Consider the following 288,358-nt stretch of genomic DNA (forward strand, 5'->3'; position numbering starts at 1 on the left):
TATAACAGTCTTTTAGCCTACAGCTTGCCTGAATTCCCTAACAGGTCACCTATCCTTACGTTGTATGACTTCACCTCATCTAACTTAGAAACCCAAAGTAAAGCCCAGGGGTTGCAAACAGAGTTAGGCAGCAGTTCTCATGTGGCCACACTCAACTCCTTTACTATTCCCCAATGCTACTAGAGTGAGCCAGGCTCTAATCGACTCTGAGTGATGACATCACCACTGCTGATTCACAGCCCAGGCCCTCTACCCCAGGAAGAATTCCAAAAAGGGCTTTGCTTGTCATTAGATAGAAGGGGTCGGTCGCAATTGCTGCTGATATAGAATGTGGCAATTCACTAGGAACTGCTATGTCAAAAGCAGGGTAAGAGGGCAGCCTTTGTGCAGTATGGAGCCAGATATTCAGAGCTGTCATTCTGGGGCTTTCTCTGGCATCTCCCCATGACCCGGGATGCAAAGGAATGCCATGTCTTAGAGATGATGGATGTCATTCCCTTGGTGGATTAGCAGCTGGCTGAACGACTCATTTATTACGTCTCTGATCCTCAGAGCCATGAGACCCTTACCATTCCCTTAGCTACTGCTTCAGTGGTTCTTTCATTCAATAATTCAACAAATGGTTTTATTCCATAAATAAAAAATACAAATATTCATTTTGTTCCATAAATTAAATATATATATATATTTAAAACCCAAACGCTAGTTAAGCTCCATGAGGGCAGGAACCGTTGAGTTTCTGTCTTTGTAGCCATAGCATCTACCCCACGGTGCCTTAATAAATGTTTGTTATTGGCTTGCTTCTAGCTAGGCACTGGGGATAGGAAGGGTTTTGATAAGCCAGAACGTGTTCAAAATTGGACAGCCAGGATGATGAAGAGACTTTAGATCAGTCATTTGAGGATTATTGGGATAGTCTGGGGACAGTTAGCCTCAAGAAAAGAAGAATTAAAAGCAGAGACGTGGTGCAGCCAGCACCCAAGACAGTTTTTAAATTTGGGGGTGTTTATTTTTACACTCTATACAAATCAGGGCTTGATTTATTGTTTTGTTGATTACCTAAGAAAGCATACAGAAAATGGCGATAATGCAGATTAAATGAAAAAAATGCATCATGCACACAATTCTTTTTTATGTTGTTAATCATTTGGCAATGCAGCTGCTTAGAAGGTACCTAGGACCTGTCTTCAAGTATTTGAAGGGTTGTCATGCAGAAAAGAGAATAGACTTTCTCTGTGTGGCCCCAGAGGGAAAAACCAGGAGTGATGCATGAAAGCTAAAAACAGGCAAATTTAATCTTAAGGAAAGGGAGAAAAAAAACTCTAACAATGTGAGCTAAGAAGGATAACCGAAGTCCATTAGCTTGGGAAGTAGGGAGTAAGTTCTCCATCATCAAAGTTCTTTAGGCAAAAAGCTAGGAGCAGGCTGGCAGGGTACATGTGAGAAGGGATTCTTGGACTAGACAGCTTCTTAAGATTCAGTCCTTTTGCATCCCTCCCTGCAGGTTCTTGGAGGTATTAGGATGAAGGTCTCCCCTCTAGAGACTCCCGAGCCTCAGTTTCCTCAGCTATAAAATGAAGTGTTTGGACTTGCTAGCGTCTGAGGGCTCTTCCAGCTCTGATTCTAGGATCTTATCATCTTTGATCTCTGATAGGTGGTCCTACTGTACACAGGAATTAAGCCTAAGTCTGTCTGTCTATGACTAGCCCCATCATTTTACAGGTGAGAAAACTGAGGACAGGAAAGGGAAGTGACTTATCTAAGGTCACACAAGTATTGAGTAACAACCACGCAGTGGATAGAGGGCCAGACATAAAGTCTGAAAGGCCTTACCTCAGACCCTTACTAGCATTTACTGGCCCCTCTCAGCTTCCATTTCTTTGTTTGTAGAATGAGAATATAATAGCACCTCACAGGGTTGTTGTGAGGACTAAATGAACAATATATAAAGCCCTTTGCAAACCTTAAACCTCTATGTAAATGCTAGCTGTTATAAATCTAGGGCAGGTAGGTGGTGCAATAGATAGAGCTGGGCCTGGAGTCAGGAAGACTTGAGTTCAAATCCTACCTCAGCCACTTAATAGCTGTGTGACTCAGGGCAAGTCACCTAACTCTGTTGGCCTTAGTTTCCTCCTCTGTAAAATGAGCTGGAGAAGGAAAAGACAAACCACTCCAGTATCTTTGTCAAGAAAACCCCAAATGGGATTACAGAGTCAGACACAATTGAACAACAATTATTGATCCAAATCTGGAAGGATCCTCAAAGGCCCTATGATCCAACCCCTTCTTTTTACAAATGAAGAAACCAAGGCTCAAGGAGTTTAAGTTATTTGCCAAAAACGCCATACAAGTAGTAAGCATCAGGGGTAGGATTTGAACTCTAGACCTCTGATGCTAGAACCAGGCTCTTTTCACTGTGCTGTACTGCCTCTGACTCTACAGGTTGTTTAGTTAACCACAAAGTTGGTTAAAAGAAGTCACAAAACATATTTGCTAAGGACAGCTCTTAAGCCCTGAGAAGAACCAGCCCCCTTTGGATCTATAATGCACGTCTCTTCCAAAGCTCCCAAAGGGTTCCCACGTACCATGATAACCCCGCTTTCATTCTCACATCATCTCTGAGCCGTAAGAGAAGGGTAGCTTCGAGATCTTTCCTAAGCCCTAAGACATTTCTTTCACAGTAAAAAGTTGACATCTGCATGGCCCAGTCCAACTTCAGGAGTTCTTTGGACTGATCCTTGCTATTTCTGGTGATGGGCTGACTAATACAATTATGCAAAGTTATGTGCATAGAAAGTAACATCTTACACTCTAATTATCGGCCAAATCTTGGAAAGAATTCCTGTATAATTTTCCAGAGTAATCAATTCACCTCTTTTCCTTGGCTTGATTAATGTTGTGGGCCAATCTGAGGCCTTCCTCCCCACCCCAGCCCCCCTCACCCCAAATAAACAGAGCTCTGGATGTCGTTAGCTACTCCAACTACATTAAAAAAAATCTGTTTCACATAAAAGGACAAATGAGAATAAATATTCCCCCATCTTTAATGCACTAACTACATTCTTTTCCACAGATTGTTCTAGTTATTATTTCTCCATTTGAGAGGAATTTGAACACAGTATTCCTTCTTCGGCTCATGATTGCAAAGAGCTAAGGGGCTTGGAAATCTGACACAAGTCGGTAAGCTTGGAAAATGTGGCAGCTTCTAAGAACTCAAGACGGTCTGCTTGGCTCTACCTATTTACTCTGCACCGCCCCCCCTTCCCCTCACCTCTTGATTCGATATTTCTGGTTTATCCTACATTATCCTACATTCAGCAGGGCAATCATGCCCTGGACAGTGCTGAGCAGAAAAGCCAAAATATTATCCGATGAAGGAAAAAAGAGAAAAAACTACCTTGTAACCAGACTTTTCATTCCTTCAAGGAATGGACAAGCACCAATGATAATTTTTTTAACCTTCAAAAAGGACATCAGTGACCTACTGCCAGCAGGCCAAGAGTCACCCTTTATGACTGAGTCTCAGGGAAGTTGTGACTTCCCTCCCCACTGTGTTTTTTTTTAAGGCAATTGGGATTAAGTGACTTGTCCAGGGTCACACAGCTACTAAGCGTCAAGTATTTGGTCTGAGGCTGGATTTGAACTCAGGTCCTCCTGACTTCAGGGCCAGTGCTGTATCCACTGCACCACCTAGCTGCCCCTTTCCCTCCCCACTGCTACACAAAGGTGACCTATGAACCCAGCTCCTCTATCTCTACAGCCCAGTGTTCTTTCCACTGTACCACACTGCTCTCTTCTTGTCACTCCTATAGTAACCTGAGGCCATCCACATACATTCTTATGACCAACAGCATGCAATTAAGAAAACAGCTGGCCATGGTTAAGGGAGGCATTTGGAAAGGAGCAGAGCTAACTGGACTATGTAGTTCAACCATGTGATTCCCACCCTCACTAGCACCATGCTCTGCCTAATCCTACACATTTTGGATAGACTATGAGACTATGGTTGAAGACATATTCCCCCTCTCTCCCTCCTCTTTTTTTCTTCCTTCTGAACTTTACAATCTGTCTTGTAAAGTAATGCTGTCCACTAAAACCACTATTTCTGGCCTATCTGGAGTTGGGGAGGGGGGAAGTGCTTCACTTTAAATTTATTAGAAAATGGAGGCTGGGGAACTATAAAAATAAGTCCATGTTATTACAACAAGCAGACAGAAATTGTAGGTTGAGCTCTGGTGAATAAATGATGGGTTGAAACATGACCATATGTGGTGAGACCAACACCTTTGCCCACATAGTGGAGTGCTCCCCGACCTTTTCTGGAGCCGGGGGGTGGGGGTGGGGGATGAGGGGCATCTCGTTTTAAGAATAAAACCTTAGCATGCTTCTTATAGAATGTGTTGGAAAGCCAAGGGCGGCTTAGTTTTAATTGCGTCCCTGCCAGAAGGCAAGCCCTTTTTCAAAGTGTGGTGGTGTGGAGAATTCAAACCCAATGGAGGAGAATACCCTGGGATTGGCATTTCTTCTGGTAGAGCTACAACTGTAAATCTATCTCAGGATGCGTGAGCCTCCAAAAATTCGCCAGCCCCTGCGGTGCTTACAAGACCACAGCCACATGAGGAATGAAATTAAACCCCATGGAAATCTTTGACATTTCTAACATTATGCAATATTTGGGTGAAAAGAAAGACAGGAAGATGGGAGGGGTGCAGGGAGGAAGATATCAGAAAATCTTCTCTCCTTCCCAGGGCTTAACCCAGCTATTTCTAGCTCCTAATTATACATGTCACCATCACTTCATGGACAGTTTTAAGAGCCACGAAAGAGGACTATTATGTAACTCCTTTAAAGTAGGAAATTAAGAACTCTTGAATGAATTCTGTTACTGTGCTTTAACTTCTGAAAAGTTGGGAATAGACTACAGTTCTATTTCGAGGTGGGCAAATCCATCCTATGACTCTGCCCAGAAAACACCACAAGGTTTGATGTATCACTGAAGGTTTCATAACCAAAACAGCCCAAGTAGTTTGAACTGCTGGAACATTTAGTTTCTAAATCCTATTAGCCTGAAAATCAGAGGAATGGTTTCCTCATTGCCAATTATTCAAAAATGCAAATGTTTGAGATCAAATAAATATTCATCTTTTTTTCTTTTAAACTGAGTCCAGCAAAATGTTCTGGTCAACAGGATAAAAAGGGAAGTCTGTTTCTAAGGCAGCTATTGCCGGGCACATACATAAAGCAGAGCTGCATGAAACTTTTGGACATTTGGGTACTCTGGGCCTAACTGGTTCTCGAAAACATGAGAAAGTCATTTGTTCCAAGCCTCAAGCTCCCCCTAGTGGACAAAAACAAAGGGCCTCTGGTTTGCTGGGATTTATTTCATTGCAGACAATTGCAGTGGACTGGACTCCCCAAATTATTAATAGCTCAGGGTTATAGTGAGTTCTTTTTCTTTCATTTTCAGATCTAGGATTTTATGAGAACCTCATCACAACGTAAAATAGGCCTTTGCCTTAGTGAGCCATTTAAATAAGTAATTTGTTGTGATGGCTAGAGTGCTAGGCTTGACCTTAGGAAGAATTGGGTTCAAATGACATTCCTGACTCTTACTTGCTGTATGGCCGTGAGCAAATCACTTAGCCTTTCTGAGCCTGTTTCTCCATCTATAAAATGGAGATAAAAATATCTATCATTTCTCTCACAGAGTAGTTGTGAGGCTCAAATGAGATAATTCATATAAAATGCTTTGCCAACTTAAAAAAAAACCTCATCACAACCTTGTAAGTTTGCTGACCCACATCATGTAGTCAGATTGGTTAAGCATTTGCATTTTGCCAAGAAGACTAGAGGAGAACAAAATTTGGAGTTAGGCTTTTTTCTTGGCCCTGAACTTACTGGACACGTGACCTTGGGCTTAACCCTTCTGGACTTCTGTAAGACAGGAGCTTCAGATTCAGGCCTGCTGTTGGCCAACTTGTAAAATTAGAGGGTTGAACAATATGATCTCTAACAAGTTTTCTAGTCCTTTTTCATTGAATCACAAATCAATGCATTTAATCCATTCTCTTCATTTTACAAAAGAAGAAACTGAAGGTATGGGGAAGTTAAATGACTGACCCAAAGACCTCTGACTAGAAGGCAGCACGATGCAGTGTGAAGAGCAGTGTCAGAGGATGCAGATTCAAATCACACTTACCACAACCTTGGAGAAGTAACAACCTCCCTGCATGCCCATTTCCTCAGCTACAAAGGAAGGGGATTGGACTGCATGGCCTTCGAGGTCTCTTCTAGCTCCTAAGTGATGATCTCACAGCCAGGACTCTTTCCACAGTACTCCACTGCCTCCTAATGCCTTTCCTATGATCCTAAGGACTGAGACTACTCCTCTGGGAAAGAAGAACACTATGTACTTATACGATTATGAGAAAAGGACTTTGCAAACCATAAAATGCTATGTAAAAAGTGGGTTTCTCTGATTACAGAATGTGCTAGGACACAAATAATCATAGGACCACATAGTAAGCACTGGAAGGGACCTCTACAGTACAGCCTGCTCCCTTTCCAGATGAGGAAACAGAAAGCCTTATTTAAAAAAATTTTGCACCATATAGCGCAGTGATCAGAAGAGTTGCAACCGCCACTGGATTCTTCAGCCACTACCAAAATACAGGCTCCAGTGGCCATATTAGGAATCTTACACTAAAAATAATGACATCTTTAGAATAATGAACAGGGGGTTTTCCATTTTTCCTTGGTTAATTCTGTGGGAAAAGTAGCTAAGTATTATAACTTTCCCTCTCCCTTAGCTGGAGGCACCAAATGGGTTAAAACGGGTTAAAAAGCTAGTATATGTCAAAGGCAGAACTTGAACCCAGGCATTCTGCTTCCAAGAGTAGTCCCGCCTCCACTATGCCTCATTGCCTCTCACACCCCATTTCACAGATTTAGAAACTATAGTTCAAGCAGGTTTGAGACATTAGGCCACAGGTTGCCAAGTGATAAAACTAGGATTTTAACCCCTATTTTCTGACCCCATATCTAGTGCTATTTCTCTACATTCACACATTAAGAACTATACAAGAGAAACAGAGTTCATGCTGAAACCGATGCCAATGAACCAATTTACATAATTATTCGGCCACCTGACCAAAGCCTAAAAAGATGGCGCTTTCCATAGTTTTCTTGCTCTAGTAAGAATGAACTAGATTCAAATCACCAACAGTGTACGTAAAGAAAACATGAAGTTGCATTTATTTTTTCACCTTTTTTTCCATTTACGTCAATCTCATCTGGACCATACAAGAGTAATAAACAATAAACAGCTTGCATTCATTTTTCACTGAAGTCAAGACCTTTTAGAACTTGAATAGTTATTTACATCACATGTATTAGGTGATGGGCACAAAACATCGGCATCACAATAAATAGTTATCTCCACAGCAGGAATCATATTTCCATAAAAATTAAAATGATCTTTAAAGGCATAGCGTACACAACTTTTACTAGGCAACAGGAATGAACCAGATTGGCAAACAATAAAAGAATAACTATATTTGAACGCTCAAGATCACAAGTGTGTCATCATAAGTTTTAAAATTCAAATCATCCGGGATTTCTTGTTAAATTAAACCATATTGCAACCAGGATTCCCTTCTAATCAAAAAACCATGTGCTCACAAATACTTTGCAATGAGGTTTTTATATACATTTTTATATATATATGTATATGTAATATATGAAGAGAGACATCAATAAGGAGATCTTGGAATTCTGGATGAGATTTAAATCGAGTCCCCCTTCCCCCCACTACAAACTGACAAACTAGACACTATTTTGGCAACTCTCATCCCTGCTGCCACCATCCAACCTTCACAAGGAAGCCTGATTATATCGTAGACACTGGCATGAAGATATTCGTGGGTTGTTCGTCACACCGGCTAACGTCATCAAGGACACACGTGCAAAAGCAAAGTTACTTTGGCATGAAAAGGTAACGTTCATAGCAGTGGTGTCACTGTGCAATTAGACATGTTCATTTTCACAAACTCATGGGGTTTAGTTAAAAAGGGCCGTAGATCATCTGTCTCCTCATTTTACAAAGAAGGAAACTGAGGCTCACGGGGGGGGAGTGACTTGGCCAAGGTCACACAGTTTGTAAAAACATCATAGCCGGGATCTGAACACAGGTCCTGACTACAAATCCAGTGCTATGTCACATTACGATTATCTCCTTTCAAAACATAATCAATCCTCACAAAAAAAGTTTAAAATTAGAGAAAATACTTCCTAAAAAGGCTACACAGGAAAGGTAAAGTTAAAGAAAAGCAGAAGGTAAGGGGGAGGAAATAAAATCATCTATATTCATGAAAAATTGCTTGTGTCTTTTTAAATGGTGACATGGAATCATAGAGGGAATGAAATTTTGATACACTAGAAATGAAACACCTAGCAATGAAATCAGAGATGATAATACCTTCCTTCTCTCCTCCCTCCACAAAAGAAAACCAACATCTATAGATGGAAAATGAAGGAAACCATATTAGGAAGGAGAAGACCTTAGAAAACAGCTCTTTGCTTTCAACTTAAAATGAAGAACATGAATCATATATTTTGGGGTAAAGGCTTAAAGCTACTCCTCACAAAAATGTGAGCCTAAGTGACCACTACACTCCAATTCTAAATATTTAAAAATAGTAACGTAAGTATAAAAACAAAATCCTGTCTGAAGAAACAGGCATTAGGATTCCATTTTCCATTGAGCGCAAAATTCAAAATTCATTAAAAAGTACTTTCTGTTACCTAAGTTTCCAATAGGGAACAGTAGCATGGAAATGTTTAGTAAACATATATCAGTATTCAATGGGACTGTTACAAAAAAGAGATAGAAACTTGAAAGAAACTAACTTAAAAAAACAGCCTAGAAAACAATACATAAAAGGTGAAACAGAGTGGGGAAAAAAGATAGTACTCTTCCAACTTCCCCTCTGCTGTTGTAAAACTGTGATGCTTTCTCCTTAGAAAACGGAGATCTTCCCATGCCCCCCAGGTTCTTTGCAACGAAGCCCCTTTGTATGACAGGCTAGAATTTGGAGTTAAGCTGCTGACCAGCCTAATGCTAAACATTTCCAGCCCACTCTCAAGTATAAGGAGGTGAAGATGTGTGGGCGTGTACACACACACACACACACACACACACACACACACACAAGCATCCAAAATATCAAGAATAAAAAAGTAATAAAGAAACAGTAGTTTATGCCCCTGATTTAGGTTTGGTCTATTTCTAAAAAACAAAACAAAAAACCCAAACACCCCTATAAACAAAAACAATCTACCAAGACTACTGTGGTGGTATTATTATTATTATTATTAATTTCAAGGGAAAGGATTGCTTTGCCAGTGCTAAGCACATTTACTCTGCTGTGCTAATTGGCCAGAGTGTCCCTTGGAAATCAGTGACACTCTCCAAGATTTAAGTACAGCTGTGCCCAGAGACAAGGAGGAGCTTGAGGTCCCTTCCATGCTGGTGATTTTAGGAGGGAAATGCCAAAAAAGAAAAGTCAGCAGAACCAGAAAGAAGGAAATGGAACCTTGATTTGGAAGCTTTATTGACCCAGGGGGCTCTTCTACAACACAGCTCAGGAGAACAATAAAAATGGCATGCTTCTCAAATTGGCCAGAATCCCCATGTGAAGTCTGCAAATGTTGATTCTTTTCCCTTTATGATGTAAGACTTAATTTTTTTCAATATGGACACTATAGCAGCAATTGAACTGAGTCCAAAAAACAGACTCCCACCCTATTTGTACCCAATATGTAAAGTGGCCCCCTGACTCCTGAGAACAGTCAGCAATTACTAAATGGTCTTTAGGGTCTGAAACTGGAATACAGAAGGCTGCCATGAATTCTCACCAGAGTAAGAGACAATTAGTTCCTTTCCTAAGTGGATACTCGGGATACTCATTACTGATGATCTCCATAAAAGCCAAGCTAGACAACATGATGAGAGCTGGCATGGATGGCATTTCACCAAATCCTCCTGCTTCCTTAGGTCAGGATTCCTAAATCTATTAAACACTCTTTCCCTTTCTTGTCAAGTATCAGCTTCAGTGTCTGCTATAAGCCTTTTTTCCCCCCACACCTGAATTATCACATCCCTTGATGAAAATGGGGGACATAAAAGAAAAGGCCCCAAAGAACTGAAAACCTTTTACATGGTAATCATGTCTGCATTCCCTGACATGGCATCTTCAAACAACCAGCTGAGGTTCTCAAAAAGACATAACTCGACCTACACCTAAGTATGATTCTGTCTGTCTTGCTTATTTATGGAAAAGAAAAAGATTACTAAATAGTCAAGCTAGTTTTTGAGGTGAATGAGATATACTCAAAAATAAAAAAAAAAGAGCAATGGCTTCTATCCATTCATCTAATGAGCCTTCAATATTTAACAAAGCTTTTGCATGAGAGCACCCCTGCATGTAACACCAGTCTCCTCAAACATGATCAAGTTTGGTATTTGCAGTCTCAGAAATAGAGGATCAAACAGGTCTCTGGGTCTTACAGGTAGACTGAGTTGTATCAACTGAGCCCAAAGACCTCATGACATCTTATTGCAGGCTTTTCTTCCTACTTTGAAACTGTGCAAAGCTATTTTCTCAGTGTTTTTTTCAAGTGTTTGAATAAATGTCCGTAGTCTCACACACCCATTCAGTCTTTTTCTTCTTCATCATATCCTTTATCCTGCTTTGCAAATGGCTGGATTGAGAAGATGTGAAGGACCAGAGAACCAGCCTGGTTTTCCAAGTCAAAAGACCAATATTATAGAAATTTAAGGAAGTAAAAAACTTCAGTAGACAATCTATTTTTCTCAGTAGTTTACTTTCACTGTTTAAGAAGAATTTAGAGATTGCTCTGGTGTTGGAAGGGTAATGTTGAAAGTACAAATCCAGAGATGTCAAACATGGAGCTGGTAGGCCACACACGGCCCCTGACAACTCCAAGTATTGCTGAACCAAATTAAAATGTACTTAGAAAATATTTAACAAAATAAATAAAACATAGATAATATTTATATCTTTTTCTAAGTCAAAACACAGCCTACAGGGATCTTTATGTATGGTGTAGTGGTCAACATTTCTATTTGAGTCTAACACCACTGCTCTAAGCAAAACAGGGAAACCACCTTGGTTAGTGGGAATCACCCTGGGATAGTGATGGGGTTGGGAACTAGGCAGTGGTAGCTTTGTTTCTTCAACTAGATCAGAATCTGCATCTCACTTTACCACCAGAGGTTTCACTTGGGAAGGTATCATCAGGAGAATATGAAGTCAAGATGTTAAGTACATGTTACTAATGAAGACTCATTCATTTCTTCCCTACTGTACAAAGTAGTTATATTTAAAGGAGTGATTTTAAAACCCAAGAATTTCTTTGCCCTATGACAGAATTCTTCCAAAATTCTTTTATCACTCTGAAACGTCATGTTTCACATGAAATACTGATGTAGAAGAAACACCCCCCAGAACTCTCAGACCCGGTGGAGAGAAATCTTTAGCACTGGCTGCTTTTCAATAAGTTTGCCTTCACAAACTGGTCTCACTGAAGCACATTCCTGTTCCCAAAGCTGTGTCTGTGGCCTTCACTCCACTAAAGTGTTCTTGCTTTAAAAAGTCACTGGTAAATGGTAACAGTGTAGGAAGCCTTGGCTTATTGTCGGTTCATCTTCAATAATTCCTCTTAATAGGAAACAGATTTTTTTATGTGTAAGCGAAGAGTGGCAGCTCTTTGACCTTTCCTTTTCAGTCTCAGAGGATTTGAGCCACATCTGCCATATTGTCTAAAGAATTAGTTGAGTCTCTTCTCACACTGTCGACACATTTAGAGGCAGCTCAGCAGCAGATTTCCCACTAGAAAACTCTGAAGTTTAGGGAAAATTTTCAGAGTCACTGTACCATCTGATTATTAGATCCACCACAAAGGATAACGACATCTTTAAAAAGTCATTGATTAGGTGGCTGGTGAGGTTGAAAGGAGTGCCATGAGCACTGGACCATAGTAGAGTATAATCAGATCTGGGGTTCTGGCCTGGCAAATTCAGTCCTGGGTTATTCTAATGAAGAGTAGGAAGGGAAAAGTGACACCACGAGATTGCAAGCAGATTTCTTTTTAAATAGTTTTATATGACACTCACGATCTCCCCCAAAATGTATCAAGTGCCACTGTACCTCACTAGAAAGACAATTTTAAATAAAAATAAAGCAACATTAGGACAGTCTTAAGCCAAAACAAAACACCTCCTCGAAATCTTCATATCATTAACAACTATTGCCACATGATGACCCAAGTCATGGTCATTAAGCCGCTTTCATGGTGCCCTTCACGGATGTCTTGGCCAAGACACCAATTTTCTACATATTTCACACCCACTCAATTCAATCATAATTGAACAGAGGTAAAACTGACTCAATGAGATGCTTGTATGTACCCACCCCACCCCAATTACTCTGCAAAAGGGTTCAGTTAACTGAATTTGTAAAGTCTTTTCTCACTGAAGCGGCACATACAAGCAATTACTGCATGATCCATACACAACTATCATAAGTAGTCGTTAATAGGAGTACATCATCTTTTTCCATCAGTAATGTGCAAAATAAGGGTTCTCGTCAACAGATGAGCAGGCTACGATGTGAGCTTCGAGTAACTTGGAGGAGAGAATCGCCTTCGTAGGTATTTCAGGACATACAGGGGAAGACAGCTGACCAAGGTGATGACTGTGACCTTCCACAAGAATGACACAGTGGCAATGAAGTAAACATCTGCAACAACAAAAGGGAAGACATCATTGAACTGGGTCCAGTGTTTTCTGAATTGTGCATGGCCCAGGGGGGAAAAAAAGCCACATGCTACCCAAAAGGAAAAATATTCCACAAAGAAAACGTACTACCTCCTGGTATCTGCATCCTTCCTGTCCCTTCCCAGATAGTCTTCCTAGAATTAAGTCTGCTTCTACTGATGGTTATACAAAGGTCATTAGTTATTCTCTTTTTCAGGCAGGCCTTCAAACACTTCCACACTTTGGCCCCAACCTACTTTTCCAGCCTTATCTCATATTATTATTCTATACATACCTTATTCTCTAGCCAAAGTGAACTACTCATTAGCCTCCAAACAGTGCTTTCCTGTCTTTACTCATTCTAATTTCTTTTACTGGAAAATCCCACCCAGCCTCATTTATTGCTGTCAGAATTCTACTCTTCTTTCAAGATCTAGCTCAAATGCACCTTTTACATGAAGTCTTCCTGGCTTTCATGTGTCAGATTTAATTACTCCTCCATGATACTCCATACATCATTTGGGGCTGCTTATTCTTCCTAGAAGTAATTAGCTGTATATAACTAAAATATAAATCCCTTGAAGGTAGGGATATTTTCTTCTTTTTTTCTCCATAGTGTCCTGCATGTAACAGCTTCTCAAAAATCAATAAACAGCAGCTCACATTTCCACAATATTTGAAATGCTTTCCCTACAACAGCCCCATGAGGTGGTTATTTGCAAGCATAATTTTTGTCCCATTTTCTAGGTGAGGAAACACGCTCAGAGAGATTGTGACTTTTCCAAGGTCAAATGACTAGAAAGTAGCAGAACCAGGTCTAGGGCTGATTTCCCAGCCCTTTGGCAATGCTCTGCCCAATGGACCACACTGCCTCCCCATACATTTTGCTGCATAGCAAGAATTTCTCTGGGTGCTTTTTAATTTGGGAATTTTCTGACTTGAGAGTCTCTGTCTCCTTTGAACTCTGAAACTACATATTCTGCATATTTCAATTCAAAGGGATGAGCCTACTCTCCAGTAGTTCCTTTTGCCAGTTTTAGTTTATCAGAAATCTATTACCTGTACCTGAAATAAGTTCAAAGCAAGTTGAGCTACTCATGTGTTGAGGATCTCCTATAAAGATCTGCTCTGTACAAAGAAAATGAGGGCATATACTTCTCCTAGTACAGGGCACAGTGATAGGTATTTATGACTTTTGAGAGAAGAGGAGTGACATCTTGTGGTTATTGGTAGTAGGTGAAGAAAACTCCAGTGAGAGGAGATGTGCAGCAACCAGATTAAACTGAACAATGTCTTCTTACAAACCTAGTGGAAGAGGAAGCAGGAACCCAGTATTTGGATGCCTTCAGGTTTAGAAAGAAGAAAGCCAGAGGGCATCCTCTGGACTCCAGTTCACCTTCTGGAGTCTGGTTAAAGTGTCATTTCCTCCAGGAAAAGTCTTTCTAGACATCTCAGCTCATATAGATCTCTCCTTCCTAGGGACTCTTAGAAGTCTCTGTCTATAGGGACTCCTGCTTTTCTCTGCCATCCCCTTGCCATTCATCCTCCCCTGCTTTAGGTTGTCAGTTATCTCTTTATGTAATAATTTATTATATTTATTATTACCTTTATCCATTGCTTCAGGGTCTGCAAGCTGCTTCACAAATATTAACTCATTTTGATCCTCACAGCCAAATAAATGAACATCTGCTCATCCCAATTTTAGAGATGAGGAAATGACAACTCAGGGTACTGAAACTGAAATCAACCAATCGATAAACATTTATTAAGTACTTACTATGTGCCAGGAACTGTATCAAGGACTGGGTATCCAAAGAAAAATTCAAATGAATACTTGCCCTTAAGAAGTCTACATTCCAACGGGGCAGACAACATTTCGTTAAGACTTAATATTGCACTGAGACTTTTGGGACAGCCTGTATCAATTAGAACGTACAAGATAAACACAGAACTGATAGAAGATAACCTTAGAGGGATGGCTCAAGCAGCTGAGGGAGAGGAGGGAAAGACAGGAGTGCAGCACTTGAGCTGCATCTTAAAAAAAGCTGGGGATTCTTTGAGTCAAACGTTGGAAGAGAGAACATTCTAGGCCAGTGCAGACACAGAGAAGGAAGGTGGTGGATTATGTGTAAGCACCAGCCCATGATCGTCCAGCTAATAAGTAGGTACAGCCAAGGCTCAAACTTAGGTCTTCTGATTAAGTCCAGGGCATATTCTACTATTCCACATTGCCTCCAATTATGCTGTAAGATCCTTAAAGCATAGGGACATGTTTTAGACTTCGCTGTACCCCACATCCTGCTGAGAACAGTCCCTTGCTCACTGAATACATACTTAATACATATTGATTTTTGACACATCTGGGAAGCTGTTCTAAGCTTTCTTGCTTCTTGCTGTTCAGTCATTTTTAGCCATGTCTGACTCTGTGATCCCTTTTGGGGTTGTCTTGGCAAAGATACTGGAGTGGTTTGCCATTTCCTTTCCTAGCTCATTTTACAGATGAGTAAACTGAGGCAAATAGGATTAAGTGATTTGCCCAGGGTCACTCAGCTAGTAAGTGTCTGAGGTCATATTTGAACTCACGAAGATGGCCTCTAAAGGTTCCTTCTAGCTCTAATCTATGATCCTATGACCCTACAACCATCTTTATAGTCCAGCTAAATTATTTACAGAACTGGACTTAACTTTTTGTTGTTCAATTGTCTTAGTCATATCCAATTCCCCAACTGGAGTTTTCTTTTTCTTTTTTTTTTCCCCTGAGACAATCAGGGTTAAGTGACTTGCCCAGAGTCACATGGCTAGTAAGTGTCTGAGGCCAGATTTGAACTTGGTCCTTCTGACTCCAGGGCCAGCACTCTGGCTGTGGCCACTGTGCCACCTAGCTGGCCCTATTTGAGATTTTCTTGGCAAAGATACTAGAATGGTTTGTCATTTCCTTCTCCAGCTCATTTTACAGATGAAGAACTGAGGCAAATAGGGTTAAGTGACTTACTCAAGGTCACACAGCTAGTACATGTGTGAGACTGGATTTGAACTCAGGTTTTCCTGACTCCAGGCCCAGCACTCTAACCACTACACTATCTAGCTTCCCCTAGATTTAACAAAACCCACCTAATATATTTAAAGAACAGAGAGAATCCTTTGGCAATGTTTGCAAACACTTTTGAGGCTGTGGAAGACTAGCAGTGACTCAAAATAAAAGAAGATGCACACCAGTTTTAGACCTTGGGAGTCTGAAATAATCTGTGGCTTAAGTATTTAACAGATCAAATGAATTTGAGTTTTTCTTGCACTGGGCTGGCAAGCTTGGATTACCAGAGGATTATCCATGGTATAACATAGTGAATGCTGGACCAGCTGGATGACCCACATGCTAAAGGCTTATGAAACTGGGAAAAGAGAAGAACTTTCAGACTTAGAATCTAACTGCCAATCAATTCTCATGTTACTATCACCTGGAAAGATTTCCACCTCTCTTTTTGGAACGTCTCTAATTAGGATACTAGGGACACTGCTGAAAGCTACTCATAGCCACTATTCCCAGAGGATCATGTCGAAGGTGACCAACTTTGGAGTAGCTTAAGAGATTAATTCATTCAACGAACACTTGCCGAGCAGTCACTACATACTAGGTACATTAGGCGTGATCTGTGACTTCATGGAGTTCAGAGTCTAGTAGGGAAGGAGTCAGGTATACAAATAACATTAATATAAGGTGGAATGGCAACATACAATAAGAAAGATCCAGACTGTTGTAGGAATTTGAGGGACAGAAGGAGCAAGTGTGGCTGGAAGGGACCACTGTTAACTGTTATATGCCACTAAATACCACAGTCTATATGCAAAGCTCATATGAACCACATTTCCCCACCGATTTTATATTTGGGGCCTGACAATGAACTTGTGGCTGTCCTGTCTCCTTGAACTTCTGCTCCAATGAGCTCAGCTAGTTAGAGCCTGGTAGGCTCAGTAGATAGATCACATGGAGATGCAACCTGAACCTAAAATTTTCCCAACCAAAGTTCATACTTTAAATACCAATCATATCACAAAATTCTGCCACCTGTCAAAAAGAGGGCTAAACAAGACAAATTATTCTACATGCCCAACACACAACCTTACACATAATACTCAATAAATGCTTATTAGATTGGATTGAATTGGACAGTCCACATGGCTTGGCACCAATCAACCAATACTGGAAAAGGGAAGGAATAGGAACAAGATCTGTGATTCCCATTGGTATAAAAAACTTCTAGGTGAAGACACTATCTCTACCAATGCAAGTTAGCATCTTCTCTGCAACTCAGAGTATCTCAGAGTTGTCTACACTACTGAGAGGTGAAATGCCATAATCAATGTATGTCAGGGGCAGTATGTGACCCTAGTTTTTCTTGTCTTTGAATCTTGAGTCTCCATCCACTAAACAATGCTGCCCCACTAGAAAAACAATTCAAAAATGAGAACTACTGATAGTACGTCATTGATGTCAACCACAAGCATGAGAGATGCTCTTCATCATGTCAGTCTCCCAATCTATTGACTGCTATGAACTTGGATCTCATATCAGCTTTTACTAGGTTTAAATCAATTGGTACCTTACCAATGAACTCATGTAAGAAGACCAGGGAGGCGATGTAACAGGAAAGGCTGAGCAACTCCGCCACTATCATGAGCCAATGCCACGTCTGAATTGTCAATGCCACCATCAGCAGCTCAGTAAGAATCAAGGACGTGAAGGAGATTGCAACGATGTGGACAAATTCAGACTCAAAAAGCAGTAACGCTCCATACATGATGATGCTACCTACAAAGTTAGAAAGAGAAAACCCTGAGTGAAGCAGACAAAACTGAAGGATGGGTTCCCCTCCCCAATATGACCCAGCACCACCCACAAGTTTTAATGCAAGTATTTATTCATCTTATTGAGACAACATAGCATGGTGACTATTGTGTTGGACCAAGAGTCAGGCAGACCTATGTTCAAATCCTACCTCTGAAATTTACTATGGGACCAAAAGGGCAAGCCAATTAAAACTCAGAGCCTCAGGCAACTCTTTAAGTCAAAGCAAAAGTTCTCAAATTTTTTAGTCTCAGGGCCCCTTTATACTCTTAAAAGTTATAGAGGACCAGGGCAGCTAGGTGGTACAGAAGATAAAGCTCTGGCTTTGAAGTCAGGAGGATGTGAGTTCAAATCCAGTCTCAGACACATGACACTTACTAACTGTGTGATCCTGGGCAAGTCACTTAACCCCAATTGCCTCACCAAAAAAAAAAATTAAAAAAAATTACAGAGGACCCCTCCCCCAAAAGTTCTTGTTTATGTGGGTTATATCTATAAATATTTGCCACACCAGAAACTGAAATGTCATAGTATTGTTACAAAAAGTTTTGACCTTGCAGATCCCCTGAGAAGGTCTTGAACACACTTTGAGAACCACCGAACTAAGTTACAGACAGACTATGATCTGTACAAGTGAAAAGTTTTCACATCCACAAAATTCCATATCCTTCATCCACAAATAAATTCATTCTGCTTCATATCCACATTCAATATTTTTATTTAAAAAGGAAAGTAGACCTGATAATGGCAGTTAATGGCCAGTGGTTTCTTAGAAACCAAAACAAGTAGCTGAAAAAAAGAAGTGTCAACTATTTCACTACGTGAACAACTTAGCAAGCTCAGCATAATAATCAGTCACTGAGTCACACTGCTCATAAGAGATAAGGAGGATTATTAACATCAATACCTTTTCATAAGATCACATATATAATTACTGAACAGTAAAGTATGAAGAAGCAAGAAAACAATCTACACAATTATTATGACAATGGAAATGGAAATAAAAATAACAAAAAAAATGGAAACTGAATGTTATGTAATTATAATGACTAAGAAACTTGTCTCCAAATTAGATATAAGAAAAATGCATCTCCCTCCTCTATTCTTTGTAAAGGTTGGAGAACTATGGGTGTGGAGCAAATGACTCAGTTCATGTGTTGATTGAATTTGGTGAACTGCTTCCCCCCCCACCTCTTCCTTCATTTTTCTTTATTAGAAGGGATGATTTGCTGGATAGAGGTGGAGGAAGAAGGAATATATTCAGAAATAAAGGTGATATAAACTTTTTTTTAAATCTAAAAATGTTTAAATAGTCCTCCCTGAGTAATACTGATGATGACAATGGTTCCCCTTTCTGGTTCACGAAGCGCAACTTAGTGAGAAAGGTAGTATATCACCACTCCCTAGCACAGCTGGAGAATCTGAAGCTCAAAAGAGGTCAAATGAGTTGTCCAGGGTCAAAAAGGTAATAAGTATCAGAGTCAGAACTAGAATCTAGCTTGTCTGACTCCCAGAGCAACAAACTGGTGGTTTTCACTATACCAAGCCAACACCACGGCTGAATGCACAACAGTCTGGAAGCAGAATCCAATACTTCTCTTATGCTTGACTTTCATCTAGTATTTGCAAGAATCTGTAATAACAGTGTAAGAAGAAATTCCTCCATCATAATACAACATCCTGGCTGACGATGGCTACTTTATCACATAAAGTGTTACTTCATTTCCACCACAGCAAACAGATACTATGTTGCCTCCTTTTGACACACCATAAAGAAAAAAAAAATTGCACTTCCTTACCCTGATAGACACTTATCAAAACCCATATTAAGAAGGTCTTGTAGGACAATGGTCGTCCCTAAGTAAAAGACAGAGAGAGATTAGAGAGAGTTATGTAGAAAACTAATTAACTGCCATCTGCCTTAATTTTACCAGAAGGAAATATCTATCCATTAACTAAGACAAGTACAAGAGACAAGTTCTGCCAAACTTTACAAAAATGTATTTTTTTAAAGGCACTAGGGAAATTAATTTTGAAAGGAATCAGCATCAGGCTTCAGGCATGAATCTACCCTTCAGTAACTAAGAGGACTGGCCACCTTCCAGTCTGCTCAGATAACACATACGTATCATACGTATAGAGTGCTCTTAGAAAACAGAAAAAGATCTTGATGAACCTTAAGGAGGTCTTTGTAGAGTTCTGGATACAGCATAGCAACTTCAGACTTGACATCTTTGTCCAGGACCAGAGAGAACACAGGAAACATAGTGTAAATTGTGGAATACCTAGAAATGAAGAAAAATCACAAATTGCAACCTAGCAACACACAGAGAAGAATAAAAAGCAATTCTGTTGACACTTGGCCTAATGTGAAAGCTACTAGAATCCTAGGTTCTGTCTCCTGCTTGGTACACCTATTGGCTTACCATCACCCCAAACATATTTTCTTAAACTTCCCAATCATCTAAAAATTTCATTCATTCTAACTGGGGCTGCAAAACCACTATCTATTGTCCAATCTATTCCATAAGCAACAATATCTGGAATCCTCTCTTTGACAAAACAGACTCCTAGAATCACCCTAAAAAGGATATCTGTTGTTTCAAACCTCTCCAATCTATTTTCCCATTATCTTCTTTTAAATTACTCAGCACTAGAGAATCCAGCTTTCAAAGGCCCTGTATTTCCATATTACATCAGATTCCCAAGAACTATTTACACCATGTAAAGCCAAGGCTGTGAATACAATCTCCAGTTGGGTAGAAATCAGTAATATAAGATCTATTCCATTTTAGAAGGTTCCTGAAATCCTTAAGGTCAGGAATATGGTCGAGTCTGGTGGCAGCAATATAGGATGGTGGAGGTATACTTAATAGCTTACATCTTTGAAATCCAGAAATTAAGAAGATGAACTATAAATGCACATGGCTCTTCATATCAACAATACCATGGTGGCCCCTTGTGGAAGCTACACTGAATAGCTGAAGCCTTGCTTGGCTTGGGATTCTGGGTACTATTTTTGGAAGCCCTTACCTTACCTATTAGGATTTTACTCACCAAAGCCTCCTCCCCACACGCAGGTAGTTCCTATGCCTTTGGAAGCACACATCTGATCCCAGTGTTTCATTTTTCCCCAGAAACCCCACAGAGACATTGAGAATACGAAATCAGGGGTTTGCTTTTGCTGCCAACTTAGTAGCCTGGATCCTCAATAGGGAAACAGTATTTTCTTCATCCCCAGCTAGTACCAATGAAAGAACAAAGGCTACAAAAACAAGAGACTCCACTTTTGAAGCTAGGTTAAGGCTTGAGGGTTAAGAACTTATTTCAAGGGTATGTTCAATTGCATTTCCATTGATAACCCAGGCCTAGTGACAACAAACATGAGTCCAAAATAATTTGGGCACTGAAAGGCCTTTGCAAAATGATTGTGTCCCCTTGGGGAAATGCTTCCCTTGCAACCAGATTCCAAAAAGAAAAATCTCTCCTCTAAGCATTTACTTAAATAATGATAAACTTACCCAATGATGAGAAATCCTTGATAAAGGGGTACAGAAGCAAAGTAAAACACCGAGGAGAAAACAGCCTGTGACGGAGAAAGCAAAAAGGTCACATACAAAGACCCACTCCCATTCTCCTCTGATCAGATATCCCCTGATTTAAAACCATTTCTTTCTTGATTTGGAAATTATTGGCTAATGACAGTGATAACTCGGCAAGAAAAATATGAATCAGAGCCAATGAAATTAATTATTTCTCTAGCTGCACTTAGACTTTTAGTGGAAGAACAGGAAGTTAAGGACACTCAATTCGGGGAGCTAATTCTTAGTTGCAAATTTTCCTGCAAAATCAAAGGCAGTCCAAAGAGAGTTGCCACCTGAGGCACTGATTAACAGAAAGGCTGGGGCTTTGTTCCTAGGAATGGCTCTAAATCAAAGACATCCCACTCTCACTTCCTAAGAGAAGAAAGGGCAAGTCCATACATATTCATGTGTGTGTGTGTGTGTGTGTGTGTGTGTGTGTGTGTGTGTGTGTGTGTGTGTGTGTGTAAGAGATAGAAACAAACTCTAAGAGAGAGAAAAATGGAAAAAGAGATAGAAAGACAGAGTAAAGAGAGAGAAACAGAGAGGTGAACCACACAGATTTGCCAATGCAGGGGCTACCCTTCCAAATCACTCCAGTGGTCAACCACGATCCTTTCCCTGTTACTGCAGTCTCACCCTTCCTATAGGAATGCCTTTTAACCAAAAGTCATCGCCATACAGTGAAGAGTATTGGATTTGGAATCAAAGGCCTGGGGTCTAAATCCTGCCTTGGACACTACCTGTATGACCTTGGGCAAGTAACTTACCCTTCCTGGGCCTCAGTTTCCTCATCTATAAAATGAGAAGACTTACCCATGGGGGGTTCCTTCATTAAGATTTAAGCTCCTTGAATTTAAGCCTGTTTTTGCCTCCCCACCACTTAGCACCCAAAGCCTGACACATGGTACGTAACGACATAGGGAACTGCTGAGCAAAGAAATTCCCTCCATCAAATCATGTCAGTGCCTTCTCTGCAATTTAAAGCCTTGGAGAGGTGCCTGGAGCAGTGGGAGGTTACAGGTCACACAGACAGTGTGTGTCAGAGGCAGCACTTGAACTCAAGTCTTTCTGGTTTTAAGGCCAACTCTTTACCCCCTATCCCACATGTTAAACATTTAACAAATACTTGCTGACTGATCAACTGGCCCAGAGAGCCTCTGGGGTTTCTCTCAGCTCTAGACCCACAGGATCTATGAGTCTATGATGAACAGCTGTAAGGTTTTGTAAATTTTGTTACAACAATGTCTAGGCTTTGTCTCTAAAGCAGTTTTGCTCATTTGACTACCTGGGTCTTCCAACAGCTCCTTTTGGCAAAATGAAAACACTACATCCATTTCTTTCAAAATCAATGCTCACCACTGATTTTGTTTGTTTGGCTGGAGGAGGGGGGTTTCTGGAGGCAATCAGGGTTAAAGACTTGCCCAGGGTCACAAAGCTAGTATCTGAGGACACATCTGAACTCAGGTCTACCTGACTCCAGGAGCGGTGCTCTATCCATTGTACCTCCTAGCATCCCCTCACTACTGGTTTTTAAACAAATCACTATCAAATAAGACCAGTGGAGAAGAATTCATTTACTCTCTGATGCTGAACACCCACAAAGTTACCTTGATACAGTTACCAGGTAGAAATGCTTTAGTTTTCATATGGTAGAAAAGGCAATTCTCCATCTTGATTCTCAAAAAAAAATTTTTTTGCATGAATTCTTAGAAACATATGAACAATGAAGAATTAAGCTCATCAAGCCAAGATTCTCTATGCGCACACAGTGATGACAGATTAATTTCCAAATGATTAAAAACATAGCTCTGTCCAGCTCAATGCTAAAGTTAATGTAAATTAAATGCACAGATGCGGGTATGACTAATCAAACCAGCTGTTTGGATTTGGAGAATTTTGATGAAAATGAATTTGAGGGTCCCCATTCTGACTTCCTCTGCTTACCCCTACACCTCACCTCCAAGTAAATGGATGAGAGACAGGATAGTGTAATGGAGAGATCATGGACTTAGAAACAGAAGACCTGGGCTTGAGTCCTGACTTTGATACTTCCTAGCTGTGTGGCCCAGGACAAGTTACAAACTGACCCTTAGCTTTCTCACCTGCAAAACTGGGATAATAAAATTCACACTCTCTCACAAGGTTGTTGGGAGAAAAATACTTTCATAAACACACACACACACACACACACACACACACACACATATTTGTGTTAGCATATCATGTATTGTGCATATATGTGTATGTGCACGCATGTGTACACACATACATGTATATATATACACACAGGTGTAGGTGTATGTATATATAAAGTGCTGTGAATGTTACAAAAATAAAATCTATCATTGATGAATAATAATCAAAATATTAACAAATGTGATAAATACTTAAGAAATATGCACAAATTTGTTAATCAATATACCAATCCCAAAGACATGTTGGGGTTGAGGGGAAGTTAAACTATCACACGTATTAGGTAAAAACTAGTGACTTTTCATTTTGAAGGACAATATGATATTCACATAAGCACATACTTAATTATAAATCATAATGCCGCTTCCCATTTGTACTGTTTCAAAGTATTCTACAGACCAATTATTTAATTTTATCCCTTATAAGGAGGGAAGGCAAGCAGTAATATTCCCATTTAAAAGGTGAAGTTCTCCAGTAACTAAGTGACATATTCAACATCCAGAAGCTATATATTGGTCAGGGTAGATCTGAGCCTTGATGACTGCCAGTCCCCAATTTTTTTCCCCCAGCTAGCCAAGGGTATTTTTTATCTAAATTCACAAAGGGACTAAATAATGACTGCCTTTGGAAGACTAAACTTGCCCTCCTCTCCTCATTGGTCTCAGAAGGGTGTTTCTGTGAACTGTTCACTGCTAAGCTCCTAAAGTTCAGTAACACTCAAAGTGTTGGCTCCCTCCTCCTCACCCCCCCCCATAGACCGAGCCTGCAATGGGGCTTGAAAGCCAAGCCAGGTAACTGCACCTTCCCAGTGGGCCATTTTTCTCTGCAGCAAATCCCAACTGCTCTTATGTTAGATATTAATGATGATAAAAACAATATTAATATTAATGTTAGATGTTAATGATGATAAAGATAATTACAATGAGAATGACTAACATTTACATAGCACTTTAAGGTTAGAAAAGTATATTATCTCATTTTACCCTAACAACAACCCTATGGAGTAAATGCCATTATTATTCTCATTTCACAGATAAGGAAACAGGAGATTGGAGTTAAGGAGCTTGCCCAGGTTTACATTGCTAGTTAACTAATTCTGGTCTTCCTGACTTTTAAGTACAGGATTCCACTAACTCTCCAAGCAGCCATATACTTCCATATATCAGGAGGCCTTCATATTAGACATGATCCTTACATGCTGGGTCCCTCATCCTTAAACACCTTTCCTATGGCTCCCACCCAATGCACAGATTCATGATATATTCTCTGTGCCAGTGTGAGTGTCCCTTTTCCATGAACACAGGTTCTAACTCTTTCACACCTTTATCTTTGTGAACTGTTGTGACTGATAAATTTCTTCCCTTAGTGGCCAACCTTCCATGGGTGTTCTTCAGCAGCAGACACAGGACTTGTGGCCAGACCTAAAATCAAAGCCTCTCTGGGGTTAGCACTTTACATGGCATCCTTAATACTTACAAATCGACAGTCCCTACCTAAGTCAATCATTCATTCAACATACGGTTATCGAGTATATCTGGTGCACAAGACATACTTGAGAAGGTCCCAAGATTTTGTTTACCTGCATGGTGCTGATACAGAGGCTTCTGTGGATAACAAATTGACTGAGGGCGGCTGAGCGTTTGTAACTGTTCCTTCCATGAACCATAAGTAACCGACCCAGATGTTTAAACTGAGTGACAGAGAAATCTGCGGCAAGAGATGCTTGTTTTCCTTCCTAAAATCCAATGAAATTGAGCACCATTAGAGTACAAGAGGTCAGGGTAAAAACTTTTTTTTTTAATTGAAAAAACAAGACGTTCTTTGGGAACTTTTGAGGGACTTCAATGAAGAAACTCTAGTTCTTTGGTTTCAAGCTATACATGGTAGGTGGTCCAACTTGGAAGTTCAGCTTAATAAGCAGAGGTAATTTAAATAAAAACATTCTGAATTACAAGTCAATTACAATTTGGGGGGGATAACTAGATACAGCAATAAAAGCTAAGTGGTCAAGCCAACCCCAGAACTTGTAGCTGAATGTACCAAATCCTCTAAGGATATTTTTTTTTAAACAAAATTCAATACCTTGTGAGTTAGCTCGATTTTTTCCCAAAGGAAAAATAAGCTCTTCTCAGATATAAGACTCTTCTTGCCCTTTGACCCAGTAATCTCACTAATAAGACTACACCTACCTGTAGGTTGTTATTAGCGAGGGGAAAAAAAAAGGTCCAGCTGTTTGAAGATATTCTTAAAATACTTTTAAGATTATTCATTATAGGAAACTGAAAATAATCCACGAGTCCAATTATTAGGGGTTGACTGAGACAACCGCAGTACATGAATGTAATATAAAATATTATGCCACAAGAAATAGAAAATAAGAATAATACAAAGAAATATGGAAATGTTTATATAAAGTTATGTAAAGAAAGACTCGGGATAGAGATTGGACCTGTGATTTCACTCTTAGGAAACGCCAGGTGAGGAAACTCTCATTATCAATGCAGGATGGCAACTTCTGTGCAACTTAGTCTTAGAAAGCTTCCCGGCACACTGACAAGTTGCCCAGGGTCATACAGTCAGTTTGCATCAGAGGCAGAACTTGAACTCAGGTTCTCCTGGCTCCAAGGCCAGCTCTCAAAATCATGTTGCCGGGGCACTGAGATGGCGCAGTGGACAGAGCACTGGCCCTAAGTCAGGAGGACCTGAGTTCAAATATGGCCTCAGACCAAACACTTGATATTTACTAGCTGTGTGACCCTGGGCAAGTCACTTAACCCCAATTGTCTTAAAAAAAAATGTTGCCTCTTGCAAAGCGGAATCAAACCAACAGTAAGTATACACACCAACACTGGCATAAGCAATAATCACATTATTAATAATAATGATGATGACAATAATGAATAGCAACAATATCAGGAAAAATAAAGAACCAAAAAGTTCAGAAGAGGGTAGAGAAATAAATAGGGCAGCTGTTCTGTTGCTACTTTATTAAAGTTAATGCTTTAGATGAGACCAGGGATTTCACTGGAACTTCGAGGAGGAAACTCCTTCTACCAATATATTCATTGATTCTGCAGTTTACAATCTCAGTGAACTGTCTGGGTGGCAAGAGGTTAAATGACTTAACCCAGGTCACATAGTATGTGTCACAGGACAGACTTCAGTCCAGTTATTCCTGATTCATAAACCAGTAACTGTCTATCTACTATGTCCAAAATATACATTTTTTAAAAAAGAGATTATAAAAAGCAGAAGCTTAAGTTTTCAGGTGCAATTTTTGTTCTCATTTGCAGATTCAAGTATTTATGTTTGATAATGATTAATGAGTTTGATTTTTTTTAAAAAAGAATCTCACCAAGGATGGAAGTGCAGGGGCTACTCATAGAACCCGATCCCACTACTGATTGGAATAGAAGATTTGCCTGACTCTGCTTCTGACTTGGGCCAATTCATCACAACCTTAGGCAGCTTGGCAGTCCCTCATAACTGGGGGCTAATCATATTGATGTGTAACTTACCTAGTGAATTTACTTAGTAACTTATTAGTACCTTAGAACTTACTAGCGAAAATCCAAAAACTTATGACAACAGTTAATACTGACACTGAGTCATAAAAAACTATGTAGCCTATTTTAGAAATAATCCCAGGAGGATTGCTAAAAATATTACCAATAATTGACACTTCAAAGAATAAATTTTAGATATATAGAAAATATACTAATGTGGCTTGTCTCATTTTTTAAGAACACTTCTTACATGGTTTCTTGTACTCTGAATTTCCCAGCATTTTCCAAATGGATTTTTAAATGGAGCTTAAGAAGAAAAAAACTGGGTGAAGGGATTAAGATTATAGCATCAGAGATTATATAGAGCTGGAAGGGACCTCAGAGGGCATCAAGTCCAACCTCTTCATTTTTCAGATAAGGAAACTGAGGCACAGAGAAGTTGAGTGACCTCCCAAGGTCACAAAGCAAGTAAGTTTCTGCAACAAGATTTGAACTCAGGTCTTTCTGACTTAATGTCTAGTGGCCTACCACAGCTGGTGCCCTATCCACTAGTGCCACATCACATTACCTCTCATGATGTATAAAACACCTGATAATTAGTGATACCATTGGTAAGACCCTCACAAATTAGCTACCAAAAGGCTCAATGAACAATCAATGCAAAAACACTTCTTTTATTTACTCACTCACCTTTCCTTCTACCCCTACACCACAATCAGATTCCTGAATCATGCTCACATCATTGCCTCCATCACCTGCAAGCCAAACAGAAACAAAAGATGGAGATTTGGGAATGGTCAGAAAACAGGGCTCCCATACCCCTAACAATAAAAATAACTGACATTTATGTGACACTTTAAGTTTTGTTTTACATATGTTAAATTGTCTGATCCTTACAACAACCCTGTGAGGTAGATGCTATCATGATCACCTTCTTACAGATGAGGAAACTGAGTCTAAGAGAGATTAAGTGACTTGCCTAGGGCCACACAGCTATTAAGCGTCTAAGGCAGAATTTGAACTCAAGGCTTCCTGAGTCAGAGGCTGCCCTCTATCCATTGTACCTAGCTATCTCTCACTATCAAAAAAGGGCCTAATTCAAAATGTGGACCCAATGCTCTTCACCAAATAAAAACAAGCCTGGGAACTACAAATCAGAAATTTACAAATATTTTTACCAGGTTGTTTAGCTTTAAGCACTAACTGAACAAAGTTTTTCTTCCCATAAAGGGAAATATTTAAAGAGCAAAACAATAAATTGAGGGGTGAAAATTTGGATGTTGAAAAGTATTTGGATGCTCAGACATGAACTCAGTCTATTAACCAGTGAATTGGGGGATCTGATAGTCCTCTGAATGATCTGTTATCATTGGCATCATTATCCCACCAACATTAAAAATTTGAGCAGCAAAATGTTGGGAATAATAGCAGCATCTGTTATCTCCCCAAAACTTTACAATTCCTAAAAGCATTTTCTTTTTAAAATAAGGCTTTGAGGTAAAGAGTACAAGTATTATTATCCTTATTTTACAGATGTGTAAACTAAGGCTTTAGAGATATGGTTTAGATATAGGGTTCAAATATCACATCCTTTGTGATGCTCTCTCTGATTTCCCTACTTGCCCCACTCCCTCCCAACACATCATCTTCTCCCTTAAACCAGACTTATCACCTTATTTTAATTTTGCAGCTGTAATGTACCTGTCATGGAAAATTGGGTACTATCATTATTTTTGTTGATATCTTATCTCTCTACTAGACTAAGTTCTATGAGGGTAGGAATTGTTTCTTATTTAAAACTGTAACTTCCCCAACATCTGGTGCACTCCTTTGCACACCCTAAGTGTGTTTGTTGAATAAGAAAATAAAGCAAGTTGCCACAAGACTCATAGGTAATAATGGTAGAGCTGGGTGTAAATCTAGGTGTTCTGAATGCACCATGCTGCCTCTTTAGATAAAAGGAGCTAACTAGGGTTGAATCTCTAGACTTAAAAATTCCTACCTACTGCACAGGTGAGTTTTCCTGTCCGTTCCTGGAGCAGGCGCACAATCTGGGCTTTCTGGGTGGGGGCACAGCGGCAGCAGACCACCGCCGGACACTGGCAGGCCAGTTCCATGAACTCGTACTCATAATATTTCAGACACACCTGAGTCAGGAGAACACAAAACAGGGCAGGTAAGGTTACCTCTCACATGTGGCTCCCAACCAAAACAGGACCGCTGGTTCTACACCTGTCACTGGGCCTTTTGTATTCCCAAAGATTCTTGAGCATACCTCCAGGGAGTCACCAGAGATCACCAGGGCACAATCATGTTTCCTGCGGAACGCATTCAGCTCCAAATGTGCTTCTCCCCTATTAGTCACCTGAAAATGAATGAAGAAGAGGTAAGGGCAATGCTCCAGAGAAGTGGCTGATAAAACAAACAATTTTATCCTGAAATATTCAAAGCTTGAGTACAGTAACTAGACCAACAAATCCCCAACTCTGACCATCCCTGCAAGGCCAGGCATGATTTACTCCTTTTCCTTTTTTTTTTTTAAGGGACAAGATTCTAAATAAAACCATCTGTGCAAAATGTGCATGAGAACAAGTGTACCTTGAGATCCATTTTCTTACAGGTTCCATTTACCCCAAATGCTAAGAGAAAGTAGAAGGAGGCAGTACAGTGTTGTGGGCAGAGAACTAACTGGTGTTGGAGTCATAAAGACCTGGGTTTGAGCCCCAGATCCCTTACTTATGAGTTGTGTGGCCCTCGGCAAGTCATATCAGTTTTCTGGGCCTTGGTTTCCTCATGTGCAAAGCAAAGCGGGAATGATAATATCCCAGTTATGTACCTCACAAGCTTGTTGTAAGGATCACATGAAGTAACTTATGCAAAATGCCTTGTAAATCTGAAAATGCTGTGTAAATGTGGGCTATCAATTGAATCCAATCCAATAAGACATTGTGCTCGATGCTGGAGACACAAAGAAAGTAAAAAAAAAAATTTTTAAGCAAAAAACACCAGCACCTGCCCTCAAGGAGCTTATGTTCTCCTAGAATGATGAGAATGGGTTTGCATACATTAACAAATATTTATAGCCACAATAATTTGATGAGAAAGAAGGCACTAAAAACTAAGGGGACAGGAAAGGCTTCCTATATATGGCACAATGCTTTGTTTCACTAATTGTTAAAAGTTCATCTTTCTCAAATTACAGATGATTCAGAGCACATTTACAGATACGAGGATCCAGTCCCAAAAGGATGATTTAGCCCTGCTATAATTCAGGAAAACATTTAGAGCAACTCTAAACTGGGGACTTTTGGCTCTGATTCAATTAAGGAGGATTTACAAATCCCTGCTCAAATACAAACTTGCCTTTCTCTGCCTCTTTAATTCAAAGCCACGTTCTTAGCATTAGAAAGTCTACCAAGTTATCTCCCAGTGGTTTAGAGCAAGTAGAGGAAACTTTCATTGGATCTCTGGAAGGGTAGGGAACCCATCTGTGGTTTCCTCAGTGTGGGAAAATCCCTGTGAGCAAATCCTTCCACTGATGCAGAATGCCAATTAACTTAGTCATGAGAGAATTATCTGGGACCCCAAGAAGTCATGTGATTTGTTCCAGTCACCCAGGGCCAGTATGGATCAAAGGAAGCACCTCAAATGCAGGTTTTCTTGACCCCAAGGTCAGGTTGTTTTCTCTTTCTATTACCTCTCTAGGTAACTACCTCTGGTGATTTCAATATGCATTGACAATCTACAGTTTCTCATTATCATCACACTGATAAGCTCTGAAAGTGGATAAGCTGGCTTATTACAATTCTAAATCTTAGGACTCTGCCATCTGCACACAGGTCAGTTCCCACATATAATTGTATAGTCAGCTTCCTGTCACCAGAGGTCTCTGAGCAAAGGTTACATGGCCACTTTTCTGAGCTATTGAAAACCTGATTTCATGCTATGAGAAGTGGTTTGAGCCAAATGAACTTTGATTTCAAGGTCCTTCCAATTTTGCAATTCTATGATTCTATAGGAATCCTAGATTCTCTAAATGGAAATGTGGCATGGTTTAGTGGATAGAAAGTTAGCTTTGGAGGCAGGAAAACCTGGGTTCAAATCCTGTTTCTAGTACATACTGGTTATGTGACTCTGGCCAAGCCATTTCACCTTTAAGTGTTCTAATTAATCAGTAAACATTCATCAAGTGCTTATAGTGTGCCAGGTACTGTGCTAAGCTCTAGAGATACAAAAAGAGGCAAAAGACAGACTCTGCCCTCAAGCAGCTTACAATCTAATGGGGGAGACAACATGCAAACAAATATACACAAAGCAGGCTATACATAGGAAAAATAGCAAATAATTATCCTAGAGAAGGCACTGGAATTATGAGGGGTTAAGGAAGGCTTTCTATAAATGGTGGGGATTTTAGTTGGGACTTAAAAGAAAGCCAGAGAGGTCAGGCAACTTGGTAAGACTCTAAAGAGTTACACAGAAGGTGCCAGCCAACACAGGCAGTGGGAGGTTCTCTATACTGATGAAATCAGAGGTGCATTTCCTACCCCTAACATATTCTAAGGAAAAAGAAAGCATGTATACGTGTATGTTTTCTATCTGAGCATCAAAGGCCAATAACCAGTGATCCTGATAAAAGGGCATTTCCAGCCCTGGTGGTAACCTCATGGGCCATTCCCACATGAGCACCATTTCTCAGAGGAGGAGGACCACCACTACCAGGCTGATGTTGCCGCTGAAAAACCGGAACAAGCCATGGCGTTGAGAGATCCAAACCTTGAGCACTGCTCAGACATGCAGGTCTGAGATGAAACTAGAATATCTATTTCATCAGTTCCATAAAGTTGCCTTTACCTTACATGAGAGTATGGGTATGATGGACTGTTGCTTTACATTTCTGCATTTGTTAATGCATGCCTGAGTCTTCTGTGTTTAAAATAACCGCAGTGTACCTCATGCCCATATCACAGAGTACATTTTCTAGAAAGGATCTGGTTACCTACTCTGAGAGGTTCTAGGCTCTAGACATGAACTATAACTAAACTTAGTTTTAGAGATTTCCCCAGGGGTACTACTTTAGGGTAGGGTCAATGAGCCAGAGAACCAGAGAGAATACTGATCCTCCTTCTTGGGGTCAGGTCCCCTTGGAAAGAACCCAGTCCATCTAATTCCAGAGTCAAGTCTTCTTACAGAGAAAGGGACCCCTGGGCAACAGGTTATAATCATCTCTCTTTACACATTTGCATGTGTGCAGAAAGAGGGAGCAGGAAAGAGGGAAGGAAAAGGAGAAGGATGAGGAAAAGAGAAAGAGGTTAAAAGAGAAAGAGATTGAAAGAAAGAAAAAGAAAAAAGATAGAGAAACATCATAAAGAGCTGGAAAAAGAAACTAAGATCTGGAATCAGAAGATGTGGCTATGGACCCTAGTGTTGATAGTCACTAGCTGTGTAACCACAGATCACTTACGTCAGCTCTGTAACCCTTAGTTTCTTCATGTCCAAAACAGGGGAATAAAGCTTTCACAATCTGCCTTAAGAGGCTATATTGAGGAAAAAATACCTCGTGACCTAACTATAAAGCTATTCTTAACCCTCTGAAAGGATAAAAATCCTTTACCTTCAATCCAACTCAGCGCCTGGTTCCAGGCACCACTGAATTCCACTTAAGCCAATCGTACCAAGTCTTCTTTCTGTTCTTCAGTCCTCTAACTTCTTTTCTTTTTCCTTTTTTTTTGGGGGGAGGGGGTGTTATCAATTAGTTACCATCCAACTCTTCATGATCCCAAGTGAGGTTTTCTTAGCAAAGTTAGTAGAGTGGTTTGCCATTTCCTTCTCCAGCTCATTTGACAGAGGTGGAAACCGAGGCAAACAGGGTTAAGTGATTTGCCTAGGGTCACCCAACTAGTAGTGCCTGCGACCGGATTTGAACTCAGGTCCTTCTGACTCCAGGGCCAGTGCTCTCTCCACTGTGCCACCTAGCTGCCCCTACATTATCTCTAATTAGTCCTCCTTAACTCCTTTCCTGTACTCCTAACACCCCCCACCAGGAAAGTCAGCATATGCTCTGGAGAAAGCCACGCTCACCACACTCCGCGTAGTCTTAACACAGAAAAGACTCACCAATCTAAAAATATGGATGTCCTGGCTCCTGGTTACCAGATGTGCATTCTTGGCTGTACATGTGGCTGTCTCCAGTTTGTCCCCCGTCAGCATCCAAACCTGAAATTAAACACAGAAAGGGCTCATGCCAGTTCGTTTCTGAGGCTGCCTGCGTCAGTCGAGTTTCCAAGAACACTAAGCTAAACCCGATCTATTCAATTTGCCTGCTTCAGAACGTGCTGTCTGAAAAGGCTTCACCGCAGGAGATGCCCCAATTCACGAGTCTGGGAGCTGGGGAGCTTCCTGTAATAGGGATTGTTTATCTGCAGGGAAGCTCCACTTTAGCAAGCAGACCATTCTTCTCGTTCAGGCTGTCAGACAGTGAGGAGGGGTTATAGTGAAAAGGCCTGACTGTCCAAAAAAATGTTTGCTCTACCGCCACTGTACCAGAAATAACCATCAACATCATTCTTTAACCTTTTGGGGGAAAAAAAAACCCTTGAATCTCCCTGCTAGATGGAGTGGAGATGGCATTGGGTCTAGAAATAGAAAACTTGGACCCACCACTTAGTAGCTATCTGCTGCTTAAGCAAGTCACTTCTCTCTGAGCCTCAGTTTCCTCATCTGCAAAATGGGAATCATATTACTTTCTGTATCTCATAAGTTCTTGTGAAGTGCCAAATCACTTTAAAGTGACATAGAAATATTTGCTGCTACTGATATTCGATTTAGGTTAGGCCATTTGATTGGGAAACTCTACTATTAACAAGTGAAAATAATAATCAGATTATCTGATTAAACGGACTGCTGTCCTTTGGGACTACAAGAAGGAATACAAAACAGTCCTGATGAAGTGGGGGCAGGGTCAGAAATATGAGACACTGAAGGAGACGGAACAAGAGAGAGTGAAGCAAAGGATGTGAAGGGGGCAAAACAGGATTCTTTTGGCTATTTTCTCACAATAAACTTAATCTGTGGGCTGAAAGTTTGCCATGGAATTTATGGAAACATGTACACACACATTCACAGACACATGCAAAAACAAATGGCCGCTGAGCTCCACTGAAGGCCTTGTCTTGATTCCAACATGTACCATTTGCGTCCCTGGCATGAGTATAAACACACTTTGCTTCCTTAGCAATTTTTGAGGCTGACTCGAGTTATCTGTGAGAGTAATACATAAAGACAATGGTATACAAAGCTATCTGTCAAACAGTCCACTATCATGCCCTCTGTGTAAGTCCTCTTCTGACACCTCACTGATCCATGGAAGTGACCCTAGATTCTTGAAGATTGTGTCCAGAGATTAAACTCTGGCAGGTTGTACCAAACAGAAAGGGCTTCTTAAACAGCCTGGCAACAGTCCGTGGGTCTGTTGTTGAAGAACCAAGGAGCTGCCTATCACCACAGCACTGGCCACCAGATGATGCATTTTCTCTGGCCACAGCACCTCATGAAGACCCTCTACTCAGCTACTGAGGGAATGCCACCTGCAACAGAGAAAAGCACTCTGAAGCTGATGAAGGCATGAGTAATTAGAAGGAAAAGGTCCTACTACTACTGTGTCTGTGTTCAGAGGTTAGGGCCTTTGATCCCTATTACAAACCAGTTTGCTCAGCAATCCACCACGGGGAAAAAGGAGAAAACCTATCATGCTATTCCCAGGCTCCCATTTGTCTCTTGCATAAAAGACCTTCTCCTCTTGGCAGTACAGTGCCAGCCATGAAAGAATCACCCAGGGGAGCCATTTGACAAAGCTCTATCTGGCATCAATTTGGGACAGAAGAACCAACTGGCAGATCTGTCACTGCAGAGTTTTATATACTAAAATTCAGCGGCTTCTATGTCTTGCTAAATTATAATAAATGGACAGTCAGATCGATTTTATGAAAACAGGATTTTTTTCAGCTATTTTCTCACAATAAACTTAATTTGTCGGCTGAAGGTTAGCAATGGAATTTAGCTAATATGGAAACATGTATACACACATTCAGACAGTCACATGCAAAGACAAATGGCCGCTGAGTTCCACTGAAGGTCATGTCTCGACTCCAACGTGCATCATTTGTGTCTCTGGAATGAATTTAAAGGTTATTTGGTTCTTCTTTCACTCAGGTCCCAAGGGAATGAACTCCAACCTACCCCTGAAGATCACTGGATCCTGGACTTGGTGCTAAAAGGGACTTAAGAGGTCATCTACTTCAACTCTCTCATTTTACAGATTAGGGAACCAAGGCCCAGAAAAGAGAAGTGACTTGCCCAAGGTCATAGTGGCCAAGTAGGGATTTGGACCCTAGAGGTCTGACTCTAAAAGAGCCAATGTTCTTTCCATCATACCATGCCACCACCCCTCATTGCCAAAGAAGGACAAAGGAGGAAAATGGTGATGAACTGGATGTTATGAACCCTGCCTTAATCCTCAGTCTTTATCATTTTCCTGTTTCTGTATGGAAATGGGTGATAAAACATCTGTTTGTCAGAGGCTACAGGCATCCACATCCTCAAGATGCTCAGAGCCTTGGAAAAGAACAGTAAGGAAAAAAAATTTTTTTTTTCCTTTTACTCACAGACTTGATCCCAGACTCCCTCTGCTGGATGCTTTTAAATATCTGAAATTGTTCCTTAAGTTATAGCTACAGAGCACATAAGACTCACAAATCAACTACAATCATGTGTTAGTCACCTCTTGTATACAGTGGTCCATACCAGGGGCTAGGACATAAATAAAAATATCTAATGGTGTACTGGAGCCAGCTTATACCAGAAAGCCAATTGTTAAATTTTCAGGTGAGCACCGACACCTCAGAAACCAAACAAAGGCTACAAATCAGGGCTTAATTTTTTGTTTTGTTGATTGTCTAGATTTAAGAAAGTGATGGAGAAAATGTTAATAATGCAATTAAACTTAGAAGTGTGTCATGTGTAATCTTTTTCAGAGAGCCAGATATTAAACATTTGCCAGCACACACCTGAAAAGGCTTGCTTCCTCCAAGGCTGCACGCAAGTGCCACTCCCTCTGTGTAGCCTTACTTGATCACCGCTTCCTCAGCCAAAAATATTATTGCTATTCTCAAATTTTCCTAGACCACTTTATCCGGACCTGTCCTTTGTCTCCTATCACTTCCTACTCTGCTTTCTTTCATAATACAGAAATTGTAGCTAATAATATAAACATTACATAAAGTTTTTAAGCTTACAAAATGCTTTGTATCTCATTTGATCCTCACAACAACACTGGAAAGGAGATGCTATTATTGTTATCCCCATTTTACAGATGATATAACTGAGGCAGAGAGCTGTCAAGTGACTTCCCTAGGCTTACACAGCTAGAAAGTATCAGAGGCAGATTTTGAATCTATGTCTTCTTGACTCCACATTCAGCATTCCATACACTTTTACATACTATGTTAATCCTCCTCAAAGAACATTTTGTTTGTCTCTTCATGCCTTCGGGCACAAGACATTGTAGTAAGTAGTACACGCTTAATAAATGATGACTGAATTGTTGAACTGAATTGCTATGTTCTATTTTGTATTCTAGTTATTTGGGTGCCTGTCATATCTCCACTTTTTTGCTGTTCAATCATTTCAGTTGTGTCTGACTCTCCATGACCCCATTTGGGGTTTTCTTGGCAAAGATACTGGAGTGGTGTGCCATTTCCTTCTCCAGCTCATTTTTTTCCCCTTAATAGTATTTTATTTTTTCCAATAGCTTTCAATATTCACTTTCATAAGATTTTGAGTTCCAATTTTTTTCTCCCTCTCTCCCCTCCACACTCCCCAAAATGGCATGGAATCTGATATAGATTATACATGCCAGCTCATTTTTTAACAGATGAGGAAACTGAGGCAAACAGGATTAAGTGACTTGCCTAGGATTACATAGCTAATATGTGTCTGAGGCCACATGTGAACTCAGGAAAAGGAGCTTTCCTGACTCCAAGCCTGGCAATCTATCCACTGTGCCAGCTAGCTGCCCATATCTCCACTACTAGACTGTCAAATCCTTAAGTGTAAAGAGTATATTGTTTTTGGTTTTTTAATCTTCCCAGTGTCTTGCACACTTCACATTTGTTGAATTTAATTGGGCAGAACTGGCTATTTGTGAGTGGCAGAAGCCACAGGCTCAGAATCCAGTCACTGGTATATTCTGGCCCTACCTTGATGCCCGCATTCCTCAATGTCTCCAAGGTAGGCCGCACATCTGTCTGCAGCTGGTCTTCCACTCCAGTCAAGCAAAGCAGCTCCATCTCCATTTCCAGGCTCTCAATCACAGTCGCCACTTTGAGGGAACGGTCATGAACACTGAGCTTCGCTTGGACGTAGCGTGCCTGAGGGGGGAAGCAAAAGACATGTCCACTGATTCACTCAAATTTTGCCCTCCTGATCCCATAGTACTAAGGCACAAGATTCTCTAATGAGGTTATTCTGAAGTAGCTGAAAAAAAAATCAGATTGCTTTAATCCTAAAAATTCCTGGAGTTCTTTTATAATGTTACATACAAGATTGTCAACATAAGGGCATCATAAACAACCACAGAGCAGAGCTTTTTGATTCTGCATTCAAACAAGACCAATTACACGTTCTACTTCCTGCACCTTTAGCTACAAAAAGTGTGGCTGAGATATGATTTCTGGTAGGCAAATTTCACATGTTTATTCTCAAGGTTTCCTTAGAAATTGTTACTCAAGGACTCCACATTGGCTCCTTGAATCCAATTCATGCGTAAGTTAAGACATCACCCTCGTGATGACATTGGTCCTCTTTGAGAACAAAGGACGAACAATAATACTCCAAGGCATAGAATCACTAGATTTCCTCACACAGAAGCTTCTCCCCACTGTTGTCAAGTCTTAGAGTCCCAATCATCCATTTTACACCATAAAACCTCTTACCTCAAAGTCCTGATACTGCTCCTCCGTCAGAGACTTCTTCGCAACCACCAGAACCCTCAAGCCTTCTCTGGCCATGTTACCACACTGAAAAGCAGCCAGAGAACATGACCACAATCAACAAGGTGAAAAGCTTAAGAGTCTTGTATAATCAATGAGTATTTATTAACTATGTGACTAGCAGCATGCTTCAACCCTCATCCTAGATATGTCGACAGCTTTTCCCTAATTGTAGTAACTTGTTCTTATGTTTATCTAGCATGGAAAATGGAGACAGCATGACCTATTCCATCCAAAAAGAATTTGAAGGTTAACCAGTATAAAAATTTTTTCCTAGAATTAAAGGAGGTTGGAGTTGGAAGGCAACTCTAAGATCCAAACCCTGCTGGAAGTTCAAATGAATCTCTTTCTAACATCCCTGGTATTCAGTCATCACACCTTTTTTTGAAAATATTCAGTGACAAGGAATGCATTACTTTTCAAAGCAACTCATTCCTTTTGTTCAAACAGTTCTGATAGTTAGAAAGCCCTTCATATTGAGCCAAAATCTGCCTTCCTGTAGCTTCTACCACTGATCTTAATTGTGCCTTCTAGAGCCACAGAGAACAACCCTCTTTCACCTGATAACCCTTCAAATATCTGAAGTATATCATGGCATGGTGTTTTGGCAGAGTCTTAGTGATTGTTGTTTAAAGGGTGAATGAATGAACAAGTGCATGATGAATGAATATCAAGGTCTTATTAAGTTCTTTTTTGGGAGGGAGCTAAAATATCATACTGACTCATACTGAATTTGTCTTTTTCTCATGAACTGCAATCTGGCAATGTCTCCCCCACCTTCTACTTGTATAGCTGATTAACTTTAACCTAAAGTCAGGATCCTGGATTACACATATACTAGTTATCTATATCTCATCATAGTAGTGGTTTAGCCATCTGGATGACTATTTTTTTTTAACTAGAAATCCACAAAGATCATCACTGGCTATTATTCAATAAGCCCACACATTTGGGATAAAGCCTAAACACTAATGACTAAATGTTATACAAATATGCAGTTTGAAATTAAAAGAGAGACTTGTAAACCTAGAAAATGTACACTCCCCCCACCGTTGCAAATCATGGTTTTCTTAGAAACAACACCTCCAAAGTTAGGGAAAAGCTTAAAATTTCAAACAAGACCCTAGAAATTAAAACAACTACGGACAACAGAATGACTAAATGAGCCAATCTGACATTGAAACTGACCCTCTGGGGCTCCCTCCCCTGCTCCCAGATGACCAATTCTTTCCTTCAGAGACCCAGCTCTTTACAGCCTTATGTTTCCCGCTGTTAGGCAGCTTTCACAAACCAGAATGCCAACAGGGGGTCACTTCTTTTAAGAAGGTTATTAACAGCTTTTGCTTTGTGCTTTATTCTAGAAAAAACAAGCCCAGACCAAATCTTACCTCTTCTTCCAGCCAGTCATTATACTGCACAATACCAGCCATGACAACATCTGCTCCCTTCATATAGAATGTGATTTCTCCTGTTGACTCATCCTGGGGAGGGGGGAAACGAATGAAGAATTCAAGGATCACCTTCATTTTCCCCTAAATACATTTTTCAAAATAACTGGAACTACAAACAATTCAAAGAATAGTAATAATAACAAAAACCCACAGCAGATGTACACAGACTGTAGTATTGAAACAATGATTTACCTGCAAGAAGTCATTTGAAACACAGCCAAGACATCTATGACTAGAATATGGAGTTGATTGGTTATGTAACCAAATGAAAGGCAACAAATGGACAGTGGAAATACAGGTGCCTTCAATATATACAAATAATCAGAGGAAAGATTCTAGGACTATATGTATATGTATATGTATATGTATATGTATATGTATATGTATATGTATATGTATATGTATATGTATATATATGGCTCTGTTTTTCATCATTTTATCTGCAAATGGACTCTGCTTTCAAGGTGCTACATTCTAAGGCATTCCTAGGCATCAAAGAGACACAGTGAATAGAGCACTGGATCTGGGAGTCAGGAAATCCTGAGTGCAAATTGCGCCTCAGAGGCTTACTAGCTGTGTGACTCTGAACCTCTCCTGAGCCTCAGTTTCCTCACTGTAAATAGGGATAATAATAGCCTATCTCTCAGGGTTGAGAATCAAAAGGGATAATATTTGTAAAGTGCTTGAAACATTAGAAGTGTCTTACAAGTTATTATTATTATTATTATTTTACCAGTGAAAACAATATATGAATAGAAGAAAAAATACAAAGTGATAAGGGTAAGGGAGAAATCAAAGTTCTCTAGTAAAATCTGAAGAGGAAAAGAGAACAAAGAATTTGGAGGAACATGGAAGATTTCAGTGAGGAGGTAATGCCTGAGTTGAGCATTGAAGAAAGATAAGGATTCTAAAAGGTGAAAATGAACAAAGTAATATATGTTCCAGGTATGGGAGATGTCCTGTAAAAAAATGTCTAGTTCAGGAAACAGGTAGTATTCCAGTTCAGACTGAATGGGGACTCCAAAAGGAAACAATATAAAATACGCCTGGAAAAGTAGGGTGGAGCCTTACTACAAAAAGCCTTATACCGTAGATTCCAGAGGGTATACAATTTATCCCAGAGAAAACAGATAGTTTCTTAAGGTTTGTTCTTAGTAGTTTAGGATGAGGTTTTTAGTTGTTATTTATCTGGTTCTTTTTTTTTGAGGGAGTAAAGGGACCTAGTCAGCCCTATGCCTTGAATAGTTTATTTTGGCAGCTGTGTGAAACATGAAATGAAGAGAGTGGAGGTACAGAGGTCAATCAGAAGGCTATTACAACAGTGTATGGAAGACACATTTTGAAGGCCCAGAGTTGGTGATTGTGTAAAGGGAGAGAGGATACACAAAAAAAGTTGTGATCGAATCTATACAACGTGGCATCTGAATGGGTATGAAAGGTGAAGAATAGGATTGAGGAAGAGTCCAAGATTACGAAGCTAATGGAGAATGGTTATTTTGCCACTACAAACAGGGCCATATGTAGGATAGATGGGTTTAGGGAAGAAACATAATAAGTACTGTTTTGGACATGCTAAGTTTGAATGCCAGCAGGACACTCCAATGAAAAAGATCCAGCAGCAATGGAAATACAGGCATAAAGATTCAAAACAAAGACTGACGATAGATAAGATTATAAAGTACAGAAAGAGAAGATGAAAAGATAAAGTTTTGGGTTATAATCACACTTAAAGGGTGGAGAATGAATAAGAATTTAGCAAAAGACATTGAGAAAGAATGGTCAGATGGGTAAGAAGAAAATCAGAGGAGAGAATGGTACCTTAGGAGTCAAGAGGAAGAAAATCCAGGAGAATGGGGCAGTCAACACATATATGGAGAGAAATATTAAAGAGAAGAAAAACTGGAAAAAAATCACTGGAATTAGCCATTAAGAGATCATTGGTAACCTCGAGGAAGGCAATTTCAGTTGACTGGTGGGATCTGAAACCCAACTGCAAGGTAATAAAAGAAATAAGCAGATAATAAAGAAAACAGAAGCAGTGAGAAGGGATGATACTTTCTTGAGGTCTGGCAACCAAATTTAGGAGAGATTATAAAATAACACAAATGACAGGGTCAAGTGGAAGGGATTTTTTTGGTTGTTTTGTTGTTGCTGTTGTTGTTGTTGTTTGTTTTTTAGGTATATGTGAGACTTGACGATTACAGGCCATAGGGAATTATCTAACAGACAGGGGAAGACTGAAGATGAATGAAAAAAAGCATACGATCAATGAGGCAAACTGCTGAAGGAGGTAGGTAGGGATAGGATTAAAGGCACAAATAGAGGGATTGGTCTTGTCAAGAATCAGGATTACTTCATCCTCTAAGACTGGAGCAAAACAGAAGAAAACAGATGAAGATACAGAGAAGTAGGAGATCAGCAAATGCAAGATGGATAGCTTCGATCTTCTCAGTAAAGTAGGAGAGGGAAGGGTTTGGAAATGAAGAAAGTGTTAACAGCTTCTTTACGGAAATGTAATAGATAGACAATTAGGGAGGCATACAAGTATTGTCATGCAGTAGCAAAGTCCCAGTTGAGATCAGGTTAACAAAATAGTTAGAGGACCCTGTAGACACTGTCTACACGTCATTCAGTCATTCAGAATGTCATTCAGAAATTTGGAAGTTAGGAACAAAGAAGGCAGATGGTAGGGATAATGTAAGGTTGAGAAATGGCAAGATATCACTATCCAAAGAATAGGGAAACATCCTACAGGGATGAAATACATAGCATAGATGAATTGTCAAACTATCGAAGCAAGGTAGTTAAGAGGAGGAAAGTGAGGGACTGCAAAAGAGGGAGATACGAAGGAACCAGAGATTTAAATTAGGACAAAGGAAAGGTTTAGGAGGCAGGGACAGAGAGAGATAGAAGGAAGGGAGAAAGTGGTAGATAGGGGAATTTCAGAGTTGGTGATCTCATAAAGACCATACTCCTAAGACTCATGGTCTAAGGCACTGTTGTCAAATGTAAATAGAAACAGAAGCCCCTAAACTATACATAACAATCCTTCTGGGTGACATATTAACTTGGAAAACCAAACATTAACACCATCTATTTTCTACTGCGTCACTGTTTATTTTGTCATTTATTTCCCAATTACATTTTAATCTGGTTCAGGGTGAACTTGCTATCCCATAGGGCTGAGTGTTTGACCCCTCTGGTCTAAAATGTGAGTCTCCTTCAGGGTCAGTAAGGTAGATTGGAAATGTAGGTGATGGGAGTTCAGGAAATTAATTAACCATAAGGCCAGAATGTTAAAGAGACACCAATGTGAACACTGAGATTCCCAAGGATGAGGACTGACACTGGAAGAGAGAAGACAACTCTGAGACAAGTACTTAACTACTTGTGAAAGGAAAGAGAGTAACTCAAAGGCCACCAGATGGCAGCAACAAGGATAGGAACACAATCATATGAACAGTTGGAAGTGAGCCTCAAAGAAGTATTTGATCAGAGCAAGTGCCAGGATTCCCCAATAAATGGTCAAAGTAGATGGACAAAAAGTTTTCAAAGGAAGGAATCCAAGCTATCAATAAGCATATGAAAAAATGCTCCAAAGCACCAATAATTGGAGAAATACAAATTAAAGTATGTCTGAGGTTCTACCTCATACCTATCAGAATGACAACAATGCCAATAAAGGAAAATTGGCAACTGTTTGTGGGATTACAGAAAAACAGACACTCTAAATGCACTGCTGTTGGAGCTGTGGACTGATACAGTCATTTTGGAAAGCAGCTTGGAAGGTAACTGGTTTTTTTTTTTAATGAAGAAAACAGAAGAGAAGATACACTAGAAGGAAGCATAGGTGAGCAAAAGAACTCTGAAAGCTATTGGATATGTTCAGTCATTCAGTTGTATCTGACTCTTTGTGGCCCCACAAACCATACTGTCCATGGCGTTTTCTTGGCAAAGATATTGGAGTGGTTTGCCATTTCCTTCTCCAGTGGATTAAAGCAAACAGAAGTTAAGTGACTTGCCCAGGGTCACACAGCTATTAAGTGTTTGAGGCCACATCTGAACTCAGATCTTCCTAATTCCAGGCCCAGTGCTCTATCCACTAAATCATCTAGCTGCTCCTTTGAAAGCTATTAGCTGAACTTAATTATATACCTGAAAGAAAAGCAAACTGTAAATGATAGATATCTGTAGTTTCATGTATAATTCTCTTATTCTGTTCTACTATGTGTTTGGAAATGTCTGTTTTATTTAATGTTTAAGTTCAGAATAAAAATTTTTAATTTAAAAAAAGAGAGAATGGCAGAGGTTTGGTCACCCTGTGTACAGGGCATGAGAGAAGAATCAATCAGTCCTAGAATGATCAGCCAATGATGCAAATGCTAATGCTAATGCAAATGCAAATCAGTCCTCCCCAGAATAAACACCTTGAACAAAAATGTTGCTTTTCATGCTACTTTTCACTTTCTTTCTTTCTTTCATTCATTCTCTTTTTTATTCAAGTCTTCTTGTATAAAATGACTAATATGGAAATGGTTTACATGATTGCACCTGTATAAACCACATCAGATTGCTTATCATCAGAGGGAGGAGGGAGGGGAGAAAGGGATAGAATTTGGAACTCACACCTTTTTTTGTTGTTGAGGCAATGGGGTGAAGTGACTTGCCCAGGGTCATACAGCTAGTTAAATGTCAAGTGTCTGAGGCCACATTTGAACTCAGGTCTTCCTGAATCTAGGGCTGGTGCTCTATTCCCTGTGCCATGTAGCTGCCCCCTCAAAACTTTTTTTTAAAAAATGTTTTTAGGGCAGCTAGGTGGCGCAGTGGATAGAGCACTGGCCCTGCAGTCAGGAGGACCTGAGTTCAAATCTGGCCTCAGACCAAACACGTGACACTTTACTAGCTATGTGACCCTGGGCAAGTCATTTAACCCTAGTTGCCTAAAAGAGAAAAAAAAGTTTTTAAAAATTGTTTTAATATGTAATTGGAGAAAAATAAAATATTTTTAAATATTTGTATTTAAATCCCATACACAAAATCTTTAATTTAAATACAGAGCACCCTAAGCCAAAAGAACAATTTTCTCTTTAAATTTACTTTTAGATGGCCTAGCATTGAGAATCTTATAGGATAACATAAGTATCCAGAAAATACATTTCAATCAAAAGGGGCAAAAAGTGACCTTATGGTCAATCCATATAGTTTTATCTTTGATGTATTGCTCCAGAAATTATGCCAGAGCGCTCTGGCTCAAGCAAAAGGTAGCTGTCCCTATATAAAGTTTTTGCCTGTTTTCTTCCCAAAAAACGGTGTTTAAAAACAATTTTGTAGGAAAGTGCATAAACCTTCCACTTCCTCTGCTACAGAACTGGCTTAAGATAGTTTAGAGATTCTGTCCAATATAAATACTATATCAACTGTCTTCTAGCATTAGTCACTTCCTCTTCATCGAGTTCATTAGAAGGTTACTTCGTTCTCAGATTATGGCAAGATCACACTATAAATTCACAGAGGGATTTGCCAGTGCTATTGTTTCAGAATTTCATCTTTTTCCATCCTGGTTTGCTTTTGGCCAGTATTCAAAGGCTTTTTTTCTTTCAGCTATGACAATGGTATGATCTATGCAGGAGATCAGACTTCATCATTCCACATGGGGGGGGGCTGAGGGGTGGGAAAGGAGGGGGCTCAATGGAACATCTTGTGCACAACAAAACAAACTGCCTCCAAAGAGGTAGCTCGAATGGCCTTTGTTTCTAGCCTACTTCCTAGAACTGAGGTCACAATACAAAGAAAAAAGACTGGTTTGTGGGCAGCAAGAAGGTCCTTCCCCAAGCTGTTCGATGTAGCTGAAGGTATGAGGTGAAAAAAGTCAATACCTGTGAAGAAACATTCAGTCAGATGCCAATCTGCTGCATAACTAAATCTACCTTCTTCACACTATGAGGTTTTCTTAAATTTTTTTTTTAATTTGCAGAAAGTCAATGTAAGTACACTGTGAGAAAACTAAGTCAGAAAGCTAAGACCTATTGAAAAGTGTCTGTCCATTTGTCTGTGTTCACATATCTGTACCTGTCTGTCTGTCTTATCCCTGTTTATCTGTCTCTATGTCTACATCCTTGTGTGTTTGTAAATCTATCTATCTTGCTTATATTTGTATGTCAAGCACTTTGTACAATGCCTGGCATATAGTGAACTCTTAATAAATGCTTGTTCACATAGGGACTCTGTGTTTGTGTGTGTGTGCTTATCTATGGGTCTCTATTTCTGTGTCTGTCCATATGGTTCTCTTTGCATGTGCATATGTTTGCACGAGGGCACACAGCTCTGTATCTCCGTCGCAGGGAAAAAAAAAAGTTTGTCACAAACTTCTACATTATTCAAAGTTCCTGACTTTTGCCCAGGGAATCCCTTAAATCAGAAGTCAGAAGCTAAGATTCAGGACAAAGTGTTCCTCGCCTATATATAAAGCTGCTTCTTCCTGAAAGAATGTAGCTCAGGATAGGTGGGGCTGTGACTAAGTAGCCTTTAAATTGGGAGAGTCAGAGCAGCCTGGTGCTAAAACTATCAGAGCTAAATGAGAAGGCCCTGAATACTCTTGCTACCATGGACAGACCAGTAGACGAAGGGGGAAAGAAAGAAACAAGCATTTATTAAATATCTACTATGTGGCCGCTACTATGCTAGGTACTTTATAAATATCTCATTTGACCTTCACAACAACCCCAGAAGTTAGGTGTCACTGTTATCCTCATTTTACAGTTCAGGAAAACTGAGGTAAACAGAAATTCAGTGATTTGAACAAGGCCACACAGCTAGTACATGTTTGAGGCTGGATGTCAACTCAAGTCTTCCTGACTCTACCCCTAACACTCTTTCCTCTGCACCACCTAAGTGACTAAGAAGGACTGGCTACATCAGAGGCATTCAATGTGCAAATGTAGCCTGCAACAGTCCCAAGACCAACTAGACTAAAATGTAACTGGAATACTTAACAAAATAAGTAAAATCACAATAAAACATAGATACTATTCATACACAGTTTTATAAATTCATATGTGGCCCTCAAGGATCCTTATGTAAAGTGCAGTAACTCCCATTTCTAATTGTGTTTGATACCACTGGGCTAGATGAACTGGCACTTATAATCCCAAGCAAATGCCTCAATCCAAGCAAAACAACTTCTCTCTCTCCCTCTTTCTTCCCACCTCTACATATACATATATTAAAATATATTCATATATACATGTTTAATACATACATGTATATGTTTGTGCACACATGCATACATATGCATGTTTACACATGCATGCATGTGTGTATATTCCTGCTCTCCCTTAAGCTCCAATCTCGTTTACCAATTGCCTACTGGACTAGATATCATATAAGCACCTCAAAACCAACACGTCCAAAAGAATTCATAACCTCCCACCCCTTTTAAAAATTGCCCTATTGCTATCAAGAATACCATCGGTCACCTATTTTCCCAACCTTGCTGCCATCTTCAACTCTTCCCTCTCACTCCCCCCTCCCATCTAATCAATGGCCAAATCTTGTTATTTCTCCCTCCACTATCTCTAGCATCCACCCCCTTCTCTCTACTCATTCATGATGACCTCAGGTCAGGCTTTCCTCACCTCTCTCCTGGGCTACTGTGACAGCTTCAGTCTCCTTGCCTCAAGTCCCTCCCTATTCCACTTCCAAACAGTCAAGGGCAGTTCTGAACATGTGAACTCTTCTACTCAACAAACTTCAATGGCTCCCTATTGCCTCTAAGATCAAACATAAACCCCTCTGTTTGGCATTTATGGCTCTTTATAACCTGACACCAATTTTCTTTTGCAATCTTTCTCCACATTATACACCTTTATACATTCTGTGATCCAGCTTGGCATTTTACTGTTCTTCATACATCACACTCTATCTCCCGCTCCTAGCCTTTGTCCTGACTATTCTCCAGTCCAGGAATGTATTTCCTTCCTCACTTCTCAGAATCCCTAGTTTCCTTCATGGCTCAGCTCAAAGCACCACCTTCCACATGAAGCCTTTCCTGACTAGAAGCTAAGCCTCAAGCTACTAGTGCCCTATTTTTTTTTTAATAAAATTTAAGCTGCTTAAAGGAAGGACCATTTCTTGTTTGTCTTTCTATCCCCGTGGTCCAGCACAATGACGGACACACAGTTGCTTAATAAATCCTTAATGACTGAATGATTGAAAATTGAGGCAACTGTCTCTTCCTTTCATTTAACAACATAGTATTCTTGTTTTAAGGGGGAAAAAAAACTCCACTGACTATGGAGTCAGAAAATCTGGACGTCAGATGCAGCTCTGACTAGCCACAAAACCATGGGTAAATCCAAACACAAACAACCATAATGGGTTGTTCCTTGCACTTTAGTTGGGAGAGATGCATTTCATAAATTATAAAGTATTACAGAAATGTAAGCTGTTATCATCATTATTATTCTCAAATAGCTGATTTTAGGAACTATTCAATTATGATAGAAGAAAAAGAAAAATAACTTTAATTAAAGCAAAAATTCTTCCTTGTCCCAGCCCTCCATAAAAATGGGCAGAACTTTCTTAGAAGCTGTTCTTGGGTGAAATGATGTGGAAAAAAGACACTGGTGATAGAGGAGACTTAGAGACACCTAGGTGGTGCCCCAGTCTCTCTGATGACCTCCATTCTCACATCTCCAACGTCCAAACACAACTTGTTATCTTTCCTCCTAAACCCTTCCCCTGCCTTCTACCTTCCCTATTATTGTAGAGGGCAATCTCATCCTCCCAGTTCCATGAGTTCCCAACCTAGGAGTCATCCTGGATTCTTCACTGTTGCTTATTCTCCATATCCAAGCTGTTGCCAAGATCTGTTGATTCCATCTTTGCAACACCTCTGGAATAAGTTCTCGTCTCTCCTCTGACACTACCACCACCCTAGTGAAGGCCCTCATCACTTCCACATTTGGCAATAGCCTATTGATGGGTCTGCCTGCTCAAGCATCTCCACTCAGTCACTAAAGTGATTTTCCTAAAATGCAGGTTTGATCACATCACACCTCCATACTTAATAAGCTCCAGTAGCCCCCTATTGCCTCCAGGGTCAAATAGAAAGTTATCCGGTTGACACTGAAAGTCCCTCATAACCCAACCCCTTCCTACCTTTCCAGTCTTCTTACACCTCACTACCAGATATGTACTCTTCAATCCAGTGACAATAGCCTCCTGGCTATTCCATCAACAAGCCACTCCATCTCTCAGTTCCAGGCATTCTTTCTGGCTGACTCCTTGCCTTGAACACTTGCCTCTGCTCCAACTACTGACCTGCTTTTAAGTCCCAACTAAAATTCTACCAATTCATGAAGCCTTTCCCAATCCATCTTAATTCTAATGCCTTCCCTCTGTTATTTCTTTTCTATTTATCCTATACATAACTTACTTTGCATGTGCTTGTTTGCATGTTGTTTTCCTCGTTATTTTGTAAACTCCTTGAGGGTAAAAACTGTCTTTTGCTTCTTTTTGTATTCCCAGTGCCTAGCACACAGTAGGTGGTTAATAAATGTTATTGATTGATTGGGCCTGGATTCAGGAAGAACTGAGTTCAAATCCAATCTCAAACACTTACTAACTCTGTGACCTTGGGCAAGTCACTGAACCATTCTCAGCTACCATTTCCTCATCTATAAAATGAGGGTAAAAATAGCTCCTATCTCCCTGGGTTGTTGAAGGATCTGATAATCTAATAATCATAAAGTATGCTGCAAACCTTAATGTACTATATGAATGCTAGCTTTTACCTATGGTTTAGTTCTAGAACTTTTATTCAGCAATTCATATGGACTAGACAACTTCATTTCTCTCTGAGCCTCATTTTCTTCAACTGTAAAATAGGCAAAATAATATTTGAACATCTCATGTAGGAGGATTTTTATGAAGAAAGCATTTTGTAAACTGCAAAGCAATATAGCCATGGGAGTTGTTATTATTATTACTATTCTATGTGGAGAGTTGCATTACTAAAAAATGCTCAAGCTTTAGGTATTGCGATCTTGATAGTGCCTGCATGTTTTCTCTCCTAATTCAATGAGTTAACCAGAAGCTGTATCAGATATCTGTGGTCCATCTGCTTTAGAAAAGTATATTTTCTTATCAGTGAAGGTCAGAAAGGTTGTGACTCCAACATATGGAAAGATTTTACACTTTCAGAAAAAATGCATATCAAAGAGGGAGATGGTGACAGAAAACACTAAGTCAAGACCGCTGATGCTACTTGACATGTGCACTGTACCTGCTTTGTTTGTTAAACACTGTAGCCGTAAATAAAGGGCAACTACATAGTTACTTACCCTTACTATGATGCCCATGCGCTTACTTTCATAAGTGAATGGGAAGATTTGAAGAATGGTGAAGTTCAGAATCTGGCCACCAGGGGTCCTCAGCTGCATAGAAGATTGATCTCTGCCCACCAGGGTTAAACCAACACTTTCAGTCCACTGGACCAGGGCCACCTAAATATAACCAAAGGTCAAAGGTCAGATACACCGCTGAGTTTCCAGGTTCACGGGTCATGCAAATGAACACCCGTCAGGGAGGAGCTGTGGGCGGGCTGAGGAAAAAGTTGATCACTTATGTCAAGGTAAAAGCACTAGGGTTCTGGGGGGTGTTTTTGGGGGCAGGGGGGCGGGTTTCATAAGACATGAACAAATGGCCCTTTAACATCACTTCCTGAGGCCAAACTTGCTCATTGACAATATTAATTACTTTAAGCCTGTGGAAGGCTTAGTGAGTCAATGCTGTACAAACTATAAACGCTAGGATTGATACTATATTCAATATAGTACAAACTATAGCCTGGTAGACAAGGAGGGGGAGGGGAAGAGGGGAGAAAAGAGGGAGGGGAAGAGGGGGAAGAAGGGGAGTGAGAGAAAGAGAGAAGGAGGGAGGGAGGAAGGGAGGGGAAGAAGGAGAGAATAAGACAGAGAATAAGAGAGATAGAACAAAAGAAATTCACAGCATTAGACTGAGCTACAGTCACCAATCTCCTAATTTTACAGATGAGGAAACAAGCCCACAGAGATGAAGTAGCTTGTCCAAAGTCATACAAGTGATAACCTGTAGAGAGTTGTATTTGAACTCAGTTCCTCTCACCTCAGATCCAGCATTCCCTTTTTCTGCCTTAATTTCAATTTTATATATGTCTATCCATGTAAATGGTGTCTCCAGTAAAAGAATGCAGGTACTGGTTCTCCACTTTACCGCACTACCAGAGGAGGAAGCTAAGGCCTAAAGAGGTTTTTGCTTGCCTTAGATCACATCAACAATGCCAGCATTTGAACACAGGTCGTCTGGCTTCAAATCCAGTGCTCTTTCCATTATACCACACTGCCTGCCATCTACATATCTCCCAACATGAAAGACCCTGTACATGGCAGGTAATATTTGTTGAATCCCTGTGTTAATTTAATCCATTACAACTTATATCTTGAACAGAAAATGCAGATGGACAATAAGTTAGACCCAGAATAAAAGAGCAGAAAGGAGGTCAATTGCATTCAGGAAATTACATGACATTTTCAAGATGTTCTTGAATTTAAAAAAAAAAATTTAACCCCAACAGCCTCCCACTGATGCAGCATGACCGTGGATCACTGAACACCACCATCTCTGAAAATCAATCAAAATTGTGGGCAACCTGAAGGGCAACAGAGATGGGCAGCGGGTAGCCGCAGTATATTACCCACAACTGCAAGGATGACATAAGGGATGACAGCCAGGAAATATGTGACCAGAAATAAAAGTCGGCCAGTCAGGCAGCAAAAGCAAGAGATAACAGATGGATAATCTAAATATACTCTACTGGTAATTATGAACTTTTCAAAGACCTAGAGAAAGCCCTCTAGCTCGTGGAGTAGATCCCCTGGAAGAACCACAGAAGGGCTTGGATAAGCATCCATCCCATAGATTAAGAAGGCATAGATGGGCTGTGGTTTGTACCACCAAAGGGAATCCCTATATCATGAGATCAGTTATCCATTGAAGAAGTATTAAAGATGAAAGAATGAACTAAGTTGAATAGGCTTCAACTGATATTCAAATGGATCCATAATCTCACTGATTTAGAAGTTCCCTACAAAAATAGAACCCATCCATGCCTGCCTCACCTATGTATCTCCCAGCCATCATTCCCAAAAGTTCCCAACAGGGGCCCATCCAATAAGCAAGGGGCTTTCCTCACTTTCTCCCAGCATCTTGAGAGTACCCATTGGAATGTTCTTGCCAACTACCCTGCATCCCTAACTCACACCATACAACCAGCTCACATTCTCTTTCTGTAACACAATTCTTTTAATATCCTTCGTTCTCATTCTTTGGAATTGCTCCCTGGTTACATGTTGCTTGCTCACACCCTCTGTGTGTCATCCCAGTACCCTCTGTGGCTCGTGATTTACAGTAACATTCAGGTCTTGATGCCCTACAGTAACGCTGCTAACATGGTCACACTGAAACAATGAATCTTTGTAGTTATGGCATACTTGGGGTCAATAAAGTACTTTGCAATTGCCCAAAAGCAAGTCAACCTGCTCTCCTCTTTTTCAACTCTGGGCCTAGTTCATTTTCTACCTGTATTATGTGCCTCAGGTATACATCCTGTTGGACAAACTCTTAAGGAGGTCCATTCAGATGCATGTTAACATCTGAACAATAGCCATTCTTCCTCTCTTTCATTTATTTTACTCAAAAATTTCCCTAATAACAGTTAAATTTTATATAGTGCTATTCTTCATTTACTTTATTTAATTTACTCAAAAAGTTATTTTTAAAAAGCTAGAATTGACATAGTGTTTTAAGGTTTGCAAAGCACTTTGTCTGCTTATCTTACCTCATAATAACTCTATGAACTATTATCATACCCACTTGACAGATCAAGAAATGTGATTTGCCCAGAGACACACACCTATTAAGTATCTGAGGGAGAATTCAAACTTGAGTCTTTTTGACTCCAAATCCAGCAATCCATTGTGCCACCTAGTTGCAAATATTCCATATTCTCCTATCCATGACCCATTCTTAAATCAATCTTCACCCTAGTCATCCTCCACCCTGCTGTTTCTATTGCCTCCTCTAAACTGACCCACTCTGGCTCCCAGTGACAACGTCTTCAACCTGGCCATCTCAGAAGTACCTTCCCTCCTCCCTATACCCTCCTCTCTAGCCCTCGTTGGTTCAGTTGTTTCAGTTGTTTCAGTCCTCTTCATGATCCCATTTGGGGTTTTCTTGGCAAACATACTGGAGTGGTTTGCCATTTCCTTCTCCAACTCATTTTACAGATGAGGAAACTGAGACAAACAGAGTTAAATGACTCACCTACGGTCACTCAGCTAGTGTCTGAGGCCAGATTTGAATTCATTCTTCCTGACCCCAGGCCCGACACCCTCTATCCATTACACCACCTCGCTGCCCCTACCTCTAGCCCAGAAAACTGCAATTAAATCAACATTACCACCATTCTACTCCAATTCCACTACCCAAAATATATTTCTCAAACCAATACTCCCTAAATATAATGTGCAGTCTCCTCTCTCAGAATATAATCTCCTTAAGGGCAGAAACTGTCTAACTTTTTATCTCTATCCTCAACCTTTAGCACAGTGCATGGCACACAATAAGCACTTAATAAACGTTTCTCAGGGGCAGCTAGGTGGCACAGTGGATAGAGCACCAGCCCTGAAGTCAGGAGGATCTGAGTTCAAATTCGGCCTCAGACCAAACACTTGATACTTACTTGCTGTGTGACCCTGGGCAAGTCAATTAACCCCAAATGCCTAAAAATAATAAATAAATGAATGAATGAATGAAATAAAAAATAAATGTTTCTCATTTATTCATTTAGTAAATGACTACTTTGTGACATGAATGTGGACACACAAAGACAAAAATCAAAGCCCTGCCCTCAAGAAGCACATATTCTACTATAAGAGATAATCTGTACATAAATAAACATATATAAAGTTCACGGGGTAAGATACCAGGAACTTGAAAGAATTAGCAAAGTCTGATTCACATAAAAGTGGTTATTTGAACAATTGTGTAGAAAATAAGGAATTTTAAGAGGAATAAGTGAGGGAGGACTGCATTCCAGGCAAGTGAAAAAAATATGAACATAGGAGATAGAGTGGGTAATGTGTGGAGAAGAAGAAAGAGGCCAGTTTGGATGAATTAGACCTGGACTGTAGAGTGAGGTATAGCAGAAGTAATATATAATAAGTTTTTTAAGATGGTTGGGGACCAGGTAGTGATGAGCTTTAAAAGCGAAACAGAGGAACTAATATTTGATCCTAGGGTAGTAGGGAATCATTGAAATTTACTCAATAGGAGAGTGTGACATGGCCAAATTTATACTTTAAGAGAATTACTTTTGTAGCCACATGGAAGATGAACTGATGAAAGGAAAGACTGAAGCAACGAAGTTATTATAATAATAATCCAAGCAAGAAGGGATGAGGACCTGAACTAGAATGATGGCTATGTGAGAGGGGGAAACGGATGTGAGAGGCATTATGGAGGCAGAAATGACAAGGTTTGGCAACTGGCTAGATATGGGGACTGAGGGAGAGTCAAGGACAGTGCGGAGGTTGTGAACCTAAGCTAGAAGGATGGTTTATTCCTTCAACCAAAATAAGGAAATTCATATTTCAGGTGGTTTGTTGGGAAAGACAATGAATTCTGTTTTAGATATGCTAAATTTGAGACGTCTATGGAACATCCAGTTAAAAATATTTAACAAGCAAATTAAAATGCAGAACATGAAATTCACAGGAGAGAACTTTGTTGTTGCTAAGTTGTTTCAGTGTTATCTGACTCTTCATGACCCCACCTGGGGTTCATTGGGTGGAGATGGGGGGGAGGAGGAGGAGGTTGTAGATACTGAATTTAAATTAACAATTAAATGGAGCAATGACCACAGGATCATAGATTTAAAGCTGAAAGGTACCTTAAAGGTCATCTGGTTCAATCTGCTCATTTTACAGATTAAGAGACTAAGAGCTAAATGACTTGCCCAAGGTCACATAGATAGTAAGAGGCAGAGGTACGAGTATGCAGGAATATGCATTTATTAAACACCTACTACATGCCAAGCACTTTATAAATATTTTCTCATTTGGTCCTCACAACAACCTGGGAGGTAGATGCTGTTATGATCCACATTTTACAGTTGAGAAGACAGAGATTAAGTGGCTTGTCCAAGGTCACAAATCTAGTAAATCTCTGAAGCTGGATTTAAACTCAGTTCTTCCTAACTCCAGGCTGAAAGCTCTATCCACTGTACCACCTACCCACAGAGGCAGGATTTGAACCCAGGTCTTCACTCCAGATCCAGTCTTTCTAATGCAGTTACAGAGATTCCAAAAACACAGAGGAACTTAAAAACAGAAAAGTCAATGTATTGGCTGGAGAAATACTCTCACGGTGAAAGCAAATCACTCAAACTTTCCATCACCTCTAAGGGCAGAGATACCAGACTATCCCAGAACAAAGATTATGGTATAAATCAAAGGCTCGAGTCGGTCATTAAAATCACATCTTCCCAATGGAGGGGGAACAACAATTATACTTTGAACTCCAAGCCATTTGGTTTTAAAGACAGATACTCTCTACCACAGCACATTTCACTCAGTGGAGTTCCCATTAAGTAACTGAACTCTCTTTCCTCCCCCTCATTTCCCTGTAGCAGTGTGATAATTGAAACCTTGGCAAGCTTATTCAAACCTTATTCAAACAGGATATGAGCACTGTAGGTAGCCTTACATTTTCACCTTCTGCTCAAATATGTTACTTTCATATATCAGCTTCAATTTAAAGATATCCTCTTAAAAAAAAACAGAGAAAAATAATCACACTGGGCCCACACCACTGTGAGTAGGAAATTCTAAAGATGATTTTTTAAATTCTTTAAAATCACAGCAGAAAAAAAAATTCATGGGTTAAAAATTATGTTAAGTCATTCCCATTAAGTAAATTTCCATAACAATTTGATTTATTCAATCTGTGTGACCTTGGGCAAGTCATTTTCCACTTCTGGGGCTGGTATTTTTTTTTTAATTCCTTGAAATCACAGCAGAAAACAAAAATTCACAGGTGAAAAATTACACTAAACCATTCCTATTAAGTAAATTTCCATAACTATTTGACTTTATTAATCTGTGTGACCTTGGGCAAGTCATTTTCCATTCCTGGGACTATTTTTCTCATCTGTAAAATGAAGGAAGCAGACTAGATCATTCCTAAAGTCTTTCCAACTCTAACATTCTCTAAGCCTATAAAAAGGGTTTTTTATTTTTTTGTCATGGACAGCTTTGGCAATCTGGTGAAGTCTATGGGTCTTTTCTCACAATAATGTTTTTAAATACATAAAATAAAATACTTAGGATTCCTAAGAAAATCAATTATACTGAAGTAAAAATATAATTTTTTCCCATTCAAGTTCATAAGCCAAAGGTCAAGAATCCCTGGCCTTGTAGGGTTATTCTGGCTCTATGGAGCATCTCTTCAGGAGAATAATTTCATCTTTTAGCACCTGCAGCTATAAGCTCCTTGAGGGAAGGGACCACGCCAGCTAGCATCTTTGCATCCCCAAAGTTCAAACAGTTCCTTGTACATGAGAGGTTTCCAGGAGATATCTGTTTGCTTGAATTGAAAAAGTAATTCCCACAATGGCTTTTCTAATGACTGCCCTACTTTTGGCTAAAAAACAATAAACTTCAGAAGTACAAAATAGAGCAGTTCACAAAACACACTTGGGGATTCTGGTGGACTACAACCTCACTATGAAGCCAAACTACAAGATGAAAGTCAAAAAGCTAGTGCTGCATTGAAAAGAATGGCTTACAGAACAGGTGATGATCCTATTGTCAGACTACATTTGGGCACCACATTTTAAGAAGCACAGTGATAACTTGGAAAGAATTCTGAAAGCCAAGAGTGAGGGATCTCTAGAACATACTGTATGACAATCAACCAAAGGAATTGAGTGTGTTAAGCCTAGGGAAAAGAAGACAGGACAACATGACTGCTGTCTTAAAGTATCTGAAGGACTGTCATATGAAAAAGGGTTTAGACTTGGTCTGCTTAGCACCAGAGGATAAAACTAGGAGCAATACGGTTGGAAATTGTAGAGAGGAAGATTTTGCCTTGACATAAAGAAAAACTCCAAATAATCACAACTGTTCAGAAGTAGGATGGGCCAGTCCATAAGGTAAATCATATAAAGAAGCATTTATTAAGCACCTACTATGTGCCAGGCACTGTGCTAGATTCAGAGGATATAAAGGCAAAAGACAATCATTACCCTCAAGAAATTCGATCTAATGAGAAGACAAGATGTAAAAAAAAAAACACGAAAAACAAAAACCTATGTAAAAAACAAGATTTGAACAGGGTAAACTGGAGGTAATCAGTGGAGGAAAGGCACTAGCATTAATGGGGCTAGAGAAAGGCTGCTTTTAGAAGATGGGATTGTAGATGAGACCTGAAAGAAGCCAGAAGGTAGAGATGAGATGCCAGGCATGGGGCACAGCCAGTGAAAATGTCCCAAGCTGGGAGATGGAGTATCTTGTTAAAAGAATGGCAAGGAAGCCATTATCAATGGACAGTAAGCTATATAGAGGGGAGTGAGATATAAGAAGCCTAGAAAGGTAGGAGGTAGGCCAGGCTGTAAAGGGACTTAAAAGACAAACAGAGAATTTGATATTTGATCCTGTAGATAACAGGGAGCCACCTAAGTTTACTACATAGAGGAGCAGGATAGCATTAACACTGACCATGATTTCAGCTTCTCCCACCACATAGATCCAAGGCCTCTCCTTTTTCCCTTCTTTGACAGGAATTAGCTTTTCCTAAAAGGAGACGAAGCCTGATTGGTCCAAGATTCCCCATTAAAGTTACCTGGTCACCTGAAGGCATAAAAAGTCACAACCACATGGAGTCTGGACCTCTAAGACTTGGTGGATTTCTTAAGACCACATGAGTTATCATGTCCTTCATTACCCTGATGACAAGACCAATTTTCATATGGAGAGTTAGGCTGTGTCCAGAAAAGTTAAGTGCTCCTGTATCCTTGCCACATCAGGCTAAAGTTCTTTGATTAACTGATAACTAGGGACCGTCTCATTCCATTCCAACATCAAACTGGAATTAATAGAGTACCAGGCTTACAGCTACCTCCAACATTTGGTGTTGTCTGGATAGACTGAGGTATTCTCTAAAGCCTTTTCCCCCATTTGGATCATTCAGGGGAGGCTGGAGAGGGCAGACCATGGAGGGGAGGGATATAATGGGTTCGTTATCTATGAGGGCCCTTTCAGCAACCCCTAGGCATATTACTGTGGGTAGAGTCAAATGGAAACCCCCAGAGTTACCTGAACCATCTTACATAGCTAATATTATACAACACTTAGATAAAAGATACTTCACAAAGGGTGAAAGATATTTCTTTTCCAGTGATGGAAGTGTAAGAAGCTGGATTACTTTGTCATACAGCTCTCCTTACAATATTACTGTGTTAACTGTGAAGAAGGCAGAGGACATCTGGCAGCTTACAGTGGACCACAGAAAAACAAAGTTGTCATACCCATCACTATAACTATTCATGTTCTTTTCAACACTGTTGATCAGGTAGCCCAGGTCCAAGGTGGGTGGTATGGGGTTATGAACCTTAACAATCTTTTTTCTCTATTCCTATGCTGAGATTGGTCAGAAGCTGTTTGTTTTCACCAGGGAAAGAGTACAATATGCTGTCATCATTATTCCCCAGGGCTACTTGAAATGTCCCTTATACTTCTACATTATGGTGGACAGAGATCTCAAAATGGCCTTCCAAATCGCACTGATGTACACCATTATATTGATAATACAATGTTGACCAGGCCAGGTGAAGCCACAGTGGCAGAGGCCCTAGATCAGATGATGTGGGACAAGGGGTAGAAAATCAACCCTAAGAAAATCCAGAGTCTAGCCCTTTCACTCCAATTTTAGGGAATTTCTCATAGGTGTGAGAAATCCAGAGGATTTCAAACACAATTCAAAATAAGCTTCCGACATTTGTTTCCCCTTAATCTAAGAAGGAAGCCCAGGAAATTACTGGACACTTCAGGTTTTGGGGAACCTATATTCCCCCTCTGAGCATTCTGATGGCCCCCATTTACTGAGCTACCTGCAAGTCTACCTCTTTGAAGTGGGACCCAGAAAAAGCTACAGCCTGGAAGACATGATAGGTTGTCCAGCATTCTCTCCCCTTGGTTCTTTAGGACCCTGAAGAGTGAGGCCTCCAGTACAGACCCTAGAACCCTGCCTCCCATGCTAGCCCAATGGGTCCCCACCTATAAGGACCTGGTTCCTGAGGAATATCATTATGCCTGGTTGACTAATGGCTTCATCAGCTATGAGAGACAGTCACAATTAGACTTAATCATTACTCCAGAAACTAGGGGATACTCTAGGGAATTGGGGTCCTGATAAGGTCTTCCACTGGGCTGAGCTTCAGACTGCATGTAAGAAAACCGCACATAGAAAAGATCTACATCTATACTAATTCCTGGATGGTGGCTATGGGTGTGGTCAAGCGGTCTGGAACCTAAAGAGCACAGGACTGGACAACCAAAGGTTCTTTCCTTTGGGGTTAGGCCCAATGGAGGAATTTTTCCTATGTCTCCCATTGCATCCAGTTATTGTGGGACATGTCAGCACCCTCCAGAGATATTATATGCTAAATGACCATGTGAAAATGGTTACAAAAACAGCAGAGATTGGAGAAAGGACCCTGTGCCAATTTGGACACTGGAGTGGCAATACCATGTTGTGCTGGTACACAGGACCATATTATTCCCCCTAAGGCAGCTACTCATGCCCAGCTTGGCTTCTTGTGCCAAATATAACATCAATCTAATTCTAGTGGTCTTCAATCTGTCCCCAACTGACAAAACGGCACTCTCCCATCTCAGGACAAGACAGTTGCCCCTAATTAAAAGCTGCATTATTATGCATCTGACTGCTCAGATCACATGTCCAACCTCCCTGAAGCCATGTCTGTTACAAATCAATGCCCCACCTGGGAAAGGTTAGGGCTCTCCAGGCAAGTGGTTTCTGGAATACAGTCTCCAGGAACAATCATAAGAACAGATTATTCTTGGAGATAGTTCCAGCTGTCCTTATTTGGTCCTTCCTTATTTGTACCCCCATGCAGTGTTGTCTTGGCTTCAGGGTTCTTGTCTCCTCAGAGGGGTCCATAAACACAGAAGAATTTGTTCAGACCCCCTTCAATTGGCAGCCTTCCTTTCCTCTAGGATAGTCTGGACAACTTCTTCCAAGAAAAAGCCTTGGGGGACCAAAGGTGGTATCGCTGACAGGCACCTGCTTTCTTGGGGAAGATGAAATTGTCACCACCTACCCATGGTGCGTGTATATCTACTTGGAAGAAAGAGGATCCTTTTAACAGACTTGGTGGTAACTGAATCACTATACAGAGGTGAGGGAGAGTCCTTATTTAGTCCCTGTGAAAGAAGGGATTTGATATTCCCCTCATGTGACCCTCAGGAAAGGGGAGGTTTGGGCAGGAATGCCAAGGAATACTGAGTTAGTGGCAACAGAGGGATAAACGTAGATCCTGGGACAGGTTGCATACAAGAGGCTTATGACTGCTTAGCCATTTTACTATAAAGGACCCTGATATATGATAAAGAATTGTTGACTGTGCCAGAAGCATCCATGCTATAGCTTGTTGTCCCTACAGCTGTTCCTCCTCATTGTCTTTTTTTTTCTGTTGTTTTTTTTGGGGGGAGGGAGGGGGAAGCAATAGGGGTTAAGTGATTTGCCTAGGATCACACATCTAGTAAGTATCTGAGGCTGCATTTGAACTCAGGTCCTCAACTCCCAGGCCAGAGCTCCATTCACTGTGTCACCTAGCTGCCCCATCCTGCTCACTGTCAACACCATGCATAAGGAAAAGAAATTCACACCTGTAATGGAGGTGGCATCATCAGTCCTGTGGCTCTGATATTCCAAATACTGCTCTGATTCCAACATAACCAATTTGCATTAGGAGAATCCACCACGATTTAGAGATTTAGCATCACCTACCAGACAACTGAGACTTGAGCTCTGAGACTTCATTCCAAAGTTGGTGGCAGGAAATGCCTAGGATCTCCTGCTTTTGTTCTCCATATTTTTATTAGTTTTTTCTCTCATTACGGTGATTCTTTGGAGGGGGGTGGAGAGTGTAATTCTTTTTTCTCTTTTCCTCTTTTTCCTCCTAGTCCGGTCCATGCCAGGAAGACTTGTCTAGCAAGTTATCAAGAAATACATGGCCTGTGGCCTGATGTGCTCCACAATACTCCAAAGTGTGGCCCAAACCAGATTAAAATGTAGTTCTCCACTGTCGCAACCAGCTCAATCCGCTCACTTTGAAGACTCAAGGCCAGTTTGATCTTCTATCTCGAATAACCACTGATGAGGCAGGAGGCAGGATAGAAGCAACTCCGTTTATTTTAAACAAAGCATTCGCTTAAGTAGTAAAGTAACAGGAACTTCTTATCAAGTTACAATAGCCCATGCTGTGCTAGTGGGCAGTGCATGCACATCCTGTGCACTTATCTGTCTCCAATCACAAGTAAACTGCTAATGACCACACCGTAACTAGGGGAGTTAAAGATTGTTAAAGATCCATAAGACAGAGCACCGAACCAGGTGATCATTGCTCATGGACCAACACCCAAGAGGGGCCTCCGCCCATAAGTGAGATCTCATGAACAGCCTGTGGCCCTCTACATCCTTACACATCCCTAACACTCCACTCTGATTTTAATGGCTGATGTACTAATAAAAAAATTATTATTTCAACATGTATGGTTTTCTAAGTCACTTTGTGGCTCACAGGGATCCTTATGCATGGCTTAACAGCCCCCATTTCTATTTGAGCTTGACACCATGGCTATAGAAGATCTTTAGCCCTCAAGAGTTGGTATATGACAGGATCAGCATTTCCCTGACACAGCTTCTTCAACCCTCGATTAGCCTAGCACACAATCTATTAGATCATTTCTGAAGTTCTTTTACATTATTCCAAGATTCTGCCATTCAGGAGAGATCTCTTCTTCCTCAGAGCACTCAGAACATTTTGTCTGTATCTTTACTACTTACTTACATTCTATTTTATACTACAGTTATTTGCATTCATGTCTTAGCTCCTCAACCCAATTAAGTTTCTTAAAGGCATAGACTACCATAAATCATCTTTGAGGACAATCAAGTGCTTTGGCATAGTAGGCACTTAGTAGGCATACGTGTTTACTGAATTTAATCTCCTCATCTAGAGCCTCAATCCTCTCTAACTGACTTCGAAAGATCTTAGGTCAATCTGTCCTAGACTGAGGGCATGGTACTAATGTTGCAGCCAAGTATGGAACCTGACTGTTAAACTGAATAGATAAAGCACAAACCAAATTCATTCTGGAAACTTCAGGGAGGAAGGGCCAACTCCACGTTTTGCTTCCATTTTGGACTGATTTCAATGGTGAAATGAGATGAGTGGAACAGGTTTTGGCCTTTCTTTAAAAAAAACACCTGAATCAGAGAAATTTGGGTCAAAGATTTCCAAAGAAATGGCTTTTCTTTTATTCTGTGGGCAGAAGTAAACCACTGGTGACAGATTTTAATTATTTCTGCCTTCTATTTGGAGATGTGTGTTTAGGAACTAGGCCAGAATCCATTAAATGTTTCACCCCTTGACAAGAATCCAAAGTTACTTAGTCACTATAAGAGCATTTATAAGGCAAGAACTAATTTTTTAATGCTGAAGAATTCACATTACTTCCCAAAAGTTAAACATTTTAGTAATTTCAGTGCTTTGCACATAGCACTCAACAAATGTTTGTTGGATTGAATTAAAATTATAATAGACCCCAAACTATTCTGTTCTAGACAGTAAGTTTGTCCATAGTTTCATAATCACAGACGTAAGACTTTTAAAATTTTAATTAAGAGCCATGCCACAAAGAGGTAGCATGTATATGGTACTACAAAGAATGGAGACTTAGATTCAGTTATAACTGTGTAATTTCCCATTCTTATAAGTAGCCTGGTGGTTCTCAAAGAATAGTTGACCACAGGTAGGCTACAGCCTGGTTCCTTGTATTGAAAAGCTATCCATTTTTGCCTTGGTTGTGAACTAAATAATTCATTTATGATATTTAACACCCTAACCAATTCTAATCTAAGTCAGCACTTTAAACAGTGGTCAGCACTTCAGAAACTTCACCAGCAAGGTATGGATTTTTAAAAACATATATACTGACCTAAAAAAAAGGCCTGGGTTTAAGTCCATAAGCAAAGAGCTACACTTACCTAGATCTATTTCCTCATCTATAAAATGAGAGTGTTGGTCTAGATGTTTACCTCTAAACTCCGTTCCAGGTCTAACATTCTGTGTTTCACAGTAAAAGCAGAACATAAAGGGTGGCGCTTATCAGCGAACAGTGGATCAAACACAGTCTAATAGTCTACTGTGACTACATGTTGCTACATGAGAATCCATGGACAGACTGCAGTGTATCTGATCCCGCACATATCTACATCTATTAAAGGCACTCTCGCTTCTGCATTTCACAAGGAAATTCCCATTGGATCCCTTTCTCAAATTACCAAAAGTGCTCAAAAGCCCCAGTTAAAGGCACTTCAATAAATTTCATTTCACAGACACCCAAAATCCAGCATCCTTTGCCACTAGTCCTTTTTAAGAAACACCATGCCTTGATTTCCTAGACACTGAAACAATAACATTAATCAGTTCATTACCTATCACCAATCTCTCTGTCAATACATACTTTGCCTCCCACACCGCATCCCCAAAGTCTTAGAAATTGTGGAATGCTGTCAGGGTTAAAGAGTATTTGCTCAAAGATTTCAGGCACACTTATCTCTGATCAGATTATATCTACTTAATTTCCCCTGTTAGTTACTGTATGGCTGCCAGTGAAGGATCAGTACCCCTAAGGCTGTAATCGATATCTGAATAAAGATACTTCAGGGGTTCTAAAGCAGAATGCGGACAGGAAACAAATTTAGGAAATCCTGCTTTCTGTTACAGGAAATGAATCTGTGCCAACTGGTAAAAATTACTCTCGCAGCTTTGGAGGGAAATGAATAAAAGTTTCTGTATGCATTTCATAAACTGACCTTGCCTAGAATATTTTATTGATATAGAATTTCAAAGGGAGTATTTTCAACTCTAGCAAAACTTTCACTTAGTCCAGGAGGAATTCAGAAACAGTAAGACTTTCTGAAAAATTCTATTTAAGCTGAAATGAAGAAATGGGACTGAATGATCTCTAAGGTTTAATGGTTAAAAAATAATGCATCATGAATTGCTTCAAAGTATTGTCTTTATCCAATGTCTTCAGCCAAAAGTATTTATTTTGCTGAAATCACTCAGGATTCAAAATCGAGGTAAAAAAAAAAAGAAAGAAAATGAAAAATTTCCCTTAATGAAAAAGAAGAAAGCGCTTCAACTCTCTGAATGATTGACATTTACAACTCTGAACTAGACCCTAAGAAGAAAATGATACTAATAATTACATCTAGATTGTACTTTAAGTATCCAAAGCACTTCACTCGCAACCCTTGTACACTAGTGCAAGTATTATTATCCCTACTTTAAAGATGAGGAAACTGAGACTCAGAAGAGGGAGGTGATTGAGGATCCCTGAATAAGCACAACAGAGGCAAAAGGACAAAACAACCGGCTGCTTATCCCTGGCCAATACAGCTAAACAAGGGTCAGAACCAGGACTTGAAACTGGATCTCCTGACTCTAGCTCTAGTGATTTCTACAGCACTGTGTAATATATAAGCGTCTCAAACTCCAGGTGGGTACACAGAAAGATGTGAGAAACTATTAAAAACTCAAGAAAATTCAAACCATTATCCAATTTTTCAAACAATATTAGAAAACAACTATGAGCAATAAGATAAACAACATCTGGAAATTATACAGATTCTAATTCTGTCAAGTAATGGGAGCAAATCAATCCACAAGCATTCGTTAAGTTCCTGCTCTATGCCAAGGCCTGTGTTAGCCACTAGGGAAACAAAATATAAAGCAATCCCTCCTCTCAAGGAACATGCACTCTAGCAAAGCGTGTGTGTGTGTGTGTGTGTGTGTGTGTGTGTGTGTGTGTGTGTGTGTGTGTGTATACATATGTATGTGTATATGTCTATAGGGGCAATTGGTGGCATTGGGGGTTTGGAATCAGGAAGACTCCTCTCTTCCTGAGTTCAAATCCAGCCTCAGACACTTAGTAGCTATATGTCTCTGGGAAAATCATTCAACCTTGTCTGACTCAGTTCCTCATCAGTAAAATGAGCTAGAAAAGGAAATGGCAAACCACTCTAGTATCTTTGCCAAGAAAACCCCAAACGGGGTCATGAAGAATTGAACATGACTGAATAACAACAAATATGTATATAAATGCACACACTATATACACACACATATATACATACACATACATAGTATATGTGTGTGTACACACACTATATAACATATTCTTTCTCTCTGAATTATCCTTCAGTAATAATATAATAATAATAGATAGCATTTAAAAGGCACCTACAATGTGCCAGGCATTATGATAAGCACTTTACAGATATTAACTCATTTGATCTTCATAACAACCCTGGTTGGTACGTGCTGCTGATATCCCCACTTCATGGTTGAGAAAACTGAGGCTTAGCGTCAAACAGCTAGCAAATTTCTGAGGACTGCATTTGATTTATACTCGAACTCAGGTCCTCCTGAGCTCTACCCACTGCTCCATCTAGCATCCTCTGGCCCTAGTAAAGCCATTATTCAACAACTCTCAAACTAGACGAGATGTCAGAGAAACGAGAATAGGTGTCACAAAACAAATCCATTAACTCAAAATATTTCTGGTAATTATGATTGGTTTAGGATTTTGTTGTTGTTGCTGTTGTTTTCTTTTGGGAAAGTCACATAGAGACTGTAAGTAGACCAGGGAGAAAACTGCACATTTCCAAACTTAAAGCCGTACATGGGACCACAAAGAAATCTTCAACTTCTGAAAGTCTGTCCAAATTCCATTGTCACAAGTTAAAGGAATCTGGTAGTTACGCCACTCCTAGGAATTTGTCATACTGCCACTATGGCACAGATTTTAACAGTTCACTGAAGACATGAAATTCCGGTATCCAAAATCTTACTTCAAGTGAAGTCAAAGAAAAATTAAAGCAAGAACAAGAGGGCAAAGGACACATATAAGATTTCATTTAAGTTTCATTTATGCCTCTAATGCACTCAGTACTGTTCATTTGAGTCTTTCTCCCACAAGATTATAAGCTCCATGATGGCAGTGGGCATGGCTTAGCTCCCCTCTACCAGTGTCCAGAAAAGGATCTGCAGACAAAAATCACTTTTAATAGATATTTGATGATTGATTGATCTAAGGCAAGGGTTCTTCATCTCTATGTATGCCATGGACACCTTTGGCAGGCTAATGAATTCTATGGACCCCTTCTCATAATGTTTGCAAATGTGTAAAATAAAATACACAGAAGCAACAAGGAAAAGAACTATACTGAAATAGTGATTAAATTTTTTTTTTAAAAAACAAGTTGATAGACTCTAGGTTAAAAAGTCCTGATTTAAGGGATCTGGGAATATAAGAGATTAATTGTGAGGTAAAATAAGGATATCTAAGCATATCAGAGCAACTCTTTAAGCAGAAAGATCAAAATATCTGGAGCCAAAAAGGATCCTAAAAACAAAAGCCCTTATCCCTCCCCTCTTCATTTTTCAGATGAGGAAACTGAGGCTCAGAGAGGTTAAGTGACTTGCCCAAGGTCACACAAGTAGTAAGTAGAGGAGATGGGATTTGACTCCAAATCTAGTGCTCTATTACCAAATCTGTATTCCCTTTGAAAAAGGAGATGACACTACCCCAAGCACAGACATCATATACAGAGATCTTGCTGTGTGCCTATAGCCTAATGGCTTTCCCTTTCCGGGCCTTGGTTCACTGTCTGTAAAATGGGTATAATAATATCTGAATACTTTACCTTACTATGTTGGCTAAAGTGATTTGTAAACTCTTGAGGACTGTATATAAATGTATACAAATGAGTTCTTCATAATTAATTATAATATAATTAATGATTATATAATGATCAATCCTAATACATAATTAGGAGAACAAATAATTAATTTTTCTGAATTATATCTCAAGTCAGCATGACAGAAGATATAAAAACACTTTCCTGATGAGTGAGCAAACTCTACATGGAAGCAATGGGCATTCTTAGCTATATGAGAAACTAGAAGGAAAACTAATTAGGAGCTCATTATAAACAAACATAAAATGGGCAATTCTATTTCCAGGGTCTACACTCACTATGAAGGGAGACAAATGAGTTCTTTTGGTTTTAGTAATAGAATATGCTTCAACATGAAAGGACGTCTTAAAGGTATGTGGCTTTTAAATTGGACCACATGCCTTTTAAACACTAGTCATTCCCTGCTGTTAATCAAGACCTCTTACTCTTTCCTAATTCCATACTTATCTTAAGGCAAAAACTTCTTACTTAAAGTCCAACTAATTCTCTCATTTATTTCTAAATGTGTTTATCCCAAAACACTGTATCCAGCCATTTGTCTTCATCCTATTTCATTAGCAATTATCTACTCTGATTCCAAGTTTCCTGATAACTCCTTGGGAAATTGCCAATTTCAAGCTTGTAAAAACATGCAAGGAATGGCCCACATCCCAAGTTTTAGCTGACTGGAGGATTTACCTCATCTGGGCTAGATGCCTGGTACACCCGGCACGAGTCCTCATAATGTTTCTCTGCTTCTGCCTGATCCGTCACTCCATTAGACTCATAGACTGGTGTAACATTGTGGCAGAGGGCAATCGCTTTCACAGCTTCATGAACACGGCTACTCATGGTTTTCCGGACTTTGGTGGTGAGTGTAGGGCCCTTTAAAGTGGGTGGGTCTTGAGATTGCTAGAGAGAGAAGAAATCAAAAAGAAAGACAATTGAAGATGAAAGGCTTCAAAGAGGAAAAATCCCAGCCAGAGTGCAATCCCCTTCTCTAGTTCTCCTAATATAGACATACATCATGCACGTACCTTCTGTGATGCTTTGGGAACCATTTTCTCAAGAAGTACTGACTCCATTTAAATGTTTTTCACAGGTGGAGTATACCCACTTGACAAATTAACTGTCCTCATTTTCAGGTAATCAGTGACAATATTTAACTCAGACTTGTAGCAGAGGAAACAAATGAAACAAAAACCAAGATGGAATGCACAAATATTGGTACTGAAATCTCTAACCCAGTTTTGGAGGGCAATGATGACCTACAGCAAATCTACTTTTCCCACAACTAATGGTAGCTAGAGTTTGAGCCTAGTAGCTCAATGTGTCCAAAAAGCCTTCAGATTTAATGTTCTGTTTAAAAGCGATCTCATTCAACAGAAGACAAGTGATCTAATGTTAGAAAGAACTGATATTTAGATGCATGAACACATGGTTGCCCCAAAATAGAAAACAGATGGGTTTCCTGGAACTAGAAAATAACTTTCATTTCATTTTTAATACTATTTTTAGGAGCAGCGTCAGACTTTCCAGGTAATTAGACAATTACTAAATTATACTGGTCACTGAGGGGACACACAGTGCTCTGGCTTCCTGCTCGGTTAACCTCTGATGTCAAGAGGACAAAAGTTTCGCTTCCAGGTCAAAGGGCAGTAACAGTAATTAGAATAATGAATCAGAACTACAGTTTAAATGAATCATCATTTGCCAAGTGCTTTTAATTACAAAGAATTTAACACTGAGATTGTAAAAAGGACCAAAAATTTACAGAGAAATGATCACTGTCACAATGCAAAAATGCATGATAAGCAACTCGGGCACATTCAATCATTTAAACTGAAAAACCCGTGTCCTTTGGGTTTTTACACATTACTCGGCACCTGGACTGACCCACATTATTAATATCTGTCAGCAGAAACAATCATCACAATAGCTGACCAAACAATTACTTTGGTTTGCAATGTTACTACTTATTGTAACAAAGGCTTTGGACACATAAAAGCCGTTGGCCACATGAAAAGCTCTGGATTTCCTAAATAAAAGAATCCATTACATGAGGAAGTCAAATGTGATCAGCTACCATTGACATGCCAAATGAAGAAAACCACACATGAACTGGTTTTCCAAATCAGATTGAATGCTCACCAAAATGAACAACTAAGCCAAGTATGATGACCTGAAGTTTCATGAAGACACAAACCATTTGGGGTCTATCAGACCACTGGGCTGAGGGTCAGGTGCTAGTCTTTCAACACCTTTGGCAACTCAAGTCATAGCCTTGTGTTTCTGTTTCCTCATCCATAAAATAAGTGAACCAATATCTGTCCCCCCTCATAGGACTAGCATGATGATAAAACAAGAATTCTTAAGTACTTTCAAAGTAAAATCCCACACATGTGGGTATGGCAACTCTTAAAACAGTTAACAGCAGTATTATCTTACAGCCAAGTGCGATCAATTTGAGAAGGGACACTCTTCAATCTCTCCAGCAAGCTCCCTGGAAGAGTTTCAAATCTTACAGTGTTTATCTCTATACCCTCTCCCCAGGCCCTTTAACCCAGACACATTTCTTCTTACTTAAAAAAATGCCAGTGGAAAACAAAAACAGATGTAGTAGCCAAGAAGGCAGGTTACTAACTCATTTTGCCCTGGGGAAAAACATCAGTCCCTCACATAGGGAAAATAAAAAGGCTTCATGTGAGGTCAGAAGAGATTTCATAACCAAACACAAATAAGATGTGTGGGACATTCAGATCTCTGCATAGAGAGTAATTCTGCAGGGTCATAGCTCACAAAAGGAAATCAGGCACCTCCTGCTCCTCATTAACGAAGCACTACAAACACTTTTACAGATGCTAATTCTAGGCTGTGTTAAAAGAAATCTGTTTTAAAATTAAATTTCAAGTCAGAATGTACAACTGTTTTATTTCTCATAATAGGTACTATATGTTATGAATATTGTACAAAATTTACATAAACCGCAAATAAATGATGAATGTCAATACAAACCATTAAAGAAAAGGAAATATGAAAATTCAAACATCTTGGTTTCCTATAGTAATTTTCAAAGGTTCACAACTCAACCAAATCTTCCAAATTTTTCAAAGTGCCAGAGAAAAATGTAGAAGATTAAATAATTTATATTTTCAAATAAAGAAATTGAGGCACAAAGTGATTAGTAGACTCCATTCACTCTATGACATGGAAGAATTCTTCAGCAAAATTTTAGAGATCTCCAAGAATAACATGGCTTTTCATCCCTACTTATTTAGATATTTACCTGGCTAAAAACAGGATTATTATAATTATATGTATTATAATTATAATACAACACCTAGCATTTATGTAGTACTTTAAGATTTGCCAAGCACTTTATATATTATCTCATTTGCTCCTCACAACAACCTGGTGAGCTTTATAGTATTATTATTCCCATTTTGCAGATGAGGTTCACACAGATAGTAAATGTCTAAGGCAGGATTCAAATTCAATTCTTCATCACTCTAGCCACTATGTCACCTAGCTGCCACTCTATGCTTCTAAAATAGTGTCTATGGCTCCTGTCTATGACAATCTGAATCTAATTTTTAAAAGTTAATGATTCTAGGGGCAGATAGGTGGCACAATGGATGGAACACCAGCCCTTGTGTCAGGAGGACCTCAGTTCAAATCCAGCCTCAGACACATAATAATTCCTAGCTGTGAAACTCTGGGCAAGTCACTTAACCCCAATTGCCTCACTTAAAAAAAAAAGTTAATGACTCTCAAACAGTACCAAAGTTGAAACTCAGTTACATTCCTTGAACATATACATGAATAGTTAGAGAGGGGCAGGGTGGTACAGTGGATAAAGTACTGGACTTGGAGTCAGAAAGACCTGATACCTTCTATGTAACCCTGAAAAAGTCACTCAGCTTTTCTACTTGGCTTCAGTTTCTTCATCTTTAAAATGGGGATCATAATATTTGTACTAATCTCACAAGACTGTTGTGAGACTAAAAGGAAATAATGCATGTAAAGTACTTAGCAAACCTTAAAACACTATCTAAATGTTCTTTTTTTAAAAAATCAGTAAAAAGGTTGCAGCTAATTCACAATAGGCATTTGATATTTATCGAACATGTGAAAAGCTAACTTTATTCAAAGATTCATTATGGGAGAAGCAATATGGTGTAGCAGATAGAGATCTGACCTGAGAGCCAGGAACACCCCGGTTCAAGTCTCACCAGGACACATTCTGGCTGTGTAGTCGGACTTTTAAGCAAGTCACTTGCTATGGGCAATTCTCTTAATACTTTAAGTTGCAGAAAAGAGACTAACCTACATTGCAACAGGGAATTTCTTCACCTAAGAGCACCTATATTAATGAAACTAGTCAAGTCTCTTTCTCTGTGGGGTTGGCTATTTACTTTACAAATAAATTACACACCTTGCAAAAGCATTCATTAAAGATAGAATTACTCTAAAAATAGCAAATTTCCCTAGGGAATTACTTAGTTTTTGAACAATAATTTACAAATTTCTACCTCTAACTTAATAGAGCAGCTAGAGGGCACAGTGGATAGACCACTGAGCCTGGAGTCAGAAAGACCCGAGTTCAAATCCAGCCTCAGACAAGTCCTAGTTGTATGACCCTAGGTAAGTCACTTAATTCTGCTTGCCTTAGTTTCCTCATCTGTAAAATGAGCTGGAGAAGGAAATGGCATACCACTGCAGTATCTTTGCCAAGAAAACCCGAAATGCAGTCACAAAGAGTAAGACAGGACTGAAATGATTCAACAACAACAATTTCTAGCTTAGTACTCCTTAGCTAGCACAATGCTTGACACAAAGTAAGCACTTAATTCTCATTGACTTGATTTCTAGACAAATAAATGCTCTCTGAAGGCAGGAACTGCCTGTTTCTTTGTCTTTGTATCACAAACCCCAGCCCAGTTTTTTACATAGAGTAATTACTTAATAAGTGTTTGTTGAGTTGAATTGAATTCTTAGAAATACAATTATTATATAAATTAAGGTATACCTGGTACCTCACAGGCATACATACTTGCCTAGCACCATTGTTTCCTTAAAAACACAACTTTCAGCAAAAAGTCTATTATCAGGTGCAGCTAGTTCCATAGAAAGAATGATATAAATATTACATGTGGGCAGTCATGCAAATAACACTGAGGCATTTTTGTCATGTTACAACAAGGTTTGCTTATCATCTAACGGCTTTATTATAGGAAAATCCTGGTCAGATCACTGACACATTTGTTTTGTTTTTGCTCTGTTTAAGTAGCAATAGGTCTGTAGTAGAAATGACTTCCCAGGGAATTTGGGTCATCATTTGGTATGCTGGGCAGCGCAAGAAATCTCAAACTGAGTACAGAGAAAGATCTATTATAGCTGAAAAGTACACTGAGGGAGTTTTGCCCTCCTGCACCCATCTGTGGTACAGAAAGGGACAGGAAGAAGAAAAAGAAGTAAAAACCACCATCAAAATCAATAATGCTTCCAAGTGATACAAGTAAAACTCTTCCATACATGAATTTCACTGAAAGAAACAAACAAGGATAATATATCTGTCCACATCTGTAAAATCAAGAGATTCAACTACATCATCTCTAAGGTCCCTTGCAGCCATAACATTCCATTTTCTATGTAACTAAGGTCCTTCTCAATTCCAACATTCTAAATGTTATGTTCCAAGATCCCTTTCAGTAGTTACATTCTATGATTATGAAGAGAGAAAATAAAAAGGCAAGGAATGACTGAATAAAAACCTTAGTTGCCAGTAAATGGCATCTATGACACAGGGTTTCTCACCCCATTAAGTATAGTTAATGGTGATTAAATTAACCTGATCTTCTTCATCCCCCACCTGCAAGATATTTTATATAATATTATAAGGAACAGGACTATGACTAGACCAGTGAATTAATTGGGATGAGAAAGTCCTAGATGAGGAAAGTCTACCAATACAAGTCAGCACCTTCTCTACAACTTAAATTACACTTGGCACTTACCTTAGAAAGATGTCTAGGGCACTAAGCAATTACATGACTTGCCCAGGTCATATATCCAGTATGTTTCAGAGGCTGTATCTGAACCCAGGTTTTCTTGGCTCCAAGGCTACCTCTCAACCCACTATGACAAGCTGCCTCACAATAATATTGTGAGGCTTAATATCGATAGATAGACAGAGAGACAGATAGATATTCAGACTTTGAAAACATCACTATGAGTTTGTTAAAGCAGGTAAAGGGAAGCACACTGCATTTTCCTTGTAAGAAGAATTTGTGCCCCTGTCTTTTCTCTCTTCCATCTGAATCATAGCAAGTTAAAGTACAATAGACCCTAGAACAAATAATCCTCTAAAACAATGTCAGTGTTGAAGTAGATCTTATAATGTAGGTCAAAATCCTCACTTTAGAGAGGAGGAAAATGACACCCAGGGGCCAGAAACTATTTTATTTTTCTTTATCTCCTACCTGTCAGGCAGTTAATAATCATTTATTAAGTGCCTACTATGTGCCAGACACTGTGCTAAGTATTGTGAATACAAAGAGACAAGACAGTCTCAAGAAGCTTACAATCTAGGGGCAGCTAGGTGGCGCAGTGGATAGAGTTCCAGGCTTGGAGTCAGCAGGACCTGAGTTCAAATCCAGCCTCACACACTTGACACTTAGTATAGCTGTGTGACCTTGGGGAAGTCACTTAACCCTGACTCCCTCACCAAAAAAAAAAAAATTACAATCTAACTGGAGAGACAAAAAAGCAAACAAATATGTACAAATTAGCTATAAATAGGATGAAAAGAAAATAATAAACAAAGGGAAGACAAAACAATTAAGAGATTATGAAAGGTTTTCTAAAGAAGATGGAATTTGGGGGCAGCTAGATGGTGCAGTGGATAGAGCCTTGGAGTCAGGAGGACCTGAGTACAAAACTGGCCTCAGACACTTGACACTTACTAGCTGTGTGACCCCGGGCAAGTCACTTAACCCCAACTGCCTCACCAAAAAAAAAAAAAAAGCAAAGAAAGAAATTTTAGGGGTGGAGCCAAGATGGCACAGTAAAAGGAGTGCTTTGCTTGAGCTCTCCTCCAAACCCCTCCAAATACCTGAAAAAATTCTAGAGCAGAAGAACCCACAAAAAGACAGAGTGAAACAAATTTCCAGTCCAAGACAACCTGGATAGTTGATTGGAAAGGTCTATTGCACCAGGCTGGGAGAGGAGTGCAGTTCAGAGTGGGCACACAGGCAAAGACAAGGCCTCAGTGAACCTGGAGCAGGCCTCAGAGGACTGAATTATGGGCAGCTGTGGTGGTTTCCAGATTTCTCAATCCACAAATGCCAAAGACAATTTAGAAGGTCAGTAGGAAAGGTCTGTGACCACAGTGAGAGAGAAGCTCAGTCCCAGCCCCAGTTTCAGTGCAGCCCCAGGGTGGCAGCTGCTTCCAGAGCTTTCAGCCAACCGAAGGAGGAAGAACTGAATGGCTGATCAGAGGGGTATTGCAGGGATCTCTTTGCTGGTGCTGAGGCAGGATTCTCTTGCTTTGCCTGTGCTTGGATCTGGGTCACAGTTCTGGGTGGCAATCCTGGGGCAAGGAGGAGTGCTGGCATGGTGGAACTTGTGCCTTAGAGAAGGAATCCTTCTCACAGTTCCAAGGCAGAAAAGAGTGCTTGTGGTCACTCATAAACCAGAGCACAGGCCAGGAAAGGAGTAAACAACTTGCCCTTGATCATACCACCTTGAAAGAACTGAAAATTTACAGGTGCCTAGAAGTATCTCTGAAAACAGCTGCTTGGGACAGTACATTCTCCATACTGAAAGCAGACCCCTACCTTAACAAAGAGTTTAAAACTCAAGTAATTAGCTAGGAACATGAGCAAACTATGCAAAAAAAAAAGTCAGACCATAGCATCTTTCTTTGGTGACAAAGAAGATCAAAACATACAACTGGAAGAAGACAGCAAAATCAAAGCTCCTACATCCAAAGCCTCCAAGAAAAATATAAATCAGTCCCAGGCCATGGAAGAGCTCAAAAAGGATTTCTGAGAAGCAAGACAACTGGAGGAAAAACTGGGAAGAGAAATGAGAGTGATGCAAGAAAATCATGAAAAACAAATCAATAGCTTGCTAAAGGAGACCCAAAAAAGTACTGAAGAAAATAACACCTTAAAAAAATAGTCTAACCCAAATGGCAAAAGAGGTCCAAAAAGCCAATAAGGAAAAGAATGCCTTAAAAATCAGAATTGGCCAAATGGAAAAGGAAGTCCAAAAGTTCACTGAAGAAAATACTTCCTTAAAAATTAGAATGGAGCAAATGGAAGCTAGTGACTTTATGAGAAATCAAGACATTATAAAACAAAAGTGATAAAATAGAAGACAATGTGAAATATCTCATTGGAAAACAGATCCAGGAGAGATAATTTAAAAATTACTGGACTATCTGAAAGCCATGATCAAAAAAAAAAAAAGAGCCTAGATATCGTCTTTCAAGAAATTATCAAGAAAAACTGCCCTGATATTCTAGAACCAGAGAATAAAACAGAAATAGAAAGAATCCACCTATCACTTCCTGAAAGAGATCCCCAAAGGAAAACTACTAGGAATATTGTAGCCAAATGCCAGAGTTCCCAGGTCAAGGAGAAAATATTGCAAGCAGCCAGAAAGAAACAATTCAGGTATTGTGGAAACACAATCAGAATAACATAAGATTTAGCAGCTTCTACATTAAGGGACCGCAGAGCTTGGAATATAATACTCTAGAGGGCAAAGGAGCTAGGATTACAACCAAGAATCACCTACCCAGCAAAACTGAGTATAATCCTTCAGAAGAAAAAATGGACACTCAGTGAAATAGAGGACTTTCAAGCATTCTTGATGAAAAGACCAAAGCTGAATAGAAAATTCAACTTTCAAATACAAGACTCAAGAGAAGCATGAAGAAGTAAACAGGAAAGAGAAATCATAAAGTACTTATTGAGTTTGAATTGTTTACATTCCTACATGGAAAGATGATATTTGTAACTCATGAGACCTTTGTCACTATTAAGGTAGTTGGAGGGAAAAAAAATTATACGTATAGACAGATACACAGATGGCACAGGGTGAGTTGAAGATGAAGGGGTGATATCTGGAGAATAAAATTAAGGGGTGAGAAAGGATTATACTGGGGGAAGGAGAAAGGGAGGAGGCGAATGGGGTAAATTATCTCACATAAAACAGACAAGAAAAAGGTTTTTACACTAGAGGGGAAGTGGGGAAAGGTGAGAGAGAATGAGTGAATCTTATTCTCATTGGATTTGGCTTAAGTAGGGAATAGCATACATGCTCAATTGGGTATGGAAATCTATTTACCCTACAGGAAAATAGTGAGGAAGAGTATAAAAGAGCAGGAGGATGATAGAGACGAGGGTAGATTGGGGGAGAGGGCAATCAAAAGCAAACACTTCTGAGGAGGGACAGGGTCAAAAGAGAGAATAGAATAAACGGGGAGAAGGACAGGATGAAGGGAAATATAGTTAGTTTTCCACAATGTGATTACTATGGAAGTGTTTTGCATGACTACACATGTATAACATGTATTGAGTTGCTTGCCTTCTCAATGAGGGTGGGTGAGGAGGGAGGAAGGGAGAAAATTTGGAACCCACAGTTTTAGAAACAAATGTTAAAAATTATTGTCACATGCAACTGAAGAAATAAGAAATAGAGGCAATGGAATATAGAAATCTATCCTCACCTACAGGAAAATATAAGAAGAAGGGGATAGAGAAGAGGGGGGAGACACAAGGGAGGGCAGATTAGGGGAAGGGGTATTCAGAATGCACACTGTCTTGGGGGGGGAGGGATGAAATGGGGAGAAAATTTGGAACTCATAATATTGTGGAAGTAAATGCTGAAAACTAAAAATAAATAAATTAATAATAATAAAAAAGAAGATGGAATTTTAGTTAGGACTTGAAGGAAACCCAGGGACACCAAATGGTGAAGATTTGAAGAAAAAACATTCCAGGCATGGAGAACAGCCAGAGAAAATGCCTAGTTCCAAGAGATGAAGTATCTTATTCATGGAACAGCCAGGAAGCCAGTATTACTGGATCAAAGAGTTCATGGTGGAGAGTAAAGTGTAAGAAGACTACAAAGGTAAGGAGCTAGGTTATGAAGAAAAGCTTTGAATGTCAAACAAAGGATTTTGTATTTGATCTTGGAGCTGACATGGATTTTATTAAGTAGAGGATGTGATGTGGTCTGACATACTGCAGGAAAATTATTCTGGCAACTGAATGGAGGATGAAGAGGGGAGATGGTTGAGGCAGGCAGACCCACCTGCAAAATATTTCAGTAATCCAAGCATATGATGATGACAGCCTACACCAACGTGGTGGCAATATCAAAGCAGAGAAGGGAGAGTATTTGAAAGATGGTACAAAGGAGAAATCGATAGACCTTAGCAACAGCCTACACATAGGAGATAAGAACAAGGAACTAAAGAGATCACTGAAGTTGCAAACCTGGAAGACTAGGAACATAATGGTGCCCTTGGCAGAAACAATGAAGTTTGGGGTGGGAGGTTAGTGGGAAAGATAAGTTCAGTTTAACACATGCTGAATTTAAAATGTCTTCTGGACACCTAGTTTGAGATATCTGAAAAGAACTGGAGATGTGAAACCGGAAATCAGCAGAGGATTTAGAACAAGATACATAGATCTGAGAACCATCAGCATAGAAATGATAACTAAATCCATGATAGCTGATGAGTGAAGCAGTATGAAGGGAGAAGAAAAGAGGGCCCAGGACCAAATCCTGTGGGACATCTATGGTTACAGGTTGTAATCCGGATGAGGATACAGCAAAGAAGACTGAAAAGGAGCAGTCTGACAGGTAGGAGAAGGACCAGGAGACAGTAGTATCCCAAAAATCTATACAGAAGAGAGTTCAAGGACAAAAAAGTGATCAACATCATCAAAGGCAGTAGAGAGGTCAAGCAGAATGAGGGCTGAGAGAGGAACTAAATTTGGCAATTAAGGGATCAATAGGACCTTTGGAGAAAACCACTTTGGTGCAATCATGATGTCAGAAGTCAGATTCTCAGGGGTTAAAAAAGAGAGTAGAGGAGAGAAAGTAGAGGCACTCATTACAAACAGACTTCTGAAGTTTACCCACAAAGAACACAAAAGATATGCTGGGGATGAAATGGTCGAGGGTTTTGTGAGGATGGGGGAGATATGAGCTTATTTGTAAAGAATGAGTCAGTAGAAAAGGTGAGACTGAAAATAAGTGAGAGAGTGGGGATGACAAAAGGTAGAATCTCTTGGAGGACATGGGATGCAATGGGATTGCTTGTGTGTGTAGGTAGAAGGGCTTATCTTAGTAAGGGGTAGGGCCATCTCTGCATGTGTGGAACGAGGGTGAAGGAAGAGAAAGCTGCGGAAGAAAGGAGAAGAAAGAGCTCACAGTGTATGGTCTCAATATTTTCTATAAAATGTGAGGCAAGATTCTCAGTTGAGAAAGTGTAGGGAGGAAGAGCCATAGGAGGTTTGAGGAGCGATGAAAAGATTTGTGAGAGCCATTGGAGAATGGGATAGCAAGTTAATAAGGGAGGTGTGGGAGCACTGCCTAGGAGCTGTGAGGACTCTTAAGTTAAGATTATGTAACATAAATTTGTAGTGGACCCAAGCAAAATGGTGTCATGATGTTCTCTACCTTTGTTCAAAATATTTGTAGGAGCAAAGACAGCAACAGAACTATCCAAGTTGAATCATGGGTTGGAGTAACCCAAGGCTGAGACTTGGCAGGGTGCTATCACTGATATAATAAAGGAAATAGGGATTCAAGAGGATAGCGTAGAGTTGAACTCATTGACCAAAAGTCAAGATGGGGAAAAGAGGAGAAAGCAGTTAGTACATGGGGTGATGACCTAGGAGAGGACTGAAGGGTTGAGGAATTAAAGGTCACAGTACAGCTGAAGGGTAGGGTTTGGTAAGGGAAGGCAGAAGAAGAGGTGGAAAACCAATAGATTATGGTCAGATAAGATTTTGGAATTCCTGAACATGGAGGTGGTACATTTGTGGATATCACCATCTTCATGTGTGGCTGAGGTAGGGTAAATAGGTCATGAGAAATCAGTGGGCTGAGGAACTGAGTGATTAAGGTGTTTGTGGGAAGGAGCAAAAGAGAGGGAGAGAGAAAGAGAGACAGGGGGCAGCTAACTGGTGCAGTAGATAGAGCTCCAGCTTTGGAGTCAGGAGGATCTGAATTCAAATCTGACCTCAGACACTTGACACTTACTAGCTGTGTGACCCTAGGCCAGTCACTTAACCCTGACTGCCTCACCAAAAAGCAAAGAGAGAGAAGAGAGACAGAGTTGAAGTCCTCTAGCATGAGGGCAGGAATTATGGAGAGCAAAATTATGAGCCAGGTATTGAACTCACTGAGGAAGGAAGGAAAGGGAGTGAACTGGAGGTCTACAGTCAACAATTACCAGAATTTTGATCAATTGGTATTTATAAATTGCATGAACCTCAAAAGTAGATAAGTTACTGAGGTGGTGGAGGTAGGAAAACCTGGAAGTTGCAATGGAGAGTAAGGATTGTTCCAATTCCCCACTTCAATCAGTGAGCTAAGAAGAATGAGTGAACATGCAGCCAGTACTGGAAAAGGTGGCCAGGGAGGCTGTGTCATCAGGGAGTAATCAGATCTCAGTTATTACAGGTATGGGAGAGGAAAAGATTTAAGATGAGGGCAAGTTTGCTGCCTACGCAAAAGCATTCCAGAGAGTACGGCAGAAGGAATGGGAAGCATTTGGATGGTACTTCAGGGTAAGAAGGTTGTGGGGGATGGGAATAAGGAATTGGATGGGAGGCAGTAGGGAATGGGGTTTGGATGAAGACCTACAGGGATTCATAATCACTGAAACGTACTGGGTGCGACCAGGTATGAGTGAAAAGGCACAAGATCAGACGGGAGGCCTCATTTCACTCTTCCTCTTCCCTCTGAAGGCTGGAGACAGTTCAGCAAAAGATAGAAGTGCTGCTACCTACCAACTTTTCTACTCCTGTTCCTCAGCAAACAGGCACAGTAGGAGAAGGAAGGCCCAGGGTCAGAGGGAAGTTCACTCCTCTTCTCACCTGAGGCTGGAGATCAAGGGAGCACAGTGGGAAGTGGAAGTCTTATGCAGACAGAAGTGCAGGAGGAGATGGAAATCCCATTGGCACAGTTTGCACAGATCAATGAAGTCACACTGGCCCCTTGCTGCCTTCCCTCAGGGATTCATGCAATAGTGCCTGGGCTCTGGACATCCCCTATGCCTGGAGATATTTCCCCTCACCACCCCAGCCCCCAATCTCTGCTTCATAGAATCCCTTACGTCCTTCACAACACAGCTCAAACACAAGTTTCTACATAAAGACTTTCCTGTTCTTCTCCACTGCTAGTGCCCTCCCTCTTTAACTACCTTATGTTTATTTTGCACTTATGCTATTTGTTAAAGCCAAGAGGTTTTACTTGTTTAAACAAGAGGAAACAGAGTCTGACTGCTTAGAGTACTACTCCAATCCTATGTCACAGCTTTGGATTTTTAAAGGGGGAATAGATTAAGTAATAGTCAAACATGTTACAACATTTTCTGTGTTCTGTGTTTACATTCTTGAACTCAATAACTATGTTTTACATTCGAAAACATTTTGTCTCAAAAACACCTTTGTGATTTCACAAGAATTTGCTTGTTCTATCAATTCTGTTAACATTGCTACAAAATGAAGTCAATCTTATTTTTCTTCTTCATCATTATGTTATGTGTCCTTTCTACCTCACAGAGTGGTTGTGAGGATCAAATAAAAAGGTGGATATGAAAGCACTTTGTCAACCATAAAACACTATAAAAACAAACTTTATTACTATAGTTATGCTCTGTTAGAGAATGATACGAACATGTTATCTCCTTGAACAAACTATATGTTCCTTGTGAACAGGGATTATTTAATTTCTTTATTTCTATTCCCAAATCTAACATAGTGCCTGGCACATAGGAGGACAGGGGACATGGGTACTGTACTGAACCTATGATTTCACTGGTATAGGGAAATACAATGGGGTAAGCAATCCCTATAACTATAGATCAGCACATTTTCTTCAACTTATACTCAGAAGAGATTAAGAGCATAGTAGGCAAAAGGAAGCATTCAATAAATGCTTGTCAATTGATTTCACTAAAATTTATATAGATACGTGTATGAGTGTGTATGTATGAAAGGATATAATAAAGTATAAAAATTCAAAACACTTCAAGCAGCAGATACATTTAGACTTGCCATCCCCTTCCCCAGTCAACTTAAAATTTTATCTAGTTTAGGCACATTTACCTTGAGAAAAGACAAACATTCAAATCATATACACCTTTACTCATCACAAAACCTCTTAACAGGTAGTGAAGAAATTTCACACCTTAATATTCACCATTTTTTTAGAGAGACTGGGGGGTGGGGCAGGGAGAGAATAATTTCTCACCAAGAAAAGCAGAGAAACATCGAAGCCTCATCACAAGGCTGCTACTCATATAACTAGGCCAAAATAAGTGTGCTGTGCTTTCCTACCAGGACAGTTTTGTGCTACTCCTCACTGGTACACACAAGCCCAGTTGCAACAGTAGCTCTTACTGTAGGACTTTTCTGCTACAGGCCCTGGATGGTTTCAGTCAATTTTTGAGGCTTTCCAAGAATTCCAGGAAGGATTTTTTTTTAATTACACCATGAACTAGAGTAGAAGAGAAGTAATATAGTTTTCTGGACTATAGAATTTACAGTGAAGTCTTGGGCTTAAATCCTGCCTTAGCTACCATCTACCACAGTAGAACTAGGACGGTTGTGATGCGAGTAGAGAAAAGGAGACAGATGTAAAAAATATTTTGGAGGCAGAACTGGTAAGCCTTGGCAAATGACTTCTTATACTGGATGAAGTAGAGGAAAGAGTTAAGGATGACTTTGAGTTTGCAAATCTCTTTAACTGAAAGAATGGTAGTGTCCTTGAAAAAGAAAATGGAGAATACTAGCGGTACTGCTGGGTCAAGAGGCATAGCAAATTATACCTAAGAGATTTGAAGTTTCATGTGTAATCATTTTTTCTACCCTACTATGTTATGGAAATGCTTGTTTTATTTCATAAGGTCAAAATAAAATAAATAAATAAGTTCAAAATAAAATAAATTTCAAAATAAATAGAAACTACCCTTCCCCCCCAAAAAAAGAAAAAAATGGGGAAGTCAGAAGCAGATGTGCATTTAGATAATGAATACAGTTTTGTATATGTAGAGCTTGATATGTCTATGGTACATTTGGCAGCTAAGCAGTATGATGGATAAAATATTGGGCTCAGACTCAGGAAGACTAGAATTTAAGCAAGTCTCTTCACCACTCTGAATTTTAGTCTCTTGATCTGCAAAACTGGAAAGCTACCACCTACTCTGACTACTTCGGAGGGTTATAGGGGGGACCAAATGAGATAACACATGTGAAGATACTTTGTGAGCTATAAAAGCCTGCTATGGTATTATTACAAGAAAAAAAAAGCATAGTACCCATATTTGTTCTGAAATAAACATTGTTAATATATTTCAACCTAAACCTAGGAATATCATTTGCCCCATGGCTTGCCCATTTATAACAATGTTTCATAAAACTGACTAAATCCTGTAACATTGTTTTGCCTAATATTGTGTTTTAAAAGAGCAAATTACTGATGTTAAAAGATGTTACTTTAACAATTTTTAAATTTACTTCATGCTTCTGCATGATAGTAGTTATTCTTATATCTCTAAGTTATAACTCAGAAATGCTACTATTTCTGCTATGCTTGACAGCTGACATTTGAGAAGTTAATTAGATGTCAACAATGATTATGACATTCAGTGCTCTACTGAATAAGAGATCAGATGGTCTATACGGGACTCTTCCAACTCTAAAGTTCTATGACTCTATTTATTTGGTAAATAAATTTGAATACAAATAGCATCCTGACTTCAGAAAGGTAATACCATATAGTGAACAGAATGCTGAACTTTGAGTCATGAAGACTTGGATTCAAATCTTTACTCTAATACTTAACTAAACCATTAACAAGCCATTAAGTTAACCTTGCAGAATTTCAGTTTCTTCCTCTCTAAAATGGGAAAAGTAACATCAGTAGTGCCTATTTTGGAAGACAGTTATGAAACTGAAGTGAATGTATTTAAACAACTCTGTAAAGTTGAAAGGCTTCTATGCCAGTTATCATCATTACCGTATTACATTTCTCCCAAGATTCATTAGCATTTCAGCATGACAGATTATCTTCAAATATACTTAATCATCTAGTTATGCATCCAGGGCATTCTTTTTGGGGGGGGTGGGGGAGGCAATCAGGTTTAAGTGACTTGCCCAGGGTCACACAGCTAATAAGTGTCAAGTGTCTGAGGCCAAATTTGAACTCAGGTCCTCCTGACTCCAAGGCTGGAGCTCTATCCACTGCACCACCTTCCTGCCTATCCAGGGCATTCTTGCAAATAAGTCAACAAGTATTTATTAAGCAGTTATTATGTGCCAGGCACTGTGCTAAGCACTGAGAATAGAAACAAAGGCAAAAAATATAGTCCCTACATTCATGGAGCTCATTGTCTAATGAGGGAGAGAACATGCAAACAACCATGTACCAACAAGAAAAATACAAGGTCAACTGGAGAAAATCAACAGAGGGAAGACACTAGTTTTAAGGGGATCAGGAAAGGGCACTAGAAGAAAACAGGCACACAGTAGCAAGAGATGCTATATACAATGGACCAAATATTTAGCATCTCAGACTGAAAGATGAAAAGAATATAAGTCACCTGTGCTCACTATTTGTTGATTACTTTTTTAAAAGCATTTGATTCAGTAGTATGAAACACCAGCTTCAAGTCTCTCTTCCAACAAAATGTCTTCCACCCATACATCAAAATAACTCAATATTTAACAGCAATATATGGTAGCCATATCATTGTTCAACAACCCTTAGATCATAAACATTAAGCAAGGCATCAAAGAGAAGATCTGACATAGATTATCACAGAAAAAATTTTTAACTGTATATCAATATATTGAAGAACAGAGAAAAAATGATTTTTAAAAATAGCAACCTGGAATTATTTTACCTGGGTATATATGCTAAATATGTGGCTTTGTACTTCATCCATTGAATCTAATCCATAAGCAACTGTTCCAAGGTGAAGTCGTTTAAAGACCATCTCATTCTGGGTAAGAGTCCCTGTAACATTAAATTTAAAAAGTTTTGTACAAACAAAACCAATGCAGTCAAGATGAAAAGGAAAGCAGAAAACTAGAAAAAAATATTACAGCAAATTTCTCTGATAAAGGCTTCGTTCCCAAACATACAAAGTCAAATTTATAAGAATGGCCAAAGGATACGAACAGGCAGTTTTCAGCTGAAGAAACCAAAGCTATCTATAATCATATACAAAAATGCTCTAAAACACTACTGATCACAGAAATGCAAATTAAAACAACTCTGAGGTACCACCTCACACCTATCAGATTGGCTAATACGCCAGAAAAGGAAAATGACAAATGTGGGAGTGGATGTGGGAAAATTGGGACACTAATGCACTGTTGGTGGAGTTGTGCACTGATCCAATCATTCTGGAGAGCAATTTGGAACTATGCCCAAAGGGCTATACATAAAATTGTTCATACCCTTTGCACCAGCAATAGCACTACTAGGTCTGTATCTTAAAGAGATTTAAAAAAGAAAGAAAGAAAGAAAAAAGTAAAGAAAAAGAAAAGGACCTGTATGTATAAAAATGTTTATAGCAGCTCTTTTTGTGGTGGCAAAGAATTAGAAATTGAGGAGTTGTTCATCAATTGAGGAATGATCGAACAATCTGTGGTATATAATTGTGATGAAATATAAATGTGCTATAAGAAATGATAAGCAGGATGCTTTCAAAAAAACCTGGAAAGACTTACGTGAACTGATACAAAGTGAAGTGAGCAGAACCAAGAAAACATTACATACAGTAACAGTAATATTGTTTAATGATCAACTACAAATGACTTAGCTATTCTCAGAAAGACAAAAGATCCAAGACAATTCTGAAGTATTTATAATGAAAAAATGCTATCCATCTCCAGAGAAAGAATTGGTAGATTGTGAACACAGATCAAAACACATTAATTTTCTTTTTCTTTATTTTTTCACGGTTTTTTTGTCTGTGTTTCTTTTACAACACGACTAATATGGAAACATGTCTTGCAAAACAACACATGTATATATAACCTACATCAAATACACTGCCTTCTCAATGAGAGGGGAGGGGAAGGGGGAAAGACTTTGGAATTCAAAATGCTAAAAAACAAATGTTAAAAATTGCTTTTACATGTAACTGGAAAAAATAATTTTTTCCTTTAAAAAAAGGATCCCCTGTAACAAGTATAATTCCTAAAATTAATGACCATGCCCATTTCCAGGAAGAGAACATCCTATCAAAGAAGCAACCTCCCTCTATCCTCCAAAAAATCCAAAGAGGAACACATTTCTCTAATCTTCCAAGAGAAAAAATTCCTATTAATTTCAATTGCACAAAGAACTGGAAAATAAGGGGTGCTCATTATCCGGTGAGTGGCTGAACAAATTATGTTATATAAATGTACAGAAATACTATTGTGCCATAAGAAATGAAACTAAAGATAGTTTCATAAAAAGATAGGAAAACTTTTATAAAGTGATACAGACTAGAGTTAACAGAATCAGAACACTTTATAAAACAACATGTTAAAGAAAAACAACTTTGAAAGGCTTAAGAACCCTGATTAATACAATCACCAACCATGACACCAAAGGCCTGCTGATGAAGCTGGACACTTACTACCTCCTGAAAGAGAAGTGATGAACTCAAAATGAAGAATGAGACATATCTCTTTGTATAGGACTATGTATATTTGTTACAAAGATTTTCTTTTATTTTCCCCAATGGGGAAAAGGTAGTAGCAAAGAGAAGAAAAAAATGTTAGTCAACTGAAAAAACAAATTTTTTAAAAAACTGACCACATGAAGAAAATATTATGCTGAAGCATTCACTGTGCATTTTAGCTACTCCTCTCCAATTAACAGGTTACCTGTTTTGTCTGTAAGTAAATAGGAGATCCGCCCGAGCTGCTCAGGAATTGTGCTGGAACGAACCACGGTGCCAGGAATTTTGGAATCTCTGCGAATCACCCAGCTATATACAATCTTCCCCATGTCTAAGTTGACACGCAAACTGTCCAGAAGGAAAAAAAGAGCAACAGGATTTGAAGGATCTGAGAAACCATTTTCTATGTAAATGATGCACTAGTGAACAATGTTCTTAGATTCACATAGACCCTAAATATTGACGAAATACCAAAATCCAAGAAATCTTTGTTTTCCTTATGCAATCACCATACCTCTCCTCTGCACTAATACAACACTTTCTCCCTCTTCTGTTGCATGTATGCCTCCAAACCGATCTCTGTGTCAGTATGGCTGAGCTCCTTAACTAGACTATGAGTTCTGTGAGGGCAAGGACTGTCTCTGTCCTCTTTTTATTACCTATAGTTTCTAGAATGAGTCCTTGCACGTCAAGGTCACTCAACAAATGCTACTGAGTACAGGAATAGGTTTCTAACTCTGGAGCTATAAAGGACTTCAAAGGTCATCCAATCCTGTCATTCTGCAGCTGTGGAAACTGAGGTCCAAGGAAGTCAAGTAACTTGATCAAAGTGGCTGTACAGGTAGTAAGCATCAGAGATAGAAGGAATAGGCCAATTAAAGGATGAATGAGTTAGTGAAAGGATGAATGACTGTCCCACATATAGTTCTTCTGATCATTTATTTTTCCAGATAAAAATTTAAGTGCTTTATGTATGTAGAGCTCTGCCTTAGACACGCTGGGGAGCCATAATCTCTCAGGCCTCATTTTCTTCACCTGTAAAATGAAGCTACAGGGGAGGGGAGGGGGGTGAAGGTAAAAACAAGATATCTCTGAGGCTTCTTGTCACTCTAAATCCTATGATTCTAGAAATCAGAGTCTACTGTAAAAGGGGATGCAAACATGTAGGTAAGAAAACAAAGTCTAACTATAAAGAGGCAGCATGTAGCATTTATTATAGAAAGAAGACTGAATTTGGACTTTGAAGAAGTGGGTTTGAACTCATCTCTGCCAATTATCTGCTATATGAGCCTGTGCATGTTACAATCTGTTCTCTGTCTCCACATCTTCATCTAGAAAATGAGGGGCTTAGACCATCTAATTGCTAAAGAGACTTCTAACTCTATGATTCCATAATTCCTTCTCTTTAAGCGTGGTGAAGTGAAAGGGGTGAAGTAATTAAAGTCAGAAGATGCGGGTTTGAGTCCTGGCCCTGTCACTTACTCGTTGTGTGACTAAAAGTAAGATATTTCCCCTCTCTGGACCTCAGTCTTCTCATCTGTAAAATGAGAAAAGGAACCCACTATCTACCTCACCAGGTTGTGTGGAAAGCACACATAAATCATCTAACACGGTAAGTTAAGCTTTTATTATCACATGAAATAACTAAAGAAAATATAGGCAATATATAATCAAGAAAGAGAATTTACATTAAAGCTTGTTGTTGTATAGTCATGTTTGAATTTACATGACTCTATGAACCACACCATCCATGGGGTTTTCTTGACAAAGATACTGGCGTGGTTTGCCGTTTCCTTCTCTAGATCATTTCACAGATGAGGAAACTGAGGCAAACAGGGTTGAGTGACTTGCCAGGGTCACATAACTAGTAAGTGTCTGAGGCCATATTTTAACTCAGGTCTCCCTGACTCCAGGCCCGGTGCTCTATCCACTGAGCCACCTAGTTGCCTCTTAAAGCTTCTATGGACTATAAAAACTAAAAGATTCTATTAATAAGCATTTATTGAGTGCCCTGTAAATGACTAGCCCCATGTTAGATGTTTAAAGATCATGTGGTCTTTGCAAAGGTGAGGAGGGACTATAGGTGCAGAATATTGTATATATGGTAAAATAATTGATACATTGGGAGGTTTTGCTGATACGCTTTTTTGTCTCCCTTTTTTATCCTTTGTTACAAAGGACACCTCACTTAGTATAGCCAGTCAGTCAATAAGCAGTTACTGACTGAATAACTAAGGTATAGGAGAAGGGAAGCATATATCCAGAAGTGACAATGATGTAAAAAAAATTTTAAAAGATACCAAGACTTTAAAAGTGGGAAGGAAAAGATTATTTTGATGTAGAGTTAGAGAAGATTTTGTGGGGAAAAATGGGGTCTCCAAACCTAGGGAACAAAAGCACCATTCAATCTTTGTTATTAGGACAATTAAAAGCTCACAATTCCATAGCACGTTAAAGTTCAACAGTTTCTGAATAACCCTATCCAGTAGGTAACTCAAGTGTTACTCTGCCCATTTTATAGAACATAAAACTGAGACTTAGACCTTAACTGACTTGCTCATTGTTACAGAGCAGGACTCTAACTCAGGCATCCTTCCTCTCATTCTAGCACTATTTCTACTGCACCACTGATCTATCCTACAGAAGAGTCTGCCCCCTTTTCATGTTCAAAAAGGTCAATTAGGCATGATCTTGGAATAAGAAATTGTATTAAAGAAGGTCGATATACACTTAAATGACTACAACATGAAAACACAGGCTCTTCAAGACCTTGATAGGTCTTACCTGATAGGAATGATGTTGGAAAACAAGAGAAGGAATCTTATGATCTGCAGGTACCAACGGCCAGCAAAGTGCTGCAAAGCCACCATGACGAGAGATACCACAACCAAAGCTCCAAACAGTATCTTCGTGAGGCAGTTCACTTCTAGGTCAAAAAGTCCAATCTTGAAGAAAATAGGGAAGAAGGAAAGACAGTCTGAGATATTTCACCTGATGCGCATATACCTGGCTAGAAACCAGTTGTCCCACCTGGAGAAATGCATACCTTCAATTCGAGGCCTTCGTCCGTATGGACAGCAATAAGATGAGATAGAGCCAGCATGGTATAGTGGAAAGAGCACTAGATTTGGAGTCAAAGGACCTGAGTTCAACTCATCCCAGCTCCGGTACTTACTACCTGACCTGGAGCAAGTTACTTCCCCCCTCTTTGGTCCTCATTTTCCTCATCTGCAAAATGAGGCAATTGGAATAGGTGTTCTCTAAAATCCCTTCCAGCTCTAAATCCTATGATCTCTGACTCCAAGATAACTGAGTTCTGAATGCTAGAACTCAAAAGCACAAGGTTCAAAGAATCTTCACAAATGGCCCTTTCTCCCCTCTCCCAAACATAAGGAAAAGAGGTTGCCAATGGGACAGCAAGCACAGTGGATAGAGTACTGGCCTTGGAGTGAGAAAACCAGGGTGTAAATTCTGCCCCTGTTACTTGATAAAATCACTGGGTTTACTTTACTGAGCCCTCAATTTACTCTAGAAAAAGAAAAGCTTACATCGGATTGTCTCTTATTTTCCTTCCCACTTTTATACCCTACATATATAAATCAGTTTGGATCGAAGCATCACTTTTCTTCACCATGAAGTCCCTTCTTCACATGTTAAAAAAAAAAGTGTCCTAATTCAGGCTGACATAATAGCCTTGCAGATTAGATCAGAGAAGTTTATCAACAAGGAAAACAAGGAGCTTGATACACAGATACACACACACATACATACATATATGTATGTATGTGTGTATGTAAGCAGACTGTCACAACCAAAATTAATACTTAAAAGCCTTTACATTCTAAATTATTTATTATTCAATGTTTAAATGGCATTTTCAAACCAGAGATAAGATACAATTATTTCAAAACTCAAACGCTACAGTCACTCCCTATTAGATTGAAAGTTCCTTGAGAGCAAGAACTGTCTTTCTTTTTCTTACATTGTATTCCCAGTGCTTAACACAGTGCCTGGCATATAGTAGGCATTTAATAAATGTTTATTGGATTGGAACCCCAAAAATAAAAAAATAAAGATACAATAAAAAGGAAAAAATTTAACTGCAAGGTCTCAGTTCTACTTGTTTTTAACCAGGCCTGTGATTTCATCTATATAGAGAGCTCAGCATGAAGGACTCTCTATACCAAGGCAGACCAGTACCTTCTGAGCGATTTACGGTCTTAGAGAGTTGCCTAGGGGCACATAGAGATGTAAAATCTTGCCCAGGATGAGATGGCCAGTACCAGTCAGAGGCAGGACTCATACCCAGGCCTTCCTGACTCCAAGTACCCCTCTCTATCCACCACACCATGCTCCCTCTTTATAAAATCCCATATATGAATGATAATTCACCATTAAAAAAAAAAAGGCTACGATGCTCCAAACTTGAATTCAGGAGACCTGGGTTTCTTCTTGACTCAACCAATGACTCAATATGTAATCTCAGTCAAGTCACTCCCCCATTCTGGGCCTCAGCTCTGTAAAATGAAAGAGTTGAGGGGCAGCTAGGTGATGCAGTGGATAGAGCTCCAGCCTCAGAGTCAGGAGGACCTGAGTTCAAATCTGACCTCAGACACTTGACACATTACTTACTAGCTGTGTGACCCTGGGCAAGTCACTTCACCCCGATTGCCTCACCAAAAGAAAAAGAAAAAAAGAAAATGAGAGAGTTGAGCTACATAATTTCTAATTTCCCTTCCCATGCTGAGAGTCTATGATTCTATGAATTCCTTCTCCTAATTCTCCAAGTCTCAGAATCTGACATAACTCTAAACAGCAGCTACCAACCCTACCAAAAATTCATCATCAATAAACGGTCTTGCAATTATTTTCAAATTCTAAGGCCAGAGTACCTAACCTTTGCGTTCTGAATCCCTTTAGCAGTATGGTGAAGTCTATGAATGCTTCTCAGAATAATGTTTTTAAATACATAAAATTAAATACTAGGATTACAAAGGAAACTAATTGTATTGAAATACAATTATCAAAAACTCAAATTAAGAACTTTTCTTCTAAGCTAATTGTCACCCTTCACATAACTATAGAAACCAAGATGACAAACCATATTTGGAAATACTGTACCCTGCCTAGAGCTTTTATTTGCGCATCCCAAACAAGATCAAGCTATCCCACACTAAGCTGCTGTTCCCTGGAGGTTCTGAGCATTCCCTATAACAAATGCAATTTGACTTATGGGCGAAGGATCACAATCTCAGAGCTGGAAAGGACTTTGGAGGCCATCTAATCTAAGGCCCTCATAGTACAGGAGGAAATTGAAGTCAGGATAATTGAGGTGACTTAATTTCAATATTTCAAGGACCAGTCATTTCATTCATGGGGACATTCCCTCCACCAGGGCAGATAGCAAGCAACCCACTAAACTCCTTAGTCATAAGTTGCTATAGAAAAAAAATCAACTGTCAACCAGTGTGATGATAAGCCTCACTTAGCTGGATTGATTCTTGGAAAATGGATACCAAGTCCACCATATCATCCCTACTTGAACCCTTTTTAGACTGGATTACTATTTTTCTCTAAAAGAAGAACTTTATTCATTGCATTTCAATTCACACAGTTTGAAGTTCATGCAATGGCTAAGCCTAGCAAAAAGATTATTTTGTTCCTTGAGGGGAAAATTAGGCATTAGGCAGGGAGAACAAAAAGGAAAAAGAAAAGTTCCAATTTCCCTGAGCCTAGGGATGTCCAAAAGAAGCGGGACAATACCATGCTTGGGAGGGAAGGAAGCTTATCTTATGAGAATGTTTCTGCAGTTTCCAGATGCAGATACTTTGATCAGGACAGTGGCAGGGGAAAATTGACCACCCAGAGACCTATGAGAGTGGGTGTATTCACCACAGGTGGCATGAGCTCCCGGGGAGAATTTATTAAAAGGCTGCCTGGATTATTCCAATATAAATCTCTAAAGATCATAGAGAACAGCATCTTCTGGCATTAAAAACACATACACTCAAGGGAAGCATCAGTATCCCTGAGTGCCCCAACCATGTATTACATCTATCTTCCTATCCTGTCTCTCCTAGCTACAGCTCCAAAAACACCTTCCTAACAATCAACAAGCATTAAGTGCCTGTATGTACCAGGCACAGTGAAAGGCACTGGTGATGCAAATATAATCAATGAAACAATCCCTTTTCTCAAGGGATCTGATAAATTTGATCTGACAACCCTGTGAATATACCCAATCACAGTAAGAAGCCTAACTTACCCCAAGATGCAAAAAATCCCACAAGACCACTATAAGTGCTAATACCTGACATCCATATCTTTGGTAACAACACATACTGAGATAGTACTGTGGTGGTTCCCATTTGTGCTGGCCCCCTCTAACCTACCTTACTTCTTGGGTTGGAAGTATTCATGACACTCCGTAGTTCCCGGCCAGTATAAAGGACCACACCCACGACCGTGCCTAAACACAGAATCATTGAGGAAAAAAAAAAGGACCAAGTGAAATATAAGGAAAGACACTGCTACTCACAAATAAAATAAACTGCTTTGGGGTGGGGGGGTAGCATGGGTTGCAAGAACACTAAAAATGGAGTTAAAAGACCTGGGTTCAAGTCCCAGTTGTGCGGAGGAAAAGTATTTTGTAAATTGCATATGCTATAGAAATGTAAGCTATTAGTATGATACCTAAATTCCAGTTTTCAGTAATCAGAGCTGATGGTAACACAGGTGTAACACAAGTGAGGTTCCAAGAAATTTAGTCTTATTTAGTCTATTTCACATGGTCAGTGACTGAGAATGCAATGAGATCTATTTAAAGTTAATAGCAGATGCTTCAAAATTTCTCTGAGGTATTTCAAACATAGATTAAGTGAGTCATCAAAAGTCTTCAAGAGAATCATCTCAGAATTACTACATTTGTGTTGATGGATACAGTCCCAAGATACTCTTTGGAGAAGACAAACACAATTTGAATCATATTTGGGAAGTCCCACTTTTCTAAAGTTCTCCCCTGAAGCTTCTTCACAGAATGAAGATGATTGTGTGTTCTCAAAGGCATTATCAATGAAGTTTAAGTTTTCTCAGGTCTCACCAAAGCTTGAGAGACTTCAAGTCTAGCAACAGACCATGAATCTATTATCTTAGGAATAGCAACCTAAGTTTGAAGAAGCTCGTAAAAAACACTGGCCAAGAGGGGATGAATTTTTTGGACTCATCAAACTGCCTACTAACATAAAAAAGGGCTGCAACCTATACTGGTGAAAGGGTTGTCCATGCCAGTAAAATCACAGATCTTTTTGTATTAAGTATCTGGAGAACCACTGAAACTATACTAAATGACAATCTGAAACTATATGCCAGTCTCTACTTTTAGAAAACCAAGACTTAGACCTTCAATAGCAATACAAAGGTAAAGTAGTCACTAAATTTTGCTACTGAGACTAGTAGTAACATTCTAATGGTTCAGAAATAGAGAATTAAATCGTGGCACCCAATATTGGACACCCGACAGAGAACTGTATAAAGAAGAGATTCTAGTTGCAGAGACAATTGGAATTGTCCAATCAGTAGACGTGATCAATCTTCCACATGGCTGTGAGGCTATACTTGCTACAGACTCATGCCCAGTTTATCAGTGTCATCTCTGAAGCTCAGTAAATGTTAGCTGCCAAGTTGCTTTAAGGAGGTAATGGAGCACAGCCAGACTAACAGCACAGAAGCAAATGATAGCTGTTGTCTGGTCAGTTGAGATGGCAGTCACATGATTTTTAATTATCTTTCTTTTTAAAAAAATCATTTCACTCTTAAAGGTGAAATGTAAACAAACACCTAACAAAGTCAGTCAGCCTCTTCTTGAAGACCTCCAAGGATGGAAAACCTACTGTCTCCAAAGAAAATCTATTCTACTTTTGGATTAAATCTAATTGTTAGAAATATTTACCTTGCATCAAAAAAAAATTTTTTTAGTCAAAACTTCCATCCACTGTTCCTAGTTCTGCCTTCTGGGACCATGGAGACCAAATCTAATTACGCTGTCACATGAAAGACTTCAAAATAGCTGCAAACAGCTATCGTGTCAGCCCGAAGTCTTCTATTCTGAAGCTAAACATCGACCAGTTCTTTCAGCTGATCCTTATTTGGTATTAACTAAAAGTCTTCCCACATCCTGATCACCCTTCTCCGTCCTTCCTAAAACATGGGACATAGAACTAAACACAACACTCCACACATGATTTGACCAGAACAGAGTTGAACAGAAATAACAACTCTCTATTCCTTGACTCTGCCTCTCAGAGTGCACTGAAGATCAAACTAAGTTTTTTGGCTGCCATATTACACAGATTAAAAGTCCACGGTGACACACAAACCTCGTACTTAGAAACTGACATCCAACCATACTTTCCCACTTTACATAGGTTACATAGGAAATTGATTTTTTGATACCAAATATAAGCCTGAACAGTTATCCATCCCTATTAAATTTCATCTTATTTGATCTGGCCCAAAGTTCTCATTTGTTGATATCTTTTTGGATCCTAACTCTATTCCCCAACATAGATTTAGCTTTGTGTCATTTGGAAATTTGAAAAGCATGCCTCTGTTTAAAAACAGATAAAAAAATATTCAAGCAACCTAACAGTCAACTGAGAATTTTGACTTTGTGCAAATGTATAACTATATAAAGTCCAATTATGTCAAATGACTTACTTTAGCAGTAAAAAATAAAGGTAAAGGAACAATACTTAACACAAAGTTACAAAAAAATTATTGCTAAGTGTTTGTGGTTTCTAGTTTCAAGGGAAAGATAGCACTTTAGAGAGAGCCACAGATTCCTTAAAAGTTTTATTCTCTTCCCTGGTTTTAAACCAACAGGCAGACCAAATCAAATCAATAAACATTTATTAAGCATCTACTGCATGTAGACTTAACTAGTACTTGAGGAACCACTGGATCTATAAACAGCCTACACTCTGCTACAACAGCTGCATTCATACATTCTAATTAGAGATGGAAGAGATATTGGAGGTCATCTTATCCAATCCCATTTTACAGATAAGGTAAATGAGGTCCAGAAAGGTCAAGTTACTTGTCCAAGGGTACCCAAGTAGAAAGTGACAGAGTTATGATTTGAATCCAGGTCCTCTGGGAGAGATGAAGTAAATTCTCTCACAAACATGCAACTACTGTTCAGAATTAGACACAAAAATATGAAGGTTTTTAAACACACACACACACACACACACACACACACACACACCCCTAAGGGATTAAACATGTGTAGAATAAGCCCAAATTCTCAAACTAAAGGATCTGAAATTTTCTTCTAAATTATTTTTAATGTATATATTTCTTTTCCAAATATAATGCACATTTGGAAAGCTCAAATCTTAAATTTAATATTTTATGTGCACTCTACTCAGTATTATCAGCCAGATGGCTAAGTGGAGAAAGCTGAGCATTCTCATCAGCAGATGGCAGGCTATTCCTGCAGCAGCCAGGGCCCCCTTCAGTGGTCCCTGTGGCTACAGCAGATGGTAGAGATGACAGGCTCTGCTGCATTCTGGTCTGAAGGCTAGACCACAGGCTCCAGGACGCTGCTGAAGTGCACTAGTCCACTCCAATTAGCTGAGGTCTGGGCTTCAGAACAATGCTTCCCCAATTAACTGGGACTTGAACTATAATGACAGAACCACAAGAGCCTGAGGACTTCTGGAACAAAATACAAGAAATTTAATCTGTTTTCATACTGAAAAGTTCCCATATACAGTATTTTCAACAAACATATGATTTCATAGTTAATATTTTAGAAAAAAATATTACTAGCATCAAAATTTTCTCAAGAAGACCTATTTATATCATGCCTCCCATAATCAGGGAAGGTTCAGCTGAAAGCAATTAGACTTACTCCTTTAAAGCATAATTATTAAAAAGGGGAGGAAATTTTGGATAATGACCTTCAGCAATCAGAAATGAGTTTTCTTCGTTAAGACCCTCAAAGAAAAACAACTCAAACAAAGTACACACGCATATATAAAAATAAAATTGGGGCAGAAAATCCAAAAGACCTTTTTAGCAACAGAGAATAGATCATGCTATCAACTCATTTTTGTGCATCTCTATGCAACTGAAAAGAAACCAAGCCTCTTAAAATGCATTTTTTTTTGCTTTTAGGCAATTGGGGTTAAGTGACTTGCCCAGGGTCACACAGCTAGTAAGTGTCAAGTGTTTGATCTGAGGCCAGATGTGAACTCAGGTCTTCCTGACTTCAGGGCCGGTGCTCTATCCACTGTGCCACCTAGCTGCCCCTTAAAATGCATAATTTATGATCAATTATTTACTTATCACCAGTCTTCTTATTCACTATATTTGACTAGCTGAATATGATATTAAAAAGGGGGCAGGACAGTAACACTGGAAAGCATTGGAGGTAAAGTCAGAGGATCCGGGCTGAAGTCCTGTCTCTGCTATCTGCTGCTCCTGTCACCCTGGCTAAGGCATTTTCCTTTTCTGAGTCTCAGCTTCTTCCATTGTAAAGGGAAGGGGTTGTGCTCAGTGATCTCTCCAATCTCTTTCAATTTTCGATCCTATGAATATTCTCTCAACACTTAGTTATAATGAGTATCCCTGACTACATTCTTTGTGTCTAAGAATTACACAAGAATATACCATCTGACCTAGCTGGTCTGTTGGTAGGTTTTGTTGAACTTCTTGTCTCAATTCTAGGAATTTTCACTGGCCATCTCCCAAGCATGGAATACTCTCCTTCCCCATCTCCACTTCTCAGCTTCAATGACTTTCTTCAAGTTCTAGCCAAAATCCCATTTTCTACAGGAAACCATTCCCAATCCCTCTTAATTCCAGTCCATTTCCTCTGCTGATCATTTCCTATTTATCCTGTCCATAGCTTGTTTATACTTTATACATGGTTATTTTCATGTTGTCTCTCCCATTTGACTACAAGCTCCTTGAGGGCAAGGACCATTTTTTGCCTTTCTTTGTATCCCCTGCACTTAATTCAGTGCCTTACACATAGTAGGTGCTTAATAAAGGTTTACTGATTGAACTGCTTTCTGTCTCCCTTTTATTTAAATTATTTGCTATAAAGGATGGTATATTAGGCAAGAGACAAGGAAAGAATGTCTTTTGAAATGAAGATAATATGAAAACAAAAGATACCAATGAAAACTAAAAATAAAGAAAATTTAAGGCAATGACTGTCTTGAAGGAAAAATAATAATTATGCAAGAGAAACAGCATATGAAGGTAGATACACAAATGGGAAAGGACTCAACCCAGTAATGTAGTATAACAAAGGATAACTTAAAGTCAGGGCTTCATTAGTATCAATACAATTTCTTGAGGGGAGAGACCACAGGATTTGGGGGGCTGGGGTTTTCTGGCCTCTCTTTGTATCCCCAGCACTCAGCATAGTGATGGCCTTTAGTAAATGCTTCACGAATGCTTGATGAGTGACTGCTTGGAGAGATCTAGCAGAAGACCCCCAGCATGCTGAATAGACTCCCAGTGGAAGATTTACAGGATAATATGGCATGTTGGTGCGTTGGGAAAGGTAGGGGGAATAATGGTCTTCCCTCTTCTTAAATGAGTACCTTTCATGGGGGAATTGGCAGTACAGGAGAAAATGAAAAACCATTCTTCTACAAAAACTTCTGAGTATCTAAAACTAAATTTATTGGGATGAAATAATCAGCTGGTTCTTGGTTGGGACATAGCTTTAATTTGCCCCAGCTCTATGCAACTTCCTGTTTAGGGCGCATCCTCCTCAGACCTGGCAGAAGTCTATGGCTTCAGGCACATGGCCAATCCCTGCTTACATAACTGTTAACAGCAGGAACACAGGTCCTTGGAATTTCATAGTAGCCTGAAGGTGAGGCGTTGGTCTTTATTTCTATAAAAGAAGGAATCTCATTTTTCTCAAGTTGGTTATAAAGCTCCTTTCAGTTTTCCTTGCTTTTAATTTCTACTCCAAATGAGGCTCAGAGAATCAAAGTTCAAATTTAGCAGTCCTTAGACCTACATCTTTGAAAGAACATTACTGTCTGCCCGGGTCCAGAATGGGAACCTTAGAAAGGTGCTTAGGCTAAATTCTCATAATTTTTATCAAATAATGTGGAGCTAGAGACAAACCAATCCTAGTATCATAACATAATAGGAGTAGATCCAGGTCCACCAGATTGGTAAAGCTAACAAAAAAGGAAAAGGACAAATACTGGAGGGACTGAAGGAAAATAGGTAAGTTAAAGCACTGTCAGTGGAGCTGTGCACTGGTTCAGCCATCCTGGAATACAAATTGGATCTAAGCCCAAAAATCTATTAAACTCTGAACCAGCAATCTCCACTATAATTTCTATATCTCACAAAAATAAAAGAAAGAGGAAAAGAACCCGTATGTACAAAAATATTTATAGCAGCTCTTTCTGTAGGGGCAAAAAATTGGAAACTAAGGGAGCACCCATTAATTGGTGAATGATTCTACAAATTATGGTATAAACATGATTAAATCCTATTATGCTATAAGAAATGATGATGAGAATGGTTTCAAAAAAACTCGAGAGACATGTATGAACTGATACAGAGGGAAGTGAGCAGAACCAAGGGAACAATTTACAGCAATTAACAGCAAAGATATTAAATATCTTTGTAAAGAAATCAACTTTGAAAGACTCAGAAACTCTAATCAATACAATGACCCACCACAATTCCATAGGACTTACAATGAAACACGTTATCAACCACCAGATACAGAACTGATGGACTCAAAGTGCAGACTGAAGCATGTTTTTTCTTGTTTTCCTTTTCTTTTGAAACACAGCTAATCAGCTCTTTTAGTGGTGACAAAGAACTAGAAATTGAGGGGATGCATATCAACTGGGGAATAGCTGAAAAACTTGTTGTATATGATTGTGATGGAATACGATTGTGCTATAAGAAATGACAAGCAGGATGCTCTCAGAAAAATCTGGAAAGACTTACATGAAATGATGCAAAATGAAATTAATAGAACCAGGAGAACATTATATACAGTGAGAGTAATATTGTATGATGATCATCTGTAAATAATTTAGCTATTCTCAGCAATACAATGATCCAAAACAATTCTTAAGGACTTAGGATGGAAAATGCTATCCATTTCCAGAAAAAGAACTGATGGAGTCTAAATGCAGATTAAAAGCACACTTTTTCTTCATTTTTATTGGGATTTTATCTATGTTTTCTTTCACAGAATGACTTACATGGAAGTATGTTTTACATGGCTACACATGTATAACCTATGTCAAATTCCCTGCCTTCTCAATGAAGGGGAGGAACTGGGGAAGGGAGATAATTTGAAATTCAAAATTTGAAAAAAAAGTTAAAACTTTTTATATGTAATTGGTGAAAAATAATTTTTTTAAAAAAGAAACATAGCTAATGCAGAAATTTGTTGTGCATGACTATACATACTTGTAATGAGTTCTGCTTTTCTTGCCTTCTCACTGGGTGAAGAAATGGGTAGGGAGAGAATTTGGAACAGAAAAAAAAAGAATTAGAAGTCTCTGTGCTTTAAAGCAAATAAAATTTTTTTTAAAAAAGAAAAGATAAAAGGGATAGTTTCAGAAAAACCTGGGAAGACTTGTATGAACTGATGCAGAGTGAGGTAAATATAACCAAAAGAATTATTTATACAATAACACTAATACTGTAAAAACAAACAACTCTGAAAGACTTAGGAACTCTGATAAACACAATGACCAACTACAATTTCAGCAGATTCATGGTGAAACATGCTATCCGTCTCTAGATAGAGTGCTGATGGACTCAGAATATAGACTGAAACATTTTTTTAGAGGGAATGTGAATTTTTTTTTCTTGGCTATACATATTTGTAACAAGTTTTTCTTGCTTTCTCAAAGGGCAGGCGGATGGGAGGAGAGGATTTAAAACTAAAAACAAATAAAAGCTGCATTAAAATAAAGTTTCTTTAAAAAAAATCATAGGTGTAGAGCTTAATGGAATCTTAGATAGTAACCCTCTCATTTTACAGATGGGGAAATTAAGGCCTACAGAAGTTAAGGGTCTTGTGCAAAGTTACACAGGTAGTGACAGAGAAAGGATTTGAACCCAGAAATCACATTAAGATGACACATCAAGCAGATACAGGAATACATTTTAGCTTTTTTGCTTGGAGGAGGAGGGAGGAAGAGGGCATATTCTCCATTCTTGGATTGCTCAGCAAAAGAAAAAAAACTTAAACAAAAATTAAATGCATACAAACGTGTATATGATGTATAGGTGGGAGTGATATCATTAGACCCTATTTTTTTAATGTTTAACTTAGAAAAGAAGAGATGCCACTGAGAATTATTCCCTCAGCTGACTGTCTTAGAAAGCAGAAAGATTATTGTCAACCATTCCTTTAAGGCAATTACCTTAAATATTTAAAAATTTAATATGGAAAAGAAAAGGAAGTCAGGTCTCATGGATCTGGAATGCAAAGGGAGTTGTTTTGAGAACAGATAGGATAGCCTTTGAATGCAAATCCCTACATCTCTCTAGAGTTGATCATTTAAAGCCACACAAAACTTATTTTAATGTTTTATGTACTGGGGTTCCCTGTATCTCCGAGACAGATAATCAGAAAAGTTTTTCAGAGTTAAGAAAAGGGCAAATGAATACACATGGATGAGAGTCACACAAGTATGGATGGCTTGAGGGCCTATGCTGTTGCCAGGAGTACCAACATCTATGAAATCACAGATCCATCCAAGCATCAAAGTAAATTATTAATCTAGATAAAAAGTAAAAGGAGACTTATGACAACATAAAGTTTTATAGGTCTCCATCACAGAAAACCAATGTCATAAAGAGACTTCTTGGAAGAAGATGGAGCAGGTTATAACCAAGCCAAGTTTTTCATCACTTTCTTCAAAAAACAATACACATGCTTCCATCAAATATTTTTTAAAACTTACACAAATTTTTTTTAAAATATCAAAAAATTAAAACCCATCAAAAAAGATAATGAGCAAACAAAAGACAGTCTCTAATATATAACATATGAATATAAAGAAAGATTACAAAATAATACTAGCAAAGCAAAAAACACTAGAAAAAATACTAAAATAGAAATAACACAAGAAATTGTAAGTTCAAATACATAATAAGTGGAAGGTAGGCTCTGATGTTGTTTAAAAGATTATGAAATAAGGGGCAGCTAAGTGGCGCAGTGGATACGGCACCGGCCCTGAAATCAGGAAGACCTGAGTACAAATCCGACCTCAGACCAAACACTTGACACTTACTAGCTGTGTGACCCTGGGCAAGTCACTTAACCCCAATTGCCAATCAATCAATCAATAAGTGAGTAAGTGAATAAATAAATAAATAAATAGATAGATAAACAAATAGATAAACAAATGAATGAATAGATAGATAAATAAATGCCTATAAAATAAGAGCAGCAAAAGGTACTTGAGAATATTTACAGAAATAGAAATAACATAAGAAATCCCAAGATAAGATGTATAATTGACAATTCGAATTTAAGGAAGAATTTAAAATGGCAAAAAAAGGAGTGAGAAGAGAATTTAAAAAGCAACTTAGTGCAATTTAAAAAAACACCAGAAGAAAATTAGGTTCTTTTTCCTACACTCCCTTTCCTACCTATAGCAAGAACACTGGGGCGAGGGCAGAGGGAGCTAGAAGGGGTGAGGAAACAGTGAATCGTTATCTTTTCTGAAATTCTTGAGAGAATATTTAAATACAGTTAGAAGGTAGCATGGGTCTAAGAGAAGCTAGCGGCATGCAGCACATCATAGATAATCCATTATGCATTACCTATTTGTTTTTAATGATTATATAAAACAACCAAAAAAGCAAAACACTGCATATGATATCTAAATATATCTGTTTCCATGGGAAGCTGGCTTCTTTTATGCCAAAGTCACATGAAAGGGCTCAATGAAATATAATAGATTCAGGGAAGAGGAACATTTTTACCCAGTAGGGGTTCAGAACTATTTAAATTAAGTAACTTTATTCTCTGAGCACTACATAGAGCTTGGCAGTTTCCTGGTCCTCCCCCTAAAAGTGGTGGAATGTAGAGCTGCCAAGGTGAGCATGGGACTTCCCCCAAGGCATGGCACTTTTTGGTGAAGATCAGGTTCATGACTAGCAATGCCACTTGTGGTCCAAAATGAATACTATTTAGCCATAAAGACCAATATGCCTCCAGGGACCACAGACTTGTAGCTAGAAAGACCTTGGAGGTCATCTAGTACAAACCCCTTCCTTGTGTAGATGAGGAAAATGAAGCACAGACAGGTTGAGTCACTTGCCCAAGATCCCACAGGTAGTAAATCTCAGAACCAACATTTGCTTGCACATCCTTAGACTCTAAATCTAGTACACTTTTCATCACGTTGGTTTTGATTTAACTCATTTTCTTTGAAGGCTCACTGAGGAAGGGATAATTACTGTCATTGAATAACAACAGACATCCAGAAAGGGAAGAAAAAAAGGCAGGAAGGGAAGGAATGAGAAGACAACATGCCCATACTGAGTCAATGATTTCATCTATATCATACACAGTGTTGATGAAGAAGCAGACATAAACCGAAAAAGACACATAGGTTTAGGAGCCAAAAGGCCTGAAATCTAATTCTAACTGCAGCAACTATGGGACACTGCACACTGAGACCCTGGCCAAGTCATTAGCTTCTTGTGTCAGACCATATAAAGCTGAATTAACCCATAAGCCTATGTAAACATCTATATTTCACTCCTACCAATTATTAATATATACAGTGATTCCCTCATACTTTTTAGCAAAGTAGCTCTTGCACTCTAACTGGCTAGCTGGGCTGGGAGTGTGCTCAAGAACTGCTACCAGGGAGAGGGCAAAGGAAAATCCCATGGTTCCAAAGGCACAATCTTCAGAAAATTTGATGGTTGCCAGTAGTGAATCCTTGGGAACCTTCTGTTTGGGGATGCCTAGGGAGCATTTCATCATAAGCATTCAAAATCAAATAGCTTTGGTTTTACTCCCACCTCCATAGATAAAACACCACATTTCAAACTGAATTATAACATGCTTCCATATTGACTGGCTCCCTCCTTAAGTGCTGCCCTTGCTTTGCTGTCTCTCACACAAGCTTCCATCATGACATGCAATCTGACACAATTTCTGTTACAGATTAGGATGTCAATCTAGAGGGAGCAATTAAGGCCTATTCTCAGAGTGGATGATCCAGAAGGGCCCACAGGCTATTGGAATTCCCATTCCTGCACTTTTATAAATGTCTGAGAGGCAATTAGATGTCAACTCAACTCCCCTGAGGTGTTAGGACAAGTGAAAAACTTCATTCTACCACTAATTTCCCCAACTTGACAGAGGATGATTATTCTAATTATGAAATGATTTTTTTTCTTTTTAAAATTGCTAACATATTCCTCAGGAATCACATACTTACCTGACGCTATGACTGTGCCAGCCCAAAGTGTATTCTCTATACTTAAGCTCTCATTGATGGAAGGGTCACTGTCTTCCTGATAAAGATCAAGATGGAGACACATTTATTTGTCAACCTCACAAAATTCCTAGGTTCCCCTCACCCCTGCCCCATACTATATCTAGAGCTATGAAAGAAGGTACATTGAAATCATGAGAGAAAACTTTAAACTTGTCATCATTCTTCTCTTCTCTTTGCAGGTATCACAAAATTAAATTCAACTAACATTTATTTAATCACTTTCTGGTTAGATGCTGGACATGGTTTTAGGTGCTAGGGATACAAAAAAAACCCAAATCTCTGTCTTCGAGGTGCTTATATGCTACTGGGAGCAGGGGGTAGGGCTGAACAAGGATGCAGATAAGAAAGTATAAGGTAATTTGAGGAGGGAAAGAAAAGGACTGGGCCAAACAGTTTTGTTTAGGAGTTGGCCCCTGAGGAGTTATGTAGGATATTTTCTTGAAGAAAGCTAGAGATTCTAAAAGAGAGGTAGAAGTGCTTCCATTCCAAGTATCTGATACAGCCTTAACTTAGAGATGAGAGATACAACATAGAGTCTGGGGAACAGCTAGTAAATTTGTGTGGCTAGAATGTAAAGTACAAGAAATACAAAATAAGTCTGGACAAATAGCTTGCAGCCAGATTGTAAGGGGCTTCATATGTTGGTTTGAGGTATTTGTATTTATCCTGAAAGCAACAAAAAATCACAGAAGATTTTTGAGCAGGGGAATGATATGGTCAGACCCATGTCTTATGAAAATTATTCTGGCAGCTACATGGAGGATGAAATAGAGAGAGAAGGGACTAGAGACAGGAAATCCAATTAGAAAGCTACTGCAATAGGATGTGTGAGTTTAAAGAACGTGATGGATCAAAGAGATATTGCAGAGAGATAATCAACAAGACCTGTCAACTGATTAGGCCTGGGGAGTTAAGGATGACTTGCAGGGGAGCTGTCTTTATAAGAATGATAACTTAATCCACGGGAGCAGATGAGACAACCAAAGAATTTTGGAGACAGAGCCTTGAGGTGCACTCACATTCAGCAAGGAGAGGATGGTGACTCAACAAAAGGGAATTCAGATAGGGATAAGGAAAATTCAGAGAGAGCAGTGCCCCAAAAGCCAGAGGAGAAGTGTAGGGAGAGGGAATGGCTGACAATATCTAAAGCAGCTGAGAGATCAAGGAAGTTGAGACTGAAAGGGGAATCTGATTTAGCAGTTAAGAATAATCAACATCATCACTGCTAGAATTTATACAGAACTTCAAGGTTTGCAAAGTGTTCTACAAATATCTCATTTTGTTCTCCCAACAACCATGGAAAGCAGGTGCTATTATCATCCCCAGTTTGCAGGGAACTGAAGAAACTGAGGCAAACAGCAATTAAGTGACTTGCCCCAGTAAATGTCTGAGGCCAAACCTGAACTCAGTGTTCTGTTCATTATGCCACCTAGCTGCCCTTATAACTGGTAATCTTCAGGAAAGCAGTTTCTGTAGCAGCTGGAGGGGGGAATGAAAATCAGTTTACAAAGGGACACAAATGAGTGGGAGTTGAGGAAGTGAAGGCAACAAGTGTAGCTGATTTCTTCCTAAGAATCTGACTGTGACAGGGAGAAGAAATACAGGATGATTGCTGGAGGTTAGGATGGCAGAGTCAAATGAACATTTTTTTTAAGAATGAGGGAGAACTGGGAACATTTGTAGGCACAGGAGCTAATAGATAAGAAGAAAATGAAAGATACAATAATTGAAAGGGTAAGCTCCTAGACATGGTGGGAGAGGGTAGGGCACAAGTAAATAGGTTAGCCTTGGCAATGAGAAAGGCACCTCCTTCCTCTGAAGCCATTTGCCGTTAGCTTCTCCATCTCCCCTATACCATAAAGCTCCCACTGTCATCCCCTCTCCTTTCTTCCTCTGATCCAGTCTTTCTTTTCTTGACAATGTAGGAGACAAGATCCTCAGCTACTCAGGTTTTAGACAGTGGAAGACAGAAGTACAGTACAGAGGGTCTGAGGGGAGAGAAGGAAGTTTACATTAGCAGAAACACAGATATCTAGGAAAAAGGGCAATGAGTTGTAAAGCAATGCCTGACACTAGCAGCAGAAGAAAAAATAAATAAACTATGATCACAAGGTACTGAGAATTTTCAAGTTTGGTCTCACACATACAATGATATTCCAGTGACCTATCTTGCATTTTACAAAACAGGCTGCATCATAGTGCAGCTCTCTCCTGCTTCTCCTTTTAAACTACCTGACCTCTCATTTTTGGCCTCCTTTGTTGGACCAAAGAGTCTAGACTCCAAGAGAAGGAAGGTCCATGGACACCATCTTGTCCAGATCCCTTCATTTTATAGGAAACTAAGGCCCTGAAAGGGAAAAATGAATTGCAAATAGTAAGCAGCAGCAGAAGTAGGATTGCAATCCAGATGCCTCTGACTCCAAATCCAGTGGTCTCTCCCACAGTACCACCAAACATTATGAAAGCCAGTTGTTGTAATTTAAGAGGTATACCCCATTTACTTCACAAGAAGCCCAAGTAAAGCACAGTGTCAGAAACCATTTAAGGATAAAAGAGAAAAGAGATCAAATGAAAGCAGCAAAAGGGGTGGATGCCCCTAGACCCCTGAGACAAGAAGATCACAACACTTGAGCAATGAACGTGCTTTTAAGTTTCCTGGCAGATAAACTGAAAAAGGAAGCATAGGTTTTGTTTCGACAACAGAAAGAAAATTCATCTGTAGATACAAAATTGATCCTTGAACAAGAAATCAAGAAGGAATTTATTGGGCGGGTCCTTACATAAAGGATACAGAATGACATTATGATAGGATCATCATTCAAGTGAGAAGAAATCAAGGCCAAGAGAAGTGACTCGCTCATGGTAAGAGACTAGTAAAGAAAAGAGCCTAGACTTCAACTGAGGCCATCTGTTTCCAAATCTGGGGTTCTTTCACTACCCTTCTACTTCAATCACAGCTTTATAAAAGGTACAGACTCTTCTATCTCCTTTCTATAAAGACAGCAGACATAACATAAACATGCCATTTAGTGGGGAGAGCCCTGGGATTAGAATCAAGGGACCTGAGTTCCAGGGTCTATCTCCACCACTGACAGAGGTATGTATGAACTTGGATAAGTCATTTCCAACCTTTTTTCCGCTGTAGAATAAAGGGGTTGGATTAGATGATCTCTAAAGCCTCTTCTAGTTCTAAAAAGTTCTTAGATTCAAAGAGCCAACGCAATATTGATGCTCAGTTATAACGCCATGAGAATCTTCATGAATAAGTAGCTAACACAGCTACGTAGATCGATTTATTCAAGTGCCAGAAGTCTCCAATGAGTCATGGACAGGTAACACCAGCTTTGTCAAATCAAATCAACAAGCATTTCAGTACTATATGCCAGGCACTATGACCTGGTTAGGTGAAAAGTCACAACTTCTCAGCAATCTAAAACTGTAAATTACAAAAAAGTTGCTGGCCTGAAAGGACAGGAGTTCCTATATCAAGGAAGTTCCCTATAGCAATGAAATCAGAGTTCTAGTCTCTATCCCTATCTCTATTTCCATATATCCCATCCCATTCTTGCATGCACGCAAAGACAATACCATTATCAATATCAAAGTACATTCATAAGATTTTTGAGGGTTTTTTCACATACGTATTTTTAAAAAAACTTACCCTTGTAAAAGTCCCCACAAAGTTATGGATGTCAATATTTGGTTCTTCTGCATAGACATAGGATCGAATTTGAAGAAGGTCCTTTTAAATAGACAAAGAATGAAATCTTAACAACAAAAACTCTATGTTCATTAGCTAATAGTTCAAAGAATACTTCATTTTATTAAAGAATTTGTTTGCTTTATAACAAGTATTCATTTCAAAATGTTAGGGAAATCTGAACTGATTTTTTTTAAAATCTTGCCACTTACTTAACAAGACCTGCTTTCTACAAAATTTTAAAAGTGATCCAAAAAAATATCTTGTTCTTATGGGATAACATTGGACCTGGATCCATGACTTCACTGGGACAAGGAATTCCTAATGAATTTGTTCCATGAATGCAGATTCACACTTATTCTGAAACTTCTAATCTTATAGTTACCTGGACAGTGCTGGAACGTTAAGTAACTTGCCCAGGGTCAATTAGCCAGAAATGTGTCAGAGGCAAATCTCAAATCCAGATCTTTCTAACTCTGAGGCCAACTCTCCATCTACTACACTGCACTGCCCGCTTCCTCACGATGCCTAAGTTTAATAGCTACGTCTTGAATGCATTGCATATCTTGGAATAACTGAATTTCATAATCTTAGAACTGGATGGGAAACTGGAAGACTGCATCTGAAGGACAATCCCCTCTACAATATTCATGATGAATGGCAACGCAGGCTTTGCTTCAAGACTTCTGGCAAGGTAGAACTCACCATCTTCCAAGGCAGCCCATTCCATTTCTAGAAAGCTCTAGCTCTTATTAAGCTCATCCAGAACATAAATCTACATGTCACAGGCACATCTATGCTCTAGGACCAGGCCCAACATGCCCCCTCCTCCATATGATAATCTTTCAAACACCTGAAGCCAGCTATCACACCCCATCTCCCAACCTAGCCAGGTTCTGTGCATCTAAACCAGCATAGAGAACTTTGGTCTAAAGCTATTTTTATGGCATTCCACTGTGCATACCAAATAAAGGGGTTTTCCCCCTCTATCTCTTCCCCTTGCCCTCCTACTCTTTCTTCTTTTCCTCTCTAGCTCCTTTACTGTGTTAGGTTTTCACAATGACAGTGCTGTTGACTTAGAAATGTTACCAGTGCCTAATGCAAACAATTCAGATAGGTGGAGTTTTCTCCTGTTTAAAAGGTCTCCCTCACTTCCTTTAGTAGCTTGTTCAAATGTTTAAACACTCTTATCATCAGGTAGCTCTTTACATCACATCTAGGTGGTCCCTAAAATCTCAAAGTACACCTCAGATACTCTCTCTTTAAGGAAGATGGGGGTAATTTATGGGAAAACTGGAGGATGTTTCTTTTTTTTTTAATGAACTTTGCTTCCTTACAATGCACTAGATAAATATGAAATTGCTTTGTAAAGGCTGAAAGCAAGAGATAATACTCTTGTTCTGCTCCCCTCCCACTCATTCCCAGCCCTATCACCTGCCAAAAAGATTTTTTTCGCAATCCTGTGCTCTACAAGACATGGATATCATTGTTTCTTCCCTAGAAATGACAGGTTCTTTTAGTTGACCTGAGAATTTTTTATTTAAAAAAAAAGTCACGGGACAGCTAGGTGGTGCAGTGGATAGAGAACCGGCCCTGAAGTTGGGAGGACCTGAGTTCAAATCCTGCTTCAGACCAAACACTTGACACTTACTAGCTGTGTGACCCTGGGCAAGCCACTTAACCCCAATTGCCTAAAAAAAAAAAAGTCACAAAAATGATGCTATTTGGTTCTTAAAGTTTTCATGAATCAATAATAACCTAACTGAACAAATGAAAGCATTAAAGATAATGGTACTGATACTATATAGACTTGCCAAGTCCTAAAAAGTATAATATAAAAGATTGTGATACTGAATTGGAAGAACACACTGTTCAGTGTTATCTTTCTGTACAGAAGCTTGCTGACTCATTGCAAGCTACTCTGTAATCTTTCAACATAGGATTCTGGGGAGGTAAAGGGGGGAAGGAGGGAGGAAAGAAGAAGAAAAGGGAAAGGAGAGGGAAAAGAAGGAAAGGGAAAGGGAAAGAGAAGAAAAGGAAATGAGATAAAAGGAAAAAGAAGAGGGAAGAAGAGAGAGGGTAAGGAAGAGAGAAAGTACTAAGGAGAAGGGAAGGGGACGGGGAGGAAAGGGAAAAGAGATAGAAGGAAAGTAGAGGTAGAGGATGGAAGGGTAGAGGATGGGAAGAGTAGAAGTAAGGAAGAGGAGAAGAGGGGATAATGAAGGAGATGGTAAGAGAGAGGAAAGGGGATAAGAGAGAGAACAGAGAATAAAGGTGAGAAAGTCAAAGGTGGGAGACAATACAGATTGAGAAGTAATAAAACGAAGAGAGAAAGAAATACTCACAGCAGCAGTGGGTAATCTTTGTGTACAAGCCACAGGCAAGCGGAGCTTCCAGTCTGTCTCCCCATCTAACTGGTCAGTCCTCAAGAAGCAAGACCCTATGAAATTTCCACATATTTCATATTCTTTTTCAACTTAAGAATCACTTCATCAAGCAACAAACATGCTATTTATCATAAGGAATGCCACTAAGCAGCCTCAGGAACAGACCTCAAGTTCTAGTGCCATTCAAAGACCACAGTCATTAGACCACCACACAGCATCCCACTCTCACCGCCAATGAGCTGCTCCCCCCCCCATCACTAGATTTTGAGGGTAGTAAGACTTGCCACCACAGTAGTGTAACCAGAAAACCAGACTCATTTTTGCCACTAACAGTTTGTGGTACAGCAGAATACAGTGTAGTTTCAGCACACCCAAGTCAAACAAAAGTTGCCATGAAGCATTGATTTGTCACAATTGGTTAAAGGATATGACAGCAAAGGTTGAGGATGAATTCTTTGAAAACAAAGGACTCATTCTGTAGTCATGCACTGAATATTTAATAGCATATTCTACAGGCAGCCTTTGTGCAGTCAATACTGAATTGGATATCAAAGTCAAGAAGACTTGGGTTCAAAATTTATCTCAGAAACTTAGCTGTGTGACTCTGGGAAAATAATCTAACCCCTCTGAACTTCAGTCTCCTCATCTTAATGAGGATAATAACAGCATCTACTCCACAGAATTACGAAGATCAAATGAAATATGATTTATTCATGGCTAATATGCAAATATGCTTTGCATGATTTCACATGTATAATGAGTATCATACTGCTTGCCTTCTCAATGAGTGGGGGAGGGAGAGAAGCTGGAACTCAAAATTTTAAAAATGAATATTAACAAAAAAACTACTGTTTATAAAGCACTTCAAAAACTTTAAAGCATTATATATAAAGGGAACTTCCAGATGAGGATACTCCCTGTACCAATGCAGATCTACACAATTCCCTGTAATTTGTAGTCTTATAAAGCTACTTAGGGCACTGAGAGATTAAGCGACTTGCCCAGACTCACAGGGCTAATCAGTGGCAAAGGTACAATTTAAGCCCAGGGCTTCCTGGGTGGGAGGCTACTCCTCTTCTCCATTACCCCACACTGCTTCTCTTGTACCTGTATTGCACAGAGGAGTCAATGTTCATCATTAAGAAGAGATAACTAGCTATGTGTATACACACACAATGGCCCAAAAGTCTTAGTCCAATTTTAAGCTAAAAACTAGCATTTCTAGGACCCAGTGTGTGTGTGTGTGTGTGTGTGTGTGTGTGTGTGTGTGTGTATACACATGTTACAAGTATGCATATTCATGTATGTAGAGAGATGTGTCTGTGTGTATAGATATATACACACACATATATAAACTCATGTAAAATTCTGTGCATTAGTAGTAACACTTTCAAGAAAAATAATTGTAAGAATATCAAGGATGAACCCCTAAATTGCTTTCTGAAGAAAGGAAGAGAATTTAGGTGCTTCTGAAGGCAGAACAGAATAATGCATATAGAACTGGAGAAGGAGAGCCATTCATTAGTTGTCATCACCTCTTTAGGCTTCACTCCCCTCATCAATAAGATGAGAATCATAGGATTGTAGATCTAGAAACAGGAGGAATCTCAGAGGCAATTTAGTACAACTCTTTTCTTTTATAAATGAAGAAACTGAGGCTCAAAGCGGTAAGTGATTTGCCCAAGGTGACAAAGATGCTAAGCACCAAAAAGGGATTAGAAATCAGGTCCTCTGACTTTAAGGCCTACTATATACAGTATACTATATATACTCTATACACCATACTATATAATAATACCTATAGGAACTACCAAAGAAAATTGAGATTAAACATGATCATGTATGCAAAATTCTTTGTAAACTTCAAAATGCTATCAGGTATTATTACTATTAGTAGTAGTATTATCATGATCATTTTTCTCATCTGATATTAAGTAGAGTTCTGATAGAAATGGGCTTAGGATGAGTCACTATCTTACTATTGTTCTTTTTTGTTTAATGTTCAACAGACTATTATACAGGTGGGTAAAATGATTATTTTTGTAACTGTATAAACATTTGGGGCTATAAGCTCATATCTGTATAGGCATTTTCACTGGCTGTCTGTCAGGCATGGAATGCTTACCCCCTTCATCTCCACCTCCTGGCTTCCTTCAAGTCCCAGCTAAAATTCCACCATCTATAGGAAGCCTCTCAATCCCCATTAATTCAAGTGCCTTCTCTCTTGTCGATTATTTCCTATTCATATAGATTATTTTGTACATAGTTGCTTACATGTTGTCTCCTCCATTAGACTGTGAGCTCCTGAAGGTCAGGAACTGTCTTTTGCCTTTCTTTGTATCCCTACAGCTTAGTACAATGCCTTGCACATAGCAGACACTTAATGAACGTTTAGCGACTATTATTACTATTAATATTAGCGCTACTACTACCAATACAAAATGGCAATAAGAATTCCCCATTACTAAGCACATTAAGTTTTACAAAGAATTTTCCTCACAATAACTCTGGGAAGTGAACAGTGAAAGTATTAGCATACTAATTTGACAAATTAGGAAACTGAGGTTCACTAAGGTGAAATGGCTTGCCCAAAGTCATACAGCTAGTAAGCAAGACTCTGCTCCTCACACTCTAAGACTAGGACCAAGACTCTTTCCATTATATCATATTCTCTATTCTCTGTGTGTGTGTGTGTGTGTATGTGTATGTATTTTTACACACACATATATATACCTACATATATACGCATATATGCACATAAGTATCCTCCTTTGCTTTCTATATGTATACTCTATGTACACATATACATATAAATATTCTCTCTCATATACATTACATGCATATCTACAGATACATATCTATAGATTATATACATATATATATACATATATATATATATATATATCTTCTTACCCCTCCAAAAAAAAGCACAATGTCTGTATTACAACCAAATTCACAAGAAGACAGTTCTAACTAGTAACCCCTCCTCCCCACCCCCTTTCTATTCATTTTTTTTGTCTAAAATATACAAGGGGAAAACCCAAACCACCTAGAGCAGGCCACAAGAACCTCAAAGAAAAATACATTCTGGCTTTCAGAGGTTAAAAGGTCTCTAGAATCATGCCTGACTGCCAGTCACACGAAAAATGGCATCCTTTACTCAGAGCAGCTTAAAAATACTAAAGTAGGGAGATTTCAAAGCCTGCTGGCAGAAAGACGGGTGAATTGTGGCAGCCACACTGAGAAAGGGTTACAACTGCAGCTATCACCAGCTGAGCCGTTCAGTCGAGCAAAAACAGGCTATCACAATAAACAAACGGATGGACCCAGGAAAGGCAGAGGCCCTGTCATTCATGAGGAGCTTATGCAAAAGGCAGCTTCTTTTCCTGGTTCTTTAATGCCATATATCACATCTTGAAGGAATTTTCTAGGAGAAGAGAGACAACTGCTGTTTAAAGCCTCTATGTTAGAAACACTTCCTCCTCCAACCAGCTCCTGAAGCTAAGCCTAACTCTGCCAAGAAGAGAGTGATAACAGGCAGTATTTATTTAACTCTCCATGGAACGTGAGCCACTGTGTGACTTTGCCAGCTGTGACTCGACGTGGGTCCAGCCAGTTGTATCTTTTTAATTATCAAAATCTACCATCACATAAATCACCCCCACAAAGAAAAGGAAGGGGGAGGGGAAAGGCTAGCCCCATCAAAAAGATGTTTTTGATTCATCTCCATGACTCCAAAATTATATCTACTTCTGTTACATTTTCAAATTATTGTTTTGCCAAATAACCACTGAAAGGTTAATGGTTATTTCCAAAATTGATCCCAGATGTTTACCATTTTTTTCTGATGTCCTCAGGAAGATCATGTCAGCAGGGACCCGTTGGTTCTGCATTATGAAAAGAAAGAGTGTTATTGTGTACACATGTGTATGCTCTGTCCACTACCACCCTCCTCCCGTTGCCACCCTCCCCCCCCCAACAAAAATTTTTTAAAGCCCACAGCCTCTTTTAAGTTTACTTCTTTGTCAAACAGAGATTTAGGGATTTATTTTGTTTTGAATCTGAAAAATCTTGCAAGTTGCTGCTATTGTACTAATCCACCATAGAAATCCGATCACAGGAAGGGAGTTCCTGGGCTTCCAGAGAATCCAACCATTACCTCCAGTGATTCCCATCAAAGGATCACCAGCTTAGAGCTTAAGGCTACTATTGGCTTTCTTCCAAGGAGTTCTCTATTAGTAATGCTACAAATACTCTGCCTATACTTTAGTTTTATTTCTGCTAATTTCCTTGCTTGATTTTTTTTTTGAGGGGAAAAATATAAATAGACAGAAAAAGTATCGAGGACTAACAAAAGTCATCTTCTGAAGGAAGGGAAAGCAGAAATGGCAATACAGTATAATTATAAACAGAAGCAGCTTAAAGAGAGGGGGGCGTGCACTTCTGTCTAAAACATCTCACTCTCCCCTGAAATCACATTTGTATCATCTACTTTAATCCTTTTGAAAAGGGCATGGCCATTTTCTTTAGAAAGGAGTTAAGGCACAATCCTTCTCTGATTAAATATTATTCTGCTGACTTCTTTCCAGCCCTCCTGCCACCCCCCACGTCTCAGACCCCCCACACTAATAAATGCATTGCAAAGAAATTAAAGCAATAACATGAAGATTTTATAACTTATTCAGGGACACTGCAGTTCATTTTAATGCTGCTGCACTAAGGTAGCAATGTTTTCAAAAACATTGGGTTTTTTTTAATATGTTCCCAACACTGTTGTTTAAATTACTTTTTGCTATGCCCCATTTACCATGAAGATATGCCTACAAAACAATGGCAAAACATATTTATTTAAAGGTGGAGGGCTATTAATACTAGGTAAGAAAACTTGAACATACAAACTACACATAGGATCATAGATCTAGGGCTCAAAGGGACCTCAGAAATAATCTAATCTTCATTTTATAAAAGAGTAAACTAAGGCCTAGGAATGTTAAGTGACTTGCCCAAGGTCACACAGGTAGTAAGCATCAGTGGAAGGGTTTGAACGCAGGTCCCCTGAATCCAGAGCCAGTGTTCATTCCACTGTACAAGGCTATTTGCCTACTTAAATAGCAGCTTGCTGACTAAAATGAGCAACCTAATTATATGAATGAAAGCTCTAGGCTGCATAAAACGAATAAAATTGAAAGTCAAACTTTGGGATCTACCACCATGTTATTACTAGTGATTACATATATGCCGCAGAATTCCCCACCTTGCTCCCCAACTTCCTAATAAAGTAGAAGATAAAATGTGTCCGGGAAAAGGAATCTGATTTAATACCAAATAGTAAATGCACAACTAGTTTTTCAATCCACAAATTACACATTCAGGTTAACTGAGAGAAAAACTTGGTGCATGCCAACACTGACAGAAGAATTTCAATAGCCACGTGTTTATATTAACCTTTTCAACGATGATAAGGTCTCCCACTTGGATGCCAGAACTCTTCACCTTCATCGTGCCTGTGGAGAAGAAACAGCCTCCATCAGGTCGAAGCCAAATCATTCACCAAATCCAATCCAGTTCAGCAAGTATTGAGCAAGTGTCTATTGCCGTGTGCTCCTAAAACTCAAACATGCATGCAGCTTTCACACAAATTAATTATGGAAAGCAGTGCATGACAGACAAAAAACATGCAGAATTTCACATCACAGAACCCAAAGTCAAGCCCTACTTGGTCCCTTTCCTATTTGTGTGACCTTAACCAATAGCTTAACCTCTCCATGCCTCAGTTTCCTCATCTGTAAAAGAGTTGGACCAGACGAACTTAGTCTAAGGGTCCTTCCAGATCTGTGATCTTAATACTTCCCTCAGAAAAGAATTCACCTTGAGCAGAGATTTCTCTCTTTAAAAAAATGGTGCTTTTCTGAATCTCCATCTGCTTTCCTTGCAAGAATTTTATCTACCAAATAAGATTTTCTTAAAAGCTATTCAATGCTTCAGTACTGTGGTACAGACTTCCCACAGGATTCTTTTCCTCTTCAGAAGAACTACAATAGTGGAATAGTGTTCTACTCTTGGCTTTCCTAACTACCTACCTGCGTGATGCTGGACAAGTGATTTATCTGCACTGAATCTCAGTTTCTGCCTTTCTAAAATGTAAGGATTGAATTAGTTGATCTCTCTAGCTATCATAAGGTCCCTTCCAGCTCTGACATTCTGCCATGGTAACAAGAAAGCCAAGACTGTAATCTACATCCAACTTCCAAAGAAGAGTTGTACAAAAGAATGGGCAAGGAGATGAAAAATGAATTATGGAGGTGATTTGTTGGGCTTATGAATTACTAAGAAGGTCAGACATTAAATTTAAGGAGGAGATGTTCCAGAGGACTCCAGCAAAAACTGAAGGTAGAGAAGGAGTCCTGCTAAAGGAAGACTCCATTTGAAGAAGAAAAAAGGAAGAGAAGAATAGGAGATTGTGTCAGAAAGATTTGAAGAAGAAGAGAAGGTAGAAGAACCTAAGGAGAAGCAGCAGCAGAAGGAAGAAATGAAGAGTGAGGATTCAGAAAGAAGGCAAAGACTGTTATCAAGGCAAAGTAAGACAAGGTAAGTAAAACAAATTGGTAATGTAGATAAAACGTTAGTAAAAAGTAGGGGGAAAAAGTTGGGGGTGATTTTCAAGGTATTGAGAGGTGCCCAAAAAAAAGGCAATTAAGGTGTTAACCTGGTAAAGAGATGAGAAAGACAGCTCAGGAGATGAAATCGTGACTCCTAAGCACTTTGCCACTCAAATTCTTCAGAGGAAATATTAGAAACAAAGGCAAGCACTGACAATCGTATTTCCAATAATTATGGAGAAGAGAGTAATTTTGCATGAGTCCTGCTAAAGGAAGACTCCATTTGAAGGAGAAAAAAGGAAGGGAAGAATAGGAGATTGTGGCAGAAAGATTTGAAGAAGAAGAGAAGGTAGAAGAACCTAAGGAGAAGCAGCAGCCTATCCTATCCTAGACCACCAAATGAGATTGTAGGCAAACTTCTTCTTTAGATATTGAAAGAACTGGTAAACACTATTTTTGAATCAGTGATCTCTGAAAGTATCACAGGGTTATACAAAGCAGGAGTACAGCTCAAACTCACAATTAAAATTATTCAATTGTCAGTAAAAATATTTTCACCTTGGAAATGAGCAAATGCTACAAATAAGGTCTTGATTTATTACTGTGTTGGCTGTCTAGACTTAAGAAAGTGATGCAGAAAATGTTAATAACATAGATTAAACTTAGAAGTGTGTCATGAATATTTTTTTCCTACACAGCCGGCTGTTAAACATTTACTATCACATTCCTTAAAGAAAGGCTTTTATCCCATTTTCTTAAAAAAAAAAAAAGAATAGAAACTGAAAATTATAAGCCAGTGAACCTGACTTCAATTCTTGGTAAAATTCTAGATCATATTCATAAATGGATAGCTAGTATAGAAGCAAAAAAATTGAGGTTTCAAATTTACAGATAATCGAAATTCGGTAATGCAGTGGATTTAGCTAAAGTTTTAAAATTTAACTAACTGTCACTACCAACCTTGTAGAGTATGAGGTAATCTCTAGAACTTTCTAGAAGTATTTCTACAAAAGCACATCAGACCCAGAATTCTTGTCTGAAATGAGAAAACTTGGTTGATGGAGAGATGTCTTTAACAGGCAATCATTCTCCAAACAGCTTTTTGATGTAAGTAATAAAAGTAGAATTCTAATCAAATTGATCACTAAACATAACACTGAATGACTCAATCTATTTGCTTCAACACTAATCAATATTTAGAAAGAGAAAAGGTGATCATAAAGAGTGAGCATGGCTTCCACAAGGACAGTTCAAGCCAAACTAACCTTATTTTTTTTTTGTGGGCGGGAGGACAAGTTTATTACCTGGGAAATCAGTGGAACATCATAGTTGTAATTTACCTTGAATTTCTTAAAACATTCAATTAAGGTCTCAGGATGAGAAAAAGAAAGAAAAATTGGGGTAGGGGAGGCAATACAATAATTAAATTAGGTAGTTTCCAAACTGGATGGAAGGCCAGACCCAAAGAGTAGTCAATAGTTTAACATCAACTTGGAAGGAGATCTCCAGGGTCTTGCCTCTGTGACCTGTGGTTGACCCTGTGCTATTTAACAATTTTATGAATGACTTGAATACGAATATTGACATGCCTATCAAACTTACAGATGACACAAAGCTAAGAGGAATAATAGAATAAGGATTCATGAAGACACCAAAATTCTTCCAGTCCCAGGAGTTGCAACCTCAAAGTTATCTTCAACTCTTCCTTTTAACTTATCCCATAAATGTAATCAGTTGCCAAATCTTATCAATTTTACCTCCACTATATTCGTTGCACCTGCCTCCTTCTTTCTACTCATACTATATCCACCATAGTTCAGGCCATTACCTCTTATCTAAAATACTTCAATAACCTTGTAATCTGTCTCCTCTATCCAGACTCTTCTCTCTCTAATATATCCTCTACAAAACTGCCAAATTTATACTCCTAAAGCACAGGACTGACCATGCTATTCCACTGCTCAAGAAGGTCCAGTGACTGCCTATCACCTTTAGGTTAAAATATAAACTCCCCTGTATGACACATAAAACCTCTCATAATCTGGCTCCAGCCTACCTTTCCAGGCTGATCACTTCTCTCTATGATGCACTCTGCATTTGTCTGTTGGCCATATAACATGATATCTTTCTTGAAGTCATGTTTTTGCACTAGTTTTCTTCCAAACCTAGAATATTCTCCTTCTTAATCTCTACTTGATTTTCCTTTATCCTGATTTCCCTAGTGCTTCTCCACCCCATTCCCTTTAACACACTGCACTTATTTTGTATGTCTTGAATTTATCTGAACATGTATTCCCTTGGTGGAATGTAAGTTCCCGAGGGCAAAGACTGTTTCCCTTTGGTCTTTATATCTCTAGCACCTAGCACATCACCTGACCTACAGTTGGTGCTTAATGAATGCTAGTTGACAAATTGACAGAACAAATTAATGGAATAAAATTCCTGTTGCCCCAACAACCCCAACATTGATGACTGAAATTGATTATTTCATTGTTGAGTATAATGTAGTATTTCACAGTTGTCTCAATTTGCATTTCTGTAATTATGAGAAAATAAACCATTTTCAGATGATAATTAACAATTCCTTATCCTTTGAAAGAAACACATGGTGATTATTAGAATGTCCTCAGATCTCTTCTGAGCTGAAGAACCACAGGTATCTCTATCACTCACTGGTCAGACCATAAATTAGCATGGCTCGCATCTTTATAGAGCTTTTCTTTCCCATAAAATCATTGAGTATTGGGACCTTAAAATTCAGTTTAACTGTAAAAGTTCATTTTGCAGGAATGGTTCATGTCAATAAAGAACCTGACATGCAAAGATTTCACAACCTGAGACTATAAGTGATGCCAATAGATGTTCACTATGAGACTACAGGATGGGTTTATCTTTTCTTTTAGTAAAACTTCCTGCTGCTCAAAAAAAAATTTAAATTAATAACATTTGTTAAGTATCCACTATGTATAGATCACTGCATTAGCTACTGAGAGGAAACAAAGGAATAAGCCATGGTTCCCTCCTAGGACCACACACTCAAGGAGTTCCCCAGTGAACCCATCACCTCAACAAAAGTCCCCCAACTTCTCAATTTCTACTGAAATACCACTGCTCCAAGCTCAAAACCTCTATCATTTGTATTCTTCTTTATCCTTTATTCTGCCACACACACACAACCAAACTACTGCCGAGTATGCTCTTTCCCACCTCCACAACATTGCTAGCTCACATCCCACCCACTGGTGCTGCCACCCCCCAGTCAGGCTGTCAACACATCTCACCTGAAGTATGAGAAAGCTGCTCACTGCACTCCCTGCCTCCAGACTCTCTCTGATCTATCCTTCACACAGATACTAAAATAAACTTTCTAATGCACAGGCCTAGGCATATCATTCCCTAGTTTAAAAAAGGTTTAATGGGTTCCTTATTGCCTCTAACAGGGGCAACTAGGTACTGCAATGGATAGAGTGCTAGGCCTGGAGTCAGGAAGACCTGAGTTCAAATCCTGCCTCAGTCACTTACTAGCTGTGTGACCCTAGGCACTTACCTTCTGTTTGCCTCAGTTTCCTCAACTGAAAAATGATAATAACAGCACCTCTCTCCCACGGTTGTTTTGAGAATCAAATGAGATAATAATTGTAAAGCACTTGGTACAGTGCCTGGCACACAGCAGATGCTATATAAACACTTATTCCTTGCCCTCTAAGATAAAATACAAACTCCTCAGCTGAGCCTTTAAGGCTGTCTATAATCTGTCCAACCTTAGTCCACACATTCTTTCCTTCTTCACACAATACCTCTAATCTAAATTACAAGCTCTTTTCTAATCTTGTCCTGGGTTTTTGGGTTTTTTCTTTTTCTTTTTCTTTTTTTTTTAGACAATTGGGGTTAAGTGACTTGCCCAGGGTCACACAGCTAGTAAATGTCAAGTGTTAGACCTGAGGCCGAATTTGAACTCGGGTCCTCCTGACTTCAGGGCCGCTGCTCTATCCACTGTGCCACCTAGCTGCCCCCAGTTTTTTTTCTTAATCACTTGGATACATAAGCACAGGACATAGCACTCATCCCCAAAACACAATCCCTCCTCATCTCTGCCCATCTTTCTTCAAGGCTTAGTCCCAGGATCATCTCCTTCATGAAAAAGCTAAGCCACTTAACCTCTCTCCCTTCTGAAATATTCCCAGAACACCTTGGCTGGATTTCTCCTTTATGTCTATCACGTTCTCCTTTGCTTTGTACTGGTTTGTGTACTTGGAAGGTACCCTTCCCTACCCTAACTCAAGAATCTTATCATTCTTCATCTTTGTATTCTCAGTACCTAGGCACAGTGTCTTGGCCACAGAAGACACATAATAAATGTTTCTTAAATTACTATCATTATTAATACCTTGCATTTATATAAAACTTTAAAGTTTGCAGAACATTTTACATACATTATTATCCTCATTTTACAGATGAGGAAACTGATGTTCAAAGAGGCCAGAGTCACACAGCTAGTAAATGGGCAAGGAAAGACTCAAACTTAGGTACTCTTGACTCCAAGTAAAAAGCTCTAGCCACTAAGAGCTGAACTGAATTTGCTGGATTGAATAATGCTTTCACATTACCCACACATAATTATGCTGCAAAACAGAATGCATTCAGTGCACCTTAAGGTAGAGTTAGTTATAAGCAAAATGCCATGCAAAACGTCTTGTTAGGGAAGAAGATCAGGGCAGGCAGCTTGGAGGAGGTGACGTTTGGCCTGGGTTTCAAAGCATGGGTAGGATTTCAATAGGTAGAGATTAGGAACAGAGTAGTAGTAAAGAATACATCATTTTAGATCATTTATTTCAATCTTCATCTCATGTAATACCCAGGGAACAGAAGGGACCTGTCCAAAGATGTCACTTCCCTCTGGGCCTGATTCAGTTTCCTCTTCTATAAAATGAGGGGACTGGACCACATGACCCTAAGGTCGTTTCCAGCCCTAGGTATATGCTCTCTTTGATCACACAACAAACTAGTGACAAAGCCAGGAGCAGAATGATGACCTTCTCAATTCTAGTACCCAGTGTTTCTTACAACTGTACCAACCCCATACTCACATTGGCTCCTCAGCTTCCTTCCCAAGTACAAATATATAAGTTGCCTAAGGTTTTATGAGGGAGCTAGTGGTACAGTAGATAGAGTGCCAGGCCTGGAGTCAGAAAGACTCATCTTCATGAGTTCAAATCTGACCTCAGACACTTACTAGCTGTGTGACCCTGGGCAAGTCACTTCACCCTGTTTGCCTCAGCTTCCTCACCCATAAAATGATCTGGAGAAGGATACAGCAAACCATTCCAGTGTCTTTGCCAAGAAAACCCTAGATGAGGTCACAAAGAATCAGACACGCCTAAAACGACTCAACAATAACAACAAAAATGTTTTATCATCAAAATTTACATTGGTGGTCTGACCCCCAAAATATCTCTCCTATGCTCAGTTTCTTTAAACCTAGTTACAAGATTTAATTTAACAATTAGCTTAGAATGTTTACTCGCCAGGTTTTGATTTTCCTCCCAGAATAGACTCCTGAATTATTTTCCATTCATTTGAACTCTGCCTTGCCCAGCCTGCTCTACCTCAACAAAAACCTCTTTAATCCACTGTGTTTGGAAAGAGGTTTCTGATTGACCCCAGCAGGCAGACATTTCATACAAACACTCCTACTGTACCTGACCATTCATCAGCTAACTGGCCACCAGAAGAGAGAAAGACAGAAAAGGGGAGGGAGAGAAAAAGAAGTTAGGGGAATGAGAAAGGGGGGGTGAGGGGAAGAGAGAAAGAGAAAGGAGGGGGGGAGAGAGAGTTAGAGAAAAGAGGAAAAAAGAGGGAAGGAGAAAATAGAGGAGGGAGAAAAGCAGAGAGAGAAGGGAGGGAGGAGAGGGGAGAGAAAGAGAAAGAGAGAGAGGAAGGGAGGGAAGGAGAGAGAGAGAGCGAGCGCACACACATCTGATTGTCTTTTTTAAAAAGTTAAGCGCCTAACAGAATTGCATACCTGGTCAGTGATGCTAATAAATTTGGATTTCCCCACATATTGTAATGTCTACTGCTAAAAATAGGCATCGATGGCCCATTTTGAAAATAAGGGATGCAACTGTGGGATATTTGTGGTTTGGACAATGCTCTGGTAACAGCTCTGTGTATTTGGGAAGAATGGGGGGAGGGAGAAGAGAAGAAGAGCCTGGAAGTAACACTAGCTGAGCAAATGGGGTCAGAGATTAGCACAATGAGGGACAACACAGAAAGGGACACAAGAGCCCAGGTTCCCCTAATTCCAAACCAGGGCTTCCTTCCACTACCCTAGGCTGCCTTTCCAATATATACTTCTAGAACACTCAGAGAAGCTTGTTCAACTCATGAAATATAATTTAAAACCTACAAGCATTACTTTGAACATTATTTCTAAGTCTTCTACATGCCCTCAAAGTAAAAGTTAAGTAAAAGCAATGAGGCAAATACTTTCTTTCTAGTTAGAATCACAGTCAAGTAAAATTTATAACTAGATTTTAAAAGTACATTTGTGATGGTTTTTTCTACTTTGCAATTGTTTATGATTGTTATCTACAACAAATGCACAGTGTTTTCTGCCTTGTACACCATGAGAGTGTATAGCTTTCACAGGTATACGAAAGAAAAATTAGCAGCCAGATTTTCAAAGTACCTTCTTCTGCATGCCTACTCCTCCTGCCTCCCACATACACTTACAACAGAAATAAATAAATGTGAAATCTTGGCTAATGTAATAATACAGAGGCAGCATGATTCAGTGGTAAGAGCAATGGTTAGAACTGAAGCAGTCCTGACTGCTGTTTAATGACTATCTAACACTAATCAATTTAAATAACTTTCCAAGACCTCAGTTTTGTTCTGTGTAAAATAGATAACAATGCTGTTTATACTATGTCATTTATAGTAGAGGTGTGACAAATGCACTTTGCAAGTGTTAAAGTGCTATCTATATGTGAGCCTTTAGTACTATTATATAGAGAAGCAAAGATCCTTCTTTCATTTCTATCATTACAGTTCTCTTTGCAAAAGCCATGCTTTTGAATCATGGAACGTTTCAATTCACTAGAAGCTAATGACTAGCATATAGTGTCTTAAAGACTTTGCTCCCACACAGGCGCTTAGAAAGAGACTTTCCTAAGAGTTTAAGTGGGAATGTCTAATGCAGGCAATCTATATCATCAACCATAGTAATCTTTTCTAAAATAAATTCGTCCCATCAGTTTTCATACACTTCCCCTTGCTTAAAACAAGGAGCAAATGTTTTATTAATATTTCTGCTTCCCTTTTCTTTGCAAATGGAATCAATGCCTTTCATAAGCAACTTCTGGTCTTGCATGGGTGATATCTTTAGAATAAGAGTAGTTTGTCTGCTTGGAGGGGAGAGACCAGATGTTTCTCAGGTTGGAATAACTAAAAGGCAATTCTTCCCTCAAAGTGTAGAACACTTGGGGAAAAAATTAAAAATAAATTCTCTAGCCCTGGAATGTGTGGGGCATATGTTGTGACCCCCAAATACCACTAGCTATACTTCTATTTTTCACTATGTGCAAGACACTGATTGTTTGTAGAGATCTACAAAAGCAATCCTTAGCATCAGCCCTGGTTAATGTATTACTTTTTAACTCACACTTTAATCTGACTCTGACAGTGATGAATGGAATTCTCCTGTAAATTCTATGGCATGTGAACATTTCCCCAGGTTAGCATTAAATGAGACTCGGGCACTATAGATAAATCCAAAGTTCATCAAAGGTTAAAAGTTGAAATTTTCCAATTCAAATAGAAATCAATTTCATTCTTCATGGTACAGAACAGCTGAAGATATTTTGAAAAGACAAAAAGTTTCATCATAAATACCACTACTAGCTTTGGGGACTTTTTGCTGTTGTTTATTTAAACATCAAACTCTTCCCCCAAAAACTGATGTACACAAATGTACATGTTTAACATCCAGGCAGGCTTATTAAATAAGTCATTGGCTAGATTCCTAGTACCCAGCCGCCCCCCCCCATTTTGCAGTTATTTAAGCCCTCTAAATACTCTCATAGAAAGACTTATTGCGGGGGGGGGGGAGACGACAAAGAGAAGCTGTGAGTATGATTCCATGTGGTAATCTTTAGAGTTTTAAATCAATCCAAAGACCAAAATAGTAAAAATTAGGGATCAAGGGTAAAACTTGGTGCTTTCCAAAATAGCCAACAATCTCATGAAAGTACCTGCGATGAGAATTTTCAGATCTCTATCCAGATAATCCATAGATAAAAGAATTAGGTTCAAAGTTTGGCAAAAAATTGTTGAAACAAGATTAGCAAAGGGTTAAGATGCAAACCATCACAAGGAGCCCTTGAGGGATGTGACCGCTTTGTGGTTTTTAATTTCTTTTTTCCTGTCAATAACAAAAAATACACCTCCCCACTTCAACTGTCTTTAAAAACAAACAAAAGAATCTAAACTAGATCATTTGCACTTGAAAAATAGAAATTGCACTGTCTTTATGAACAGAAGACTCCAATTGGATGCTTTAAATTAAGCTAAATAATTATCTATTAGAGAATATTTCACAAAACTAGTTGCCTGAGAGATTCCAAAATTATGGAGTACAGTCCACAAAACTAGCCAAGTTATCCACATGTGTGCCTCAAAATTCAATGCACAATGTGCAAAATAACCTAATCTACAGAAAAAAAGATGCTTTTTCAAACCAATGATTCATAACTTTTTTTGTGCCATGGACTCCTATAGCAGGCAGTCTGGTTAAGCCTTTGGACCCTTCTCAGAATAACCATTTTAAATGCATTTTAAAAAATATATGATTACAAAGTAAATCAATTATGTTAACATGCAGTTATTGATTTTTTTTCAAAGCAAATTTATGAACCCCAGGGCTAAGAATTCTGCTCTAAACAAATGGAGAGATATTTGAGCTGATGGTACTATTCTGTGTTTGAGATAGAGTGAAAGGAATCAACTTTATTAATCTTTGAATCTATTTGTGGACAGGAAACAAAGTGTAGCACCCCTAAGTGGCATTATATACACTCACTCAGTAAGGGCACTCATCCATATATGTTCAAGTAACCATAAAGACCAATACCTAAGATGAGTCGTAGGCCTTCCTTTGTTTTATGAAGCATGATGAAAAACCAATTCACACACTCTACAGCAGGAAAAAAAACAATTAGCAACTGCATTAATTGCATTTTGGCCTGAACTTCTTTTTTCTAGGCTAATTATTTGTTTGCCTAATTAAGGCCTTTTGCCTTGATGAGAAGTGTTAATACAATGAAAGTATCTGTTGAGGCTGGCTTCCCTGGTGTGAAATGCAAGATCAGAGAAATTCCAGGAGGCTTGAGAGAAATAGAAATAGACAATTTTAATTTGCTAACAGCTATAATCAAAACAAAAGCAGTGATTTCAATTATTAGTTTTGTAACTACAAGGGTAAACAGAAACATTTCATGAATTCAATCTTTAGTAAACTACCCACTGTCTGCCAGGACTTTCACCATTCTCAGCTCCGATTTTTCACTCACTGGCTGCCTAGTTGTTCACTCTTGACCATGTCATCTTACCGCTCAAAAATTTTTGGTGGTTCTGTTGACTATAGAACCAAGTATAAAATCCCTTTCCTGGTTTGTATGTTCCATCAGTACATGGGATGTGATTCCTGCTAACAGCACATAGTGGATAACTACCATTAGTCTAGGAATTTGGTAAACTCATCTCAGAGGAATTGTATCCACATGTCTTTACCTCTGTTATTAAGCCTATAAAAGTAAAATCAACATATAGGATCTGGCAGGCTCATAGCAAGCTATACTATCCTAAGAGATTCACTAAGATTATGCCAAGATGAGAAAGGGAAGGAGGAAAAGTATTTATATAGCTCCTACTATCTTCCAGGCAGTGTGCTAAGCACTTTATCAATGTTATCTCATTTGATTGGAAGATGGGAAATTTAAGCTGGTATCTCTCTTAATCTAGTCCATCTCACTAGGGAAATAAAACCTAATTTGATTTAATCCATTTTACATGACAAGGTCCAATAACTGAAAGCTAGAAGCCATATTTAAAGTCAGAGAACATCAAAACTACAAAGTAACTTGGAAATAATGTACAGATGAGCAGACTGAGACCCAAAGAGAAATGACAGGTACCCAAAATCACACAATAAGTGGACAGGAGGGATAGGAGCAGAATTCAGGTTTCCTGATTCCGAGGTATGATGACTTCGAAATATATGTTGCTAAACAGATACTTCTCCAGCTCAGGACAATCTGTTCAGCTTAAGCTATCAGCATGACTAGGAGCGAATGCATCAGACAGAGCAGCATTTGGGAGCAGGGGTGCATTGATGGCTATGTTCCTACTACGTAAACACACACTCAAAAAATGCATATAATATTACAGAGTCATCATGAGTAGAAAGATTAGTTCATATACCAGAAAAAAAAATTCAAGTGGAGATTTTCTTTTTTTTTTTAAATAACAAAATCACAGTGTTTTGGAGCTAGAAGGGTATCTTAAAAATAATCTAATTCAATATGTCATCTTAGCAAGAATGAAACTGAGGTCTGGAGAAAAAAAATAGCAAAAAATGATCACACAGCTATAAAAGTCAGCTTCACAGCTCAAGTCACCCAATCCAGTACTCTTCACACTACAGAATTAAAGGAGCTATTAGAAATTTTGTGTCAGACACATATTGTTCAATGACACTTTAACAAAGAAACAATAAAATTAATTGAGAGTTAAGACCCATTGGGGAAAGCATCTTATAACCTTAAATCACCATATAAGTCTGAGTTACTATTATCATTATACTTCAATATTGAGACAGCCTAAAGATCTTTACATTTAAAAGGAAAATTATGTGGTTTGGGAGTGCAGAAAAAAAGGACAGGATTTAAGCAAGCAGTTAAAATAATCTTCAATGACTACTCAATTCAAAAGAAAATACCACCAGGAAGGAAAACAGATTTGCCAAATAAAAACTCCAGCTATTAAGATACTTCAGAGACCTCTACAACTACAAACTACGTTATTACTAATATAGGTGATACATTATTAACATCCTTTGATACTCACATGTCTTGACTGAGACAACTGGTCCTAAAATATTAAGGCAGTGTTACCTTTCAAAGTTTTTGCCCACTTTTTTTTGACTTCAGGAGTTTTTTTAAATTATTTGGAGGTTAATTCTATTGTTTAACTTCAGGTTTCTTTTAAGCAAGCAAGTTTTTTGTTTCAATTGAAAAACTGAAAAATTTTGGAGTTTCCAACGGGAAATGCACTAGTGTAATTATCTTTCTTGAAACTTGTAAATATTTGTCCGTCTCTCTCTCTCTCTCTCTCTCTCTCTCACACACACACACACACACACACACATTTACATGTATAATATATATATACACACACACACATGTGTAGTACACACAGATACAGACACACATACGTGTGTATGTATTTGAAAAACTGAGTTTCAAGAGAAAAGGTGGAACAAATCTACTAACATCATTACTGCACAACAACCATAGATATATACAAATTTGAGACAAAATAGTCAATATTCTTGCTACCAAATACAGGAAAATATTGAATTCAGAGAAGATTTTGGAAAAGCACATTTACATGCTTTATAAAGCAATCCATGTAGATAATGAAATATTAAGGTCAGGAAAGGCTTCTTTTTACTCCTCTGTCTGAAAGCTTCCAGTTGAAGCACATGATCCTTCACCCTGCCCCCTGACCAGTGTCAAATAACTTAGCTCCCCTCAATCACTTTCCAAATTGACACATTTTTCTCTTTGTTTTGTTTTGCCTGAAAACAAAAACACACATTTGTGGTCTGTTCCCTGGTTTTATGTTCTGTCCCCTACACCTACTGTATTTTCCAACTCTCAATATTGGTCCCACAATTGAGACTACAGACCACAAAGGAAACAAAACAAAGGAAGACAAGTTCTCAATGTTAGAGCCATCTGCCAATTCTCCTTAGGATCTTTTCAAGAACTTTGTGCAGTTAAAGGGTAGGGGGAGAAAAATCATTCATGAGAAAAGTAATTGCAATATGAAAAGAACTAAAGAAAAGGTCAGAGCTCAGATAGAACCATGAATAGAATCCAGAAGGCAACTCCTCTTTACTTCTAAATAGATGTATTGCCCCCTCTCGAATGGGGCTTTTGTCGGTTGCCAAGCATTTTAAATGTTATAGTAAGAATATGTTATTAAAGGGGGATTTAATATACAGTGATTACAAAAAAACACACTGAAGTGGCCTCGTGATTACTGACACAGAAAGCACACAAGCACCTGCTCTCGTAAAGATTATACTGAATTCTTTTTCAAAGGCACCAGAGTTTCCTAAGTACAGTATAGATGCAAGCTTTCTTTAGCAAAACAATTCTACTCTAATTTACAATTCTTTGGTCCCCTTGAGAAACCAGCAAATCTGCAATCTGGTAAACTGGAAAAATCCTCCCAAACACACTGGATAAAGCTCTCCTGCCCTGGATAATCTGAAGTTTACAATATAAAAGTTCAAAGTATATTTTCCTTTGATGAAAATCTAGTCATTGTTTTATTCAAACTACTTCCCCCCCCCAAAAAAAACAGTTTATATGTAAACTGATACAGAAGCGCCCTATACCTCTCTTGGCATCTTACTGCCTTTGCATCTTATCTTATCCCTCCCACTAGAGTAGAATATAATTTGAGGATGAGGAACAGTATTTGTTCAGTAAATATTTGTAGAATTAATGATCCTGACCCAAAGGCAAATTGTTATTTAATTTTCTGGTGAAACTTGTAATCTGTTCAGTTCTACAACAGAAGGTTTCATAACCCTTGGATATTGTAACCTGGCCAGCTCCTAATTTTCCTTTTTTCTCTAAACCTTAAGCATCACTTCTTATTTCTTACCCCAAATTCTAAAAATCTGTAGTTTAGATTTCTAGATAGAAACTTTAGTCAATGAGACATGGGGGTCTAGGAAATTCTACGTATTCACAAAGATCACAGATTTAAAGCTAGAAGGAACCTTAAAAGCCATATCTAATCCCTTCATTTTAAAGAAGAAAGAGCTGAGGTAGACTGTTTAAATGATTTTTTTCAGGTCACGCAACTAGCAAGTATCGGAAGCAGCATCTGAACCCTGGTGTTCCTGACTCCAACTCCAGAGACCCACCCACTTGTCACAATTTATGCAGAAGTGAAAAATCTCCAAATCTCTCAGTAGAATGGTAGATTAGAGGATACTAACAACTCATGAGGATCACCGATTTAAGAGTTGGAAGGAACATCAACAGTCATCTAGCTCCCTTTGTGGCACTGAAGCCCACAAAGGTATGACTTGCCTAAGGCCGCACCAGTATCAAAGAAGGATTTGAGACCAGGTCTTCTGATTCCAAATACAGCCTCTTTCCACTTATTACTTAACAACAATAACAGTAATTTTACATTTATGTAGTACTTTAGCACATAATTCACTCATTTGACCCTAACAACAGCTCTATGAAAGAGGTAATACAAGCTTTATTCACTTCATTTTACAGTAAAGGAAACCAAAGCTCAGTGGTATCAAATGATTTGTCCAAGGACACACAGCTCACATCTAGCAAGGGGTAAAGTCAATTCACAAATTCAGGCCTTTAGATTTTCAACTCCAGGGCTCTTACTGCATCAAACTTTCTCTCTATAATGGTCTATTCTGGGAAAAGATGCACATTTAGCACAGTTAGGAGAATCTGGTGTCTATTCAAGAAACACTTTTTCAATTTTGCTTTCAAAGTAACCAGTGATTGATTTCTTGAATATTCCCCTTCTTCCTCCTCACTACCATCTCTGACCTTACTTGATGCATTTGTGGATAGAGTGCTCAGAGATATAGCTATGGCCCAAACAGTCCCTATGATGCTAGTAGAAACATGAAGAAAAGAACAGCTTTTCCCACCTCTACCCTAACTGCCTCCCCAGAGCCCAGGACTTGAGGCTACGGACTAAAGTGAGAAATCTCTTTGCAAAGTTTTAACGCATGACAACTTAGTACTTGTCTAATGAATTTTAAGGCACACAAGCAGAACAGGGATGTTGGAGATTTTAATTTTCTATGCCATCCCAAAAATTATCCTATGCTGCATTAAAATCCACTCTCCACCCCCTTGAGCGCACCAGACCCGTAGGCAGATGCCTCCCTTGTACCAGGAGCAATGAAGTGACCACAGAGCCACGTGCCCCTTTGCCTATCCGCCCAGGGCCTTGAACTCTGCCTTCTTTACTGTCAGCACAGTTGATTGAGCTGCGACCCCCACTGCCCCAGCAGTCAGCAGCAGTATGCAGCAAGCAGAGGCAGAAAGCAGGAGCCAAAAAGCTGACCTCTCGCTGTGAGCTTGCTATAGATCTGGGAGTTCACTTCCTTGTCCCGCATGTAACATCGGATTTCTTCTACTGCTTCTCGGATGATGGTAACGGCCAGCACGAACCCCTAAAGAGAGAAGACAGTAGGCAAAAGAACGCAGGTGTGAGGCTTTAATAAATCTTCGCCCTTCCCATATATCCTGACCAATCTGTTCTAACAGAGAAAGGGGGAGTAGAACAGAAAGGAAGAGACTCCCAGCAGAAAAATGATCTTTTGCCTCATTTTTTCTCCTTTAATCGATAAAGTCCAAAATATTTATTTCATTGTTTTCCAAAACAGGATCACACTGATGTGTTCTCTATTTTCTCAGCTGACACTGCCAATTGTCACTTTTTTTTGACAACTGCTACAACTACTTTAGAGATTAAAAGAAAGGATTCCCTCTGATTATTTGCCACATGCAATATTTAAACTGATTCCCCAGAAGTTTAAATCCCTAACATAAACGAGACAGGGATGTGCCTCTTTGTGTGACCCTGACAAAGAACTGTAGCTCTTCCCAATTGAAGGAGGATTATTCCCATTGCCAATCTAATATAAGATGTACATTGTGGCTAAAGAAAATCTGGTCAGTTTTGGAGTAAAGTGAAAGCAGACCACATACAGAGCCAAGATAATCCCCCAGGGTCCAGTAAAGAGGTCTGACCAAGTTCACAGAAGGTTGTCAGTGCCGCTATTTTGTACCATGTGCAAACTGCTTTTCTCAAATGCTTGAGTTTCTATTTTTCTCCACGTGGGTGTGGATAATTCCCATTCATTTTAATGGAAAGTGTGTGGACACACAAAGACAAGAGACTATACCCCTTTGCTTCGAATAAATTTTGGCAATTGCTTGCACTGCCTGTGTTAGATGTCTCATCTTCTCTCCATTTATGCATTCACTTCCCATTAACTAGAAGAACATGTCCCTAAGGCTAAAAACTGCCTTACCAAGAGATGTAAATTTGGTACAAAAATAAATTCCAGCTACCTAACTTTTGGGTCAATATCCATGATATTTGGAGAAGAGTCATTTCTAAGACTTCAGGTCACTCACCGCCTTTCTGAGAAATTTTTTTCAATGACATATAATAAATGAATAAGATAGAAGATATTCAGCCATTTTAAAAGTTGGACTTCAAAAAAAACAGCTGGACTTCATCACTCTAGTCAGCTGTTACTTATTCTCCACCAACAACCCAAGAATCAGGGGTAGGCCTAGAATGAAGGGGAAGGATCAATGAGGAACACTTTTCAAATATGACTTCTCATAAGGGCACTTTTTGTTTTTAATGCTAGAAAATACTACTCTCCTTGACCCATAAGGATTCGTTTTGGAATAAGTCACATGACACATGTTGCAGTAAGGACTCAAAGCCTACAGTAGACAGTGACATACATACATACACACACACACACACACACACACACACACACACTCACTCACTCACTCTTTACTTCACTAAGCAATTTTATGCATAAATCAAAACCTTAGGACCTAGGACTGAAATCTCAAGAATTATAACTCAAGGAGCAGATTATATCACTTAGGTGGCTGTTGTCCAGTCATTTCAGTCGTGTCAACGTTTTGTGACTCCATTCGGGGCTTTCTTGGCAAAGATACTGAAGCGGTTTGCCATTTCCTTCTCCAGCTCATTTTATAGATGAGGAAACTGAGAAAAACAGCATTAAGGGACTTGCCCAGGGTCACACAGCTAGTAAGTGTCTGAGGCCAGATATAAACTCAGATGTTCCTGACTCCAGGTCCAGAGTTCTATTGACTATGCCACCTAGCTGCCCATCACCTACGTACATTTCTCAGACATTTCAATCTGTATGTAAAATGAGCTCTTATGTTGTAAACTCAAGGGAGAGAAATAAGCATTATTTGTATGAATCATTTTAGGGAAAATTTACCTTCTATGTATTAGATATTAAGGAGGAGATCTGCATGCCCCAAAATAAGTAGATGTAAGAATATCATCCCCAATGCCCATTAATTGGGCAATGACTGAACAAGTTGTGGTATATGATTGTAATGGAATACTATTGTGCTATAAGAAATGATGAGCAAGAGGACTTCAGAAAAACCTGGAAAGACCTGTATGGTCTGATGCTGAGTGAAGTGAGCAGAACCAGGAGAACATTGTATGCAGTAACAGCCACATTGTGCAATGACTAATTTTAATAGACTTAGGTCTTCTCAGCAATACAAGGATCTAAGACATCTCCAAAAATCTCATTATGCAAAATGCTATCTACATCCAGAGAAAGAACTACAGAGTTTGAATGCAGATCGAAGCATACTATTGGCTCTTTCTTTTTAATTCTGTTTTGTTTTGTTCTTCTTTCTTGTGATTTCTCCTATTGGTTCTAATTCTTCTTTACAACATGACTAATGTGAAAATATGTTTAATAGGAATGTATATGTAGAGCCTATATCAGATTGCACGCAGTCTTTGGGGGTAAGGGGCAGAGGGGGAGAAAATTTAAAACTCAAAAGCTTATGGAAATGAATGTTGAAAACTAAAAATAAATTAATTTTTAAAAAAAGACAATGATTCAAGGATCCATGAGGAAAAATATTATCCACCTCCAGAAAGAGAACTGATGGACACTGAGTACAGATTGAAGCACGCTTTTTTCACTTTATTCTTCTTGTTTTTTTGTGTTTTCTTTTGCAACACTGAAAATATGTTTTGCATGTATGAGAATACATATTTCATATGTATAACATGTTTCACAAGTATAATAATTATCATACTGCTTGCCTTCTTAAGGGTAAAGGGAGAAGTGCAAGGTAGGGAAAGAATTTGGAACTCAAAAAATGTTTTAAATGAATGTTAAAAAATGTTAATGTAATTGGTAAATATTTAATCAAATAAATAAAAAGGTAGTTTAAAAAAATATCTCCCACCTGCTTCTTTGGCTCAAACAGGACTGATGAGAACATTTTAAAGATGGATATAATGAGTATGACTAGACATGCAAAGCAGAGCCCCATAGGAGATCCAAGAGACAGAGAGATGAAAAAGAAGCAGATCATTTTGCAAAAACTGGATTAGACTGCTGGATAAACTGAGCAAGGCTCTTAGGAACACCCATTAAAAGGTCTAAAAGTTAAGAGGTCAGGAAATAAACGGCCTGGTTCTGTGAGATTTATGTTAGTGGATCCCTAGGAGAAACTAGAACCACTGAGCTGAGATGCAGGTGACTATGGAAAGGGTGGTTTTTTGACCTTGAACCAAGGAGTGACCTTGGAATCAACAAGGAAGAAAGAAAATCCCATCTTCTACAGGAAGCCTTTCCCAATCCCTCTTAATTCTAGTGCCTTCCTTCTGCTGATTATTTCCTATTGGTCCTGTACACAGCTTGTTTGAACATAGTTATTTGCATGTTGTCTCCCCTACTAGACTATGAGCTCCTTGAGGACAGTGACTGTCTTTGTCTTTCTTTGTACCCCCAGTGCGTAACACAGTGCCTAGCACATAGTAAACATTTAATAAATGTTTACTGACTGACTGAATTAAACCTAAGGCACAGGACTATTGTGTAAATATCAACAGAATTAAGAGCAAAACTGGAAAACTCACATAAAACTACAGAACACTACCACTGAGACTAGATAAGCTGTAAGACCCTCTCCATCTCTATCATTCTACAGATGAGGAAACTGAGTCTCAAAAAGTAGTGATAGTCAGAACTTGAACTCAGGTCAACTGACTCCCAGTCCAGTGCCCCTTTACCTACAGCAGAACATCTATTAAAATTGGTCACCTTCTCTTCCCTCTAAACCTGCTTTCCTATAAAAATTCCCTATTTCTGCTGTGTACCACAATCTCCACCCCTACCCCCACCCCCTGCACTGAGTTCATAACCTCAGAGTTTATCTACTAAACATTTATTAAGTACTTACTATGTGCCAAGGCAGCTAGATGGTGCAGTGGATAGAATGCTGGACCTGAAGACTCATCTTGCTGAGTTCAAATCTGGCCTCAGATACTTACTGTGTATGACCTGGGCAAGTCACTTAATCCTGTTTGCCTCAGTTTCCTCAATTGTAAAATGAGCTGGAGAAGGAAATGGCAGACCACTCCCATGTCTCTGCCAAAAAAACCCCAAATGGGGTCATGATGAGTCAGACATGACTAACAACAACATGTGTCAGGCACTTTGCTAAGTGCTTTACAAATATTATCTCATTTGATCCTCACAACAACCCTGGAAAGTAGATGCTATCATACTCCCCATTTTATAGTTGAGGGAATTGAAGCAGACATAGGCCAAGTGACTTACCCAGGGTCACACAGCTCATAAGTGTCTGAGGCGGGATTTGAACCTAGAATTTCCTGACTTCAGGCTCATCATTCTGTCCATTGTGCCAACTAACTGCCTTCCTTTTTGCTTCCCATCAATCAAAAAGCATTTGTTAAACGCATACTGTGTGCAAGACACTATACTAGACAATGGGAAAACAAAGATGAAAGTGAAACCATCCAGGCATCTCAGGAAAGACATTTCACAGATGTGTATATAGGCATATATGAAACATACACAAAATGAATAAAAATCAATTTGGGAAGAGGAGGCACCAGTAATTGGAGAGTTTCCACCCTTGATCAATTCCACCTCCACTTTTTCACATCCATCTCTTCTCTATACCCACAGTCATCACCATGGTTCAGGCCCTTCACCTTCTGCTGCCTGTACTTCTTTAACAGCCTACTAATTGGTTTCCTTGTTTCTATTCTCCCCTTCTCCAATCCATTAGTTTAAACTGTCCTCCACTCTTAAGATACATTGCCTACTCATTCTCACCTCTCAGTGGGAAATCCTTGCCTTCAAGGTTCAACTCAGAACTTAACCTCCTCCATGAGGCCTTCCTTGAACTCCTCAATAATTGGTACTCTCTCCCTCATCAGTTTTTTCTTGAGTTATGTGTATTTGTTTATGCAATGTATTCCCTCCAGTAGAACAAAGCGTCTAGAGGGGAAGGATTGGGTTTCAATTGTCTTCATATTTCCAGTGCCTAGCTCAGTGCTTGGTATAGCATAGGAGCTTAAAAGCATATACTGAATTAACAGCCTGATAAGTTAAACCACATGTATTCAGTTTAAATAAGGAGACTAAATGCTACTAACCTCATCTGTAAATAATTTGTTCCCTTATGAAAGTTATAATTAAAAAAAAGTCTAGATATTATACGCCAAGAAATTATTAAGGAAAATTGCCCTGAAGATTTAGAACAAGGAGAGAGGAAGACAGTTCAGAACTTAAAATGTAACAAAAAATAAATTATATTTAATCTTAAAAATAATAATAATTGTTCCCTTCGACCACAAGCTATTTACCAGTGAAGCAGTTTCATATTCTAAATGTACCATGGTAGAAAAAGCCATTCCAAAAGGGGAACACTAGAGAGAAGTAAAAAGAAATGGGTAACCACTGACTTCTTGGGGATGGGGTGGCAGCAAAGTAAGGAATTGGGGCTATCAGAAGAGTCTACCAGCAAAGAAAATGTCAGAAAGCCTACTATTCAGGGTTGCCTCTGTTCTGTTTCGTTACAAGGCATCTTTAGAAATCCCAGACCTTGCTTTTCTAAATTTTCTCTGATTTTCTGGAATAAGCCAGCCACACAGGATTAAAAACTTAGATAGAAACCTGGTTTTCAATCAATACCTTAGGCCTGCTCATACCACCTAACTCCCCAGAGAAAGCAGGAGTTTAGCCTATGCAAAAAAGTATTTCCAGCTAGGAAACAGCCCAGCATGCAACACACCACATTACCTTAGTTAAAGGTTATTTTTGTTAATGATAAAAGTTACCTCTATTGATTATTTTTCCACTGAAAGCCCTTATGAAAATTTTGTCCCAAGCTCCTGTGTAGGAACAAATCCCTTCTCGAGACATTATACTCTACTTATTGTTTAGTTACTTTCAATTGCGTCCAATTCTCTGTGACCCCATTTGGGTTTTCTTGGCAAAGATACTGGAACAGTTTGCCATTTCCTTCTCCAGCCCATTTTACAGATGAGGAAGCAGAGGCCAATAGGGTGAAGTGACTTGGCCATGGTTAAACAGCTAGTAAGTGTCTGAGGCCACATTTGACTCTAGGCCTGGTTCTCTATCCCACCATGCCACCTAGCTGCCCATTCTAACTATCAGTTTCTAGGGAACTGAAACAGTCCATGACCTAATAGGACAGACACTTCCATAATGTTAAGAATGGAAAAGGTACATGGGGGAGGGAAGCCAAGGCACTTTTTCATCTCCCATCAGCCTCGCCCTGTGCTGAAGTTCTATCAGTATGTTCCAAAGTACTTAGCAACATCCACCTTCCCTTCCAAAGTTCAAGTTTGCAAGGCTGGTGCTCCAAAGGTATTTTCTCCTCCTCTGAAATACTCTGTCAAATCAAAGAGAATAGACCTCAACCAGAGGTTTTGGTTATTACCACACAAATCAAGCATAATTTGCCCAAGATCAAAATAAGTACTCTTTTACTAGTCCTAAAAGGAAAAAAAAAAGCCAACAATATTGCAACAACTGAACATAGTCTGTCCTATCAAATTATGCTTCCTGACAATTTGTATCAAATAAATTTCCTTAAAAGAAAAATTCTTAAGGCACAATTCATTCAATAAATCATTACTAAGTGACCACTACAGGCAAGGCCACATGCTGTGTGCTCTGATTTCCATACATTTTTCACTAATCTTACACTTTTATCAACTGCAACATAATTTTCTGATTCTATCCTCAAACTTTATTCTCTTCTTAAATTTACTCTGAAATAAATACTGGAATGGCACACAATATCTGAATTTCTGATCAGTTTACCCAAAAAAAGCAGCTTTTCTCCTCATAATTAGTCAATCCACTTTATCAAGCCTGTTTGAGATCATTACAGGAATGGCTTCAATAGTCTCTTCACCAAAGTAGAAAGTCTATACCCAAAATCAGTCCCACCACCTTTATTGCACCTTTCTCCTCTCTAACAAAAGAGAAAGACAGCAAGAAGGCGAAGACACACGCTTTTGAAAACTGTGTTCACTCTTCAAGTTTTCTATCTCTTTAAGTGGAAGGGTGAAACATCCCTGCCCTTCTTCACTCATGCCAGAAGGTCAGAAATCTACTTAAATTCATGTATGTGTTTTTCAGTTAGCTCCTTAAATCTCAGCTGTAAATGAAGGAATTGAATGAAAGGATCTCTAGGCTGCTAGTTGACAAAGTTAACTGAGTGACAGATTAGAAGCCTGGAAGACCTAAGTTTGAATCCTGTCTCAGACATTTACTAGCTCTGTCACCCCAGGCAAGTCATTTAACATCTCTCAGCCTCAGTTTCCTCATCTGTAACATGGGAATAATAACAGTATCTCACTGGGTTGTTGTGAGGATCAAATGAACAGCATATGTATAAAGCATTATGCATCAAACCTTGAAGCTCTATATAAATTATAGTTATTATCTCTTTCAGTTCTAAATCCCATTATTCTATAATCATTCTATGATCCATATTCCTTAGGAACAGGTTTTAGCTTAGGCAGCATCAGGTCCAAATTACCTCTGACAACTCTTTCCATTGAAAATGATAAGTGTTTTTCAAAAAGGGCCTGGGCCCCCAAACATTCTTAAATGTTTGTTAAGGAAACAACCTTAAGGATTAGAGACCAATGTCTGTAAAAATAAATAAGCACAAAGTCAGTTCCTGGAGAGAAGAGGCTGAGAAGTTTGTAAGTTCAATTTCTTCCTTAATAGCCTTCAAAAGCTCAGTGAGACCAACACTATTACCACTTCCAATGGTCACATTAATAAATACATCATGGCTCCTAAAAATAGAAAATGGGGTTTGCCAAAGTCCATTCAGAGCCACCCAGGAAAGTCTCATTTTATGGGAGATCACATGTCAATCGAGCTTCCATATGACATCCCAAACCTGTCTACACTCAAAAGGCTCCCTTGGTGAGTCAAGCAAGGCTAAAGTCTTCCCTCTGCCACATACCGGCTGTGTGGTCCTAAACAAGTCCCTTAACCTCTCAGTGCCCCAGGCAACTCTGTAAGACTTTTAAGTTGCAGAGGGGTAGAGGAAATTTCCTTTCTAAAGATTATCTACACCAATGAAATAACAGGTCTGGGCAATTTTTTTAAAAGGCTCTTGGCTCATAAGGATGGCTGGGTTAAAGTAACAAAGAATTCTTTGTTTTATAACACTGAAAGGTTCTTGAATAAACAATGTTAGTTTACTTACCAGGGGAACCCAGTATGTGTAAAGTGCTCCAAGTCTCATTTCAGAGACAAACTGAGAACAGGCCAAAAGTAAGAAGTAAAGATTGAAAAAGTATTTGAACTGATTAAACAGCACCTGTAATGAAAATAGAATAAAATATATATAAGTGGGGTGGAAGATTTGGGGGAAATTATGGTGGAAAAAGCACTGCTGAGGGAGAAAGATAAGGAAGGGTTATACAGTGACTAAACTCCTGAAACAGGCTCCAATGGGTTACTTTAATTCATAAGCATGACATAAAAGGCAATAAGCCAAAATGTCAATTCCTTTAAAAATTTGCAGCCATTCAACCTTGCAGGTGCCACTACTCCATGGGTCCTATTCAAGGAATGATTTACAGTAGGTAGTCAACATTGCAATGAAAAATGCTGAAGCCTCCTAGTACCTTCCTGGATAAGGCCTAAATGTCACTCCCCTACTGCATGGCTCCAGTCTTCTCTAAATAGACCCAATCCTTCAAGTGAGGGGTAAAGGAAAGACAGAACTAAGGAAGGAGGGGCTAGCCTCCATACATACCCCTGGAAGAAAGGTAAACAGGCTGTACTTCTGATTATTGATCACATTTCGAGGATACCTCTGGTCCCTTTTTTCTGGATGACCAAGCCAGACTGTTCTAGGCCGCGGATCTCCTCGGCCACAGCATCTTAGACAATCACAACACCTGAGAAAAGAATACAATCAGCTTTACAGAAGTGATTGGGCCCGCTGTTCTTACCAGACACGTTTTTTCCCTTAAGTCAGCCATACTGTCTCACGCAGGGTCTAATTTTAAGGGTCTAGCTTTGGGAGGACCAGAAACAGAGGCTATAATCCCAGAGCCCAACACTCCTTTATCCTTTCTGCTGTTGCTACCATTGGGGCAATAGGAGCACCATGGGCATGGTCGTCCAACATGCCATGGCTAGGGGTCTCAACAAGGGAAGCAAAGTGACAAAGACTATAGTGAAGTGGCAACACAGCCACTAATGTAGACTCTAAACCAAGTACATCCAATTTGTGATGTGTATATGGTTTTCCCTCTATAACAGGTAGGCTACGTGTGATAGGATCAGGATCCCCTCTTTTCTCTGAAACAAGGATTAGTTTTTCCTAAGATGCAACAAAGCTATCCCTGGGACTTTACTGACCCCTGCCTCCCTCCCCTGATGGAGCTTCCAGATCACGAGAAATAAAAATCACCCACAAGGAGTCAGCACCCTTCCAACTTATTGTACGTCTGACGACCACACAAGTTACCATACCCCGTCCTGCTGACCAGTGCATTGTCATAAGGAACTAAGGTGAGGCAAGTCCAGGGAAACTAAGTACAACTGTATCTTTGTTGCATATCTTTGCTGTATAAAGTAAACCTCATACATACATACAAAGTAAACCTTATTCTGTTAGCTGTTTAATGAGCTATGAGTGCCTCATTTCATCCTAACATTAAAAGTGAACTAATAGGGTACTTGGACCCATCTTTAACACCATGGAATTGTAAAAGTCTCCAAGGATAATCAGGCTCTGAAGTTCCTTTTTTAAAATAGGCTGAGACTAATAGAAACACACCCCAAGAATGTCATTGATAAAAGACAGGCTCCACATACATCAAAATATTTATAGCAGCATTTTTGTGTATGTGCTAGTAAACAACTAGAAACGAAATAGACGCCCATTAACTGTAAGAAACAATGGATATGAAGAAGACAAGCATGGAAAGATTTCCATAAATTGATTCAGAGTGAAGTAAGGAGAACCAAAAAGATAACATATTCAGTGAATCCAACAATGTAAATGGAAAGAACCATTACAAAACACAATCAAAAATGAATATTACAAAATCACAAAGGTCAAGAATGGTTTCAAAAAAAGACATAATGGGGCAGCTAGATGGCACAGTGGATAGAGCACCAGCCCTGAAGTCAGGACGACCTGAGTTCAAATTCAGCCTCAGACCAAACACTTGACATTTATTAGCTGTGTGACCCTGGGCAAGTCACTTAACCCCAACTGCCTAAATTAAGTAATCAATTAATTAGCTACAAAGGACATATGAATCTGCATCCAGAGAATGAACTGATAAGCAGAAGTATATGTAGAATGATTTTACATATATACAATATTTGTGTCTAATGGTAGCCATCTCTAGGGGGGGAAGAAGAAAAAATGTACATGAGTATTTTATATTTAAAAGGAATAGCAGGTTGTATATAATAGATTTGCAGTTTTCATGTGCAATCATCAACTTTTTTATCATACTATGTTATAGAAATGCTTGTTTCATTCCATAAATTAAAAGTAATTTTTTTAAAAGGAAGAATCCCACATACTGCATATAAACTGCCTGAGGTAGATAATGGAAGCACATGAACAACATTCAAGTAGGATGGGTGGGAAAAGATGGATTGAGATCTTAATCTCTGGAAGGCAATGGATCCAATAAAATGTTCATAAAACAGGAAAGGGGATAGTAGGTTTTTTTCTAGCAAAAAAAAACTTCGAGGGGAAAAATATAACAATAGCTCACATTCATATTGCATACTGCAATTTAAAAACCATCCTATGACTGACCATCCTCCTTTAATCCTTACAACAACCCTGTAAGATATGTAATACAAGTTTCAGCTTCTCCATAAGATAATAGAAATCTCAGTACTGAAAGTACTGAGATGACTCATTGTTTATCATAAAAGTTATTCCCTTCCTATGGCACTAAGAGGCTTTATGATTAAAGGTCAAGTTGTCACAGAAAGCTCCAAAGTCTTCCTCCAATTCCTTGTTGTGACAAGACAGAGTGGCACCATGAAGGAGCCACATATACACGAATATTGAGAGAAGCTCTTTTGGTGGAGGCAAAAAACTAGAAACAGAGAGTGCCTATCAGCTGAGAAGTGGCTAGGCAAATTACCATATTTCACTACATAATCCTTGCCATCATATAATCATCGCACCCTATTTTTTCAATCCAAAAATTGATTTATAACCTTTCATTGCATAATCATCACATGGCATAATTCTGTTCATCACAATGCTTAAAAGGTAAACAGAGAATCAATGTATACACCAGTGGCATATGGACAAGCATTTATCTCTTGCACATTGCAAGCTTCAAGCCTAGAATTCTCAGCACATGTGCACTGGCAATATATTTCTGAAAGCCAACTTGTGTGGTTTATTTAGAGCGCTGCAGTACCAACAGTATTGTCACTCCCCAACAAAGAGTCATTGGCACAAGTGGAACAGGTGGACAGGCAAAGCTGCCATGAGTAAGTCAGAGATATGGTAAGATTTGCATCTTCCTATGCTAGCTAAACTGTACAGTTCGTATGTCAGCAACAGAGTTTAATAATAAATGATTTTTAAGTAATACCCAGCACAATTTTTAAAAGCTTCACATAATGGTCATACCTCACTTTTTTACAAAAAATTTGCCATAAAATCTGCAATAATTATGCAGTGAAATACAGTATGGTATGTGATGGGAAGAGAATACCATTGTATCATTAAAAACGATCAAACAGATGGGTTTGAGAAACCTGAGAGAATTTGTGTGAACTGATTCAGAGTGAAGTGAGTAGAATCAAAAGATCCATTTATAGAATAACAACACTGTAAAGAAAACTCTAAAAAACTTAAGATCTCTTACCAATGCAATGACCAATTATGAGTCCAGACCCTGGTGATGATTTATGCAACCCACCTGACAGGTAAAAGATTCAAGATACAGAATAAGATGTATGCTTTTGGATATGGTGAATATGGGACTTTTTTTGGCTCAACTATACATATTTGTTATAAGAATTAGCTTTTTCTTTTTCCTTTTCCAATAAGGATGGAGGCAGGAGACAAAATAGATTTTTTAATTCAAAAAATAAACTTGAGATTCAAAAAAAGGTAAAACTTCATTCTCCCACAAGTCCTAGAATGCCAGAAAGCTCCTAATATTGGCCTAATGACAGTCTATGTGTCTGTCCTCAGAAGATCAATCCGGCTAGACAGACAGGTTCATCACCAAAGGTTGGCATCCAGGTAATGAATTACTGTGGCCTGAGCAATGCATGAAGACAAAGAGGGTTGCAATCTGCATCAGTGGAGCTAGCACACACATTAATGAGTACCAGAGACTTTTTAAAAAACATTAAGTGATTCTTCCAAAACCTCAAAGGTAGCAAGTATCAGAGGGGGGATTTGAACCCATGTCCTCTGGCTTCAGAGTCAATAGTCTTTCCACTATACCAGGTCTGTTCTTGAAATGAAATGTGAAAATACAAGGGGTCCCAAAATACTCTGTATGCATATTAACAGGAAAAGAAAGAATACTTCCCTTACTCTTTCCCCAAGAGTATGATGGATTGCTGGCTTTCTCTTCCCTGTCTTCTCCCTGGATAAAGCCAGAGAAGACACTTTCCAAAGGCAAACACCTTGGAGATTTGCCAGCCTGACCTGAAAGTTCAACAATCCACCGTTTCTCCCCCAATATCCTGAGAACCCAGCATGTTACCACCAACACGGTGAGCCATGTGGCCTATAAGGTCAGTCACACACATGGCAAGGAAACACCTGGGAATCTGGCATTATTATTAGATTTCTGGAATGAAAGAAAGCAGCACTAGGAACCCAAACGTAAAGGCAGCTACATCCAAAGACCTACCTGATGCTTAAGACCTAACAAGTAGATGCTTAAAAAAAATGTTCATTAAATTGAATCTCCCTTACCTGCACAGGGAATAATAATAATAAATAGCATTTATATGATACTTTAAGGTTTGCAAAGCATTTTATGTTATTTCATTTGATCTTCACAGTGACTCTGTGAGATAGGTCCCCATTTTACAGATGAGGAACTGAGATTAAATTTAATATACTGACTAATTGCTATTTGTCATCCTGGCTAAAGCTAAGAAAAAAATAAGTCTCCATTTAAGCTAACCTCTTTATCTTGAGGTCTACACATTCAGTACTAGAAATGAGCTGCTCTTGATATGAGGTGTTTGAGTTCCTGAAGACCTGCCACCCTTCTCTAATGGAGATGTCTATAATTTCAAGGATGAAATAAAATGCTCATGCTTAAAAATAGAAATCTTTCTGCCTCTAATGTTACTGGAATAAAGGTCATTTTATTTCTGGAAGCTGAATCAATTTACTTAATTTCTCAGTTATGTAAAACCACAAATCTAAACGATTACATAAAAAAAATTAGCTTATATTTTTGCAGTGCTTTTCAAGTTCCTCACAACTCTGTGAGATACAATGAGCTAATATTGACATCCCAATTCTATAAATATGGAAATTTAAGCTCAGATATGTAAAAACTGAGAGTCAGGAAAGACCTAGAATGATTCAAATCTACCTTCAGATATTTATTAGCCATGTGACCACAGTCAATTAACAGTTCTATGCCAGTTACCTCATCTATTGGATAGATACAGACAAGACTTGTGATTTCATGGAAGCCCTCTGATGAGGAGGCATGCTGTACCAGAACAGGTTGGCCTCTTTTCTGAAATGTATAGACATAAGGAGTCCCCCAGCACTAGAACATTAAGAGGTTAAGTGACTTGCTTGGAGTCAGACAGCCAATGTGTTGAGTGCAAAGCTTGCACCCAGGTCTTCCTAGTTCCAAGGGCAGCTCTGTATCTACCATGCCCTACCACCATCAAGAAAATGGAAATACCTGTAGCATATACTTGACACGGTTGTGAGGTTCAGATGAAAAAATGTATGAAAAGTGCTTGGAAAACTTCAAAGCATTTGTCAGTTTTAATTAATTTTAATTGTCATCATTGATGTGACTTAAGTCATACACAGCTAATAAGGGATAGAGTCAAAGACTCAGTCACAGAACGTGAAAGCTGGTCACCTATCCAATCTCCTGGTTTTATTAAGAAAGAAACTGAAGTCCAGTTGGGAAAGACTTGCCTAAAGTCACAAAACTATTAAGTGGTACAGCTGAGACTGAGGTGTTCTGACCCCAACCTAGTATTCTTTCTACCACATCATCCCGCTTATACAAATATTATACAATTCAGTCACATACTCCTGTTAACAGAACTACTACTGCATTTTGCTAGCAAACACAACACTATACATCTCCCAAATCTCCTCAAAGAGATCTTCAAAATCCATTATCATGTGTCCTTTTCCCTCCCTGTGATTTAAACTTGAGTTTATCTGGATATTCCATAAGTGAAATATAGAAAGTCAACTGAAGGAGGACTGGTATTTATCCCTTTTTAGCAGACATCACTAGACAAACCACCTTGTTGAGACACACAAAACACAAAGAAGGATGAAGATCCTCCTGTGACAGAGTGAATTTGGAGGTGTCCCAATTGAGAAAAGTTATATCCAACTCAATGAAACATTCAACTTGCTTAAATACCTGCAGTAACAAATAATTCACTACCACATTAGCACTCGGCTCTCAAACCAACCATTCATTCAGGCCTTGTCCCAACCAAGTACCTTCTGCATGTTTACTATTTATTTATCTATCTGTTTGTTTTCGCTCTTTATATGTCTCCATATCTTTAAACAAAAATCCAAGTCTATATCATATGTCTTGTTGAAGGTGTCGCAGTCATACCTTTAAGGTTCATTTCTGCTCTAACATTCAATGAGGCTTAATTGTAAGTATCTGAAAGGCAAAGACTTAAAGCCTTCTGTAGCGGAAAGAGCAATGGAATTGCACTCAGGAAACTTCAATTTCAATCATGACTCTAACATTTAACAAGCAGTGTGACCATGGCCCTTTATGTTCCCTCTATGACATTCAACAGTCAGACAATAAGAACTTAACTAGTGCTTATCACATGCCAGCCAATCCACTAAGCACTAAAGACACATCGAAAGGTAAAAGCAGTCCCTACCCTCAAGGATCTCACAGACGACATGCTAACAATTATGTAAAAGCACGATGATATAGAACAAATTGGAAATAATCTTGGGGGCAAGCAATAGCATTAGGGGGATTGGAAAAGGCTTCTTGCAGAAGGTAGCATCTGAGTTGAGATTTGAAGGAAACCAGTAAATGGAGATGAGGAGGGAAAGAATTCCATGCAAGGGCGACTGCCAGTAAAAATACCCAGAGCCAGAAAATGAAGTAGCTTGTTTGAGGAACAGCAAGGAAACCAGTGTCAGATCATGAAAGGGAGTAAGGTGTAGGAAGAACCTCAGTTTCCTCATCTGAAAAACGTGTATATATTATATGTGTGTATATATACATATGCATATATAAAAATCTTTCATATAAAATCTTTGCCTTACTAACTCACAGGACTGTTGTGAGTTTAAGTGCTTTAAGATGTGTAAAATGCCACAAAGAGGTGGGGAGTTATTATTATTCATAATAACCCACTTAGTATAGTGCTTAGATCAAAATTGCATTATGATACAGTGGTTACAGTGCTGAACTTGGAAGAAACAAATTCAAACCTTGCCTTTGTCACTAGTCAAGTGACCATGACAGCAAGCCACTTAACCTTTTTTGAGACTCAGTTTGTAAAATTTTGTAATTTGTACAAAATTACCAAAAAAAACCTTATATGATAGTTGTTAAAAAAAAAAAAGGTATAAAATAAGGGTAAGCACAGCACTACCTCACCAGGTTGTGGTAAGACTCGAATAGCTAATGTACAGTAAGCAAAGCACAACATAAAAATCAACTATCAGCATTATTATTCCATCTTTTTCAAAAATCAGTTGCCTACCTCTAGCTCCTAATTCCCTTAGGATTTCCTCTTGTGTGGCAGTCACTCCCTCTGCCTGTCTCTGACCACTCCCAAGTCTTCAGATCAAGTCACCCATAAGAACACAGTTTTGTCTCACTTTTAACCACCTTATCTTAAAGCACTGGTTTTTGAATTTTTTGGTCTTGGGACTCCTTTAAACTCTTTTTATGGTTTTAAAAATTTAACATTTAATATTTTATTTGGCTCTTTTAAACTTAGAAATTATTGAGGACCCACCCCCCTCAATGGCTTTTGTTTAGGTGGGTTAGATCTATCCATATTTACCATATTAGAAATTAAAATGTCTTAGTATTATTATGAAAATAATTTTGCCTTGCAGTCCTTTGAAAGAATCCCAAGGACCAACCACTCTGGCAGTTGTCCTCAGACCACATTTTGAGAACCACTGCTCTAAGGGCAACATAGGCCAAAAGGAAACCTAGAGGACTGGAGTGAAAGTACTCCTGGGACCAAAGTTCCAAGAGTCTCCTCAAAAAAGAAGCAGAGTCTCCCTCTAGACTACTCCCTAGTTACTGCTTTGATATGCACCATACTCAGTAGTATGCCAACAGCAGCTGCCTAGGGGAGGAAGAGGTAAAAAGTTGAAAATAAATGTGATGTAAAAATGAAAATAATGTTAACATAAAATATAGGAGCCCATAAATTTGGAGAATGGCTGGAAAAAATTGGGGCCCATGAATGTAATGGTTTGTAAAAAATTATAAATGTGAGGAATTTACAGAAACATGAGTAAAGCTGTATGAACAACAGAACCCCCCAAAAAATATACACCATGACTATGGCAATGTAAATTAAAAGATCATTAAACGAAAAGTAAACTTGGAGGAACAAAAAAAACTGTTCTGGAAAATATATATATCTTTCTCCTAAACAAAGAGAAAGGGACAACTAAGGCAGAATATTACATACATCTTCTAACACAGTCACTAGTCACACTATATCTGTTGCTTTTGCTAACTATTTTTCACTGGCACATGAGCCAATTCAATTCCACAAAAGGGTTGTGAGCAGTAATATCCAGAAAGGACAGTGATATAAAAATAAAAGGCATCAATAAAACATATTTGAAAAAAATTAAATAGAAAGTTAATAGGACCATACATTTAGAACCAGAAGTAACCTTAAAGAATTTCTAGTCCAACAGACTAGGAGAAGGGATATTCAGAATGCATGCCATCTTGGGGTGAGGGGAGGGGGGAGATGGGGTGAAAATCTGGAATTCAAAAACTTTGTGGGAGTGAATGTTGAAAACTAAAAATAAATAAATTTATATTAAAAAAAAAAAGAATTTCTAGTCCAACCAAATCCTTGAACTGAGGCCCAGTGAAGTTAAGTGACTTGCCCAAAGTTGCAGGGCCCATAAATAACAAAGTCAGGACATGAAGCCAAGTCCTCTGACTCCAGACAATATACTCTTTCCAATATGCCAACAGCCAGATGGACTTAAGAGTTCAAATCCAGGCTCCACTTAAGAGTTTCATAACTGGGCAACTTACTTTACATCTATGAGCCTCAGTTTCCTTATCCGTGCACTGCAATACTTGTACTTGATTCCTCACAAGATTTTTTTTTTGCCAAAAACAACTTCATAGAAACAATCAATTATTTCACTAAACATGTTGACAAAAATGAGACAACATACCAAAACTTGGGGGATGAGAAAATTTATATCTCTAAATACTTTTATCAATAAAAGATGAGAAGGAAATGAATTGTGCATTCAACCAAAAAAAACTAGAAAATCCACAAATTAAAAACACCAAATTAACACTAAAATAGAAATCCTGAAACTCAAAGAGATTAGCAAAACTAAAAGCAAACATCCACTGAATTAATAAATAAAATTAGGAGTTTAAAAAAAAGAAAACTAAATTGCTGATATCAAAATTTTTTAAATTACAAATGTAACCAAAGAAAAAAATTAGTAGGAACTACTTTTCCAAATTATATGCCAATAAAACTAACAACCTAATTAAATGGATGAATATTTATGAAAATACAAATTGGCCCAGATTAACAGATCAGGAAATAGAAAACTTAACCCAATCTTAGAAAATGAAATTGAACAAGCCATAAATTAATTCCCAAAGGGAAAAAATTCAGGACCAGATGGACTTACAAAAGAATTCTATCAAACATTTAAAGAAAAATTAATTCCAATACTACATAAATGGTTTGGAAAAAAAACAGGAAAAGAAGAGGTCCTGTCAAATTCCTTCTATGATACAAATATTGCCTTGATACTTAAACTAGGAAAATTCAAAATAGAAAAAACTATAGAGCAATATCACTAATGTATATCGATGATAAATTTTTAAATAAAATATTACCAAAGATACTACAACAACATCACAATCCTCCACTATTATTAAGCTGGATTTATACCAAGAATGTAGGTTTTGTTCAATATAAATAAAACTACAAACAAAACTGGCCAAATTAATAGCAAGAACAACAAAAGTCATATAATTCCATCAAAAGATGCAAAAAAAGCTTCTGGCAAGATAAAACACTCATTCCTGTTTTAAAAAAAAAACACCTAGAAAACAGGAGAATATAAGGATCACTCCATAATATGACAAGCAGTAATTTTCTAAAGGTGAAAGCCAGAATTATCTGTAACATGAATAAGCTACATGTCTTTTCAGTGAGATCAGAGTAAAGCAAGGACATCCATTACCGTCCATTATCACCATCATTGTAAAATATAGTACTAGAAATGTTAGCTCATGCAATAAGACAAGAAAAAAAAATCAAAGGAATAAACAAAGACAAATAGGAAACAGAATTAACACCTTTTGCAGATGATATGGTGGTTTACTTAGGGAACCTTAGAGAGTCAACTGAAAAACTAATCAAAACAGTCAACAAATTTCAGCAAGTTGTAGGATATAAGATAAACCTATTTAAATCATCAGCATTTCTATATCTACGAACAAAATTCAGCCAGAAAAGACAGAAAAATTCCATTTAAAATGACTACAGAAAGCATAAAAAATTTAGGAGTCTACTTGCCAAGCCACAAACAGGAAATATATGCATACAATTACAAAACACTCTTTACAGAAATAAAGATATCTAAATAACTGGAGAAACATTAATAGTTCAGGAATAGACTGTGCCAACATAATAAAAATTATAATATTACCTAAATTAATTTCCTTACTCAATACCATGACCAAACTACCAGAATATTACTTTATAGAGATAGAAAAATAATACAATATTCATCTAGAGGAACAAAAGGTCAAGAATATTAAGGGAATTTATGAAAAAAAAAAAAAGTGAGAAGGAAGGGGGCCCAGCCGTACCAGATCTCAAACTATACTACAAAGCAATAATTATCAAAACAATTTGGTACTGGTTAAGAAATAGAGAGGTTGACCAGTAGAAAAGATTTAGTACACATTATAGAGAATCCAATAAGCATAGTAGCCTATGTTTGATAAACCCCAAAATCCTGCTGTTGGGATAGGAACTCATTATTTAACACAACTGTTGGAGAAACTGTAAAGCGGTATGGACAAATATAGACCAATGTCTCATACCACATGCCAAAATAAGTTCTAAATGGGTATATTTAGACATAAATGGTGACATTATAAACTAAAATTAGAGGAGCAGGGAAGAAATTATGTGACAGATCTATGGATAAGGGAAAAGTTCACCCAAACAAAAAATTGACAAGATCACAAAAGGTAAAATTGAAAATTACGATCACGTACACTTAAAAAGATTTTGTACAAACAAAATCAATGCACCTAAAATTAGAAAAGAAGCAGATAAATGGGGAGGAAAATCTTTGTAGTAAGTTTTTCTGATAATGTTCTTATTTCTAAGACATATAGGGACTTGATTTAAATATATCTGACAAATAGTCAAAGGATATAAATAGTTTTCAGAGGAAAAAATCTAACTTATTAGTAACTGGAAAAAATGCTCAAAATCACTAATAATTAGAGAAATGCAAATTAAATAAAACAACTGAGATTTCACCTTACACACATAAGATTGGCAAAGTTGACAAAAAAGGAAAATTATAAATGCTGGAAGAGGTATGGGAAAACAGGTACATTAATGCATAGTTAATAAAATTGTGATCTGGTCCAGTCATTCTGAAAAGAAATTTGGAACTATGCCTAAATAGTTAGTAAACCATTCATTCTTTAAACCAGCAACATCATTATAAGGTGTAAACCCTAAACAGATTAAAAATTAAAAAAGGAAAAGGACCCATATTTACAAAAATATTTGTAGAAGCTTTTTTATGTGCTAGCAAAGAATTAGGAATTAAGGGGGAGCCCATCAATTGGGAAATGTCATTTCAGTCATTTCCTTCTCCAGCTCATTTTACAGATGAGGAACTGAAAGCGACAGGGTTAAGTGACTTGCTCAGGGTCACACAGCTAGTAAGTGTCTGAGGCCAGATTTGAACTCAGGAAGATGTCTTCCTGACTTCAAACCAAGGGCTCTATCCACTGCATCATTTAGCTACCCCCCATTGGGAAATAGCTGAACAAGTTATGGTATATGAATGTGATGGGGCACTAGGGCCAGAGTCAATAAACATTTATTAATTGCCTACTATTTACCAGGCTGTGCTAAGTGCTAGGGATACAAAGAAAAATGCAAGACAGTCCCTCAAGGAACTCACAATATAATGGGTAAAGATAACACATGAAAAGAAGCTGAAAAGGAGTGGGAAGGACACTTGGCATGGGGATTGGGAAAAGATCTGATAGGAGGTGTGACTTAGTTAAATTCATCTTCCAGAATGATGAGTTTCTGGAGAAGATGAAATCCAGGAGATAAACCGGTGGGATATGACAGAGGGTCTGAGGGGAGCTCCCAGATGTCCCCCTCCCATTCTCTCCAACCAGAAGGGGAGAGGAGCCCAAGAGGTACTGAAAAGATATGTATTTCAGAGTTGATCTCATCTTGCAGAATGACGAGTTGCTAGAGATCATGAAATCCACATCAGGCAGTAGGAGGGAATACTATTGTGCCATAAAAAATTATGAAGGTGATAGATTCAAAGAAACCTGGGATGACTTGTATGAACTGATACACTGAGATAAACAGAACCAAGAGAACACAGAACCAATAACATAAAGATGAGCTTTGAAAGACTTAGAAATTTTGATCAACATAATGGAAGCAACCACAATTTCAGAGGACTCATTATGAAACATGCTATCTCATCTGATGGGGAGATGACAGACTAAGAGTACAGATTAAGACATATTTATTTGGACATGACCAATGCAGAAATTGGTAGGTTCTGTTTTTCTTGCTTTCCCATGGGGGGGAAGACAGGGGAGGTAGAAAGGAGAAAATGCCAATCTAAAAATAAAAGAGAATTCAATTAAAAAAAGGAAAGAAAACAACTACATAATCTTGATCATATAAATGATAATAATAATAATAACACTGGCTAAGGTTATTTTCATTCTGGGGACCGCCTAAGTCCAGGGTGTTTCCACTTCTCCCAAATAATAACAGAATATTTAAAGAGACTGTTGTGACTGAAATAACTAGATTTCCAAGCAAATGCCATGTTTTTTTCTATCTATTAATAATAACAACTCTGTAGCAATTCACTTAGACCAGGATCTATCTGACTAAAAATGTTCTAAAGTAGATTGCTTCTAGCTTCAGTGACTTTCAGGATGGGGGGGGGAGGGGAAGAGTAAAGGGAAAGAAATAAGGCAGGGTTTTGTTTGTTGTGTTAAGGTATACTGAATATAGCTTAGACATCAAGGATCCATAAGATGTAAAACAGATTTAAGTTTACAAGTTTCATAGGACTTCTAAGTACTGACAGGGGCCTTAGATATCATCTGATCCAATTCTCCCATTCTGGAGATGAGGAAACCAAGGCCCAAAGTTGATGAAAGGACTTCACCAAAGTTCCACAGCTCCGAAGTCACAGTCAAGATTAAAACATAGGTTTCCTAACTCCCAATCCAGTAATCTTTCTGTCGCATTGCAATCCATTGCCTCAGTAGTAAATTAGGGGTGGAGGTAGGAAAAGAGTTATAACATCCCTTATCAGATATCTTTTATTGTTTAGGAGGGGAAAGGGGGATGGGAAAAGTTCCTTTGGGTGGCAGGAAGAAAAGGTAAGTCATGATTTCTTTATGCTGTTAATAGTTTCATACCAAATCAATTGCAGAATGGCTAAATTATGGTACATGAAAATCACGAAATATTACTGCACTGTAATTAATGAGGGAATATGAAGGACGAGAATACATATAAACTGATGCACAACACAGTAAGCAGAACAACAACTACAACAGCATAAACAGAAAGAAAAAATATGTAATGCTTTGTAATCACAAGCTTAGTCTGGAAGAAGAGATAAGAAGAACTACCTCGCCCCCTTTTCTGCAAAGGTGAGAATGTGTACATATTCATGAGAAAGGTACAGAATATGGCATCTACTGTCAAACACTGAGGATGTGTAGATTGGTTGACTCCTTTACTCCTTCTCTTTCTTTTTTATTACAAGGGTAATGATGGGGGGGTAAAGGGGTGGGGGATATGTTGAGAAATACAGATTATGTAAAAACAAGAAACATGAATAAAAATTCCTTTTTTAAAAAATCCCATGCAGGGTAGATCTGAAAGAAAAGTCACCAAGCTTAAGGAATAATAAGTATAAATAATTTAGATAAAAATGGAAAGACTTGGATGAATCCATGACAGACAAGTAAGGAGAACCAGGAAACACAATGCATATAATAACACAAACAAAAAGCACATTATAAGCAAACCAAGCTCTGAAGTAACCATAATAACCCATCTCATTGCTGGAGAAGACATAACAAAAAATACTACCTTCATATCTGTCGAGAGATAGGGGATGAAGTGTATGAAAACTTCATGTAATTTCAGACATGTCATTAAGTAAATCAGTTTTGCTAACTGACCTTTGGTTTACTTTGCTACAAGGAAGAGTTCTATGCTGAGAGGTAGACAGCATATGCACAAATAATGGCCACCAAAAAAAAAGGCATCAAAATTTTTTTTATTTTTTTTAAAGGGACTTATTTGTACAAAAAATATTTTTGGAGCTCTCTACATAGCAGACGGGGTGCCCTTTAATTGAAGAATGGCCAGACAAGTTGTGGTATGTGATTGTGATGGAATACTATTGTCCTATAAGAAGTACTGAGTGGGATGGCTTCACAAAAAACTGGAAAGACTTGCACAAACTGATGCAAAGTGAAGTGAGCAGACCAAGAACACATTGTACACAGTAACAGCAACACTGTATGATTATCAACTGTGAATGATTTCGCTATTCTCAGCAATACAATGATCCAAGACAATTCCAAAGGACTTAAGATAAAAAATATTATCCATATCCAGAGAAAGAACTGATATAGATCGAAGCATACTATTTTAACTTTTTTTTTCTTTTTTAGGTCTGTCTTCTTTCACAACATGATTTATATGCAAATATGTTTTGCAAAATCACACATGTATAACCTGTTATCAAACTGCTTACTGTCTCAGGCAGGGGGTAGGAAGTTGAAGAATTTGGAACTCAAAATTTTTAAAAATAAATTTTTTAAATTGTCCTTACATGTAATTGGGTGGAAATAAAATGTTATGCTAAAAAAGAAAAATATTTTAAAAAAAAGAAAATGAAAGTACTCCCCAGGAAAATATTCCATCTCAATGTTATTTCAGAGTACTTTTGTAGATGGCATAATTTGTGTGGTTCTACAGCCACAATGGCCCTCACTCTGATGCAGATAGGTACCTATTACTGAGGATGCATACTTCTTAGGCTGAGCCCCAGAAATGCCACAAGTTCTCAGCTAAGTAATTTAGCACCACACAACTACTCTAATTCAAAGAAATGATTCTCAAACTCAACAAATATAAATTGCCTAGCAGGATTAGAAATGTGGTACTGTGGCTGCTTTAAAGAGATCAATATAGTGTTGGTTTGAGAGTCACAGGCTATAGCAATTAGAGAATCTTTAGCCTGTGGCAGACACAATATCAATTTGTAATATGTAATTCAACTCCTGCAGCAAGGGAAGATGCACTGAATGTCCTTTTGATTACCTTTAAATGAGTCAGCCCTATGCTAATGAAAAAGACAGGTGACTGGATACTAGCTAATAAAGAATGCATTTTTTTTCCTGGGGAAAAAAGCTCTGTTGTTTTTTTCTTGGGCACATTAGAAAGAGAACTTAAATTATATTAACATAATGGAATGTTACTTTTAGAAGAAATGATGATTATAACAGCTTGGAGAAGCATGGGAAGATTTGTATGAACGGAGTAAGAAAAAAGTAAGCAGAACCAGGAAAACAACATACACAATGACTGCAACAATATAAACATGATGAAAAATAAAATGAGACTGAATACTGTGTAATTATAAACATTAAGGCTGGTCCTAAAGAAGAGAAGAGAAAATGCACCTCCCTCCTTTCTACACAGAAGTGGACACCTATGAGTATGGAACTCTATTTATACTGTTAGAAACCACTGATGTATTTGGTTAGTTTTGCTGAACTACTTTTCTCTCTCTCTTCTGTATTCTTTGGTATAAGAAATGGCTCTCTGGGGAGGTCAAAAACATATCTGTAAATAAAAGTGATATAAAAAAGCAGCCCCCAAAAAAGCACTAGACACAAAGTCCCAAGACCTAGATTGGCATCCTAGCTCTGCTGCTTACTAGCTTTGTCACCTTAAATAAGACACTTTCCTCTCTCTGGGCGTCATTTTTTTTTCATCTGTAAAATGGGATGATAACAATATTACTTGCTCTTCTTATTCACAGGGTGGTTGTGAGATTCAAATGAAATAATGTGAAAGTGCTTCTGAAACCATAAAGCCTTGAATAAATGTAAGCTACTATTATGATTACAAGACCAATCTCATAATGGAAGTTTAATTATTGCACAGTTATTTTCCATAACAAATGCCACACACTCATTACCTGTAGTCATGATTATGTAAGTAAGGTATTTAAGTTTTCAAATGAGACATAAAACCGAACACAGTGGGAGGCTGCTGCAGAGAAGATGATTTAGTCTTCATGCAAGGAAAAACTTCCTAATCATCAAAACTATCCAAAAGTGGCATAGGCTGCCCATAGAGGATGTGGACTCCCTTTCACAGAAGATCTTCAAGCAAAGGCTTGGCACTCAGTAGATGCTTAATTCATACTTAGTGAACTGAATTGAAAAGCTGGATGAACATGTGTAGATTGTAATGCACAGGTTGGATAAGATGGCCAAAGTCCTCAAAACTCAGATTCTGCGACTTGAAAGGGCTTACACAAAATGACATGTCAACATAACCATTTCTGCTTCAAGTCACAATCCAATTCAACTCAATACTGACTGAGTACCTACTATGGGTAAGAAAGTCATTACACTATGAATCAGTTTACTCATTTACTTAAAATTCTCTGCAGTATTTCTAGGATGATGAAAAGCAATCCCATATTCAATAAATTACAAAATAAGAATAAGTTTAACTGGGGGGGGGGGAGCTAGGTGGCAGAGTGGATAGAGCACTGGCCCTGGATTCAGGAGGACCTGAGTTCAAATCCGGCCTCAGACACATAACAATTACTAGCTGTGTGACCCCCCTTGCCCAACCAAAACAAAAAAAAAGAATAAGTTTACTAAGTAGAAGAAAGTGACAAGCAGTCATAAAATGATATGAAATGTTTCCTTATATAAGGAAGTTGGACAGCTCCCTGGATGGAAGCATAGAACTTCAATAGTTGGAAGGGATCTGAAATTTACCTATTCTAACTTCCTACCTTGAGAGGTCAGTTGAGTAGAAAGAACACTCTATGTAGAGTTAAAAGACGTGGGTTTAAATTCCAGCTTTGCTGTTTATTATGTGGATGACCCTAGGCACTTCCTGAACCTCTTGGCTGCAATTTCCTGATCTAAAAACTGAGAGGATTGTATTAGATTACTTTTAACATGCCTTTCAGCTCTCAAACTATTACCTATTTGTGTTATGATACAAAAATCTCCTCTTCAGCACCACTAACAGGTGGTCATGCACCTCTACTTAATTACTCCTTACTGATGGGGAACTCATAAAGGATCCTATTTCATGTTTAGACAGCTCTGATTATTATTTTTTAAAAAAAAAGGTTTTCCTTATATTGAGCCAAAATCTGAATACCTATAGCACCCACCCACAGGTCTTGGTTCTTTCTATAGTTACAAGGAATAAAACGAATCTTCATTGCACATGAGAGTCTTTAAAATAATACAAGACTGATTATGTACTCTCCCTTCACATACACACACACACACACACACACACACACACACACACACACACACACACTCTCTCTCTCTCTCTCTCTCTCTCTTTTCATTGACAGGCTAAAATCTCTAGTTCCTTCAACTATTTTTCATATAACATAATTTTAAGTCCACACACCATCCTGACCTAACTCAACAGCTTGTCAATGTCTTTAAAGTGTGGTTGGGGGGCAGCTAGGTGGCACAGTTGATAGAGCAGCAGCCCTGAAGTCAGGAGGGCAGAAGTTGAAATCCCCTCACTTAATAGTTGTGTGACCCTGGGCAAGTCACTTAACACTGACTGCCTCAAAAAAAAAAAAGTGTGGTCCTGAGAACTGAACATGATATTCTAAATGTGAACTAACCAACAGAGTACAGGGAAAGAAGGTAAGGAAAGCTTCTAACTTTACAGATAGATAGATGGATGGATGGATGGATGGATAGACAGATGGACAGATGGATATAGAGAGATGTGTATATATATATGTGTATATATATTTATATATATTTTCCCAGAAGTTGCTACTAGGCAGAGCAGTGGATAAAGCACCAGGCCCAAAGTCAGAAAGACCTGAGTTCAAATCTAGCCTCAGATATTCAATAGCTATATGACTCTGGGCAAGTCATTTAACCCTATTGCCCTCAGTTTCCTCATCTGCAAAATGAGCTAGAGAAGGAAACGGCAAACCACTCCAGTATCATCGCCAACAAAACTTCAAATGGGATCACAAAGAGTTAGACATAACTAAAACAAATGAACATCACCACCTACCAAACATACCCAAAACCCCCACTGAACCATCCAGGTTACAGTAGTAGCAGTAATAGTAGTGATAACTAGCAATTATATAGTAAAAACACTTTACAAATATCTCATGTGAGCCTCACAATAACAACCCTAGAAGATAAATGTTATTATTATCCCCATTTTACAGTTGAGGAAACTGAGGCAAAGGTTTTTTAAGTGACTTGCCCAAGTTCACGTAGCTAAGACATATCTGAAATGGGATTGGAACTCAGGTCTTCCTGACTCCAGGCCCAGTAATCTATCCATAGTGACACTTGGCTTCAGAGGCCATCCAGCTCAGTTACCTTCTTTTACAAATAATGAGGGGCAACTAGGCGGCATGGTGGATAGAGTACTGCTCCTGGATTCAGAAGAACCTGAGTTCAAATCCAGCCTCAGACACATAACACTTACTAGCTGTGTGACCCTGGGCAAGTCACTTAACCCCACTGCCTAACCCAAAAACAACAACAATAATAATAATAACAATAATGAAATGATGTCTAAAGTCACACAGGTAGCAATCAAAAAGTTGGATCTGAATTCAGGTTCTGACTCTGTAACCAGTGCTCTTTCCACTAAGTCATACTGTCTGTTCCCAAATCTATCCCTACAGGATCTTCCCTCTGAGGATTCTGGAATACTTGGTAAGCATACCCTCTACATCTCTGCCTACTGGAATCTTTTAAGACCCTTTTGAAATACCACCTCTTCAGTGCTCTCCTCTAGCTAAAAATGAAGTTTAAAGTTTTGAGGAACATATCCAGTCCCAGGGTTTGGGCTAGGTTTTCTTCATGCCTGTACTTACCTCTCTACTTCTATTCTATTTATAAGGTTGTTCAACTAATACCAGTTATACAGTGTAAGGAAATACCCGGAGAGACAACAGAAACTATTCTTGGTCTCTTCTAATTACCCTGAAGGAAACAATGTACTATGCTTCTGTGTCTCTCCAAAGCACTGAACTCTTCCTAATCCAGTCATTCAGCCATGTCTCCCCATCTGAAAGCATCTAGTCTAAAAGGAAGTTGGAAAACAATTCAAATTTGATAAGGATAAATTTGAGCTACATTACATGACTGAATATACCTCTGCTATGTCTCTCCAAATTTAAATGATTTTATTATCTCACACAAAAATAATTCAGAAATTGAAAACATAAACAACTGACTGAAAACAGCAGGTTTTGGTAGCAATTCATGAATAACTACTGTAAGTCTATTAACAGGAAGGGACACATGGAAATAATTATCCAGTTAAGGTGCATGGAATCTATCTGAAACCAAACTTGAGGAAAGTGATTTTCATTTGGCTAAAAGTCTGAATTGCATTGCTTCCTACCATGTGATTAAACACAGAATCCCAATTTGCAAACCATCTAAAGAAAATCTTTTGAGAATTCTCAAACAGCTCTTTAAAAGAAAGGGTTATGGTATTAATACAAAAAAGCTATCAAAATGTTAGGAGAAAATTTCCTTCCTCTCTCCATCCTTTCCTCCATTATGAATTTTACTGGCATTCTCCACACACCCACTAAGTAAACCATCTAAATGATACTTAAGTCTAACAATCCAAACAGGAATTTCTGGTTCAACTGGTGTATTAAAGGAGACAAGGTACGGTAAAAGGACAAGTGACAAGGCTGTGCTGAGGACACCTTCGTGCCAGTGTAATGACTTAACTAAATACAACTTCATCTTTTGTCATAACAGATCTACCCCAGGTTTACTAAAAGTATGATGTCAAAACATAATATCTGGGACCTCTTCACAAAGAAGGCAGTGTTTATACAGCAACTTCCTTTCCTGTTAGACTCTATTCCTTTCTAGGATTTCATGACCTAACTCTTGAAAAGCAGGCTGGCTTTCAACAAAGAATACCACACAACTGTACAGCAGAGTTACTTAAATTCTGGTAAAGGAAATAGAATTCCTTCCATTTTTCCTCAAATTTGACAGTTTCTTTTCTTTCTCCCACCATGGACTATAAATTCTGTATCTGAATAAACTTTTAAGACATCACCTAGTCAAGTCTCCTCATTTTACAGGTGGGGAAGCTGAGGATTTATATGGGTCCTTAGAAATGCAACTTAGATAACATAATTACTCTTTTAGTTTAAAAGATAAAAAATTAATACAGTACATTTCTATATCTGCTTAAGATCTACAAAGTACTTATCATACAACATCCCTGACACAATCAGTAAAATTATAATGAATTGGTGTCATTTCTTCATTTTACAAATCTGGAAACTGAGGACCAGAGAAGTGATATAATTTGCCCCAGAGCTTAGAAAGTGTCTAACTGAGCCAGAACTTTAGGTCTCCAACCTGAGATTAGTGCTAATTTACTACAGCATGCAAAATACTGTGATTTTAGGCTTTCATCCAATTTGGTAAATGCAACAATCTACATATCATATTTTTATCAAAGACTTTGTAAAACAGAACACAACTGTGTATCAAAGCACTGGCAGATTATCTTATTTATTTTTCCTCTGAGCAACAGTTTAATATTTTTAGACTAATAATCAGAATCATTTTAATACATAGGACAATGTATTATTCAATGCCCAAAACTATGAAATCCTATGTTAACAAAAAGTAGTAGACAAAATGACTAAATGAATGTATACAAGAACACCACCAAAAGGGAGCTGAATGGAGATTCATTGCAATTACCAACCTTGGTCTCAGAGAACAACAAAAACTCACTTTCCTCATTCAGGTAGGGAGTGGGGTATAGAATGCTGTATATGCTGTCAAATGAAGTCATTCTGTAAGTCAATTGCACTTAACTATTTTTATTTGTTAAAAAACAATTCAATGAGGAATATACTCTCCCTAGAAGTAATCTGTAATATAATGTAAAAACAAAACACATTAATAAAACTGAAAGTGGTGAAAAAAGGTAAGAATAACACTTTTAAAAAGTAAATATTGTTACAATCAATAAATTTTAAAAACTTATAGCACTGTGGGTATTTTAATGTACTAATTACAAAGAGTAGAAGCAGTTTTTTATTCTTTAAAGCAAACATTATATGCCAGTCAATAAACATTTATTAAGTACCAACTATGTGGCAGGGACTGTGCTAAGGGCCAGGGATACAAAAAGAGGCAAAAGACGGGCCCTGCCCTCAGGAGTTTACAATCTAAAAGGAAAGACAAGTAAACAAACACATACAAACAAGCTACAGGAGGGATAAAATAATTTTAAAATGGAAAAGACTAGAACTAAGTAAAAGGCTTCCAGTGGAAGATGAGATTTTAATTGGGACTTAAAGGAAGCCAGCGTAGCCAGCTCATGCATCAGAACTTGAAGATCCACGGGCAGAGTACAAGGTACCAGAGCTTGGACATATAAGATGTTAAGGGCCGTTAAGGGTTCCCCAGAACTTGGTTATGTTTGGTTTTTTTTAGTTGCCATATTTTCCAAAACAGTGGACCCAGAGCATTCAGGAGACCCTGAATGTGTCAAGGACAAAGTCCCACCCCCCAGCTGACATAATTTGTTGTTTGCACCACAAGCTGGATTCCCTGTGTGTCCTTCGGAGGCAAGACAGGTGTCAGCCAGTCTGTGCCAGGCTGGGAAAAATGCTTGTGCAGCTAGGGTTCTTTGCAGATAAGTAGACCCTTCTATCTTCATGGTCTAGCAGTTCCCAAGGGAAAAGAATGCAGCTTGTGCCATCACCTTACTCCTCCCCTTTGGGAGAGGTTACTGCACCTCTCCCCTCCCATGCCACACTCCTTCCTGTTTTCTCCTCCTCCTTTTGTTGTACTGTCATATTTAGCAAACTTCTGTAAGGACTGTGCTGAACGCTTTGGATTCCACATGCATGTTCATTTCTCTTGTAATAAACCTGGTTTTCACTTAAGTCTTTGTGATGTTGTGATTGCCTGTTGACAAAGGGAGGGTTACAAGGTACCAGTGGAAACAAGATGAGGATGAGGATGGTAGCTGGATAGCCAACAGCATGCTAAGGAGACGGCTAGAAAATGTAATTTAATAGTCAACAAAAGCCAATAGATAAATGGTCAAGGCCATAAACAAACAGTAACTATGTAAAGAATGCTCCAAATCGCTAATATTAACAGAAATAAAAACAACCCTGAGGTTTCTTTCACCCCACAACCAGAAAATTGGCAATAATGACAAAAGATGGGAAAAGTCAGTACTGAAGGGGGTTGTGGGAAAATAGGCACATTAGTACATTGTTGGTTAAACAATGAATTAGTACAACTACTTTGGAATTTTGCAAATAAAATAGCTAAAATTTCCATACCTTTGACGCAGAGATTCTTCTACTCCAATGAGGTTATTGATAAAAATAAAGTTCTCATATATACCAAAACATAAATTTATAATCCACATTTTTTTTGGTGGTAGCAAAGAACAGGAAACAAAGTATATGCAGATTGGGAATGGCTACACAAATTATAGTACATGAATGTAATGGAAATGCCAAATATAAGGACTACAGAGAAGCATGGAAAGTCTTGTACAAACTGATATAGAGTGAAGTCAGCAGAGTCAAGAAAACAATATACACAATGACTACAACAAAGCAAATGGAAAGGAAAACCACAACATAACTGAATGCTGCAAAATCACAAAAAACAAGCACAGTCCCAAAGGGAAGATATAAGAAGACACCTCCTCCCATACCTTGTAGAGGTGAGAGATCCATTGGTGTGGAATGTTGCATATGATGGGTAATTTTTTAATGCATTAATCAGCTTTACTGACTGATTTTTTTTCTTTTTCTTTTTGTTCTTAAAAAAATCTGTAATAGGGGCAACGAGGTGGCACAGTGGATAGAGTCAAGAGGACCTGAGTTCAAATCTGGCCTTAGACACATGGTACTCATTAGCTATGTGACCCTGGGCAAGACACTAACCCCTCCCCCCCATTGCCTTGCCAAAAAAAATAAATAAAATCTGTTATATGGGATGGTCCTTTGGGAGGAGAGAGAGATACACACAAAGGGAAATGTAGTTAATGTATGTAAAACCAAAATATATCACTACAAATTTATTTTTGAAAAGAAAAAAAAAGTCAACTGTCTAAATATAGAATGTTCAGTACTCACTTTCTCCCATAACCTCTTTCTTACCTCCCAGTATATCCTATATGTTATTGACCATAGAGTCAGGGGAAAAAAAATAAAGTATCTAGGAGGCTAAAAATGGCAATAGTCCTACTTTCCTAGAACATTTCAAGATGTTCATCTTCCTTTCACTAAGCTAAATCAAGAGTAACAAGAATGGTTCAAGCTGTACTGACTGAGACTACTAGCAAATTCTTAGACGGTAGCACAGTTCTCAGTTCAACTGAGTAAAATAGGGTTTTTTTTCTTTTTAATATTACATGTAGTAATAATTCATATTTCTATTTTAATTAAAGGTCTGTAAAGCCCTTTACATATGTTATCTCACTTGATCCTCCAGCAATCACAGCAGGTACTACTACTACCCCCATTTTACACAGGAAGAAACTGGGGCTCAGAAAACATTAAGTGACTTGTCCAAGATCACAACTAGTGTGTCATGTGGGACTGAAGCCCAGGTCTTCCTGACCCCGACTTCAAGGCTCTATACACTAAGCAACACACCTCTTCAAATATCACCTTGGTTTGGAGGGCAATAACAGTTTGTGCCCATTTCCCAAATGCATGATTTTTTTTTCACATTTTTTAAGGCAACTGGGGTTAAGTGACCTGCCCAGGGTCACACAGCTAGTGTCAAGTGTCTAAGGCCAGATTTGAACTCAGTTCCTCCTGACTCCAGAGCTGGTGCTCTATCTACTTCACCATCTAGCTGCCCCCCAAGTGTGTACTTAGAGCAGAAGGACATGGAAAGGAGGTCAAGATGGAGTTGGAAAAATAGAATTAGACAAGACACTCTCTCTTTCTGGGTTTCAGACACCTCATCTGAAGAATAAGGGGGTGGTCTCTTAGGTCCCCGCCAGGTCTTAAATTTCTAAGAGTTTTTACCTAAAAGGCCATTTAAAACTAATCTATACTAAGTGCCTTTTTCCAATGCACTGTGCTCAGATTCCTAGATGGAAAAATAACAAATCCTTGCCCAAGAAACTGACAATCCAACAAGTCAGGTAAAATATGTACTTATACAAAGAGAACATGCTCTGCATGGGAAAAGTCAAAGTAGTCTGAGAGTTTCAGGAAGCAAGAGATTACTAAAGATTGGGATTCAAGAATAGAGCACCGTGGACAGGCCTTGAATCCCAATAGAGTGAAGACATTTTGCTCGCTCCATCCTTAGAAAGTATAGCTTTGGACACAAAGGATCATTTTGGCAAAGTGTAGGCCCCATAAACCCCACAGAATAGATCGCCACTGACCATGTGTGCCATCTTTCATCTCCCTTTCAGCCTGAACCTAAAGAAATATGTAAGAACTACACTACAAATCAGTGATCTAGTAAAAAGGCAGCCAAAGGATAGTGAAAAGATTGGTTTTTTCAGTCACCAGGGTCTAATACTTAAAAGCTGTGCCCTCCTAGATGAGCTCCCATTTCATCATCTGTAAAATGGTAATAACATTTGTATTTCCTATGTCCTAGGACTGTAAGGAAAGCACTTTAGAGGAGTAAAGTATCATGTAAGTATGAGCTATAATTATAATTAGTGAGATAATCTACCTGAAGTTTCACTGTCAATTCCAACCACAGTTACCAAGAATTGCATCCTGATTAGCAATTTTGTATTTCCATGTTTATTCTTTTCTTCTGTTGAAAACAGAATAATTCATCAATTCCAAATTCTGATATGCTATACTGGTAAAATACCACTTCAAAATCATGTTTGTAGGATGTGAAGATTTTTTTCCCCCAACCATTCAATTCTCAACAAAGAAGGGAATATAGAGTTGCTTTGGAGTACACACCAAAGGCATTGGAGTTCCCTGGCTCCCAGAAAATTACAGTGATTGGGATGTTTGATAAAACTTTTTTGTTTGGGAGAGTTGTAGCTGCTACTTCACAAAAACGTCTTACAGAGGAATCCAGGCCACACAGCAAACAATAGGATAAATTTAAGTTCTGGACCTGTATGAACTGACGCAGCAAGGGAGAACACAAGAACCAGGAGAACAATTTATACAATAACAACAATATAAAAATAAACAACCTTGAAAGACTTAACAACTCTGATCAACACAATTGCAAAGGCCTCATGATGAAGCACTCATCTACTGACATAGGGGAAGGACTCATGGTTCAGAGTGAGACATTTTTTTTGTATGAATTTGTTTCATTTGATTATGCATATTTATTATAAGGGCTTTATTTTTCTTTCTCTTTCAAAGGATGGGGAGATAAAAGGGAGAGAAAATAGATTTTATTAATTGAAAAAATGTTTAATTTAAGTTCCTAGTCCCTAAACAAAACTCATGCCACTGGCCTTGAGTTGTTATTGTTGTCAAACTGCTGCTCTCTTGGGTCTCTTGACTGTCTGACTACTCTTACTTTCTCTCCTTTACTACATCATTATGGATGTCTCACCCCCTAACAATGAGTATTCCCCAAGGCTCAGTCTCTCTTTCTAAAACTTACTCATGGTAATCTCATCACCTCTGGTTATTATCTCAATGCAGATGACTCCCAGATAAACATATCCAACCCATCTCTCCTAAGCTCCAGCCCCATATCACTCCCTAACGAACATTTCAATTAACAGGCAAAATCAACACGTCCAAAATGGAGCCCAACATCATGCCACCCCTTCCACCCTATCCCCCAAAACTCGATCTCTCTTCCAAAGTTCCCTATGTCCATTAAAGGTACCACCATACTTCCAGTCACCCAGCTCCTCAACCTTATAATCTTATCTTTGACTCTTCCATCTCCCTTACCCTCCTTATCCAATTACTAAGACCAGTCAATTCTACCTGGCCTACATGTCTTACATCCATCCTCTTCACTCCACTCACAGGGCTACTTCCCCTAGTTCAGATTCTTTATCACCTCTCACCTGAACGACTTCAAGAGGCTGCTAATTGGTTTCTGCAAGCAGTTTCTCCCCTCTCCAAAGCATCCTTCATCTAGCTGCCAAAATAATTTTTCCTAAAATATGTGTCTGACCACATCATTCTGTACTCCCAGAAAATTCAGTAGCTTCCCACTGCCTCTAGAGTTAAACATAAACTCCAAACTCGACTATTAAAGCCCTTCACAATCTGTCTCCAGACTACATTTTCAAGATTATTGAATGTTCTTCCCTTCATATATTGCAACCAAACTGACCTATGTACAGTTTTTTCTCCAGCTCAGTATGCTATCCTCTGCCTCTGTGTTGTTGATTTTGTTGTTTTAAATTCTGCAAAGTATATACCCCATGCCTTAATTGTTCTCCTTCATTACTTCTAGGTCTTAGTATCCTTAACTTCCTTCAAGGTGCAACTCATGGGCCACATCCCACAAGGTAGCTTTTTCTACACCCTCTCTAGTTGTTAGAACTTTCTCCCTACTCCTCTAATTGTCTGTGTGTGTGTGTGTGTGTGTGTCTCACACATATACACACACACACACACACACACACACACACACAACCTGTTTACATGTTACATTCCCCTCCCCTCCATCTAAGCTATTTCTCCCTATAATCAGCTCAGTAGTGATAAGAACACTGGATTTGGAGTCAGAGCACCTGGGTTTTAATTCTGGCTCTATAATACAGGCTCTTAGAGAGTAAGGATTCTTTTTTTTTCCATTTGTATACCCATGGATTTCATAAAGCATCTGACACATAACAGGCCCTTAACAATTGATTCCTATCTGAATGCTTACCACCTCTATGACCTTCCCATCAGTTTCCTTTTATGTAAAATGAGCGGTTGGATATGATGATCTTTCAGGTCCTTTCTACCTCTGAAACCCTTGCCTGCATAATTTCAGAGTTGGAAGGAACCCCAGAAACCATGAATCTCCATAATTGAAAAATAATTTTCCCCCACAACACAGGTAGGCATCTAGTCTTTGCCTCAAAGCCAGAAGGAATCCACAGCCTCCCCAAGATACCCCTTCTGAATGACTCTAATTATTAGGAAGTTTTTCTTCCAATGAAGCATAAATCTACCTTTCATCACCTTCCACCCATTGCTCTAAATTCTGCCCTCTGGGGCCAAAGCAGAACAAGTTTAATCCCTCTTTCACATGACAGCCTTTCAAATACTTGAAGATAACTATCCTGTCTTCTCTAGGCAAAATATTCCCATTTCTGTCAACCTATCCTCAATGTAGCATAAGCTCAGGAATCTTCACCATCCTGATCACCCCTTGTCTGAGCACTATCCAGCTTGTCAACATCTTTCCTAAAATTTACCATTCAGAAATTAACACAAACTCCAGATGCAGTCTGCCGTGCTGAATATCAAAGGTCTATGACTACCCTCACTCTTGACACATGTAGCCTAAAATCACATTAGCTTTATTTTTTAACTTCTGTGTTACCCTGTTGACTTATTGAGCTTTCAGACCACTAAAACCCCAAGATCTTTTTCAGACAAACTCCTGTATAGCCACACCTTTTTTACCATGTAGTTTAATTTTAAACCCAAACATAAGACTTTACATTTATTCTTATTTAGATTCCATCTTGTTAGGTTTATCCCAATGTTCTAGCCAACTGACATTTTTTGGAATTCTGTGATCATTTTATGAGTTGTTTCTTGTAGGCAGACCCCTGACCATTTACAAATTTCAGAAGCATGTCTTTATCCAAGCCCAGGGCACCTATACTAGAGATAGGAAGAGAGATTGGAGCTATTATTTCATAGGTATAGGGAACTCCTAGATGAGGAAATTCTTTCTATTCTTAAATCCAATGAAGGCTAGCATCTTCTCTCCAATTTATAGTCTTAGGAGAAAGGCTGTTAACATAGGGGTCCGTGGATGGTAAAGCGGTCATGGATAAATTTCAGGGGGAAAGGATCTGTGAATTTGTGTGGGGAAAGAATTACATCTTTAATTCAATATAATTGGTTTCCTTTGTAATCTATTAATTTTATTTTATGTATTTTAAAATATTATTCTGAGAAGAGGCCTATAGCCTTCATAAAAGGATCTGTGACACAAGAAAGGTTAAGAACCCTTATCTTAAGAGAGTTCCAGGCAGCTAAGTGACACAGTGGATAGAGTTCCAGCCTTGGAATCAAGAGGAGCTGAGTTCAAATCCAGCCTCAGACACTTAACACTTAATAGCTGTGTGACCCTGGGCAAGTCACTTAACCCTGACTGCCTCAGCAAAAAAAAAAAAAAAGGAAGAAGAAGAAGAGAGTTGCCTACAGCAATGAAAAGTTAAGTGATTTGCCCAGAGTCCCAAAGCCATTTAGTGTCCAAAGCATCATTTGAACTCAGGTCTTCCTGGCTTTGAGGTCAGCTTACATCTCCTATTCCACATTGCCTCTCTTCAGTAAAGAAGTCCTAAATTTATCTCTTCCATTTTGTGAAGATGAGGACACTTGTTCTTCTTTCCATTGAAAACATCTTTCCCTTTCCCCACAATCTTTCAAAATTGGCTGGGGGTCAGGGGAGAGAAGGGATGGACACAGGAGTCACTTCTACCATCTTTTTCAGTACCCAGATATAGTTTGTCTGGATCTGATTTGAATTCATCAAGGGCAATTAGGGATCTATCCCTACTTATCTTGATCTCTAACATCCTATAGACCATTTTTATTTGTATCCAGCTCTCTGTAGCTAAGAACTTTATAAATAAGAGCTATTATTGTCAATTTAGGATTATTCCTGGGAAGATAAATCAGTAGTAGGATTCACCTGGGCTACAACTTGTTTTATTCTTTTCTCTTCTCTTGGTATCTGCCTTCTATATATCAGTTTCACTGAAGCCACAGAGGAGACTCCAAGGAGAAGCTGATTAACTTAACAACTCTGGTAGTTGGATTCTCACACTCTAATTTACTTTTGCAGAGTAAACAAGGTAACCTTAAAGAGATGCACAATGGCTCTTTCCAAAGACTTGGGAAATTAATGCCAAAGTGCAATAAATGGTACACCTGAGGCCTGAAAGAGTTAATAAAATTTGTAAAGGTCATCCCGAGTATGTTGTAGGAATATCTGACTCACCTGGAGTTCTGCATAACAAGTAGGTAGGCAGCTGTTTCACATCACCGGTATTTACCTAGTGCTGATTGCAGACATAGCCTTGCATTTTCCAATCTTTGTTTCAAAGTTATCACATAGCTTCTCCCACCTCTTTTCCCTTCATTCCTCCAAATAGGAAAATTAACTAAAATTGATGATAATCATTTATTTCTACAAAAAGACATGGAAAATTATTTTGCATTTATCTTAACACACTAATCAACAAGTATTAAGCTCCTACTCTGACTAAACACCAGGGATGCAAAGACAAAATGAAATGGTCCTTGTCCTCAAAGAGCGTCATTTACATTCCATTGGGGCAGGCAACATGAACATATATGAGGATATGAAAAATAAAATTATATACAAATATATATACAAAATTAAACAACAAAATTTTTGTTGGCTTTTTTTTTAAGGGGCTCAAGGCACTAGCAGCTGGGTAGAGATCAGCAAAGGCCTCATGAAGGAGACGCCTTTTACACTTAGCTTTGAAGGATTCTAAACCGGACAGCTAGATGGCTCAGTGTAGAGTGCTGGCTGGAGTCAGGAACACCTGAATTTAAATACAGCCTCAGAAGCTTATTAGCTTCATGACCCCTGAGCAAGTCATTTAACCTCTATTTGCCTTAATTCAACAGAGAAGGAAAAGGAAAACCACTCTAGTATCTTTGCCAAGAAAACCCCATGGATAGTATGGTCCACAGGGTTATGAAGAATTATACACAACCGAACAACAACAAAGAATTGTAAGAGGCAAACAGGCAAGAAAGGAGTGCTTGGGGACTAGCCTGTGCCTAAGCACAGAAGAAGAAAACAAAATGTCATGTGAGAAACTTCAAGCTGGACCATAAAGTGCATGAGTGCCATGCAGTTGTCCATCATTTTTCATTTGGAGGCAACAGGGTATAGTGGGGGAACGCATTCTAAAGTCAGAATATCACCCTCAGGATCCTGGCTCTACTAATCACCTGCCAGTGTGACAATGAAGAAGTTATAGCACTTCCAGGAACCTCCATGACTCACCTGTAAAAGGGGGATAATGGTATTCATATTACAAGACCATTCTAAGGAGAATGTTTTTAATTTCTAATTCAACATGGCCATGACAGAATTATTTTGGATATTACAAGATATCTATTACATAACATCCCTTTTTATAACCTATAGTTCTTAATCATGCCATTTCATGAAAACTCTCTAAATGCTGCTAAAAATCTTTCCATATGCAAGAACGTCCACCTTCATATCATAACCAAAAGTGTGTATGCATGTGAAAAAATTAATTCGGCATAAGCAAAACAGGATTGGGAAGGTAACTTTCCTAATATGTAATTACTGAGTCAAATACAAATGCAAATAGGTGTATCTGAGCTCAATTTACATATATGAAGGCAAGCACTTAAATATATAAATTTTAATAAGCTGTGACCTAAGAGTTTGAGAGTGAAAGGCTTAAAAGCTAATTGTGGCTATTTGTCACCATGTTCAAGACAGGTATATAAGACTAAGACCAATACACAGAGAAAGCACAGGTTCACAACAGAGTTTTGCTACATTTTTCCTCTCCAGCCCATGCATTCTTCCCCATAAGAAATCAGTAGAGTCCTGTCTGAAGTGTTACAGAAGGAAAGGAGGCTACTTGAGGCCTTAAAGAAGCTGCTGGCAAATGCTCAAGGCCTATGACAGCAGACCACAGATAACTTTAGAGATCGGGGACTGGACATCAGACAACACACCTAGATTCCAAGGCCCAACTCTAACTAACCACATGTGCAGCTCTTAATTTCCAGCTCTAATAAAATGAGGGGGTTGGGCTAAATCATGTCTAATACTTTCCTGCTCTAACATTCTATGTTCTATATTCTCTTTCAGCTCTGACATTCTAGATATCCAATGCTATTGTCAGTGTTGTAGTCCTGTACAAACAAAAATCTTTCATCAGATGTTTCCCAATATGGTCATCAAGCCAATAAGATCAATAAAGTGTCTGATTTCTTGTGGTCCTTGTCGTTTTGTTCCTTTGGGGTTTTTTGTGAGGAACGAAAAAGGGGGAACAAAAAGGTGATTTCTTCAAAGTCAGGTTTTTTTTAAGGAGGAGGAGAAGGAAAATGTAGGGAGAAGTGGGAGAAGATGAAGATGATGATGATGTTCCCACTTTAAGTTGGGTTTGTCTGTCAACATGTTTCAAATGAATCCGGAAACAAAGTTACTCCACAGTTAGAGGAGTGCATTAACTCGTTACTCAGGAACACTTCCTTCCCCTATGGATCGGTATTTTGTCATAGATTCACCCACAGGAAGCTCCTATGTGGGTAAAGGGACACCTTTGCAAAGAATGGAAACACCAGACCCAAGAGCCAGGGTGTGCCTCCCAAAGCCACTTGTTTGGAGAAAAAGAAAAAGCACCACCGTGCTGGGTGTGGAAACCGGGGCAGGTCCAACAACTCACCTCCGAGCTGGCACCTCCCCTTGCAACACCGCAACACCACCCTCTACATGGGGCGATGGGGCAGAGGGCACCAGGGGGAACTGATCCGGGTGGGTCCTCATACAATTATTTCCCCGGTATAGTGATAGGAAATGATAGGAATCCGCAACTCATTCCATCCCCCTCTCCCAGGAGATGAAACGGAGAATAATCTTTTAAACGCAAAAACGATTGGTTTCTACAGGAGTGGGGCTCAGTAGAGACTGCCTGCGCACTTGTTAGTAACCACTATTATTAATTAATAATAATCATTTATGTTGAATAAAATAGAGCCTATCCGTTGGCAGGCCAGGTCTTGACGGCTTTTCTGCCTGCCTAGCACTGAGCAGGGGGAAGGGAGGCTGCGAATGCCGAGTCAGCCTGGCATTTTAGGTAGGAGGTAGGCCTGGTGCAGCTCCCCCTCAGCGCCCTCCACCCGGTCCGGTCCCTGGGAGCCGAAGACCTCTCCCCTAGCGGAATCCCGCCCCCCACCCTTGTCCCGGTGGGGATCCCGGAGCTACGGGGCCCTAACTGCGGTCCGGACCCGGCGGTTCGCTGGGTGTGTCGGTGACAATGGCGTCAGGCAGACTCTGGGAGCAACCTGTCAGCTCCCGCCGCCGCCTCCACTTCCCCTGCCCAGCCCGCAGGTCGGGATCCCCGGCAGCCCCCACGCTGCAGGGGCAAGAGCCCGCGGCACCCCGCGAACCGCCCCTTCGCGGGCAGCCCCAGCACGCCGCCTCCCCGCAGCATGGACGCGCCCCCTCTCTTATAGGTGTTAGGAGAAGAGCGCCCCGAAACCCTGCTCCACGTCCCCACTGCCCAGACGGAGGAAGAGGAAGCAGGAGGGGGCCACGACAGTCCCAGGAACAAAGGGAGGCTGCGCCCCTCCCTCTGAGAAGGAAGAGGCGTCCCACTCGCTCCCTCGGGACGAAGGAGAAGAGCCCCCACACCTTGGCCCAGGGGCAGCGCCCTTCTTGAGCCCAGCAGCGGCCCTGGCTGAACGCACCGCCCCCCACCCCCACGATCTCTCCCTCATCTCCTATACCCCATTCTCTATCCCCGTATTCCCGGGTCGCGCTCACCCGGCGCGGTGCTTGCTATCCATTCGTTTCTTCTGCCTGACAGGCTGCAGAGGGATGTTATCGGTCATGTCGGCGGCTCCCCTGCAGCCACTGGGGAGGAGACTGGGATTCACTTCCCAGCAGCGCCCCGCCTCGGCCCCGCCTGGCCTCGGGCTGACAGCGGCCACCCCTGGGGCTGTGGATGGGGGAGGAGGCCCGTGGGCAGACGGGCGGGTGGAAGGATGGATGGATGGATGGATGGATGCGTGAGAGCGCCTTTCCCCGCCCACGCGCGGAGCCGCGGGCCCGCAGTCGGACAGTCGGACTCCCAGCTCCCAGCGCTCCAGACGCCCTACATTGGGCGGCCCCCTCCCCAGCACCTACACAGCTCCGCCCCCTCTTCCTTCCATTCAGTGAGAGCCACTGCCGTCCCCTACGTCCGCCCCAACCCCCCCCACACACGCACACAAACACCCACCAAGACAACAAACACACGAACACCCACACTCTCACAAACGCACACGCGCACATGCTCACACTGCAGCTGCTCTTCTACCAACTCGCCTAACTCCCCACCAGCAAGCTGGCCATTCTTCCTTCTCTTCTACTGCCTTCGTTCCAAATAAGCAGGTACCTCCCTCCAGGCCTCAGTTCCCCATTTTGACGGTGACTGGGGCTGTCTCTCCCTTCTTGGTTCAGCTTTCTTGTCCTTGTCCAGCCTGTGTCTGCACTCAGTCTCTGATACTCTCCACTCTTGTTTCTTTGCTGCCCCCCCAACCTGGCCTTGAGGCAACTCGGTCTAGAGTTAGGTACGCCAATTACTCTGTTACTGGGTCCGAGTAATCAAAACCTGCCAAACGTTTTACCAACGCCCTTCAAAAGAAGAGTTTCAGGTTCATCTTTTCCCTCCCTTTGCTCATCCTCTGAATAGAGGTAATTGTGTGGATAATACACAAAGACATCTCTCCCTTCTGAATCTGTGCCCCATGTCTGGAATAAATTCCCAGCTCACCTCAAACTCTTAGAATCCCAACCTTCCTTCAAGACTCAACAAGAGCCTACCTCCTACTTAGCCATAGCATGGAAAGGATACTCAGTAAAGATAAAACACTTAGCTCAGGGGGACTCTCCCCTCCCAAAAAAAAAAACCTATCTCCATATAGAAACTTGTCAGGTCAGCACAGAGGGTGTGGTTGTTCATTTGGCTGTGATGTAAGTGAAGGGTTAGGCTGGCTTCTTTTATGCCCTTAGACAACCAAAAAACTATGAAGATAACGGTTCCTTAGCCCCCTGTGTCAATCAAATTTTTGCCTTTTAGGAAAAAAAACTAGCCTTGCTTCCGGAAGCAGAGACCTTAATAGGTATCATTCCTCACAGGTGCCATATGGCTGCAAATAATGGAATGTTATTGTCTCTGAAAAATAAAAACTACCGGTTACCAAAAAAGGTAACCAGCAAATGCCTTGTGGGTATTAATTGGCTGCAGCATAGTACAGTCAATTAACATTTGTCACACCTGCTATGTGCCAGGCACAGTGCTAAGTCCTGCAGATACAAAAAGATACAAATTATTTAAGTTCTCCACATATACCCCCCTCCTACTGTCTTGGAGCTCACATTTAATGGGAGAGACAACAAATGAAAAAGTATGTACAAAAAAGCTATATACAGGATAAATAGGAAATAATTAGAAGACGGAAGGCACTAGAATTAAGAGGGTTTGAGAAAGGGTTCCTGTAAAAAGATTCTAGTTGAGACTTACAGGAAACCAGGGAAGCCAGTAGGCAGATGAAGAAGAGCATTCCAGGCATGGGGACAAGAGTGTCGTCCTGGAACAGCAAGGAGTACCTGACAAGGAGTAAGGGATAAGAAGACTGGAAAGGTAGGGGAGGAGGCTAGATTATGAGAGGCTTTGAATGCTAAACAGGATTTCATATTTGATCCTTAGAGGTGGTAAGGAGCCATTGGAGTTTATTGAGTAGGGAAGTGACATGTTCAGGTCTGCACTGTTGAGATCACTTTGATATCTGAGTGGAGGAGACTAGAGTAGGGACAGACTTGTAGCAAGCAGACTCTTCAGCAGTTATTGGGATAGTCCAGGCATGAGATGAGGTCCTGTACCAGAGGCGAAAATGACAGGCATTAGCAACAGATTGGATAAGAGGAGTAAGAGACTGTGAAAAGTCGAGAATGACACCTAAGCAAGCCTGAGGGTGTGGGAAGTTGTATTATTCGGCCGGGGGGGGGGGGGGGGGGGACAGGGTTGGGGCTGAGCAGAGCCAGGTTTCAATAATAGCTAGAAGATGGAACGAGTGGGAGAGCAAAAGATTTAGAATGAAGAGAAGTTTGTTGCCTATGAAACAGGTATTCCAGAGGAATACCAGTGAAAGGAGTGGAAAAAGTATTGCCTTGGGAGTCAAAGGACTTGACTTCAGATCTGGCTTCTGGTGCTTACTAGCTGTGTGGCATAATGCAAGTCATTTAAACTCCTTGGGCCTCAGTTTCCTTAGTTGTAAAATGAGAAAGCTGAACTGGGTGACCCTTCCAGCTCTAGATTTATGATCCTATGGCATATATCATCAAGAAATTGTATGTTCAGAAAAGGAGATGAATTTGGCCAAGTAACAAGAGTAAAGGATACTTAACAGCTAGACAGCCTGAGTGTTACATACTTGTACCCAGGAATTGTTGAAAACCTCAAATATGCTGTGGAGATTCTTTGTGGATGATTTGTGGCAATGCGGCCCAGAATGGCAAAGGATGGTACAGAATTTAAGCTTTCTTCTCTACAAGTGGAAAGAGTGCCCACAGGACCACTGATGTCAGTCACTTGTTGAATTACAAGTATGCCTTGGGAAGAGTCAGTCATCTGAGAGCAAATACAAATGTGCCATTCCGTAGTAGAGATTGCCCTGGAGGGAGCAGTGGTGTGTGTGTGTGTAACATATGTAAGTTTATTTTTTTAATTTATTTTATTTTCAATTCAGGGACCCAAACAAGCATTTCCATAACAGTACAATAAAAAAGATAACTGCAACTGAAACGGCAAATCTACCGTGTACAACTTGCTATTCCCTCTAGTATACACAACAAAGTTATCATGTAAATTTCTTTTTTTCCCTTTTTTTCCTCTTCCCCCCCACCATGGCTAGGATTAGGCACAAATAGGTATATATATAATGTATGTATGTAAAATTATTCTATATATACTTCTATTTATCAGTTCTTTCTTTGGATGAAGATATTGTCTCTCTTCATATGTCCTTTATTTTTAATTTTTGTATTTATAATAGTCAAAATGACTTAGTCACTCAAAGTTATTCTTAAAACAATATTGCTGTTACTGTATGCAATGATCTCTTGGTTCTGTTCACTTTGTTCTTCATCATTTCCTGCAAGTCTTTCCATGCCTTTCTAAGATCAATGAGCTCATCATTTCTAACAGCACAGCAGTACTCCATCACAACCATACACCACAACTTATTCAGCCATTCCCCAAATGACGGGGATCCCTGCAATTTCCAGTTCTTTGCCACCACAAAGAGAGCTGCTATAAACATCCCATTCACATTCAAAGTTATGATTACTATTTGTGCATTTCCCTCCATCTTATTTTTACTCGCTATTTTCTTTCTCAGTCTCTCTTTTTACCTTATCCCTGTCACCTTATATTCTCCCCCTCCACCCTACCACCCTCCACTTCACACACCTCTTCCCCCCACACTCCCAAATCTCAATCTACATACCTTTCTAAAAGTCCCTCCCCCAGCCTGTCCCCCAGTTTTGTCACCTCTGAATAGGTTCAGAAGACTTCTACACTCTTCCACTTGCACACATTGTTTCCTCTTCAACCCAGATGAGAATAAGATACCCACATCACCAGCCCTCCACCCCCACCTACTTCCTCTGTATTAGTTCTTCCTTTCATGCCCCATTTTTATAATATAATTGATCCCTTTTACCTTTTCCCACCCAATTTTGTTTTTTTTAGAATCACCCCATCATGCACAACTCAGCCCCAACCTTTGTTTCAAACTGCTTTAGTAATGATCAGTTTTAAGAAGAACTGACATCATTTTCATATATACAAGTAAACAATTTGATCTTAATGATTGCCTTATAATTACTCTTTAATATTTTCCTTATATTTCTTCTGGATCTTTTATATCAATTTTTCTTTCTTTTTCTTTTTTTTTTTTGCTTTTTAGGCAATTGGGGTTAAGTGACTTGCCCAGGGTCACACAGCTAATAAGTGTCAAGTGTTTGATCTGACATCATATTTGAACTCAGGTCCTCCTGACTTCAGGGCCAGTGCTCTATCCACTGCACCACCTAGCTGCCCCCTTATCAATTTTTCCAATGAGTTCTTTTTTCTACAAATACCTGTAAGTCTTTCGGTTCTCAAATGGCCTTTTTTTCATTCAGGATTATACTCAGTTTTGCTGGTTATTGTTGGACACAACCCCAGCTCTTTTGTTCTTTGAAATATAATGTTCCAAGACCCATTCTTTTAGAGTAGAAGCTGCTAGGTCTTGTGAAATCCTGACTGTATTACCACAGTTTTTAAATTGTGTTGTTTTTTTCTTGTTCCTTGCAATATTTTCTCCTTAACCTTGGAATTTTGAAACTTCACTATCATATTCCTATAAGTTTTCCTCCTGGAATCTCTTTCATGTGGTGAACAGGAGATTTTTTTTCTCTCTCTCTCTGCTTTACCAACTTGTTCTAGAACTTCAGGGCAATTTTCCTTAATAATTTCTTGAAATATTGTATCCAGATTCTTTTTTTGATCATAACTTTCATGTAGTCTAACAATTCTTATATTATCTCTCTTTGATCTGTTCTCTAGATCAGTTGTTTTTCTAATGGGCTGTTTCTGATTCTCTTCTGTTTTTTCTAGTTTTATTATTATTTCCTGGTGTCATATAACTTCATTAAATTCCTCTTGGCCAATTCTAGTTTTCAAGGAATTATTTTCTTCCTTAGGATTTTGGACATTTTTTCCCAATTGGTTAATTTTCTTTTCATAATTTCCTTGGATTGTTTTTTTTTTATTGTTTTTTTCCTAGGTCTCTCTCATTTGATTTTTAATTCCTTTTTAAGTTCTTCCAAGAACTCTTTTTGGGATTGTGACCAGTTGATGTTATCCTTTGGGGTAGGAGTGGCTTTTTTTAACCTCATTATCTCCCTCTGAAAATGAACCCAGAGGGGGCGGCTAGGTGGTGCAGTAGATAAGAGCTCCAGCCTTGGAGTCAGGAGGACCTGAATTCAAATCCTCAGACACATGACACTTACTAGCTGTGTGACTCTGGGCAAGTAACTTAACCCCAATTGCCTCAAAAAAAAAAAAGAAAAGAAAATGAACCCTGACCTTCCTTTATACCAAAGTGGCTATCTATGATCAAGTTCTTTTTCCTTTGCTTACTCATTTTAACTTTAATTTGTTTTATTTTAGTAGTGGTATAATTTAAGCAGTTCAAGGTGCAAAGTTGTATACAAGGGTCAAAAACCAGGTTTGGTCTTAAAAGGAGGCTATGAATTCTACGTGGCTTCTCTCTGGCCCGATAATCTTACTATGAGCATGGTTAGAGTTCTCCTCAAGGACTAATTTTTTAAAAATTCATTCTCATTAAGAGAGTTACCTAACAAAGGGTGCTCTCCTCAGTAAACATCCAGAAAGTAATATAATGTCAATGTTGAAAAGACCCTTAGAAAAAAATCTAGCCCATTCCCTTTGTTTTACAGCTGAGAGAACTGATTTCTCAATCAAAATTATTTCTCAAAAATCACACATTTAATACAGAACCAAAATTAGAACCCAGTTCTCTTGACATCTACCCAATGCTTTTCCAATATGCCATCTTGCCTCATTTCATGTTTTCAATTGACCAAAAATTCAAGAACTTTTAGTAAGCACTGAAAAAAAGATATGGGAAAAAAATATTTTTAATGACCTGGAGCTCCATATCTGAGGGTTATATTGATCATTTTTGATACTCAGGACCCCAGACCTGGTAAGTTCTGCCCTATAGGAAGATATAGGATTTAGATGGGAAATAATTGCTCCCTCTGAGTGCTAACCCTGAAATCATTTGGATGCATGGAAGAAGTACAGATGATTGTCACCAGGCAGAGAAACTGAGGCAGAGAAAGATTAAAATAGTTAATATCTGAGGCAGCATTTGTGCCCAAGTCTAGTGCCCTGTCCACTACATCACTTTGACTCCCAAAAGTCTGCTTCTCAGAAACATTCATAGCACCCTCAGATCACAGATTTAATGCTAGAAGGGACCCTAGAGGTCACCTAGTCCAGCCTTCATTTTACATATGAGAATGCAATGGTTGTAGACATCAGAGGTAAGATTTGAACCTAGGTCCCATGACTCAATCTAGTACCTTTTTTGCACTACCGTGCTACCTCTACCTGGTTTTGACTGTGTTCATCGCATCCAAACTCTGCTTCCCTCTGCAGAAATACTCTGTGCAAGGCAAATGAAAGGCTGCAAGAAATGTGTCTGCGCTAGTTTACCACCTGGTTTGGGCTGTATTCCATGTAGTTTCCAGGATTGATCCACTGACACTCAACAGAAATTTTTAAGAAAACTAATCTGAAAAAATTAATTAAAGTAGTTATTCTTTCTTTCTGAACTCAGGCTATCTCCTCCTTGCTGAAAATAAATGCATTTGACCTGCAGCTTAAAAGAAATTCAACACTAAAATAAATTTATGGCAATAAGGAAGCCCTAAGAATAAAACCAACTCATCAAATGGTCTCAAAATGATCAGAGTTAGGCAATACTCAAAAAGGCATGGAGGGGACCTTCACTGACATGAATGCATCATTTAAAGTGAAGAATATCTGAGTATATTTTGTGCTTTTTGCTGGCAGGCTTAGTTGAGGGGGGGGAAGTAATTGTATTTCACTGCTTTTTTGCAGACAGGCAGAAGGTAGTTTCATTTCCTGAAGGAAATAAATATATGTAACACACTTCTTCATTAAATTTTAGCAACCTATTATTTCCTTCACCTTAATACTTCCTGTTCAAAACAAAGGGTCGTTTTCCTAGATGACTTGAGAAGCAGGAGGGTGGGGCAGGAAACAATGCTAGTCATTCAATTTGGGAGGTAAATTCTTCTCCTGAGAAGGGAACTTTCAAACAAACTTTAGCCCCAGAACACACAACCTGTAGCATCTTGCAAACAATCCCAGTGGCCTTATCTTTCTGCATGAGTTCTACAGACCAATTTTGTTTTGAAAGGTAAATTTAACTTGCTTTTCCCTAATTTAGTAGGACAATACATTCCTTCTTTTGATATTTAACTATAATATGGGTTAGGGTAGGTAAGCAGATAAGAAAATGAAACATATCTTTTCTTTTGGGACAAATGTAGAGGACATCTATGGGCCTACCTGGCTGTAAGCAGAGGCTCTACCCTGTATTAGAGAATCTGTTCTTGGTATTAGCAGTAGCTTCTTTAAATACATTGGGGTGATTTAGCAATTGTATGGAAATTCAATTTGTTCTTGTTTTCTGTGGGAGTGAGTGATTTAGATTTTAGGCACTTAGTGGTTTTACTTGGAACCATTTAAAAAATAAAAGACACAGTGTAGTATAGAGGAGAAAATTTGATCTGGAATATACATGTTTGTTCAGTCATTTCAGGCATGTCTGATTCTTTGTGACCCCATTTGGGGTTTTCTTGGCAAAGATATTGGAGTGGTCCGCCATTTCCTTCTCCAGCTCATTTTACAGATGAGGAAACTGAGACAAACATGGTTAAGTGACTTGCTAATGAAAGGAAGTGAAAAGGGATTGTCAAGTTATTAAGAGGTGATAATTGGCTGTAAAGAATTTAAAGAAGGACCCACATGTACAAAAATATTTATAGCAGCTCTTTCTGTGGTGGCAAAGAATTGGAAATTGAGGGGATGCCCATCAACTGGGGAATGGCTGAAGGAGTTGTGGTATGTTCATGTAATGGAATACTATTGTGCTGTAAGAAATGATGAGCAGCATGCTACTGGGAAATAAGAAATACAGGAAATGGGGTACAGAAGTCTATCCTGCCCTATAGGAAAATAGAAGGGGAAGGGGATAAGAGAAGGGAAGAGAGATAGAAGAGAGGACAGACTAGGGGAAGGGATATTCAATGCATGCCATCTTGGGGTGGGGGAGGGGGGAGATGAAAATTTGGAATTCAAAAACTTGTGGGAGTGAATGTTGAAAACTAAAAATAAATAAATTTATATTAAAAAATAAAAAAAAAGAAATGATGAGCAGGCAGATTTCAGAAAAACCTGGAAAGACTTATATGAACTGATGCTGCATGAAATGAAAAGAATCAGAAGAACACTGTAAACAGTAATAGTCACATTATGGGATGACTGACTTTGATAGACTTGGTTCTTCACAGCAATGCAAGAATCTAAGACAACTCCAAAAGAATCATGATGGAAATTGCTATCCACACCCAGAGAAATATGGAATCTGAATGCAGATGGAAGCATACTATTTGCTCTCCTTTTCCTTTGTTGTTTTGTTTTATTGCTTCATTCTTGTGGTTCCTCCCATTTGTTCTAATTCTTCTATACATCATGACTAATGTTGAAAATATGCTTAATATGAATGTATAAGTAGAGATAACAGATTACTGTCTTGGGTAGGAGGGAAGAGAGGAAGGGGAAGAAAATTTAAAACTCAAAGGCTTATGGAAGTGATTGTTGAAAACTAAAAATAAATAAATTATTTAAGAAAAAGGAGGTAGGGTTGAGGTATATATGTCTACAAGTAATTTTTTTAAAAGTGAAAATCTCAAAACCCAAAGAACTCTCACATTTTTCTTGTCCTGGAGTATCCTCCCGTAATCTCCTTTACAAATGGGCTCTGTAGCCTAGCGCCCCCTTCCCCCAAGCCAGGTCATCCGTGATTGTCCGCTGCAGCCCACTGTCTGACGGGCTGCTCAGGAGCCGCCACTAAGGTTTACATCATCACAATAAGAACAAGCAACATGGCAGCAATCCCATCCAGCAGTTCACTTGTAGCAACCCATGACTACTACCGAAGGCGTCTGGGTTCCACTTCCAGCAACAGCTCCTGTAGAAGTGCTGAGTATTCTGGGGAAGTGATTCCCCCATCATCCTGGTCTTCCCAAATCAGACCCAGGCCACTGGTGGGCAAGCTTCTTCTTCGGGAAGTCGAGTCATCCATTCATGACAACTGTATTGGAATCCCCAGAGCACTCAGGAACTTCCCAGGTTGCTTATGGCACGATCACCTGTGACCTGGCTCAGGAGGCCATGAGGAAGCGGCGTGTTAGCGAGCCCAGCAAGACCAGCACTGGGCCTTCTGCATGAGCAGCAGCACCCTCCTTGCTGCTCCCCCCCCTTCTGAAGTGTGCTAGGCATCAGAGCCCATTTCCCCCTCCCCTACCCTCCCCTGCTCTTCCCCCCCTTTTCTCTCCCACCTATTCCCTTAGAATAGACAGGCTGCTTAAGTGTAGAAGTAGTTGTGTTGTGTGTGTGTGGTTTTTTTTTAAGGAAAACAAAAGCAAAACACCAAAAAACAGTAAAAGAAACCACACTGTTATTGTTTGTTTTTTTTTACTATCTGAATCACGTATGTGCTTTCCAGCAGCCTCAGCAACCCATTTACTTTGTACTCAAAGGAAACTAATAAACTTTGAGCAGCCTTTTAAAAAAAAATATCAATAGGTATAGTGAGCAGTCATCATTTTGTAATGATTTTCAGTGAGTGTGAAATGTTTGTCTTTCTGCCTCAGTCTAGTGACTATTATCTATATTCCAAGTACTGGTTAATCTATCTCCTGCAAGAGAAGGAGAAGGGAACCAAGGATCACATCTCTATACTCTAGGTTGTCAGGGATAAGGAAGTATGTGTAAAGGAATAAGAAGCAAGGCTTCTTGGAGGGCAAAAGGAATCTGAGGTGAAGAAGAGGAGAGTGGATCCTTGTTGAGAGATTGAGAATAGAATTGTTACACAGAGGAAGAAGGTAAGGAAAGGGACAGTTACGTGTACACTTTGAGTTAACAAAACAGATTTGAGGCTCTTCCTAAGAAGAGAGAAGTAAATTCTTTAAGAGGAAGCAGTTGGTTATCCTCCAAAAAATAAGATAGAACCACAGAAGCTATCAGGTGAGAGATTCAAGTCACAGAAAAAAAATAGTAGTGTTTGGTGATTTCATGATCAGGGATAATGAAGCATGAAGTTGTCAACTTGATAACAATCGACAGTTATGATGTCTTTCCATAGGAATTCTTACCCTATTTTTGGGTCTGGACCTAGTAAAGTAAAGTCTAGTAAAGCCTACAGATCTTTCCTTGGAATAATGTTTAAGTGCAAAACAAATAAAATAAAATATGAAGGAAACCAATTGTTTTGAAATATAGCTGTCAAAATATGTTTTAAAACAAATTAATGGACATCAAGAATCCCCTAATCTACAAACCTCTAAAGCCTTATCAAAACTCATGCCTACTACCCTTTTCTGGTATATCATGTTGGTTATAAATGATACTCCTATAAAGAGCCTATAAAGTGGTATCAAAGATTGTGAAGTCTTGGTCAAGAAATTGAAGGCCAACTAGGGCTGCATCCCAAAGAGATCATAAAAATGGGAAAAGGACCCACATGTACAAAAATATTTATAGCAGCTCTTTCTGTGGTGGCAAAAAAATTAGAAATTGAGGGGATGCCTATCAATTGAGAAATGGCTGAACAAGTTGTGGTATATGAATGTAATGGAATACTATTGTGCTATAAGAAATGATGAGCAAGCAGACTTCAGAAAAACCTAGAAAGACTTGTATGGAATGATGCTAAGTGAAATGAGCAGAACCAGGAGAACATTGTACACAGTAACAGCCACACTGTGCAATGAGTAACTTTGATAGACTTAGCTTTTCTCAGCAATGCAAGGATCTAAGACATCTCCAAAAATCTCATGATGGAAAATGCTATCCACATCCAAAGAAAGAACTATGGAGTTTGAATGCAGATTGAAGCATACTATTGGCTCTTTTTTTTCCTTCTGTTTTGTTTTGTTCTTTCTTGTGGTTCCTCCTATTATTTCTAATTCTTTTTTACAACATGACTAATGTGAAAATATGCTTAATAGAAATGTATATGTAGAGCCTATATCAGATTGCATGCAGTCTTGGGGAGGAAGGTGAGAATGGAGGGGAAGAAAATTTAAAACTCAGAAGCTTATAGAAGTGAATGTTGAAAACTAAAAAGAAATTAATATTTAAAAAAAAGAAATTGAAAGCCATTGGGGCATGGATTACATTTTATTCTCTGTTGCCTTTTATAGGCAAGTAATGAAGAAGAGAGAGATTGATTTGAGATATGAATAGCTGTCTAAGGTGTTGTCTCTGTGAATGCGATTTGAACTTGTGAACCATAGCTTAAAACAGCAGGGATAGATGACAAATTCCTGGACAGGGTTGGTGTACATCTTACAAAAGATGATAAGAGTTCATTTGCCTTCCTATGAACTGATGCACTGTGAAGTAAGCAGAACTAGGAAAACAAAATGCGTGATTAGTAAAATAACATAAATGGAAAAAAACAACAACAAAGGAATCAAATCTGTATATTGTGAAATTATAATGACCAAATTTGGCAGCAGAAGAGATATGAGAAAGAACCTCCTCCTTTCTTTGCAGATATGGTCAACTAACACTGAATATGTCAAACTTTTTTTTAATGGTTTGATTAGTTTTGCTGAAATTTTTCTTTTATTCTTTGCTATAAGAAATGGCTTTCTGGAAGAGGGTTGAATGAATAAATTGGGAAATGTGGTTTATGTGAAAATAAAAAATAATAATTTTTAAAAGATAATGTATTTGTAAATTGTCTTACAAATTTAATCAGAGGATTGAAATTCAAAAGGAAAAGGAGAATAAAAAACTCTGTGTGTGTGTGTGTGTGTGTGTGTATGTGTATGAATGTATCCAAACATATATTCAATAAGCTGCATACTTCAGAGCAGAGTTAAAATAAAGGAAGAAAAATAAGAGTTGAGATATTCATAAGATCAAAGGAGACAAAAATCCAAGAAATGATCTTGTAGTAACATCCATGCCCTTAAATGTCTGTAAACAATGTTTAAATTTTAGACAACAATCAAGAGGAATTAGAGATCCTAATACAAGAAGATAAATTTGATCTATGCATCTCTGAGATTTGGTGGGATGAAATCCATGACTAGAATATGACTCTATATGAGTATATCTTAATTAAAAAACAAAAAACCATGGGATAAAGAGGATAGCATCCTATATTGAAAAGGTATACTCATTTAAGAAAATCCAGGAATCAGAGAGTAAGTATGATAGAGAACATCTGGATCAATGGAGGGAGTTATGTTGTTGTTATACTACAGACTATCTGGACAGAAAGAGGAAAGGGATGAGGAGTTTGAGAAACAAATAATAAGCCCAGTATGGAGGCATGATATAGTAGCATTAATACAGATAAAACTTTTTTACTCACTTCAATTATAATTTAATATTATAAAAAGTAGAGGAACCAAGAAGGGAAAATTCTATACTAAAACTGATTCTCACTAATAGAGGAATTAATTGCCAAGGTGAAACTGATGGGAACCATGGTGGGGGAAATGACCACTTCTTCCTTGAGTTTGTGATAGAAAAGGAGAAGAAAGTTGGCTAGTCTGACATGCACCCTAGATTTTGGGAAAGGAGATTCCAAAATATTCAGAAGAAAAGTAGGTGGTAGTATCCCTGGACTAAAATTTTAGAGCATAAGTCAAAATATGCTAAAGCCAGCTCGTGTAAGCACTTGCACTTGGGAAAACAGCAAATGCTACAAATCAAGGTGTGGTTAATTGTTTTGTTGCTTGCCAAGCCTTAAAAAATGTTGGAAAAATGTTAATAATGCAGATTAAACTTAAAAGTATGTCATATTTTTGGAGAGTCTGTTGTTGAACATTTACCAGCAAACCTCTAAGTGAAGTGTTCCTAGGAAGAATGAGAAACCCTCAATAATTACATTCTGAAGATACAAAAGGGAATAATTCCAATGAGGAAGAAAATTAGGAATTGTGTGAAGAGACCAATGTGCATGCACAAGGAACTCAATAACCCACTTGGATTTCAAAAAGAAATATACAAGAGATAGAAATAAGGATAGGGAACTGAGGAGGAATATGGCACGATCCTGTCAAAATAGCATCAAGAGTGTTGATGCTTAAAATTAGCTGAGGTTTATGAAAGCAGGTAAGGACAATAAAAATGTAAAGCTACACTGGGGTGGAGGAAGGTAGCTCAAAGAAGGTATAGGATCTTTGCTTGGAATAGATGGAATGATGATAATGCACAACAAAGAGAAGAAAGAAGAATTCTTATTTTGTTTCTGTTTTCTCTGCCAAGATACATTGGAAAAGGAAGAACAAAAATGGCTAAGAGCTAATTGATATCCGAGATAAGGAGATAGTAAGAAGACCTAATTGCCCATGATCAACTCTAGTCACCTGGCCCAGCTAAACTGTATCACCAGGTATGGAGAGAACTGGTGGATATCATTGCTAAGCCATGGTCAGTACTATTTGAAAGTGTTGAAAATGGGAAATGTACTACAAGATGGGGGACAAAGGTTGTCCCCCTTTTCAAAAAAAAAAGGAAAAGAGTCTGCATACAATATACCAGTAAGCCTGACTTTAGTTTTTGGGAAATTTCTAGAATGGATGATTAAAGAGTTAGTGAACTTTTGGAATAGGAAACAGAGAATACAAGGAATCAGCATACTTCCTTACTATGATTCCTAGATTTCCTCACATGAGTATACCTGTTTAATACATAATGTCATCCTACTCTACTGCCTTTTTCCTATTTTTTTTAAATAAGGAACACCTCCTCAGGACCATATTCCAGATCAGCCTTCTTTCCTTTTTTGACTTAGTTACTAAACTTGCCGTCAGAAGAATGCAGTATAGTTTACCTAGATATAAGAAAACATTTGATAAAGTATACTATTCATATGGAGAAAAAGCAGAGTCATCAACTAGATAATAATGCAGTTAAGTGGTTTTGGAATTGGTTGAATGGCCAAACTCAAAGAGTAGTCAGTGATTCAATGTCACCTTGGTATAAGTCTCCACTGGAGTGCCCCAGGGATCTGTGCTTGGCTGGGGCTATTCAACATTTTTAAATGATTTGGGTAAAAGCATAAATAACAAATTTACAGATGACACAAACCTAGGGGGAGGAGTGGATAAGTAAGGTACTAGAAAACAGAGTCCAGGGGACTATGCTAAATATAGTATATGAGATTATGGCTCACAAGTCTATGATTCCCCTAAAGTAGGGAAATAACAAAGGTATTCAATATAAAATATAGATAGGATATGGAGCAATTTATTCCTACACACAAATTCATCAGTCAAGTGAGAGTAGAAGTCCTCAGCTGGGAGGGTGGATGGAGAAAGTTTTCAGGAAGTTTGAAGAGAAAAGGTTTGCAAGAATAGCTTCTGTGGGGAGTAAGATAGGGAATCAATTAAAGAGGCTGAATAGACCAGTTAAAGTTAGATTATGCAAATTTGGAGTGGACTCAACAAGGTTGGGTAACTTCCTGTACCTGTGTTCAGCAGCAAATGAGCAGAAACAGAGGAGACAGTTGGTGGAAGTAATCCAAGACTGGGGTTTGGCAAGGGATAAGGACCACTAGGACAAGGAAAGGAGAGATCAGAGAGTTTAGTTAACATTTTGTGAAAATTGGGAAGGAAGTTAAGTCAGAGCAGGGGTAATGGTGTGAGAAAATAATGAGGGGGTACAGGGATCAGAGGTCATGGTTAGGCCAAAGTATGGGTTTATGTGAGTTCAAGCTTAGGGAGAAATGGAATGGTAGAAAGTTAGTCATAGAATAATGGCAAAGTTTTTAATTAGAGAAGTAGAACATTTGTGGATAATAGTGAGATGCAAGGTGTGACCATCTCTATTCATGGCTGAGGTGGAGTGGAAAAGATTTGAGGTGGATTTGAGGAGTTTGAGGGAATAAAAGATGTCAGTGTTTGATGAGGCATCAACAGGAATATTGAAGTTGGGGAGAAAAGAAACACAGTTGGATTCATTCAGAAAGGTAGAAGAATATCTACTTACTAAGACAACAGCCACCATAATCTGGATAGAGTAAAAAAAAAATTAAAAGAATGAAGTCAAGGGAGAAAGCATTGCTGAGTGATGGGAGCAAATAGAAAATCTGGAGGTAGGCTATAGGGAGATATATGCTATCAGCATTTTATGGACAATTGGTTGTGATATAGGCAACTCAAATCAATATGTCCAAAATAGAGTTCATCATCTTTTGCTTAAAACACACCTTTCTTCCTAATTTCCCTATTTCTATCTAGGGCACCACAACCCCTCTAGTTATCTAGGTTCATAACTTGAGAGTCTTCCTCAATTTGTCTTTCTCTCTTCCCCCACATGTCTCATCAGTTACCAAGCCTTACCAATTCTGCCTCCATTATGTTTCCTCCAGATAAAATGTAAGACCATTGAAGGTAGGGACAATTTCTTTTTTGTCTTGGTATCTCTGGCACCTAGACAGACCCTGACACACAGTAAGTGCTTAATAAGGGTGTGTTGATTGATTGATTGATTGATTGAAATTTTTTCCCCACCCCCACCTGAGATCAGAGCTCTGAGGAAATGGATACTAATGGGCAGGAAAGAGGGATCATTTAGGGGATGTGAGCCACACAAGGGAAGAACAGATTAGGTTGAAGTGCTAAGATTGGAAGCTCTAAGCAGCCAGAGAACAAAATAAGGGCCCTACTGAGTGATTAGGGAAATAGGAAACATCAAAAAAGGAAAAAAGAGTTCCAGAAAGGGAGACAGGACAGGCTTGGCCTACTCCATAATTTCATTGAAGGTGGGTCTGGGGACTGAGGGAGTTAAATAATATGATGAAAGACTTCCCACTTTTTTACAGACACATCCTTTCCTAGAGATAGGGAGCTGGAAAAAGTTAATCCTGGGCAGTTTGGCTTTTCTGGGGTTGGGGGAACTCAGGCCTTGACGAAACAACCAAAATATGTTTGCCTGCCCCAATGTCCAACTACTGAAAAGACAATTATCTGAATTGCCCAGGCCACAATCAAGTCTGTGTATAATAGATAATTGCTTCTTCTGTTCTTAGCTTCCATGAACTGTGGGGAGCTGGGAGCTGTGGCCTCAGCTCCTGGTGCTTTGGGATAAGTAGCTTTCTTTACAACTTACACCCAAAATAAGATTATTCAAAGCCTATATTCCAACAAATTAAGAGGAACCAAGCATCCTTGGATCCTTCTGGTTCCAATGGGTAGCAGGTTTTGAACTCTCAAATGCAAGAACATTTTCCAAATATTAAATGTACTCTAGGCAATTTCTATGTGATAATCTAGTAGTCTCCAAATAAATGAATAAATAAATGAGTAAATGAATGAATAAATAAACACTCACCTTTCCAAAGGCTTATTAACACCAGTGATTAGCCTGCCTGATATTATTAAAAAGAAGCCCTGGTTTGGGAATTGAAAAGTAAGTGCTACTCTCAGAACTACTTCTAACTAAATGTAATATGTCTTAGGCAAATCCCTTCTCACCAAACTTCAATTTCCTTCTCCATAAAAGATGGTCCTAAGGCTTCTTCCAGCTTTAAAATCTGCTGAATAAACACTACAATATGTGCTACTTCTAAGCATTCGGGAAAGGACAGGAAAAAATGGGGGGAAAATGTATGTAAAGTGTTTTTTGAACCTAAAGTTGCAGCTGAATATAACTCCTAGGCTCTCCTTGGAGAAGCAAATAAAAGAGGTGGCTGAGTTGGTTTTATTGTGCAAACAGCACAGTAAAAGTCAACAAGAAATTTCATGTTATGGGACTTTTGGTGATTTTGTACTGTGGGGTTCATTTATTATTATTATTATTATTATTATTATTAACATAAAAAATTAAATTGATTATATTTGAATAGCTTAAAAATGACCCACTACTGATGTGGGAGTCATTTCTAAATCAGCTGTCTTTGTAGTCAAAGACCTTGTAGTCTTGCTTGAGCAAACATCGAAATTTGTACAAAATTAGAAGAATAAAAGTGAGAAAGGGATATGGTAAACAATTAAAACAACTCCAAACTTACTTATATAAGAAAGTTTTTGGCATTAAAGATGGGATGTATACTGAAGAACATGGGCATCGAGGTGGCACAATGGATAAAGTCTGAAGTCAAGAAAACCTGAGTTCAGATTCAGCCTCAGACATTTATTAGCTGCTTGATCCCTGGCAAGTCACTTAAGCTCTGTTTGCTTTAGTTTCCTCATCTGTAAAGTAGGGATCATAATAGCACCTACCTCCTAAGGTTGTTATAAGGATCAGATGAGATGATAATTGTTAAGGCCTTAGCACAGTGCCTGGCACATAGGGAGCACTATATAAATGTTATCTGCTGCTGCTGCTATTGTTGTAGTGTCTTGTGAAAGCAACATTAAGGAGGCCAGTGTCACTAGACTTCAGAGTATTTGGAAGGGAATAAGGTATAAGAAGCCTAGAAAGGTAGGAAGGGACCAGCTTATGAAGGACCTTAAAAGTCAAACAGATTTATATTTGATCCTGGAGGTAATAGGGAGCCTCTACAATGCATTGAACAGAGAGGTAAAATTGTCATACCTGTAGTTTTGATAGCTGAGTGGAGGATAGATGAGGTAGGGTATATATGCCTCAGTCTGTACGTTGAGACCATTGCTTCTCTATCTGGAAGTAGACAGCATGTTTCATCATAAGCCCTCTGGAATTGTGACTGGTCATTGCAGAGATTAGAGTTTCTACGTCTTTCAATGTTGTTTGTCTTTACAATGTTGTTATTATTATATCTGCTCACTTCACCTCCACATCAGTTTATACAAGTATTTCCAAGTTTTTCTTCATCATTACTTATAGCACAATAGTATTCCATCACATTCGTATATCATAACTTGCTTTGCTATTCCCCAATTGATGGGCACCCCTCAGTTTCCAATTCTTTGCCACCACTAAATGAGCTGCTATAAATATTTTTCCCTCTTTCTTTGACCTCTTTCAGGGTATAGACCTAGTACCATTATTGCCAGATCAAGGGAATTAGTATCATTCTGAACATCCCATAAATAAATGAGGATAACCTCCCATAGATTCACTTATTAGTAGAGAAAAAGGAACAAATTTCCCACACACACTTCTTGAGGAAAGTCATGCTCAAAAACGAGATAAGGTACCTTGCATCTGATACCTTATGTGGGACAGTGGCCTCCCCCACTTTGATTTACTGAAGCTCCACTTCCAAAGCTTTCAGTCAGAGAAGTTCACAGCCACAGCTCTCCTTTGGCCAACTTCTGCCCCAACTCTGATCCCCACCTCCAAAGCTTCTTCTCTGCTGCTGCCATCTCAAGCTATTTTTTTTCCTCTGCCATCAGGAGAAATTCTTTTTCTTCTTGCTTTTGCTGCAAGTGTAGTCTTTTAGATTACAACCATCTGTGTGGAAAGTCTGAGATGAGTATTATACTATTCAAGTCAAACTGCCTGGGCCACATGCCTAGGGCCTATTTGCCACAGCCTTTGGTCTATATTTTTTATCTGCTTCATAGGCTACCTAGGTAGACCCCAAAGAACTCCTCAGGAGTTTCTGTCATGGTGTCACATTTTCCCCTCCCCACAGATGTAGCCAGCCTCCCTGATTCCTCCCTGAATTACCTTTCTTTTTAAGCTTTCCCCTGCCTCAGGGGATAGTCTGTTTGCTTCCCCATGTTGTCTATACTTCATAATGAATTTTTTCCTAAGGCTAAGGATAAATACATGTATCTCTCTTCCCTGGTACATTCCTGGTCTCCCATCAAGACCCCCACCTTTCTGCCATTTTAATTAGCTTTCATAAGCCTCAGGGAGGTAACAAAACACTGGTGGGTGTGGAGGACAGAGAATCACAAGCTACCGGCTCCTGTTGGCATTTCTGCCCTCGTAGCAAAGACTTCTTACAAACTTAAAATGTCCAAGCTGGAAGGGGCCTTAGAACGCGGATTGCCAGAGTTGGATGGAGCCTTAGAACATAGAAGTTGGAGCTGGAAGGGGTGTTAGAGATCATTTAGATCAAAGCCCTCATTTACAGATAAGAAAACCAAGGCCTAGAGAGGAAAGGTGACTTGTCAAAATTACATAGCTAATAAATAGGTAGCTAGGAAATAAATACATAGCAAATTTAGGTTTTGAACCCAGATGCAGGGCTCCTTTCATTAACTGGAGCACCCTAGATTTTCTTCATATGCCTGAAATTGTGTTTGTGGAATTTGGAAAAAATTCTGTACTTTTTCCAATTTTCCTACATTTCTTTTCTCTGATAGAAAACTAATCCCAATGTCTTCATTGGATAGAATAGTAAAATGAAAGCCTCTTGGGAAAGGTTCCTTGTTTCATTCCAGATGAAGAAAATATCTTTATGGTTTTTGCAATTAGCCTTGGTGATTAGAAAACCCTTTGCCATTACATTTCCCCTTTCCTGTACCTCTTGGAGACAGGAATAGCAGTTAAGTAGAAAAGAAGTAAAATGAAAGGTCTCTGTGATACGGCAATGTTCCCTCCAAATTTTCCATTTATGCAATAGCATGGCCTCAATTTCCTATGTTGAAATTAGAATGATGAAATTAATGTTGAGGATTGGAGGAAGAAACGAGATGCAACAGAAAGCAGAGGGAGGAAAATTGCAGTTGGAGAATCATAGCCAAAAGACAAGAACAATTAGGCATTCATATGGAAAAGAACAAACCTCTTTGTGGATCCCTTCATCATTGCAATGGCCTGCATTGGAAAGGTACTAAACTCATGTAGAGGAAGAAAAGGAAATGAACAATCCAGGCTATCTAGGAAGAGAATCCCCACACTGGAGTTCAGTATATCCTTTGATTTGTTTATTGAACATCAATCACTTTTGCCAACCCTGATGCATGTTGTATAATCCAAACAAAGTCATTTACTGAAAAGTGAACTGTTTCCTTAAGCACTAAAGACAGAAGTTGTGTTTTTTTCCAGAGATGTTGATTTTCTTTTTAATCCTATTTTTATTATTTTATTTTTTAATCCTATTCTCATTCAAAAGATGTTCCATCGTGTTCCAGGGTGATACCTAAAGCAGCAGGTGATTTTGTTTGTGGGACATAACTGAAATTTGATGGAACAATTTCCTGTAAAAGTGCAGACATTTTACTTCCTTTTTAGGTTATGCAGTTAGCCAGCAGACTCTTGACATCAGAGATATCTGACTGAAAAGGAGACACTGCCCCACTCCCCACCTCCAAAAATAATTTGAGCCATTGATCACATTTTATCCATGTTAAAAAGCCCTTTTCCTATGAACTTAGGTGAATCTAATTTTCTTAGGAAAACAAGCAATTCATGAAAAAAAAAACAGCTATGGCTATCATTACATATAAAGAAGGCAAAAGTAGTCTAGCTCTAAGGCAAAAATAGAAAACAATAAGAATGATTCACTTCTTTAAAAAAAATAACATTCAAGAATTGATAGAACCAAAAGAGTTTTGTCTCTTTCAAAGTAGTTACCCTAAAAGGCTGGACACTTATTCCAGTGATGCTGCCCTACTCTGAACTTATTTGGAGCTCCTCTTTGGAATTGTCATCAGTGTTTTGAATCTCTTTAAGGGCAGTAATAATGATGATGATAGCTAGTATTTATATGGTGCATTAAGGTTTGCAAAGAGGTAGCAAATCTTTGTCCTTTGAGAATACACTGGATTTTTTGAAACAGCCAAAAGTTTTTTGGAGGCTGATAAATGAGATGAGTAGACGACTTGGATGATAATTCTGATTTTTTTAAATGAGATGTTATCGTAGTGTTGAGAGACTTACCTTCAGCGATTTGTAAACTGATTATAAAGACAATCCCCAAAGAAACATTCCCCAAGTATATGGGGGCAGGGGAATAGCAGCATTGTTGAAATAAATATGTATTTTTCCAAGGGAACTATTTTGGTGGTAAAAATGCTCATTTGAATATGATAGGTAAGTTTGTTAAAAAGCAAGTCATGTTACTTTAGGAGCAAAGCTCCTATAAAAACACTATGGCTTATGTTGATAGATACTGTCTTTCTAGAAAGAATGCTTGTTAATGAAGCTTACCACTACTAGAAAGTTCCTGGATAATCCAGTAGATCCATGACCCCATTGGTGGGACATTCCCTCCAATTTTGCATATGGAAATATAATCATTTACATCCCCAAATGGAAATTGTTGTATCTTCCCACAAATGATGAAGCCCTTCATTTTGTTTTCTTTTTAAATAATGATAATAATAGCTCATTTTACTATATGTATGTGTGTATATATGTATGTATGTATATGTGTATGTATGTATATGTGTATATTTAAAATTTCCTTATAAACAGTACTATAATGCAAGTATTATCATGCCCAGATGGGGAAACTGAGGCCTAGGAAAGTTAATTTACTTGCCTAGGGTCATACAGCTGAAAAATGTCTGCCTTAGAATTCAGACTCAGATTTTGGTTCCATTCCATTCCAAGGTTTTTCCATTATATTGTGTGGCTCTTTCAGGGTGGTTGATGCCACAGTCTTCCAGCTGTCCAAATGTTGTCCCTTACCCAGCCCACATGCCAAACACACCTCCTTTTGCAGTCTTACATATGTTCAATATTCCATTGCAACTGTATACAATGCAGCTTTCTAGATTTGGAGTCCAAAGATCTGAAATTGAATCTTTGTGTTGCCCCATATATTCCTTGTGTTTCTTAGGCAAATCACTTTCTTTCTCTGAGCCTCAGTTTCTTATCTGCAAAATGAGAGGTTTGGACTAGGTGACTCCAAGAAAATCTAGAAATCTTTGGGTCAATTCTGATTCTTCAGAAGTTACTGCATCCTACAATCCACAAAATCATCAGCTGAATATTGGTACTAAGGACTTTTGAAGCAACAAGCAGCCTGAGATCTTTGAAACTAAAGCTAAAGGAATAAGAGGAGAATTCCCATCCCCTGTAACTGATATAGGGGTGCAACTTTGAAAGATGTCTCACAGGGAATAGAGATGAAATAGGCTATGAATCACAGCTATCCCTTTGTCTGAACCTCGTAGAGATCAAATGACCAAGAAAGCAAGATCAGGCAGATTTCCTCAATTAGTCATTAATGAACTTATCTCCCTCAGGCCCCCTATAGCACTTTGCCATCCCTCCTATAAACTTATGGGATATTCTAGGAGGCAATGGGCATGTTGGAGAGAATGCCAGCTTCATCCAGGAAGGATTCAGGTTCACATTTAGCCTCTTGACATGACACTGTGCCACCCTGGGCAAGTCATTAACCTCCAAGTGATCTAAGCAGTTCTCTTAAGTTTCAGAGAAGTTGCTGACATGCATTAGTTGAGCCTGTTTCTTCACAAGAGAGTACTCTATACCATTGGAATCACAGGGTTCACTCCCTATCCCTCTGATCATAAGACCTGGAATAGTAGAGGCAGCTAGGTGGTGCAGTAGAGAGAGCACTAGCCCTTGAGTCAAGAGGACCTGAGTTCAAATGTGACCTCAGACACATAACAGTCACTGTGTGACCCTGAGTAAGTCACTTAACCCCAATAGCCTCACCCAAAAAAAAAAAGAATTGGAACAGTAAGGGACCTTAAAGGTTCTCTCTATTCTCACATTCTCTTTTTCACAGATGAACACTGTTATTAGTAGGAGCTCCAGAATCCTGTTTAATATTTGCTGTGTATCTCCCCCAATGCCTAGCATAGTGCTCCATATGCAGCAGGGGCTTAAGCATTTACTGAATTGAATTAAACTGGTGGAATGGCAAAGGCTTCAGTGCCATTTTTCTAGATGTACATGAAGAGGATGACTTACACAAACTTAGCCCTCTTTCTAGAGCCTCAAGATCTCAACAAATTAAACTTTCATTTTGAAAACTCTTTTTTTATTGTCCTTTCCCTCCTCAAGTGTTGAAGGATTTATGAAGGGCTTCATTAAATATAGGCTTAAAGGATATCCTCTATCACCTACTTGCCAAGAGAAGAAATGATATCAAAGCCCTCTGAACTGATCAGTGGTTCAGGTGCTAACAGTTCATTACAGTCTGGAGGTGATTAACTCCCCATTTCATTGTAATAGCCTTTTCCCAATTCAGACATCCAAAAGGTAAATTTAAAGACAAATGCTTGGTGGGAGGACTAAGGACAAATGTTCATTAAAGACCCTATTGGCAACTGACTACTTGCTACTAAAGTCCTTATTATAGTTTCATAAGGAAATATGTATCCTGGTTAAACAGGGATGACCATTAGAAAAATTTTGGATTTGGAGTCAGAAGACATGCTACTTGTGTAACCTGAATTCCTTCATTTGTAAAATTAGGAGGTTGGACTACTAAATGATTTTCATAGTCCTTTGCTACTTTATTGTGTTATCCTGCTCTCAATTCAACATTTGCAAGTGCCTACTATATATAAGGCACTGGGGATCCAAAGATTAAAAAATAAACAGTCCTTGTATGAAAGGAACTTACATTCTACTGAAAAGATACATGTATATCAATAAGTAAATACAATGTGTATATATGCACATATACATAATATATATTACATAAATACATGTATACTGATAAATATGTGTATACACCAATGTACATACACATTTTATTTACTTAAAAGTAACTGCATATGTAGATATTGTATTTACTTATCTTTATCTTGTACTTTATCTTTTTTACTTTATACTTTTACTTTATCTTGTACTTTACATGTTATATGTATCTATATATACACATTGTATTTACTTATCGATATACATGTATCTTTTTAGGCGGTATCGTATGTATATGTGTGTTTATATCTCCAAAGTGATTTCAAGAGTGTTACCCAGTGCAGGGTGGGGAGGAGAGATTAAGAAAGGCCTTGCAAATGTAGTAGCAACTGAGTTAGCTGCTGAAGGAAGCTAAGGATTCTAACAGATGAGAGTGAGAAGGGAATGTATTCTAGACATGAGGGAAGCGCATGCCAGGCAAAGAAACAGGAGAGGGAAATCACTTCTGAGGTCTGATTCTCAGCAGAAGGATCTCCAACAGGATAGCACCATAGCAATAATTTTAGGAAAAACCTAGTTATCATAAAATCCCGTTTCGAATCCAAAGCCCTTCATAACTTGACCCCCTCATACCTTTAGTCTTCTTACACCTTCTTTACTTCCAAACTCTGTGATCAGTGACACCTGCCTCCCTTGCTATCCTTTATGCAAGAAACTCCATCTCCCAACTCAAGGCATTTTCATCTGGCTGTCCTTTATACCTGGAATGCCCTCCCTGGCTTCCTTCCACTCCCAGCTGAAGTCTTGCCTTCTACAAGAAGCTTCTTTCCTCATTCCCCCTTGGTACTAGTGCCTTCCTTCTGTTGATTGTCTCCAATTTGTACTGTATATATCTTGTAGGCATATATTCGATAGCATGTTGTCTCTACCATTACAAAGAGTCCCTTGGAAATAGAGAGTTGGGTTTTGTTTTCGTTTTGCCTTTCTTTGTATACCCAATGCTCAGCACTTAATAAATGTACACAGACTTCTTAATCATTTAAGTGGTTGAGTTGCCTGAATGTCCCACTTATTTTACGTAATCTTACTTAATCTGGACCATGCCAGCTAAGTGACTGCCTTACCAGAGCTAATTTGTAAAGCAAATAACTACAAAACTGGAAGTAGCAAATCTGATTACTTCAATTTTTCATAGTATTTAGAATAGGAAGAAATGTGAGAGATCTTATCTAATCCCTTAATATAGAATAGGAAATTGAGGCCCACTGAAGCCAAATGGCTTGTATGAAATCACACAGGGAGTAAAAGCAAAACCTATATTTGAATCTGTTTTCTGCTTCTACCCAGTGTTCTATTAAACTGTGTCAAAGCCTTCATGACCAAGGCACAACTCTATGTGGCTCAGCTAAAGTACAATAGGATACTTAATTAATAAACATTTATGCACTGGAATTGAATTCATGAAAGCAGAGCATAGAACATAAAAAAGTAATGGTAGAAACTGCCCTGGTCAGTAATAAAATTAGGTTGGAATTCTAGCTCAGACATTTATTATTAGCCAAACAGTTCAGGGCAAGTGATTTGATTTCTCTGGGCCTTAGGTTTTTCATTTCTAAAAGGCAAGGGCTGGGCGAGATGATCTCTAAATTGTCTGCCAGCTCTAACATTAGATGGTTCCCAATTCCGATGATTTGAGGTCTCCTTGGGGCATATTTGTTGACAGGATAGGCTCTAGATTTGTTTGAAGTAGTAAAATCCTCAGTGTACTCTTGGACTAGTGACATGGGAGAGATGTAGGTGGAGGATGTAACTAAGTCAGGATATAGTCTTTGTCCCATTCATGTTGACAATAACATTCATCAGTTTAAAAGCTGATCTGATGCATGACTTCCAGTCTGCCCCTCACTCACCTTCAACACCACTTGAGTGGGGATCAACCCAAAATCTGTATAGGGAGATGCTGTCAGATATGGTGCCAAGTTCTTCTATGTTCCCTTTATCTTTAGAAGTGGTAACACCTGGAGGGGAAACGGTTAGAACTGTGCATGTGGTGAGAGATGTCTTAATTTTGGAAAGGGGCCAAACAGATTACAGTGACAGACACCTAGAAAAGTGTGGTTCAATGAAAGGTAGGCTTTTTAGGCTGAAAAGGAAACACAAACTTACAACATATTCTCAGTTTGTTAAAGGACTTTTTAAAATACCTAGTAAACTAATTCAGGTTTTTCCAAAGTCCTTGTCTTTAGGTACAGTGAGACTGTGCATACAACACTTTTGCCCAAGCTAACTTTATATTTCCATTTATGTTAGGAAGTTAGATCCTTCCAGCTAATTTTAATACCACATTTTCTAGTGTTTTCTGAAGTCCAGAGGTAAGCTCACACAACTGGTATAAAATTCAGTACCAGAAGTAGCAGAGGGTTGGGGAATTTCAAAGCTCAAACTCACCCATGTCTGTTTATAGAGGTACACTCCCAGTTTCCTTATTTCTTGAAGGGTCTGGATTCCCTTCATTCTCTTTATCAGTTACCACCCACCCAGTCCCTTGAGGTTGCCTCAGTAGTGTTGGTTTAACAGCTCTTGGTGTTATTCTAAGAACCTACTCTAAATCCTTCTCCCCTCCCCTTTTAACCTCTAACATGCTTTATAGACAGAGTGAGAAGTCTTTTCATACCAGAGATGAGGACCAAGAAAATGTTTCTACTAAATGATATTTGACCAGCAAATTTTACATTTAAAGGTACAGCAGACTTTATTCCCAATGTACTGAGGCTGCTGCCTACTTGCTTTACTGCACTTAATTCTGCCTTTCCTAAAGCACTGATTTCCCATCCTACTTTATTCTTTATAGAGGCAGAAGGAAAAACTTCAGTGCTGCCCACCTTTTTCTTGTCCTGTTGTTAGCCAGGTGCCTTGTCAATGATAAAGTACTATAGAAATGATCAGTGAGCAAATCTCATAGGAGATAACATGGATAATTTTGGTTAGACAAATTTTTCATTTTTGCACAGAACCAATGCAGTGAAAATTAGAAAGGAAGCAGGTGACTGGGGAAAATTTATGTAGCAAGTTTCTCTGATAGGAGTCTAATTTCCAAGGTACATAAGGAACTGATCTTGATTTATAAGAATAAATCATTGCCCCAGTTGATAACCAAATGTGAACAAGCAGTTTTCTAAGGAAGAAATACAACCTATGAAAGACCATATAAAAATTATCTAAATCACTAAATAAAATTAAAGCAACTCTGAAGCTTCATCTAACATCCATCAGATTGGCAAAACTGGCAAAAAACATGAAAGGTGCAGGTTAAGAGACACATTAATATACTGTAGGAGCTGTGAACTCGTATGGTTATCCTGGATAGTAATTTGATATTATGCCCCAAAAGTTACTAAGGTGTGCAAACCCTTTGACCTAGTGTTAGGTTGGTATCTCCCAAAAAGATCAGAGAAAAAAAGACCCATTACAATATTTACATTTCTTTTTATGGAGGCTAAGAACTGGAAAATAAGGTTCTGCTCAATTAGGGAATAGCTGAATAATGGAATACTTTTGTGCCCTCAGAAACAGAAAGGGGTAGTTTCAGAGAAACGTGGGAAGATTCATATGAACTGATACAGCATAAAGCAAAACCAGAATGAAAATTCACATTGTAAAGAAAAACAACCTTGTAAGACTTAACTCTGCAACCATGATTCCATGGGACCAATATTTACGCATGCTACCTTCAGAGGTATGGCATGGACTGAACTGATAGGATTCAGGATGAAACAATTTTTAAACATGATTAACATGTATAATTGTTTTGCTTGCTTATGCATGTTACCAGGGTTGTTTTTCTTTTTCGGAAGGGAGGTAGGAGAGAGAAAATTCAGTTTAAAAAATGCAAATGCAACCTATGTTTAACTCATTAGACCTTCAGAAGAAAGCCAACAGTTACTACCAATCCCATACTCAAGCAAATTCACTCTGAATTAGTCAAGGTTATTTCCCCAGTATAATTTAAAGGGGTGAAGTTTGCATAGGTTGGTAAATATTGCAGCTTATTTATTCTTAGTCCATAAGCTTCAATTCATGAGTTTAATGCCCAATAACTAGAATATTCAGAGAGACTCAAATTAGATGGTTTATTATCTTCAAATTAAGGTGTCTCCCCTGTCCCCCACCCAAGTAGGCCCAACATTCTACTTAACTTTATTGCAGATGCTCCCTCATTAAAGCAGGGTTACTTATATTGTTCATTTTCTAGCTACCATTCCAAATGAGAGTAGCTCTTAGGGTAGGAATAGCTTGGGTTTCACCTTGTATACCTCCAAAGGTCACTGGCATTCCAACAAGAAGCATTCACATACAGCCAAGCACTTAAATAATCAGCAAGCAACCTATGTTGCTAGACTTGCCTGTGGGACATATGGTACCATTTTCATTTCTGGAGACGTTTACACAAGTATAGGGGAGGGGTTTTTTCCCCACTCCCAAAACATTAAATCAGAATTTTTTTAAAAAAAGTGCGAGGTTAAAATTATGAACTCTGGTTAAACATAGCTTTCCCAGGGGGCAGCTAGGTGGTGCAGTGGATAGAGCACTGGCCCTGTATTCAGGAGGACCCTGAGTTCAAATGCAGATTCAGACACATAACACTTACTAGCTGTGTGACCCTGGGCAAGTCACTTAACCCCACTGCCTAGCCCCTCCCCCAAAATAGCTATCCCACCTAATTAATGATCATATAATGGTTCTGAATAAGTCATGTTGCTAGTAACTATCTAACTGAAAGCAAATAACACAAAAATGACAATGTTACTCAAAAGTGAAAAAATAACAGTAACTGCCTCAGTTTCCCTCTTCTATAAGATGGGGAGAACTGTATTATTTTAATCCTGTGGGGGTAGGTAAAGTAGTTTGCAACCTTGACTATTTGGAATTCTAGTCGTGTCATTTTATTGCTAAGTTAAGAGGCTCAGTACCTGCTCAATATCACAGGGTCAGTATCTGAGTCCTTTAAAAACCAATGCTTGGAATTCTTAATATATTGTTCCTACCCAGACTATTTTATGTGGTAATGATGATGCAAAACAAAGATTGCAAAACTATAGTTAGTTTCCAAAACCATGTTTAAATAGGGGCCTAGAATACGTTATTGAACAATGGCCTACTGTGCTTGGAAGTCACATAAGTCTTTTTTATTTTTAAGCAGCCAGAAAAACCTGCATACCACATGAAAAAGCCATCCCAAGTTTATTTTCAAAAAACAACAGAAACGTATCAGCAGGTACACAAAATGACAATTTCTCTTCAGGTCATACATTCACAAGGCAGAAGCTTGACAATGACAATGACAATGCCTTTGGTATCCATTTTTTTGTTTTTGTAACAATATCCCTTTCACAGTGTAAACAAGTACTGTTATGTTCTCTCACAGATCCAGGAGGAAAGGAAGGCACAACTTGGCAAAAAGATCATATGCAACAATGATCAGGTACACAACCTGATTTATACAAATTACTAGCAATCTTGATCCACATTCAGTTTCTGTCCCTTCCAAAGTTAGGGGGCAGCACTAAATGATTTCTCGTAACACAAGTCAGGGTCTCCTTTCTTCCCTCCCCCAAGAGTCACTTTATAGTCATGTTTAATCTTTAACTTTACATTTTATTACATGTACAAACCAGACACAAAGAGGGATGAAAGTCATCCAAGTTCAGTTGCTCCCACTAATAGTCAGCTTGTTGTTTGTTAGTGCATGGGAACGTGGAGTTCCAGTTCAGTGGTCATATTTATAGAAAAATAGATACTACAGCTACAAAGAAAAAAAATGAGGTAGATAAATGAAAGCTTAGACTCAGGACTCTTCTCCTTTCCCATATCCAGAAACCTTCACCCAATACACCTAAACCCTTCTTGACTTTGGTGTAAGAGTTAACAGTGAAATGAATGACAGAAAATGGGAATGCTATTCCCTTTTTCACCCCCCCCAAAAGGCAGACACTACCTAGTTGAATTAAATCACCTGAGAGCCCCTTGTCGGGGAGGGGGGATGCAAAGGGAAATCTCCCCCTTCAGTGTTTGGTAAAGTTATAAAAGTGGTGAGAGAACCCTGAAGAGCTAGCTTTGGCACTCTTGGGGTGCTAGCTGAATTGTTCTTAAATAAGCAGCAACCAACACACAACATTAATTCCTTAGGGACTGAACAAGTCCAATAAAGAAAGGCCTTTCCATTTGTTTCAGATGCAAGGTTGAGAGTCCTCATTCTACAACCTTATTTTACAAAAAAAAATACATTCAAGAAGTGAGAAAAACCCACAAACAAGTCTAAATCTACAAAAGGATGGCAGACCTTCTACAATATTTACCCGCATAAACAGTAGCCCAGTTAATAGTTTTTTTGGTTTTGTTTCCATTACTGCTCAGGGTTGGCTTGTCTCACTTTTCATTGACAAAGCTCATAAGCAGCATCTTTAAAATGAGGCAATACTAATCTTTGGATGTACAACTCCCTACAGCTTGTATAAGCCTATAGTTTAAACAACAAAGCTACTTTGCAAGACCCGCATTTTTCCAAATAGAAGAACTCCTATTCTGTTTTTCTTTTCTTTTTTTTTTTTTTTGCAAAGCAACACCATGATTGTAGAGCTGCCCAGAGTATAAAGACAACTACAGTCAATTTGCACATAGATAGGAAAAACAAAAACAAAGCCCAGGAAGTTGGGTTGGAATATGTTTTTAAAGTGTATATTTCTTCATTCCGGTTTCCTTTTTAGCTTACTGCAATCTTGTTTTCTTCCAGAAAGTGAGGGAATTGATGTTTTGGGACACTGTCAGTAGCACTAGCTTTCTCCATAACATCAGGGCTAATCCCAGATTGTGACCCATCTATCTTGGAAACTGGGGCATTATTCATTACAGAACCTCCACCACTGATAGGAACTGGCAGGGCAGGGATAGGGCCACTCTGAATCACAGATATCTCATTAGTCTTCATTGCTAAGCCATTGTTAATCACAGCTGCATACTGGTTCCAAACTGCGGGATCAAGATTCACTGCAGGAGGGACTATATCCTTTGGAAACATCTCAGATACCTTCTTGACATCATTACCCAGCAATGCTATGGTGTTATCAATAGATAGTCTCCTTCCACGTCGGGCAGAATTATTCCACATATGAGTTCCAACATGGACCTAGTGAAAGAGAAAAAGGACCAAATAAATCCCTAGAGGCTCCATAACTGCATTAGTCAGATACATTAAATTGGTTGGGTGAGGTGGGGAAAACCATACAACAATCAAAATCTCACTTAGGAATGAAACTCAATCTACCCCCTCTGCTGCCAAATGATGACATAGCCAGGTTGCTAGTTTTCTCATTGGTGAATGCCATGCCACATAACCTAAGCACCAGATTAGTCTTGGCTGCCAGTCTGTGGCCCAGAGATGAACACCGAATCTAGTTATTTGTGGTTTAGAAGACACAGCTTAGATTGGCCACAAGACAACTCTGTGTGGTGTGTGTGTGTGTGTGTGTGTGTGTGTGTGTGTGTGTGTGTGTGTGTGTCTGGAACCAAAGATTCAGAAAGACAGTAACTGATTAAACTGTGTCAACTTCAAAATATGCTACATTTCAAGGCTCTCTTCATTTCATACACACTTAGATGCACCTCTCATTAATTTCTATTGCCTCCTCCACTCCTGGCTCACATGAAGAGGCTCTTCTCTGTCAAGACAAAACCCTCTTCTGTACAAGTAATTTCATTTTATCCTGTCTTCTCCAGCAGAATGCTACCTCTATCTTCATCCCACTCTCTCACTAACTTCTCTCTTCCGGTACAATGGGCAGCTTTCCGGCTGTCTACAAACATGCCCATGTCTCTCCTATAACCTCCCCCCCACCAAAAAAAAAAAACCCAAATTCACTGAATCTACCTTTCCCTATTAGCTATTATCCTAACTCTTTCATTCCTTTTTTCGGGCAAAACTCCTTAAGAAGTTATCTACAATTGCTGCTCCCACTTCCTCTCCTCACTCTTACCTCTCTGCAATCTGGCTTCTAACCTCCTCATTCAACTAAAACTATTCTTTATCTCCTACCACCTGAATTCACCCCCTTCAGTTTCTTTGGCTAGATCTTCATCCAGGTCACTCCTGCTAATCTTGAGTGCCCTCCACCCCACCCACTACCCTGTCCTGGGCTCTCTTCTTCAAAAGCATTGTTTCACTTTGTGATTTCCTTGGCTACCATGGATTCAATTACCTCAATCCTGATGATTCTTGGATCTACTTATCCAGGTCTAACTTCTCCTCACCTCAGGTCTTGCAGTCTCTACTTAGTGGACATATCAAAATGAATGTCTATAGGTATCTTAAGCTCAACAATTCCAAATCCTCCCTCTCCTAACTTCCCTATTACAGTCCAAGGTGTCACCATCTTAGTCATCCAGAAGTGTCAACTTAGTATCTTCACTATCTCTTATTCCCCATATCCAATCTGTTAAAATTCCCATTGACTTTACTTTTTTGTTACTAAAATCTCTGCAGTAGCCCCCTTCTCTCTTTTTTCTGACACTTCCACTACTAAGGTGTGGGTCCTCATCACATCACTCCTGGTAGGCCTTCAACCTTTAGTCCATCTTCCATTCAGGGCAGAGTGATCAGTCTTCCTGAAGCAGTTCTGACCATGTGACACCCTGCCCTCCCCATCCTTTCATTCGATAAACTCCAGTGGCTCCTATCACCTTCAGGATAAAATTCTACCCAACCTTTCCATTCTTCTTACAACTTACTTCACCTCCATATACTCATCAGTCACTGGCCTCTCCCTGCTGTTCCTCGCACAAGATGAACACCCAACCTCCTGCATTTTCACTGGCTGTCCCCTATGCATGGCTTTCCTTCCTCAAGTCACATTTCAGCTCACAATCACACCTACTGTAAGAAGCCTTTCCCAGGCCTCCCTTAATGCTAGGAACTTCCTTCTGAGATTTATCTGCAGTTTATCTTATATATATATCTTACCTGTTCATAATTGTTTGCATGTCTATTGTCTCGTCTCAGGAGATTCTAAGTTTCTTGAGGGCAAGGACTGACTTTTGCCTTTCTTTGTATTCTCAATATTTCATGCAAGGCCATACAAATGCCTTCCAATTTGATCTTTCACTTCCTTCTTTCCCTTCACCTAAAATACTTAAAGAACTTACCTTTAAATTTCCTTTGGTGGTAAAGGCCCTTCCACAAATGGTACACGCAAAAGGCTTTTCACCAGTATGAGTGCGTTCGTGGATCTGAAGAGCACTGGCCGATGAGAAGTTCTTTCCACAGGTGGTACAAATGTGCTGCTTGGCAGTGCGACGAGGTGGGGCCACTAGCAAGGGAGCCACCCCTGGGGACAGGGCAGGAGGTCCAGAAAATGGGCTACTGCTTAAGGGCCGCTCTCCAGGAGCTTCAGCTTTGATTAAGGCTGGTGGTACTCTGACAAAAGCAGCAGGAACACTACCTCGACCTAAAAGACAAGAAAATCCAACACATTAGATATATACCTTTAAAATTAATAATCACCCTAGCTTATGCCAGTTTAATGGTCTAAGTATCTGATTAAAGGGGGAAAAAAAGGTTTATTTCAGCAAAATAAAGTTAACCTTTACCTCCTGGGGTACTGACATGATAGATATAAAAAGGACCAGCATAAAGGGTATTGTTAAGTCTAAATCTTAAAAAACCACCTTTACATTATCATCTAATTTGAGGCTCCTAGTTCTAAGAGATATTAAAATCCCCATTTTACAGATGAAGAAATTGAACTATAGGTTAAATGACTTTCCCACAATCGCTAAGTGAGCCAAGTACTGAAAGCAAAATTTCATCCTTAGGCATTTGCTTAAACTAGGCAAAGCACTTGGGTCTACTGGCCACGGAATGCAAAACTGGGACCAATGAGTATATCTGGAGTATATCAGCTTAAAAACTGCCTAAAGAGTGAAGCAGTGTGGTACCACAGAGTACTAAACCTGAAAGAGACCTGGGAACAATTTTCACCAATATTACCTGTGAGACCATAGGCAAGTAAATAAATCCCTCTCGCGTATCTTGATTAAAAGCAGCAACTCTTGGGGACCATATATTAAGCAACCTCCCTCCCAGGATTATTGGGAAAGAAAATGAGGTCATGCTGGGACAGAATGGGGCAAAAATCAAATGAAGCGGTGCATGCATGTAGAATTAAACCCCTACAGAAAGGCCAGCTATTATTTTAATACTTAAGAGTGTTAATATCTAACTGCCTCCTTATCAACAAAAATTTTCAACTAAAGGCAAGATGACACAAGTTCAGAGGCTGGCAAAAAGAATGATTTTTTAATACTTTTAAATACAGTAAAAAAAAAAAGTACCATAAGAATCACTCTTATGTCATGGATGACATAAAAAAGAACAAGAGCAGGCCAAATCCAGCCAGTTTGCCAACCCTCTGATATAGCTGGAATTCCTATCCAAGTATGGCTAGGATTAGATGACTTGATGAAGTCCCTTAACAGAGATTCAGTGACTGATATTCTATGAAATGCTATTTTTAAAAATCAGGGATTTTTTTTCTCTCTATGCAGCAGCAAATACCTACCATACTCCCCATTTGCAAAATTTAACCCAGGCTCTTCCTTGATGACCTTTCGGCCAATATTGGCATAAGTTAAATCCAAAGCACCATCACCTTCAGTTTCTGCTGGAGGGTTTTCCGGTCCTTCAGCCTTATTTCCCACGTCATCATGACTGATTAAGCCAGGTGACTTGGACCTAATACTTTCAGCTTGACTATTTGCAGGAGACAATGCTTGGAATGATGCAGACTCTGGACTTCGGCCATTTTGATAATCTTGATCTCCTATTACAGATGAGGAGTCATTGGTCATGCCGTCACTTTCTGCCGAACTTGACTTCAGACTACTCTGCCGCTGAAGGCTCAGAGACGGATTGCCCATTTTCCCTGGGGCCTCTAATACTGAGATGCTGGTAAATGCCACAGCTGGTGTTTCTGACTGAGTATCAGTAAATGGAGTAGATGGCTTAGATGAAACACTAGGAACATCCTGGGAGTCCAAGTCTTCCATATCAACAATGCTTTCAACTGTCTCATCAATGCAATCAGCAATGGCATCTCCATTTTTCTCACTGATAACAGCTGGATCCACATCAACATGGTCACAGGAATTCTCAGGCATAGGAGTGTTAGGAATCTGACCACCCATGTGCATTCGGATATGTTGCTGCAATACTACTGCATTGGTAAATTTCTTTTGGCAAATGGGGCAAGAATGTTGCATTTTTAAAGGGGTGTTGGCTCGGTGAACTCCATAATGAGTCTTAAGATTGCCTTTTGTGGAAAAGGCCCTTCCACAGATCTTACATTTGAATGGTCTCTCCCCAGTGTGAGTGCGATAATGCATTTTTAAAGAGCTTGTGCAGCTTAGAACTCGATGACAGATGATACATTCGTTGGGGTCACTGGTAGCCTTATCAATGTTTTCTACCAGCTGTTGTAACTTCAAAGTCTCAGACCCCTGCTCAGTGGTGCCACTGCCTGAGAAACCACCAATGCTACTACCAGCCTGTGGGGAACTCTGTTCTGTTCCAGATTCTTGACTGGCCACACCAGAAGATGTAGAGCCCCCTTCACTCTCTGGAGAAGGCCTGGATGGTAGATCATTGGGAAAAGCACCAACTGAGTCCTTAGAGGTCAGAGAAGACAGGCTAGGTAAGCCTAGGGGAGGGGTCCCAGTAGTCAGGGGAGGTTTGCTGTCTACAATCAGATTCGATTCATCCATGGGTACAGGTATCCCACATGAGATCCCACTGGTACTTGTCAGGTTATCCAGGTGTTCAGGGACTGGGTGGGGATTCATTTTTATCTGGGGATACTTGTCCTTATGGCGCTGGAAGTGAACCTTCAAATTCCCCTTCGTGGTGAAGCGATTGCCACAGATGTTGCATTTGTATGGTCTCTCCCCGGTATGGGAACGGAGATGAATTTGCAAGGCACTATCATTTCCAAACACCTTGCCACAGAACTTGCATTTGTGCTTGAAGAAGGGCTCCTCAGCATTTGGTTTGCTCTCAGAAACAGTTATGTTGGGAGGTTTCCCCTTCCCTTTCTTAGATGGGTCCAACACAGATGACACTGAAGGGAAAGGGTTCTGGAAAAGAACTGAGCTTGATGACTGAGGTAGTAATGGATTTGGAAGACGAGACATTGAGTTAGGAAGGATTCTGTTTGCATCAGGCTTTAAAGAGAAAGATGGCAGCCCAGAGGCCACTGACCCAGCAGCTGAGATGCCTATATTGGCATGAGGTAGTTTACCTTGTTTCAAGGATTCCAGTGACAGGCTCTGGCTTCCAGCCTTTTGTCCAACTAAAGCCAAAGCAGTAGAGAGATGCTGGGACATATGAGTGCCCAGTGTTTTCAAAGGTTCAGAACCATGAGACACTGATGGGTGCTGACCACTGGTGGCCATCATTGTCATTTGCACACGGATCTGCTCAGTAAGCTGGATTTGCTGAAGCTGTTGTTGCTGGAGACTCATTAGCTGTTCCAGGATCATGGGGAAGGTGCCAAAGCCTTGGACTGGTAAAGACACAGCATCAGCACTCCTCTGATTCACAGCTACCTTGGTCCCCCGTAGTGTTTGTAAAGTCACATTAGTGTTGGGAACTTTGCCTTTTGGTAAATAGCTTATCCCATGGGGTGTAGCAGGAGTTGTGGGCTCTGTTTTGAGATAGGCTCCTGCCTCCACACCAGACTTCTCTTTCTTGTCCACAGAACCAGTGCAATTCTTTGAACGACTATCTTTATTGCCCTGGCTTTCCAAACGATCAATTGGAAAATTCTCTGATGGGGCTGGGGTAACTTCTGTAAAGACCTCAGGAGGTGCTGTCCCCTCACTGTCATTCATGATTAAGACAGGTGGATTTTTAGTGCAATTTTTCTTATGTTCCAAGAATTCAGAAAGGCTGAAGAACTCTGCACAGCATTTCTCACAGATATTAGTTTCCTCAGTTCGACATCGTTTAACTCTTCCTCTTATTCCTTCTCCATCTCCAGGGCAATTTGGTGGACCACCTGAGGTAAAAAAAAGAAAGAAATTTAATACAGACAACAAACTATATCCTAATCAAACACAGGGATGAACCTGAGAAGAGAGTGTTTGTCAGTAGGATATTTACTTTAGTCAGGTGTACCTTAGAAGTTGTTAACCTCACAAGTGTTTCTAAAATTGGCATAATACCATGGGAAGAACTCTAGTCCAGCATGCTAGTCAAGCCATGTAAGTAACAGCAAACAAGACAGGTCCACACAGTATTTGGCCTCGCCTACCACAGCATTTCACTACATAAAAAAGGCTTCTTTTGGTCTTTCACAAGAACAGGGAGAGGTTAACCCCTATCTATTGCACTTGTTGAAAATTTTCCCCATCCAGGCTTCCTTAGACAGGCAAGGGGCACAGTAGATAGTGATGGGGCTGAAATCAGGAAGCCCCAGAGTTCAAAGCTGGATAGCATCAGACATTGAAGGTTTGTTGCGAGAATATAAAGTCCTTAGTACAGTCCCTGGCACATTGTAGGGGCTATTATAAATGCTTATTTCCTTCCTTTTCCCCTCTAAGAATGTAGTCGACTAGTTACAGTGGGAGCCTAAATTCTGGGTCCTAGGAAGAATAGCCAATGTGGTACAATGAAGTGGGTATAAATATTCCTGAGCCCACTAAGATACCCCAAGAGAACCCTCCCAATGTCAAATCCAAATGTTAAATACTTAAACTATAAAATTACATTTGAAGTACTATATTGTAAAAATTAACTCTCCTAGTTCCCACAGCTGAAATTAACTAGGAATTAAATCAATGTCTGAGTGAATTCATGAAATGATCAACTAATAAAGCTTAGACAATTCCTAACTAGCTAGATTTTAAGTCAGTTACAAAAACAAAATCAAATCATTCCATTTGTACACTAAAGTTTGTACACACACACACACACACACACACACACACACACACACACACACAGAGTTTCCAGGAGTTTTGCCCCACAGTTCAGCTACCTTAAAGGATCCCAGCTTTTTAGAGCATTCCTGAAAACTCTTAGAGCTGTATATATGTGGCGGGTTACTTGCAAATCTAATGCCCTTAAGTTAGAACTCTCTCTTAAAGACCTTCATATTCACCCCCTAAAGAATAAGTAGCCTCTGAGAAGGACTCCAAACCAAAGAGACCCCTGCCTTTGAGTCTCACACTAAACTTAGGATTTGATATTAGGCAGCTAGGTTACAGATCTTAATACATCCCAAAGTCCTATGGAAAAGTGGAATTAAACTTAAAGGAATCTAAATCAAAGTTCAAACAAATCCCACCTGTCTGACCTCAGTAAAGTCACAATATCTGAGATTAGATGGTCTTTCCTAGGTCCTTTCTAGCTCTAAATCCCATGAAGCCTAGCACACTGAGATGTTCTTGGTAAATGACTTAAGTGAAAGCACTGAAGGACCGGACACCTATCACTCACTGGAGAGGCAATAATATTAACTCCTTTCCATTTCCCCTTAAGAACCATATGGTAATGACTTTGAGCTAAAGATTATTTTTTGTATCTGGGATAAGGCCTGTCTTTCAACATCCTCCCCAATTTGTTTTAATGCCTAGTCACTGTCCCTCTTTTCCCTTCCCAAAGACATTTATTCTCCAACAATCTATGTGCTGCTGCTCCCATTCCTGCCTATGTATTCCAAAACAAAACAAAACTAACCCATACTGAGGTTTTCTTCCCTTCTGATTCATTTTGATTTCTGACTATTCCTACCATATAGCACCATTCCACTTTAGATGATTTAAGGAAGGAAGCTTACTATACTTATTTTTCATTGGTATAAGTCAAGTTATAGTCTTCAGAGAATTACCTGGGACACAGATGTCAGTATAAAGACATTTACCTAGAGTCAGAGTACATGTCAGAGGTGAGTCCTCAGCTGCTATCTTCCTTGACTCAGGACTGGCTCTAGCCATGAAGCCATATTGCTTCTTCCATCACATATCTGTTCATAAAAATTATCTTCCCAGCTAGATTCTAATCTCCTTGTAGGAGACAGAGAATATCCCCCCTTTCTTCTGTTCCCTAGCTACTAGTACCATGTTAGATATACAGTAGGTATTCACCATAGTCCTATCATATAAAGCAGAAAAGACTTTGATCCTTCAAATTCTTCTGAATTGAACCAACCTCTCATCTTGCAGGAGGAAACTAAGGACCAAACCTAAAAGGACTTGCAACAATAAATAAATGAGAGACCTGGGGCTGAAGGCCAGGTCTCTTGACTCCCTGGAGTCTAGTAACAAATGCTGTGCTCCCTTCCTTCAAGTGAAATAGGAGTGTAGCATGACAGAAAGAATGCTTAACTTGCCATCACCTTTCTAGTTCTAGATTTATGGTTCTAAGAAACTGTAGGGCTGTGGACCAGGATTCAGTGGGGTCTCAAACTTTTTGATTTCAGGACTGCTTTATTTTCTTAAAAATTGAGGACTCTTCCCCTAAAGAGCTTTTGTTTATATGGGTTACATATCTATCAAAATGTACTTCATTAAAGTTTAAGCATCTTGTTATAAAAAGTTTTGACCTTATGGACAATGGTCAAGATTCCAGGGATCCCTGGACTATTGAGAACACACTGTATTAGGTGATAGGGCAAAAGGAATGTTAAAGCTTGAAATCAGGAGACCTGGATTAAAATCCTGGTTCTGATACTTACTAGCTATATGATACTTTCCTAACAGCCCCAGGATCAGTCCTGGGTCCTCTCCTCTACTATACTAATTCTATAGAATTTCATTGGAAATTTCATCAACTGCTTAAATTAAAATCAACATGCTGATGATTATCAAATCTACTTATCCAACCCTAGCCTTTCCTAACCCCTAGACTTACACCTCCAATTGCCAGTTAGATAACTTAAATTGGATGTCCTGTAGACATCTTAAATGCAACATGCCCAAAACTGAATTATTTTCCCCAAATCTTCAAGCCCCTCAATTCCAACCTTCCCTAGTACTGTTGAGGGTACTGCCATTCTCTCAAGTTACCCAGGCTCCTAACTTAGAAGTCATCCTGACTCCTCACTGCTTAGCCACCATATTATCCCATCTCTGCCAAGACCTGTCAAATTTCCCCCTCCTTAATTCCTACATATGCTCCCTTCTCTTATGACATTGCCACCACTAGAGTGCAGGCCTCCATCACCCTCCTTCTAAGCTACTGCAATAGCTGCTGGTTGGTCAGTCCCCACTCCAGTCCATCAGAGGATTCAAAACAGTCAAAGTGAGCTTCCCAAAGCATAGGTCAGATGCCACGCCTCTACTCTACAAACTAGTGGCTCCCTCAGCACCAGGATCAAATATAAAATCCTGTTTGGTGTTAAAAGCTCTTGGTAATCTGGCCTTCTCCTATGTATTTTCATCCAATGATACTAGCCTCCTTTCAGGTCCTCACACAACTCCCATCTCCCAACTCTAGACACTTTCATTGGTTGTCCACCATGAAGAAAACTCGCTCTCTTCTCTTCCTCCTCAGCTCAGCCTTCTTTCTGGCTTCCTTCAAGTCTCACCTTTTACAGGAAACTTTTCCTGATCCCTCTTAATTCTAGTGCCTTCCTTCTGTTGATTATTTCCAATTATCCTGTATATAACTTATTTGTACTTAAGTTATTCGCCCATCGTCTCCCCAATCTGACTGTTAGCTCCTTGTTACCTTTCTTTGCGCCCCAGTGCCTGGCACATAGTAGGTGCTTAATAAATTGTCTGACTGACCCAAGACTTCCTATGTTGTCATTACTAAGGAAAACTAAGATAGCAAGGATTTTTAAAATTACAATTGCTGAGGTCAAGGACGGTAAAGTGATTTACAGTTAGACCACCTAAAACATTTACTACACAAGCCTGACTTGACTCTTTACCTAAGAGACCATTATCAGTAACATCATACTTGACAGTCTTAAATTTCAATGTAGGGGTTTACTTGTGTACAAAGCAAACCTGTGAAGCATGTCTACATTCAAGATCACCTCTGTCCAAATACTGTATCAGTGTTTGCAAAGTAGCAAAAGGGGCCTCGGAAGAACATTGTTCATGCACTCGGGTTAACCTCTTAAAAAAAAAAATAGGGATTGTACTTCTGCACTGTTTTCCCATCTCTCCACCTCCCCGAATTTCAGGAATGTTATCTCTCAGCATCTAGGTATCCAATAAGTTAGAAGAATGCCGGACACCCAGCAGGGGTTTTAGATTCAATCACTGCCAAATGGATAGAAAATAACCTACTATTGTAAGCAAGCCTTCATCCTATACAATACTAGAAGAAATACTCAAGAACCTAGGAAACTCTAAACAGTATCTTGACTGCATTTTAATTTATCTCTGCACTTGTTTCTATATTAAAAATAAGGAAACTGTATTGAGTAGCTTTAAGAAAAAACATAATCAGCCCTCCTGAAAATAAAAGGGCAATTATGTTTTCCCTCCTTAAAGTTACAAAGCAGAAATCCTCTAAGTGATCAGCATAGTAAGTTTTAGGATAATGTCCATGCTTTATTTTTAATTCTTATATTTACTCTTTCTAAAGGTGTCCAATCTGAAACTCATTTAAAGAAGATCAGGATTAAATTAAAATCCAAAATAGGACAAGTTATTCTAGAATGACAAAGGAGATTTGCCAACCTTTAAAGGAACACTTTAGCCAAACACTAACACACATTCCAAAGTTTAGGTTCTACTCACAAAGTACACTGCTGAAATAGTGCTCAAGCCTTACTTAGTTTGATATATGCAACCAGAGCTGTTCTAGTTTTGGGTGTCAGGCAAGTGATTCTAACCAAGTCACTGAACCTCAGCTTCCTTCTTTGTAAAAAGTGAGGTGAGCATTTGGATGGCTTACAAACTCCCTTCTGGTTCTCAACCTTTTTTTAAGTCAAAAACTGAGGTAAGTGTAGGCAAGGCAACTATGGGGACACCAGTTGTACTTTGGGGGGGAGGGTATGTTATGTTAGACCCAAGCTACTTTTCAAAATGGTCTTAGCAACCTAAGGTTGCTTACTTTCGCACTATAATAAAAGCATTCACATAGCACAGTGCCTGGCACATAGTAAATGCTAACTGTTTTACAAATATTACATTTGATCTTCCCAACAATTCTGGGTGACAGTACTATTATTCTCATTTTACAACTGAAAAAATTGAGGCAAAGGGGTTAAGTGACTTGTTCAAGGACACACAGGTAGGAGTTTCTGAGGCTCTTTCAAGTGTCCAGTTCCCTGGTATGTAGCTCAAACTTGAAAACTCCTCAGTATGCTCTCATTCTGCTTAATGGGTACCTTAAAATATGGACAGCAGAGAGAACTACAAAAATTACATTAATATTACTGTATGAGAGGCTTACAATTCTGTATCTAAACTAGTCTTTCTCCAAAAAGGGAGGCAGCAAGATGATTATAACCAACCTTTCTAAATGGGTGCCTAATGAAATATTGTTGCCATCTTCACAGTGAGAGGAAAGTACTAAAAAAAAAAAAGTACCTCTAAGTATGTAATACATGGAGCCATTTCATGTTGGTTTTCCTGACTGTCTTGTTAAGAAAGATGGCTCTCCCATTTATGGGAGAGCAAAGAGACTGGGAAACTAGTTTGATGTAAAAAAAAAAAACCAACCTCAATGACATTTAAAATACCAGGAAGCTACAAGATACACAGTGAAATGTATATTGGCTTTAGGTTCCAAGAACTTGTGCTTGGAAATATCCAAGCAACTTAACTGGCTACTTGTGTGTGGACCTTTTTCAAACTTCAGTTTCCCCATCTGTAAAAATAGAGGGGGTGAGCAAGAGAAATGGATACAAAGATCCAAAATCAAATTGTGCCTCTCTGAGTAGTAATTTCTTAGTATTAAAATAAGACCAAAACTCCAACATCAAGACATTTGTGCAAGCTAATACCAAAAACAACAAAACTAAACTTTTTTTTTAAAAAGCCCCAAAACAAAACCTGGAACTCTAACTTTGCTGCCTGTAACACATAGTATCCCAATTCTCAGACTGACATCCACATATCACCTCTAACACCAAAGTCTATAAAACAAACTAGGAAGGGCAAGGTTATTCCTTTATAACACTGACTGGGGCAGCGGTTGCACACAGTAGGTATCAAATACGGGGAACGAATACCTAAACTAAATTTTGAGTGGGGTTGAAAATTAGTCAACATATTAACCACAAAGTATCATTTCTTGGTGATGCTCAAATGCTACATTCTTTGCAGAAGGCAGCACACATTTTGCAATGCAAACTTTTTTAAGTGGTTAAGCAGCAAATTAAGAAATATGCATGCTTCTTTCCCCTCCTCCCCTCCCAATCCCATTCTGAAATTTAAACAGAATCTAATACTATCTATCCCACAGAAGCTTCCAGCAACAACTTTTCCAAGCTTCGTTAAAAGCCTCCTCTTAATCCTTAAACTTTACATTTCCATTAAGTTGTTGAGCTAGTGTGGAAGCTCTAAAACAGGTACTCTTTCCTTCTAAATAAGATTTTTTATTCTTAAAATTTAGATACTTTTTTTAAGGTATAAATTTTAGACTTTAATGATGGTAATCTAGTATAGCACAATGGGCATTTTAAACCCTTTAGTGAAAATGCTAATTTTCGGTATGTAGCATTATTCCTCTGACCACCTGCTGATTTTTTGATCTGCTAATTGATCGTCCCCCTACCACAACCATTTTCCTCCCAAAAATGGCATTGTTTTCAGAGGTGGGTCTCAAATTGCCTTGCAAATTAGGTCAGCCCAACCTTAAAAAGCATATATACACCTAGGCCCCTAGCTCAGTCATAAATAACCTGAGTAGAGAATTAATGATATTTGAAAGTCTTTTGTTCTATTTCATTCTATTTCAGCATCCAAGATTTTCTTCTATGGGTGACTAATGCTTTCAAAAATACAGATCTAGGAATTTTAAAAGTCTTCCAAATTCCAACTGTAAGAGAAAACCTCTCCAGAGTAACACAGCCTTTCAAGGCTTTCCCCCCTCCCACTGCTTCTGATAGCAATCACAAACAGAAGTTGATAGATTTGTTATACTTTCAGGTTGAATCCCAGCAGTCTGTGCCCCACTTGCGGGGAAGCTCTCAACCCCACTGCAAAAAAAGAGGAAAAAAAAGAGAAACCCCTCTCTCAGGTTGGTGGGGGACACTAAAGCACCTAAACTGGGTAAAGCTTGTGGGAGGGGTTCTACAATTGGGGAGAAGGGGTGCAATGTCAACACCAAAGGAGGCCGCAGGCCTCAGCTGCCCATCTTTACCCAAAACTACTTCAAAAAACAAGACAAGGTGTGAGTTACCTGAGGAAATATGATAGGGGGGAGGGGAAAGAGGATGTCGGCTCATGAGCTGGTGTTTAGCTGAACTCTAGATGGCGCCAGCTGGCAATTCAGTTTTCCATCGGAAAACAGACAGATACAGTACATGTTAGCAATTAATAAGCTTGCTTCTGATTAACAAAGACCCCCCATCCAAAAGTGAGAACACCTGGAGGGTACTTTAAAACAATAACTGCCCGAAACTGCTGACTGCATTGTCTGAGAGAAAGGAACTTTTTGAAACTAGAGTCCAAATTTTACTTTGAAGTTTTGCTCTGAAATAAGAGATTCTTAACGCACTCAGGTAAATCTTTCTGAAGTGAGGAAATTCGTATAACTTAGCTGAGTCCTCTGCCACTACCAAATCAAGCGTGCAGCCCCCAACGTTAACCCTTTTGTCTTTGGCTGGTCCCCAGACGCAGCTTTCCAGCAGTGGGCTGCGATTTACATGTGGAATCATCACCTCCGCCCCCCCCAGCCTAACCGAAGGCACAAAGAAAAAACAGTCATGCATTAAACATGGGATTTATTGCCTTCTGGCCGAATCGAAGCTCCCCCAGTTACCATTGGCCAGACCCCCCTCAAAAAAATATATTGGGTTCCTTCCCCCAAAAAACCATACAACTCAGTCTTCGAGTGCAACCGCTCAAGGGCTTCAAGACTACAACTACTTTAAAAAAAAATAAGTTAAAATGGGGGGAGCGAGTCTGGATCACACAAGATAACTAGAGCAAAAATCCAAGCTGCTATTTAAAAGCACACAACCAAATCCTTCCAGGGAGGAGGGTGTGGCTGTTAACTAACTCAGTTTAACTATTTCAAGAATGATTAATTGGGAACCAATAGAAGTTCCAGTTCCTCTTCAGATATCAATGTGTCGGGGTTGAAACTAGGGGCCCGAGACCTCCTCGATCTTCACCACCCTGACCCCAAAAACAGCTGCTTTCAGTATCTTATTAATCAGTTATGCAGAGGGGACCCCAGAACTCTAGTAGTGGCTGTGCAAACACCACACACACCCACAATCGGAGACAATTTGGCGGCGAGGGGAGGGGGTGAGAAGGGGGAAGCAAAGAATGGAGATAGATAGTGCAGCTTGAATATCTAAGTCACTAGAAATTGCCGGAGGCGAAGCAGCTAAAAAACTTTCCACCTTTAAGTCCGGGGGGTGGGGGGGGACCGAATACGAAGGAACGGTCGGGGTGGAAGGACCCGTCTGCCACCCGAGGGACACTTAAAACGAAAAGACCAACCCCCCAGCCATCCCTTTCCCCTCCCCCCTGACCTCTCCCAGTCCCCATCCCGCCCCCACACATTGTGGGGACCCAGCGTCAAAGGGGTAGAGCGTCCTCAAAACGTACGTCTTCCCCCAAAAAAGCTGCAGAGTCGGAGTCCACTAAGAAAAAAAAAAGTGACCTCATGCCACACACAACACCCATTCCCCAACTACCCGGACCCCATTAGCTCACCGCGGGTTATTTTAGGAAGTCGGAAATCAAAGATGGCTGGAGGTCAGGCTACAAAGGTCCAGGGCGACCGCGATAGCCCGGGGGTGGTGGGGGGAGGAGAAAGCAATAAGTTGCACCCCCTCACCACTCTCCAGGGCCCCAAAGGGAGGGCGAGCCCGACAGGCAGATCCGGCGAGCTCCCGGCGCCCCCGGGGAGCTCAGAGGTCAGGGGTTCCGTGACTCTTGCCTCCCGCCCGTCCCCCCCCCCTTTTTGCCCTGGGTGGAGGTGGGCGACGAGCCCAGAGCAGGTCGCGTGCGCAACAGTTCGTATCCCCCGGGGGTAAACCCCGCCGACCCCAGCTCCTGAGAAACTGGGGGGGCGGGGGGGGATGGCACAGGGATAGGAGAGTGAAACGCAGAGCCGGGGATCTAGGGCAGCTGCAAAGAGGATGGAAGGTCTCGAACTATGAGAATATTTTGAATCCACCCTAAATTGTTCCGAACACAAAAACTGCTTCCCCCGTGCCGAAAAGCCTGGGAGCTGCACAGGGCGGAGAATTACACGGGAAAACAACCCGCTTAAATTCCCTTTCCCCCTCAAAAAAAAAAAGCGAAGTATCGGGCGCTGACCACGGGTCAAGAAGAGAGAAGCCCAAGCCGAAGCCCCGAGGAGTCTCCCCGAAGCCCTGAAGAGCCTCCCCGAGTCCCCGCGCGCTCCCGGTCTCCGTTCCTGGCGGTCGATCAAAGTTCGAAAGAGACCCGGAGAAGCCTGATTCCCTTGCCCACTTACCGTGCTCTGCTGCGGCGGCAGCCGGGGTCGTAGCTGAGGAGGAGGCGGCAACCGAAGAGCAGGCTGCCGCATCTGGAAGCTGCTGGGGCTCTTCGGAAGAGTTGATGTGCTGGGGTTTCGCCTGCTTGCGTCTCGACATGGTTCGAGCATCGGGAGCAAAATTGTAGCAATTATTTTCCCCTTCACAACAAATTCCTAGAGTTGGGAAATAACCCCCTTCGACTGGAACGCGCATGTCAGAGTAATTATGATTATCAATAATGCATTGCGATTTATCATGAGCCCTGACAGCTGATTGGCCTGGGTCCAAAAGCTCACAGATTATTTAAATAAGCCCTCATTGATCAGGGTGGGGAGGGGGATTGTGGGTTTTGTAGTCCGGCCCCTGAACAGTTCCTCAGTCTGCTGACAAAGGCTTGAGTATCGAGGGAGTTAAGCTAATTAGCATGCATGTTCAGATTGGCTCCCGGGACATAATGAAATTCGAGGGGGCACGTTGTGGTACCCCATGAAAATATACACACGCATGCAAACATTTGTTTTTCTAAATGGGGTCTCAAAGAAGGTCTGTGTCTAGAGCTTTTTTAGTGGCGTCCTTTAATTAATATTTTGCAAGGGTGAAATTATCAAAGCTCCGGCCGTCAAGTGGACTCCCTCGGGTTCCTTTCTTAAAGAGTTTTAAGTCGGAGGGGGAGGGGGGAGACGAGTTATCACCAGGCGTCCGTTTTGATGAGATCAAGTTATGAACTCAGTTTCAGGATGAGTGGCTTAGTCCTGGGTGTAGTCACTCTCAGTATGTTTAAACTTTTTTTTCCCTTCCTCTCCCCTCAGCCCCCGCCTCCAAAATAAACAGCGATAGGAGAGGTATGCATTCGTGTTCCTCTCTTAATTTTGGAAGTATCTTTTCAGTATCCAAATACTACTCCATCTAACTGCTTCTTGCTCAGCAAAATCTCCTGGCGCCACAGGAGATGAGCTACAGCTTAAATGTTAACTAACAGGTACAATGACTTCTCTATTGAATTCACGCTAATAACGACTAGTTTATTGTTCTAATGTCACCTTGATTTTTCTCCTTAAAAATGTTTCACTAGTAAATTTATTAAATGAAGGCCAGCTTCAACCAGGCGCTGTTAAAGCAATAAGATAAAAACCACAAGCAATTACTTTTCAGTCCTCTTTTAGATGCCGTAAAAATCTGATCATTATACTTTTTATTACACAGATTAGTATTCTTCGTAGAAAACAACTCTTTTAAAAAAGTGCTGGAAAGCTTCTTTGCAACAGTGGCAGTATCAAAACAGCAATGGAAGATAAGTAATACGACTCCAGTGTGGGTTATGATTAATAATCATTATTGGATCTCCCTCCTCCGGCAAAGTACAGCCTTTATCATGGAAAAGGTTCATAGTTCAAATGAGCCCACCAGCAATGCTGGGCTAGAAACTCTTTATCATCCTGACACAATTAAACACCTTCTGACACCAGGAAGGTCCTGGGGATTGTTAATTATATATACATATATTTTTTTACTACAATATATCACACTCCACTGAGTGCCTTACATGTAGTTTGTGGTCAATTCATACATGTTGAATGAATGACATTTCTTGCAGCCTTGCATAAATCTTTGTGGTTTTCCATGATTATAAATGGAGTAGAGTCTTTCTCAAGCATTTATTTCATTGAAAGGGACAATACAAATATAAACTTTTTTTCAACATCAGCTGTTCGCATTTTCTGGATTAATTGTAAAGGGCTCAGTCTATAAGTCAAGTAGGAATTGAAGATAATATGTCTGTGGGTAGGGCATTACTCTCTAAGTGAATTCAGCTGGATGTTTTCTGCAGCAGAAGGTGGATGTTGAATATTAGGTTATCCTAAGCATTAATGATAATGATAATAAGTATCTTTTCAGTACCCAAACTAACTCATCCAGCTACTTCTTACTAATAATAGCAGTGATAATAATAAGTGTGTATTTATATATCACTTTATAGTTACAAAGCATTTTCCTGACAAGGATCCATAGAAGGTAAGTAGTAGAGTGTTATCCTTATTTTGGATGAACAGGAACTGGGACTCATTGAGGTAAAGTAACTTGCCCAAGGTGCCAGACAACATGAGCCCTCATTAGGGCAGTTGCTGTCAGACTTTGTGGTCTCAGAACCCCTTTACACTCTTAAAAACTTAAACTTCTGTTTACATGTGTTCAAGTTTTCTATATTTACCATGTTAGAAGTTAAAACATCTTAGAATTGTTATGAAAATAGATATGATCCATTAATCCACAAGGTCTTGGGGACTCCCATATGTCACATTTGAGTCTCTATCCATTTATATTATGACATCTGTCCTGGACAAGGCATTGGGACAGTACAGATCCAGTCCTCCTCTAAATAATGTGGGGGAAAAAAGGTTTGTTTGGTTTTTTTTTTCCTGTACTGGAGATTTTAAAGGGACAAGTACAAGAACAACTTTTTAGCTCAGCCTGATCATCAACATGGATTCTGTTGGCACAATTCTATAAGAAAGTTTGTAAAACCAAAGGAGAGGGAAACAAAAGCAGAGAAAAATGGAATGTCCTCATGGGTGGAACACCAAAGATAATGATTTTATTATTTGATGTCCTCTAAACACTAAAATTCCTGAGGTGGAGGGCTTTATTGAATCTTGAAAAAGAAGAAAAGAATCCATCAGTGAAAAGTAAAGGTGATAAGACTTAAAAGTCTTGATTAGTTCATGATATAAGTTCTTGCTGTCTTTGACCAAATTAATTTTCTGATTAATATATAATTGTTGGGTGGAGAAGGGTGGAAAGTGTCTGCATGCTAAGCAGTTAACAAAGAATAGGGGCTCTCAATGAAATTCTTGCCCTGAGTTCAAATTTGTTAGAAAGTAGCTTTTAAGTTCTATGTATAATACTAAGTTTTTATGTATAATACTACCTTCAATACTTCTTAGGATTACTGTGAGGCCTAAATGAAATAATATTTGTAAAGTGCTTTGCAAATCCAAAAGAGATCAGAAAGTGGCACCTGTACTATTATTATAGCTACAAGGTGTTAACTTTTCTTTACAACTAAGGAACTCTGCTTATGATGCTATTATCTGGGCTAGGCTTGGGAATATTGGACTTAAAATTTAAAAGGAATTTAGAAATCTTTTCTTTTTTGAGGCACTGGGATTAAGTGATTTGTCAAGGGTCACACAGCTATGTAAGTATCTGAGGCTAGATTTGAACTCAGGTCTTCTGACTCTAGGGTCAGTATTCTATCCATTGAGCCACCTAACTGCTCCAAGGTCATTTATTCCAACATGTTTGAATTATAGATGAGGAAACTAAGGCAGAAAGTTTAAGTGACTTTAACAAGGTCATACAACTTTTAAGTTGCAGAGTAAGGTTTGGAATCCAGGTTCTTTGACTCCAGGTCCACCACTTTTTCCTATAGGATGGAAAGAATAAGGTTTGAAGACCTGTTCATATCCAGGATGTTTGCTACAGCAGAGAGTAAGAACCCTTTTTTGCCTTTTTCAAGATTAAGAATAACAATGCAACCACTGCCACTTATTTGTGGTGTGACTCAGGGCAAATCTCTTAACCTCCTTGATCTCAGTTTCCTTATCTGTAAGAGGGCATAATAATAGCATCTACTTCATTAGATTGTTGTAAGAACCAAAAGAGAAAATATATGTAAAACAGTTCAGGAACTTTAAAAACTCTGTGAAAGTTAAAACTTAAAACTGCATTAAGACTTTTGGGACATACTATATACATGCTTATTGTTGTCATTGTTATTATTATTATGCTGTACCTAATGCCATGACTACTATTTTTTCTGCTTTCTCATATTTCACAAACTTTTTAGTTTGTGAATTATGAAATATTTTCATTTTGCTGCAATGCCACACATTATTACCGTCTATGTCTCTGTATGGAGGAGGAGGAGGAGACTCATTGCTTTACATCTGAAAGTGATTGGGCAAAGCAGAGATTTAGAAGCCTGGCTAAAAAGGGGCCCTTGGCCCTCATCAACTTGTAATTCATTGGGAATGATTTCTTCCATGACAAAATGTCCAGTTGTCTGAGTGGATTGGCCAAAAGAACCTTTGTTAACAATGATGTAATGCTGCCCAGTCTAGCTAATTGTGCTAATTACCACTTAGCTTCTGATGGATCTCGGCAGGCTTGATCGCTTCGTTTTCGCCATCATTTTATTATTTCAAAATTAGTATTCAGTCCTTTCCAGGAAGCTCAGGACTAGGTCAGAATTGTAGTTGATGGTTTGCAAATTAAGACTATCAGCTCCGACATATTCCTTTTCTTTCCTGCCTGTATCCAAAATGTCCACTGAATTTTCTTGACAGATGAGGGTATTGTCAGAAATTATTCAGTAAGTATAATTATTTTGAATGCTATTATATGGGAAGACAAGTTGAAAAAATCAAGATCCCTTTCTGTCCTTATTTCCTGAGGTGACTTGGAGAATTTACTCTCTATTTGCATATTTCTTCAAGTAAACCTGACACATCCATATGAATACTAAGTCGGAGACTGATTGAAATTGATAGTAACAGCATTAACAAAAGGTAAATATCATCTCAAGGCCACATTAGCATTTGCTAAAACACTTTATTATTTGTAAAACACTTTGAAATAAACTCTTAATTATTCAACCACAAAACAACTCCAGTAGGAGACACATTTGACATCTTATTCAGCAAGATTTTTGTTGATGAAGAGAGGACCGTATCCAAAGATATTCAAAGACATTTATGATGTGAAACTACTGAAAGTGTGTTTTCTGAATCAAGAACATAAGAATACCTCCGGTTTCTAAAACATTTTAAAAGCTTGCAAAGTGTTTACTTCAAAATAACCCTGTAAAGTAAATCATGTAAATTTATAATCCCTCTCAAACAGATGAAACTGAGCCTCCAAGAGGATAAGCGATTTATCTGGTCACTGAGGGGGTAGGGAATGGGGAGTCATGCCCACCCATCCTTTAAAGGCCAGCTCCAAGGTTACCCTCACCATAAAAACTTTCCCCATCCTTCTTCTTATTATTTTCTATTGCAGTTATTTTCATACATGTCATATTCCTTAAACTCGAAAAAGGTGGAAGATGTTAGCATCTAATCCTTTGTTCTCAGCCTAGACCATATACCTCTGTATACAACAGGTATTTCTTAATGTTTCTTGGACACCTCAGTAAAGAGGACTGACTTGGAATCTGAGGACCTAGGTTCAAGTCTGCGTTCTGCCACTTTCTACCTGTGTGACCTTGGGCAAATTATTTAACCTCTCTGGTTCTCAGTTTTCTCATCTGTAAAATGATGACCCTGGACTAGTTAACCTCTGAGGTCCCACCCAGGTCTGAATCTATGATCCTAAGAACTGAATTCTCTAAAAGGGTGGAGTAGATGAACTATGTTCTTTTAAGAGATAATCTCTCTACCCATTAGTATTAGGTTTTCCAAATTTCTCACTTTTCTACCCTAAGGGAGGAAAAACAAAGGAGAATTGTTAAAGCCTGCAAACTTAGATCCATCCACAGAGGCTATTTTCTGAAATGGGTGGGGTCAAATAAAAAGTTTGCTGTTTAGCAACTTATGAAGTTGAAGACCATTTTTTAAAAATGTCTTTTTCCTGTTTGTGGGCTTTTTGTCATTTGAAAGATGTGAGTCTGGCGCCATGAGCGATCAAGCTAAGTAGGTCATACCATAAACAGGGTTATCACACTGCTCACACATTGCGTAATGAATGTGAGTGGGAAAAATATATAAATTTTCAAAAACAAGTTGAATGTTCAGTGTATTTACCAGCTACGTATTATAAAGAAACTTCCAGTTTAATTTACTAATTAGTTCTTCATGCAGTGTTTCAACATGATCCCAAGAGGCTATGGTTTTCTTATAAATATCTTTATTTTTCAGTGTCAATCATGCAAGACTCGAAACACAATTCTGGTTTAATTCTGGCCTATGCTGCCTTCTGCTTTAAGAAAAGAAAACTTTAAAAAGAAGCTACTGAGAATTTGCACATAACTCAGTTTCTTTAGTCCCAAGTTTATTACGAATAATAAAGAGATAAAAAAAAGTCTTCAGCATTTAAAGTTTACTGTCATAATTATCCATCTTTGTGATATAAATTAGAATGCTGAAATAAACTTGTCAGAGAGCTTTATCCCACACAAAAACATGTGACTGTTAGACCAGGGCAATTAAGAATGTTAATGGACATAAAAAAAAGAAAGGGAAGCTATAGTCATTGTTAAGGTAACTGGTCTATAAACACCTAAATGGAATAAGTGGACAGAGACTAGGGACATTCTTTTGACCAAGAAAGGAAATGTAACTTCTTTTCTTTGCTTTTATGTGCAGTTTCTACTACCTCTTCCCACTCAACTGAAACAATCTGTCTTAGCATGTTAGTATGGTAACAAAAACAGGGATGAAAAGGAGAAATGCAGAGATGGGAGACAGGGAAAAGAACAAGCTGTAGGAAGACATGAATGAGCATCTATAAAAAAAAGGAAGCAGTGAAAAAGGACATGGGGTAGGAGTTAAAACATTGATATACAATGATAAAATGAGGCCTCTTAAATCAAATGGTTTCTAAATTTCCTTCCAGTTGTACATTCTATGATTCTGTGACCCTAGATGAATACAGTGGTAATGTTGAAGCATAACTAACACAGAATATTGGAGCTGGAGGAAAGCTTAGACTATAAAACACAGAATATAAAAGCTGGAGGAAGGCTTAGAATAGGAAATGCCATAGTGGGAAGACTTAGAATGGATCAGGATCATGGATCTAGAGTTGGAAAGAGGCCTCCAACATCATCTGGTCCAACCCCTTCATTTCACTTTTGAAGAAATGGAGGTCCCAAAATCTTAACTCATTTGCCCAAAGTCACATTAGTATTTAGTGTCAGAGGTAGGATTTGAACCCAGGTCTAGAACCAGTGCCCTTTCCCCTGCCCCCTTCACAGATAGAATTTTAGAGCTGGAAGGGACATCCAAGATCATCTAGCCCAAACTCCTCATCTTATGGAACGAAAAACTGACGTCCAGAGAGGAGAAATAGCTTGCTTAACCCTGTGGATCCCAAGAATGAAGTCACAGGGAAATTTGAGCTAATAAGTTAAACATTCAGTGAGTACCTACTGTGTGCCCAGACTTAGCTAGGTGCTTTGGAGGATAGAAATAAATTCAGACAATCAATCCCCACTCTGTGTTTCACTATTCTGCATATTACATTTGCCTTTTGATTCTCCTGAATTTTGATAGACGAAGGTAATGGCAAGATAGTGCACAGCTCTATTCTAGGCAGATATTATCCTCATTTAACAAATGAGGAAACTGAGGGTCAGTGAGGTTAAGTGACTTGACTAGGGTCACATAAGTAGCAGAATTTGGAGTAGGACCCAGATCTCCTTACTTCCACTCCAATGTTCTTTCCACTGGACCACATGGTTCATAGAGTCATAAAGCTGAAAGGCAACTCAGATAAGGGTGAGGAATGCTTTCATTTTATAGGTGAGAAAATGGAGGCATCTGGGTAGTGCAGTGGATAGAATGCTGAGCCTAGAGTCAGGAAGATTCATCTTCCTGAGTTCAAATCTGACCTCAAACACTTACTAGCTATGTGACCCTGGGCAAGTCACTTAATCCTGTTTGCCTCAGTTTCCTCATTTGTAAAATGAGCTGGAGAAGGAAATAGCAAACCATGCCAGCATCTTTGCCAAGAAAACCCCAAATGGGATCACAAAGAATTAGACACAACTAACTGACAAGACAACAACAAAAACTGAGGCATAAGGACATTAAATTATTTGCATGGGGTCTGTGTTATCTGTTTTAGGACTATGATCCTAGGTCTTTTGAAATCCAAGTCCACTGCCTTATCCACTATTCAGTGTTACCTCTCAATAATTTCCAACAGATAGTTTTTCTCTCATGCAAAAAAGAGAAAAGATTTTTGGAAGATAAGATGTAGAAATGAACTGGTGTACCCTAAAAGTGTCTTAGAGGGGCTCTATCGGTGCATGGGCTCTGGAAGGGAGAGGTGGTGAAAATGGGAGCATAGATTTTATTCTGAATTCTTATGTAGTCCTGAAGAGCAGACTACAATGGCTGGCAATACTCCTGTGCTGCTGAACCAGATTAAAATGTAACTGGGAAATATTTAACAAAATGAATAAAAATACAATAGGACTAAGTCAATATAGCCCACAGGAATTCTTATGTATGACTAGAAGCCTTTTCTATTTGAGTTGATACCACTGCTCATAGGGATAGGGACTACAGTAGATATATGATTTCATAGATAATAAAGAATTTACCCAGAAACAACCTTCCTCTGCCAATATTGTTGGCAACCTAGAGTCTTAGAGAGTTGCTTAGAGTGTCAAGAGGTATAGAAACTCACCCAGTGTCACACAGCCAGTATGTGTCAGAGTTAGAAGTTGAACCCAAGTATTCCTTACTCTCAGTCCAGTTCCCAATCTACTACACCACTTCAGACCCTGAGGCTAAGTACTGGGACATATTGTCCATATTGCTTGTTGTTTCACCCATCAGATGTGAGCTCCTTGAGAGCACACACTGTTTTTTGCCTTTCTTTGCATCCCTAGTACTTAGCATAGTGCTTACTTCAAAGTAAGTGTTTAATAAATGTTAAGTTTATTTAGTATGTGACTAACTGACATCTCTATGGGGACTGGGTAAGTGGGATATAATTGTCTCTAATGTCAGTCCTGGGGTATAATCTTTATAAAAGAGGTAAAAAAAAATCTGTTAAAAAATCATCCTCAGAGGCATAAGAATTACATTGAGAATCTCTGAACAGCAAAAGCAATTTTTATTTAAGTAATATTCAATAATAAAGAATTCTGGTACCACCCAAGAATATAGAAAATAATAGTATTATTATTATTAGGCACAGAGAAAAGAAAACCCACCTTGAAGTTAGGAATACCAGAGTTCAGGTCCCACCTATGACACATGTTAGCTGTGTAATAATGGAAAATTTACTTAACCTTTCAGTGTCTCAGGCAACTCCCCAAAATGAAAAGTTTCAGGCAGTAGCTGATCTGTATCAGTGGAGGGAATTTCCACACCAGGCTCCTTACCTCCAGGAAAATCAACCACAGATCTAGAGCAGAATAAAAAAAAATAGTAATGCCACATTTTATTTGTGCAATGATTCTCAAAGAACACGCACTAAGCAAAGGACTGGATTTTTGGTCCCAAACATACCAATAATCAGCTGTATGCATACACAAGTCAATTCCTCTTTTGTAGACTTAGTTTTCTCATCTTTAAAATAAGGATGATAGCATTTGCTCTATCTTCTTCACAGGGTTCTTGTGGAGAAATGCTTTATAAACTGAAAAGAGCTCTACAAACATGATGGGCTGTTATTATAATCATAGATTTAAAAACTGACAAGGCTATATACATTTTATATATATTTCTGTACTGGCAGTTCTTTTTTCTACTATTAAAAATCAAGATAACTTCTACAAGCATACATTTTTAAACATTTTAATTTTATTGATAACTTTTTATTGTTAAATGCATTTCTGAACATATCCCACCCCCTCCCTTCCTCAGTCATAGGGATCCTGGAGGCCATTTAGTACAACCTTTTCATTTTACAAATAAAAACCTAGGGCACAGAGAAATTAAGTAACTTGCTCAGGTCACACAGTCAGAAGTATCTGAGGTGGGATTTGAACCCAAGTCTATACCTTGTAATATTTATTTTAAAAGAAAGAGGGAAAATGGCAAGACAGAGATATTGATCACTTTGACTTTGTCTGATAGTATATACAATGTTGCATACTTATAATCTAAACTGGGCAATGAAGAGAGTGGGGAGGGTGCCTTTTTCTTAACTCCTCCCTGGAACTAAGTCATAAATACTAAATTGATTACTTATCAGTTAGCTGAAAAATACACTGGAGTCACATTTTCACTTTTTCTTTGTTTTTCTTCTTTCTCCTTCCTGCCTGTCAAGTGTGCTTTGCCATTTTGGTCCATTTTCCCCACATGCTTCTATAGTTTGGAAATCTCTGAAGTCCTATTCTCATACCTCTTCATAGTACAGACTGGACCTTGGGCTCTCAAAGCACAAGCCCTAGCAGCAGGTCCTATAAAGCTGGGAGAACTTTGAGCCTCCATCTAGTGATGACCTGGGTTTGCTCTCCAAGAACCAGTCTACCTAAATCAGCACAGGGTTGGCTACCAGTAGATGATTTATTGATTTATTTTTGGCTGTGGCAGCTAATGACAATAACAAAAATTAAAAATGGCCCTCAGTCCTTCATGACCCTCTTCCACTTCCAGAGTGACAGTGATGATGGCAGAATAGCTGAAAGAGGTGAAGAGAGACAAGGAGATGGTCCTAACAAATACAGTTTTTGGTCTAACTGCTAAGATTTCTTCAAAATTTCTCAGTGTGATATCAGATTGCTTACTGTCTCAGGGAAGGGGCGGGGAGGAATGGAATTGGAACTCAAAACTTAAAAAAAAATAGAATGTTAAAAAAAAAATCTCAGTGTGTGCTATCTCTCTAATGAGTCAAAATATTATTGGAGCAACTGAAGTAAATCCTGAATGGAATGTAAGTACCATAAGACAGAGATGTCAGATATTACCTGCAAAATATCTGAGTGCAACTGGAATGACATTAAAATGTAAATGGGAGACATTATAAATAAAATAAATAAATAAAATAAATAAAATATACAAAATAGATAAATTACAAAATAAATAAAAATGCAATAAAACACAGATAGCTTTACATTTTAAAATTTAGTCAATGTGTGGCCAAAGGGTTCCTTAGGTACTGACAAGTGGGCACTGTTTCTAATTGAGTTTGACATCACTACCCTCAAATATTTAGGGTACCATGGAAAGCTTTTCATCTCTATGAAGTATTTTTCATGAAACTCAGTCAAAAGCTGTAGGACATGAGAAGCTGTGGTAGGATTGCAATCTCTATTTGTGGAGGGAATAGACCCAGCTGAGGTGAGGGATCTTTTGGAGAATCAGTATAAGAAGGGGTATATGTTTTAACACTTTTAGCATCCTATAAAGTACTTGGCTGTATACAAAAGGATCTTGACTAGGTAGAGCATTGGACTGAATCTATAAGTGGTCCAACAAGGATAAATGTAAAGTCTTGCACTGGGGTATAAAAAAATCAACTCAACAAACAGAAAGTGAGGGAGGCATGCGTAGATAGCAGTTGTTCTGAAAAAGATCTGGGCCTTGGTGAAACAAAAACTCACTATGTGTCAGCAGTGTGATGTGGCAGGCAAAAGTCTAATGCAACCTTAAGAGGGATATAGATTCCAGGAATGGGGATGTGATAATCCTCACTGTACTCTGCCCTTATCAGACTCATCTTGATTATGGACATTGATAAAAACATGTAAAGGCTTGCATGAAATAATGCTGAGTGAAATGAGCAGAAATGAGAAAATGTTGTATACAACAGTAGCAATATTGTTTGAAGAGTAACAGTGAATGACTAAGCTATTCTGAGTGATATGAATATTCAAATGAACTATGAAGAACTTATGATGGTAAGTGCTATCTACCTCCAGAGAAAAGAACTGATACATGGAAGTGTGTGTGTGTGTGTGTGTGTATGTGTGTGTGTGTGTGTGTGTGTGTGTGTAATGTTGGCTTTCTCTATTGTGGGGTTGGGAAGGAGGAAGGGAGACAATTCAGAACTGAAAATATAACCATTCATTAATTAATTTTTTAAAAAGGGACGTTTATAAGAAAGAGACTCTCCAGAGAAGAGCAACCAGAATGGTGAAGTGCCTTGAGTTCCTGACATATAAGAATTGGATAAAGAAACTGGTCATGCTTAGCCTGGAGAAAAGCAGCCTGGGTTGGGGAGAGTTGTGGAGGGAGGATATGATATCTGTGTTCAAGAATGTGAAGGGCTCTCATGAAGAGTAGAGATTAGAATTGTTCTGTTTGGCCACAAAGGTCAGAATCAGGAACAATGGGTAGAAATTGCCGAAAGGAAAATGTAGGATCAATGTCAGAAAAAATTCTGAACATCTAGAGCTGTCCAAAAGTGGGATGACTTGCTTCAAAATGTAGTGGTTTCTCCCTCTTTAGAGGTCTTCAGACAGGCTGGATGACCGTTTCTCAGGGATGTTTTAGTGGGGATTCCTATAGTAGGTTGGACTACATGGTTAATGACATGTCCTCCAACTCCCAAATTCTTTGATTCTCTGAGGGTCAGAATTCTTTGTTCTGCTCCTCAACAGTTTTTAGTATTGCAACCACCTTAAGAAATCAGAAAATAAGATCATACAATTTAAAACTAGAAGAGACCATAGAATTCATCCAGTCCAATCCATTTTATGTATGGAGAGACTGGGGCCCAAAGATTTTCAATGACTTGCCCAAGGTTACACAATCAATATGCATTTATTGGCATTTATATACCCAGCTCAAATACTTTCTTCCTCAGGAGTCTTTCAGGTGGTGTCTCCAGTGGCTAGGGCCTTCCTTCCTCTCTAAGATTACTTGCCATCTACTCTGTATATATTTCTTGCCTACCTATTTTTATACATGTTTTCCCCATTAAGCTCTTTGAGGTCAGGAATTGTTTTTGCCCTTCTTAATAACTCCAGTGCTTAGCCCAGTACATCTCAGTGCTTAATAAATGCTTGTTGATAGATTCCTTTAACGATGTGATATGGGATACAAATGCAAAGAGAGGGCAGGTTACAACAGGTTCACAGATAGGATACATACATATATATGTATGTATGTACGTATGTATATATGTATACACATACACACACACACACACAAAATAATTACATAGTGAAGGGGTGGGGTACTAACAACCCAAGGAAATGGGAGATAATGGCAAAGCTGGGACTCAACTCATGTTTTCTGACTCCAAATCCAGGGTTCTGTCCACTCCCACATTATAGTGTCCCTATTGGATAAATGAGGAAAATGAGGAAGATAAAATGACTTGCCTAATATTTCACCATTAGGGACAGAGATGAGACTGTAAGGCAGTCTCCATGCTCTGTCCACTAGACTCTACTAAATGGGATTTGGTTTGTTTTCATTCATGCCTAGAATGCACTCCCTCCACATCTTCCCTTCTTAGAATTTGTCATTTCTTTCGAGGCTCAACTTAAATGCCATCTTCTACACTAAGACTTTTCTGATCCTCCCAGTTGCTTGTGCCTTCCCCAACCCCAGTTACCTTGTGTCTATTTTGTTTATACACATATCCCTTCCACCTCACAACTTTCCTCAATGTGGTTTCAATATATCATAGGTTGGCATAAGAAATTACTGTAAATGGGAATTTGGGGGGAATCTTGCAGAAGTCACAATATTTTTATTTAACATTGACCTACATATAGCCTATGACCAAATACTTAACCCAAATTTTACAATAAGATACTGTAAATACCTCATACAAGAAAAAGAAGGAAAAAAAATCAGACTTCTTCTCTGGGATGAAGGGAGGGCCAAAAATTTTTACACATTTTCCAGATCACAGGGGTACCATATCCCTAACCGCTATGATGTGGAAGAGATAACTGTACTAATCTATGTATATGATGTCTCTCCCTAGACTAGACAGTAAGCTCCTCCAGGGCAAGAACTTTTGTCCCTTTTGTCTTTGTCTAATAGGGCATAGTACCTGGCACAGAAATGGCAGTTAATAAATGCTTGTTGAATGATTTAATCCTGCAGTCACTCAACATTTATTAAGCACCTAGTTACTAGGACATAGTATGTACAATTCAGAATTTACTGGGCTGGACACTGGGCATAGATAGAGATATAGAGATATACAAGTCCTTGTCTCTGCATCTATATAGGGAACTCCCTCTATCAAAACAGATCTGGGCCACTCTGCAACTTATAGTCAGAGAATTGCCTAGAATATTGAGAGGTTAAATGAATTACCCAAGGTCACACAGCTAGAGTTGGGACTTAAATTCAAATTTTCCTAGATCTAAAGTTAGCTCTCTATATACTTTATAACACTTCCTCTCATATATTTGACAATTAATTGTATAAAGGTAACAACTGAGCCCAGATAAGGTTGTATCACCAGATAAATAGAATAAGGAATAGCAATCAATGTCATGAAACAGAAGAGAGCAAAAGAATTGAGGAGGACAGAGTATCTCAAGTTTCATAAAGGCCAAGAATGATGAGAACTAAGAAAAGACTATCAGATTTAGCAATTACAAAGTCACTGGTGACTTTTGAGAGAGTGATTTCACAACAGAACAGTGAGATGAGAAGACACATGGCAAAGGGTTGAGACATGAGGGTGATAGGAAGTAGAAGCAGTGAGTGAAAAAAAGTCTCTCTAGGAATTTAACTGAAAGGATTGAGAGATATGGGATAATAACTTGAGTGGTTTGTAGGATCAAGGAAAAGTTTCTTTGTTTTTTAAGAGTGAATGAGATGTGACCATTTTTGCAAGGAAAGAGTCAATAGATAGAAACTGAAAATGAGAGATAAAAAGAGAATGATCAATGGGGAAGGTTTTTAAAGCATATGGGAGGGGGCAGCTAGGTGGGCACAGTAGATAGAGCACTGGCCCTGGAGTCAAGAGGACCTGAACTCAGACACTTACTAGCTATGTGATCATGGACAAGTCACTTGACTCTGATTGCCTCACCAAAAAAAAAAAAAGGCTATGGGAAGGAATGTGATCAAAGGTAGAGGGGATAGCCTTGGCAGGAAGAATGTCAGCATCTCATGAGAATGGAGCATAAGAGAAGATCAGAGATGTTTAGAGGTATGGAGAAGGAACAATGAGTAAATTTTTTTTAAAGCACTTATTCAGTGCTTGCTATGTGCAAAACACTGTGTTAATCACTGGGATGCAAACTGAAAATTGCTTTAGTGGTTCCCCATGTCTAGAATGAATTCCTTCCCTACCTTCAACCTTTAGAATTCGTAGCTTCCATTAAAACCTGGCTCAGGAGGCGCCTTCTTTCATCTTCCCCTCAGTTGTTAGCACTATCTCACTCTTAAAATAATTTTGCATGTACATTGTATTTACTTCTCTGTGTACATCTTGTATCCCCACACTAGATCGCAAAGAGGCATTGTTTCCTTTTTGCTTTTGTGTCTCTGGTGCCTTGCATTTAGTAGGCACTTCATAAATATTTGTTGAATTTATTTGAATTAGATACTCTAAATGTGAGGTCTTTGTCCAAGGACCAAGGAATTGACATACAATTGGAAGAGCTGAACCACATCCATATTGATGTTCTCATGATAAATGAAACCAGAAGACAAAAGGAATTTGCAGCTAAGGGGAAGGATGTTTCACAGGGTCTCGTTGGACAGGCAAACAAAGGAGTTGATGGAGTTGGTTTCATTGTACACCCAAAGGCAGCAAGAGACATCATTTCACGCAATGCTTGTTCATTTTGTAATGGAGTACTCATGATGACACTAAAAAGACCACCATGAAGAGAACTGCAGCTTGTGTGCCAACATCTAATGAAGAGGGTGAATGGGCAGAGAAATTCCACAAAGAACTTTACATATTCTCCAAACCAAGTCAACATATACTTTGATACTTGATGACTTTATTGTGAAGGTAAGCACTGGGGAGGGTGGTGAAAAGCATATTGGAAAGTATAGCTCAAGTTTAGGAAAACAATGACACCAAAAACTTGTAGAATACTCAGAAGCTCATGTTTATATATCATTAATACTTTTCTTCCAAAAGAGAATCAGAAGGTACAAGACCTCACACAATTAAATTGACCAACTCTTAACAGAAAGGAAATGACTAATTGCAGATGTGTTAATCATATCAGAATCGGCTCTCTGTCTTTGGTCTGATCTTTGACTAGTTGGGGTGAGGATCAATATCAACATAAACTTAGAAGAAAGGCTAAAAATGAGATGAAAATATCCTGAATGTCTGCAATGGTTTCAACTTTATCTGTCCAAAGAGTCATTCATGCCAAAATTTGAAAATGTAAAAAAAAATGTTATTGGCTTTGATTATTACCATTTCCTATAAAAGTTTAACCCACATGGAAGAGTCACCACAAAGAGAAGTCCAAAAGAGTCCAGAAACTACTTTAATCAAAAACACATGATTCTTTGCTAAGTAAACAAGATGGCAAATAAGGGCAATATAAGCTTATAATAAAAACATTTGTAAAACACTACAGAGGACAATGATAGAATATTAGCCACAATATTGCTTTTTAAAACATAAAAAAGCAATGAAAGCAAAAAAAAATCTATAGAGAATTTGGCACGAGTCAAATGAACCATATCTTCATAAGTACATTCATGAATAAAACCAAAAAGTGAACAATAGATATAAAATGAAACAAACTTGTCAACATTTCTATAATAATATTTTTTCATTACCAGTGTCATAGGAACTATCACATTTGGACCCTAACAGCTCAGTCCCCAATTTGTAATAATAAAAATAGCTAACATTTATGTGGCACTTTAAGGTTTGCAAAGCACTTTACACGTATCTTATTTGATCCTCACAACAACCCTGTGAGATGCCATTATTATCTGCATTTTACAGATGAAACTAAATCACACAAAGATTAAGTGACTTTCCTAGGCTTATATAGCTAGAAAGTATATGAGATTGGACTTGTAGTCTTTCTGATTACAGGCCTAGTATTCTATCCATTGGACTACCTAGCTGCCTCTAATAAAAAGATATAGAAATGGGACATAAGAAAATGAAATTTTGAAGAATTACTGGACCAGACTGAGTATATGCTGAGCAAATCCATGTTGGAGCCAATATGATATTTTTAATTAGTTTTTTTCAATTAACAAGTATTTATTTTCTTTCCCTCCTGCCCTGTCCTTTCCTTCCCTTCACTGGAAAGAAAAACAAAAACCTTGCACCAAGTACACATTGAGAAGCAAAGTAAATTATCATACTAACCATGTCAAAAAAAAAAAAACAAAACGTGACCCATTCTGCATTTTTAGTTCAGCCCCTTTCTGTCAGGAAATGGGGAGCATTTTTCATCATTGCGACTCTGGAATTATAGTTGGTCATTGCAATTTTCAGATTTCCTAAGTCTTTCAAAGTTGTTTTTACAGTGTTGTCACAGAGTCCTAACACTCCTCACATCACTCGGAAGCCAACATAATCTCAAAAGCATTACAGGATTGTTTTACAAAAATAACTCAGGTAGTGCAACTTTCATTCACTTATTTGTTCAATTATTTAACAAGTTCTTATTAACTACTTAGTATGTACAAGGCACTGTGCTAGATACCGGGAATAAAAAGACAAAAAGAAAAAAAATTGAAAATACAATCCTTGCCTTCAACAAGCTTACATTTCTTTAGACTTGGAATTAGAATGTTTTTAATGTACCCAAAAGACAACTGAGTAAATCTTAATAACAATATCCCATATACTTATTTTCTCATTTTTATAAAATCTCAGGTAAATGTTACATAAACATACTGAGGTTAACACTCCCTGAAAATATCAGAAGAGAATCTGTAGGCTTTCACAAATAACTTTCTTCTATATACTATATCTCTTCCATATGCTACAGTCACAGTTATCTAAAAGATGCAGAGAATACACTATTTTTTGATGATTATGAACAAAAAAACCACATTATATTGGAAGAGCAAAATATAGCTTAAGAGCAAGGGTTCTTAACCTTGGGTCCATTAACTTTTTCAAAAAATATTTTGATAATGATCCAAGACACTTCCAAAGGACTTATGATGAATAGTGCTATCCCCCTGCAAAGAAAGAACTGATGGAGTCTGAATATAGATTGAAGCATACTATTTTTCACTTTCTTTATTGTTTTTCATGTTTTTTTTTCCTTTGGATCTGTATTTTCATTCACAACATGACAAATATAGAAATATGATTGCATGATTGCACATGTATAACCTGTATCAAATTGCTTACCACTTTTTAGAAGGAGGAAGCTTCAGGATATAAGAAAAACAAACAATATACTACATTCTTTGGTTGATCAGGGACCCTCTTGATTAAATTTGGAACACAAAATTTAAAAAAATGTTAAACATTGCTTTTACATGTAATTGAAAAAAAAAAATATTAAAAAAACTTTTGATAACTGTATTTCAATGTAATTGGTTTTCTTTGTAATCCTGTGTATTTTATTATTTTATGCATTTAAAACCTTATTCTGAGAAGAAGTCCATAGGCTTCACTAGACTTCCAGAGGGATCCACGACACAGAAAAGGTTGAGAACCCCTGCTTTAAAGATTCTCCTTAAAAAGGAGTCCCTCGTGCAAATGTTATGACCTTCTAAGCCGCCAAGGTATACGGAGTCACAGAAATGACTTTGTCAAAATCTTTCAGATATTAAGTGCTGTAAGAAATGGTGAGCTCAATGATCTCAGAAAAAAATGGAAAGACTTGCAGTAAATAATGAAAAGCAAGATGATCAGGACTGGAGAACTGTGTATACAATAATAGCAATATTGTTTTAAGAACGACTTTGAGCAAATAAGTCATTTTGACTATTACAAATACCCAAATTAACTATAAAGGCCAAATGAAGAAAGACACTATCTGCATCCAGAGAAAGAACTGATAAATAGAAGTGTGAATAGAATGATTTTACATATATATGTATATATTTCTATTTGTGTCTAAATGGTAGATATCTCTGGGTGGGAGGGGGGAGTGGAAAAAAAAGGAAAAAAAAGAAATTTACACGTTAACTTTGTTATATATTTAAAAGGAATAGCATGTTTCTTAAAACACTTACCTTCATGATTTTATTTTGTTGTTAGTCGTTTTCAGTTGTGTTAAACTCTTAGTGACCCTTTTTGGGGTTTTCTTGGCAAATACACTGGAATGGTTTGCCATTTTCTTTTCCAGCTCATTTTACAGATTAGGAACTAAGGCAAAAGGGTTAAGTGACTTGCCCAAGGTCACACAGCTAATAAGTGTCTGAGGACACATTTGAATTCAGGTCTTTCTGACTCCAGGCCTGACACTGTATCCACTATGCCACCTATCTGCTTCTATTTTAGCCTCATACTAACCTAATATTGGGAGAGAAGAAATAATAGTACTATCTAGCACTTATGTAGTACTTTATAAATATCTCTTTTTATTCTCACAAGAACTGTGGAAGTTAGGTGTTATCATTATCCCATTTTGTATATGAGGAAACTGAGGCAGAAGTTAAGTGATTTGCCCAGGGTCACATAGGTAGTAGCGAAAGCTGGATCTGAACTCATGTTTTCCTAACTCAGGGGCTAGTGCTCTGTCTACTGCACAACTTTACCCCCATTTTGCAGATTAGGAAATTGAGCCTCAGAGAAGTCTTGTGACTCACCTACAGACCAGAAATTAGAAGCCAGGTTTCCTTGACTCGGCTCTTTCCAATAGATCACATGGGCTACTAAAAGCATTACTATAAGTATTCATTTATTTGACTGAGGCACTTCTACGCACAGATTTTACCTATCACTCCCTCCAGAAAAAAATCATCCTCTTAACTTGTACACAAATACTTCTTGGATTCTTTAGGATCCTGGATTGTGGATTACTTGGTTTGCATCTCAAAAGTGAACAGAAAAGTCCATTAGCTGAGGCAGCCCCAACTTGCAAAATGAATTGTACAAAGGGCAGTAAATATTTGAGGGAGATGGATGGCAGGAAGTGAAGTCACAGATAAATAAGAGCCTGCATGAATTTTATTTGAAAACCCCTGAAGCAGCATGCCCCAGTCACTCTGATGTATTAGCTGCAAGTGGCACATTCCCTGTGGGGAAAGACATGTGTCTTTTGGACTGAGCTCAGCTAGACCCGGATATTCAACCTCGGCTTCCATCCACAAAGGTGATTTGTGAAAATGTCTCTGCTTCATGGTATTTATGAGTTTTAAAAGCATGTGAAGTACTTGACACAGTTCTTTGGAAAGGGTGAAAGCATAAATAACAGTCTGGGAAGGAACGAGTTTGAAGCTGCTAGAGCCATTGAGAAGGTAGTTATCTCTCTGGGTATTCTGATTCATACAGCAATATGTAAAAAAAAAAAAAGAAAAAAGCTTTAAGAGATAAGAAAAACAAACAATATGCTGTATCCTTAAGTTGATCAGGCACTCTCCTGATTAAATCAAACCACCTGATTAAATCAATTACCAGATGAACATCAATTTACATCTACTAAATCCATTAACAGTACATAAGTTCATGGCATAGTAGATAGAGTCCTGTATTAGGAGTCAGGGAGGCCTGGGTTCAAATCCTGCCTCCGACACTATGTGACCTTGGGCAAGTCATGAAATTTCTCTCTGAGACACAGTTTCTTGATTTACAAAACAGGTGGATTCCACAGTCTGTAGAGTCCCTGGTTCCATCTCAAAATTTCTAATGGCTGAAGGAGCCAGGGTGATAGAAAATTTTTACTAGAAACATCTGAGGATAATAATAGCCCCTACCTCACAGAAGTGTTGTGAGGATCACCTAAGACCATATGTTTGTTAAACTCTTTGCAGACTCTAAAGCACTATCTAGATATATTATTATTTGATTTGATCATCACAAAGATGGAGGTAATATAAAGACAATCCCCCCCATTTTCCAGAGAAGGAAACAAAGTCTCACATATGTTAAATGACCCATCCTCACACAGCTAACATGAAGCAATTCCAACCCGGTTTTTCTTACTCCAAGTCCCAAGTTTTTTCTTCTATGCCACAACTGCTTTGAATCCTTCCTTCTTTTCCTACCTTTGAAACCAGAAAAAAGTAACCTGCACTTCTGAAACAGCTTTCAATTCTTTCAAAGATAATTATGGGCTAGAAGTGTAGTGGTAACAACAAATGCAGATTGGCCAAGTGATGGAATGCTATAATTGTGGTGTCATATGGAAGGCCTGTGGGTGGGCCCAGTTTGCAAATCTATCTATGGCTAGCAAAATAAAAAGGCATTTGTTCTCCTCAATGGGAAGATGACTCTTTCATAGTTGAACTCACTAAATGGAAAGAACAGGTTTGCTTATAAAGCCTCTTCATAAATATTTCTTAGAACGTGAATTAGGGGTAATCTTGGGATGTGACTTAGACTAAACAGGATGAGATTTACATAGGAATGGCCTGTAATAGGAGAATAAATGGCCCAGGGCTCTAGGATATACTACATTGGAGTAGATAGTACACTAGGGTAGGAGGGGAAAAAAAAGATCTGGGTTCAAGTCCAAACTCTTCCATTAATTTCCTGTGGGAACTTGAGCAGGCCACTTTTCTCAAGACGTCAGTTTCCTCAATTGTAAAATAAAATACTTTTTAACTAAAATGTCCATGCCTTTCGATCCAGAGATCTCACAGTTAAGCAAGTGCCCAAGGGATTAAGGACAAAAAGAAAAATCCCATAGGGAAAGAGGACTATGATTTCATTCTTTAGGGAACTCCCACTGCCAATGTAGATCAGTACCCACCCTGGAATTTGTAGTCTTATATGGTGTTAGAACAGTAATCTGACCATAGAGTCTAGAACATGGAGAAGTTAAGCATCTTTTCCAAGGTCATGAATCCAGTATGTGTCAGAATGAATCCAGGTCTCCTCTCTTTGAGGTTGGCTCTCTATTTGCTTATTTTCCCCTCATAAACACTAAAATATTCATAGCAGTGCTTTTTTTTTTGGTTGCAAAGAACTAGAAATTAACTGGGTGCCCATCAACTGAGCAACAGCTACACTGTGGCATATGACTATAATGGAATATTATTGGGGGGAGGGAACTAACATTTATTAAGCACCTACTATGTGTCAGCACTGTACCAAGTGTTTCACAAATATCTCATTTTTATCCTCACAACACACCTTAGGGGGTAGTTTCTATTATTATCCTCAATTTACAGTTGAGGAAACTGAGGCAGTGAGAGTTTAAGTAACTTGCCCAGGTTCACACAGCGGGTATCTGATGCTGGATTTGAATTCTGGACTTTAGGACAAGTGATGTAGCCACTTGGTCACCTAGCTGCCTAGGTCTTTAGGCCATAAGAAATGATGAATGTGAGGAATTCAGAGATGGGAAGACTCACAGAAGTGAGTTAAAGAAATTGAATCAGGAAAACAATCTGTGCAATGAATGTAACTGTGCAAACAGAAAAAACAACAACAATAAGAACATCAACAAGGAAGGTAACTGAATGCTATGTAATTAATTATGGCCCCAGGGAAGAGAGAAGAAAACACACCTCCCTGCTGTTTTTGAAGAGATGGGGGACTATGGGTGTAGAATGTATAGTGTGCTGTCAAATGTAGCTGGTTTTTCTGAACTTTAAAAAAAAATCTTTGGCAGAAGGAAGGCATTTGAAACGATATATTTGGAAATGAATGTGATATAAAAACCAAAAGCATCACTAAAACTTTTTAAATATAATAATAAAATGAAGAGATCAAACAAAGATAGCCTCTAACATTGTCATTTTCTGTATGGAAGCCAGGAGCCTGTAAGTCTGTGCTAGCTCAGGGTCTCTTGGTAACGTCCTTTTTTTAAGCTACAGAAGACTTATTCTTTTCACTGATAGTAAAGGCATTCCCTCCATTGATGCAGGTCACAATCTGTGGCCAAAACAACATCTTCCTTCCCTCCCTAGCCCCATTAAAAAAAAGATTTCCTAGAAACCAATATTCTGGAAATGAATAGCTTTGTACCTAGGCTTGACTGAGTAGCTGAGCTGGTCCTCCAGTAATAGACGTGCTATTCATCCCCAGGCCCATTCTTGAAGCCTTTCTGTTTGAACCACAATAAATTTCATTTTGATAGGTCCTGTGATGTCACTGTTGCAAAGACCTGTCAGTGAAGAGCCCCCCCATTACCAATGCAGACCAGAACCTGCTCTGTGATTTACAGAAGCATCTTGGTGGCACAGTAGACAGAGCCCTGGGCTTGGAGTGCAGAAGACGTAAGTTCCGATTTGACCTCAGGCGCTCACTGACTGTGTGACCCTGGGCAAGTCACCTCTGTCTGCTTCAGTTTCCTCATCAGTAAAATGGAAATAATAATAGTACCTATCTCCCAGCATTGTTGTGAGGGTAAAATGAGATAACTGTAAAAAGTACTTGGCACAGTGCCTAGAACATAGTAAGCACTACATAAATGTTAGCTATTAATATTACAATCTTAAAAAATTGACTGGAAGAACTGAAATGTTAAGTAACTTGCCCAGTTTTATGAAGACTCAACCAGAAAAGAGTTCAAGGCGTCATACTGCTGAAAGAGTGAGTAGCCTTGGCCATGTGACTGATGTCTCACAATGTTACCTAATGAATGAAGCCTTTCCTGCTCTCCTGCAAGGCTAAAGCCTTCCCATGGTGGAATATCTCCAATTTATCTCCTATATACCTTGTTTGTACATAGCTGTTCACATGTTGTCTCTGCCATCTCCCCTATCTGACTCCTGAGCAGGAATTTTTTTTTTGCCTTTTTTTGTATCCTCAGCATTTAGCATTGTGCTTAGCACATATTAAGTGCTTAATAAATGTTTGTTGACTTGTTAAATTAACTTGACAATCTATTGTGACTTGTTTGTACTATTCTTTTTTTAAGTGTTATATGTACTTGTGTGTTCAGGTTTATGAAAGAAGTATGTATCCTCTGATACTCTGGTACTTGAAAGTAAGTTGACCTCATTCTAAGGACAGTTACCTATCCAGAGTGAGAGTTCTGAAATAATTTCTTTTGGTTTCCTGTCCTAAAATGTCAATAAATCCTGTCTGGGGAGGGGGTGGTGGTGGAAGGGAATAAGAAACAATCTATGTTGAAAGCATTTTCAAAGAAGTATGTAATATCATAGAAAATAGGAAGCCTTCTCCAACCCCTCTTAATTCCAGTGCCCTCCCTCCATTATTTACATTTGTACTGTATATAGCTTGTTCTGTATATATTTGTTTGCATGTTTTTGAGCTCTTTGAGGGCTGGGACTATCTTTTGCCTTATTTTTTGGTATCCCCAGCACTTAGCATAGTAACTGGCACATAGGAGGCACTAAATAAATGTTTGTTGACTGATTATTACTATTATTAATATTATTTTAGCTCATGTATTTAAATTTGGGTCCCTTTTAGTTGTATATACTTTTTAAATGTAATTTCCCACCCTCTTTACAAAGTACGACATATTAAAAGCTTGGGTGATTCATTGTACATAGTGGGATCAGATAAGATTTTTCTTTTGAAGAACCTGAATACAAACAAAAATATTTTGAAATACAAGCAAACACAATTTATACTAAAATGAAAATCATGATAAAAGCTCATGTTTTTATGGTGCTTTTATGTACTTTTTTCACAACAACCCTATAAGAAGGTAGGTAGAAGGAATAGTATTCTCCATTTTATAGATAAGGGAACAGAAGCTCATATTGGTTAAAGGACTTACATGTGGTCATACCAATAGCAAGTAGTCCACCGAGGACATAAACTTCGTCTTGTGTATTTCAGCCTCCCGGGATATGGGTTTCCTGAAAGCTGCCTAAGATTCCCAGAACACTTTGAGTCTCCACTGGTGGTTTGTTTGTTTTGGAATGCTATTCCTTTCTTTTTCTTTTCTTTTCTTTTCTTTTTTTTTGGAATGGGGTCTTCACTTGTAAGAGAGGAGAAATTTGATTCCATTCTACTTCCAGTTGATAGAGTCACATGATATAATCACACAGATGAGATGTTAAGGTGTGACAAAATATTAACACCTTATTATCCCTTTAGTGAATGAACATTTCTCTAAGATGTAAGAGAGCAATGCTATTGGACAATTCACTGACCACACTCCTGGAAGATCCTTATGAGATGCAGTTTCAGGCAGTTTTATGCAGGATCCAGCAGTTTAGAGGAACCAGGTCCCTGAGAGGGAATCACTCTTAAGGATGAAGAAGGGGTTGCTTTCTTCTCCTCTTTCTTCCCCTGACATTAACCATAACATCTAGAAATAGAACTACTTACCGAGGAAGAGAGGAACCAGTGTGAGATACATAGATAACTCTTCAGAATGATATGGATACAAAGGGGAAGTCACTCAAGGGAGGAATCATCTTCTAGGATTGGGAACCCTAGAAGCAAAGAAGATAGATAGTGGCTATGGACTCCAGACAGCTAGCTCTGGCAATGAGGGTTAAGGAGATCAGATTCTGGGACCCCAGTGGAACAACCTACCCAGTGGAGATGCTGTACCCCGGAAGGAACTTTATGAGATTTCCGCAAGAGAGAAAGACTTCAAGGCATAGTATTAATGAAGGAATGAGTAGGCATGGTCAGGTATCCCTACATATGTCTTACTACTGGTGTATTCTTTAGTTTCTGCCTATCTTCCCTCAAATGCTATATGTACTTGTGAGAAAGTATACCCCAGATTTGTGGGAGAGAATGTTGTGTAGCTAATTTACTATGGAGTATCAGTAAATGCTTTTGCTAAGAGCTAATTGTGTCCATTGACTGGTTGTTAATGGGAAGAATATAAATAGGGGCTTACAAACTATATTGGTGAGAGTTCAGATTTATAGATTATACCTTTGAATCTGAAAGGAGTCATCTCCTTGAGAAACCAACCTGCAAACCTACACGTGCTAAGTTGGGCCCATGGAAGGTGACATACACTTAAAATAATACCTCATGAGCCCCCACTGAGGTTCTTTTTACTAAATCAAACAGAATACTACTAACTCACTTAAGTAGCATAGAAAAACTACAATGAAAATTCACATACACACACAGTATACTTTTCCATATATTTCCAAAAATATTTTTTCCTTTTACCTAAAACAATTCTATTCCTGTCCTCCTACTTGTGCTTCTTTGCAACATGGAAAAGGGACCCAGGCAAATAGGCAGTTGCATTGACTCCCAAATGGCCCTTCTTCTTCCTCACAGTGAGAAAAGAGATAGCTCTGTAGAAACTCTTGTTCTTGGAAGTATTTTGGGAATCTTAGCACTGGAAATGCAAAGGATTGAAGCCAACAGCTGTCAGTGGAAAAGTCTCCTACCAGTTGCTTCTACCAGGGATGCAGATGAAAGAGGAATGTCTTGTAGCCTTTCCCTTCCAAAAAAACCTAAGTATGTGCTCATGTTTTGTCTGCCACTCATACTAGTCCTGGCATGGGTTAAACATGGTAGCCTCAATCTTCTACTCCCAGCTTTTGATTCTTCCTCTTTTCAAGAAACCTTTGCTATACAGAAAGACATCCCTTCACCTTGTGCCCTGTGAATGGCCGTCTGGTATATTTTTCAGGCCCTTCTCCCAATGACCTCAGCCCCAAAGCCTGGTAGGGGACATAGATACAGTATGGAGAATCTGTGACCACCCAAACACAGGTCCATTACATTTATAATTCATTTACATCATACCATAGTTGCCTCTTAGAATATAACACCTCCTTTTGGCCATTGGTAACCTTATTTTCTCAGAGCTTCTTTTCCCCTCCTTTTTAAAATGTGGATAATGATAGGACTTGCCTCAAAGGGTTGCTGTCAAGATAAAATAACAAATATAAAGTAATTTGCAAGTCATGAAACTAGGTAAATGTTAGCTTTTGATACTGCCATCTATCACTATTGGAAAACTGCAGAATTAAATTAGCTGCTAACCCATCTGGCTAGAGAGGAGAAAGTCATTTGTTAACACTACTAGTTGGTTTTTGAGGTCTTAGGATAGTAAATGAAGGGAAGGGACTGATGAATTTTCACAGTTTTAACTAATCCAATCATAACGAAACTTCTTTCTAATGTCTATGCCAAAGGCTACCACTAAAAGTGGCTGTTGGAACAAAACACCATTCTGGTTAAAGGTTTTGTTTCCTGTCAGAAAAGCCATTATTTAACAGGGAATCCTGGGTGGCCTTGTTATTCTAAAGCTATCTCTATTTGATGCCAAAACATCTGGATGAAAAATGTCAGGCAGACATCCATGCTGTTTAAAAAATATATAGATGTTCAATATTGTGTAGAGAGGAAACAAATCTAAATGATTTCCCTCTTCATCTGGAGGTTTTGGTGTTGCATACCTATAGCTTAAGAAACCAAAAGTTTCACAAGGTTCAGGAAACACCACAGCCTAAGGCAGGTAGGTAAAAGAACGGGTATGAGTGCCTGACTTGGAATCAGCAATATCTGACATCAAAACCACCTCACAGAGCCTTATTAGATGTGTGACTCTGAGCAAACCATTCGAACTCTGACTGTCTCGGTTTCCTCATCTGGAAATTGGAGATGATAATAGCACCTGACCCATGGGGTTGTTCTGAGGACCAGATGAGATACAGCATTCTAGAAATGCTAGCTATTTTTATTAAGGGAGAACTTAGAACGTGATATATTAGAGCTGAAAGGGAAGTCCACGCTACTGTTAGGGAGGGGAAATAGAGCGGAGAATGATGGGACTGGAAGCGACCTTTGAGACCATATATTCCAGCCTCCTTTTTTATGGAGGAAAAAACTGAGAACTAGAAAGGTTTGGTGACTTGTCCAAAATCAGAGCTAGAATGAGGGTATTTGACTCCCACCCAGCTCAGTGCTCTTAACACTAATGGTTTGCTACCAAGCATCCAATGAGAAATTGTTAAAGAAAGCTATCAAATGTGTTTATAAATACTAAAAAAGGATTAAATTATATCTGATAAAGTTTTTGATTTTAAATTATTTTTTAAAATCCTATATGAATAGACACATATATGTATGGGTAAACACACATACATGTGTATGTACACACACAAGCACAAGTAAAGAATCCATGTAACCTGCTTCTCTGTATCCTTTATAGTTTAGCACACTGCCTTCCTTCCAATCCTTGGAAAGCCTTAATGTATTGCAAAGCACTTTCCACCTAAAAACCCTTGTGAAGCTGATAGCACAAGTATTATCTCCATTTCAGAGATGAGGAGACTGATGGGTGTCTTGAAATGATGTCTGACTATTAGCTGATAATGGCTTTAGACTGAGGGGCCACTGGATAAATCAGGAAGCACCGTATTTGCATTCTCATTTCAGAGTTACATTTTGACAGAGACTCAATGAAGCCCCAAATTCATCAGGCTCCTAAAATTCAAGTCCCAAGCCCATTCTATAGTATCTATACATTCATTTATTCAGCTTACACAGTACATGCCTAGCAGCCTAGAATGGGGAAATTGAATCCAGCCTATGTTATTAATAATAACTATTACATTGCACTTTAAAGATTTACAAGGTGATTTACTTACCTACATTATCTTATTTGATCTTTACAACCATCTTGTGAAGTCGGTGCTATTATTATTCCTGCTTTACAAATAAGGAAACTGAGTCTGAGAGGTTAAATGACTTGCCCAGGGTCACACAGTTGGTAAGTATTTGAGGCAGGATTACTACTTGCCTGGATCAAATGCTGATCTTGAAGTCAGGAATATCTTAGTCAAATCCTGCCTCAAACACTTACCAGCTGTGTGACTCTGGGTAAGTCATTTAACTTCTACCTGCCTCAGTTTCCTTGACTGCAAAATGGGGATAATAAAAGCACCTCCTTCTCAGAGTTGCTGTGAGGATCAAATGAGATAATATTTGTTTTGAAAAATAAAATGCCTAGCACATAGTAGATCCTGTGTGCTTATAATGCTTATTCTCTTCCTTCCTTCTCTTATCCACTCTATACCCTAGCTTCTCTCATGTTGAGGATATTGTCCTAGCCTGAATGATAATGAATCTATTCAGACAATGCAATTCAAGGCAATGGTATAGTAGAGCCAACTGGGCAAGGGACAATATTCACACTTTGAGCAAGCTTTTACTGAACATCTTCTGTGACTTTAGCATTATGACCTGTGAGCATACACAAGTACAATAAACAGTCCCTCTCTCTCTTTCCCACCCCAGGAGTTTCTAATGTCATAGTAGAAATAGGACAAATTCACTGGAAACAATTAGAGGACAGTGATTAAATGTTAATAACAACTCACATTGTTATAGGACTTTACAATTTATGAAGTACATTTTTCACAGCAATTCTAGGAGGCAAATTGGCCAAGTGTTATTATTCCTATTGTGTTGGTAAAGAAAGTAAGATTTAAAGAGACGTAATTAGCCCGCAATGACATTGTAGGTGTCTAAGTAGGGACTTGAATCCACATGGTAGGATCTTAGTATCATCGATTTAGATCTAGGAAGAGACTTCAGAAGTAATTTAGTCCAACTCTGACCTTTTCTCCTATTTTACTGAGGAAATATGAACCTGGGGAGATTTGAACTCACCCAAGATCACATATCTAGTAAATGATTAATTCAGGATTTGAACCCAGGTTCTCGGACTCTCAATTCAGCATTCTTTCCTCCTCACTCTTTGGAATCCATCTCTCAGAGTTTTTAAAAAATGTATCAGTCCTAAGGACCCAAGCAATGATTTGCCTTATCCTTGGAGTCCTAGGAAAGTTCCAAGGGAACTCCAGGTAAATGCTGGTACATTCAGCTATGCACTTACATAGTACAGTACTCTCAGTACACATGTATTTGTTGCAATCTCTGCCAGATTGTAAACTTCATGAGGGCACAGAATCATATTTATCTTTGTATTTCCCCCATTACTCAGAAGATTATTTGGTTGAATGTTAAGTGAATAAATAGATGGACAGATCACAGAAAAACTTGAGAGTTTCAGAATGAAAAGGGACCACAGAGGTTCTCCAATCTTTAGACCTTGCAAAGGAGCCATTGGTAAAAGAAATGAAATAAGATAATCCTAGCATTATATGCTCCTCTGTAAAGCCCTTAATAAGAGCTTCCAAATCCCACTTACCAATACCAAGAAAAAAAATAATACGTTGTGATTTAACTATTAATTATATGCCCATCATCCTAATATATACATAAATATATGTGTGCGTGCATCAAATTACAGTCTATTTAATTCTACTTTGTTTTAAAAAAAATACGTTTTGTTGATATCTTCTGTTTTGACATCTATTCCCCCATAGCCTCCCCTAACCTGTCAGGGCTCTATGATTTCGGCATAAAGAACCCAGTGAAAAAGTAGCATGGTACAGTAGAAAAAGCATTGGCTCTTGGGTTATGGTACCTGTTGTTTGACAAATGACTTAACCTCTCTGAGCTTCAGTTCCCTCATCTCTAAATGGATGATTCTATAAGTCTAATTCTGCACTCTTGTGACTTCATTAAAATGAGAAACATCTGGGAGAATCTTCATTCCCGCTTTTACCTCATTACAGATGTCTCTGGCTTCCTTGGCCCTCTGTACTTCAGCAATGAGAGGTGGAAGAAGAAACTTTTTTTGTGTGTGTGTCCAGCTTGGCTCTTATTTCCTGCTTGGTAGTTTCTACCAGGGATGTTGGAAGCTAAGTGTTTTCCTGTCACCACATTTTTTCACACTTTCAAACTCTCCACTGTGGAGCTCAGGGGAGGCTGGGCAGCCCTTGTCTGCTGACCTCCAGAAATGTTAGGCTTTCCAAATTAGCTACAGCAGCAAATCCACTTACATCCACTGTCTCTTGAATGATGTCCAAAGCTATAGACCCCGTTGTGGGATTTCATATATCTGCACTGTCTTTCTGCCCATCCTAATAGGAAAGGGATGTAAAATGACATACAGATATTTGGTGGAAAACTTGGAAGAAAGGCCCTCTGACTCAGTTCCTCTTTTCAATCATTAACATCCCTCCTGCTGACCCATCAAACTAAAACATTTCCTTCATTATGAAGTAAATTATGTGCTTACCAATATTGCAGTTACCCTTTCCCCGAAATGGGTGTCCAGGCCCTCTTCACTGTCTACCCCCCAGTAAGTTTCATCATCACGTTGCTATGATTGGGATATCAAATGATAAGGAATAATTCACTTGTAATTTGTGGTCTGAAGTTCATCAGCAAATAAAACTGCTTTAAATAGCATCACCTGTCATTTAAATACCAATAAATAAATTTGGGAAGGTATAATTCAAAGCACTGAGGCTTCCCTGGATTTGAAGTAATGGGATCTTTCCTGTCACTAAGAAGTTTATGAGGACCAATGGGTGGGCACAACAGGTAATTAAAAATACCAACCCAACACCCTAATAAACGCAGCTATCCTGGCTCTTCTCCTCCCTCCAAAAGGGACAAATTATTCCAGCCTTCTGTTCCCTGTGAAGTTATTCCTGTGAGAATGTTGGGGAAGGGGAACCACATCTGGGGAACTCATTGTCTACCAAATAACCTTGCCTGCAGACTCTCATGAAATGAAGGCTGTGTTGCCCCCCTTAGAGGCTGGACAACTTTCATTTTCAGAGTAAAGAGAAACATCCCCAAATGTTGCCACTTAACTGCATTTTCAGATCTCTCTTATTTGCTCTGTTGCCAATCCTCTATCCTTAAAGCTTCTTCCCATTCCTCTCCGGAATTGTTTCCCATTAAGAAGAAAAAAAAACCAGCCAGTTTTCATTGTCTTACATTTCCCACTAACATGCATCCTCTTCTTCTTTCATTGATTTACGAAACAAAGGAATCTAGAATCATAGAACATTAGAGCTAAATGAAACTTCAGAGTGTAAAATATTACAGCCAAAAGAGACCTCTAGGATCATTGATTTAGCATAAGAACCTTGGAACACAGAACAGACAATGTCAAACCTGGAAGTGTTCTTGGAACACAGATCGTTGGAGCTGGAAGGTGCCTAAGGGATTAGTTAGTTCAATGTCCTTTCACAAATGAAGAAACTATAGCAACTTTAAGGAAGAAAGTGGCCTGCCCAAGATCATACAGTGAATCACTGGCTAGACTGGTACCATAATCCAGATTTCTTGGGTTTACTCTTTATATATTATATGGTGATGAGACACTCTAACATGGTCCTGGTTTTAAGAAAATAAAATATGTTTTTAAGGAGACTCTGCCAAAGTGAAATCCTTTTTGAGAGGTTTTGTTTGAATTTTGGCTTAGCGAAATGGTACGTCCCTAGGACTCAGAGCTAGAAGGGGTCTTTTTATATTATCCAGTCAAATGCCCTCCTTTTACAAAAGATGACACTGAGGCAGGTCCCAGGTTAAATGACGTGTCCAAGGTCACACAGTAAGTAAGCCGAAAAGCTAGGACCAAAACTCAGATTTTCTGTCTCCAACTGTTTCCCTGATAGCCCTTTTCATTGTTACTCAGTTAATAAACATTTATTGGCCTTTACTCACATACTAAGTGCTAGGTATTCCCACTATGAGGCACCCTACCTGGGTATGAGCAGCCAGGTGAAAAAGATCAAAATAAATCATATTATTCAAGTGCAAGACCTCTTGCCCGCTAATCAACAGGCATCAGCTGCCAGGCTAGTTTTTCTGAGCACTGAAACAAACAGAAACAACAATAAACAGAGACCCATAGGGGGGAAAATCTGGCAAGAATCCAAGAATTTCCTGGAGTCCCAGTTTTTCCATTAGAAGCCAGAAGTTGGCCCTGGGGATTTTTAAAGTCTGAGAAATTATTTACAATTTTAAAATCTTTTCTGATAACTGCTCCTGTTTGTTGAAAGCCAAAACCCTTTAATTATTGAGAAAAGAATTCTGGTATTCACAGAAATAATTTCAGGAGGATAAATCTAGGTAGCAGCCTAATTCCCAGAGTCTTGGGGCATACTAAGTGATAAGTATATAGAGACAAATAAGAAACAAAGGACTTTTGTAGAAAAGGATCAGTAATAAATCCACTATACCTTAGCATACAATGGAACAGCTTAATAAAAGCACTGGAAAGTTTGTTAACAACCAAATGCATATTGTTTGTAGCCTTTCAAAATGCTAGATATTATCAGAGGAGCAGCTGAGAGATAAAAGAAAGAAATGAAATATTTTAAATGCTCAGAGTATCTTTGAGGCTGTTCTTCGTGGTTAGGGTTATTGAATACCAGCAAGATTCCTTATCACTACTGGACCCTAGCCCTTCTCTGTTTGGGAAGCCTGAGAGTTTATCCTAGGTCTCCTCATGGCTATATAAGTCTTATGTAAACACCAGAATGTAGTACTTCAAGTATCCCTGATTTTATTAGCCCAGCACTTTTTTCTACCCATACAGGGCTGGAGCACCTTTATGGTTTGGTAGATGGTCTCCATGAGTTGCAATGGTTGAAAAATCCATTATATTGTGATTAAGGTAGGGATGAGCCTCTCTGAATCTTGCAAGACTGGTCACCAGATCCCAGACATAGGGTCCATTACTTCAATTAATCACCCAACCAACAAGAATTTATTAAGCGCTTATATGTGCCAAGCACTTTGCTTAGCATGTTACCAAGAAAGGCAAAAACAGTTCCTGCCCTCAAGGAGCTCACTTCCTAAAGGAGGGAGGAATCGGGAAGGCTAGCAACGAAGGGCAACTAATTAAGTATATATAAGACTCATATAGTGGAAATGTATATATTCCCTTCCCTTGAAGGGAAGGCACTGCCAGTGTGGGCTGTGAAGGGGCTGAGGGGAAGACTAGGAAAGACCTCCAGAAGAAAATGGGTTTGAACTGAGGCATGAAAAAAGCCAGAGAAACTGGGAAGCAGAAGAGGGAGAGCAGCCAGTGAAAAGGCATAGAGATGGAATGTCATATGCAAGGAACAAAAAGAAAACCAGTGTCACTAGATGAGAGGGGAGTAGAGTGTAAGAAGACTGGAAAAATAGGAAGTTGATCAGCCTTCAAAGTGTACTTACAATAAACTCCTTTTAATTCTTTTTGTCCTGAGTTTTGCCTTCTCTGTCAGGGTGAAAGCCCAAACAAAGAATTTTCCTTTCATCCGGGATAGTTGTGAAGGGCTTTAAAAATCAATGAGAAGATTTTTAATTTGATCTGGGAGGTAAAAGGGAGCCATGGAGTTTATTGAGTAGAGGAGTGACATTTTTGGACAAATATTTTGGGAAGATCAATTTGACAATACGTCGAGGATGGACTAGGGTGGGGAGAGACTGGAGTGGGGAAGACAATTAGAATTGTACACACATTTTGCAATTGTACAAACATGTCCTACTAGCACATACTCAAAGCCTTTCCAGCTTTCCAAACCCTGCCAAGAAGTCATGCTCCTATCTTCCTTTCTCTCCCTACCTCCAACCCTGCAAAACTTGGGAATTATGAGATCATTTCCATTTCATGTTGGAGAACTTCAGCAACAATAAACAGAATAATAGCTCTTCATGGTTTACGAAGGGGAAGGTTGGCATAGGTTCAATTCCAGACTCTAGATACAGACCAGCTAAACTAGATATAGTGCCTCCCAGGCAATTCTCTCAATTAAAGATTAATCAGTCTTAAGCAGGTAGTGCCTACAACCTGCTAAATCCAGGCTATACAAAATGCAACCCCTCCCTGCCCTCAAGTGGTTTAAAAATCTATAGGAGACTTGTCCACACATGAATATATACAAAATAAGAAAGAAGATAATGGGTGGAGCAGGCACTTTCTTTCTCTAAGACAATAAATTGCAAACAATTGCAGATCTGCATAGGCAGGGAGTAACTGATGTTGATAAAATCATAGGTCCAAACCAAACCTCCTTGTTCTCCACCCTGCCCCCAAAACTAACTTTTCTGTTTTCCTCATCACAACCTAGAGAAGAGGAGGAATAGGTATTATTATACCAACTTTACAAATGAGGCCATAGAAGCTTCCAGAGGGTAAGTGCCTGCTTTATGATCATTTACTGTTGTTCAGCTATGTCCGACTCCCCATGACCCCATCTGGGGGGATTTCTTGGCAAAGATACTGGAGTAGTTTGCCATTTCCTTCTCCAGCTCATTTTATAGATGAGGAGACCGAGGCAAACAGGGTTAAGTGATTTGCCCAGGGTCACACAGCTAGTAAGTATCTGGGGCCAGATTTGAATTCAGGAAAATGAGTCTTCCTGACTCTAGGCTAAGCACGCTATCCACTGTGCCACCTACCTACCCTGTATGATCATTCTGCTAAGTAAATAAAGGCTTGTGAGGCTAGACTCACATGCAGCTCTCAAGACTCCAAGTCCTAGACTAGCTTCTGCCACCCCAACAAGATGGACATTAGGGGCTGCACCTGTGGTTTCTTTGGTACTGGGCAGCTATTCTTAAACTTTTTGTTTTCACACATTTTTTTCCTTTTCTTTCTTTCTTTCTTTCTTTCCTTTTATTTTTTTTAAGGCAATCAGGGTTAAGTGACTTGCGCAGGGTCATACAGCCAGTAAGAATCTGAGGTTGGATTTGAACTCAGGTCCTCCTGACTCCAGGGCCAGTGTGTTCTCATTCTCTTGAGAATCATTGAGGACCCTCTTCAGCCCCTCAAGAACTTCTCTTTATATGGCTTATATTCCAGGATATACCACTAAACATTTAACAATCAGCTTTCTCAAAATGTATTGAGAAAGTTTATATTGGTGTTGACCATATTAGAAATTAAAATGTCTTAGTATTATTATGAAAATAGTTTTGACTTCACAGATCCCTTGAAAAGGTCTCTGCATTTTCACTGGCTGTCTCCTGTGACTGAAATGCACACTTGTTGATTAATTGATTGGTTAATAATAATTTTAGCATTTATATAGCATGTTAAGTTTCATGAAACACTTTACAAATATTATATTATTTGATTCTCAATATAACCCTGAGAGGTAGGTGGTATTTTGTGCCCCTCCCCTCCTCTTTTTTTTATTTTTACAAATGAGGAAACTGAGGCCATTAGATAAGGTTAAGTGTCCAGGATCACACAGCTGGTATATGTATGAGATCTAGTTTGAACCCAGGTCTTCCTGACTCCTGATCCAGTGTTCTGTCTACTTTACCACCTGATTGATATATTATTAATCCCATTAAATTGGTGAGGAAACCGAGGTAGGACATCATAAATCTTAATCACTCATTCTTAAATGAAAAGTTCTGAGATCAAGTTCCACATCTGCTACTTTTTAGCTATATGGAATAGCTCTTTCTGGATTTAAGGAAAAGAACTACAGCTCTTATTCCAGGAAACTGAGCTGGCTGTAATTTATTGATGTTAAAATGAAGGGTACAACGAGGACATGTGACACTCTGTGACAATGATGCTCAGGTCTCTCTTCCTCTGATTCATGGCAGCAGTAATGGGGGAGAGGGGCCCTCTTGATCTATCTAGGGGCCTGTGGGGGGCATCCAATGAAGAATGCCACAGCTTTGTCAGGACTGCAGACTAACCTGAATAGCTCCTGAACATTAGGGCTTACCCTCTTTTACACTCAGGAATACAAAGGGAGCGGGCACACTTTGCAGACGCACTCAGTTTAGGGTGAGCAAACCAGAGGCACCTTTGGATTCATTTATCATGAGTAAGCTGGGGGAGCATGCACACAGGGAATGCTAGAAATCCTTTCATGCTCAGTATTGTAGTTATGCCTGTGGACTCTACAGTTTTTCTGGCTGTTTCTGTCTAGCTATCTCTGGTCCTGTCTCTGAGAGAAAGGGTGCAGTCTGCCGGATTGCCTCACTGTGTGATTTTTGGCAATAATAATAATAATTAGTAATAATAACAATAGCAAGCCACATTTATACTATGCTAGCACTTCCTATAATCCCATTTAAGATCCTTAATGGAATTTCTTATCAATCAATCAACCAACAAGCATTTATTAAGCACTTGCTGTGTGTCTGGCAAAGTACTCAGCGTAATAAAGAAAAAACAACAGTCCTTTGCCCTTGAGGAGCTTACCAGTGAACAATTCTTCATCTATAAAGGGGTTAGATGACATGATCTCTCAGATTCCTCTTACCTCTAAAACTTCATTTCCCACTGTTTTAATTCTAGGGTGGGGTCAGGGACGCCTGAGATCTGGGATTGAATATGCAGTTAAGTTATGGCAGCTAGGTGACTCAATGGATGACCTGAGTTCAAATTTGACCTCAGACACTCACTAGCTATGTGACCCTGGGAAACTCACTTAACTGTTCTTTGCCTTAATCTGCTTGGAGAGGGAAATGACAAACCACTCCATATGGGGTCACAAAGAGTTGGATACTACCGAATAACAGTAGCGACATGCAGGTCAATTAATCACCAAGGGTTTGTTGGAAGTTTATTATGGACTAATTAATAGAGCCTGAGACTGCTAGAAGATATGAAACCTAGTCCTTGCTCTTAATGAACTTACAAATTAGCTGGGGAGAAAAGACTCACAGAAAACAACACAGACAGTGCACAATGGCTTATAATTACTGTCTCAATTATATGATATAGGCCAGCAGTTCTCAAATTTTTTTGTCTCAAGACCTCTTTACATTCTTAAAAATCATTGAGGACCCCCAAAAGAGCTTTTGTTTATGTGAATTATGTACAATGACATGCTGGAGCCAACTCTTACTGGCAGAGCTAATTGTTAAATTTTCAGTGTGAGCATGTACACTTCAGAATAAACAAAAGCTCCAAATTTGATTTACAGTTTCGGTGATCGTAAGAAAGTTATAGAAAATATGTTAATGATGCACATTAAACTTAAAAGAATGTCATGGGCATATTCCGTGCCAAGCTGGTTGTTAAATATTTACCAGTAACCTCTGATTAAATCTAGTAATATTTATCATATTAGAAATGAAAACATCTTAGCATTATTTATCCATTTATTTATTTATTAATCAATTTATTCATTCATTCGTTTTTGTTTGTTTATTTATTTATTTATTTTTGACTTTTTTCAGCTTAATATCATTACAAAAATTGTTTTAACCTCGTGGATCCCCTGAAAGGGTCTCATGGACTCCCAGACCACACTTTGAGAGGTGTTGGAATAGACCAGGGGTTAGCAAACTACCAAAGCAGGAGGTGGACAGATTGGACCCTCTGTATGTAGTTTTCTCACTCCTGATGTAGACTATAGTTCAAAGTTCAGAAAAAGGGAAGATCAGTGTGGGTTGTAGTAACATAGGAAGGTTTCACAGAAAATGTGGAAACTGAAGCAGGCCTTGAAGTTTGGGTAGAATTTGGATGGGCTAAGAGAACATATCTACCATATAATAACCATAATAAATGATTGCTTGTATACAAATAATGTCCTTGTTTACAAGGACCTGATATTTCATTGACGCGGAACCCCTGGTTGAGGAAATTCCCTCTACTAATACAGACTGGCAACTTTTCTACAATTTAGAGCCTTAAAGTTACCTGAGAGTCCACGGGGCTTCTCTAGTGTCACACTGTCAGTATTTGTCAGAGGTGGATTTGAACCAAGGGTCTTGTGACTAGTCTGAAAGAGTTGTACAGTTCTTTACCATTGTTGTTGTGTGGTTTTTTTCAGTCATGTCCAACTCTCTGTGACCCCATCTGGGTTTTCCTTGGCAGAGTTACTTGAGTGATTTGCCATTTCCTTCTCCAGCTCATTTAATAGATGAGGAAACTGAGGTAAACAGGGTCAAGTGACTTGCCCAGGGTCACACAGCTAGTGTCTGAGGCCAGATTTGAACTAAGGACAATGACTCTTCCTAACACCAGGCCCAGCACTCTATCCACTGTGTCACCTAGCTGCCCTAATTCTTTAACATAGTAAGTGCGTAATAAATGCTCAGTCTTATTACCCCTGTTTTATAGAAGAAGAAATAGCCTTGGAAGTTAATAGACTGGCCTGGAGTCATACAGCTGGTGAATGAATCAGGGGATATTCCCAAGTCTCCGGTCCACAAGATTACTTTTCACTGCATCAGCTGCCCCTTCTCCTGATCTATTCCTAAGGTTGCTTGGGTGTCTAGAACACATTGTCAGCCCTCCTCAGGCTTGTCAATATTCAAATATCCTGATAGAAGAGAATATGTGAGCAAGCAGATGTATCCCTCTGCACCTGCAGACCAGAGTGGAGACATAGAAATCATAACAGCTGCCATTTTTATGACACTTCTAATTTTACAAAGTGTTTTCTTCACAACATCCATATGAGGTAGATGGTACAAGTATTGTGGTAACCATTTCATAGGTGAGGAAACCGGAGCTTTGTAGGTGAGGAAAATGACTTTTCCAGAAGTATACACCTTAGTAAGTATCAGAGTTGGAACTCTGGCATGATTCTTTGCCCATACCAGGGCTGTCTCTTTCCACCCTTTTGAACTCCTGTCAATCCAGAAAACCTCTCTTAGATACAATGATGATGAATGAGAATACTTTGTCCACATTTAGTGGCTTAGAATTACTAAAACACTTTCACAGAGGGCTAAAACAAACACACAAAAAACCTTAAAGATGATCGGTTCCAACTTTCTCATTTTAAAATGGCAAACCTTAAACCTAAAGATGTTAATTGACCTGCCAGAGGTCTATAATAGGGGGAGGGTTTGATTCCAAAACCCAATGCTTTGATCCTCATAACTTGGAGCACCTTATTAATTTATATTTCAAGTGAAGTCAAAAACTATTTATTTATTTTTGATGAGGCAATTGGGGTTAAGTAATTTGCCCAGGGTCACACAGATAGTAAGTGTTAAGTGTTTGAGGCTGGATTTGAACTCAGGTCCTCCTGACTCCAAGGCCAGAGCTCTATTCACTGTGCCACCTAGCTGAGCCTCGAAAAGTATTTATTAAGCACCAATTCTAGGCCAGACACTGTGCTAAGGGCTGGGGATATAAAGAAAGCTGGAAAACAAAATCAAACAAAAAACAATCCCTTCTCTCAAGTTCACTGTCTAAAGAGGAAACAACATGCAAACAGTTATATACAAACAAGCTATATATAAGATAGCCTGGAAATAATCAACAAAGAGAAAGCACTAAGATTAGGGAGAGAGAAAGGCTTTTCAAAAAATCTAGGACTTCAGCTAAGACCTGAAGGAGGCCAGAGAAGGCAAGGAAAAGAAGGAAGGAGATGGAGATGAGAAGGGAGAGGGTACAGCCAATAAAAATGCCTGGAGTAGGGTGATAGAACATTGTTTGAGAAGAGGTGCAAGGTGTAAGAAGAGTGGGAGGAAGGGGACAGCTTATAAAGGGTTTTAAAAGCCAAACAGAGGATTTCATATTTGATCCTGGAGCTAATAGGGAGCCAATGGAGTTTATCGAATGGGGAAGGAGGCTGTGACATGGTCAGACTTTTGTTTTAGGATCATTTAAGAAGCCGCATGGAGGATAGACTGGAGTGGGGAGAGACTAGAGGCAGGAGACCAATCAGCAGATTATTGTTAATAGTATTAGGTGAGGTGATAAGGTGGTGACCGTGGCAGACCTGTATTTCATCCTAGATTGTAAATTCCTTGAGAGCAGGCATCACTTATTAAATTATTATTGACTTATTTTGTACATAAGGAAACTGAAGATTCAAGAATTAAGGGAAAGAACACCTGTTTACAATACTCTGAGCCACAGTGCAATAATACTCTGGTGATATTCCCACCCCAAGCTATACCAAAGTTCAGCTTGCTATTTTAGGGGTGATTTTTATTCAAACCATGGTCCAAGCTCCCACTCAAGGTATTGCTAGGCATCTCAGACATTGCCACCACAGCTTTTTCATCCTAGAAGTTCATGGTCTCCCCTGCCTTCTTTGTATGGAATTCTCTGCCCCTGTGGCTTCTTCCTTTGATTGGTCGATTCATCCCAAACCTCCATTTTAAGGGAAATGTCCAGCTCAGTAATATCTTCATCCCTTTTTGGGCTTCACTGCCTGTTATCTGGATTTTCTGTACCATGCTCCCCCACTTTCCTAGTGCCTTCTCCCAGCAATCTCCCAGTACTTTGGCTTCCTTTCACGTGTTGTCTTCCTCCTTCAGAGTGTAAACTCCTTGAGGAGAGGGGCTTTATTTCTGCTTAAATAGTCATCTTGATTTTTGTCCTGCCACTGGTCTTTGAGGACTGTGAAAAAGAGAGTGAGGCTGGTGACGTTACAGCTCTGCCTCACTTCAATCCAATTCAGAGCAAGTCAAGACCTCACCTATGATATCATTGGTCCTCTTCCAAAAGGAAGGAACAACGACAACGGCAATTTGCTGTTTAGGATAGCACCTGGCACATAATAAACACTTAATAAATGCTTTTATTGACATAATGACATAATAATTTAATGACATAAATTTGGTAGAAAAAAAGCACTTAATTCAAACATGATACAATACAAACAAAAAAGTGACTCAAACAACAAAATTGTGCCCATACACAAAAGGGTGAAAACCTCACGTACCAATGAGGAAGCTTATAATCTTGTCTTTTTTCTTATGTTCATCCTTCTAACTCCTCAGCAGAGTTTGGGAGTATATCAGCACTCACGTTCCAGGGGTGCTGGAGTCAGCTCCTGCTGTCTTCCAGGAGTCTATCGTTTAATTTTCTGTGTCAGCATTTAACCTCTGACATTGGCAAATGCTACAAATCAGGGCTTGATTGTTTTGTTGGTTGTCTAGATTTAAGAGAGTGATGGAGAAAATGTTAATAATACAGATTAAACTTTAAAGTGTGTTGTGCTTACATTTGTTTTAGACCTGCATGTTAAACTTTTACTATCACACATCTCCCTTCAAATGCTAAGTAGGCTATGTTTACCAGGTAAGGTAATTTGCATCTCTAAGGAGCTCCTTTGTCATAGACTGACAAAGTTCTAATTCTTACCTCACCTTTGCTGTCATCATCACGGTCTAGAAGGAATGCCAGGCTTTTGGGAGTGTTGTCATTTCTTCTCATGATCTCATCCCAATCACAATTCTGAATCTTCTGGTTTCCGGCTCTACTGTGCTGCTTTTAGACCATCCATGATGCAAAGCCTTCTTATCTAGAGTTATGGGATCTTAGATTTGGAGCAGAAAGGGACCTTAGGGGCCTTCTAGTTCAGCCTCCTACATTTCACAGATTAGGAAACTGATACCCAGAGTGTTTAAATGTCTTTACCAAGGTGGCACAGTTGGTAAGTAATAGGCAAGATCAGTCTTTGCTTAATGACTTTATTTTGCTGCAACATCCTCCCTAGCCTGTAGGAAATGCAGTCCAGAGAATTTCCGCTAATGAAGCAAAGCACTGTGGGAAATGGATTCCACAGACTTATTGCTTCCCTTCTAGCCCCTCCTTCAAAAAAATTGCCATTCCAGCAAATTTCACTAGGTCCATAGGTATGCCATAGGTATAAGCAGTTATTGATTGACATATACTCTAGTCATAAATTCGTCATAAAATAACCTTTATGGAGTTGGAAGGAACCTCAGAGGCCATCTTTTCCAACCACTTCACTTAAAAATGAGGAAACTACAGCCTAGGGAAGTGGAGTGATTTGCCCAAAGTCACATAGGAAGTAAATGTTGGAGGTGAGACTCTGAGGTGAGATGATCACCTCCCTTGTGATATGTGAGTTTTTTACCCTTTTGTATACAGCTACAAAGAATGTTATTGTTTGAATCACTTTCCTGTTCATATTGTTTTGTGTTTGAATTAAATGCTTTTTTTCCTACCAAAGTTCTGTCAGGCAACAAGTATCTATTCAGTCTTTATTATGTGCCAGGTCCTCTGAGTCCAGAGGCCAGTACTCTTTCCCACACTGTCTCCAAATATATATGGACTATAGACAAGTATATAATACTCAAAATCTATCTTTGGGATGACCAAACCAGACAGATAATAGAAATCATATGCAGAAACTAAATATTTAGTCAGTATGGCAATGCACACGTAGCAAAATTGTTTGATGTGGGAAAATATATAACACGTGCAATAGTATCAGATTTTAAGGTTATTTACAATGCTCTCATTGTAACACTTCATCTATGGGTCCTTTAAATCAGAGGTATCAAATGTGTAGCCTTGGGACTGCATGGGGCCCACAGCAGTGCTACTAAACCAGATTAAAATGTAATTGGGAAATATTTTTAAAAATAAATAAAAATACAATAAAACATAGATATTATACTTTAAAACTAAGTCAATAGGCACCTTGAGGGATCTGTATATAAGGAGTAGTGGTCCCCTTTCTATTTGAGTATGACCCCATTACTCCTGAGGCAATATTTATTGGTCTTTATCACTGACCAGAAAGTTGGCAATTTGTTGATTCTTCTTTTTCTCCCCAAATAGAAAAAAATGGAGTTTTGTTTGTTTGTTTGGTTAGTTTTTTGGTCCATAGCTCCCCTAAGTATCTTAGTTTTAGCACTTCCTGACACTATTTTTATAGGATCCAGGCATACTTGCTCTTACAGTCATCCTCTGTCACCTTAACTTGCTTCCATATTTTCTATATTCCTTTTAAAAATCTTAGTGGGTTGATAAGTTCTCTAGGTATGCGCACAGGTCTCTTCAGATAAATTCCATTCTTACTACTTATTGGAATTGTTTCACTTTGTAATTTCAGAATTTCCTTCTTGAGCACAGACCTGACCATGCCATTCCACTACTCAGCATAATCTCCAATGGCTCCTTATTGCTGGATCTTGCCAGTATTCTAACCATCACACACTATGGTTCAGCCAAATTGGTTCACATGCTATTCTTTACACATAGTGCTCTCTTTCAATCAGTAAATATTTATTGAGCACCTACTGTTGTGCCAGGCACTGTGACAAGTCATCACCATGCCTTTGCACTGGCTAGCCCTATGCCTGGAATGTTCTCTCTTCTAACCTCTGCCTCTTTCAATGACTGGCTTCCTTTAAGACTCAGTTCAAGCATTACCTGCTCCAAAACGTCTTTCCAAGTCTAACCAGCTGCAAATATGCCTTCTCCTTCAAGGTTATTTTCCTTCCATGTGCTCTGTATTTATTTGTGTTTGCTGACTTATGTATATGTTATCCCTGTTACTAGAACATAAACTCCTTGAGAGCAGGAAATGTTTTTGCATTTGCTTTGCATTCCCAGTGCTTTCAGTGCTTGGTACCTAATAAGCTCTGAAAATGCTTGCTGGTTCATTTACATGCACCAAATGTCACAGTATTTAAGTACAAAGGAAAGAAGATAAATTCTGGCTAATGTGTACTGATTTTTCAACAACTGAATAGCCAAACTGACTACTGAGTATACAAAGTACTCAGGTATGCCATGTATGGTGTTTTATTAATGTCAGTTCAAAATACATAATTATACAGTAAATAGTTTACCATTATTTCTACAGTATGGTATACAATATTACTTCAGTATACTTTAGTAAACAACATAACTATCTAAATCATTTTCATATGGGCCATCTAATTGTCCGTGGTAGGAGAAATTCAGTATCAATTTTAGACACAATTATGCAGTAGTAATTTGAACCAATTTGCTTTGAAAGAGATTACATTTGGAAAATAACTGTTAAATTAAGGCCTAATTTTGTTTTTTTGTTTTTTTTAATAAAAGGAAAAGTCATCACTGGATCCATATAATACTACTGTAGGTAGCCATGGCTTTACTCAGTACTCCAAAAACACCCTTAGTCAATCTGTAAGGTATCCCAGGTGAACCCTGGCAAACGTAGGACCATTTTTCTACCAAGCTTTAGGATTCTATTTTGGTATGCTAACTATTCAAACCATGGCTTAAGCCCCTACCCCATGTGTCATCCTTACTGCTTAGCACCCAAGAGACTTGGAAATACAACAGGGAAAAGGGGTTTGATTAAAACATTAAGCAATGCAAATAATAAGGAATTGAATCAAATAGCAACATATTACTGCACCTATATACAATAAGGTGCAAATTTCCTATAGGTGGGAGGAAGAGTTATAATCTAATTTCCTTTCAGCAATTTTGACTTCCTAGCCCGAGGGCCTGCTTACTTGATAGGTTCTATAGCCTACTTCTTAAAGTCTTTCTGTTGGCAATAATTACTTTATTCAACAAATATTTATTAAATACCTACTATGTACCAATCACTGTATGGGCAGGTAGGTGGCCCAGTGGATAGAGGCAGGCCTGGGGTCAGGAATTCTCAACTTCATGAGTTCAAATCTGACTTAGTCACTTACTAGCTGGGTAAGTCACTTAACCCTATTTGCCTCTGTTTCCTCATCTGTAAAATGACCTGGAGAAGGAAATGGCAAGCCACTCCAATATCTTTGCCAAGAAAACCCCAAATGGGATCACAGAGAATCAGACATGATTGACATACTTGAGCACAACCAGTCACTGTACTAGGAACCAGGGGTACAAAGACAAACACAAAGCAGACTGAAGAATGACCCTTGCCTCAGTCCTATAGTCACCATCATCATGGTCTAAGGGGGCTATCAAAGTTCAGTGGCTGATGTTCGTCAGCCCCCACACCAGGTCCTGCTACTTTCACCTTCTTGTCTCTGGCCTTTCATCTAATTGCTTTTAATGCTTGACTCTATAGATCCTTAGTGACATCACCATTCTATGGGCTCATGTACAGTCTTCAGATAATTTCTCCCAATAATCAATTTTTTTTTGGCCCCAAGCATTGTGGGAAATGAGTTCCACAGATACAGTCTCTACATTGTTAATTACTGCTTCAGAGAATATAGAATCTCAGGGCTGAAAGGAACCTTATAGATCATCTAGTCCAAATGTCTCATTTCACAGAGGGCTAAATTGAGAGAGGAAGCAATTTGCTGAGGATCACAAACTGAGTCAGTGATAGAAATGGGACTAGAATCCAGGGCTCCTGGCTCCAAATTTCTATGCCAGTTTGGGTATTCATTCCTGGAGAAGAGAAAATGAATGATGAACTGAGGCAACACTGCTGTGCCCCAATGGTCTCTGCCATTTTTACATCCTTTGCATATCAGTGAAGAAAAATTTGCATGGATTTAATTCAATTTTTTTCTCTCCTATTGGATGCCTGATTTATAATCCTTTCTTTCCCTTTTCTTTTACCGAGGCTAGTTGGAGAAGATAGAGTATTTTCAAGAGCTAAAAGTGAGATTCCAGGTAGTCTGATGTCAAATGTCTCTTTAGAGTAGGACTTATTGATTTTATTCTCCAAAGGATTAATGTTATTATCATTAATACACAGACTTTATGTAGCATTTTAAGATTTGTGAGGCACTTTACATGAATTATCTCACTCGACCCCTATACCAAACCTATGAAGGAAATAGAAGCTACATGGGTAGCACAGTGGATAGACAATGGACTTGGAACTGGGAAAACCTGAGTTCAAATTTGACCTTAGACACTTACTAACTGTGTGACCCTGGGCAAATTATTTAGCCTCTCAGACTCAGTTTCCTCATCTTTAAAACTGGGAAAATAAGAGCATCCAACTCCCAGGGTTTGTTGCGAGGATCAAGTGAGATAGTATTTGCAAAGCATTTTGTAAACCTTAAAGTACTCTATAAATGCTAACTATTATTATTATCTGTATTTTACAGATGAGGAAACTGAGATTCAGAGAGTAAATGTGACTTGATTAAGATGGCAAAGCCAGGACTAGAACCCTGACTTTCTTCTAATCCAGTGCTCTTTCCACTACACCCTGCTGTCTCTTTCGTATAAATTTTTATTATAGACTTCATCTCTCAAACAGTACAAACAGGCAAACAGAATATGGAATTGACCTGTATATAATCCCACTAAATATCATTTACCTTTTGAGATTCACTAATTTTTCAGCTTAATTCTAATCACACAGGTCATTTGATTCCCTGACATATCCAGTGATTTCTTTGGATACCATCTAGAAGGTTCAGGAGATAGTGGGCAGCCATGTTTGGTAAAGGGGAAGCCACCAAAGGTTATGACCAATATAAGTTCAGAGAAATGTCTTCAGTTTCAAATTGTGAGCATGTCTTCTGGGTGGCTTGTTTTGGTGAGCAAAGTCTGCACCTCCTTTTCCCTCACACCCCACTGTACTTCTCCAACTGTTGTGGATCCTATCTGAAAGACTCCCTTAAAGGAAACACTTGATAGCTCAGCTAAGGCCACCTCACCTTGTGTTGATTTCATTTCCCACATATTCCTGTTCTTAGCACAGATCACCTGTCTGCTCTCATCTATCTTTTCATTTCACCCTTCCATATTTGGCCATCCTTTGTTCACCCTTCCTCTTCCCTAGGCTGTGGTGGCTTAGATGGGTCCCTCTCTTTAACCACCCTCCCAGGTCTGCTGTATCATGTTATTCTTGACCCACCTGGCCTCCATCTTAGATTTGGTCACCTAGTCTCCATTCCTCTGTTAATAATAAGAGCTAGCATTTCAATAAGCATTCCCATAGCCTTTGGCAATTTACAAATAAATTTCTATTCATGAATCCTATGAGGTAGTTAGTTTGAAGCCCTGGTTTATCCCCATTCAGAGCCTTCCATTTTCCTATATTTAATGTCACAGTCACCCACCCAGGTAGATGCAACCTACCTGTGCCCCTCAGCTGTGTATCTTCCCCTTCTATTTGGGATGAGGATTGGCTGTGTTTTTATTAGAGTGGGGGAAGGAGCTGGAGGGGTTACCATTCTTTAGTCAGCCCCAAATTAAAGATGGGAAAAGGATGCCTGGCAGTTACTGTCCATTACTTGCTGTGGCTGGAAGTTCTGGGGGGATCAGAAATCAAGGTGACTTGCAGACATTCAGGCCTTGTCTCTGGGTTCCTTTTTTTTTTCTGTTGTACTGTCATCCTCTCCTCTCCTCCCTGCCCCCCCATAACCTATACCACACAATAAACATCTAATTCTGTTTTCCTTATTACTGTAATAATAAAGAACTGATGCAGAAAAAAAAAGAAATACAGTCCAATGACACAGCCAATGTGTTGGAGTTGGAACTAAAGTTTAGAGCTTTTGGCTCAAAGACTGTACCTTGTACCATATTCGGTCTGTTTCCATCTTTTACTTTTTTGCTTCTATGTCTTACTTTCACTCATTCATTTATTCAACAGATATTTATTGTGTTCAGATTATTGTGCTAGAATCTGGCAAAGATACAGGTTTTAGATAAGTCCAGTTCTCTGCCCTAAGAGGACTCCTTTACACATTTACCATCCCTCATTTAGGTGTTTCTAAAAAGGCACTTATTCCCTAACCACCATACTTTTACATTATTTTTCTGACCTATTTGTTCAAGGAAAGCTAGTTTTTGCAAGATTCCCTGTCAAGACTTCATCTAATCTAAGTATACTAAAAATTCTCTTATGGACTTTCATTTTCTAAAATCCATGATTACCTAGCTATATATGTCTAATCACCTACATTTTTTTTCTTAATAGTATTTTATTTTTTCCAATTACAAGTAAAGACAATTTTTGACATTCATTTTTAAATAAAATTTTGAGTTCTAAATTTGCTACCTTTATTCCTTCCCTCCTTCTTCCCTAAGACAGTAAGCAGTTTGTTATAGGTTGTATATATGCAATCATGTAAAACATATTTCCATATTAGTCATGTTGTAAAAGAAGAAACAGAACAAAAGGATACACACACACACACACACACACACACACACACACACACAAAAGTGAAAATAGTATGCTTCAATCTGCATTCAGACTCCATTGGTTCTTTCTCTGGATGTGGACAGAATTTCCATCATGAGTCTTTTGGAATTGTCTTGGATCTCTGTATTACTGAGAAGAGCTAAGTCAACCATAGTTGATCATTGTACAATGTTGCTATTACTGTGTAATATGTTCTCCTGATTCTACCTCCTAGATTTTAAGTCCTTCAGAATCAGGGGGTGAGTCTCTAGTATCTTGTAACTTGCCCATGCACAAAGAAGGAATTAACAAAAACATTTTAAATGAATAAATGAACTTTAACATACTCAGAGAAACTGTTTCTATATTTGTATTTACACAGCCCAGTTCAACTGGTTGATCTCACTTGTTCAGTCAAACACATCCAGTGAATTAAGTTGAAAATAATAGCAGCTTACATTTTAAAATCATTTAGAATCCACATTTTCATTTGGTCCTCAAAACCAGCAGCATGGTATAATGTATAAAGAGCCAACACTGGCACCATAAAGATATACGTTCACAACCTGTCATGGATATATCCTAATTATATTGTCATTTAACTTCTCAATGTCCCAGGCAACTCTTTAAGACTATAAGTTATAGGCAAGTTGCTATTGGGGTAACGTGAATTGGCAGAGGAAGCTTCCACAATGGGAGTTCTTTATACAAACAAAATCACACATCTGGATCTCACACACAAGGTAGTTGTTATCGTCCCCCATTTTACAGATGATGCCGTTTAGATGCAGAAATGGAGCCTTAAAACTGAGAGGTGGGAATGACCTAGCCAAGGTATTAAGGTCATTCTGTGCAATGAGTGGACAAACCTGGACCTAAAGCCCACTTGTTCTGATTCCTAGCTCAGTGTTTATTCTGCTGTTTGACACTTGACACTCCTCCAACCAGTTATTTGGCATTAAACCATTACAACTTGTGGATTGATTGACTTTTCCCTAGGTTGTGTGTTGAGGTGTAGACTCAATGTACATACATCACCCATTTATAAAGTCCGTACCTCCTTGTCTGTTTCTGTAATCTGCAATAACCTCTGCCAGGAATTGATTAAATCCTGGACTAAGCATTGTATGCTCCTTGATGGCAGGAAGATAGAAGATAAGAAACTGTTTAGAAGTGACAGAGAGAACACATTTTAACAGTCCAGAGAGATGGAATTATCACAGAGCAATGTAAAAAGGAGTGAAATTATTTAGTATAAACTATGAAGGAATTTTATTGCCCACCAAAGTTATAAATCAAGTTCTCTGTAAATGCAATAAAACAATTGTTTAGTCTGCATGATTCATACCACGAACCTAAGCATTCTGTGTTTTGATCTTATTGCTGCAATAAACTGTCTAGACAGCAATTAACAAACTGTTTTTCCTTCAGATGTTTGGAGTGCCATTGCAGTGGGGATCAGTCTCAGAAAGACAAGAGCTTCTTCTTTGCTCCCATTAATTATCAGGTTGAATGGGGAGTAGACTTGGCCCTGGGTATCTCTTCCATTGTTCCTCATTTCTCCTATAAGGCAAGAACTGCCCTAGGTAACAGTGGTTTATAATCCATAGGAAAATGTGAAGGTTCCATTTTCCCTTTAAAAAGAACCCAATTCTGTTTGGTTTCTATGGCGAGGTCTTAGGAGGAGGGGACCAAGGCAAATTGTTCAAAGAAGGCATTAGCAGGCTGGTGGGGACAGAGAGGAACAGATTAAGACTATTAGAAAGAGAGACCATATATCTTGGATACAAGATGAGGGGTAGTGAGAAGGGAAGAAAAGAGTGCCAGACTTGGAGCCAGGAGATCCCTGTGTTTGAATCTACCCTCTGATGCTTTATTAACTGTGTGACCATGGACACATCACCTAACCTCTCTAATCCTCAGTTTCCTCATCTGTAAAGTGAACTACCTGCCTCACCGAAATGTTGTGAGGATCAATGAAATAATGTTTATAAAGGACTGTGCAAATCTTAAAGCCCTGCATAAAACATCAGCTATTATTATTGCTGATATTATGACAGAGGAAAGGCATCTCAAGACAGTGGAAAGAGTACTTGGAGCCAACAGACCTGGCTTCTAGATCCCCCTGGTCAGGTTGTATCATTTGCTAGTCTTGGACAGTCACTTAACCTAAGTCTCAGTTTCCTCCTTTGTAAAATGGGGATAATATTACCACTTAAAACTGCTAGGAAGATCAAAGGAGAAAAGGCATGTGAAAGTGTGTACAGTACAATTATATAAATAGTCAATGTATAAACACATTGTACAATGTATAAATAGTCAAGGAATGTCTAAGAAGTAATAAAAACAAACAGTAGAATTTCTTAAAGTTATGGAGAGCCCAGATTATCTCGGAAAATGTTGGGTTTTATTCATGAGCGTTAGGAACAGTGGAAATAACATTATCTTTTAGGTCAGAGGATCATAACACTTAAGATTCTTGTTATCTCAGGTAATCTTGTGCTTTTCTTTGGACCTCAGTTTCCTTGTCTAAAAAATGAGGGGTTTAGACTACATGACCTCTAATTTCCTTTCTAGCTCTAAATTCTATACCTATGCCTGAGAGGAAGTTTCTTCAAAAATCCCTATACCAAGTATAAAGATTAAATATGTAGGCTTTCTTTAGTCAAACACTAGTTGTGTGATTCTGCCTCAGTTTCCTCAACTATAAAACAAGATAATAATAACACCTATCTCCAGGGTTGTTGTGAGGATCAAATGAAATAATATTTGTAAAAGTATTTAGCACTGTGCCTGGCACATGGTAGGCACTATATAAATGCTTATTCCCTTCACCCAAGGAAAAGAGCCTTGATTATGTGAAATTATCAGTGACCCAAGAAGTCAAGTGTATTTCTTTAAGAGTTCAGCTCTCCAACTTGGAGCTATGCCCAAAGGGCTATAAAACTGCATATTCTTTGACCTAGCAATACCACTACTAGGTCTATATCCCAAAAAGATGAAGAAAAAAAGGAAAAGGATCTATCTGTCCAAAAATATTTATAGCAACTCTTTGTGGTGGCAAAGAACTGGAAATTGAGGGGATGCCCATTAATTGGGGAAAGGATGTAGAAGTTGTGGTACATGATTGTGATGGAATACTACTGTAAGAAATGATAAGCAGGATGCTTTCAGAAAAAACTGGAAAGACTTACATGAACTGATGCAAAGTGAAGGGAGCAGAACCAGGAGAATATCATACATAGTAACAGCAATAATGTACGATGATCAATTGTGAATGACTTAGCTATTCTCAGCAATACAAATATCCAAGACAATTCTGAAGGACCAAAGATGAAAAATTCTATCCACTTCCAGAGAAAGAACTGATGGAATCTAAATGCAACAAGATGCATGCTGATTTTTTTTAACTTTCTTTTTCTTGTGTTTTTTTTTTTTTGGTCTGTGTTTTCTTTCACAACATGTCTAATATGGAAATATGTTTTGCCTGACTGCACATGTAAAACCTTTATCAAATTGCTTGCCTTCTCAAAGAATGGGGTAGAAAGGGAGGGTAGGAGAGAATTTGGAATTCAAAATTATAAATAAAGATTAAAAATTGTTTTTATACATCATTGGGAAAAAATGCTAAAACTTAAAAAATAATTCAACTATTACTGAAAAATTGTTTGCTTTGTTTATTTGCAAGAGAGGGGGGAAATATGAATCTACTGTCTTCTTTGAAAGAGGCCAATAAAAGAATAGATTCTGTTCTCACTTTGTTGTTAGATTACACTGGGTAGGGAGAACCTTATCTAGTCTGAGGTTTAAGCCCCAAGTATTTGCATAAGACTCTCAGACTCTTGTTGGCCCTTCACTAAGGCAGGCACACAATATCAAATAATCATTCCTTCCACTAATGAGAAGCATTTTATGCAAATATTCCAGGTTTGAATCTGGGTTACACAAAGTGGAATGTTACAACTGGTAGGGATCTTAGAACAAAGAATATGGACTGTTAGAGATGAAAGAGACTTTAGGACAGAATATCATGGGTTCCTATGTTTGAACTGGAAGAGATTTTAGCTATCATCTGCATAGTCTAATGCCTTCCTCCTTTGCATGTGGAACTGAGGCTCACAGAGATTAATTAAGGGATTTGCTACTTGGGTTGTAGCACAGCTGGGGACTTGAACTTTCCCAAATGCAGGGCTCTATTCACTGTATCACACTACTACCAAAGTAAACTTTGTATTAGATAGCAAATGAAGCAAAGGATCATGAAGCCCATCGGGCCTGAGTTCTGCTTTGCTGGCCAGCTTTGGTACCATATGGCTCTGCTGGGGAATGCCGGATTGAGCATGGTATTCTAGACAGTACAGGTGGCTGCTGAGGCCACTGCTGGGACAGGAACTCTCACATCACAGCCGTCTTGGGCAGACCGGCTGCTAACAATGGTTGCTAAGGGCTTTGGAGATGGAAAGTGCTCTATAAACACAGTTCATAATAGCATCTGTGTACTTCCTTGGATAAAAATAAAAATGGACATTTCTCAAACTCTCAGTCTGGAAGTGACAATGCTTACTATACTATTTCAAACTACAAAGTCAGCTCCTGCCTAGGCCCCTTCCCTTCCTTTCTGCCCTGCCTGGCCCCCTCCCTTCTTACCCTAAACTTGTTTTTAACTATTTTCTGACCTATTGATAGGATAAGACAACAAATGAAGACTAGGTCCTTTGGAGGGGACCATCCAATGTAGTATTTTATTTACACAGAAAACAGGCGTCCTCAGAGTCACTGCTATCCCACCATTTTGAGGAATTTCTATATTTTTAAAGGTAGTTTCTCTAGAATTCTAGAAGGAAATGCATTTAAAGTTTCTATATAATGGGCAGAACCTAAAAAGGCAGGTCTGTAGCCATTCTTGTCCCTGAGAAAAAATTCTTTTAATTCTTTTATTTTATTTTATTTATTATTTTATTATTTTTTATTTCATTTTAAATTTTATTATTTTAATAAAAATTTAAAAAATAAAGTTATTTACTTTTAATGCTAAAATAGACAGACTCTTACTTTTTTGATTCATCCATTTTCTTTCTCTTTCCTCAGGCCTGGTGGCCTTGTAGACAGTAACTTTGTCACTTGGGCTTTTTAAATGGCTCAGGATATTTCTAGATCCTCCCTGTCATACAAGTGAATCCTGCTGCCATCTTTCTCCCTAATCCAAGAAAACCCCCAAATTTTACTCTGGCCTTGAGGGCCCACTTCAGACCATACCACAGGGTAAGTAGCAAAATCTCTGAACTAGATGGCCATTAGAGGTCATCTAGTACAGCTTCCATCTGAACAGTAATCCTCTCTTCAGGATTCCTGACAAACACTTATCTACTTGAACACTTCCAGAAATGGGCAACTCTTTACTTAACACTCTGCTTTTGGAGTGTTGTAAAGTGTAAGTGTAATTGAATTGTATTATAAAGAAGTTTCTCTTTACAGTTAGTCTAAATCTGGCTCTCTATAATTTCAATCCTTTGATAGTTTGTTTTGCACTTTAGGGTCCAACCAGACAGATCTAATCATTTCCTTCACCTAACAGTGCTGAAGCCTAAAATTCTAGAGTTACAGTTTAATATCTTTAATTTCAAACTTTGTTCTCTATTAAAATGTAAATACCCCTGCGAAGGGTAGTTCTTTAATCTGAGCTATCATTTACACTTTAGTATGAATGAGTTTCTGGGCCTTTCCTGAAACAAGGTTTCGATAGAAGAGAGAGAATATGCTGGTACTAGAAACTTGAGAATGAAAGAGTAAAAGCCCTTTTGAAAGGGTCAAAGTGTACAAGGAGGAACATAGTAGACATAGATTAGGCAGCTAGGTGGTATAGTAGACAGAGTGTTGGACCTGGAGTCAAGAAGACCTAAATTAATATCTAGCCTCTGGCACTTTCTAGCTATGACCCTGAGTAAGTCAATTAACCTTTGTCTGCCTCAGTTTCCTCATTGGTAAAATGAGGATAAAAATAGCACAGCTTACAGGGTTGTCATGAGGATAAAATGAGATAATGTTTGTAAAGTGCTTTGAAAACTTTACAGCACCATAAGTTCTAGTTATTATTATTATTATAATTATTGGGAAAAACTGGTAGTAGTACTAGTAGTAGTGAATAGAAAAACAACTCATGCCTCATGGCATCCCAGGCATTAAAATCTGTTATTCAGGTTCTTTGAGTGTCTGGGATGTTTCCTTTCTATTCTGCAGCTCAAACTCTACTTATGTGTTCTTTCTTGACCCCAGAGATATGTGGAGGCATGTTCTTTCTCAAAGATACCACCGTCCTTCCAGGTTCATAATCTTGGCATTATCCTAGGCTCCTGACCTCCCTCACTCCATGTGTCAACCAATCATTATGTGTTGTCATTTCTGCTTCCCAACTTTTTTCAAATTCAATCCTTTTTCTCTATTCACACAGCTACTGCCTTAGTTCAAGCTCTCCTTGCCTCTCAACTAGATTATAGCAACAGTCCCTTCATTGGTTTCCTGACCTCAGACCTCTCACTGCTCCAATCCATCCTACATGCTACTGCCAAAGCCTTTTTTGTTAATTGTATATCTGACCATGTGACACCCCTACTCAATCAACTACAGTAGCTTCCTATTGCCTAGAAGTTCAAATACAAACTCCTGTGTTTAGCTTTTAAAATCCTATGCAACCTGGCCCCAATCTAGCTTTCTAGCCTTATTGGATTATTATTCACCCTCCACATTCTGTAAAATAACCAGACTGAAGGATATGAACAGGTAGTTCTCAGATGAAGAAATTAAAGCCATCTATAGTCATGTGAAAAAATGTTCCCAAATCACTATTGATTAGAGAAGTGCAAATCAAAACAACTCTGAGGTACCACATCACACCTATCAGATTGGCCAACATGATAAAACAGGAAAATGATAAATGTTGGAGAAGATGTGGGAAAAATTGGAACACTCATGCATTGTTGGTGGAGTTGTAAAATGATCCAACCATTTTGGAGAGCAATTTGGAACTATGCCCAAAGGGCTACAAAAATGTGCATACCCTTTGACCCAGCAATAGTACTTCTAGGGCTGTATTCCAAAGAGATCATACAAATGGGAAAAGGACCCACATGTAAAAAAATATTTATGACAGCTTTTTTTGTGGTGGCAAAGAATTGGAAATGGAGAGGATGTCCATCAATTGGGGAATGGCTGAACAAGTTGTGGTATATGAATGCAATGGAATACTATTGTGCTATAAGAAATGATGAACAGGCTGACTTCAGAAAAACCTGGAAAGACTTGTATGGTCTGATGCTGAGTGAAATGGGCAGAACCAGGAGAATGTGGTACACAATAACAACCATATTGTTCGATGACTAGTATTAATAGACTTAACCCTTCTCAGCAATACAAGGATCTAAGACATCTTCGAAGGCCTCATTATGGAAAATGCTATCCACATCCAAAGAAAGAACTATGGAGTTTGAATGCAGATCGAAGCATACTATTTGCTATTTTTTTTTCTTCTGTTGTGTTTTGTTTCCTCTTTCTGGTGGTTCCCCGTACTGGTTCTAATTGTTACTTACAACATCACTAATGTGAAAATATATTTAATAGGAATGTATATGTAGAACCTATATCAGATTGTGCTCTGTCCTAAGGAAGGAGGTGGCGAGGGAGGGGGAGAAAAATTTAAAACTCAAAAGGTTATGGAAGTGATTGTTGAATAAGCAAAATAAATTAATTTTAAAAAAAGATTTTAAAAAAATAGCCAAACTGGCTTCTCTTTGTTGCCCCACAGGACCCTCCAAGTCCTGCCTGCAAGCCTGCCTTTATCTTGGCCATCCCACATGCCCAGAATGCATCCCGTCTTTTCCCTTTTCTCATAGAATTCTTCTTTTCCTTTAAGACACAGCTTAAGCACCATCTTTTGATGCAGCCTTTCCTAAGCCTTTCAACTGCTAGTGCCCACTCTCCCAAACTACCTTGTATTCAACTTCTTTGTATCTATTTGTATTTATTCACTATATATTTATACATATTCATTTTATACTTATATATGTACATGACATTTTCCTTGATAGAATACAAGGACTTTGGAAGTAAGGATGATTTGATTTTTTTGTACTTTCACACCAAGTATCTAGTATAGTGCCTGGTACATAGTAGACATTTCAGAAATACTTGTTAATTGATGATTACTTGATATTCTAGACCCGAGGGACTTTTCAGTAGAATATAAGCTCCTTGAGGATACAACTGTGTTGCTTTTGTCTTTGTATTCTCAGAGCACGGGACTATGCTTTGCATACAGCTACTATTCAGCAAATATTTGTTTTTTCAATTGAGCTGGATTCCAATCTAGGTATGTTCTTTGCTTTAGGATCCTAGATTTCAAAGGCTGTGTATGGGCAGGGCTGACTAACTGCAATGAGATTTTTTTTTTTTAGTGAGGTAATTGAGGTTAAGTGACTTACCCAGAGTCACACAGCTAGGAATTATTATGTATCTGAGGTAAGATTTGAACTCAGGTCCTCCTGACTCTAGGGCCAGTGCTGTATCCACTGTGCCAACTAGTTGCCCCTACAATGAGACTTCTAAGCATGTCCAGCATTGCCTGACCATTGGATATTAGGGAAATTACAAAAATGAAACTGAAGAAATTTTTCTATAAGCTTAACCTGAGACTGAGGGCAAGTCCAAGTCTCTCCTTATTTGCTTGTGTCATGGACCTTTCTTATGTCTCATATCCCCCACTACTCAAATGGGAATGATAAAAGTGAGTTAAACAAAAAAGAATCCATAAAGTGGTAAATATGGAGAAATTCTTGTTTTCAAATAAAATAAAATATTTATCAAGGCCTTACTCTGAGTTTATGATTGAGGGGGATATAAAGAGGTTGAGGCCCAGAATTTACATACAATCCAGTTTCTTCAGGAATCAAAAAACAAAACATAAAAGACATAAGTATGAAAAATATAAGCCTCCTTGCATATTTTTTACTATAGCATAGTGGAAAAAGCACTAGCTCAAAAGATATAGGTTTGAGTCCTGGTTCTAACACTTACTTACCTGTATATAGGCAAGTCACTAACACTTGGGTCCTCAATTTCATTCTTGGTTGATAGCAGATTTGATCATTAGGAGTATATTCTATAGATGATGTTTAAAGAAAAAAGAAAGGATTGCTATTCAAAATAGTCATGCCAGCTTTATTTGTAAGAGCAAAAATGGAAGATAAATCATACTGCCAATATTTAAGGAATAAGTAAACAAATTGTGTATTGTATATGAGCATAAGGGAATATTAGTGACATGCAGGAAATGACAAACACGAACACAAAGAAACGTAGAAATATGAGTAACGTAGAATGAAGGAAGCACAATCAGAATCTTATATATATGCATACATACACACTTGTATATTATGACTACATAAAATAATTCAATTTAACAATGGTGCTAAGCACGTACTATGTGCCAGGCATTGTTCTGGGTGCTGGGAAATAAAAAACAAAGTTTAACCAGTCCCTACCTCAAAAAGTTTACATTCTACTAGGTAGATAGTAATGCATTCCTAATTAAGTAAATACAAGTGATATAAAATAATTTCAAGGGGGAAATAGTACTAAGGATGGGGTAGGGAAGATAGACAAGAAATGCCCCTGGAGGCAGTGGCATATGAATTGATCCTTGGAGGAAGCTATAGATTCTAAGAGGAAGAAGTGAGGAAGGGAATAAACATTTATTTAGTACCCACTTTGTGCCAGACATTTGCTAAGCACTTTAAAAAAAATAGTATTTTATTTTTCCCCAATTATATGTCAAAACATTTTTAGCATTCATTTTTATAAGATTTTGAGTTTCAAATTTTTCTCCCTCTCCTTTCCCCCCGTAGCAATTTGACATAGGTTAGACAAGTGTGCTAAGCACACTTTTAAAAACAAACAAGTATTATCTCATTTGATCCTCATAACAATCCTGTGAGTAGTTGCTATTATTGTCCCTACATTACAATTGGGGAAACTGAGGCAACCAGGGTTGAGGGGGCAGTTAGTCAGTTGCCCTACAGCTAGAAGTATCTGATGCCCTATTTGTACTCAGGTCTTCATGACTAAGTCCTGGCACTCTATCCACTGCCCACCAGCTGCCTATATGGAGGCAGATTATTCCAACCCTAGTGACTATTTGTGCAAAGGGATGGATTCAGGAGATGGAATATTCTATACCGGCAACCAAACACAGGCCAATTTGACAAGAATAGAGAATTTAGGAAAGAGTAGTCTATGAAATAAGATTTAGAAAAATTGATGGAATCCAGATTGTAGGGGTTTTAAAAACCAAGCTTAGGATTTTGTATTTTATCCTAAAGGTAATAGGGAGCCATTGAAGAGTTTTGAGTAAGGGTGGTGGTGGTGGCATGGTGAGACCTATTTCAAGACTATCAATTTGGTAGGTAGATAGACAGACAGATAAAACACTACGCATTTCATATGCAGTGGGCACTGTGCTAAGCTCTCAGGATACAAGTATGAAAAAAACAAGACAGTCTCTGTCCTCAAGGAGTGACATGCTAATAGAGAAAGATGAAACAAAAAGAACTGGAAGGGGTTAGGGTACCTGCATGAGGGCAAAACTTCTGGCAAGGAGGTGAAATTCAAAGAGTGAACTGAATTGGGAGTGAAGTGAACTGGGAGGGAGATCCTCATGAAACTGTGGTTGGAGTTAAGTCTCAGAGAAGAGACATTTCCAGGGTAGGAAGACTGTGATGAAGTGGTAGAGAAATCTAGAGTGTGGCCTGAGCCAGGAGCTGCTGTGTAAAGGATGGATTGGAAAAGAGCTTGACATCAGAGGGACCGATTATAGGACGATTTTAATAGTTCAGGTGAAAAGTGATAAAGATCTAAACTAGGGTAGTGGTCACGTAAGTGGAGAGAAAGAGACTGATGTAAAAGATGGGGAGATAGAATCTATAAGAATTATCGACTGATTGGGTATGGAGAGTAAGGGAGGTGGGGAGTCCGGGGTTACCAACATAGGTGACTAGAAGCATGGTGGTGCCCTCAATAGAAACGAACTTTGGAAGAGTTGATGGGTCTTGGAGGAAATAAAATTACTTCCATTTATGGATATGCTGTTTGAGATGCCCACAGAGCATCTAGATGGAGAAGTCAAGCAACATTTTGGCAATATGGGTCCAAAATTCAGGAGAGAGATTAGAGCTGGGTATATAGATTTAGGAGTCATCTGTGTAGGAATAGTAATTGAACCCATTTGGAAGCTCATGAGATTCTCCAGGAGTATAGAGAGAGAAGAAAAGAGGGCTGGGGAATTCCCGTATTTAGTGTTAGGATGAAAAGGATGATGTGGCAAAAGACACAAGTAAGGAGCAATTAGAAAGGTGGGGGAAAATTAAGTAGGATCACAGACTCTGAGGTGGAAAGATTCTGCTCAGAAGGAGGTGATCAACAGTGTTTAAAGCTCTAGAGAGGTCATGAAGGAAGAGAATTGACAAAAGACCATTGGATTTCACAGTTCAAAGGTCATTGTTAAACTTGGAAAAAATAATTCCATTTGTGTGCTTGGGTTGGAAACCAGATGGAAAGGGACTGAGAAGTGACTGAAACGTGAGAAAATGGAGCTGGGTGTAGACAACTTTTTTGAGTTTGGGTATGAAAGGGAAAAGAGATTTAGGATGAGAAAGATGTGGAAATGTTTATATGTGATGCAAAAAGAGGCAGTAATTAAGGAGAGAGTGAAGATGAGGCAGAGAGAATCATTGAAAGGCCAAGATCCTGGAGGAGACAGTAAGGGATAGAACTAGGGGCACAAGTGGAGAGTTTAGTCCTGGCAAGAAGGATGGTCTACCTCTCCATCAGAAATTGGAGCAAAGGAGGAGAAAGTAGGGAGCGATAAAGAGAATCTTTGAGGTATGTTGTGGAAGAGAAGTAGGAAATAAAAACAGATGACCTCTATTTTCTCAGTAAGGTAGATGATAAAGTCTTATATGGAGAGGAAGTGGAGAGGAGGTGGTCTGGAAGTCTGAACAGAAAGGAAAAGGACAGTAATGGCCACTATGGAGTATGATAGAGGGTCATTCAGGGAAGAGAGAAAGGATTTGTGTTCAGCAGTGAGAAACCAATTGAGACTAAGTAACATAAATTTGTAAAATACACAGTCAGCATGGTTGCATGATTTTCTCCATATTGGTTCATCAGCCACTTACCACCTTTCAAATAGGAACAGTGAAGGTGGATGGTTGGGTAACCTAGACCTTGGATTTGGCAAGGAGTGATTGGCAATAGAACAAGAGGGCAAAGGATTCAAGGATAGCTAATTCTGTGTATGGCTGAACTGGTCAACCATAGGGTCAAGACTGTGAAGAGAAGGAAGGGAGGCAAAAATGAGGGCTAGATTTAGAAGAATTGAATCAGAAGGAGAGGTTGTAGTCACAGAGCAGAATTCCAGAGTCAGTTCACAGAGTTGAGACAATTAGTAATCAGGGGTATAGCTGTTCTTGTGGGTGACTAAGATGGAATGAAGATAGTGGTCAAGGAATTTAGGAGGTTGATTAACTGAGAAACCAGACTATGCAAAGGAGTATTGACATATAGGTCAAGGTCCCCAAATATGAGGTTGGGGTGGAAAGGAAGACTGTGAGTCAGGTACTGAACTCCTTGAGAAAGGAAGAACAACCTAGAGGTTAGAAGATAACAATGATAATGAGTTATGTTGGGTAATAAAGATATATGCAACAAATCTCAAATCACAAACAGAAGAGAGTAAATGATAACAAGGGGATAATTCAAAAATGGGAGTGAGGATTGAGTATCTGCTTGATGACGTATAAGAGAAGGGGCCTCCAATGCTCCTTCTCTTCAAAATCTGAAAAAAAAATACATAGAAGAGATCAGAAGGGGAAACGAGGACATCAGGAAAACAGTAACATTAATGCTCTATTGATAGAGCTGTGAATTGGTAAGGCCATTCTGCAAAGCAATTTGGAACTATGCCCAAAGTCATTAACCTTGCCATACCATTTGTCTCCAATATCACTACTAAGCTTATACCAAAAGAGATCAAAGAAAGAGGAAAAGAACCCACACGTAAAAAATATTTATAGCAGTGCTTTTGTAGTAGCAAAAAACTGTAACTAAGAGAGGCTCCACTTAATTGGGGAATGGCTAAATGAACTATAGTATATGAATGTAGTGGAATATTACTACACCAAATGAAATAATCAAATGGGTAGAAGAAAATGAGAAGACCTCTCTGAACTGATGCAGAGGGATATGTAAGGGAGCGATTTGGACAATGACAATGACATTATAAACAAAAACAGCTTTGAAAGATGAGAACTCTGATCGATATAAATGACAACTCATGATTCTGGAGGAACAGAAATGAAACATGATTCCTATCTCCTACCAGAGAAGTGATGGACTTAAAATGCAGAGGGAACCATTTATTTTCAGACATGAACAATGTGGGATTTTGTGTCACTAAATTATCCATATTTGTTTTGAGGGTTTCATTTTATTTTATTTTTGTTCTGTTGTAGGGGGAAAGAAAGGGGAGAAATAAATGTTTGTAAAAAGTAAGAAATTTTAAATTTTAGAAAAGACATATCAAACTTTTGTTATTTTGTTACCAAATATACACTTTACAGGGGCAGCTAGGTGGCAGAGTGGGTAGAGCACCAGCCCTGAAGTCAGGAGGACTTTAGTTCAAATATGGCCTCAGACACATAACACTCACTAGCTGTATGACTCTGGGCAAGTCGCTTAACCCCAATTGCCTCAGCAAAAATTTTTTTTAAAAAATGATGTTTGCAGGTTTATGTATTAGTTTTTTTACTGGTTAATCATTACTAAGTTTTGAAGAAAAAACAATGAAGAGATTGGACTAGATGATTCTTAAACTTTTTCCAGCTCTAAAATGTTATGAAATATCTTAGTAAGTGAATGTTTGGGTTGGATCTGAATCTCTAGAGATTTGGTTAGATCTATGTGAACCAGCTCTGCTACTTATTAGCTGTGTATCCTTGGAGAAGTCATTCTCCCTCTCTAGGTCACTGTTACTTCATCTGTAAATGACAAAAATCATGTTTTCATGATTTGCCTCAGAGGGATGTTATACATTTCAAATCAGAATATATATGTGTGTATACATGTAAATATGTACATACATGCACATATATGTACACACACATGTATATATGAAACATTATAACACTTCAGCATTATGCAGAGATCTATTATTATTGTTGTTGTTATTGTTATTTTATTATTACTGTCTATTAAAGACACTATGAAACTTTTTAAAGTCAATTTCAAAAAATTGAAATGTGGGGAGCCTTGAATAGTCAGCCAGTCAGTCAATAGGCATTTATTTATTAAGCATTTACTGTGTGATAGGCTGTGAGCTAAGCACTAGAAATACAAAGAAAAGCAAAAACAGTCCCTGTCTTCAAGGAGCATACATTCTAATGGGGGAGATAAGACAAGATATATACAGAGTAGATGAAGATTATCTGAGAGGGGCAGGCTGTAGCAGCAAGGGGACCAGGAAAGGCCTCTTGCAGAAGGCGGCATTTGAGCTGAGTCTTGAAGGAAACCAGGGAAATCAAGAGGTGGGAATAAGGTTCAAGCATGGAGGATAACTAATGAAAAGGTACAGAAGTTGGGAGGAGGTTTGAGCGTTGACTTCAAGAAATTGCAAGTAGACCACTAATGTAGGTGGATAGGACTATGTGTGGATAGCTGGAAAGAAGAAAAGCCCAGAAAAATGCATGTTTCCTTGCCTAGTGCCAGAATTTTCAGAATCTATGTAAGGGTGAAGGTAATCCCAGGCCAGGGGAAGGCGGGACTGTGTCCTCTACCCCAAATGCAATGGTGCTGAGGGAAGCTCAGTCAGGAAACTAAGTGATTATGTTAGACTCTCATTTAATCTTCCTTGTAACCCAGGGCACAGATGCCCTGCCTCAGATTTCAAGATGACTATCAGGGCTAGGGAGGTAGATGGTAGCTATGCTCTAATTAATTGACCTTACATGGAGATGGAATTTATGACCTTGATCTCATCTAATTCTATGCTCAAACATGAGTTAATCAGCCACTCATTTAGACTCATGGAATGAACGAATCTCAGAGTCAGAGAGGGACTTCAGAAGGTATATAGCCCTATTTACCTAAGCAGGACTCCCCTGCCCTCAAGGAGCTTACCATCTAATAGGGGAGACAACATGCAAACAAATGTATATGAAACAAGCTATATACAGGATAAATAGAAAATAATTAACAGGGAGAAGCCACTAGAAAGATATTCATGATTCCCTTCCCCCTCTATATTCCAGCCAAACAGTTTTCTTGCTGTTCCTCCAATTCAGTACTCCACATATCCTCTGTATGACTTTGTAAAAGTTCTCTTCCCATTCCTAGCATTCACTCCTCTACCCCTAAGATTCCCTCAAAGCTCAGCTCAAGCATCTCTTTTACCTGAGATCTTTTCTGATCCATAGAGCTGTTAGTGCCTTTTCCCTTCCCAGATTATCCTATATTTATGTTAGACAGGTCTTATCAAGTTGGAAACGCATTCAGTATGGAACTAATGATGGCCTAGAAATTCATCATCATGTGGTTTGCCACTACTTGATGGCATTTTTGGCTACATCATGAAACTGATAATAAGGTGTGGAAGAACCATGATATGTTCCAGTAGAGAGAATGGCCACATTAAGTAAAACATGAATCTTTAGAAGTGTCCAGTTTAGGTTTCTGTATTTATCTACAAACTCTCCTTGGGATTATGGACTCCTGAGCAAAGCAAAAGGAGATTCTCAGAATGATTGCTCAAAAACATTCACATCTTACTTTTTTCCCAAATTTTAGTTTTTAGGGAGAAAGTGGGGATAGTTTTTTCTAGAGACGTATCGAAAACTAACAAACTTGATCTTTGCCCATGGATCTGTTAACTGAAATGTTTGCAATGGGAATATTCCTTTTTAAAAACAGTCTTATTGATGCTTTTTGTTTTTTACACCGCAGTAATTTCCTAACGTACCCCATCCCCCACTCTGTCTGATGGCACATACATATGCACACACCCACTCACGTAAACACACAAAGCATTTAAGAAAAGTCAACTGACAAAATAATAGTGACCAATAACATTCTGTGCCCGTAGTCCTCCACCTCTCCCCTAAGATGAATGAAAGACGTTTCATTTCTCCTCTGGACCCAAATTGACCCTGACATTTAATTTGAGTTCAGCTGGGTAATATCTTAAAGGGCAAATAATATCTTAAAGGGTAACAATATCACTAACACATCTGGTGCTGGCATGCCTACATTTTTAAGGGTATTACTAATAATTACATTTGGAATCCACAGAATTTCTCTTTAATGAAGTCGTATGTTTCTATTGATCCAGAAATTTTCCTGAAAGTCTTTGTGCTTTCGAATCTTATTAAATAACTTCCCTCTCCTACTCTTTTTCAAGTATAGTTGTTTGTTGAAAGGATTATAATCTACCCTAGTCAACCACTGGTCACTGGCTTAAAATGTCTTCAGAGTTTCTGACACATAAAATAAAGAACAGGACCAATGTTAATGTGAAATGGAAATATACTTTCCCAAGTGTATAATACAACCAGGTACATGTTCATTAGGCATCTGGACATTTTTTCTTTTGACAACAAATGAGAACTGCTGCTTTATGATTTAATTATAAAAAACTCAGACAGCCTGGGAAAACTTTTCCCTCCAAAGATACCTTGGTTTCTCTTAGACGATAAGAATTAAGGTCCTTCATAACAAAGACCATTATGATACAATAATCAGTATAATAAAAACATTTTCAAGGTGATAGGATGTTGGTCTGTGGCTCCCAAATATGCTCTTGGAGTGACAGAGTGGAATCTTAAAGAATCGCTGTAACCAAGAGGTTCTCACTATTTCCAGAAATGGCTTTTTCATCACAGACTTGCCTGGACCTTAAAATTGATCCCAAGCCATCTAGCAAGGTAATAAGCATAGCCAAATCACACAAGATGCCCTTCTTATGCTTCTTCTACTAGAGAAGACACACTCACATTAGTAAAGTTTCCTTAAGACATAGGACAATGCTGTCATGAAGCCTTTGAGCCCTCAAATGTATACCCAGGTCTAAATCTTAACTTGCAAACAACCAAATCCACTCTGGCTCTACATTGAAGCTAATTTGTAGGACAATTTGTCCACCAGCAGCATTAAAAACTTTTCCTTTTTTCTTAACATTTCCAGCTGCACATTGTCCCTGCACACTAGTAACATCAAGCCAACACACACAACTCAGCTACTGGCAGTTCTCTTGCTTTCCATAGCCATGGTGCTGAAAGGTGGTTGGTATGTCCCTGGCTCACTACGGTGAAAAATCCCAACCATGGAGGGGATATGAATAATTTTCACCTAACTCCCATATGCCATGTTCTGGTCCGTATCTGCTTCCATTCACTCATATTACATCACTGTCCCTGCTTCTATTGGCAATATGAAATTTTGTACTTGTCTCTTAAAACCTCTTATGTGGAGTTGGATCACTTTGGTTCATAATAGTCCTAGCTCAGAGGTCACCAAGTTCAGAAATCTAGACCTACATATACATTGTCTAAAGGCTAAAAGACTCTGTATCTAGGAGATGTGTGTGTGTGTGTGTGTGTGTTTGTGTGTGTGTGCATGTGTTCATGTGTGTATGACAGAGAGAGAGGAAGAGAGTGAGAGAGAAAGAGAGAAAAGAGGGAGAAAGAGAGAGAAGAGAGAGGAAGAAAGAGAGAGAGAGAGAGAGAGAGAGAGAGAGAGAGAGAGAGAGAGAGAGAGAGAGAGAGAGAGAGAGAAATTAAAATTAAGACATGGTGAGATTTGGTCTTCAGTTTTCCGAAAGAGTTCTCTAACAATCCCCTCTATTGTCTTCCCTATCTAATGGTTGCTGAGTGATTTCTTTAGGGAGACGTTGCTCCCAAATATCAAGACCGACACTTACTGAGTCTTTAGTGTGACTTCCAAGCCTTCTAAGTACATAATTTATCAGAATGAATCCACAAGCTACCTTAAAAGGTAAAATTCCAAAGGCAAAGTGCATAGTGATATTTTGGGCCAACTTTGACAAAAAAATCAACATTATTTTTTTAAGCATATACTAGCCACAGGGTTGATTACTGGAGATAACAAACAAAAAAGCAAAAAAAGCCCTTGACATCAAAAGACATTTCTAATGCATGAGACAACATGTGCATATCATTATATGTAAGACATATTTAAAACAGATACAAGGTAATCTTGGTGGAGAAAGTACTAGAAGCTGGTAGAGGTGGGAAATAGTTGAGGCATCAGATGAAGACATTTGAGCTGAGCAGACATTTGAAAAGGCATAGGTGAAGAGGGAGAGTGTTCAAGCCACAAAGATGGGAAATGGAATGCCATGTGTGAGAACTGGTAAGTAGTCAGTATGACTGGATTGTGGAAGGGAGAATAATAAAGAAAGAAAAATAGGATGGGACCAGGATATGATATGCTTTAACAAAAAGGTTTATATTTGATCCTGGAGGTGAATGGATGAATGAAGCAATTATTAAGTGTTTACTACATGCAAAGCACTGTGCTAAGTGCTGGGGTTACAAAAAGCAAGATAGTCCCTGCTCTCAAGGTGTTAAGGAATCACTGAAGTTTATTGAAGGGAGGGGGGTGGGAGGGTGGGTGACATGGTCAGATCTGACCTTTAGGAACACAAGCAAGCACTGGACCCAGTCCTGTTGTTACAGTGTTGTCTCATAGTGTAGATACTGTTTGAGATCCTAGTTTGTCTGTGATACTTATCTACTGGCCTATGGGTGGTAGGCCATGGCACGCAATAGCTGAATCCCTTACCTTTTTTGAAGTCTTCTCCAGAACTTGGTTGTAAACTGTGGGCCCCTATGTAAGACAATCTATACAGGAAGCCCACACAGGTAAACAACCTCCTTTAGAAGATACCACATTGTCTGTGGGGCAGATGGTAGCCAAGGGCAAATATAAAAGGAAGCAACTTCTTTCTCATTTCCCCTAAAATAGCGGTCCCTGGTGAACTGCAAATGAACTTTTTTTTTCTTTCTCCTTTTTTTCTTTCTGGCCTTAGAAAGAACATTTGGCCAGGTGCCATAATATTTAGCTCACTGTTCCTACTGGCTTCTCTTTAAGATATTTATATGTTTACTTGGTGGTGGTGGTGATGATGATGATTTTGATGAAGGGATTGGTTAGATGATTTATGATCCTACAACATGATTGAGTGTTGATTTATTTGAATGAAAGAATGAAAAAGTATTTATTAAACATTATGTGCTTAGTACAAAAGGGGGGGGCTCTCAAGGAGTTCACATTCTAATGGGAGAGGTAGAAAGGAGATTTCAGCTGTCATTCAGACGGAAAGGTTTTGTGGTCCTTAGGGTGCTGTTGCAAAGCAGATGGTAGTGCATCTTTTTAAATGTCATTTCTACTGATAAAATCATATCTATTTTGGATGTTGAACCAATAGAGCACAGTATTTTGGTCTCAAGCATTTCCCCCCTGCCTCCAGGTCTTTAGTATCTGGGGCTGCTTAAGAGATGGGGAGGGATGTGGGCTGCAGAACCAGAAGAAGAAATTGCCAGGTCATATCTCCACATGATTTACTTCCTGTAGAGACCAGGCTGGAATCATAAACAGTAGCCTGAGGAATACTGACATTCCCAAGGTTTATAGGTTTGGGATCCTAAAATGTCTACATCAGGGTATCAGGGTAGGTAGTAGTCAAGGTGATGGTGGTCCAAATGTTTGACTCACCTGATACATTACACATCTCAGGGTCCCTTGCTGTTTCAACTAGGCTGGCTTGCCTACCTTGTGAGTGGAAGTTGCTTGTTGGTTATTGGGGATGACTGGCCCTTTCTTTACAACAGCTGGTTCCCCAGATGATGCCTGGGAGTGGAAGGCAGAATGGCTGGTTGGAACTAAAACCTGTGGTCTGGGGGTACTGCCATTTCTGGGGCCCTTGGGCATGCCCTAATTGGTGACTGGTTGGATGATACTAGTTGGTTGGTAATTGGTTTTGATGATATCAAGGAAGGTGGATATCAAGGAAGGTCATCCTCAATAAAGGCTGCAGGAGTCAGATTGGAAGTAAGGCTGATGGCCTGGGGGGTCATGCTATTCCTGAAGCTCTTTTTTTTTTTAGTGAGGCAATCTGGGTTAAGTGACTAGCCCAGGGTCACACATCTGGTATGGGTTAAGTGTTTGGTCTGAGGCCAGATTTGAACTCAGGTGCTCCTGACTTCAGGGCTGGTGCTCTATCCACTGTGCCACCTAGCTGCCCCTATTCCTGAAGCTCTTAAGGATGATGGCCCTCCCTCACAAATGAAGTCAACTATTATATTGTTATTAAATCAAACCCCACTGAAAACTAAGGTGAAGGATGTATTTGCCAATGGCTTTTGGAGTCCTGTGGCTTCTGTTAGGAATTCTTGTTATGTGGGTTCAGCCTTGGATGACTAGATACCCTGTGTTCCATCGGATCACCAATGGTGCTAACAGATTAAATTTTTGGTTTTCAACTCTCTTGGATATCTGCTTAATAGAGCTTCATTGTAACATAGTATGGTTGCACTATGATTTACCCCTGGAAGAATCACAATTGCGATTGTAGACACTCCATACTTCTTACTGCTGCTTCACATACTCTTGGAACAAATAGGAGCTCCATCTAGGTCTCTTCCTCCTAAGGTTCCAAACTTCAAATCAGTGAACACCAGCCAAAATGTTTCTTAGGCCAGATACATACACAACCTGGAGGGGGAAAATCAAAGCAAAAATAATAACACTTATCAAGTAAGACACTCAGGTCTCATCTGGACCTCTTTAAAATAAACTGAGTTCTTGTGGTCTTGAGAAGATAGTGTGCTTAACTCCTTCCCAATAGCCTTGCTTAGTCTCAAGTGTAGACAGCTAGTAATGCTGTCCATTGCAGTTTAATTTCTTTCTATTAAAAACCAACTGGCACGAAGAATATGGGAAGGGGAAGTTTGCCAACTCAGCCTCTGACCTGTCCCCATTATTGACAAAATTTGACTTATCCACTCAATATTGACTCCTGAGGCCTCTGAAAAGGTAACCAAATTTGGCTATGATTAAATCAGAATAACTATGAGGCTCTTTTCAGGGAGTGACATGAATGAATTAAAAAAAAACATATTAAGCACTACTATTTGCAAAGCATTGAGAAAACAAATAAAAAGGCAAGTTAGTCCCTGCTCTCAAGTAGTTCATAATCTAATTGGAGGAGACAGTGTATATGAGGTTTCAGCTACAAGTCAGATCAAATGGTCCCTTCATCCTTAGGGTGTAGTGTCAAGGCCCCATGGGCTTTAAAGCGTAGTGGCAAGGTCTATAATAATGCAACTGTTTTTGGAGTCATTTCAATTGATTGAACGGTCTTCTTTTCTGATGTTGAACTATTTGACAGAGTCAAGGATTTTGGTCGCAATGACAGTGAAGTCTAGAATGATGGCCATGGACTGGATGATGGGAGGCTTTGATTGCTACCTTACTTTCAGTTTAACTGAGTTAGGGATCTCATTTTTCACCCTGACTATTCAGAGGCTCAGGGGAAATCCCCACATCTGTATTTTGGCTGATTTGATGAGAAAGATTACAACTTCAAAAATCGTGCATGTTTGTAGAGGTGGCATAATGCATCAGAAGGACTAGGAGTTAGAAAACTAGGAGTTTTGAAACCAGCTCTAAGGCTTATGATCCACGCAACCTGTGACAAATCACTTTCCTGGTGTGAGGCTCAGATCTCTCATCTGTAAAATAGGGAGGAGAATCCTAGCTTTAAT

General features: G+C 38.9%; 2 protein-coding genes and 1 pseudogene across 2 annotated transcripts; 1 reads left to right on the forward strand and 2 right to left on the reverse strand.

Annotated features, from left to right (window-relative positions):
- Positions 1 to 7,231: 7,231 nt before the first annotated feature.
- On the reverse strand, positions 7,232 to 172,323 carry ATP9A (ATPase phospholipid transporting 9A). The gene is made up of 28 exons (XM_020984234.2): positions 171,985 to 172,323; positions 139,005 to 139,149; positions 138,450 to 138,563; positions 130,183 to 130,291; positions 114,620 to 114,678; positions 113,010 to 113,061; positions 109,133 to 109,227; positions 106,749 to 106,829; positions 103,028 to 103,103; positions 91,940 to 92,016; positions 88,332 to 88,492; positions 85,753 to 85,895; positions 83,772 to 83,884; positions 67,313 to 67,525; positions 49,804 to 49,965; positions 39,398 to 39,490; positions 37,953 to 38,036; positions 37,218 to 37,388; positions 33,079 to 33,177; positions 29,240 to 29,329; positions 28,967 to 29,111; positions 27,655 to 27,719; positions 25,038 to 25,193; positions 21,203 to 21,267; positions 19,858 to 19,966; positions 19,481 to 19,538; positions 17,442 to 17,645; positions 7,232 to 12,821 (listed from the first exon to the last, which is right to left on the reverse strand). The coding sequence occupies exons 1-28, from the start codon at positions 172,050 to 172,052 to the stop codon at positions 12,685 to 12,687; spliced, it is 3,144 nt and encodes a 1,047-aa protein (XP_020839893.1). The 5' UTR covers positions 172,053 to 172,323; the 3' UTR covers positions 7,232 to 12,684.
- Positions 172,324 to 180,924: 8,601 nt separating this feature from the next.
- On the forward strand, positions 180,925 to 181,408 carry LOC110206670 (pancreatic progenitor cell differentiation and proliferation factor pseudogene; annotated as a pseudogene).
- A 19,370-nt stretch (positions 181,409 to 200,778) lies between these two features.
- Positions 200,779 to 218,693, reverse strand: SALL4 (spalt like transcription factor 4). Its single transcript, XM_020984236.2, has 4 exons — positions 218,226 to 218,693; positions 206,167 to 208,659; positions 204,752 to 205,053; positions 200,779 to 202,739 (listed from the first exon to the last, which is right to left on the reverse strand). Exons 1-4 carry the CDS (start codon positions 218,458 to 218,460, stop codon positions 202,317 to 202,319), a joined length of 3,453 nt encoding a protein of 1,150 aa, XP_020839895.1. The 5' UTR covers positions 218,461 to 218,693; the 3' UTR covers positions 200,779 to 202,316.
- Between the last annotated feature and the right edge of the window lie 69,665 nt (positions 218,694 to 288,358).

This window comes from Phascolarctos cinereus, unplaced genomic scaffold, assembly GCF_003287225.1.
Source record: "Phascolarctos cinereus isolate Bilbo 61053 unplaced genomic scaffold, phaCin_HiC Scaffold_2;HRSCAF=192, whole genome shotgun sequence".
Lineage (NCBI taxonomy): Eukaryota > Metazoa > Chordata > Mammalia > Diprotodontia > Phascolarctidae > Phascolarctos > Phascolarctos cinereus.

Excerpts from the sequence above, each read along its gene's own strand:
- ATP9A (XM_020984234.2), bottom strand. The coding sequence starts at position 172,052 with ATGACCGATAACATCCCTCTGCAGCCTGTCAGGCAGAAGAAACGAATG. Across the intron at positions 130,292-138,449 it reads ACACATACTGGGTTCCCCTG|GGGTTCGTGCTGGCCGTTAC; the intron begins GTAAGTAAACTA and ends TTCTCTCTTTAG. Across the intron at positions 25,194-27,654 it reads GTGTAGGGGTAGAAGGAAAG|GAAGGAAAACAAGCATCTCT; the intron begins GTGAGTGAGTAA and ends ATTGGATTTTAG.
- SALL4 (XM_020984236.2), bottom strand. The coding sequence starts at position 218,460 with ATGCGCGTTCCAGTCGAAGGGGGTTATTTCCCAACTCTAGGAATTTGT. Across the intron at positions 208,660-218,225 it reads TGCCGCCGCAGCAGAGCACG|GTGGTCCACCAAATTGCCCT; the intron begins GTAAGTGGGCAA and ends TTTTTACCTCAG. Across the intron at positions 202,740-204,751 it reads CCACCAAAGGAAATTTAAAG|GTCCATGTTGGAACTCATAT; the intron begins GTAAGTTCTTTA and ends CTCTTTCACTAG.